Raw genomic sequence first — 288,358 nt, forward strand, 5'->3', positions numbered from 1 at the left:
ACCATTGCTATGAGCTTGGGCACCCAGGCAGGGCCAGCAGATACACAGGGCATCGGTTGGGAAGGGCCCTGCACTTGGTTTCATGTTCTTCTACGACTATCTTAAATTTCTTAATATAATTTTATTTGTGAAATATGTTTTGTGATGATGCTGATGGACCAATATAACTGACACATGGGTTAGTGGAAATATGCCAGGCAGTAGCTGGCACAAGGGTGGCTGTGGTCCAGTGGCAGCCACTGGCACATAGCAGTTGGCTCAGGTCTCACAATCATGACTTAGGGCAGTTCACAATTCCTGAGGGGATGGCCAGCAAAGAACCTAGGTCCAGGTGGTGGCAAATAACATTTTATAAATTTACATTTTAAGTTAATTTCGGACTTATATGAAACCCATTTGTACAGAGAGCTAAATCCTTTAGAAAGATTATTTTGTGACAATAATCAGTTTTAGATATAAAATTTACATTTTGATATAATTTATCAGAAATATATCCCAATATAATATCTCCTCAAAAATCCCAGTGATGTTGTCACAGTCTATAAAATACTCTTAATAGCTCCAGTAACAGTTGTACACAGAAAGATCTTTCTCAAAATTAAAAATTATCAATAATTATTTGTGATCTTGCACTTGCAAGAGTGACCAATATTGCTTTAAGTTATTAAAAATAAAAAGATGCTATAAGTACAGGTTTTAATGATTTAATAAATGTACAGATAAGTAAGCCAAATGAATCATATGATCAATCAAGATAGCACATTAATGAAGTATTATCATTTATTACATTATATAAAATTATGACACCAAAATATTATTTTGCAAATTTTTGTATTTTAGTATCTTTCTTAGCACTTTTTTCTGCCTTTTAAAAAAGGGGATTTCATTGTCAATTTGCACTGGGTCCTTCAAGAACCCCCAGCCCTGCTCCCAGAAGAGGGAAATAGAGAAGAAACCAAGAGGATAAGGTTCTGTACTGAGAGTCCAAGTTCCCTTTTTATCTGATAAAAAAATACACACCTGAAGCAGAGGAAATCACCAGCTCAGAGTGGAGGTTAGAGTGAGTCATGAGTGGGAGCGATCAGGGCTACCTTCAGGGGTCCGCAGAGGGCAAGCCTCTGTTTAGGAGCAGTCATGCTTCTCTTGGTAGCCAAAGCAGTCCATAAGGTCTTGGAAGATGTTAAAGATGAAGAGAAATCTAAGGAGAACAGATGTTCTTTCCCTTAGTCACCACTCTTGTAAAAAGTACTGTATGTTTTATGTCTATTTTTATTTTCATCTCCTAGTTATTTTCTCCAGAATTAAACCTGTTTTTTTAGAGAGAGGGAGATTGCAGAAGAGCCTGGTGTCTGCCAGGCTGGGCTGGAGATCTGCTTTGCTTTTTATTGCAATGAGACCTTTACAAACTACTCAAGTCTTTAATTCTTTATTTTCTTATATGCTGTGGTGAAGGATATAATGACAGCTGGATACATTTTGGTGACACTACTTTGATTTGTGCTAAGGAAATCGTAGTTATACCTACCATTGCTCTGTGTCATCAGAACATATGTCAACACAGTGAAAAAGGCAAATAACATGGTAGGATAATTATGAAAGTGTTTTGATCTTGCAGACCTTCTGAAAGAGTCTCGGGGACCTCCAGGGCTCTGCAGACCACACTTTGGGAAACATTGTTCCACGGCTTCTTTTGAAGAACTCCAACAGCCAGACCTCAACTCCAGTGTTCGGGGTGGGGGTAGGGGTTGGGGTGGGGGGGGTGGCAGGAGCCTGAGAGAGAGAGAAAAAAACCAGAACATATAGGACAGATTCTTAAAGGAAAGGATTAAAACTTGAATCGAAATATAGAAACATGTAAGAATAGTCAATTATTTTTAAAAGACTTTTGGCATGATTTTTGAACTAAAAATACCAGTCAATTAAATGAAGGAGCACAGTGGTCCCATTAAATAAAGGAGCAATTTGAGACTTACATTAGCAGCCTGGAAGTTCAACTGGAAGTAAATATCTTCAAACACAGAGCAAAAACACAAGGAGAAGGCAAACATGAGAGAGAGAGAAATATTTTTAAAGGAAATATCTGGAAGAACTAACGTGTGAATAAAAGACGACCCAGAGAGGAGAAAATGAACAGATGGAGAAGAGGCAACAATTAAATGAATAAAAGAAGAAAATGTCTCTGAGATGAAGGCAGACTCAAATGTGCAGATTGAAACTATTCACCAACTTCCAAGCAGAAGGGATAAGAAAAAAAGTCACTGGCATTAGTCTGGAAAAATTTTAAGCTCCAAGAATGAGGAGAAACTATGACAAGCTTCCAGACATAACTTTAAGGACCAGGCTGCCATTCAGCGTTCCATATGCAACACCCGAAGTAGGAGGCGGTGAGGTGGCAGCTGACTGCTGGGAGGAAAGACTGCTGCTCACGGTCCCCGGCCACTGCAGGTGTCATTCCCCTTTCAGAACCGAGGGAAGGGTGAAGGTGCTGTGACCAGAAAGTATATCAAACCTGCATCTGAGACACCGGAAGAAACTGCTACAGGGAGGGCCAGGTAAGGAGACCATGCACTGTAACAGACACGCCTCCACCCACCAGCAGCACATCGCCAACGAGAGGAGTCCCTGAGAGGGAAAGAGGCAACGGTCAGCAGTGCCAGTACAGTTAAATCCATACGGACAGTAGTAGGCCAGGGACGTAGGCTGGCTACCCCAAGTAACTGGTAAAATAGAGAGGAACTCTGTAAGGGCAATTATAATGAAAGTCTGGAATGAAGTGGACTGAACTCTCTCAGAGTGGCCTGGGCCTTGGAGGTGAAGGAGAAATGTTAAGGTGGCAACATGTCTCCGGGATTCTGCCTTGGTCTGGACAGGGGCAGAGAATTAAGAGGAATAGGAGTGAAAATATTCTAAAAGACTGACCTGATTAGTATAGACTATCTTGGTGAAAGAAATAAATTATATCTTTAAAAAAAGATTAATGAAATATGTGTATTGTTATGAGTCCCTAGAGAGGGAAGGCAAACATTTAAGGAGCAGAAAGTTATAGAGGAACAACAGTATTAACAAAAGGAAATTGATAATGAAAAGAAACTTAGGAAAACCAGCAAAAAAAAAAAAAAAAAAAAAAAGCAGAAAGAGAAGGAGGAGATACAAAGTAAACCAAAGTGAACTCAAAGTAAACATCAAATTAGGAAGAATAAAATAAAGTACAAAAATACAATGAGGTATGAAAAACAAGGAAAACCTGAGAAGCACTCACAGTCAAGAGAAGCCTAAGGGATGTGACAACTGGATGTCATGTGAGATCCTGGATTGGGTCCTAGAACAGCATCCTGCTGGTAGGTAAAAACTAAGGAAATCTGCTTTTGTTTTCAGCTTCAATAAAAAGTGGAATTATAAGGTTATACAGGTCTCACAAACCCCAAGAGTAGGATGCAATCAGGCCTCTGATTTAAACTTTAAACAGGAAAGTTTGTGAGCCAGGAAATTTTTTTTTCCTCCATCTCTCAACTCTGCTTTTTTCTTGTATGTCTTCTTCAGCATTCTTCATAGTGGCAGCCTGGGTTTCTAGCCACATGGTGGGAAACTGCCAGTGACAGTTGCTGAATTATATCTCCTCTGATTAACAGACCATTCATTCACTCATTCACCCATTCAAGAAATATTTATTGCATGCTTACTATATGCCAGACACTCTACCATGTTCAGCTCTGCTTTGATAAGATAAAGCAGACATTTCCCATCCTCATGGAGATTACTAGATAGTTGAAGAGAAAGACATTATACAAATGTTGTGAAACTGTTCTCCAACCTAGTCTAGAGTAACAGGGAGGACTTCTTGTGGGAAAATAACATAAAACTGGTACTTAAGTGTAAATAGGAGTTAGTAGTCACTGGGGATGGGTGTGGTGAAAACCTTTATAGAAAAAGTGGAGATGGAAAAAGGAAGAAAGGTGAAAAGTTGATCCATCTGTCTTAAACCTATGGGTAGTGCCTACTATAAATTTTTATTTGTCCTTTAATGTTCCTATAATATTTACATAAATAGTTGGTTATGTACTTGAAAATCTCAGTCTTAAAAAGGTGACTTGAAAATCTAGGAAACTGATTAGTTCTTAGGAAAATATAAATTATTAAAATTGAATCAAGAAGTAGCAAATGTGAATAGACCAAGCACCACAGAAGAGATTACAAAAGTGATTCAAAGTGCATTACTGGAAAAATTAAGGGGGTTTGAGAATTTTGTAGCTGAACACTATTTAACCTTGAAGGGCAAGCAATTCTGACGTAAGTTAAGCTATTTAAGACTAGAGAGACAAACTCTCATTGTACTGATTAAGCCAATCTTATTACTAAAACCTGATAAAGATACTGCAAAAAGATCAAGATGTAAAAATTTCTCAATGTAATATTAGTTACAACAATCCAATAATGTGTTAACAGATACTAAACTATGACAAGTAGAGTTTATTTCAAGAACTCGAGATTGCACAGGTAACAGGAAATGAAAGCAATATAATTAATTATAATATATTAAAGCAGAAAAATGAATAAACATATCAATAGCTGCTGAAAAGCCATTTTGATAAATATTCAGCAATTACTCTTAAAAACTTTAGGAAAATATGTACAGGAGACCTTTTAAAGTATGATAAAGACTACAAAACATTGGTAAACATTATTCTAAAGAAAAACATTAAAATTACTTTAATTATGATCAGGAACTAGGTAAGACTTCTTGCTCTTGTCATTATTCCTCAGCATTGTTTAAGAGGGTCTAGCAAATGCATTAAGAAAAGAGTAAAATAATTTGTATAAAAATTGAAAAGAAAAGGATAAAACTCTATTTTTTGTTGATATTATTACATTCCTGGAAATCCCAAAGACTTACAAAAAAAGTGCTTGAATTGATAAGATGGATATATATAAAAAGGCATACAATAACCAACAGCAAAAATAACTTAAATGGAAAAAAATTCAGTTGCAATAAAATGCAAAAGAATACTGTGTGAAGTAAACTATAAAGTCCTGAAAACAAAACTCAAACAAATGGAAAATTATAGTAAGTTCTTAGTGTATATTAAGTTCTTAGATGTATAGAGTTAAAATAATTAAAATGTTACATCTCCCCAAATTCACTATATATGTGTATACATAATATTTATATATAACATTAATTATGATATATAATGCAATTCTAATTAGAATTATAACATTTTAAAATAACATAAAATGACTTCAAAGCTGATTTGAAAAACAATCTAAGAATAAACTGTATAAAAAATGACTAGGGAGTGCAGCTATTAAAACATACTGAATTATAAAGCCACTGTATGCAAATAAATAAGGCATTGGTTTTTTTAATAATCATGGTAGAGGAATTGAAGAAAAAATCCAGATATAGATTCCCAAATGCACATTATTTTAAGCTATTATGAAGTTGATATTTCAATGCAGTTTGAGAAGGAAGGTGCTGACTCAATTTACTATCCATCTGGAAGAAAATAAATATGTACACTTCTCCCTCAAGATTTATATAAATAAATTAGAAATAACTGAAGACTTCAATATAAAGAATTAAATAAAAAAATAACTCAGATAAATAAGTGAATTGCTTAAATTTAAAAAGAAAATCTAGGAGCTTATCTGCACAATTTAGGATTTTTGGAGACTATTCTTAACCAAGACAAAAAAATAAACCCACAAAAGCTATGGAAGACTTAAACAAGATCAATAATAAATTATAGCCCTGGCTTGTTTTGCTCAGTTGTTAGAGCATTGGCCCTCGGACTGAATTCCAGACAAGGGCACATACCTTGGTTGCATGCTCAATCCCTGGCCCTGGTTGGTGCATGTTGGGTAGGCAGCCAATCGATTTGTCTCTCTCATACTAATGTTTCTCTCTCTCTCCCTTCCACTGTCTCTGAAAAATAATGGAAAAAACATCCTCGGGTGAGGATTTAAAAATACAATAATAATAATAAATTATAGAGTTAAAATATGTTTGCATCACAGATGATGGATAAAAAGTTAATATTTTTAAAATACCAAGAGTTCTTACCAATGGGCAACAAATAATAGAAAATAGATATGAATGGATAATTTACACAAAGCTGTGTAGAATGGCCATAAACATATGAATACTGAAAATTATCAGTAATCAAAGAAATGCAAACTAAAGTAACAATGCAATGTCCCTTTATAACAATGTAATTGACAGAAACACAGTAGAATAGCACTATCATTCTATTTAGAGGTAAGTATGCAGAGAGAAAGGTGTTATCATACTTTACCGATGAAAGTAAATTGTTACGACCACTTTTAAATTGCAGTATGGCAATATTTTCTAAAAATAAAAATTCACGTACACTTTGATCCATCAGTTTCATTCCTGGGAAGCTATCCCAAAGAGATAAAAATACATAATAATATAATTTCATAAGAATATGTATATGTACCATGATGTTTATTACAGCACTATTTATACAGTTAAAATTCTGAAACAAGTGAATCCCCATAAATAAAGGAACGATTGAAACAATATTTTTAAAAAATTTTAAAGTTTTTACAAAATATTATGTACCATTAAAAAGAATGAAAAATAGAAAAACCAGTTGACTTGGTTAGGATTTCTATGAAGTATTATCGAGTAAGAAAATTTAGCAGCAGAAAGGTATAACACTGCAAATAATTTGAATAAACAATGGCAAAAGTATGACATTTGTATATAGTATATGCTTGTGAATGTGTGTGCTTACAACACTTGCTAACACAGGATACTTAGTGTGGTTTAGGAAGAAGAGAAGGAAGGGAAGAAAGAAGGAAGGAAGGAGGGAGGGAGGGAAGGAGGGAGGAAGAGAGGGCTATGAAGTATTTAAAAAGCCAGCATGATACCCATTTATGTTCTCTTTGTGGAATAATAAAAAATAGAAGAATGCTGGTCTAGTAGGCAAACTTTCAGTCACTTTTTCATAAGACCTGACTTTTTTACCTATTGTTCCTGTAGCTACTATTCTGTCAGCAATTATGTTCCACTTGGTGAACAGGGGAGAGAGTTCTTTTTTTGTCTTTCCAGCGTATTAAATAAACACAGGCACTCCAAGCTCCTTTACCGCTCCACTTGTCGGGTCGTATTCATGCCACAGAGAAAGAGAGAACATTGCACAACCATTTTGCCATGCTTGAGAGTTTAATGTAGTTGCCAATTGTCATACCTGACCTATATTTTAAATATTTTAATCAAACATAGAAATCTATAGAAGGAAACTTCTGAATTGCTACATTTCTCTTAATTCCCAGAGTCACAGCACATTAAGAAGAGAAGCAGGAATCACCTATTTCTACAAAAGGCTTTGCATTATAACCCTTGACACAGGGAGTGACAATACAATCATAGGACCAAATCTCCAAGTTTGTCTTCTCACTTGGGAGATAAAAGAGTTGGGTGGGGGGAAGGGGGTGGGTGGTGCCCCCGACTTCCCCATCTGCTTCAAATGCAGTCCTGCAGAATAGTTACCTTTCCTTCCTCCGATTTTCTCCTTCCTGTTGGGTGATTACATCTTCTCTAGGGTCATCACCTGCCCGATTTCCTTGACTTTTGTCATATGATCTCTTTGAAGACTTACCATCTCTTCTCATTGATAGATCACATGGTCAGTTTAAATCCATTGTTAAATCCATTAATTAACCTTTTAAGCAAATATATCTTTCTATGATCCTTGATATAGAGTTCTGAATGGAAATTCAGAGCTCTCAAAGCTAAATGGATGGGGCAGATCCAGACTAAACTGACCTGGGGTTTACTCCTTTCACTTTGGAGGAAGTGCTGCATCTTTTTCTTCTGCCAGTCTTCTCATAGCAAACTCTTATCACACTCCCCCCTGTCCTGTCTGGTATAGTACTCTGGGTATCCTGAGTAAACTTTGTTTTTTTGTGTTAGAAACAGAAAAAATAATTCATTGAATTACTTTGGTACTCACGCCGATGTAGGTAGAGGTTTAAGATGGAATATTTGAGAGCACACCTTTCTAGCTTATCTTTCTAGCTTATCTTAAAACAAAACAACAAAACAAAAAACAGCCTTTTGGGAGTTTTAGGTTTCTCAGAAACTACTTGGCATGCTGTTAAGAACTGTGCTGTTCTTGTAGAGATGGACAATAGGAAAGAACTTTCTTGATGTGGGACAATGGCAGCATTAAGCAAAGACAAACAGCTTCCTGGTGAATTTTGCCACTTTGCATGACATCCTCCTTAATCTAAATTTCAGAGATGTTAAAATAGCAGTAAGAAGAGTGGCTACCACAATTTTAACTTGCGTAAAGATGCTCTGAGCATCAGTTCTTTGAAAGCAGCTGGATTATCCAGGCTGTGGCTATGAAGTTATTTGGTCCTTCATAACTCTGAGATGTCCACTCTTGAGGACTCTACCTTAACTTATGGGTTCTTGTTTTTGAGAGGGTCCAACATGGTTGGAAAGATTAATTCTTTAAAACGATTTGTGACCTGCAAAGGCATTTCCTGACTACTCACAGGGTATTTGCTCAGTTGGTCAGGGAGGCACAGAGTGAAGAGGAGTGGGGGTGGGATGATGCTCTGTAACCTAGAAGCCCCATCTGAAGCTTTTTTATTTCCCATCCTTCTGCCCAACCCCTACTTCCTCCATCTAGATCCGCTGCTCTGCTCTAAGGACCAAAACCAGATTTCAACCCTGCAGGCACATTATCTCCCTATGAGCCTTCCGGCGTGGTGGCAAAACCAGAAGGTTGCTCAGTGAGCACAAAATAAAATTAATCGAGGTAGAAGAATGGGATGCTGGTGGCCTCTGTCTCCTCAGAGAGAGGCCACTGACAGGAGAACAGGCTCCGGAAGCCCACTGCCCAGATTCTCTCTTTCCCAGGCAGGCCTTGGCTGAGCATTCCCAGTGTTCATCTTCCTCTGAGGCTTCCTTTCTTGTGGTTCCAAAACTGACAACTACACATCTGGGGAGAACATTCTTTCTGATTTTGTAGCATCAGCTTCCCATCACTTTGAACTGGGAGTGGTTTTGTTGTATTAAGGTAACTATCCTTTCTTGCTTGGCCCCTGGGTGTGCCTCTCAAAGGCTATCCCACTTGCATGCCTATGCCTGAGGCTTCCCCTGGGTAACCTCCCTCCACCCCTGGTGCTGGCCAGTATATCCAGTTGGAAAGCAATGCATTTGACTTTCTTCTTTCTTTTCTCTTGCTCTCCCAGGATTAGAAGACCCCATTGACATATTTGTTTAGTACATTCTCTTACTCACTCGCAGGGTGGGATCTGAAAAAGGAAGAGAGGGAACACAAGTATGCATAAGGCACAGCCCAAGGGGACTTCAGACAAGGGTCTAGGGAGCAAGCACAGAAACATGTTCTTCGCTCCTCCCTCCTGAAGAGCAAGAGCAAGAGCAAGCAAGAATTTGGCATTGTTCTGCCTTGTTTTTGGCACAATTCAGTTCCTGTTTACAGTCTCTGAGCTTGTTTAAAGAGTAGGTTTGAAATAATGACAGGAGAGTAAGCAAAGAGGAAAACTCGGAAGCTGAGTTAACTGAATTATATTATTTCATGAAATCCCTTGCAACTTCTATTTTTGCTTAAAGTTTAAAACATTAAAACTGTGATAACTTCACACTCACTAAGATGGCTTCAGTCCAACAGGTGGACAGTAACAGCGTTGACCAGAATGTGGAGAAACTAGGACCCTCATGCATTACTGCTGCGGGGATAAAATGGTGCAGCCACTTCGGAAATTAATTTGGCAGCTCCTTCAGAAGTTAGACAAAAACATGCCCTATGGTCTGGTCATTCCACTTCTACGTAGCATCCAAGAGAAATGAAAACCTACCCTTAGAATCACTCTGTTATTTCTACAACATTCTATTTGTAAGAAGCAAGTCACTGAGTGCAGCCCACATTCAGGGAGAGGAGAATTAAGTCCTATCTCCTGAGAGGAAGAGCATCAAATAATCTGTGGACGTAATTTAAAGCTACCCTCTAAACCAGATTTTGTTCTCCATTTCCAGGAGGGAGGTGTTTATGGTTGGAAAGATGAGGATGCTGTGAGGAAAAATCATTTTGCTTTTATCTTCTATTGACATTATATCATCCATGTCAAGCAGAGACCTATCACTGCCTTCTCCTATTTCTTGCACTAAATATGCCTTTTAAAAGTTTTTATTTTATTATTATTGGTTTTGCTGTCTTCTGTACTTTTAAAAATCTCAGTGCATTCTGGGTTTCAGACAACTCCTGCCCTGAGTCTTCTCACAGCCAGCATGGCTTCCTGACGTCCACGGTGGTCGTTGATTTCATCATCTTGACATAGAGGAACCTTCTTTCTCAGTAAGGGAAGCAGTAGAGCAAAGATCAGTTTGTCTGGATTGCAATCCTGGTTGGGTAATTTAACAAAAGTCACTTGCCCTTTCTCTAACTTCAATTTACTCTTAAAAAAGATAGAAACAATAGTATCTTTTTGTTGGGTTGCTATGAGGATCAATAGATAAAATATGTATCCACATAAAGGTACCTGCTAGAGGCTTTGAAAATTCTTGGGACATAAAACCTCAGTGCACGCAGCTGCTGCTCCCTTTTCACTTTTCCCTTAACAGGGAGTTTATTACACGTATGGTCGGCGATGATCTGAGGCAGGAAGGTAAACGGCACATGGCATACAGGACATCAGAAACTCCCCCTGGTGTTTATCCTTCTAGGCCTGAAGTTCTGATTCACCATGGTTCCTCCTCATGAGGCAACAAAATTCCACATGGAGAATGTTCTGGCAAATGGTTTTGCCTGCTTGCTCCTAAGTGCGACTTTCTTTTTGTCCAGTAGGGTTGAAGGACTCTTCAGCCCTGTCTCTCTTCTGATCTCAGTTCCCTTGCCACAGTTTAGTGGCTTTAGCCCTGTCCTGGGAATGAAATCCACTGAAAGATTCCCTTCCTGATTTGCATGGCTGACAATGTCACCATTAGCAATCTATTTCAAATCTCTCATCTTGACACTGGAATGTGAGAACATGAGGAGCTGTTCATTTGACGCTCCCAAATCCTTGGACAAAAATTACAAAGTGTTCTTCTGTCTTCTCTGAGAAAGACTGTCCCCCTCTCATTCAGTCCCATGAAGCGACATAAAACTGTTGTTGTGTGTACAATTGTTTAAAATTCTTTCATTTCCTAACAAGGATCCTATTTGAATGCCTGCTTTGCAATAAGAGCCCTGACCCGTAATCCAGTCATCAGGACTCCAGGGCAGTAGGGGTATGTTAAATATGAGTTCTGAGGCTCGTGGGGGAGGTTAGGACAGCTACCAACCTCTGAAAAGCAATCAGTGCAGACAAACAATTGTTGTATTTGTTTGAACTGCTGCGTCACTGGCTTCGTGTTTCCATTGAGCCAGCCAATTCCATGTTTTGTACATTTACCAATGCCTTTATATTGGAACTACTGCAAACTGATACAGTAGAAATTTGCTCTCCTTTGCCATTTGAAAGTTTTTTCTGAGTTGAACACTGTGTTTCATGCAGTTCCAGAAGACAAGCAGTTCTAGAGCATGTGATCCTTTTGCATGGGGTCCCAGAGGGCGATTTGCACAGATGCCAGTGACAGATGTTATAACCTCCCCACCTCCAAGCCTCTATGGATGCTTCTTAGAGAGCATATTTCATTTTAGATGACTAGGTAACTTTATCTCTCCAAAATAATTTGAACTGTCCATCTTCTTGGAAGAAGGTATACTTCATCTGTGGTTCAAATGGGATTTACAGCCATGCATGTTTTCTTTATATTTTTCCATGTAGGTGATGGAGCAACAGAGAAACTGAAGGACCATGAGGAAAACCAATAAATACCCTCAAATCCTATTTTTTCCCCAGCACTCCCCAGTTTGTCACCTCTTGATTTGATGTCTTCAACTCATGTCCACTTGGAGTACATAGGAATCCTGCCTCCTGTTGCCCCACCGACACCAGGAAAGGTAGGCTCCCTTTTCCTTTGGCTATCACTTTAGGATGGGGGTGTTCCCTTGAGTTTTCCTCAAGCAAAAGTTTCTGACAAAACTATTTTGGGAAGTTCTTCAGAAAATGCTTGATGGACTTGGAAACCAAATGCATTGGAGGTTATCTGAGAAGAAAATATTAGATTTAGATCACTTTGAAGTGATGGAAAGGAAGAAGGACAAGTTGACAAAAGGGTCAGGAGGGAGCAGGCTGCCAAGGAGAGCCCTTCTGAATTCAAGGCAAAGCTCCCATTCCCAGGACTGGCCAGGAAAGGTACTGTCCCGGGGAAGTAGGGACCACGAAGGGGAACAACCCTTCTGCCACCTCAGTCATTTTAGAATAAGATCAGGTCTACTTTCAGGTTTAGGCTTTACTATGTGGTAGTATAACTTCAGGCTCTTTCTTATTCCAAAAATAGCTCCCACCTACATGCTGAAGCATGAAATCCTGGTTACCTGAGACAAAGCCTCTGATTCCCAGTAAAGAGATAAAAGGCTCAATTATGCAAATCTGTAGTGGAGTAGCTCTGCCTACTCATTCATATTAAAATATAATCAATCAACTTTTCAGCTAGTGGGATAGCTGATCCCCATGGAGATGGGAAAGGCAATCTAAAGCAGGGTGGTACTATCTAGAGACCTACTCATCCTTGAGGCTAGGACAGTGCCATAGAAAAGTAGGGCGAGGAAGCTCCCTTACAGGACTGGCTGCCAGCTGCCTTTTCAGATATGTCCATGGGAAACACTGTGGAGGTGTTTCTTACAAGGTAAACCAAATTTAGGAAAAAAATCAATGCATGTCCATTGTGTGATTATCTCTGGGGTCATTGGGTCAAGCCACACCATCAGTGCTTAGATGAAGATGGATCTCCTGCTTAGATGAATTCCTCTCACCCATCAGAGCCAGTGTTCATTACATTATGAAGACTGAGGACCTGAACCTTGAAGTGAGATGGGCTTGGAGTTGACAGGCCCTTTCCTGCAGGTGATGATGTCCACTCACACCCTGAATGGAGGCTAATTCATGCAACAAGAGAAATATGTAAATAAATAGGTGGATTTAAGAGGGGTGGTCAGGAAAGTCCATAGAGGAAATAATACCCAAACAGAGTTATAAGAGGAATAAATAGGCTATCACATGACCAACAAGATGGAGAAATGGTCAATGCAAAGTCAGAGATGTGAAACATTGGTTTGGTATCACTGGATCGTTAAGTCAGAAGAGGTAATGACAACTGAAGTGAACTAATGCACATACTTCTAGCTTTGGGCATTGGTCACTCTTATGAGTTTCAGACTGCATGTCCAGCTGGCTGCTGGGCATCACCACCCAGATGATTCATAGTCATTGCAAGCACTACATCATCAGAACTCAAGTTGAAGCAGGATAGTAAGAAGCTAGGGAAATTCCTTGGCAAGTGGAATAAGAGAAACTGAGACAAAAATAATTAAGGCCAATTTGAGCAATTTACAGTCAGCTAATGAATCACAAGGTTTTATCTTCCAAGGACACTTAGGAGCAAATGATTAATACATTCCAGACCATCCCAGGACAGAATAGCTTTGGTTCCTGTCCTCTTCAATGACATTCTTATTTATTTATTTATTTATTTATTTATTTATTTATTTATTTATTTATTTATTTTAATGTTTTTATTGATTTCAGAGGGGAAGGGAGAGGGAGAGAGCGATAGAAACATCAATGATGAGAGAGAGTCATTGATGGTCTGCCTCCTGCACTCCCCTGCTGGAGATGGAGCCCCGCAGCCCAGGCACGTGCCCTGACTAGGAATTGAATTGAGATCTCCTGGTTCATAGTTCGATGTTCAACCACTGAGCCACGCAGACCAGGCTTCAGTGACATTCTTTAAAAGTGAAACTAACTGAAAATAAGCCCTGACCTCTCTATACACAGATTTTGATGAATCAACATATTGAAGGACACACCTGAAAAGCTAATGAATATTCTGTTGAGACTCTGCTCTGAGACCTCCCCTAAGATTCTGGCAGGCTAAATTGAGATAAAAGGTGTCAAGGCAAAGGAGTCATGGCGCTCTCTTGCTACAGCATACCCATGCCTTGTAGCTTTGCTGTTTTTCTCCTAAACTCTAAGGATCCCCATGAGACTTGCAATCAGGGGAGCAGTGGGCAGTGGCAGCTTGACCGGGGCTAACCCCCTGAACCTGTCTCCTAGGTCCTCTTTTCTATGCTTTTTCCTCTCCTGTTGCTTCTCCTAACTTAAGCCCTCCCTTTGTTTCGCTGTCCCCAGCTTTACTAAACATACTCTCAAAAGCCACCTGGACTCGTGGTGTGAAATCTCTCCTACGCAAGTCAAGAACACAAGAACCCACACACTACTGGAGGGCCCTAGGCAGACCCACCTGGGCCCAGACAAAGTGATCACCCTTTTCATCCTGGCTCCCTCCCTGCTGTCCATTTGAAACCTGCTTTCTCCTGCTTGCTTTCTGTTTGCTGCTCTTCCTCTTGTTCCTTGTATCAGTTAAAGGACTCACTACACACACATTTTTTTCAAGCTAGAAAACTCAGTGTTTCTAATTCTATTTCTCCACCCTTCCACAATCAGCTAACACACAAACTTTGATACTACTAGCTCAGAAACATCTTTCAAAACTTCTCCACTTCTTTCCTCACACATATTTTCCACCCGGACTGTTACAACAGCTTTCTCATTGGGTGGATCCTCCATTGTCACTCTGCCCTTCATTACAGCCAGCCACTGGTTCCCTGTCTTGGCCATGCCGACTCACTAGAGTTTATTTGTAACCTCAAATTCAACATTTTCCTGGTCATTCTTGCACATGTGCAGAGTAGCACAAAATTAGAGTCACTGATTTCATATACATTCCCAGCCATGATAAAACAAAATGGCTCTCTGCCTTCCTGTTTCAGCTCTCATAGTGTAAAGAAGTGTCCTTTTCACGGCCTATTTAGTACCATGTTTTTGCCATTTTTGTGCTCTTGATTGGTGATTTTACTGTTTAAAATGGCCCTCAGGTATAGTGCTGAAGTGCTGCCTAGGGTTCCTCAGTGCAAGAAGCCTGGGATGTGCCTTACAAAGAAAATGTGTGTGTCAGATAAGCTTTGTTCAGGCATGAGTTTTAGTGCTGTTGGCTGTGAGTTTAATGTTAATGAACTGACAGTAAGGTACATCCAGAAAAAGTGAGAGGAAATTCACGGATCTGAGAGCCTGTTCTGGAAAGTATTAAAGTAACATTGACAGTGAATGATGAAGCTATGGAAAAAATAGAAAGCAGCTAAATTTATGCATTCAGGAGATGACGAAGGATTTTAAAAAGTATAATAAAAAAATGTAGTGAAGCTTAACGCCAAAGAAATATAGTCACATTATCCAAGGTCAGGAAAATATTGAGCCTTTCTTGATTATTGTTTAATTATGAAGAAATACTGCAGATAATTATTTGTAAGAAATGTATGTTAAGTAAGGCATCTTCAAACAGAAATACACATAAAACAAGGTTACATATTGATTGGTTGACAAAAATGTTGTGACTAGCGGCTTACAGAAACCTCACCCTCTATTTCTGTTAGGAGCAGTGGTTTAGTATTTGCTAATTCAGTGTTCATGGTGACTTTATAGAACATGACTGCCATGAATAATGAGAATCTACTTACATTACTGTTTCTGCTCCAACTGTGTCTTTGTATCATCACTTCTTTTGGCCAAGTGAACATTGTTTGCAGGAAATCCGGGCATAGAGAAATAGAATTACTTGGGATACTGAGTCTCAGCTCTGCACATTGTAGACATGAGTAGGAGGCACCTAGGTGGCCTGTTGGGTGGGAATGTTAGAATGGAAGTAGACACTGTCTTAAAACAATGTGCAAAGGATACAGTCTGCCTAAGGCATGTCAAAAGTCACACAGTGTCAGTTGTTCAAACTTTATGGTTTGCAACATTAAAATACTATAACTCCTGGTATTTATTTCCTCACTCCTGTGGTTTTGCTTTTGTATCAGCATGTTGTACTCTTGTCTGTGGTCTAATTTATCCCTTTACATTATATCCCTGAGAAAAAGTCATGTATGATCAGTTTTTCTGTGGCCAAATATCAAAAGAAGTAGAACAGTTTCATACTAAGAATTTCATCAATTAGCTCATAATCAGGTTTGAATTCATACAAAGCAGGGCCCTAGGACAACATTTGTAGCCTGTTGCTACTAGAAAGAATACCATTTTCTCTTCTTTCACATAGAAGAGAAAACGTGGCAATTGAAGCCCTCTGCCTGTGAAAGCAAAACTTTCAAGTAATGGGAGAAGGTGTGGGGAAGGTGAGCAGAGAGCAGAGTTTGGATAAGTTTTGTGGGGGCAGATGATCTTTGTGCCTGATGTTCCTTTTGCAGCCTGTAGCTAAGATGCTTGAGCTCTTATTACTTAACTAGGGGCTACCTTTGTTATTTTTTAGAAGTGAGGCCTAGAACAAGTGCAAGGGAAGGAAAAAGACACAATTCAGAGTCCAATGTGGCTACTCTTCATGGTCTAGTGGTGCATCCATTAGTCACTTCATCAAGTCTCAATTTCTGGTCCACTCAATGAAAGTGAGAGGTAGTTAGAGTTCACTGACTCCTTCATAAAAATACTACATGTTTGTATAACTTCCAGATTTAAGGACATATTTAAGAATGCAAAACATATCCCTACCCATCACTTTAATGCCTTAGATACAGGTTAAGGCACTCAAACTATTAGTGAATGTCTAGTGCTAAAAACATCCTTACAGCTGGGAGAAATATCAAGACATCTATCTTAGAGAGAAATCTTCCTCATGAAGCAGGTTTTCTACTTACAGGATCAATATGAAAATCCAGGTGTATTTTACAGAAAATAGGGTATATTTAATGTATATAAATTTATTTGCTTTGGCAATTACTTATTTACAATTGACGATTGATACCAACAATTGAGGTAAAAATATACATGAGGTATAAATATATTTAAATGCAATGTTGTATTTTATTTCCATTGGCAAAATATCAATGAATAAAATACTGTGGTTTGAACAGCAAGCTTGATGCACCTTTCCCCTCCTTTTTCTTTTTCTTAGAAGCACTGTGTTGTTACGCAAAGTGGTGTAATTAGTATGTAAGTAAACATTTTCAAAAGCCAGAAAATCTGAAGAGAAGGGCAGCCAGAAATACAATCATATTTGTTTTTATTCTGTTTTAAGTATCTTCTAGGTCCTTGCTTCTCAGAGTGTGGTCTTTGGGCCAGCAGCCTGGGTATCGCCAAGGCCTATTAGAAATGCAGAATCTCAGGCCCACCCAGACTGCCTGGATCAGAGTCTGCATTTGAACAAGATCTCCAGGTGATCTGTGTGCATGCTAAGGTTGGTGACAGAATATCATTTATCCTTGTGTGCCTAGCAGTTTACAAACATGTAGGGTCCCACCTCTGGAGCAGGACCCATGTTAAGCTAGGTTGAACTTCACTAATGATCTTGTCTGTGCCCATTAAAGTCATCCAGCGTGTACGGTTAAATCTGAGATGTATGGCAGAAGTGAATTTATTTTGCTCACAGGGCATTGCCCAATGGAAAATTATGGCTTTGCTACCACCTTCTAGGTAGGCAAGGAAACAAAAAATTCCAAGGTCATAATTCAAAGAGTATGATTTTCCTTGCTCCACATGGAACTCATATATAGCATTTTTATTCCTCTTAATAAAATAATTGCACAATGCTGATAAAAATGCTTATGTAAAAGAAAACATCACATAAATGCATACAATACAAAGAAGGGAAAACATTTAAATTTTTCTTTTTTTCCTCCAATACCAGTTGCTAAATTATGATACCAATCTCTATTTAGAGAGATATCTCCCTGAAACCAAACACAATAAATTATCTTTCTCTCCACAGTTGTTGAATTACAATAAAAAACAATTTAAATCCATTAGCAATTGGTTAAGAAGAGTCAATTTTCTTAGTCTAATAATAATAAATAGGGCTGGGTCAAAGGCACAGGTACTGGCTAATGAAGAAACATGGCTTTAACAAACCTGTTTATATTTTCTAAAACTAATTGAAGAACACAGTTTTGGTCTTATGTTAGTTTAAAACCTTGTCTTTCAGATTGCAAAACTTAAATGAATTATGTCTTAGGAGCATCATACATAACAAAATAAGAATTCCCTGAAGCTATAATGGTCGATGACTACTTAGATGACCATCATCTCCTTTTGTCTAGTGTACAGAGTTAAATTCAGAGTAATTGGTAAGAAAATGCCAATTACCTGTGACCAAATAGGCCACTGGTCAAACAGAATGACATTTAAGAATATTATGAAATGTATCTATGAAAATTTGATAAAACATAGAATCTCCCTTTGGCTCTGTATATGCAAAGGCTGTTCTAGATAGTTCTAGTTAGCAGGGAAATAGGGGTTCTGTTTCAGTCTCTCTCGCTGACCCCAGGTGTTCGGGAGGTCTGATATTTCACTGAATCTGCACCTGGCAGGACCCAGGAGCAATTCAGAATCTAGCTTTAAATTTGGCAGCAACTTCTCACCCACTTCTTTGCTTTAAAAAGAAGTACATATTGTTTTCCTTGCTTTATCCACCACTTCACTCTCAGGTTTTAAATAACAAAAACAACCTGACAACACATAAGGACCTTTTAATGTTTTCCTTTGGTTAGATCATCTTTGGTTGAACATCGGGGCAGACTGACAAGCTACACATGTTCACACCTTCCTGTCAGCAGCAGCTCTGCTCAATTTACAGGGCAGTGTGGCCCAGACCAACTTGGAAAGAACCATGTAAGGAAGGGACTCACCGAGTCAGATGAGTTTCAAAATATGCAATTATATATAAAATTGATATTTTACATATATACAGTAAAGGGGGAGATATACACACATATGTACATACATATGATATACATACACTTATTTATAGTTAAGAATATGCTTCTTAGAAGCCTTTAAATAGTAAATTAGGCAACGCACAAGGAAAATCCATTTAATTTTAAGTAGCATAGATAAATGTTTTGATTTTTAAAAATATTATATTAGTAGGGATATAGCCATCTCCAGGAAGGCTAGGAAAGCTCTCAGAAATTCTTGCATCTTCAACTTGCATCTTCTGACTTCTTAGTGTTTCCATTTTAAGCATGAACCATGTCAATCAGTTGTTCTCGCTCTTGCTTTCTCACGAGCACACTCTCTCCCACAAGTGTTTCCTTTTGCTTCCTCTTCCCTGAGTTTAATGTCACACTGGGGAAAACTCAGATTTTAGTTTCTGGACCCTCAGCAATGAGGGGCTGAAAAGAGTTTCTAATCCTGGCAACTTCCGCTGCGCACAGATGTCCAAAGCCTTTATTGTACCATTCTGGGGAGTGACCTCTGTGGGGACAAAAATCAGAAAGGAATTGGGGAAATCTTTTTCCACATCACGGCAATTTGTCATGGTAGACAGGGCTGTCTTTGTGCCCTAATCATCAGTATGCTTGCATACAACCCAGGGCTGCCTCCTCGAGGGCCTGAGAACCCAGTGTTCAGACTACATTTTCAGTACTCACTGGGTGCTTTAAATGGTACCATCTCCTCTGAGAAGATTCAGACTGAGTTCTAGAATTGACTGAGAAAACTCAGTTTGTATCTACCCAGATTGAGAACTTGGTTCAGCATCATGAATGCCTTGAGGAGGTTGGATTTAAGTTAGTTTCTTCTGACTGGAGGGAAACTGGAGGGAGCAGCAGAAGGGGACAGGTGTAAAGGAAATGCCAGAGAGGAGACTCATGTTATGTGCTGAACTCCAGTGTTTGTGTCTGTTCTGTGTGAGAAGCATGGACACACAAGTGGGGACAGAAGTGAAAACAGAGAAAAGGGCTCCAGGAAAATATAGAATCTTAGAAAAGGTGGAGAAGAGGAAAAGAGAGCAGGAAGCATACATAATCATCTATAAAAGCATGTTAATGGCCGTGAGGAAAAAAAGTATAGTGAAATAAGAAATCAGGATGACAGACAGGGCCTTGGCAAATGTGCCACTTGAGCTGAGACTCTAACAGTGGCCTGCTCTCCGGGGGGGTTCACACTTACTTCAGGTCTATCCTGCAGATGTGGGTCAGTCTTGACTTGCCAGAGCCACATGGTTCTATTAAGTACTGAGAATCCATCACTATGGCTCGCACACCGCCCATGAGCTGAGCTTCCTCGTGCTCCACAGAGAGGGAGACCAAGGTACACATTCCTTTGGGCAAATCAGTCTTCCAGGTCCTGTAGTGAAACAACCCGCACATCAGAGTTATGGCTAAGAGAGAAAGACCTGAACACCGTGCTGAGGTTTACACATATATTCCTGCTCAAATTCTAATCCTAGCTACCTAGATTAAGCAAATGGTTACCATAAGTGTGGGTAAAGTTTATACAATGCAGTTCAAAGCATGGGTCTCAGCCCAAGAACCCAGAGGCCAGAAATGGTCTTGCAGAACCCAGATCTGCCTTTGGAACCAAACTGAGGCTGCAGAGTTCTTACAGATTTGGAATTAGGACTCTTTCATTCAACTCATTCAGTAAACATCTATTGAGCATAGAGATGTGCCAGGCTCTGAGAACCCACCAAGGGCACAAAGATACACAGTCCACAGTCCAGGAGGGGAAGCAGAAATACAAAGAGAACTCTAAAACACAGTGGTCAGTGCAGTGACATGGATATGCACAGAGTGTTCTGGGGTCGTGTGGAAGGGAAGGGGGAGGCATACAGAGAAGGCTTTCAGCAGGAGATCTGCTCAGTTCAAGTCTTAAAGGATAAATGAACTGGTGATGCTTAGCTTGAAGAAAACTAGACATATGTGGACTGCTGTCTTTAAATATGAGTGGCTCTTGAGTGGGAGAAAAAATAAATACAGTTGATTTGACTTTAGAGGAGAGCTGTCTCACAATGTGCACTTTCCAAAAATGGAATGGGTGGTATGAGGAGGTACTGAGTTCCCTATTGCTGGAGCTATTCAAGCATAGAGGGGACTACCATTTGGAGTAAGACTGTTGATGGAAGTCTGGAACCATGAGAGCATTTCTACAATTTATACCATAGTATATAGATTTTATTATCATCATCCCAGTTGTTTACATCATAAATCCAATTCCCTTACTTAGTCATCTCATCTATGACTTTGTCCTGTCTTACAACACCTCAAAGAAAAACTTATACAACCCCAACAAGAACTTGGGAGTAAGCAAGTCACACATAAGTGCTTAGCAACTTCTCCATGGGCATGACCATTCTCTTTTCACACATGATAATGTGATTAATAATAAAGACTGAAAGGTGTACACATTGTGTAAGTAAAATGGAAAAATCTACAGTATCTATCACCAGAAGCTCCTGAGGAACTAGAGAAGAAGACAATGTGAGAATTAATTCTGAAAGGAGACTGGCCACGTATGTGTGAGCCTAAATAGGGAGATGCTCTGAAGACAGGAAGTATTTCAGTATGTCCCTTCCTCACCATACTTGTCACTTTCTATCATCCTGTTGCAGGAACCACATCTGGCTCATCTATCTCCTGCGTTCGGAGTTCTCCCTCTGAGCCTTGTGGTCCACTCACCTTCTCCCTCAAGTCTTGGGTCAAGTATCAGTGCAGTGAGATTCTATATTTATTTTTTTATTTTTTTAAATATATCTTTATTGATTTCAGAGAGAGGAAGGGAGAGGGAGAGAGAGATAGAAGCATCAATGATGAGAGTCATTGATAAGAGCCCACAACCCGGGCATGTGCCCTGACCGGGAATCGAACCCCGGTCGCCTGAATCCTAGGTTGACACTCAACCGCTGAGCTATGCCCGGCCGGGCAGAGATTCTATACTTAAAATCCCATCCCTTACTCTCCTCTTCTCTTACTTACCCCCCTACTATAAGTAACCCTGTCCCCCTTACTTTTTATGTATTGACTCTCTCTGCCTAATAAAATAGAAATCCTGAGAGAGTAAGATTGTGGTCTGCAGTGTTCCCTGCAGTCTCCCCAAAGCCTCCAAGGGTGCCTGGCTCAGGTGGTAATGGAATGATAACACGAAGAAATAGCATTCTGGCGGATGTATGGAAAGAAGGAGGTTCCGTGCTTGACTGACCCTCAGCCTCCTCTGAGGGGAGGGAAGAGGCATGCTATGGCATGGCTCCGTCCCCGTGGCTGCCATCTGAGAATAATTGCTGAATGTGCCGTTTGCAAGAGTGAAGGTGTGAAGTTTAACTTTGACCAGATGAGTAATGTCCCAATGACTGTGGTAATGAGTCACCCATATAACTACCCACATTCTCCACCATGATCCCAAGGTTGCTAAGATAAACACATACATGTAGGGAAAAATGGCCCTTAAAATTCAAGGTCCCAGGGACCAACTCCAAAGTCATAAATATTCTGTGAAAAGTAACCTTTAGTTTGCCATGAAGACTAGTTTCATAAAGAAACTATTTTAAATATACATTTGGGAATATCACCAGTGATTCCTTTTATACCACTAATCCGAGAGAAGAGGCAGTGTTTCTCATCAGTTATCAATAAAAAAAGGATATATTGATTTAATTATATTTTATTTGTTTTTTTTTAGTACCCTGAATCCCTCTTCTTTGTGATTCAATACTGACTCACCAGGCCACATGCACAGCTCCACTGTGCAAACTTCCTGTCACTGGTTGAGCATCCCATTATGATCCCAGCCTATAAATCTCTCAGAAGCAATATTTTAACAGTAGACACAAGTCTTGCAAGCTTGGTCAAATCCTGGAACCTTACTGGACATCCAAGTAACTCGGCATAGTTGGACCTTCAGAGCTGTGTTGACGTTTCTGTGCATAGTAATGAGCTATGAACTGCTGAAGCTGTACAAATGAATTCTGAAGTTGCATATGCCAGTCTTGAGAGCCACACTAATGGAAGACTTGATTCCCCAGAGGGAGAAAGGCAAAAAGCAGGAGAAAAGTCAGACTCTATTTCCATGATTTGGCAGAAAGTACAACTGGACAAACAGCAGTTATTCTTGGGATTCTGTTCTGAGGAAATGAACAATATTTATGGTCTAATAAACTGTATGCTCCAAAATGAAAGGGGCCATCAGAGAGCCCGATAGAGCTGTAAATTGGGTGAAGAAGCAGGAAGTCGGGCATAAATAGAGCAAAGCCAGTTTCTGCTGAGGGATATGAGGATCAGCTTAGTACTCCCAGTGCAGGCTGAATTTAGGTGGTAGAACTCTGTGAAATGCTTAAATCTGCAGCTCTTAATCTGCTCTAAGAACAGAGTCAGGCTTACCTGAGAACCACAAAGTCTCTGGAAGGATGGGGGGCCATGCTGTTCAACACGTACTGATAGATTTCTGTTTGCTTGTCCAGAGTTTCCACAACCTTCCACTGCACAAAATCCTCATCCCACAGGTGGCGCTCTCTCAGCACACGATTCAAAACCACTGAAGGGGGTGCTTCCACCTCCACGGAAGCCTTCCAGAGCTTCAGCGGATTCCCGTCTCCCACCTTGGGAAAGATACCACCAAAGGCTAAAGAGTTGGTTCCAACAAAACCTACCACATTTCACTGGATGTTAAAAAAAAAAAATCACTGATTATGTACCTTGAAAGGGTGATTCTGCATTAGTCAGGTTTATCATTTTATAATGGTAATCCTAAAGATTAAAATAATAATAATAATGATCATAAAATAATAACCATCTACACACATCAACCGGTTTGCCAGGTGATGTTCTAACCCAGTTGATTTTTAAATAGCCCTCCTCTGGCAGTGGTATTATTATGACGTCCATTATGCAACTGAGAAAACTGAGGTGTAGAGAGGTGTGTGACTTGCCCAACATCACACAGCTAAGGGATGGAGACTGGATTGGGATCTAGCAGTCTGGCTTCACAGTCTGCACTCTGATTATGTGTAGCATGATTGCTTGGCAGTCTCTAGAAAGGGTCTTTGACCTGTTCATGTATGTGCCAAGCCCTGTGGACAGCGACCATTTTTAAAGCAAAACAAATTCCTGCTTATCAGAGGTGGTTCTTTTGGGGTAATTTTTTACAACTCCTGAGATTACCTTTTTGAAAGCAAGGTCTGTATTATCTGTGCTGGAACATGTAACCCATCCTTTAAATTTCTCCTTGGCTTCCTTCTGGAGGCCCTGGATGAGCTGGTCCAGGTAAGTGTGGAAAGTGGCCCCACTCTCCTCCAGCTGGGTCCCCAGGTCTTCCAGAGTTGGAGCATGGATCTCAGTCTCCACATATGAATTACGAAATTGGGCTACCATCTCATGCGGCACCTGAACCAATGTATGCATGAAAGAGCAACACACTGAGTTAAAGAAATGCTGAGACTAATAGAGGAAGCAAAGTCATTTAGTCAAAAGCCGTGTGTAACAGAATGAGCCAAGTGCTGCAAGGCAAAAGATGTTTTTCTAAGGTCAGTGGTAAGGCTGGTGGTGGGAGGTGAGGCTTCCTAAAGTCAGGAAACACAAATATGTTTCTGAGGCTATATTTATCACTTGAAACATTGCAATGACTTCCCATTTAATCTTTCCATTTTCCTTTAATTTCCCCTTTAATGTATTTTTATTCAGTTTGGCAAAATGTGGGCTCAGGAAACTTAAAGCACACAGACTTCAGGGAAACCAACTATGACTTATAGTTTTAATTTTTTAGCACACTTTTCTCACTTACCAATGCCATATTTACCACAAAAAAGCATGCCAAAAGTATGCTAGTTCATTTTCTTCTTTAATATATCATGGCTATATTCAAAAGCTATTTTTGATTCTTAATTAACAGGGAACTGGGCGATATCACCCCCCCCCCCCCAGAACAATACATGCAGATGTTGATCCTAATCAAATCCTGAAGTGAAATAAAAAAGAACAGCCTAGCTGGTGTGGCTCAGTGCTTGAGCACTGACCCATGCACCAAGAGGTTGCTGGTTCGAGTCTCAGTCAGGGCATGTGCCCTGGTTGCAGGCTTGACCCCCAGTAAGGGGCGTGTAGGAGGCAGCCAGTGGATGTTTCTCTCTCATAGATGTTTCTGTTTCTCCCTCTCTCTTGCTCCCTCTGAAATCAATAAAAGCATATTATAAAAAAAGAGAACATAATTGGCTGAGTTGACTTGCGCCTGGCAACTGACGGTGACTCAATTGTTCTCAAGAAAACCATCATCATGGTAATTCCAAGTGTCTTTAACTGCCAAGCCTCAATTACATAGATAACTCCTCACACTTCTTGGAGGCAAAGACCACAGCTATAGAGGGTACTATTGTCATTATAAACTCAGGAACAAACATAAGGCATGAATTTAGCAAGTATCTCATCTACTTCCAAGAGCTGTAAGGAAGGCTGTTCAAGCCTTTTGCTCACCTCAAAAAGTCTGTCACATTCCATGATCATGTGGGCAAGGCCTTGAGTGGCAGCCAGATTCTCATTGAGGTCTTTTTGATCTGGCTTCCCGGTGGCATATTTCTTCTGTATGACCCTGTAAATGAAGGAGACAGTCCTAAGCAGATCACAAAACAAAGAGCTTTTCACATTAAAAGCTTATCCCTTTTGTTTTTTGTTCCTTCCCAGGTACTCTCCTGATCCCATACGTCCTCATTTCCAAACAAAAGCAATGACCACCTATGTTAGATATTCTGAGTCAGGCTAAAACTCTGACAGTTCATAGTGAAAAACCTTGGAAAAATACAAGGACAAGAATAACTGTTGGGGGAGAAATTAATCTATTTTTCCCAAGTTTGAAACCAGTTCTCTGCAAGCTGCTGTGCCTGGGCCTTGAATCTAGCCCTTTTCTTTTCAATGTAAGACTGTAAACTACTACTTCATGTATTTCTTCCCTCCTCCCCACTCACACACACAGGCCTCTGAGTCACAACAGACATTCTTCAAGGCTACTTGGACAATTCAATGCATCTGAGCACATGAATTAGGTCACCTTAAAACATTTTCTGCTTATAAATTAAAAGCTGACAAATCCTCAAGGTGAAATCCAATGAGAGAAGTTCTTTGTTTTTTTAATGAAGTGTGGGCTATATCTGGTTTAAGATGACTGCTGTTGCTGAGGAAAACCCACCTGGGGGAGCTTTCTTTCTTCAATAAATTAAGATGAAAGAGAGAAGGGGCCAGACACACAGCCAGGTTCATGGACGTCATCTGATTCTCTTCCACCAAGTTGACCACATCCTTGAGGAAGCACAGAAGTGTCTGCAGGACTTCCCTGCTCTCGTCAGCCAGCAACAGGATGGCGGCCTGCACTGCCTGGAGCCACTGCTCTTTGGGGACATCTGTGGAAAAGTGGGTGCCAGCGCATCAGAGGAACAGCCACAGAAAGAGCCAGGGAAAAATGAGTAAGCTCCGTCTTCCCAATGTGAAGACACACTCGGAGACATCATCATAACGATGATGACAACTGCTAAGAAAGAAGTAATTGCTTTGGCCTCACAGTTGGTAAGAGGCAGAGCTGGGATTGGGACCCTAGCTGTCCAACTTCAGAACCCAGTCTTAATAAGGAAGGAGTCCTCGCTCTTCATACTCTCAGCAATACACCTGCCTATCATTTTTCAAGCCATTTTTCTGTTCTGGTTGAAACTGGCCATAAGCAGGAGCACTATCAGCGTGGCTTCCCTCTTGCCAGCCCCCTTCCCACCAGACAGCTTGTGAAGTACTGCTCCAGATGCTGAGGGCTCCACAGGGCATCGTTTGGAAACCACTGTGTTGGTGGATGGCCTCCTTGCCTTTCTCTGCCCCTAGTGGAGCAGCCAGGTGTGATGCCAACTTGGTGCAATTAACCATGAGTGGCGGGATTGCTTTGCCTGGCCCTCTGAACTAATGCCTAGAGGGTCAGCCTGTCACATTTACTTCTCTCCTAAAAGCCACCAGGGCGTAGTTCAGAGGAGGTGGGTGGCTTTTAAGTGGTGACTCAAGGGCATCTATTCCAGTCTTGAAGGTAATGGGAATTGGGTACTGTGCTTAGGGAAAAAGAACCAGGCTCACTAAAGCTATGGGGAATGGATGGTCTCTCTCAAGCCTATTCCCTTTTAGGGTGGTCATTGTGGTGGTGGTGGTGGTAATGCAGGCATTGGCCATGCAGGCTTAAAAGGAAATTGGCCCAACAATATGAACTGAACTAAAAGGAAAAGCAAGCAAATGGGTGCTAGGTGCTGCATTTTGCTGACCACTGGCTGTGTTATTTTAGGCCTGACTCATTGTCTTTATTCTCTCATTCTGAAATACACAGTTAAGAATTCACTTCAGTTCATATTATTGTCGTTCTTAAAATACCATGTTCTTGAACAGGTCTCTGCAGCAGGCTGTCTGTGCTTGAAGGGGTGGGGGGGGGAGATGTGCTTGTGAAAATCTGTGTGGTGTGGAAAAGCATTAGAATTTTCAGTGGTGTTTATGTTTTCTCTCATGCTTTAAAAATACTGATTGGATATGTTTTATAATGTGCACAGTATATCATAGCATATCATAATATAATTATATTATTAAAAATAAGTAAGTATACATGTTCAGGTATTTACTACTAGTAGGGATGCATGATAAAAAATAATCTGGAGTCTGCTGCTGTAGAGCGGTTGCAGTGTGACCTTGTGCCCAGGTCCTGGCCTCTCCATCATCTTACTTCCCAGGGATGGGCACACTCCTGGCTCCAGTCTGCCAGTAAATTCAAATTTCTGGAAAAGCCTGACCATGTATTCAGCATTCTGTAACCCATGCCCACCCTCACCACATCCACAGTGTACTGGAAGAAAGTAGACCTGGGTTTAGTAGAGAAGAGCCATTCTGTTCAAATGATAACAAAACCTTTTGCTTTTTTCTTGGTTGTGCTGAAGCAGAAGCAGATACTACTAATAACTTTAAGCATGTAATTGATGTGTTATAAATTCAGGGAAATAAATTTACAAAAATTCCTATGGGACCAAGATTAATGTTAGGAATTTCTGTAAATTTATTTCCCTGATAAAAAGAGACATACGCCCAAGGAGGAGCCCTCTGTCCTCTTCTTGCCTTTGAATGTGATTTTGGTAGGACATAATAATTCTAAGTTGTGGCAATCATACTGCAACCTTAAGGAGATCATCAAAAGAGGCTGACTTTTAGTCCTGGCATCATTTATCCTGGCATCATTTATCATGGAATTAACTGGCTATGGAATTATTTAATTCCAGATTTCTTGTTATGTGCATTATATGATGTCCTCATTGTTTTTTAAAAAAATATTTTTATTGAGATTTTAGAGAGGGAGGAAGAGAGCAGGAGAGAGAAACATGGATATGAGAGTGAAACATTGATCTGCCTCCTGCAAGCCCCCCACCAGAAATGAAGGTTGCAACCGGGGCATGTGCCATGATACAGAATCAAACTGGCAACCCTTTGGTGTATGGGATGACGCCCAACCAACTGAGTGACAACAGCCAGGGTGAATAATGTCCTTATTGTTTAAACAACTGTTGGAGTTTTGGTTCTGTCTTTACAACTGAGAGCCGCATATCAATGCTTAATGAATCAAGTATAAATTCCTTGCCCTAGTATTCAATGCCCATGGTCAGTATGTCTGCAGTTTAATTCTTCAGTGTAATTTGGTATGGCATTGTACATTTACCATTCATGTCAGCCAGACAAATACCCTGTCATCTCCAGCCACATGCTAATGTTATTTACATCACTCATCATGTGTTCCTCACATATCTCAACCTCCAGTTGTCAGCTCTCCACTAAGTCCTTATTACTCATCTCAACCTCCTTGGGTTTTCTTTGTAACCTTATTATAGAATTTCTCTAATCTTGCTGTATTGCCATTATTTATGTGTACGTCTCCTCCCCCTCTGTTGCAAGATCCTTAGGAGCTGAAAGTAAGTCTTCCTCAACTGTATGTTCTGCAGTGCTCAGCATGGTGCCCTGTATATAAGCAGCACTCAGTAAATGTTTTCTTAGTTAAAATAAACCCTGCTTTGATCTGGTTTCTTGCTGCTGAGTCTCAAAAAGGGCCAAAGGCATTGATCTTTTGGAAATAATCTGGTGTTAACCTTAGACTAGAGTCAACCTTAATCTGAAAACTGATTAAATGTAAAGATTCATGTGTGATATTTCCAAGCCATAAGGGAGGCTTAATTGAAAAATACAGCTCAACCTCTTAAGCCAACATCATGAATGCCCTATGCTTGGTTCTAGTGACATGTATCATTAATTTAACTTACTCACTTTGACAAAATAATATTTGTTTAGAGGATCACCACTTTATCCTGTTTTTACAAATGGTACTTATTATAATCCTTTTTGAATTTGCAATACTGTAGACTCCTTAAACACATTTAGTACTGATTTCTCTATAGCAGGGGTCATCTTCAAACTGGATCAATTCCATATTAAGGTCTACTTCAGGCATATTTTGCTGAAAACTCAAAGTCCCCGGGCCAAATAATTTTTTTCTAAGGAACTGAGACTGGACCATCAAAATAATTTATAACAATAACACCATATCTAGAAATAGTCCATGTTCATTACTAATATCCCCCTTTGCAATTACCTTTAGCAGGATATGCCTTTTTAATAAAAAATTGTTATTTTCATGATTATTTTATATTTATTTATTATTTATTTATTTATTTTTAAAGAAAAGTCAGTGACCATTTTATTAGCACTTTCATGGCACTTGGCAATGGTCTCACTGATTCCTCAGCAACCCTGGGAGATGGGTGTCCTCTCCAATGTAAGTATGAGGAAGCAAGGCCTCTATGCGACTGCACAAAGTCCCAGAGCCAGGAAATGGAGCAAGACTCAAACCCAGGTCCATCTACTTGGAGACTGCTCTCGAGTTTCCTTGGATTTTCCCCATTCTGGGGAACCTGCGCAAGCAGCCGGGCTGAGTGAAGGGTGGTTGCCTCTTCCTCTGCGCCAGCCCCTGCCGCCCAAACCCTTGCCCGGCCCCTGCCCTTCCATACAGCTTCAGAAAGTCAAACCAGCACTCCTCATGATTATTTTCGTTATAGAGGCTTGGCTGAGAATTATCAATTTAACATCACTTAAAAAATTCCCACTGAAGACATAAATTAGTTGAATTGAGCGTAAAGCTTGATTTTGTTTGCTTATTTTTCACCACTTAAAATACACTGTATTACAATACATTTGTCTTTTATTTCCAGTCATTTTAACACTTTTTATTTTGAATTTCATATATCCCAAGGAAATGCTTAACTTTTGAAAAGTAAATGGGTTTTAAAAAACATCTATATACAAAATAAATTCTATTGTGTCCTCTTTTCATTTTAAATTTATTAAAAGTACATTGAAAATTAATTTTAGATGTTAGGCCAAACCCTATTGAAAAGGGAAATTTTGATGTCAAAAATGTATTTTCAAATGCATAAAATATGGCGTGGAGATTTACATATCAAACTGTGAACAAAGTTGCTTCTGGAGTGGAGCACAGATACTTTATGAATTCATGTATTACTTGTGTAATTGAAACACAATCTATAGAATTTTTTTTTTCCAGTGGACAGGTGCACATGAGAACTCTAATCTACATTATTTCCACTTACACTGATAGATGTGGAGAAAGGTCTCACTGAGCTTGTTGGTAAAAAGAGGCTCAGGGAGGTCCCGAAAGAACTGTTTCACCATATCTGCCACGTCATAAGCGGACTGGTCCTCATAGCTGACGTTCTCAGGGAAGTTCTCATTCATTTGACGTAAGGCATGGATTCTAGATTTCACGCCTGATTTTCGAAAAAGGCCCACCTGAAACAAGTCACAGGGACATGTTAGTGAGGTCAACTTTGCCCCAGACATTCTCTTCCTAAGGCAATCACCTTGGCAGTGATGAGAAGGTGTGGGACCAGGCCTGGATAAGCAGCAATTGCATCCAAACAAGTAAACTGTAAATGACTAGTTTAGCTACTTTGGGTAGCAGCTGAATACTGATTCCTCTCTTATAAAATGAATATAAGAATAATAATACCCCACCTCACACGGCTACTGTGGAGACTAAATGAGAATATATATGTGACTGTGCTTTGTAACCTGCAAAGTCTTAGAACACAGTAGGTGTTATTATTTTATTCATTTATTCAACATATAGTGATTAAATATCCATTATATATCAAGCATACTTACAGTTCCTGGAGTCATTAGTGAGCAGACCAGATAAAATTCCCCACCCTCCAGCGCTGACACTTAAGTGGGGGTTTTGAGAAAGTTCAGTCAGTGGAAGGTTTGGTGGTTCCCAGATAAACAACCATATCCTGTGTCTCTTTTGGGGGCAAGGTTTATAGTAACTATAAGCAGGTATTTTGATTTAAGTCTTATTTGCTTTTCCTTTTTCTGAATTCTTGTAACACTATGTATGTTTCTCATACATAGCACTTACTGCTCTGCCTGGTTAGTTATTATGTGCATAGACTTTGGATCTAGTGAGAATCATTCCTGGGTGGCTTTTCTTTAGATTTCAAGAAATTGTCTTACTCAGCTTGACAAATAAATGCAGCAATAAAGCAGGAAAGAGATGATGGCCCTGATAGGGATGGGGAAGGTAGAGCAGAGTACTATGAGAAGGGGAGTTCCTGCAAGTTCCGCTCCAGGCCTGTAGACTCTTCACACTATGGACTGATCTCTGCTTCCAAAAGAATTGAGCTTCCCTGGGAACCCTGGTTTACAATGAATTCGTATGTTTTCCACTTATAAATGCCTGTAGGACATTGAGTTGCTCAAAACTCAGTCCTTCAACCTAAATCTTCACTTTTCTCACTCCCCATGGGCTTACAGGTTGGCCACTTTTGAAAGCAAAATGGAAGCATTCCTAAATGGTCAGATAGGTAAGCACTGGCCCCTCCTCTCTAGCCCCAGAGAAACATACCAGGTCATCTCACCACTGCTCTGCCTGCCAGGTAGGCCTCTACCCAAGTCTAGGTATCTGTGGAGAGCTCTCTTGGTTGCTGCTATAAACGGAGAGCAGCCCTAGTTCTTTTAAAATGTAGTCACAGCAAGGGAGCAATTCGAAGCAATTGGATAATACTAAGGTTTTTGTATATGTCAGCTAAACGGATTACAGGGGAAATTATACTTTGCTACTTTTTGTGGAAATAAAAACAGAATTTCTTAGTAATACGTCTTTGCATTCCCAGGCTTATCACCCTAATTCCACAGATCAGGCTATTCAGGCATGTCACTTAAAACATTAACTGCTTTCATTTTTATCCTTAAAGTTTGGCATGTCTAGAAAATACAACACTTGGCCATACTTAGGTGACTTTCCCAGAAGAATCTAAAGAACCCTCTGGCAACTACTCCAAATTTCATCAAAGTGCATGAGAAGGAAGCATGTACTGTCGAAAGAAAACTTCAAGATGTCAACTGAGTGCTCACTGAAGTGAGATCCAGCCTGAGTTTACACTCAACTCTTCTAATTCTGGAAGGAAGCCCAGGACTGTGCCACCAGGCTGTGTTGCACAAGAGTTCTTAAAATCTAAGTGCCCTGAAAGTGAATTCTTAAGTGTGAGTCACATTATTTTCATGCGAGTTGGTGTTAATTCAGTATGAGAATTCCTGTTTATTATTTTTAACAGCAGAGAAAATTTAATCATGATTTATAAAAAGAATAAAGCAGACAAGGGTTTGTGTGAAAATTGCTGAGCGCGGTTCCTCTTTTGTCCACTGTGTCTTCCTGGTGTGGTTTCTGGTATACACAGTGTGTGTGTATACACAGATCCCAGCGATGCTTTCTTTGTATTGTTCTGTTTCCAACTTTCTTTCCAGTGTCATAAAATATTGTTATTTTAATTATTTTAGACATGTCTGGAGCACTCCGGCTGTGGACTCAGAGCTGCTTGGTCTGACTTAGATCACACAGGATGTCCAGAGAGTTGTCAGATATTTATTTGTTCTTCCCCAAATTCTGAGAATAACCTTCCCGCCCCACCCTCAACTTCCAAGAATGTAGGAAGTATCTGGGGGTTCTGTAGGTTTTTGTTGGAAGCACATGAAATTTCTTTCCTAAACCTAATAAAGAAAAGGTGGTCTGAAATCAGACGAGATTCCAGATGTTGTAGCTGAGGATAGCAGAAGGGAAAGATGGAAAGAACCTCAATCTTCAAAAATGTCTTTGAGCTGATGGAAGATCTACCCCAAGAACCATCCCACTACTTATGTTAGCTCATGAATTTCCAACTGTTTCAGCCATTTGGGGATGGGGCTTCTGTTACTTTCAGTGGCAAACTCCCTGCACACAGTAAGTAGAAGTTTCTTTTAATGGTGGAGAGATCTTTAGTCCAGAGAGAAGAGCTTCTCCTGCCTGCCTTCATGGAACAACCCTGGGTGGTGGCATGAGTGAGTGCCAATAATCATTTCTTCTTCCAAAAGTTTTCAGAGCAGTGATAAAATTTGTCTTTTTGGCTAAATTTTCCCCTCCAAGTAATAAATGGAAAACTGAAGAAACAATTTTAAAATCTGCTGCCTCTAAGGGCACCCTGCCATCCTCACTGAAGGAGGCTGCCCTAGATCCCTCAGCTTCTTAAGAGGAAAACCCAAGGAGCACACAATGTCTTTTATTTGCTCCATGTCTGTCACTGGTAGACAGGCAACCAGGGCAGTACAATTGGTTTAATGCTCTGCTGTCACTGTTTTGAAATTCTTAATTTATAAACAAGAATTTCACATTGTCGTGTTCCCAACTACTTTTAAACCTCCCTAAAAAGGGAAGAATGGTGGTCAGCAATGCAAATGCATTTTGTAAGCATCTCGCTTGCACATGACCTTTCATTTTACAGGTAAAAGGATGAGTGAAGCTAGTGAAAACTAGCTTCTTTGGACTAGTTTTTTTATTCTTCTCTCTTTTGTCTTCCACTTAACAACTCAGTTATGAAAAATCAAGCACTCAAGGTACACTTGAAAAGGACAGGCCCCAGACCCTCACTCATCTCATCTGGGGTAGGCGACCGGGAGTGTGATGAACAGGCAGAGGGTACAGGAAACTTGTACTGAGTATGAAGTGTCTTCCTAACATAATTGGACTTTTAAAACTTACCACTCCATTAGGAGAGGTTGGGCATGAGCACTGCATTAGAATTCAAATTTCATCTAAATAATATTAGATCTCCTCCTTGGTATCCTGTTTGTGCTAATGATGTTTATCAAGACTTCCATTTCCTCTTCTTTAGAAATGTGCTCAGCTAATGAAGAAAAGCTGGTTTTATTCAGAAAGAAAAGGTCCTAAGGACAGCACTGAGGGTTTGATTTTGAGCACTGCAGGTTTAGCCTCTCCTGTAGTGACCTCATGTTTACCAAGAGCTGGGTAGAACCTATCCATCTGTGCACAGTTGATTTAGAGCAGAAACAAAAGCTCAGCAACAAAGCAAAGCTCCTCTCACACACTGCTGCGTCTGAATACTAATGGTTTATAATTGAAGGCTAAACTCCCTTATTTCATCTGCAGCCAGCTGCAAGGGCCAAAATGAATACACTGTGTTTGGTCATATATAAACTGTTCTGCATTTACGAGTGTAGGAGGTGAAATGTTGGCAATGTTTCGGGGCTCTGTCTTCCACTGTTTTTGATGAATGCTTGTGTTTGAGATGAATGCTTAGCATCAGGGGAAGGGGCCCAGCTCACGGCAGAAAGGTTCCCTCCCCGTGGTTAAGGGCAAAGCCTTGAGGAGTCCAGGCTGGTGGTGCGAGGGGACCATGTAAACGGAGGCAGCATGGTGGCCAGCCACTTGTGATTTAAGAGGAAGCATATTCTGAGATGCTCTGGTCTTCTATGACCCTGGGGCTGAGATCTCAAGTTCCTGAGCAGACCTGAATCTTCTCAGTTCAAAGGAGGTGCTGTTGGTGAAGAAAGAACATTTGTTTAGTGTTATGTCTGCTTCTTCCTTGTGACTCTTGCTCCCTTTTTCCTTACTGATTCATTTTCTTTTATTTGCTCTTGTTCCCTCTGTAATCTTCAGGACAGTCGTCCTCTCGATCATGGTTTCTTTGCTTCTTCATTATGTTTCTCTAGTTTTCCCTGGTTCCCATCATGTCATTATTCACAGGGACCAGAAGGGTGGGTGCTTTCCACACTGTGATGACAAAGGGGAGGCACATATGTGGCAGCGGTCCCTGCCAGTGCTGAGTGCCTCATCAGGTGTACCATGATGGCGAAAGTCCCTTTGACTTTTCACAGATTCTTACTTTTGACTGATACAAGAGAGGGTTGACTTACTCATTTTGGTTATATTCAGAATCAGTATTCATGTCCTTGAAATGAGTCTTTCTTACGAAAGTTTGCCAGCATTCTTCCAGATTTAAAAAGTAGTTATAGGCTTGATATGGAGACTGGGAATAGACAGTGAGTAGGGATTGAGGAGGTTTTGGTGTCTACTATCTTTCTCTCTATTCATATGTCTTATGCTGCAAACAGGAGACTGGACCAATAACAGTAGTGATACTAGTGCTGCATGTTATTCAGAATCTATAGGGGGCATAGCTGACTGGTTTCCAGTCTACATACACTAAAGACTATGCAGTGAGAAGAGCAGCAGTACTCCAATTCATTCATTTACACCTAACTTTGCTTAAGAAAGAATTAAAGGCTACTTATAATGATCTATAAAATACAATAAGATGCAATTAAGTTAAAGAAAGTAGATGAGAAATTTAGAGCAAAAGGAAAAGATAGAAAAGGGTAGCTGAAACTAGGGGTGCCCCCAAATCTCATAAATCTCCCAAAGGCAGAACACACACTGGACTCCAACATAGCAGATAACATAGAGAAGAAACATGCAGAGTTGAATAAGTTTGGTGTACTTAATGTAAAAAATAGTGCAGTTATCCAAAAACAGTATGATGCTTTCAGGTGCTGTGGCCACAGAAAAAATTATTTCACTCTCATACAGGATCACTATATGACATAATGATCAGTATCATCAACAAAACCTTGGCAGTGAAGTGCCCCTCAATGCTGGACATGGCATCACCCAAAAGTCCACTAGGAACAAGCAATTCCAATAGGTGGTAGTAGAGTGCAGTGGTTAAAAACTTAGACTCTGGAGTCAGGCATATTTTTAAGCAATCGTGGCTCCACCATTGCCACCTGAGAGATAACACCAGCCAGGGTGGACGTGGGGTTAAATGAGGCAATGAATACAAAACACTTAGTATGATCCCCAAAACATGCTAGGCACTCAAGAAGGTTATTATTATTGAACTAATGGCAGAGATGGCCTGAATTTCCTTTAGGCATTCCTGAACAAATACTGTTTTCTTTTAATAGAGCTTTTGCTGATAAGCATTAGCTGGCCATCCATTAGAATGTCTAGAACAAAATATGTTCTGTGCTTGGTAAAATGCAGAACCAAAGACTCAAAGAGAATCAGCCAAGAGGAAGGATGAGTCTTATATGTCCTTATAAAAATTAAGAAGATTGGAAAAACACATCTGAATAAAGGGCTACCTGCCACAAAACATAATCTTGGCTCTTTACTAACAAACGAACAAAAGTAAAATTGAGATCATAAAGTCCCCAGCCAAAGGGCAGGGATGCAATGCTTTTAGGGCTGTAAAAAGATTAGAGTGGGTATTTCCTAATATTCACCTGAGCGTACCTCTCCAAAAAGTTTCCTCAGTAACACACCCATAGATCATCTACCTTTGACTAATGTGTGCTTTTGGTAAAGGCTGTAAAATTAAAAATAAAAATAAAAAAATAGGGCAGCATTGGAGATAAAAAGTAAAACAAAAATTTAAAGCCATAGTAACCAGATTCATTGGTTTGCTCTGTTGGGATGTTCTTCACAAGTCCATATTGGGGCACTTGCCAAAGATGAGTACTGTAGCTTTAGACAAGTGGCCTGTTGCCCTTCTTTCTGAGAAACAACAGCCAAGCTATTAAGGCCACTTCTGAAAACAAAACAGCCCTCACAACAACAGCAAAAACAGCAATCACTCCCGCCTTCTATTATGCCATCTAAATATGGAAACGTGTGTATCTGTATATTCTCTATATTAGCAGTGGGAAGGGAAAAGGGGATCATGCATTTAGTTAATTCAAAGCTGGCATCAAATGAAGAAGTTACTCCTGTTTTGTTCCACTGAAAACTGGTATCTGATTCATCAAGAGACCATCCTGATTCTAAGTGTGATCTCAGTATTAGGGTTGATAGAAGCATCAGTAGCTAGAATCTCTAAGTTCTTATAGCTTAGCTCATTCCTGTCCACTGAGCCCAAGGCCAAGGGAAAATAAATAAAAATTGCAAATAATCTTAGGTTCTTCACATGGTGTTAAAGAATACAATGAACAAAAGCCCATACTGAATAGCTGCCTGAAAATACCCCCACTGCTCAAGGTTGTGGTTTATCAAGTGGCAACACAGCTTTTATTTTGGAAAGAATGTCTAAGAAACTAATGGGTGTTAATTTGGAGGAACAAAGGCTTGACCTAGAAATTTATAGGATGGGTAGCACTTTGGGCCCAGTCATAGTCCGCCATGTGGTGGTCCCCAAACAGTCTTGGAGACAGAAAATGATCTCCAAATATTTTGTTTAGCTTGAGCTTCATAATCAACTCTACAAGATGAGGCGATACTTGATTTAGCTGATATTGTTTTCATATTTTACTTGCATATTTTAAAAAGTTGTAAATAAATTTGTTTTTGCTTTAAGTTTTCCTGGTCATGGTGCTGCTTCAAAAATAAATTAATAAAAGAAAATATAAAAACCAATTCTTAGAAAAAAAATAGCAGAGTTAAAAGGAATGCTGTGAAATCAATGGTGGCATTGGGACAATAATTATAAAGAAAATGCAGTACACAGTTTCTAGAGAATGCAAATTAGACATCACAGCTGCAAACTATTAACATTAACTTTCTGCCATCACTTTAGGGAGTCATTCGAGGTGCCAATGAGGAAACATCCTCAAACAGCTTGACAAGGATATAGCCTGGTCAAGTCAAATACTGACCTATAAAGATGATAATGCCTTTTGTTTTTGAAGCATGTCCTGTCTGAAGGTGGACAGATCTGACTCTGTCTGGCATTTCACAAATCCAAGGCTGTGTTTGGGATTTCCAACCATACCTGATCGAGGCAGTTGCTGCGAAGATATCTGAGTGCTTGCTGAATACTCTGAGGCAGGGGCTGTCCCGTTCTCTGGACGTGAACTATAAGAGGAACGCCAAAAACAGCTTTGTCTTTGTAATCAGGAACTTTCATCCTCTTCATGAACTTTGGAACTGACCTAGAATTCACAGAAACCAGGTCATCAAGCCTCCTGGGGCCTACTTCTGGGAGAGGCTGTGAAAGCAAGCAAGAGGGGGAAGCCAAGCTTTTGTTGGAATATCCAACAGGCACGGTGGAATTCAACATTTCTCTCTTAATTAATTGCAGTACATGGAAGGACTACGCGTGTCCCTTGCCTAGGTTAGAACTCTAGCTATTACATAGCATGATTCATGTTAGCAGATGGATTTATGGCTCTGTTCTCAAGTCAAGTGTTCGACTTCCTAATTGCTTTGTGACTACATACCTCTCAAGTAATAAGCACTTAAAAGTCCCCAACAAGACACAATGAAGCACATTTAAAAACTACAACAAAAAGAATTAACTTGGTTGGGCTGGAGGAGAAACAAGGGGAGAGAAGATAAAAAGCATTTCTTGGCTATAATTTTCTAGAACCAATAGTACTTTTTAAAGGAAATTTTAATGCACAAGTACATATTAATTTGATCATGTAACTGATAACTTTCTAAATTATTTTTATAAAAGCTTGCCAATTCTTCTCTCTATATAATGTATACCATAGGACAATTAGTGATACGTTTTATAATTTTTCAAATCATCTGAAGTAAGTCCATATTTGAGTTCTAACACATGCTTTGTCAATTCCTTATTACAAAGGTTTTACTGAATATTCTTTTTTTTATTTGTCAATGAAATAAATGCAGACATGTACTTGAAGAATGAAATGCTTTTTGAATGAATCACCTTTTGAAAGAATCAATGCTCTAAGTGTTGAGCTCTGCATTGGCCTGCAGGTATAAATAACAGATGTTTCCCTGCAAACTGCCAGAATTACTTTACAATAAGTTTATTTTTAATTCCTCTGTTCACAATTAATCACCCTTTACTTGACTTTTGTCCTTCTTGGAGCTTGAGTGCCTTCCCTGGACACTGGCAGAGAGCTACAAATAAAGCCATGCTTCCTGCAGTCTACATCTCGTCTCTGCTGAGGCAGCCCAGAAGGCAGACAGTAAAGCAAAACTCCGGGCATTATTTTCAGGAGGTGAGCCAGTAAAAGCAATGACTGGGCTTTTCAGAAATCAGAAAGCAAATACTAAAGCTTTTGTAATCGCGTGCTTAGCTCTAGCACAAACGATGCCTTCCCGAGGGAAAGGGCTACGCACCATGTCCAGCCGTGCTTGTTGGACATGGAGTGCTTCTCCATGATGGCCGTGAGGCGGAGCAGCGAGAAGCGCTGGAGCAGGTTCAGCTGGCCGGCAGTCTGGTTGCTAATGTGGGGCGATGCTGTGGATGGCTGAGGCTGGTGCGAGAGCTGGAAGCTGTTCCATCGGAGTCGCCTTTACCAGAGAGACCGTCAGAGGAGCAGTCACAAAGTGGACTTGTTATCAGAAACACAGGATGTGACTAATTTTTAAGTAGCTAATCAAAATAGATTCTGCACCAAGAAAATCACCAAGCAAATGGAAACAGAAGACACAAATGTACAGAACAGACCAAAGAAACTGCTTTTTCCAAGTCTGATAAATCTGGAAAAAAGTCATTCTCTGTTTCATTAGGATGTTTAAATAAGTTATATAATAAATTTTATTTGTTCATTCCTAAATTTGTTCCCAAATGTTGAAAGCAGCTGATAGTGTGTGTGTGTGTGTGTGTGTCTGTGTGAGAGAGAGAGAGAGAAAAAGAGAAAGCTCAATGTTTGGGAGCCCTAGAATATTTTCATATTGCCATCCTGTCTCTGCACTCTAAGTCTCCTTTGGTATTGAGATGAAGCCTGAAAGTGTTAGGCACAAATGAGGCACTCCTGAAGTGATGACACATCAGTGAGTCCCAAGGGACACCACTGCATCCACTAGATGCACACACATTATTACTCTTTCTACCAGTTAGGCCCATCCAGGGCCATTTTTCTAGGGTACTTCTGAAATGGTGTTAGTATAACAGCTTTTATCCACTTTATAATTGGCATTTTAAAGCCAAAATAAACGTTTGAAGTACACACCTTAGATCTCAGAGTTTTCTCATACAGTTAAATTAAAAATAGTTTAACATCTGGAGTAGAGACATTTTAATCAATATTGTTGCAAGGTCATGGGAAGCACCTGTGTACAGGTACTGGGCCTCCGTTATTAGTGGTTATCTAGCATAGATATCTAGCATAGGTGCTTAGCACAGACCTTTGCACATAAGCTCAAATTTTTTTTAATTAGAGGGTACATTCAGAGAATTAGAGGGTACACTCAGAGAAATAAATGTGAGGAAACACAGATGCAATCACCATGTTAACTGTAGAGAAGACATACTTCTGTTCAAACGATTTCTAACCACATACATCACTTAGAACAGTGTCAGGCATTTAGTAAGTGCTCTATAAATGTTTGTTAAATAAACAAACAGATCATAATTATTAAGAAGTGGATTAAAAATCACTTCACAAAATCATGCCACCAACCTGTTTGGCCTGGTCAGAGAGGCCCCTACACCAGAATCCCTCCTTTCTCTGACCCCGGTGGCCTCCGACTCATTAAGTGATGGTCCATCTCTTTCCATATCACTGGGTGTTGTCTGACCTTCGGAGACAGAGTTGCCTTCAAAATCTAGGGTGATCTGATTAGGAGATGGAAAGGGGCATAAACCAGGTTTTCTAACCAAGGTGTCTTGTGCTTGCAGTTCAGGCAAGACGTGCTTTGACCAGTCATCCACTACCTCTTGGAGCCCACTGTCGTGGTGCAAAATGTCACCTGAATGAGGGAAGAGGTCTTTCTCCAAATCCAAAAGGTCTCCTGTGCTGGCATACAAATGGGAGCCCGGGACATTGTCATAGATACTGACTCGACTTGCTCTGTGGCAGGATGCCATGAGCCCGGGCTCCCTGGCACCAGGGCCCTGCTGTCTACTCAGGGAGATGTTACCAGACCTCCAGTTCACCCCACTGCTGTTGTCTGTCGGTGAGAGGCTTTCGATAGACAGTGCCTTCGGGAATGTTCCTGGTTTGTGATCCTTGGGAACATGCACTACCAAGTTCTCCTGGGAATGAAATTCATGTGTGTGGTTTTGGTCACCTGAATCCCGTGGTGCTGTCCCGGCCAGCACATCCAGGTCTTCTAAGTACATGCCCCCACGCTTGTGGGCCTCCTGGCACTTCCGTTCCTTCAGGCCAGGCGTGCTCAGGCCACTAATGCTGTTTTCCAATGAGCTACTTTCACTACTCCATTTGTTGGAGCATGGAAGCCCTTTACTGCAGGCAGTCCGGGGTGAGTTCTGGAGATCTCCATTTGGTATCTGGATGCACTGCATGGCCTTAAAGGACTCCGGCTCCTGCTGCAGCACAGGCCCACTGATCACCAAGCCACCTGTTCGCCCTGACCCCTTATGCCTTCCATGTGCTCCTTTTGCTCGGAGTGTTTCCACGCGTTTCAAAAATGATTTGGCTCTGGCCCTGCTGGGTTTCTCATTCTTTGGGTGGAAAGGGTAGTTGAAAACGTCTTTGGGGGACTGTGGGAGGCTGCTGCTGAATACCGTGGCATCCAGCATGACTGGGTTATCGGAGCAGTACTGGCCAGAGCAGTCGAACGCCTCCTGGCCAGCACCCTGGCTGCCTGGGTTGCTGCGTCCATCACTCCCACCACTGCTCTCACTGTGGATGGAGCAGACCTCAGGCTCACTCAGGTCTGTGAGGACACTCTCACTGCTGGTTGTGTTTCTCATTCTAATGTCTCCCGATGATCCAGTTCTGTCTCCTCCAGGAAACAGTGTGGGGAGGTTGTCCACGCGAGACCACCGCCGGCTGGTTCTTTGGAAAGTCCATTTGTTACTGATACAGAGATCTTCCTCATCCGAGTCATCACCCTGAAAAACATCAAGGACAGTACACATTGGCTGGTGGCTCAGATGAAATGGGACATCTAGGGGCCAGGGCAAGGTCCTCCCATCTCCTCTCTCTTCCCTCCATTTCATGCGTGTGCCCCTCTGGGTTTTGGGGGCACCTTCGAGTAAAGGTGCTTCCACCATCACACATTGTCCCGTATACCCTCTCCTCCTGGTCAGAGCACATGCCCAGGTTGTGGGCTTGATCAATGACTCGCTCATCATTGATGTTTCTATCTCTCCCTCCCTCTCCTTTCCTCTCTCTGAAATCAATAAGGATATATTTAATAATAATAATAATAATAATAATAATAACAATTTCCTTCCAAGATAAATCAAATCATCAGCTCCTTCCTCCTCCACCTCACCATGCATATTGCCAGGGCCCAACTCAGATGATTTTCAAATATATCCCTTGATTCCGTAGCTTTACTCCCCTTCCCTTTCTTTTCTTTTTCTTTTTTTAAATATATCTTCATTGATTTCAGAGAGAGGAAAGGAGAGGGAGAGAGAGAGCTGGAAACATCAATGATGAGAGAGTCATTGAACTGCTGCAGCCCGCAACCCGGGCATGTGCCCTGACAGGGAATCGAACCCTGATTGCCTGGATCCTAGGTCGATGCTCAACCGCTGAGCCACACCCCGCCGGGCTCCCCTTCCCTTTCTTTAGGCCCTTGGCACCTCTCTCTGGGTCCATTAGTCAAAACCTGGCTAGAATCCTTGACTTGTGTCTTCCCCATCTAAGCAGCTTTCTACAGTGTAATCCAAATATGATCACATAAGCTCCCATCTAAAAACCCTTCAGCTTCCCTTGGCCTTCCTAACAGTCTCAACGTGGAATTCAAATCCCTTTCACCCTGGCTGCCATGTACTTACTTCCCTTGCCTCATTTCAGTTGTTCCTCCCAATTTCCCTTCACTCTGCTCCCTAGCACACAACCATTCCCCAACACTCAGCTCTGTTACAGGATTAAGAACCTAAAAGGATATACATGGCCCACTGCTGAGAAAGTTCTTCCCTGGTTGGTCCCTGATGATTCTTGGGTACCCAGCTCACCTGTGAAGTCCTTCCCTTTGAAGCCTTTCCTGACTGCTCCAAAAAATGACCACTTTCTCCCCTGCAGTCCTGTAGCATTTGGATAAGACCTTTATTGTAGTATTTACTCCAATGATAACTTTAGCTCACGTCACACACCCCCATTCTCGATCATTATAGGTGAGCGCATCAAAAGCAGAGCCTGTGTTTCTGTTTTATTCATATTTATCCCTCCCAACGCCAAGCTCATAATAATTGCTCAATAGATTTTTGTTAATTGAATTACGTTTATTTTATTTTACTTTGACATCTGGTTCTAAGACCTAGGTACAAGAGCTAGTAGAAACAGAGCTTTTGTGACTGTATGTAAGTTGCTTACTCTCTCCAAAGTTTCTATCACTTATAAAATGGGACTAAAAATAGGGCCTGCCTCCAGGGTTCATTGAGGGGATTAAGTAATATAATGCACTTAGAAGTCCCTCATTGAGGAGTGCTTACTTGTTATTTTCTTATGTTTGTTCAACTGCTTATCTATTGCCTGTCATCTTTTTATATATCTAATATCTACCTTAACTCTCTTTAACTTTGACATTTACCCTATTTTCAAGGAAAAGTGAACAGATGCTCAGTCAATAAATGTTGAGACATCCCCATTCTTGTTTATTTCTTGAAAATCTAGATTCATTTTGGTTGGATTAAATGACAAATTTGAACATTCAAGTATAAGGTGGAAGAAAGTACAAAACCAAAGCATTAACAAAGAATTACATAGGTTTGGGGTCATAGTGGGAAATTAGCTTTTAGTTTTAAAAATAGTGCATAAAGGTTTGGCAAAAGAGTTTAAAAAGTTGTATAAGTGGAAAAAAGGCAAGACTCTGGGATGATGACTGAAAATTATACTTTCTTTGTAGCATTTTCTACTTCCTTTTCCCCTACAATTGATACAATAAAACCTGACATCTGAAGGCCATTATATATCATGTTCCGTGATAGGTTGAAGGTTGAGTTCTGGATTTTCATATCACATTTCAGGAAACTAGTGAGGGGAAATTGATATTAAGTAAGCATTCTGAAAAAGCCCTTTTAGCAAACAGTTTTTGAGAAGGCAAAAGAAGGATATGCTTTTAAAGAAATTATAGATATTTTAAAATAGAAACTATAATCTTTAGTGTTTGCTCCAATGAACTCTCTCAAACTAGCCCAAACTTGGTTACTGATGCTAGAAAACCACATGCTACTTGGATAAGGATTCCTTTATTTTGGTTAAGAAAAGACACCAAGCTGGGCACTGTAGACAGGGAGTGGAAAGCCTGCCCATGTCTGCTAGGCTGTAAGAGCTTATTATACTAGCTTTGCGTAAAGGGAAGGTATTTACAACCCAACGAAGGCATGCATGTGAAAAGTGGTGACCTGCTGGGGAAAAAAGGCAAACAGTTCAGGAAATTTTTTCACTATTTAAATTGAACCAAAGTAGAAAAACGAAAACCAAACCAATAATAAATAAAAACAAAACAAAGAAAAAACACTCATTGTCCTTCAGAGCCTTCTCCTTCACCATACTATGTCCCAAAGGATATTGACATGATTCTGTATCTTTGTTTTTCTCTAATGCAGGATCTTTTAAACCATTGATAGTGACATACAATAAGAAATACATTTTCTATTACAACTCAAGGCACACATAAATATTATACTAAATAAATAAATAAATCATACTATAGCTATCCTGTTTGTACTCTGATATAGTTTATTAAAGTATAGTTGACATACAATATTATATCAGTTTCAAGTGTACAACAGAGTGATGCAACATTTATACACACACTTTACAATCTGATCACCATGGTAAGTTTAGTAGCCATCTGTTACAGTACAAAGTTCTTATGATATTTATTATTGACTACTTTCCCTGTGCTATATATTACTTCCCCATGACCTATTTATTTTATAGCTGGAAGCTTGTATTTCTTATTCCCTATCACCTTTTTCATCCATCCCTTCGTCTCTCTCCCATCTGGCAACCATCAGTTTGTTCTCTGTACTTTTGAGCCTGTTTCTGTTGTGTTTGTTTTATTTTGTTTTTTAAATTCCACATATAAGTGAAATCATATGGTATTTGTCTGTCTTTGTCTGACTTATTTCATTCTGCTGTACTCTGATAGTTTATAATCTAATTTAGTCTGTTTTCTTTTTAAAAAAATGTTGTCTGTGCCCTGGTCGGTATGGCTTGGTGGTTAGAGTATTGGCCAACACACCGAAGGGTCGTGGGTTTGATTGCTTCCAGGTCCAGGGCACATACTTACGTTGCAGGTTTGATCCCCAGTCCCAGTCAAGCTCGTATGGGAGGCAACCAATCCATGTGTCTCTCACATTGATGTTTTTCTCTCTCCCCCTCTCTCTCTCCCCCTCCCTCCCTCTTTTCCACTCTCTCTAAAAATCAATGGAAAAAATATCCCCCGGTGAAGAATATTTCGAGTGAAGAAAAATAAATGTTTGTGACCCATCAGATTTATGTGACAATCCATTAATGAGCCATGATCAGCAGTATGAAAAACACACTGCACTAGAGTTTAACTTTTATACACTCAGGGCCCAACAGACTACCAGATATGTAGCAGACTCTCCAGTAATAGTTGTGGAAGTGTCCTTATTGGTTAAGAGGTGATCAGATTTCATCAGGTTAATAATTTTTTTCAGGCTAAAAACAAATAATTTGATCATTTAGAAATGCAAAGTGGAAATATCTAGGAGTCAGATGTATTTGTGAGAAAAAGAAACACCAAACTAGCTTTATTCTCCTATCTTAATGGTTTAGTACCATGAAAATACTATAGACATAGACTGTCTGGATTTTGGCAAGGGAGCTGGCAAAGGCTCTCCTAATATGGTTGTGCCAGAGATGGCTAATTGTGCTGGATGCTGAAGAGAGTTTTGTTAGTAACTGGTTGAGTACTCTACCACAGAGTGTGATCACAAGACTGAACACAACTAAGGAGAGATTAGTATTAAAACAACAACAAAAAAAACCCATTTTAGATATATATACCTTCCTGTGGGTAATGCTGTCAATCCAAAGTAAATTAGATAATAAACAAGAAACTCAATGTCATAAATACTCAGTCGCAGTGCTTAATCAAAGTCTGAGTATAGGCATTTAACATGGGAAAATGCTATCTCAAAGTAAACTTTTTGTTTAATTGCAACAGCTGAACAGCAAAAAAGTTGTAAGTGCAATTAGAATTCTTCATATTAATTGCCTATATGTACACTTTCAATAAAAATGTGAATTTTGTAATTCTTTTCTATTCCTCATTTTATTTGTTTTGATTGTATTTATCAAAATGCAATTTTGTGTTTATTAAGTCTAATAATAGGACATTTAAGCTTCTATTTTCCATATTCTTTTTTTTCATTTCATATTTCTAGTAATTTATTTGTATTGAATTTTACAAAAGTATCTTGGCCAGTAGCACGCTGGAAATTAAAAACAAAACAAAACAAAAATAGTCACTCACCACAGGCAGTTTGAGAAACTTTGTTCTAGACTGAGCATAGGTAAGAAAACTTTCTGTGAAGGGTCAGATAGTAAATATTATAGGTTTATGGGCCATGCAGTCTCTGTCACAACTACTCAGCTCTGCTGTTGTAGCCAAAAAAAAAAAAAGGGGGTATGACTTTGTTCTAGCACAACTGGTATCATTGTAATTAGCTAAATATTAATAATAAAAAAGGAGCAAAGGGGAAGCCAGACATTATAGGTATATCATTTGGGCAACTTCACCAGGAAGCTACAATTTCATACTCCCCAGGGAACCACTGGCCCATTCCCTGTGGGGAGGGCTCCAACAAAGGGGAAATAGATGCATGCTCAGTAAACTTGGGGTGACATAGGGAAGGTACTTGCCTGTCAGTCAAACCTGGGACACAGATTGTTGGCCAGAATGGGTGGGAAAAGTGCAAGACCTTGAAAATTGAAGAATACATAATCCCCTAGACAACGGAGCTTGCTTTCTCTTGTGGCTCTTGGCTCTCTTGCATTTTCCCATAGCCCATGGCCATGTGGATCCCACATGCAATGGACTAATGGACTACAGTGGGGAACACAAGCTAAGCTAGCCCGATGCTGTATTGAATTGCTCCAACATGGGAAGGAAACTCTGGACACTGCCTATAATTTTAGCCCTATTAAAGCCACAGTTACACTTCTTCTATGGCAAGGCAAGGGGAAATGGTACCTTGGAAACTCAGGGGTTTGATTCCACAGAAATAAAGCTTTCTACAATATTTCATCCTCATGTGTGAGTCTCAGAAATTTTTTTTTCTTGGGATATCACAAGAAATCTATTACTATGAGCAACAGGTGGGGACTAGGACTTCTCCCCAATGGTAACAACTTTCTTTAGAAAAACAGAAGAAGTATTTGGCTGACCCTAAGTCAAAAGGACAGAGCTAAAGGGTTGCTGTATGAAAGGGTAAATCTGTATTTTGTGCTTTTCCACAGAAAAGAGCTGGAACTAGATAGGCAAGTTTACACTGAATCAACTTTTAGCTTATTATATGGAAGACTTTTAGTAATTAGAAGCAAACAAATTGCCCTGCAGTGTATGAACTCATCATGTCTAGATGCTTACAAGCAAAGATTGAGAGACTTATGAGGAATGTTCTAAGAAGTAAATCCTGCAGTGAATGAGAGGTTGGAAAAGATGAAAGATCCTTTCCAACTCAAACAGCATATGGTTCTAGGACATTCACATGTAATTATCTTCATTTCAAGACAGTAATGCTCTGCAGCCACATGAATGCTGGAATGAAATGTAATCTTTCTCTCATTTGACTTTACTGTGGGGAGCCACCAGGAGGTGTCTTATTTGTTGGGAGATACAGGGGCATGAAATGCAGTGGGGCTGTAGACCAGGCCTCTTGACAAATGCAGCTGCTTGAAAACGCTGATGGCACTCAGGCTGGGAGATGCTGCTGCAAGGTGGCAATTAGTCATGGTTTCTGTATTGCTGCCCACCTTGGTCATGATGTCAGAGTGCTTTATGATAACTATAATTTTAATTAGAAACTTCTTTGAAAACCGCTCTTTCTCTCATGGGAAATCTTAGGAAAGAATCCTAAAAACACACAGTTTTTTGGAGTCTCCAGTGTGACTTTAGCTTTGAATATAAGTCATATCACATAAACACTAATCATAATTAGGGGATTTCAATGTTGGCATAAAGCAAGTGGAGATTTTGTGGGAAATACTGAAGAAAAAACACTTTTCTGAGAACAAACAGTGCTTTCATGTGCCTTGTTTTTCATTTAGATGAAGCTCTAATATTTACTTTTTTTACATAAAGAAGAAAACATTCTTAGCTGAAATTATATATTCCTCAGAGACAAATGTCAATCAGACACTGCAAAATGAAGGTGTTTTTTAAAGTGGAATTTGGCCATATCTTTACACTGGGAAGGAGCCCACATGAGTCCACAGCTGCATGAGGCAGCTAATCCATAGTTACACAGAAATTCAGAAGTTATATTCCATTAAAGTTAGCTGCAGCCCAGTGTGGCTGGGTCTGCCTGTTCCGAAGCAGGCATGTCCCACTATCGATGCAGCAAGGGGAGGAGCCTGAGGCCAGAGGCAGGGGGCGGGGTTGGCGTCCTTAGGCTCCAGAAATGCTTCTTGGTTGGGTTTTACGAGTCTTTGAGTAAGGTTTGTGGCCAAACTTGAGAACACACTTCTCCCCCTAACTCTTCCAGAGAAGGGAGGTAATCTTGAATCTTTAAAAGACCACTTTTCACTTCTGCAAGGAGAAAATCTTGTGCTATTTGTGGGAGGGCAGGTGTGATTTCATTTTCCCTCATGCTTTACAGATGGTATTTAATGTACAAGAAACGTGCACACCTAAGTCAGTATGAGTGAGGCTTTACCATCCTAACCTAGACTTTTTTTTTTTCTTCCTTGGATCAACTCACCACATTCTTCAAACAAAATCAAAGGAGAAGACAACGAAAAATAGAAGAGTAAGATTTATGACTCATTCACTGTGAGAGATCCAGAGATGTACATATGGCAAGAAACATCTCTCTTCTAAAAACAACAATAAAAATACATAACTGTGTGTTTTGCTGAGGAAACACTTCCAGGTCTCCGTCCAAGGGCCACTGACTCAGGCTCCAATATGTTTCTGAGTATCTGTGAAAGGCAAGGAGGGCTTCAACCCCCGACTCTGTTAATTGTGAGTGGCTTTGAGTGAGTTACTACCTTTAATTTCCATCTGTATCTGTGACATGGGGTTAATAATGAGGACAGTGCCTGGCACACAATAGGCCATTTGGGGATGACATTCTGCAAAATCACATGTCTGGGCCTCTGCAGATTAGAGATGAGGATTATATTTTTATTTTTTGGATTGCTTAAAATGGGTACGTTTTAACCAGGGGAAGTGCTGCTTAGTTTTCTTCCGAATAAAACTAATTCCAAAGTGGGTTGAAGCTTAAACATGGCATCTGGTTCTCAAGTTTCACTTTCTATTTTTTGGTCATTTGGACTATTCCTGGTCTGTATTTATTTTTGTTTTGTGTTGTTGATATTGTTGTGGTTTTTTGTTTTGTTTTATTTAGCAGTAAAAGGAAGGACTAGCCTATGATTTGTGTAAGGGGCAGATCATGGGAACATGTGTCTCCTGCACAGTTGCTGAGACCACAGCCCCAGATGTGGGTCATTTCTGACATTTACAAGTAGGTGAAGACCACAGGTTGAAATTATTTATTTGAAAATTCAGGCTATAACTGCCCATTTTACAATGTTCTATTCATGTGCATGAATTGGTGAAGCCAATAGCTAAGTAGGGGCTATAAGTGTGTGTGCCAGTTTATCCAACATAAGGAATAAATTACAAATGTCAGAATACTGAAGTGATCAGTTTACAGAGGAGCTTTTCTGAAGGTAACACATAAATAGTCTAACACATATCTCAAATATGGTTTTGGAAAGGCTGGTGATAGTATAAGAATATAATCACTCCACTTGGTTGAAAACAGATCATGTCATTAGTTTGGGACACTTTCCTTTGCAATACACTGCAGCTGAAGGTCTGCATAGGCATTGGCATAGGCCAGACACACTTTAGACACTCAGGCGTGGCTGTGTTCAGTTTAATAAGAACCATGTGTTACAATCAAAACAAGATCTGACCCTCATGCTTCAAATGGTATATATGCTTCTTAAGGGCTCCATTCAGCCAGACAGTTATTGGGATGTTGATTCCCACATTTTAAATTTGTCTTTGGTCTGGACAAATTGCTCGTTTTAATATTTCTCTGGATATTGTTTTTCACCATTTTATCACCTTAGCTTAAATCTTTGGTTTCTAGATCAAACCCCAAATTGATTTAAGGTGAGGTCAACCAAAATTCATTTGTTTTGTTTTTGTTTTGTTTTTTTTTGGTGCTATTTTAGAGCAGAACTTCAAGTTAAAGTTTTTGTGTTTTTTTTTAAAGAGTAAGTTACTCAGGAATAACTTAAAATCCTTTGGGTTTAATGATTTCTCTATGAATACCAGGATAAAGAACACTTTCTTATGACTCAAATATGCTGTCTCTGCTTCTTCAAAATACACTGAGCAATTTGTTACATGTTAGTGATGTGAAATGAAAAAAAGTAGTTAATGATCTGAACTCTGAATTTCCTAAAAGGATCAATTCAGTGAGAAAGAGAGGTCTTTCAGCACAGTGGTTAGGAGCCCCCATTTTGAGTTAAACATGCCTAAGGTTGAAATTCTGCTCTTGCCATTAGTTAAAAAAAGAATGTGGACAAATGACTTAACCTATTCAAGTTTTACTTTATCTAGGAAATAGAGAATCCCTACTGCAATGAATTAAATGAGATCACATATAGTGAACCTTCCTAAGAATGAATGCCTCTGGAAATGTACCTGAAATAAAATGCTGTGGGAAAGAATGAAGCAGAAGACATTTGGCATGGACCCACAGCCTCTTTTCTGCATTCTCTTCATCTACTAATATCTGTGGAGTATTTGACTCAAGTACAGAGTGGATTATTTGCACCTTGACACACTTCTGAAAGATTAGCATAAAGAATTAAGACGTTTTACTTCTTTATGCAAACCCACTGATAAAAACTAAAGCAAAATGAGATGGTGAAACAAACAGACCCTGGCCTGGGTTTATAATAGATTTATTTAACCTTTAATGGTTATGATAAGATGGAGTATTTGGAGAACAAATGTAGATGGTGAGGCCTTTCATAATTTTGCTTAGGTTCATATTGTTTTAAATATATGAATGCAAGCTTCTTCTGTTGGTATAGCCATGGTGTTAGTAAGGTGTAGACACCTACCTTTTTCCTTTGAAAGTTCACATCAAGTTTCATTGAGGCACACTTGTTCAACGTATTTAGTCGTCTAAAAAGAAAGAAAAATGTGATTGCTACCACTGATGAACTAAATTTTCTCTCCAGTTTGTTAATTCTCATTCATTGTCAGTGAAGCTGAAAGTGAAGAAACAATCAGTTATGTCCCAAGAAAGTAATGAACTTACAAAAATTTCCCTCTAGAGCAGTTCCCATTTGTCCTCCAGCCTCTAAACCTGAGAGGACTCTGCCATGAAGACTACCAATCTTTGCCCCTTCCCTAATCTAAACCTGGTCCTTTCCCTGCTTGTCTTTCCACTGTTCTTGGAACCCATACTCAATCATTCTAGCCATACTTTCACCAGCCCCTCAATTTGTTTGCCACCTTGATCTTCTCTCATGCTAGTTCCCAAATTTGGATCAACTCAACTGTTTGTCTTCTCTCTTGCTCTTGGGCTGTTGGGTATAAATTAAAAAAATAACTCACATTACAGTGAGTTATATTATACATGCTATGGATTGACTTGTGTCCCCCTCAAACTCGTATGTTGAAGCCCTAACCCCCAGTATGACTATTTGCAGTAAGGAGTAATTATGGTTAAGTGAGGTCACAGGATGGAACCTTGATCCAGTAAAACTGTTCTTATGAGAAGGGACACCAGAGAGTGCTCTCTCTCTCAGTCCACAGGATGAGGACACAATGAGAAGATGGCAGTCTACAAGTCAGGAGGAGAGTCTTCATCAGGAACCAACCCCTGCTGGCACCTCAGTCTTAGATTTTCCAGCTTCCAAATCTGTGAGAAGCTAAATGTCCACTGTTTAAGACACCCAGTCTGTGGTGTTTTGTGATGGTAGCCCATGCTGACTAATTGATTTCCATTCTCAGCTGGGTTCCCAAAATTGCTACCCAGCATTCCTTGTATTTTTTCCTCTGGTTGGCTCCCAATCTCAGATCATAAAAAAGATGCCAGTTTCTCAATAGATGACTTAGCCACCACCGCCAATGAGAAAATGCAGCTTAATATAAGCTATTTGACATACATTCTTCTAATAATCTTTTCCTTCATCATAAAAAATATGTTCTTATTTTTTTGTCGTTGTTGTTAATCCTCACCTGAGGATATTTTTTCCATTGATTCTTAGAGAGTGTGAAAAGGAGGGAGGGGAGAGAGAGAGAGAGAAACATTGATGTGTGGACACATCAATTGGTTGCCTCCCAACACTGGGGCCAAGGATCGAATCTGCAACCTGGGTACATGCTCTTGACTAGAAATCGAACCCAGGACCCTTAAGTGAAGGCTCTAACCACTGAGCAACACTAGCCAGAGCCCTATTCATTTTCAAAGCTAATCCTTTAACCTTGACTTTTACTTCAACATCCACCACTTCATTTGGGACTTTGAAACAGCACCTCATTTATTCCCTCTCACCTCAGCAAACTTCTCACTGCTTTTCTTCTCTTTAAGCTCATCCCCGTTTTGAGCAAACTGACTAATCAACTAGTTAGCTACCTAAGTAAACATCACCTCTCTTTCAGTCAAGCAGCTCTACTACCCTTCTTTATATACTCAGTTTGCTGAGAACAGTCTCAATTTTCATTCATTTCAACCCACTGCAATCTAATTTCATGAAATTCTTTTTCCAAATACCTTTATTATTTTGTTATATTTGGTTACTCTTTAAAAATCATAGTTACTGAATGCATATGTTTTAAAGAGTCAAACATTAACCTTCATGTCATTTTTCATGTACCACTCTTTAGGAGCAACTCTTTTAACTGTTTCTTTTGGTGTTTACCTCTAACAACATGCTTATACCGTTATTTCTTGACTTTTCAGTTTAAGTTATTATTTATTCATTTTGTGCTATGAAAGATGAGGATTTATTTTTTTACTACCTATTCCGCATTCACCTCCCCACACATTCACACCCTTTGCCTCTTATGACTATAGTTGTACTACAATTTCATAATTTTTTGCTAAATCAGTATTCAGTGTTTATTGGGGCCATGTTAAGTGCTTTTCACTCTCAACTTCTCATTATGCCAGGAGGTAGTAAACATTTGTTTACTTGTTTTCATAATTTTCTATGTACTTATTCCTAATTCAAACTAAAATTCCCCCCATTACCTAATCTTTAAGTGTGTTAAAACATATCAGGTAGTCTATTAATTTAATTTCCTTGGAGACATCTCTGTCAGAGCTTTCTGACCTGTTCGAGTCAGAATTTTCAGGGTTTTTTGTTTGTTTGTTAGTTTTCCATCCAATAATCTGGAGCTGAGTTACAAAGGAGCCATGGTAATTTCAATATTTAGAATGTAGATAGACTGTCACTTAAGCCCTTGTTTTTGAAAGAGTATCCCACCTTTAACTATGTCTGATGTCTCCTAGTATAGGGAAATCTGTTTTAGACTCTCCAGGGAATAAACATATAGCTTTGTGATGATGGTAGGGAAGTAGTCACCCAAATATAGATTGGGGAAATAAATCTACTTTAGATAAAATTTTAAACAAATCTCTTCTTTTAAGTCCACCTTCAACCTCATTTTCCATTTTTGAGCTTTTTAGGATTCTGTAGTACAGACTTCCTCCACTGACCATGTAGATTTTATTTCTTGAGGTTGCTAGTCCTCTATTTCGTATTTCTGTTTTTCTTCTTTGAAAATTTTATAGTTGTGATCTCTGTATGAACATTTGTTTTTGTGAAGGAATGTATCCTTAAGTTAGTGAGAATTTAAAAGCAAGCAAATTCAGATGTTCAATCTCCCGTCTTTGACAAATGACTTTTTTGTTATTCTGGGTATGCATAGATCTTAAGTTTTCAAGTCAGAAATTTTTGGCAGTTGTGACTACCCTCAAACAAGGTAAGAATATTTCTTCACTTAAGAAAATTCTCTTGTGCTCCTTTACTGTAAATTCTCCCCCGCTCCACCACAACCCCTTCCACCACCCCAGGGGCATCCTGTTTCTGATTTCTATCATCCATAGATGGGTTTTGCCAGTTCTTGGTCATCACATAAATGGAATTTCACAGTATGTTCTTTTTGTGTCTGGCTTTTATTTCTCAGCTTAATTTTTTTAGATTGATCCATATTGTTGAGTATAACAGTAATCATTCCTTTTAATTGCTGGGTAGTATTTCATGGTGTGAAGATATACAGTTGGTATACCTATTCTCTTGCTGATGGACATTTGGGCTGTTTCCAGTTCTGACCAATAATTTTTTAGTTACCAAGTCCCAAAGCTACTTTTTAGCAAAAACATATTTGTAGTAGTGGACACTAATTACTACTTGCTGTTCCTTGAAACTCTTCTCATCTTTGGCATTCAAGATGATAAAATCTCTCATCTCTCTAAACACCATCTTTCTCCTGTCACCGAGCAGTACTTGACACTTAATTTATATATTTTTAGAATTCATGGGTATGCTGAAATATCTTACCTCATCTTTAAATAAATTAGACTCTGATGATATCCAATTCTCTTTCTCTAACTCAGACACCTCAGGTGAGCCGCAGTTACATTTCTAGCTACTCACTAACCTCACCTATTTGGGGGGGTCTTGCTGGCCCTTTAAACTCAACTATCAAAACTGATCTCTAATTTCTTCAAAACCCATTTCTCCTATTTAATATCTTGTCTTGATTAAAAGTATAACCAAGTCATCTTAAGACTCTTGTTCTTTAAGATTTACATTTATTTCGATGACCAAGTCCTGTCAGTTATACTCCAGGATATTTTTGATATCTTGCTTCTTCTTTGGTCCTTCTTTAGTCCCTTATCTTTTACCTAGTGTCAGGCCTCTTAATTGGTTTCACCACCACTTCAAGTGCTTCATATTAAAACCTGTTTTTTTTTTCCTCAACTTTTTATCATGTCACTCATTTACTTAAAAATATTTGATGATTCCCTTCTTTTTCCACCTTCACTGTCAAATATAATAAGCAACTCTGAATTACAGCAGACCATTTAGCCTGGGGCTGTCTTCAGCACATTCTTGGCCTTTGCTCCTGTAACTGACAGTCTATTTTTGAGCCAGGTCCAGATGTGCTAACATCACTACTCAAGAGCCAAATGTGGTACGTGAAGTAAATTTTGTATATATTCTCATTAGGAAGCTCTGACACATAAGAGATTAAATAAGTCAATGTTGCTCATTTAGTAGCTCTGCAACAGGTTTGTTTAGGGAAGGAATGCCTATTATTTATAAAATTTACTTATCTAACAAACTTGTTCTTCCATTATGGTTTGGAAGCACAAACAAACCATTTTAGTCTGTGCAAAAGGTTTTGATCTACTACATATACAAAAGACATCAAAGAACTTATCTTGTATATAGCACAAGCTTGAATACACCGTGCTTTCTGACATACATAGGAGGTTTATTGTTTTTTAAAGCTAGAGACTAACTTGAGTTGGCTACCTAGATTTGGGTCCTTTTATCTCCCCTGAAGTCAGATATTTGCCTGCACCTTAAGAATTACTCCTCTACTTGGAGAAAATATTAGCAAACATATATTTTATAAAGAGCTTGTTTGCAGAATACATCAAAAACTCAAATCCACAATAAGTAAAACAACCTGATTTTTTAAATGGGCAAAATATTTTAATAGACAGTTCTGAAAGAAGATATAAAATGACAAGTAAAAAAATGATCAACATTATTAGTCATGGAAGAAATGCAAATTAAAGTAACAAGACACCACTATACATACTAGAGTTCCTAAATTAAAAACACCAACAATACTAAGTTTTAGCAAGGATGCAGAACACTGAAACTTCAAAAGGGTATGGTTTGGCAATTTCCTATAACATTAAACATATTCTTGGCATCTGACCAAGAAATTCAACTCTTAGTTATTTATCCAAGATAAAATAAATCACACAACCAAAGACCTGTACTTGAATTTTATAGCAGTGTTATTTATAAAATAGACAAAAGGGGAAATAACCTAAATGCCCATCAACTCACAAATGGATATAAAAACTGTGGTGTATCCATACAATGGAATACTTGATAATACAAAGGTGCTCTAACTACTGATACATGCAGCAACATGGATGAATCTCAAAGGCATTATGCAAAGTGAAAGAAGCCAGATACAAAGAGCATGCATATCTGCTATGATTGCACTTATACAAAATTTTAGAAAAGGTAGAATTAGAATGACAGAAAACAGTATAGTGGTTACTAAATTCCAGCAACGAAGATTTTTTTTAGGTAGTGGAAATGCTCTATATCATGATTGTGGTAATAGTTACAAACTGTACATCTGATAAAACTTTTCAAACTGTATACTCTAAATTGATGATTTTATTTGAATGTAAATTATACTTCAATAAAACTAAATAAATAACAATGCAAGTGGGTGACATCAGTGGGAATGATAAAGATCTCAAAAACTCTGCTCCTCTATAAAAACAGTAAGAATACTGTCAGAAACTGTCCAAATAAGCTTTAAAAAAACTTTACATTTTATTTTTCAATTACAGTTTGTATTCAATATTATTTTGTATTAGTTTCAGGTGAATAGTACAGTAGTTATACAATCATATATTTCACAAAGTGTTCCCCCTGATATTTCAAGTACTCACCTGGAACCATACATAGTCATCACAATATTATTGACTGTATTCCCTATGCTGTACTTTACATCCCCATGACTATTTAAAACTACTGATCTGTACTCTCAATCCCTTCACCTTTTTCATCCAGCCTCCCAAACCTCATTTCCTTCAGTAACCATCAGTCTACTCTCTATGTCTATGAGTCTTTTTCAATTTTTTTTTTGTTTCTTTATTTTGTTCTTTAGATTCCACACTGTTGGTGGGAATGCAGATTGGTGCAGCCACTATGGAAAAGAGTATGGAGGGTTTTCAAAAAATTAAAAATGGAACCCAGTGATTTACTGCTGGGTATATCCAAAGAAACCCAAACACCAATTCAAAAGAATATATACACCCATGCGTTTATTGCAGCATTATTTACAATAGCCAAGATATGCAAGAAATCCAAGTGCCCATCAATAGACAAGTGTATAAAATAATTGTGGTACATTTACACAATGGAATATTGCTTGGCCATAAAAATGAATGAAATCTTACCATTTGTGACAGCATGGATGGACCTAGAAGGTATTATGCTAAGTAAAATAAGTCAGTCAGAGAAAGATAAATACCAAAATAAGCTTTTTAAGAACTCTGGAAATTAATAAAGGCTTGCAACAATCTAAGTACTATTGGAAAATGGTGAGTATATGTAAGAATAGTGAGCTTTGTGGCATTTGAACTTGGCTTATTCCCATGTTCCTTTTTTTCAGATCTACGGGAGCTTTGAAAAACAACAGAGTCACAATCAGAGTAGCTGTGCAAACCTGCAGCTTAGCAGCCACTGGAGAGGGAAGAATGGGTTTGATCTCCCCAAAAGCTCTAGTACTAAAGGACTATCATTGTCTGAGCTGTCTGGCAACTCCCTGAATGCCCTTATTCACAGGGTTTGTCTTTATTTAACCTGATTCTGAGCTCATCACTGAGAACAGCTTATTTACAGGGGGTTTGTCAAAATCAATCCGTAGAAATCAGAAACATCACAGCTGCCTAAAATGATGATAACGGTCCAAACAAGATGTGAACTAAAAGAATAAATGAAAAAGCTCTGGAATGAGATGTCCATAGGGGACTTAAAAAAGTTCCAACACATTCTTAGGATTCTATAAAGCCAAGCCCATATGAAGAACTGTGTGCATCCCAGGAAGGACTTGAGAAGGCTCTAATTTATCACTTCTGTCTGACCTTGGTCATTTGCATAAGCAAGAAGTAAAGGCTAAGGCAGAGCTACCAAATTCTTGCTGAAGTGTTGAAACCATAGCCCAATATGCACAGAACCCCTTGGCAAAGGATGAGAGACATACTGCTTCAAGGCGTTTATGGAAATCTCTGTCCAGTCATTTACTGACCACTATGCTAACCAAGCAGAGACAACAAATAATTCAGACATTTGAGAATTAGTTGAGAAAAGTCAATAAACAGTAACAATAAGAAGTGTTGGGGAGGGGGGATCTGACTTGAGAGTTTCCACATAATGTTTAAAATGTCCAGTTTTAAAGAAAATATTACAAAACAACAAACTGATTCTAAAGTTTACATGGAGAGAAAAAGACCCAAGAGTTAACATAATATTGAAGCAGAAAAACAAAGTTGGAGGATTTACATTATCCAACATCAAGATTTACTATAAAGCTGCATAATCAAGACAGTGTAATATTGGCAAAAGAACAGACAAGTAGATCAATGGAACAAAATAACCCAGAAATAGACTCACATAAATACAGTCAACTGACCTGTGACAAAGAAACAAATATAATACAATGGAGAACAAACAGTCTTTCAACAAATGGTATCGAAACAACTAAAAATCTTCATGCCAACAAACCTCACAAAAATCCATCAAGACACACAGACCTTATACCCTTCCCAAAAATTAACTCACAATGGATCATAAACCTAATTGTAAACACAAAATAATGAAACTTGTAGATATAACATAGGAGAAAAATCTAGATAACCTTAGGTGGTGGTGACTTTTTAGATAGGACATCAAAGGCACACTCTAAAATAAAAAATTAATAAACTGGACTTTATTAAAACTAAATCGTCTGCTCTGTGAAAGACATTTCAAGTGTATGAAGAGACAGCCCACAGACTTGGAGAAAATATTTGCAAAAAATGTATTTGATAAAGAACTGTTATTTAAAATATACAAAAAATTCTTAAAACTCAACAATAATGAAACAACCCATTTTAAAAATAGGCAACAAATCTGTACAGACCCCCTCGCCAAAAAAGATACACAGATGGCAAATAAGCATATGAAAAGATGCTCAACATCATATGTCTTTAGAGAATTACAAATTAAAACAATGAGATATCAAGATTCACCTATTAGAATAACAAAATTCTAAAACACTGACACCACCAAATGCTGGCAAGGATGTGGAACAACCGGAACTCTCATTCATTGCTGGTGGAATGCAAAGTGGTACAGTCACTTCGAAAAACAGTTTGGCAGTTTCTTACCGCCAAACATACTCTTACCATAGGATTTAGCAATTGCACTCCTTGGTATTTACCCAAATGAGATGAAAACTTATGTCCACATAAAAACCTGCACAGAAATGTTAATAGCAGTTTTATTCATAATTGTGATAGCTTGGAAGTAACCAAGATGTTCTTCAGTAGGTGAATGAATAAACTGGTAGGTCCAGACAATGATATATTATTCAGCCCCGCAAAAAGTGAGCCATCAAACCATAAAAAGACATAGAGAAAACTTAAACGCACATTACTAAGTGGAAGAAGCCAATGTGAAAAGGCTACATACAGCATGATTCCAACTATATGACATTTTGGAAGAGCCAAAACAATCAAGACAATTAAAACAATTAGTGGTTTCCAGGGATTAGGAAGGAGGAGGGGTGAATTGTCAGAACAGAGGATTTTTAGGACAGTGAAAGTACTCTGTATGATACTATAATGATAGATTCATCTGTCAAAACCCATAGAATGTACAAGACAAGAGTGAACCCTAATGTAAACTATGGACTTTGGGTGATAATGATGTGTCCAATGTAGGTTCTTCAATTGATGGTGGGACATGTTGTGTATGTGTAGGTCCATTGGTACATAGGAACTCCCTGTATTTTGTGCTCAAATTTGCTGTGAACCTAAAATGGCTCTAAAAATAATTTTTTAAGATGTAGTCTTTGTTTTATTCATTCAAAAATTCTTTTGTTTCTTGGACTTTGATATTCTTGATGTAAAGTGATCTGCATTTCCTTCACTTTTAATCTACTTGCTCATTCATTCTCAATCTTATCTATAAAATTATCCCCATTGAAGACATCTTAGAAATCCTAGGTACAATTTTAAATATCATACACACAACCATTTAACTCTTCCTTTCACAATGTATACCTATATCAAATCATCATGTTGTACACTTTAAATATTTCAGTTTTATTTGTTAACAGTGACTCTAGAAAGTTAATATAAAATAGCTGATTTGTTAAGATGGAAAAAAAAAAGACAAATAGAGAAAACTTTCCTTATGGTGGTCTGAAACTAGGTAGACATTCCCAGTGTGGTGTAGCCTCAGACTGTGATTTATCATGCACAAGGTTATATAAACAATGGCTAGACTCTATAAGAATATGAATGGATGAAACACCTTTCCTGGAGAGATATAAATGTCTCTTTAAGGACCAGCTGCTCAGGTAAAGGAACATGTCACATAACACAAGTATTCAAAACATTTTATCAAAACTGCTATGAATGAAACCAATCTGCATTTAGGACAAATATTTAACATTGGTATTTGTTTACCTCCAACTTAATGATAAGTAATATAAAACCCTTGAGATAATGTGAGTTGGCCTAACACTAGTTGCCCAGAAAGTTATTCTTATACGAGTAACAATTTTGATTATAAAATTTATATTATTTGTTGCATGAACAGTATGCATTCCATTGTATTAGAGCTTCTTTTGAGGCAGAAACCATAATTTATTCTTTTAATCCACATAAAGCCCAGCAGGAAACTTTATACATGATAGTCTTAGTAAGTTCTTCTTTTTTAACCAAACATACTTTGTCTATATTTGTCTACATTTGTACAGTCAGTGGTTGACTTTAAGTAGTCACAGTAGAATTTATAGTCTCCCCGCTGAATATGACAGGCTGAGAGCTGCATCTAATTTGCATCCCTAATGCCCAGCATAGGCACTGGCTCAGCGAGAATCTATTCAGTCAATGTTTGCTAAGGAAACATTAGAGCTTGGTAGACTCCAGGGACCATTTGGTCTGATTATTTTATCTTTAGATGAGGAGAATAAGGTTCCTAGAGGAACACTTGCTCAAGGGAGCCACACATTAGTTAGACTTCTTCCTGAGTAATTTCTCTGTTTCCACATCCCCAAGAATTTTAGAGGGGCCTGGAAAATTAGAGCATATGTCATGGATCTCTCACAGGCTATTCAATAAGTGGTAGTTTCCTTCCCTTCTCCTTTTTTTCCATGGAAAGAGAAAATCCATGACACATGATAAAGACATACACTCTATGCTTTGAGCAAACTGGATTTATGTGTTAACATAAGCAAAGTAGTTTGATCCTTTCAGAAGAAATGTTCACAAAGATACTGCTACTAGAACCTGTTGATTTCCACTGTTATCTTCAGAATCCTTGAGAACGGCTAGTATATTAGTAAAGGGGAAATAGTCAGAAGTCTCACTTTAAGAGTGAAACTTGAACCTTAGCCAGTTTTGCTCAGCAGTTAGAGAACTGGTCCATGGACTGAAGAGTCTCAGGTTCAATTCTGGCCAAGGGCACGTACCTTTGTTGCAGGCTTGATCACCAGCCCAGGAGGGGCGTGTGCGGCAGGCAACCAATTGATGTGTCTCTCTCACATCAATGCTTCTCTCTCTCTTTCTCTCTCTCCCTTCCACAATCTCACAATCTCTGAAAAGCAATGGAAAAAATATCCTTGGGTGAGGATTTTAAAAAATAATAATTAAAAAGAGAGTGAAACTTGAAATGGGAAAGTCAAGAAGAAGAGAAGAAACAGATTTTTTCATCCAGCCTTGTGCTCTATATACCAGGAACAAAGTCAGGTGCTGGGGATGCAGACAAGAGCAAGATATGGCCCTGCCACTGAGGATCTCGCAGTCCTGTGTGCAATATAAGTATAATGAATAAGAGAAGTAACTCACTTTCTGAGTGCATAAAGACAAAACCTCCCACAGGGGGTAATATTTAAGCAAGCCTATGAAAGACTAAGAGAAATTTGCTGCATAGGCTAGAAAAGTTATAGGCAAAGCAAATAGGCATTAAATAGCATGCTATAACCTGGGAATTGCAAATATATGAGTGGGAATGTCTAAAGAGATAGACAGGGACAACCAAGATTGCTCTACCCAGCAAAGCTATCATTTAGAACTGAAGGTCAGATAAAGAGCTTCACAGATAAGAAAAAGCTAAAGGAGTTCATCACCAGCAGACCAGCACTACAGGAAATGTTGAAGGGTCTTCTTTAACAAGAAGCTAATGAACAAAACAATCTGAGGAACTAAATAGATCCAGAGACATTGATGCAGGCAACAGACGATCATATTTCAGAGGGAAGAGGGAAGGGGGGTGGAGGGTGGGAAGAGATTAACCAAAGAAGTTATATGCATATATGCATACCCATGGACACAGTCAATACGGGGTGAAGGCCTGGGGAGGGGGTGGGAGCGAGATGGAGGGAATCATTTGGGGGGGGAAATGGGACACCTGTAATACTTTCAACAATAAAGATAAATTTTAAAAAAAGAGATAGACAGGGGCTAGATCACGAAGGATGGAAATGAAGACATTTGGAGCAATCTGTGGGCAATGAGGAGCTATTGAAGGATATTAGACAGGAGGTGTAAGTGGTCAACAGAAACTGAAGGTGGTGTCCTAGAAGCCACAGAATGGGCATGACAAACAGGAGGGGGTAGTTGGTTAGCTGCATCAAATACTTAAGAGTAAATGATAGAAAACCTAAATTATGCCTTTTGATTTAGCCATTAGTGAGGGCAGTTTCACAGAAATCTGAGTGAAGAGGGCTGAGAAGCAAGTGGACTCTAAGAAAGTGAAAACACATTTGAGCACAGAGGATTCCTTTAAGAAGTTGAGCTAAGAAGGAGAGAGATTTAGAATATTTTCATGAGAAAATAAATAATTTACAATCACATAATATTCTCTAATATGCAAAAGCAATGAAATGATTTGTGAACTGACAGGTTATCTTGTTCCATGTTCCAGTTCAACTGAACAAACATTTATTGAATTCCTGCTTGTCACAAGCCATGAGACACACAGCACTCAGGATATACCATTGAATAAAATGTGGTCCCTACTACCTAATACTTAGAAACCGCTGGAAAGTCTTGGCATCCTCAGCTAACCATGCCCTGAGTGAGGTGGTGGTCCTGGAGCACACAGAGAGAGAACCCGGGGGGAGGACAGCCAGGAGGGCAGGACCCAGGGGCCCACAGGACAAGGAAAGGCCAGGTAGTCTGTGAGCTGGGAGGGCTGGGGATTTGTGAAGGCAGTGTGTGCCAGGAGTATGTCTAGATGAACTGGAGGGTAGCCTGGGCTCTGACTGAGAGAATTTTTCCATTTACCCTTTCACAGAGGCTGGGAGACACAGAAGGGCCCAGTCTGCAGATGTATAGGAAAGCAATGGAACCCTTCCTTTCCGCATAGTTTAGATTCACATTTCACTTTTAAAATGCCAGACATTAGATTGCTCATGAGGTCTCCTGTGCTGATTTAATAGCCAGTTTCCTGCGATATTTCTAATATTCCTGCCAAAGGCATGAGAGGAATAACAAGCAGAGGTACTGAGTTTATTTCTAACGTGTGATTCTGTTTAAAGCTGCAGGCTCCACTTCTCATCCCCCCTCAAGTGCCAAGGGCCCTGTCTGCTTAAGGGTGTTCCGAGTGTGACCCTAAAGAAGTTCAGAAGCAAAGTCACTAAAGACTGAAACCTGTTCCGGTTGTCAGGGGGCAGCAGCTCCTCCTCTTCGGGTGGAGCTCAGGGCCCGAGAAAGGTCTCCCCACTGCCCTGGAGTTTACAAAACAGATTTGCAGAGCCATGCCAATCAGACAAGTCTGGAATGTACTTAGAGAGGGTGGGGTTTTTAAAAAATCACGGGCCAGCCAACAGGAGAGCTTTATGGTATCTGCGGGGGAAAAAGAATGCAATCAGAAGTCCACAATTGGCTGTCACTGTGCTCACCTCTGCTCTGCTAAGCATTTCCCTCTGGTTGTTCTCCTACCAAGGGCTGCAGCAGAAATGCTGATCTCTCTTCCAGCCCATAAACCCACAAACGACTGTCCCTGGATATTAGTTGAAATGAGGGAGAAAAGAGATTAAGCATCGAAAGATCTAGCTATGCAAAGAAAATTAAGTATGCGTATGTTGTTGGCAGGGAAGAGGATGTATGTGCAGAACTGTGTGATTTGCATAAGAAAATAAAATTTTTAATTGAGATATAACTGATATCTAACATTGTATAAGTTTAATGATTTGATATATGCATATATTGCAAAATGATTACCACAATAAGTTTAGTAAATTTCCATTGCCATATAGTTACATTTTTTTCTTACAATGAGAATTTTTAGGACCTCTCTAAGCAGCTTTCAAATGTATAATACAGTACTGTTAACTACAGTCACCATGCTGTGAATATAATTTTAAATGTTATGTGCTCTAATGGTCAAGGTTTCAAGGAAGAGTGTAAGCTCCATTGGCAAATCAATAAAGTGATCCAAGAGTAAAAAATGTCCAGGTTGTCTTGAGCTCCTTTAGATTGTACAATTTCAGGCAAGTTTTCAATTCACATATGCCTGTATTGAAAAAGTCAGATGAGGTGTCCTTAGTTTTTTAACTCTATCCTCAGGATGTATAAATCAAATTTAGAAAATGATGAGGCAACATGGATATCTTGGAAGGATTATCTTCAAAGGAAGAAATGGAAAGCACTTTACATTGTATTTCACAACAAGACCTAAACTCTCTTTGAAAACTCCAGAGGCAACCTGGCTGGCTTTGAATCCTAGCACTGTTATTTATTTGCTATAAGTGGGTAAATTATTTTATACCTCCATGCTTCAGTTTCCTCATCTGTAAAATGGTAATGTTATAGCCTACTTTAAAGGATTGTTATAAAAATCAAATGAGTAAATACTTGTAAAACTCTTAGAGTAGTGCTTGATATATAATGAACACCTTATAAGTGTTTTAAAGAAATGAAACCACTGCTTGTTGGCATTTGTTTCTGTTTATAGACAGAATTTTTTAAAAAAATATGTATTGATTTCAGAGAGAGGAAGGGAGAGGGAGAGAGAGAAAGACATCAATGATGATGTCACTGAATGAGTCATTGATTGAGTCATTGATCGGCTGCTTCCTGATCGAGCCTACAACTGGGCATGTCCCCTGACAGGGAATTGAACCATGATTTCCTGAATCATAGGTCAATGCTCAACCGCTGAGCCACACCAGCCGGGCTACAGACAGAATTTTAAAGGTAGCAGTGACCATGATTATCGTGTTAGCCCATATGTCCTTCTCCTAGTGATTTGTCCAAGGCTTCAGTCTTGACATTGACATATATTACTATAAGACATAACACATTATATAATATTATACATTTTCTGTGATAAATATTCTAAAAGAGAAAATATTGAAAAGACATTATCAATATTCATAAAACTTAATATTATTTAATATATTCAAATCAAATATGTGCCTTTGCGTATAGAGGTAAATTATAAATATAATTTTTGTCAGCACTATCTCCTGTCTCTCTCCCCACCCCACATGAAAATCATTGTCATTAATCCTAATCAATCCCATATCTCCACAAAGCAGTACTGAACAAAGTGAATACTCTTATTTTATACATGCTATAATTAACTAGTGTTTATTTAAAAACATAAGTTATACAGATGCTTTACTAGCTAACACTAATTAGAAATTCAGAGTTTGTCTTGAACATCAGGCCCTATGTTAGCAACCTGAGTGAATACTGAAAGTCAAAGTGCTAATAGAATATGTTACTTCTCTTTTAAAATCTCATTCAGGACCTTTGATTTTCTGCAATTTGCCTTAAAAGTGACAAATTTTGCAAGCGATTTTGACACCTTGGTTATTCCTACATTCAGATATAATTATAGTTTCAATTAGCTTATCCAGGAACTTAGATTTGCAATTAGCTTTTTTATCCAGAGGGCAAAATATTTTTCAATTAAAAATTCAACCATAAAACATCAAAACAGAATTATAACTGCAGTTGTTAAAATAACAGAAACTGTACTATTTTGACTTGAAGTAACAAATATTTATAGAGCACTTACTATGTGCCAGTGCTGTCTGAGTTACTGGAACAATGGTGAACTGTGGTTGCTGTCCTAGAGGTTATCACCTTCAGCAAAAACAGCAAACCTGTCTAGTTTTCAATGTGAAAATGAGAGCTACACATCCAAATATTCCAGGTTAGGCATGGGTCCTCCTTGCCATCAACATTCTCAGTACAATATATTTCCAAGCTAATAAAAAAGTTAGCACTATTCAACAACTCTTCCAGTATAAATTGGGATCTAGGACATTATTTGCGTACACAGGTGAGTAACTCCAAAAACCAAAGGTGAGTAAAATTCTTGTGGGTAACATTTACCAGACACCTTCAGCTCTCCAAACCTTCATTTCTCTCATCTTCATTTGTCTACCTGGCAGAAGCCCCCGGCCCTCTATGGCTCCTTTTATGACTCTGCATTAGCTCAACATTTTTTTTTTTTTTTAATATATCTTTATTGATTTCAGAGAGAGGAAAGGAGAGGGAGAGACAGAGATAGAAACATCAATGATGAGAGAGTCATTGATCGAGCCCGCAACCCGGGCATGTGCCCTGACCAGGAATCGAACCCTGATCGCCTGGATCCTAGGTCGATGCTCAACCGCTGAGCCACGCCCGGCCGGGCTAGCTCAACATTTCAAATATGCATGAGAAACATATAGTCCACAAAGCTTTAAAAGTAAAACATGAGACCAGCTCTACAGCTGTGTCTACAGGGCATGAGGAAGAAAATGAATAAAATCACAACACCTTACTGCTCCAGGAGTCAACCATTACATATCACGAGAGTAGGTGAGTGTCTGATTAATTGCTCATCAATCTCAAAGTTTTAAAAGCACTGTTATTCCCCTCCTTCTGGAGGTCTTCCTTCTTCCTGCCTGCTTTCCACTTTTTGCAATGAGGGGAATCTGTGCCTTGGTAGAACTGATAAAGAAGGGAAAGAAACTCCACACAGGTTCCTTCTGGCTCAGCAGCCTCTACCTCTGTGTCTGTACTCTGCCCTTCCTTTGATCCATCCTGCTGTGACTACTCCTTTGGCTTCTGTTTTACCCATCGCTCCTATGTCCTGAGAGTCTCAGCTCGCACACCTCCAGCCAAATGTTTTCCTTCATAATAATTTTGGAGACATAGTTGTCATGAGAATTATTTCAATTATAACAACCTCCTGCCACTCGAACCATTTTTACACAAGCTGGGTCCTTATCAAGAGCACTGCAGTGCCTGGCATTGCTGCACTTCCATGTGTTTATGCAGTAATGCCTTTTGGAATGCGTTTGTAAGGATTCTGCAATGGGCTTACCACAGATGGGTCATAGGCTCTACAGGAGACGGCTTCCTAATTTATCCAGCTGACACTAGCATTATTAATCAGAACTTTATATCTCTTAATGACTTCACATTAATTGTACTGACTTTTCTCTATAACAAGTCTGAAAGGCATTTTTTTTTAAAGGGTAGACTTTGATGAAAAAGTCCCGAACCTAGTCACAGCACTTCAGATCACATGCAGCAGTGACTTGATAAGGATTTATCTATCAGTCACATATTTGAGATTCAAAAGTTGGCCCACTCAGCCACATACATCATCCTATGAATAGATCTACACAGTTAGAGACAGTCTGCCCTTGCAATCCTAATTTAAAAATTTGGAAGAGAATTTTTATTTTTTGTTTACAATGTAATCCTTCATTTACACTCTAGAAGTAAAATTTTCAAAATCTATGACTAAGTTACTTGAGTGAGTTTAGAAGGCCTGTAGGATAAAAGGACAATATTCTAATATATATATTAGTAATGAACTGGGAATTAAAATGATAAAAAGCAGCACTAATTAAAATACAAAACATAAAACTCTTAAGTATTTTCTAATTTAGTATCCATATGCTGAAAACTATAAAACAGGGTTAAAAAAATTAAAGGAAACCTAAATAAATAGATACCAATTCTCCCCAAACTGACTTATCTATTCAACACAATCCAAATCAATCTCCAGTAAGATTTATTCTGACAGCTGTTTATAAATTTTATATAGAAAGGCAGAGGAACTAGAATAGCTAAAACAATCCTGGCAAGAAAGAATAAAGTTGGAAAACTCACACTATTAGATTCTCAGACATACAAAAAGCTAAGCAATCAAATGTCATATTTATAAAATGATAGAACACAGATAAATGGAACAGAATAAGGAGTTTAGAAATAGACTTATAGATATATGGTCAATTGATTTATAATACAGGTGTAAAGGCAATTCAATAAAGAAAGTATAATCTTTTCAAAAAGGTGCTCAACCAATGGGATATTGATATGCAAAAAATGAATCTTGACCTATAATTTGTGCCTTATAAAAACAAACAAACATTGACTTAAATAAAATGGACCATTGACTTAAACATAAAACATAAAACTGAAATTTCTAGAAGAAAACAAAGGAGAAAATAATTGTGACCTTATGTTCGGCAAAGATTTCTTAGATATTACATTAAAAATATGAAAAAATAAATAAATTGGACTTGAGCAAAATTAAAAACTTCTGTTCTGTGAAAGACACTGTTAAAAGATTTAGCTATAGACTGGCAGAAAATACTTACAAAACACATATCTGACAAGTAATTTACATCTAGAACATATAAAGAAACTTCAAAACTCAATATAAGAAAACAAACAAACATCCAAATTTTATAGATGAGCAGAAGACTTGGACAGACACTTTACCAATGAAGATACATAAATGGCAAATAAGATCATCACTCATTAATGAAATTCAAATTAAAATCACAATGAAATAACCCCAGACACCAATTAGAATGGCAAAAACAAAACAAACAAACAAACAAACAAACAAAAAACCCTGACAGTACCAAGTGCCGACAAAGATGTGGAGCAACTGAAACTCTCATTTAGTGTTGGTGAAAATACAAAATGGTGTGGTCACTTTGGAAAAGTTTGTGATTTCTTATAAATTTAAAATACACTTATCATATGAACCCCCACAATTTCATTCCTAGAATTTTACCCCCAAGAACTTATGCTCACATAAAGATTTAAATATGTATGTTTATAGTGACTTTATTATCACTTAAACTGGCTACAACTCAATTGTCTTTCAATTGGTGAATGGATAGACAAACTGGAGTATATCCATATAATGGAATACTACTCAGCAATTGCACTGACTGATACACACAACAACATGGGTTAATATTAAGTACTCTATACAAAGTGAAAGAAGAAGCCAGGCTCAAAAGGCTTCATTTCATTTATATGGCATTCTGGAAAAGGCAAAAGTATAGGTGCAAAAACCAGATCAGTGGTTGGCAGGGGTTGGGAGCAGGTGTAGAGGTTGATGATAAAAGGGAACCAGGGAATTTTGAGGGTGATAGAGTTGTTCTATATCTAGGTTGTGGTGGTGATTAGATAACATCAGGCATTTGTCAAAGCTCAACAAACTGTACATTGAAAATAGTGAATTTTATTATATATATATGTGTGTATATATATATATCACCTTGATTTAAAGAAAACATAAATTTAAAAAATTCAATGGGAAAAATAACATAATAACGTTAAAATATAAAAACTATTTACTTAAAAAAAGTCAACTAGTTAAAATACACCTGATTAAAACTAAGAGGGAAAACTGAGGATGACGCACTGTTTATATAGTTCCGAGTTGATGAGTGCTTTTGAGGAGGGAGCTGCTCCTGCTTGGGGTGTGCCTCAGGCATCCTGAAGAGAAAACATGGCTTTTCCAATTCATTACCTTTAAACAATCACAACCAAACTATTTATTCTATTTTCATATAGGAATCATAGAGTGGCCAGCTTGTGAACACAAAATTATACATATCTGAAAATTCAGCAAGCCTAAGATTATTTATACATCATCCTAACATACATTTGTCTCCCTTATCTTCATAAAAGATTTGTTCACCATTGCTTTCCTATTAAACTACCTTTTTTTCTATGTCAAATGCAGAATGTACTAGAAAGAACATTGGATTGTAAGTAACAAGGACTACATATCAAGGTCCGTTCAGTCCATTACTAGCTGTGTGGCCTTGGAAAAGTGACTAGTCTCCTGTAACTAATATTTACCTCCAGCCCTGACTTCTCCAGGGATTTTGATAGGAAACTTCAAATTCCTACATACGCATACAACTTCTCATGCATTTAATTGTTCAGAGATATTGATTACATTGGCATCTTTTACTATTACCCAAATTATAATTGGTACTTACTTCTTCATGTAGTCATGCTTTATTTCTTCCACTAGATTTCTCCAAACAGATTATAAATTCTTTGAGGGGAAGGAATTATTTATGTATACATCTTGGTCTTACAGCAAAGACTTAAATATTCCAGTTTGCCAATATAATTACTTGAGCTTACATAAGCCGGTTTTCTGATATAATCACTTGACTTGCAAAAAATACAGGCAAATTTGACATACTCCTGAAGATTTTTAGGGCCTTCCTTGACCACACATGCTGCCTCCTCCCACTAACCCATCCATGGCCCCAATCACTGTCTCTAGACTCATCTTGTTTTTCTTTTTTCATAGCATTAAACACTCTGAGATAAACTCTCCTTCTTCCTCTCTTTTTCTCTCTCTCTTTCCTTTTCCAATCTATTTTCTGAAGCCTCTTACTAAGATTTAAGCTCCACGAAACCAGGCCTGATCATGCTCACTGTAGTAAATACTTAGAATATGGACCCATGCCTGGCACACAGTAGGCACTCAATGAATACTTACTGAACTATCGAACTCACCCCTCAATATAGTGATGCCTATTGGAGACAATGGAAAGAAACAAAAATACTTCACATGATTTACCTGTAAAGAGGTTCTACAAGGTCCTTTTCAAGAAAATCATGATCATTCTTAACAGCCAAAATGTCGATGGGAAATTGTGAATCTGAGAGAGATAAAGAGGGATACAAAGGGATTTATGTGCTTTGTTTTATTTGAATAGACACATCTTCAGGCCACCACATTTTTGTACACACAAATGATCTTAACAGCAGTTACTCCCCATTGATGGGGAGTGTGTTGGTACTTGTTTAAGATAGCAAGCAGTTTTACTATCATCACAATAAACGCTTTTAAGGGTACAAAAGAAGAATGAAATATGAGAATAACCAAATCCTTGACTTTGGATAGGATTGAATATAATAAATGCCTGCATTTTTATAGCTCATCAGTATCAAAATATTTGCCTATATGGAGAAGAGCTTTTATACTTTCTCCATTTGCCTAAGGCTTCTCACTTCTATCCTGACCAGTTCATGAATATTTAGTTTGGCAGATTGTTGTTGCTTTTTTCCCTTCAGAAAAGAAATTTCCAAAATTACCTGAAGCTCAATTGGCCTCAAGTTTTTCTTTGTAGCAAAATCTTGAATCACTTTAGAGTATAAGCAAAATACTCAAACAAGTGATTTTATCAAAAGAGAAAAAGAAATTCCACCATCATGACTTTTCTCTACAGTCTGTTTATGCCAATGTTGGAGGTCAATATTCCAGATAGTGTTTATTTTAGGTACTTCATTCAGAGGTAAAAATCTGGAGATCACTGTATTGGAGGCCATGGCCAAATCTCACAGACAATGTCAGTTCATTATCATTACCCTGCCATTCTTTCTCTTTCTCATTTTATATTTTGCACTGCTTCCATCTTGCCAATCATAATACACCCAAGGGTATATAAATCTTAATATGAGTTGAAAACAGAAACAATTCCTCTTCTGGTAAAAAAGGAATGTGAGTGAATTCTAGGTAGTGCCAGAATAAAGATGGTCTCATTCTTTGAGGGAGGGAGAGTGTGCAGTGTGTGCCCTGGCTTTCAGTCCTGGCTCTGCTACTCTCTAGCTATAGAACTGGGGTCAAGGCACTTAATCACTTCCGGGCCTGTTTCTTCATCTGTAAAATGTGGGTGAGGATAATTATAATACCCTACGGTGTTGTGAATATTAAATGAATAGTAATATAAAGTGCTTTGAACAGTACCTGGCACATTGTACATAGTATTTGCTATTATCCTTATTATATTCATTCACAGAATATGGCTTTAACACATTCTGACAGACACATTTTACTTATGAGATATCTTGTTAGCCATTTATGGACACTTCATATTTAAATTACATAGAATTTGAGTTTACAAAGAGAATGCATGTTATTGTAGAAAATAAAATTCATTAAAGCTCAAGAGAGTGTGATTTTAATTCTGACTCTTCCACCTTTTTGTTAGACAGACATGAGCAGAGGCCAGGTACAGAAAACTCAGGTACAGAGAATCACCAGGGCAGAAAGCCCCAGATGCCTAGCAAGGGTCAAAACTGGGAAAACAAGAACCTTGTGCCTAGGGTAACCTATCCTCCCCTAGCATATCGCTGGTCATGCAGTTTAGACCCCCTGAGCGGTTCCTCCCTAAAGATAACATCTAGGCCTCAGCTCCAGGCCCAGAAAAGCAACAAAACCATATAAGTGGTGACCTGGCTGCCTCAGGACCAGCTACATTAACTAATGACTCCCTGCCCTAGCACCGACCAATTGGAGATCATGACCCTGAAAGGGGACATCTGGAAAGCTGATGAATATTCTATTAAGACCTTCCCCTGAGACCTCCCCTAAGATTTCCACCTTCAAGAAAGAGATAAATACACTCAGGACAAAGGATCCAGTGCCCTCTCTCCAGTACCATCTCCATCCCCCTTCTTCCTTCTGAGGGGACCTCATGAGACTTGCAGCCAGGGGAGCAATAGGCAGCGGCAGCTCGCCCCAGGTTTACCCCCTCAACTTGTCTCCAAGACCCCCTTCTCTCTCTGACTTCCCAGTGAACCAAAGCAGCCCAGCCTGGGCTCTCCTGTTACTTCTATGCACCTTCCTTATCTCACCATCCCAAGTATATTTTTGCTGCCATCATGGACCCCATATCCCTTTGACTCAGTGCTGTGCAGCCCTTCCCTTTGGATATCTCCATCCCCCACCCCCTTTCCTTAAATAAATTCAGCTTTTCTTTATTCAACGTCTGAGATGGGTATTTTGTCTGCCTGCACACCGCTGACCTTAACCTTTCACTTTTAACCTTGGAAAAGTCACAACATTTTGGGGCCTCTCTTTCATAATCACTGAACTGGGAGTGATGGGTGGGAGTGAACATTGCTAAGACCCTTCCTTGCCTAAAAGGCTGTAATTCTATAAAAACTCTTACCAGAGGATCTAGACTTCAAAGCACATTCAGAGATATGCTCTCCTTTAGCCTCACAGAATTTAAGCAAGGGATGTAGAATAACTGGTTCTTGTTTTGTTTTGTTCTTTTAAACTATAAAACAGAGCTTCTGGGTGAATGAATGAAATTCACTGTGAGTACAGGTAAATTTTGTTTATTCTTTCTATCCTACATAATTTTTAAAATGTGATCTTTCTGTTGAAAGGACTACAGATGTCCTTTTTTTCCCCCCATTGACCCCCTCACCCTGCAAACCACACAGCCTCCCCCCCCCCCCCCCCCCCCGCCCCTGGCCTTCAAAGTTCTATTGTTTGTATCCTTCAGCTTTACATAAATGCACATAAATTCTTTGATTAATCTCTTCCCACCCCACCCCCCCTTTCCTCTGAGATTTCTCAGTTTGTTTGACATAAATTTTATGTCATCAGGAAGAGAAGTTGATATTGTTTCCTACAGCTTGCTATGGACGGTTGCAAGGAATACTTTTAGAAATAAACTCTCCTCAGGTTATCCTGAGTGTGCCATCTGCTTACTGTTGGGGTCCTGACTAAGGACTACACAAGAAGTAATTAGAAGCCTTGGTTATAATTAAGGAATAAGTAAGATATAGGTGAATAAGTTTATTAACTTTCAATTAAAACATCAATGAAAGGAAGTATTATACTAGCAATAAAAGCACTTTACTTAAAGCCCCCCAAAATCACATCTGACCAAAATTATAACTTAAAAATGTTTATATAAAGTAAGCAGAACTAAAGATAAGCCTCAAGACAGTTTTGTTATTCCTTGGAAATTTATCAACAACTAATTTATTGTATTTTCAAGAAAAATAAGTGTTGAAGGAAAAAAAAGAAAAACAACAAAAAAGGAAGTGCAGAAGAGCTGCTGCTGGAGGAAAAGATAGAGCCGGGATTGGTGATAAAGAGATGAGAAGCAGAAAGGGCAGAGCAGGAAAAGAAGTAGGCCTGGGAAGCAAATATTTATTTCCAAATTGGTATCAGTATAAACTCTGGTCATTGCAAAGCCCAGGGAAAGAGACAGAAAAAAAAGTTAAGAAAAAACTTATTAGTCAAAACATAGCACAGCATAAATGCAGTTTATTTTAAATTTATTCTCTTTCTAAAGAGTGAAGAGAAGGCCAACATACCCTCATATAACTGAGCGTATTGCGGGAACCCAGCAGCTCGGAGCCAGTCACATGCTTCCTTTGCCTCAATTTCTGAAAAATACAAGAAGGGGAAAGAGTGAGTCCAAAATCTACACACTAGCACTCTACTTTCTTAATCAAGGAGAAACTGGCGAGCACTGTGTGCAAGGTATTACAAAGCAGAATTGTTCTCAGGTGTGTTGAAGCGGGCCTTCCCTGAAATGGGTGTAAAATGAGCAGGTATCACCAAGGCACTTATGTGCTTATTAAGATTATCTTCAATGTCGATTTGTAAGTATTTGGGTAATAAAAAAAATATTTTGTAAAAAAGATTATGGAACACAAAGGCTGAGTTTCAGGCAAGGAAAACATCTTTATTTATACACCAGGAAGCCAGGGGAGTAGGGAGGAGGAAATAGTTTTTATGATACTTTTTTAAAAATATTTTTTTTAACTTTCAAAGATAAGACTAAGAATATTATGAACATTCCTTTATTCTTTTACACTTGGGATAATGAAAGAGAGAATACAACTGCGTAATCCAAGAAAGTGTATTTTCTCATGAAAAAAAGTATGACAAGTGTCCAGTGTATTATTATTTTTTAAATATTTTAATGGCTTTAATTCCCAGTGCCTTATAACACAATGTCCATTCACCAAGCACATTAGAATGATTTTAGGCTGCAGAGTGCTGCTTATCTGGAAATGAGACTTGAATTTGAAGGGGCTGCTTAGAACCTCTGAGGGCCAAACTCAAGAGGTTGATGTGTCCTCTGGGTGACCATTTTCGGTGTGGACGTACCAACAGCGCACAGGACCAACCTGCCTAGAGAAGCTGTGGAGGGAGATGAGAGGAGTCTATAGTATGTGACCCAGGTGACTATTTGACCTTATGAATCCTGTATCATTTCCCAAAGACAACTCTGTTACAGAAATATTAATGCAAGGGAAAGTGGTTCATCTGTCAAAAGTCCAGTTTCTCCAAACGAAATTAAACAGCCTATTATAACAGGCCCCTTCCTCTGCTGTTGGGAAGGAGCCTGATCAGGCCCTGCATTTGCATTTACTCTGCTGTTCATTTTTCCCTCACAGTGAAAGCCACAGTGTACAGGGAGTTTGGGGGACCACAGCACAAAAATAATCTATACTAACATCAGCTGTGGATCTGAGCTGGTATAACTATGCTGAAAGTTCAGTGTCTGTGGCACATAATGTCTAATGTGACAGAGCTACCTGATATGTATTAGGAAAATAAACCAACAGCCAGATCTTGTACAGGCCCCAAAGGGAAGAGCAAAATCCTATAATCCTGTCCCATTGATCTGGTTGAACATGGACTGAGATTTGTCGTTAAATTCAGGGAAACAGAACTTGTTGGTGACTTCTGTCCCAGAGTGCCTGCGTCTTTGGCATCCCCTAATCCATTGTTATTCCAGTGATGGACAATTTCTAAATCTAGAGTGTTTTCCCTGACATAATTGCTACTAGCACAGACCTAATATATACTTGTTCCTGCCATGTCCACATCCTTCAGAAATGCCCAGGACATCAAGCTGAAAATAAAAGTTTTGGGAAACATCTCTATCAGGAAGGGTGTCTCTGAGATCCACAAATACAGTTTAAGGCCTTCAGCTGAACTGTCCTGAATTGGCTAAATTAGGGTTTCCCTTCGGAAGACACAAAAGGCAGTTACTGTGTGGCTCAAAAATTCTATGTAGTACTCATTTGAGAATACTTCTGTAAAGGCTTTCACTTGGAAAATCACAGTATTTCAGGGGTAGTAGGAAATGTATGTTCTGACTGTAATATGTAGAAAAGGAGGTGAATTACCACTGAAATTTTTGCCTTCAAAATTTTCAAGCTTCAAATTTGCTTTTTAGTTCAATATAATATAGTACAGTGGTTAGTAATAAAGAAATATCTAATTTCTAGATATATTCCACTTAACTATGAGGCAGCAGGTCTTAGAAGAGCATAGAATTCTCTATTTTCTATTTGAACTCCATAAATAGTATGCCTTTTTCTATTTCATTATTACTTTTATTACTATGAAAACTCAGTGTTAAGTAGGAGAGTCCCAGAGAGACAAACCATGAAGACTATATGGAGGAGACCTGAGAGAAAGGGGCTCTATAACTTAGAAAGTTCAAAGGAGAGGGCGAAGTAAACTTATAAAAAAGTGTAGACTTCACCAGTCTAGAAAAGGGGTTAGGTGTGGCTCAGATACTGGAGGAGGAAAGACATTGAACTGGGGGAGTGGTAGGAACAGGGGTCTATAGAAAAACTTCTGAAACTGAAGACTTGGGTTGGGTAGTAGCATAGGGCTCAGGCTTCTCTGGGAGATTTCTTTTAAAGATCCTCTAAATCACTTTATTATTAATTTTTTTAAATGAGGGGAAAATAGATAATAAACTGAAATCTTACCCACACATAAAGATAAATAATCAAATCTCAACCAGAACCCAACTAAATCAAATCCTCAAATACGCTGATATTTTTAAATGGGTAGGCATTTTGCTTTTCAATCTCAGAGTCAGATGACAACAAAAACTGTAATTAGAAAATGATAAATGAAAAGAAGACACACCCCAGCCATGGTTTTGGCTCCTCACCATCATCCCCCACACCCAACTCACTATTCTATTTCTGAAGTGTCTCTCAAAAACCCCCCACCCCTTCCCCACTCTAGCTGCAGGCCAATCACTTTGATCTCTCAATTTAAGGGCAAAATGAACTCTTGTTTACTACCTAGTAACAAAGCAAACAAACAAAATAACCTTGCATAATTAACCACTGCCAAATTTGACCTTGCCTATCAAATTGAGGTGAAGAAAAAAAAAGAGCCTTCCAAGTTTATTGATTTTGCAGCACAGGCCCTACTAAAACCTATCAGCCAAATGCTAATCTTTTCCCCAGGGCATATTACCCTTGCAGTGGCCAAAATGACTGGAGAATAAGAAAGAAATCATCATTATAGCCCTGGCCAGTGTAGCTCAGTGATTAGAGTATTGGCCCATGCTTCGAAGGGTCTTGGGTTGGATTCTTGTCCAAGGGCACATACCTGGGTTGTGGGTTCACTCCCTGACCCCCTGGTCGAGGCGTGTGTGGGAGGCAACTGTATCTTTCTCACATAGATGTTTTCCTCTCTCTCTCCCTTCCCTTCCACTCTCTTTGAAAAGCAATGGAAAAAATATACTCTAGTGAGGATTAACAACAACAACAAAAAGAAATTATTATTGCCAGTGTCATCATTTCATAAATATCTACCTAATAAGAGTTAAATGACATTTGAGGAGTGTATGAAAATCTCTTTTTTACTGCGCTCCTGCTAGCAGTATAATTTTATGTGGCTTAATAGCTTTAAGGGTCATTGCAATCACATTTTCAGAGTTTTATTTGTTCTGCGTTTTCTACCCATACCTTCCCCTGTAGCTCCAGGGCTATAAGGAAAAGCATCAACCTTCTGCAAGTTCTCCATGGAAACCTAAGTATGGGGTAGAATCACAGGAAAAAAAGAGGTATGTCCTAGGACAGACCTCTGTGGGGGTTATTGCAGTATATTACTAGAGAAAATTCAATCTACTTGGCTTAGTATTATGATCAAATTTCAATAAAATTTTTGTAATTATTATATATAAAAATCATTTCTGTTTTACTCAAGCAAGTATCTATTTTTGCTTGCCCAATATCCTTCCCCACTTTTTCAGAAAATAGAGCTTTTTAAGTTAAGAAACTCTTCTATATAGTTTAAGTGGGATTGGCACCCCTCTTTGTCCCAACCATATTCCTTGGCCATCACCACTATCTACACAGGGGTGATGTGCTCCTTAAGAGCACCCCACTCCCCTCAGACTAAGAGAACCAAAGAACTTTGGTATCTTAAGTCAACAGATGTTTGGGGGCTGAAATCAACTGGTAGAAAAGGTGGATATCAAGTTTTGTCAATTAGTTGACTGATCTGTAAAAAACCTTAAAAACCTCTTCACTCAATAAATCCAGAAGATGGTTTGGTGCTAGGCATATTCTTCTACCTCATATCTGTGATTCTATTTGAGGGAAAGTTCTGCCTCAGTTGTACATGCTTAGAACATGATGTGACCTCTGTCCAGACACGGGGGGGGGGGGGGGGGGCGGGCTGTCTCACTGGCTGCCCAACGAAGTGCACATCAATGGGCATGAGAATAAAGTCACTGTGGAGATTAACCACAGCCTGCAACACTGGTATTAAAAAGTATTATCATGTTTCTTAATTATACATGCTCAGCGGTGAAAACACAAAAAATACAGAAAGGCACAATGAAAGATAAAAGTCAACTCTTGTCCCATTACTAACACACAATTCAATCTGCTATTTGTCGAAATGGTAATATGGTAACATCTTTGATCTACTATTTTTTCACATAGTAATACATTGGTGTTTATTTTTTTAAATATTTCATTTTTTAATATGGCCAATTGTACTTCACTGCTGGGAGGTTCTACCATCAAAGCAAGACAAAACAGTTCAGTAGGTCTGCACCAATGAAGACTGACTGTGGAGAAGGCTGGAAGTCAATGTGACCTAAAAGAGATTTACACGCTGTTTCTTTAAAGAAATATCATGTAGTAATGTTTGGATACTGTCAGGTGGACAAGGCTTCAGAGGGCCTCAGTCAAGTAAAGAGTTATACTGAGCAAATTTGCTGCCCAGGGTTACAGGCCTCCTCTCATGTTACAGTCTCATTTAATTTTTTTAAAATATGTTTTTATTGATTTTTTAGAGAGAGGAAGGGAGAGAGAGAGAGCTAGAAACATCGACACCAACATCAATTAGCTGCTTTCTGCATTCCCCTTGCTGGGTATCAAGCCTTCAACCCTGGCTTGTGCCCTGACCAGGAATTGAACTGGGACCTCCTTCCTGGTGCATAGGTCAATGCTCAACTGCTGAGCCACACTGGCCAGGCTGAATTTTTAAAATGGTGTTTTTAGAGTGCTCAGGAACAATGTGTTCTCCTAGGTAAGCATTTTAAGTACATTTTGGTTTACATTAATCTTGGGACAGCGAATACTCTTTCCATTGATAACCCAAAGGAATACTATTCTTTCTAAATGACGAAAAATTTAAATTCAGGCCACATTAAATTTTATTATCATCAGAAAACTAGCTGTCCAGAAAGAACCTGGTCTACTGCAGATAGTTTATATAATTATTACATAGGGGAATATATATTTATGTTGTTCTTACAAATCTCCTGCATTTCAATGGACAACCTGGCTCCAATATAAATAGGTCTTCTTTCTTAAATGCTCATTAAAAGTATTCAAGAATAAACTTAACCAAGGAGGTAAAAGACATGTACTCGGAAAACTACAGAACGTTTGAAAAAGAGATAGAGGAAGATATAAACAACTTGAAGAATATACTGTGTTCATGGATTAGAAGAATTAACATCATTAAAATGTCCATACTACCCAACGCAATCTATAAATTCAGTGCAATCCCTATTAAAATATTTCACAGATCTAGAACAAACACTTCAAAAACTTATATGGAACCAAAAAAGACCCCAAATAGCCATGGTAATCTTGAGAAAGAAGAACAAAGTTGGAGGGATCACAATACCAGATATCCAGTTATACTACAAAGCCACTGTAATCAAAACAGCCTGGTACTGGCACAAGAACAGGCATATAGATTAATGGAACAGAACAGAGAACACAGAAATCTACCCAAACCCTTACGCTTCATTAATATTTGACAAAGGAGGCAAGAGAATACAATGGAGTAAAGACAGTTTCTTCAATAAATAGTGTTGGGAAAATTGGGCAGGTACATGCAAAAAACTGAAAGTAGACCACCAACTTACACCATACACAAGAATAAACTCAAAATGGATAAAAGACTTAAATGTCAGTCATGAAACCATAAAAATTCTCGAAGAAAACAGGCAGCAACATCTCAGACATCTCTCGTAGCAATATGTTTGCCAATAGATCTCCTAGGGCAAGGGAAACAAAGGAGAAAATAAGCAAATGGGACTGCATCAAAATATAAAGCTTCTGCACAGCTTCAACAAAACGAAAAGTGAGCCCACTGTATGGGAGAACATATTCGCCAATGAAACATCTCATAAGGGGTAAATTTAAAAAATATAAAAGGAATTCATACAACTTAATAAAAAGAAGACAAGCAACCCAGTTAAAAATTAGCAAAGGACCTAAATAGACACTCCTCCAAAGTGGACATACTGGTGGCTAAGAGACATGAAAAAATGCTCAAAGTCACTAATCATCAGAGAGGTGCAAACAATGAGATATCACCTCACACCTGCCAGAATGGCTACCATCAACAAAGCATCAAATGAAAAGTGCTGGCAAGGATGTGGAGAAAAGGGAACCCTAGTACACTGTTGGTGGGAATGCAGACTATTGCAGCCACTATGGAAAACAGTATGGAGGTTCCTCGAAAAATTAAAAATTGAACTGCCATTTGACCCAGTGATCCCACTTCTAGGAATATATTCTAAGAAACCTGAAATATCAATCAGAAAGAATTTATGCACCACTATGTTCATAGCAGCGCAATTTACAATAACTAAGATCTGGAAACAGCTCAAGTGCACATCAGTAGATGAGTGCACAAAAAAGCTGTGGTACATTTACACCATGGAATACTATGCAGCTGTAAGAAAGAAGGATCTCTTACCTGTTGAGACAGCATAGAGAGACTTGGAGAGTATTATGCTAAGTGAAATAGCCAGGCAGAGAAAGACAAGTATCACATGATCTCACTCATATGTGGAAACTAATGAACAAAATAAACTGATGAACAAAATAGATCCAGAAACACAGAAGCATGGAACAGACTAAGGAATCTCAGCGGGAAGGTGGGGGTGGAGGAGTAGGGAGGGGGAGAGACTATTCAAAGGACTTATATGCACAAATGCATAACCCATGGGCACAGGCAATAGTGTCTAATAGGAGAAGGTCGAGGTTGGGGCAGGGATAGACACCAGGTGGAGGGGATCAATGGGAGAAAAAAGGGGATATATGTAATACTTTCAACAATAAATATGTTAAAAAAAAATCCTCAAAGTGGGGAAGAAAAGACATCATGATCCCCATGTGACTTAGAAAAGCAGGCTTGAGAACAGTGTTTTGTTTTTTCATTTAAACTGGAAAGACAAGTACCACATGATCTCACGCATATGTGGAATATAATAAAATAAACTGATAACAAAATAGATTCAGAGACACAGAAGCATGGAACAGCCTGAGGAAGGCAGTGTGGGGGTCGGGGTGGGGAGAGATTAATCAAAGAACTTATATGCTTATATGCACATCCCATGGACACAGACATTGGTATGGGGAAGGCTGGGGGTGGGGTGGATACAGGGTGGAGGGGATCAATGGGAGAAAAAGAGGACATCTGTAATATTTTCAACAATAAAGATAAATTAAAAAAACTAAACAAACTGGATAACATAGTGGGGACCCTGTTTCTGAAAGATTATGGGTGACTCAACCACCACAACTTGTCTGCAGTGGATGCAATTATCACTATTAAAGTATATCACAAGTATTCATGTTTCAACAGGCTCACAGCAGTTGGCTTAGGATGATTTCTATGGCTGAGTTAACTTCATTATTAAAGTACTACTTAAGACAATTGGCTCTTTTGTCAAGTGACAAAATTTCTCAAGTGAAGCCCCTATATATTGAAGGTGTATTTACTTGGCTATATACAGGCCAGTTTTGTTACAGTCAATGCCAGAGTATCCATCCTGTCTACATGTGGCTATGAATGACAAATATTATACAGACTCACATACCACTACAATCTTTCTCCCTGGAGGGCTTTATAACCTTAATCACAGGTGCATGATGGAACATCAAGTTTTGTAGTAGTAACAGACTTTGATTTAGGTCCCATGTCGTGGCATCAGGCTATATCTTTTTGTACCCTTTGAATTACATAATAGGTTTACTGCAATGTAAAAAGGTCTGAATAATTCTTAAATGTATACCAAATATATATTTTTTCTAATGTGCATAACATTTTCCTTCCATGACATTATAAGTTACTAATAGGAGTCAAATACCAGTTATTTAGAATAAATTTAAGACTATTAATCACTGAATATTCAGTGGAAAACTAATGAACACCCATTTCAGCTCCCCATAACTTAAGGTAACTTTTTCCTTGTTCTGTAGCAAAGTATCTGCTGTCAGCTGATATATAACTATAGAAGAAAAAAATCTGGGAGATGTAGATATCCCTGTGACATTTAATTGTACTCAGTTTACACAGAGATTCATGGCTGTGTTTATGTGTATTTCTTTTTGGAAAACATGAATCACAGACATGATGAGACATACTATTCCATCACCAATTCTTAACACTAGTCTTGTTTCCCAGGACTTGTAATATCTTCTGCAATTTGGATTCATAGCAAATCCAATCACTTAAAAATAATTTCTATTATCATAAAAGAGGATCGAGCAAATTATTTTAAATCACTATTTTTCAGTGTGGTTTGGAAAATCTTACATAAGTATGATAAAGAGTGTTTAATATATTAAAAAAGTGATTTTCCCAACCACACTAAAAAAGTGATTTTATATATAGTAAAATTTTATACATAGTAAAAAGTGTTTTGTATATGTTATAATACATAACACATATAAAACATATACCTTTAATTTATTATTATTTATTAAATTTATAATAAAAACATATATACACACAAACACATTTTATTCCTTATATGTTCCCAATGATTCCCTGCTCTTTCCAGTTGCTATGTAATTTGCAGTTTTCCTCCAATTGCAAAGCATATACTTCCCATCCCAGTGATGTTCTGGTTGGCCAGATATCCCACTTTGGCCAATGAAATGTGAGTTTCAAGCAAAACTCTACAGGAGCTATCACCTCATTCTGACAGCTCTCCTGCCATTTTTGCTTTACCACAAGGCTAGCATGTTTCATATAGAGGCTATTCCTTCAGCCTGGGTCCCAGAATGACAGCACAGGCAAAAAACTCACAGCAGTCCAGCTGCTGACAAGTGATGTGAGCAAGAAATAAACTTTTGTTGCTTTATGCCACTACAGCTTGGAGGACAATTTGTGACAGTGGCATAATTTGGCATAAGCTAATTTAACACAGCTTCCAGCCATTCATTCTGTAGATGAAGCGCATGGAAGGGACTATGGACCTTGATTTCAACTTGAAACTGTTGCTGAATACCCATTAATATGTCATAGCAATGAACACAATCATCCCCAGGAATCATTTCCTCCTGGAATTCTGTTTTCCTGACGATAGTGCATGGCCTATATGATTTTGAAAAAGGTAAACAACCTTTCACATTCATCTCTCATATGCATCCACATGTGTGAGTGTGTTTGCACACATTCAGAAACACACACTTTCTCTCACACACCACAGAAAGTCAAATGTTCAGTTGCAATTGAACAAGAACACTCTTCAGTAATATATATACTATCCTTTATGCCCATAATCCTAAAAATATTTTTAAAAAATTAAAAAGCACACCCTCAATCAATCTCAAAGAAAAAGCAGAAACTATATGCTCTACCAGCCAAATAGTTTCTGACCAGACTGTTTTGACTCAAGTAGTACATGAGGCAAAGTAGCTCTATTCTCCTCTTTCATTTGGTACAGATTGTTTTCACTAGGCATTTGTGGTATTTCTCAGGGAAGCTGCATGGATACACAAGCACACGAACAGTCCGTTTTTGAAGTTGTGGAGCCACTGCTGACCACTAAATCCCAAGAGATCCTCTGGGTGGAGCCAGTTAAGCAACTAAAATGTATGGTAGGGGAACAGAGAGTTGATTCAGAAATTAGAAAGAGGGTCATAATTTGCAGGCATTGACAAAAGTGCCACCTTGTTGACCCACCAAGACAATGAAGTCTTGAATAACCTTTCTTGGGATAAGAATATGAGGTTCTGGAAATGGTCTCTCTCTAACTCAGCCTTCTGGTTCTCTTGGAAAGGTGGAAAATAAGACTTCATGATAGCTGTCTTGAAGTTGCCTTCTCAGCAGAAGCTATAACTCTGCAGGTCAGCCCAACTGCCAGTATCAGAAGGGCCCTTGCTTACTCTGTTAGGCCAGCGACTTCTTTCCCATGGAAGAACAACTACTGTAAACAAGTTCCACCACCATTAGAAAGTCAGCTTTCTTGGCTTCGGACGGTGCTCTTCTATCTTATATTGCTTTAAGATTTTAGTGTTTAAATGTTAAAATTACGCATGTCTTTAAAGAATCAAACCTTTTCTATATATACGTCTAGCCATATCTGAATTAGTCCCTCTTTTATAGCTCGGGGTACTCGAATTACACTAGAAGCTTTCATGATTACTGGGGGGAAATGTACCATGCAGGCATCAAAAGGAGCACAGAATCTGTCAGTGTAAAATAACTCTGAGGATCCTCTTCCAGTCTCTCACTCCTTGTAAGACTGACACGGCAAGATATACATCACCAAAACTTCCATTCCCCAGCTCAAGGCTTTGTGAATTTGACTTCTCAGCAATTGTAATTCCTGGATCAGTCAGGACTAGTGTTTGCCTAAATCAATCCCAAGAAAAGATGAACACAACTCAAGTATAATTTTATTAACTGACTGTATATAAAAACTTGATAGTGTGTGTTATGTGTGTGTGTGCTTTCTTTTAAAATATTTACTGGGAGCAAATACCAGGAATTTTTAAATGTGTCTTTGCCAGTTTTTTGGGTGTTTTCTACTTGTCTGCAATGGCACTGCTTCTGTGAATGATTTTCTAAATATACATCAGTCATTCCAGAAAATAAGAACCAGATCCAAGAAACTTAATTTTTTTATTAGGTTTTCAGCAATTGTTTCATTTTTCTCCATGCTCTTTAAGGTCAAAGACTGATGAGTTTAGAGGTTAACTTTCTAAATACTGAGATTTTTATTTTGCAATCCATTACTAGACAGTGACATTATATATCCCTTTTAAAAAACAACTTAAACTGAGTTCAGGTAGTTGAAATAGCTTTATATGATTTGGGGTGGAAAGAGATTAAGCTCCCAACTGAAGAGGTGAGGAACTTACCTGGCATATTGGCACCCCCTTTTTCATCAGACACAATGATACATTAGTGATTTACATCATGCTATGATCTAACCACATGGCACACTGATATTAAAGTCAATTGAAGCTTCCCATAAATGCATCCCAAATGCAATCAAATAGATTTAAAATGTTATATAAACTATAAAAAACATTTAAAAAATTTAAAGCAAAAAAGTTTTAAAATCTCTGACTAGTTCAATTTATATAGTGGTAATTTATAATTTTAAAGAATTATTTATACCATAATAATTATTGTCAAAAAATCTTAGCTTGACCTCTTTAAGTGTTAAGTGTGAGAGTATAGTAGGAACTGGCAGGAGTGTGTGCCGTGGAAACACACGGCCGCTTCTAAATGGAGGTTCAAGTCACTTCACCTTATACAATGTGAATATAGTTACCTAACCAGCTTTGGGATATACCAATTTTTATTTATATAGTGACTATGAAAGTCTTGACTGATATGCTTGTCCAAATTCTCACTGAATTCAAGTGTAAAAAATTGTTTCCCCTAAGAACAGAGATAAAAGTGATAAAATTTCCTCTTAAATGAAATCTAAACCTAAGATTTGAAACACCCACACATATGCACACAAACCAAGGCTAAAGTATACTATTAAAAGGAAAGAAAACAAACTAACAGCAAATTTAAAAGTTTTACCAAGGATCCTTTGATTACTAAAGCACCAGCAAACTGGCACCATGGACAGTTTTTGGTGATATTATTGTCCGATAACTTCAACCTCTTTGCACCACTCAGGTTGGCACATCATAAGAAGCAACTCCAGGGCAGACTAAGCACGGAAAGTATTGGGCTTTAGCTGCATTCAAGGAAGGTGGCTGAAGAGATGAGAAGACTCAAGTGAAGATACTACACTCATTTATTTTTTTAAAAATCAAATAAGGTTAATTTCAATTTTCTGATACTATATAAAAAGAGGGGGGGAGAAGAAAGGAAGAAAGGAAAGAGAAAGAAAAAAAGAGAAAAATTTGCTATAATTCTGCCACCTAGCAATTAATGTTTTCTTGGCATACAGTTTCTAATTCTGTTTTTATGAAGGTGTGTATGTGTATCTAGGCTAAGTATACTATTTTACATAATCTTTAAATGAAATTGTAATCTGCTTTTTCACTTGACAGTGCATTTTGAACCTCTTTCCATGCTATTAGATGCTTTTCTCAAACATTCTAGATGGCTGAATAACATCCCTATTGCCATTGCTTTAAAAAGCATCCTCTTTTATCAATTCAATCTTCCATAATCATAGGCTAAAAATAATAAATCTAGTTCTCTGGAGGCTTTCATTCTAAATAATTTCTCTAGAACGTGCATCCTGTTGAATGTATTTCAGGGACTATTTCTGGGTAGACATTTCTCATGTTATTTTACATTCTGGATTAAGACACATATGGTTTTAATTTCTATTCTCAGCAGACTTCAAAAAGGAAATTCCAAGTGGAAGTTTATTCATACACCAGAACTATGTTTAAATGATGCTACAGGGATATCTTAAACTAATACAGATCAGGAAGTTCAAAGTTAAGGTTAGATTCTGGACCATGTTCCCACTTCTTCCTCCTTGGTATTTGGAAAGTGGAGATTTTATGTAGCAGCTGTTCTACTTGTCTTTCACCTCCTGTACAAGCATTCAGATAATTTCAAACATGCATTTCAAAACTTTATGTAATAAACTGGTATTTTCTAAAGGGTGTTGCTCAAGTTTCAAGGTTACTCCTAAAAAACAAAAAAGAACCAATAAACTAGACCAAATAAAGAAAAACTTCCCATCTTGTTTTAATGACTAGATGAATATTTGGAGTCAATGTCACTCCTCAAATCCTTTAAATAATAAATGTAAATTGTTACCCAAATTTCTAAAACTAGCAAATTCACCAAGAATGTATCTCTTTAGAACAAAACAGTTTTATTTTTGTGCAGGGTTAATGTTATTGCTTTAAGGGAAGTTTAAAATAAAGATACATTCTAATTTAATTTGGTCTTAACTAATTACATACCTATTACTTAAATAAAACTCAAGTTTCTTCTCTTATTAAACATTGATATTTAGGTTTTTCTAATTTATTTTTTTTTTAATCCTTATTCGAAGATAAGTTTTTTATTGATTTTAGAGAAAGAGGAAGGGAGAGAGAGAAAAAACATCGATGTGAGAATGAAATATCAATCAGTTGCCTCCTGTATGCACCCCAACTGGGGATTAGACCTGTAACCTACGTATGTGCCCTGACTGGGAATGGAACCAGCAACCTTTTGGTTCATGGGACAATGCTCCAACCAACTGAGCATTCCCAGCCAGGGGCAACTTAAACACTTTTAAAGAATGATCACGTGCTCTATAATTTATTAAACTATGGGCTTGATAGTTAGTTTTATAAATTAACTTTTTACAAAGAGTCAATTTGTTTGGGAGATGTTCCTTCACTTGAGGGTATAAGCAGGCTAACTGGACAAGATAGGTAACACTGCATAAAGCTGATAGAAGCAAGGACTGAGTGCCAATCCTGGCTTCACCTGTCATCACCTCATAAGTCAGATAAGTTAATTTCAGCATGTCTTACTTTCCTTATCTAGAAAATGGGAATAAGCAACAGCGTCTATCTCAGAGCGTTGTTGTAAGGCTGAGATGAGTTATTGACTGTAAAGTGATTAGATAAGTACCTGAGGCTTGGTGTTTGTTACTGTGACTATAGAGGGGCTTATTGTTACTTCCCATAATAGAAAGTAGTGGTTCTGATGGTCTCCAATTTTCTCCACTCACCTTTCCTTCATTTGACCTCCAGAAGTAGAAGGCATTTGTCTTACTGATTTATTCAACAGACATCTGTTGAGTGCCCACAATGTGAAAAGCCTGGAGAGAGTAACCAAAGGATTTATATGCATATATGCACAACCCAAGGACACGGACAATGGTAGGGAAAGTGACTGGGGAGGGGGAAGGAACGGGGGGGGGGAAAGGGTCACTGGGGAGAAAAAGGGACATCTGTGATACTTTAAACAAAAATAAAAATTATAAAAAAAAAACAACACAAAAAAAACACACATCGTGGGAGGATGCACGGTTGTGGGTAACTGGGTCCTGCCCTGAAGGTCTCTAAGTCAACCAGGGAAGACAAAGACACATCCAGGCATCACTATAATCCAAGAATGCAAAAGCCTTCTGTAGCAGGATCAAATCTGCAGATATCAGAGCAAGAGGGGTCATTTGGGAACAAGCTTAGAAAGTGAGATGAGATTTAAGCCAGAAGATGGTTAGCTAACTGGTTCTTTCTGTAGCAATGCCTCTTCTGCTCACCCACTGATTCTGAGGCTAGCATTCTTGAGCACTTAGTTCCTTCCTAAAGTGAATGCTTATACTCCTGCAGGAGCACCTTGGAGCCAAATGCCACCCTCCCTTTTACCCAGATTCTTCTTATGAGATAAATCTCACAGGCTATTCATTTTTTTGCATTCTAGAAGATTTCATTATACTCTTTCTGTTAAATAATGTTGTATCATAGGAAGTCATGGTTCACACAATGCAATGTTATTTAACAAGATATAATGAAGGTAAAAAATAAAATGTGCCACTGCAGAAAATGGCAATAGGGCTGCCACAGGCTGTTACTTTTAGGATATGAACACCAGGTTGGCTTGCGATGATAGTTTACAATATGCTGCCAGTTAATAAGTGAACTATTAGCAATCATGTGCATGATAAGTGGAGATCTCAAGGGCAAATGTGTTTAAATATAACCGAACACATTAGAATCCTGGGAAAGAAATCTGTATTGGACATGAAGGCTGCATTAAGGGAACTGCCTTTAGAAGATTATTTTTCCATGTTATGAGAAAAAAAACTGAACAAATAAATTGTGAGCAAGGAATGTGGGCTTCCTGTGTAGTAATGACTGGAAGAAGTTGGGGATTAATGTAGAGCCCAAGTTCATTGACCTCAAGGGGTCATGAGTCTCCCAGATAGACTTCCTGTCAGGTCATTCCCACTATCAAAAACATCCTAGGTGTGTATTCAGGGATCTGCTTTGAGAAGAGGCAACTGGGAAAGTAATTCAAATACTTCGAACCATTTACATTTAAAAGCAAATAAGTATTTTGCTTTCAGGCTTAAAATTATTTTAATTAATAGTTTACAACTGCTCAAATTATACCTAATGGTGAACAGCAAATTTAGAAAGCAGTCCTCAATGAATCTTTTCCCCTCAAAAGAAGGAACAACAAGTACATATTAACTAACACGCATTACTTATTTGTTAAAAATTGAGATGAAGTTTGTCTTTCTTAGGCTAAGGCATGAACTAGCAGTTCTTAACCTGTTGATTTTAGATAGAACTCAGAAGCCTGGAAACTCTTTGTATTCAAATATTGTTATGTAGGCACTTTATTTTCTGAGACTACATAGCTTTCATCAAATTCTCTGATTCACTTATTCTTCCTGTAAGGTACTCACATTTAGCCCAAGAAGGAGAAAGCTTTACACACCTTGTTGGCTTCAGAGGACCAGCTTTTCCCTGCTCTGTTCCCTGTGAGCTATCAATTTTTGATTTTGGAACTTGGAGAGATAAATGATTTCTTTCTCTGTCTCTGTCTCTCCCTCACATACACAAAAATGTATACAGGTGAACATATATTCTGTAAACATATCACACACAAAAATGCAAGCATCCTTAAATAAATACATGGGGTTTTGTATTCTCTTAAATTATGACTTTGCGGGTATTCACAACCATACTAGAAAATAGATTGTATCTTTCCATGTCCAGTTTTTAGCCCGGAGCAAATGAATGTTGACTGAAAGAGTGAACGACTATATTAAAAGGAAAATATTTATAGTTTTAAATATTTATAGGCCAATAAACATCTAAACCATTATTCAGATATTCAGGTCCCTCCAAATTCCCAGGGCTGTTCTAAATACAGGAACATATTATTGTGAAAGTAAACTGTAAAGTCCTGTATGGAAATAAAGTAACATTATTCTTCCAGCTGTGACTCCCTCTGTGAGAGACATGTCCCCAGATACCCTGGGCAGCAGTGTCTTTGTGTTTTCTGAAGGGGAGGACATTTGATGCTGTCCTAGCCCTGACTGGGAGAGCCATTGCAGCTGGCTCCGATCCCTTTTTCATTCCTGTGCATGGAATCCATGGGAATTCCAAGGGCAAAGATCACCATAAAATTTAGTTTTGAAAGATTAATAGTGAGAAAAGATTTTCCTGTTTCTTACAAAGGAATCACTTTCCCTGGTTGGGAAATATTCATCATTGAGAATAATCAGACACAACCATAGAAAAGAATACCATAGGACTTCAAATGTTTGGACTGAAGTTTTAAGTAAAAAATATGCTTCATATAGTTGTGAACAAGCACACACCTGATGTGCTCACACACACAAACTGAAACAAAGTTTCACAAAACAGTAATTATACTTTTTATATATGCAATGCCACCTAACATTTCCTGTTCTCTTCTCTTTTATTAAAAATTGCTGGGTACACCCACTGATTTCATGATCTCACTTTCAAAAACACTGTCTTAGATGACACTCTGTTATATGAGAAGCCTCTGATTAAATAAATAAATTTATCACAGTTCTAAGAATCTAAGAGCTGAGGGTCTTCCTAGACTCCTCTCCTCTCCTCTCCGCCATTCCCCATAATTTCATAACATAAGCCTAAAACCTGCTAAATTTCTCTCCTAAATGTATTTCTCAAACTCTTCTTTTCCCCTCCTCAGTCCCCTCTGCCTTGGTTTAGAGCCTCATCATGTCCCCAGGATTCTTGCAACAGACTCCTAACAGGTTTCCTGCTTTAAATTTTTGCCTTCCTTACCTTTCTAAGATGCAAGTATGATGATTCTCCTTAAGACTCCTTCATGCCTCCCTGTCACCTGCAAAATAAAGTCCCTTATCATGCAGTGCCCTCCCTCAGCTAGCCTCTGTCTGCTCCTGGGGCTCATGGCTCACTTTGGGTCCAGTGTGTGAACTGCCTGGAGTTCCCCAGTCCCATAGGGCTGTTTCACAGCTCACACTTGTGTCTAAGCTGTTTCCTCTTCTTTGTTGTCTATCACATTCCTCCTACTACTTTTTCTCCTGACCTACACTCATTCATCATCTATCAAGATTAAACTAAGACATCAGCTCCTGAATCCCAGGTTGCCTGCTCCTCTCTGGACTTCCTTACATCTCCTATAGTCCTTATGAGATTAGACTAAAGTGTTCTGGTGACATGTCTGTTTCCCCACTTAGACCATCAATGCATCAAGGACAGAGGCTGCCTGGTTTGCATGCCAAATTGTGGAGGAGCTGGGAAGTTCTGCTTCTATTCCTGGTGTCTCCTAGGTACCTTTCCTTCACTGACATTGCTCTGAGTTAATCCCAACCAGAATGGACTGCTGCTCCTTAGAGTTATTTCCAGCAAAGGACCTCCAGCTTGCTGCTGGTCAAAGGTCTTTGGTGAAAGTACCTCTGCCCCTGAAAACTCTCCTGCTTTTTCTCCTTTCCTGGTTTGACTAAAGGAGGCTGAGGGGCACACACTGAGTTTACATAGCTTTCGGTTCCATTTGGTAAGTCTGCCACTACTGTTGCTGGGGCTGAGGTTGGGCTGAGTGCCAGCCCCAGTCTTAATCAATAACAAATCAATGGCATGGAATCTCATGCAGCTTAGAGGCCTTCCAGTTGTGGATTTGGAATAGTTCAGGGAAGTTAGATTTGATCCAGAATTATTTCCAATCCGTGGAAGGAGGGTACTTCTGGTGGTGAGTAAAAAGGGTTAGGTCCCTCATGAGCAGGTATGAGGCCTAGTTCAGTCTACATCAGCCAAAAAATCCCTGGATATGCTCCAGAGAAAATGCAGCTCCCTGAGGCTGCCCCATTCATACCTCCATGAAAATCATCCAGCCAGTCCATGATGGCACTCCTGGGGAAGTGAATATGCTTTTAATTAGAGCAGAGTAATGCCTCTCTTGAAATGTAACCACACTAGAGTAAAGTAATTCCTCTTATAATGTAACCGCACTCGGCTATGACTATTTTGGTTCTTAGAAGCAGAGGGGAAATGTGTAATGTACTGTGGTGAACTGTTTTTAGGTACTGGATTTAGTTGGGTCTGCCTAAAAGACCCTCCCCTTTCTCCTTCAAGGAGCCTTCCCTGAACCCTTCTAACACTTATGGTCTGAACTGCTCCATGATCTCTGACAATCTTGAATTGTTATTTGGCTATTATATGTAACCATGACTTCCATCTCTATAGATTTAAAGTCTAATCACAGAACATTTGTAAACAGTAGAGGCTCCATACAAGTTTATAATGGTTGAAGCTATTATGGGTACTGTTAATAACTAACATAAAAACAAGCTTGTATATGGGCATAGCTGATGATAATTGATGATGATGGGGATTGATGGTCCTTGATCATTTCTAGAGATAAGAAAGTAGATAGACCTGTGGGGGAAGAACTGAATATCCTTAATAAAGTAAATGCAAGTACAGATAAGGCAAAGGAGACAGAAAGTTCAGATCTAAAACTTTCAGAGAAGGAATGTGGTGGTAGAGAGCAGCATAGAGTATGGCCTTACCACAGGGCTCCCTAAGCAAACTTCCTTACATCATAAAGTCTCAGTTTTCTCATCTGCAAAATGTGCATAACGTTGCCTATATTCTGCAGAGCAGTTGTGAGGATGTGAGAGAAACTTAGTTTACCACTGCAATCCTGGTCCTGGCATAGGGCTTTGTGCCTTTATGTGTTGAACAGAACTAATTATGTTAAGTTGAAAAAAATGCAGGCACTTAAAAAATGTGAGCCATTATTATTAACTGAAATGAGTACTTGTCACATTTTTCCTGACGTATTCAGATGGCAGTAGAAAATAGAAGATGCCCTTAATGATTTTATTTGACATTGTCATCTATATAGAGGAAGAATATAACATGCCCACATTTATTTTAATACAAAAAGCTTTCCCTCAAATTTTAAGAATATTGCAGCTCCGAGAAGATGCAGTCCTGCAGCTTCTTATACTCCTGGTTGTTCTGCCAGGCTGAAGAGGCTCAGAAGGTAAATTTATAAGAGAAATTTCACATTTAGAGAGATGATATATTATAGTTATTAAATAACAGCCTCCTTGCATACCAGGAAATGTGGGGTTCAGACAAATTCCAACTCCATTCAAGCCACAATTACTTTATATTGGACCTAGAGGTCTAATTTGAACGAACTGAGAGACATACAATTGACAGTTGGCTCCACTTAAGATAATGGGTCAGAGCAGAATCCCTGCTGAGCAACATCAAGTGCTGGCTTGAAAACAAAGACCTTCCCAAATATATTTCCACAAAACAGCAGGAAATCTTATGTTCTGAAGGCAATTTGAGCATTTTATGTAGTAATGCAACCAACATCCTGCAAAGATAATTTCAGAGAGAGAATCCCAATTTGATCACTCACTCTCCTGCTTAAAATCCTTCCTGGCTGTCAAATGCCTCCAAAGTAAAATCTTAACTTCTGAGGGCAGTTTACAATTCTTGAGCTCACCTGGGTCCCTAGCATGTCCTTCTGCATCTCAACTGCCCATGTGCCCTGGACGTCAGTGGTATCAAGTAACTCACAGTTCCCTAAGCTGGCCACCACCCCCTCCATCCCATCCTCTGTTCCCTGCAGGCACTTTTCCTATGTCCAGAATGACTTTCTCCCTCTTCATCTGACTAGCCAATTCTTCTTTTCTCCTTTAGCGCTTTAATTCTCAGCTCTAGCTCTACCTTCTCTGTGAAGGCCTTTCTGACCAACCCACTCTTGCTACAGAGGGAAGTAAGGTTCGCCCGTCTCTCTTTTGCACCCTCTGTGTACCTCCTGCTCTGCACTTACCCTGGCACTGGAGTTTTCGGTTACTCTGCTTTTCTGGTTCTTTCCACGGGCATTGGCTTTGCATATCTGGAACCAGCACGGTCTGCCGCACCCTGAAGGGGCTTGGTTAACATTTGTGTGGCAAACTGAGTAAGCTTCCAGCACAAAGGCTCAAAAAAATTTAGAGTAAAGAGTCCTCTCTGGCGTTTCCGGCCACTAACAGTGGAGAAGAACCTCAGTGCTCCCCAGTGACCCATGAGGCATCAGCTAAGATTCCAAGCCTCCACACTTCCTCTGCTCATTGTTTTCTTTCACATTAAAAAGGATTTGCACCACAGTCTCAAAATAAGTCACAGGGATAAAGGATTCCTTTGGAAACAGAGAGAACCACACACTTTCTAATGAATTAAACCCCTAAATACAACTAAAATGTAAGGTGGAGTATGTTCTCTTCACATAACCCACAGGGACTCTTAGTAGTGAACAGAATCCTCTATTCATAACAGAAATAGCTCGAGTTCTTTATAATTCCAATGCTAAATCTTTTATTTGAAATTTCCGAATCTTTTCTTGTATGCCCTTTAATTCATAAATATAGATTTAAAAGATTTCATACTTGACTACAAGTAGCAAAGTGATGTTTCTAAACGACTTCATTTTTTGTACAAAAAGTACCCTCATAGAATCATGCAGGTACTAATGAAGCCATGTTCATATCTCTTTTAAAATGTATGCCTCTCTTCTATGTCAAATGTGGTTTCTCATTACAGTCTAAAGAGTATATTATTAATTATATATCCTACAACCTCACTTATTTTATAACACAATAATGATATCAGCAAATTTAGAGTGTTTGAAGTTAATAATCCCAAAAGAGTAATAACAATGAAAATTTCATACATCTTTGGTTTACCAAATTCTAGGTTTTAAAATTGTCTTTGGCATAATGGTATCTATTAGGAAAACCCAGGGAGCACTAAACTACCAATACATTTTTCCAGAAACCTCCTATGAAACTGCTTCAAGGATTTACAACCATTCCCTTTTGGCTTCCTATTGATAACTCCTTGTCTCTAATCAGTCTGTGAAAATCGATGGGAAATAATTCATGGCAGGGCTTTGAGATGTTTATCTGGGACAGTGGTGAATTATCACACTAATGCTGATGTCACTATCATTTCAGAAATTCCAGCCCTGATCATGTCTCTTCTGGGCCCAGTTTTCCTCACTACCCACTCACCTGACCCCTGGAGGAACTATGAGTCACTTCTTGTCCATTAAACTTGTGGGTAAACTTCCCTTCTGTAAGAGCCTTAAACTAAGGGGTGTGATGAGAAAGACTGGGTATAAAGGTGTTGCCTGGAAGGCAAGCAGAAGGGAGAGAAGGGTCCCACTCCATCTGCATTGGAGAGTGAGGTTCTGAACACTGCCAACTCTTGATTCTGTGGGAGATAATTATTTCCATCACAGTAATGATCTGAATTGTGCATTATTTAATACTTGATTTAGCTCCAGGATCCTAATTCTACTCTTCACCTTTCCACTGCTTATTTGTAACTTTAAAGAATGAAGAGTAAAATAAATAAAAAGTAAATTCTTCAATCTTATATTTATGAAAAGTCTGGGCAAATCTGAGACCTAATTAAAAATAGTGGTTGGATGGGTTTCTATTTCATTGAGATTTGCATTCTTTTTTGTCCTAATATTAATAAATTGGATGTAGTACACTAGTCTTAGCTTTCCAGGTCAATTTTTAATAAAGTGCTTTTATTTTTTATAATGGAAAATTTTTTAAATTAAGAATTTTAAAATAATATTGTCACGGAGACGAGCTTAGTATTTTACAAACATGTAGGTGGACTATGATTCTCAGCCCTCCTGTAGAGAGGCTATGTGAAGGAGTTCTATGTAAAGGCACATGGGTGATCTGCCATGTGATCTACCAGTCCCCTCTCTTATATCCACCAGAGGGTGTCCCAGTGCCCAGGTGACCTCAGAAGCTGAAGATCGAGGCAGAGACATTTTAGTCAGCCTGGATCTGGAGAGAGTCTTGTCCCCATGTGAGTGCAAAACAAACTTTTAGTTTGTTGAAATTATAACATTTAGGGGACAGGGACCTCTGCCTTATTTGATGTTGAATCCCCAGTGGCCACCTATGCCTGGAAAAGAATAGGTATATGGCCAATGTTTATGGAATAATGAATGTTTAATGAGTCACACAGTATGCACATGAAAAATTAAAATGCACACAGAGAATAAATGCTGAGAAAAACTTCTGGGGATGCTCACACACACAAACACACTCAACTTCCCTCTAAATATTATTCAAAAACTCTTGACTTTTATGTCCATTATTGTTTTCATGGAAAGAGTCCAACTTTTAATATGCACCACACTAAGATAGATTGTGAAACCATTTTTTTTTTTTTAAGTATTCAATTCCTCTCCACCACCCTACCCTGAAAATAAACCTGATCTCAGTTAACTGAAAAGTTTATTTTACTGCTCATCAGTTTCAGAGACTCAAATGCATTTAAAAAACAGTTTGGAGTTATCCAGACTTTAATGGCAGATCTGTCAGGAGATATTGGGGGGGGGGGGGTAGGTATGGCTGCTCCATGCTCTCTTCATAAATAAACTTCTTGTCCCTATCAGACTAGTCTGCAGGTCCTTGAACATGAAAAATGGTAATATGCTTTGCCTTAACAACAAAACCCACAAATCTTTTTTACATTTATTTCAGGCTAAACTTGATTTCTAGGCTTAAAACTATGACGTGACATTTGGAAGTTCCTTTTTATACTGTGTGACTAGATATTGGGACAGATGTTCTGTATCTGTCAGGGATAAATCAGTGATTCCATACCTTATATTTATGCTTCTCTTTTGTCATTTAAAAATGTTTCTTTCTTGTCTTTATATTATTTAAAAAGTAGCATCATGAATAGCTTGATGCCTCATAAAATCATAAGGAAGAGTTAGAGGTCGAGATTTTTATAAATTCCTTTAGTATATTTGCAAAAGGTGATAGCAGGCACATTTATAATTTGGTTGTAATCTCCAAAGTGGCTGTATGTTTTAATACAAGTATTTAATGACTAGATATAACCAATTCTTTAGGATAAGAAAGAAGCAAGGGAAGCAGTCAGAAGGGAAAGAAGGTAGGAAAGAAGAAGAAAGGGAGGGACGGAGGGAAGGAGAAATGAAGGATGGGAAGGAGGGAGGGAAGGAAGAAAGAAGGGATTCCAACAATATGTCATCCTTTCAAATTACTTAAACAAGTACAGGCCTCTAGCTGGCCCCCTGAACAGTTAGTCTAGTGCTAACACTGCAGGACACTTCAATTTGATTATCTGGCTGATATATATGAAACTCCATCTAACAAAGGGAAAAAACTGTTGTTTGTCTTTCCTGCTCTATATTGCAGCCTCTATTATGGACAGATCAGAACTTTAGCACCTTCTTAAAGTTCATCTTTCTAAGTACAATTTTTGTCCTGGCTCAGTTACTCTCCATCTACAGAATGATTCTCCGCACCTTTCCTCTCCTTGTCCTGTCCCAGATACTCTGCATTTCTAGCAGGAGTTTAACAGAAGTCAGTGACTGAACTGTACCACCTTAAGGCTCACCTTACTTTCTACTTCAACCCATTCTAAACCACTTTAAGTACTATTGCAAAAATGATGATCCTAAACCTAACTTTAGATTTATGTTATTTTAAAATTTAGCTTCTCAACCCTTTCTGGAATAAAACGTTCTCACTCTACTAGGTACCTTGTGATTACCAACTAAGTTCACATTAACCTATGAATAAATATTTGACTAAAGTTCATTGTGGCCAATAAAGGCCTAGTTGAGCTTTATTTTGCCCTGAACCTGGTTTATTTCTAAAATATTTTAAGGATTTACTGAGATAGGCATGAAAGTAAAACTCCACAAGTTTTTAAGCATGTGGCTCTTAGCACCACCACCGCCACCACCACCACAATAGACACAAAATAAAGGGGATACTGTTGGAACATTACACAAACTTCTCAATGTTCCCAATATAAATTACATACTCTTAAAACAACCCAAGGTTTCAAAACAAACAAACCAGAAACCAGTGTTACTGCAATTCATTATTATATTCAAGTCTCCAAAAAGACTTTGGACTTTGGTAAGAATTTACAAGGTTTATTTATTTATTTATTTATTTATTTATTTATTTATTTATTTATTTATCCTTACCCAAGGACATGCTTAGAGAGAGGAAGGGGGGAGAGACGGGGGGGACACATTGATGTGAGAAACATTGATTGGTTGTCTTCCACATGCTCCCTGACTGGGGATCAAATGCAGTTATATAACCTGACTGGGAACTGAACCAGCAACCTTTTGGTGCATGGGACAGTGCTCAACTAACTGAGCCATTGTTTGGGAAGCTTTGATGACTGGTCCACTGTGAATCATTAGATGGTAAGTAAGTAAATTCTGAAAACTTTTAAGTGAATTTTACAAAACCATCTGCTTGGTCATTGTCCATCTATTGTTGTTGCCAAGAGTTTTATAAAAATTTTTTAAAAATTTAAAAATAAAATGTGTATATATATATATATATTTATATATATGAAATTAGAGCCCGGCTGGGTGTGGCTCAGGGGTTGAGCGTCGACCTAGGATCTAGGCGATTGGGGTTCGATTCCCGGTCAGGGCACATGCCCAGGTTGTGGGCTTGATCAATGACTCTCTCATCATTGGTGTTTCTATCCCTCTCTCTCCCTCTTCTTTCCTCTCTCTAAAATCAATAAAGATATATTTAAAAAAAAAAATTAGAAAAAACAAGAACCTATAGAAGGCAAAGACTTTTACAGAACAAATTGCTGCTTCAAAGGAGAGCCAAGGGATGCCAAATGAGACAATAAGACAAAGTGACTAGCTAGCTGTGTGACCTTGGGCACAACACTTGAAACTCTCCAGTCTCAGTCTTCTCACCAATAAAATGAGCTGTCTCCAAAATTCTATGATTTGTAAGATGAAGTGTTATTCTGACAATATCTGAAGTCACTGAGGCCAATGCCACTTTAGAACAGTCACAGGACTCCAGAAGATAAACCATACCTCTGTTCAGGCTACTAAAGTCTAGACAATAGCCACACCCATACTCACTGAATCCAAGAAAACTCATATAAGTGTTGTAGGAAAATTCAGGTCTATCCAGCACTTTCTTGCTAGGACAGCATTGTTAACAAGCTCTAATCCAAAAGCTTTATCTGATTTTATATTGTGGTATCTGACACAGCGAGTGAAACACACTGAGAAACCACAGCCTTAGCCACTGTGTCTGTCCAGGACATAACCCAAACTAGTTCCTTTTTTCCATTTTATTCTTAAATGTAACATTTCTGATCTCTCTCTGTTTTGTAATCCAATTTTGATAAAGATAAGAAAACAAACAGGATTTGGACTGTTGGGAAATGAATAAAGTGCATTTTTTAGGCAGTCAATTATTATAAGGCAGTTATTAAAATGTCTGGGTAAATGACCTCACACTGCTCTCAGCCTGCAAACCAGTCAGGCAGTCTGGCTCTTGGTGCACATGGCCTTGGACTGCTTTCTCTGAAATCGAGTTCCAGGAATCTGTGAACTGGAGGCTCTCTGTTTTGCAGCAGTTCCCACAGCACCTGATACTGTGTCAGGCACATGGTGGCATGGTGAAATGTGTTGACAATAACTAAATCGTTATTATTGAAAAGGCAAAACAAAAATTCTAGAGCATGTGAAGGCTTTAGGCATCTTGCAGTTTGACTGGAGATAAACATTTGCTGTAATTGGATTATTTACTAAAAGGGGAATGAGTTATGTAGAGGCTAAAACAGCATATTGGTAACTTTGCTTCTATTATTCCTTAATTTGTTAATCATAGCATGCACACTTGTTAGTGGAATTTGTTTCCTTTGAAATAAATATTATCACTAGAATACCGTGTTTTTTAAAATGCATATTCATGGATGTCCTCTCCCTGATATAAATTGCATGAGGAGGGTTTATAAAGCTCACAAAGCACATTCAATTCTTGCTTTAATTCTCTTTTATGCCATTCAAATATTCTGCTAGAAGGTATCTGCATTGTAATGGGTGATATCATGTGCCATCCATGATGCTAAATGCCTTATACTTTTCTGTACAATGGCTCATTTAATCCTCACAACAACCTCTAAGAAGGTATTATTGTCCCCACCTTATGCAGGAAGAAAGTAAGACTCAGAGAGGCTAAGTAAAATGCCAAGGTCAAACAATGGGGATGCTCTCAGTAAAACCACGGGTTTCAGCTCCAATTATAGTTCACATTCATCTAAATGTAAAAACAGCCAAGCTCTTCCAAATCCTTTTGAAAGAAGGTAGGGTATGACAGAAACAAAACTCTGAGATGTCCTAAATTAAATTACAGTGAGAGGGAGAATTAGAGAGCAGAGCAGTCAGCCTATTAATAGTTGGGGGCTGGCTGACAAAAGAGTACGCATGCTCCTGAATGTATCTTGGAGCTTTGAGTCAACTTCCAGGCATCTACTGCCCTGACCCCTAGATGGTCTGTGGCATCCTGCATATGCATGAACTTTTAGGACTGCTGCCTGTAACCAGTCAGAAGTAGTAAATATTTCTTCCTTACAGGCACTGCACCTATCATAGAACTGGCCCAGCTTCACCTTCAGCTGCGCTCCTTTTCTGTGGCCAATGTAAATCCTTTCAAAACAACTTATATCTTTCTTCCACCCTACGTGATGCATAAAAAAGGCCCATCAACTGTAGGATGGCAGACGTACTACCTTCTCTGCTGGTCCTTTTTGGCCTAATAAACCTTTCTTTTATAAAAAGACTTTCAGCCATGGAAGTTAAACTCTTTGTTTAACAGGTATAAATTATAAATAAAAAAGCAACCAAGGAAAGAAAAAAATTTACTCACATAATTTTTCCATTTATCTATTCACACCTTAATCAGTCATTAAATATATATGTCAGTATGCATCAGATAATGTGAAGAGTAGAAACAGAGGTCACCTAAGTGGCAGTGCTTAAATCGATGAAAATGAGGGTTGGTAGTGATAGGAAGGAGAAAAAGCTGAATCATCAAGCAACATTTTTCCAAAGGTCTTGACCCCCTGTAGATGTTTCCAGGCAGAAGCACCAGGGTTTGGGTCAGAGTGAAGGCTCTAGGAGCTCTGGCAGAGTGGCAAAGCAGTAACTGGAAGGGCAGCATAATAAAAGGGCGGTGACAGGACACACTCCCAGAGAAGCATGCACCAGAGCCTTTCCGGTGTGATCTCACGTGCTCCCGTGTGCACACAACTAGTGAAAGTATCAGGATTCAAACCCAGATCCTCTGAGCCCAAAGCCTTCCACTTTCTAGGACAGCCGGCTGCTGCAGTGTTCTGCTTGTGCTGCACAGAGCTTGCAGCCAGAAAACTGAAAAAAGGACCCTACTATGGGGGGCAGCAGAAAAAAGCACAGTGATCAGTAAAATAAATGAGGAGGTTTATCCAGCTATCTGCACTATTAATTAAATTTAGCTGTCTACCAGCTAAGGACACTGTGGCTCCATGGTGATTATCAAGCCAGTCAGAATTTCAAATGGCGCAGATAACGAAGTGGAATAGGATTATGTTTTTTCTTCTCAGAGCTAAAGCAACTAAGTGCCTTTAAACCAAGGTTTTCATGTTGCTTTTTTCTATTAGTAAGTAGTCCAGAATTATCCCAAAGACCTCAAGGATTGTTACAGCATATTTTCACTTATACAAGGAAAAAGAAAGAAAGAATTCTTCCGAGGTAGGAGCAAAAGCACAGAAACACACTCTTCCTGGCCCTTCTTGCCTCAACACAGACTCAGCAAAAAAGCCACAGGAATGGGGCATTGAATACAGCCCATGCCTAATAACTGAGTAAATAAATAAACAAAAGTTTCATGACTTTTAAACCATAAATATACTTCACTTTTAAAAACAGGTATTACCTTAAAATTGTGTGTTAAATGAAGTTTTGTAAGTAAATATTAATTTATATATGGAGAGCAGTTAATATTTCATTTTGGAAATATTATGCTATGAAATCCAGTTTACTAAAGAGACTAACTTTTTCACTTTAAAAACATGTTTTGACTGGCCCTGCCGGCATGGCTGAGTTGACTGAGGTTCATACCATGCACCAGGAGGAAGCCGATCAATGTTTCTCTCTCATCACTGATCTTTCTCTCTCTCTCTCTTTCCCTTCCTCTCTCTGAAACTGATAAAAACATATTTTTAAAAAATGTTTTGATTGAATCTTAAAACAAACAAACAAACAAAAAGATCCTGATTTACATATTTTATAAATGTAGATTATTTTATGGTAAAAAGTACATTAAATAGGTTAACCAGCATTTGTTTTAGGTTTAAAAGTACATTTATATTTAGATATTGCATTTTAAAGTATTTAGCACAGAATGAAACTGCTGTAATATACACCTGATATAATATGTATGTTTGTTAATAGAAAACTTTTTAAGTCTATAATGCTTTGTTAGTTTGGGGCAGAATATCAGACGAATTCAAACAGTGAAGAATTAAGATGGAAAGAAAGATGATTCTCAACTTCCAGATATGAGTTTCTTTGGAGAAAGTGAAAACAGATTTTTCAAAAATAAGGAATGGCTGAGCAGGTGTGGCTCAGTGGTTGAGTTGACCTATGAACCAGGAGGTTATGGTTCAGTTTCTGGTCAGGGTACATGCCCAGGTTGTGGGCTCGATCCCCAGCGGGGGGCGTGTAAGAGGCAGACGATCAATGACTCTCTCATTATTGATGTTTCTATCTCTCTCTCCCTCTCCTTTCCCTCTCTCTGAAATCAATAAAAAAATTTTAAAAATATTAAAAAAAGATAAAAAAATGAGGCATGATAAGCTGTTTTTTAAAAAGGAAATTACATATGCTGTTAGTTATTTTAAAAAATGACCATTGATACCATAGAAACTTTGATACATTTTTCTAGTGATGCAGCCCCCTCTTGTATAAACAGACACACATACCAATAAATTATGTGAACTGCAAAGTACCAGTAACTTCAAGGAAAAACATATTTTCATAAAAGAACTCATATGTTCCCATGTTTCTTCACTTTTTTTGGTAAGAATTCTTATGATATTCTAATAAACTGTGTTCTTGAAAACCTTCCACCTGGAAGAGTAGATTATCTGGATATAATCATGTTCAAGAAGAATCAGTTCTGACTAAGGAGATGATTTAAACCACTGACCAACAATTAAAAAGCCTAATCCTGCTTCCACTTTTGATACAGCAACTTCATTTTACCAGATCAACACATTCATTTATTCTAATGCAATATGCTCCCCATAGGAAAGAATGTTATTTCAGTAGCCTCTTATTTCATCTTTGCAGATGGAACCACTCCCTTTGTAACCCAGCTGACTAAAGTGGAAGTTTTGCAGCAGTAGAAATACAATGTGCCAATCCTTGGCCTAATTCATGAAGTCCCTGTAGACTACGTTCTCACAGCATAACACCCAATAACTTGCTAAAGCATTGCTCATATTCACTGAACTACCAGTAAGCCTGTTCTTGTGTTCTAGCCACCTGGAGCTGAAATTTCCCTACCTCTAGTACTAGCACTGTAACAGTGACATCTACAAGGTAAGAACAATGGAAATATATTTTGACCAGACAAGAAGTCAATTGGAATAACTTTCAAGGGTCTGGAAGATTATTTGAAATAGGGATTTGATGAACTTTGGCTTTTATGACTTGGGATAATGATAGTAGAACATGTGTGTAACATAAAATACAGGTAGATATATTGGAAGTACTGCTCAAAAAAAAAAAAAAGTGTGTGGCTGCTGTCCTAGGGTGCATGAGTATAGAGTAGGCATATTGTAGGACTGTCTCCTGTAACATCCTTCCTTCCCCACCTTTTTCACAACATGGCCCACGCTGCATTTGTACTACACACTGGGAAACACTGCCAGGCCACTGGAAGCCCAAGGTTATCAGACGGGGCCTTTGGCAGCCACAGCTCCTGCTCAGCCCAAGAGTTGAGGGGATTAGGATCTTCAGCAGACCTATAGATCATTCCGAGCACACCCATGTCCCATGTGAGGCACCTCAAAGCATATTGGTTGAAAACTCAATCCTAAAGGCAGGGCTAATTATTAAAGAATACAGCTATTTGGTTCTAATCGAGTTATCTCTATAGAAAAGGGGAGAGAAAGATTTTCTAAGAAATGGACCTCTTAAAAATAAGTCCAATAAAGTTTGTTTGTATCTCAATCAGGTTTGTGGTGAGAAGTCAAATATTTATACTATCTCATTCTTCTCCAATTTGATAAAAGAACACATTTAATATATTTACAAATACTCTCTTTCCTCTGTCAGTGAGGAAATAGAGTATTCCACCTCTGCATGGTCAGTATTTAGCACAGTACTACTCACACAGTAAGTACTAATATATTTTGTCCAGCAGATAAACAAGCCACAGTTAAGCTAAAAACACCATTCATAAATCCTTATGTTCACAACAGTTAAGGTCCTTTTCCTATGTCTCCCAGCAGCTAGTCTAAAACTTTCCCACTGATTTCCAATTTCCAGCCCTAAGCCCATGCTCCTTCCTTACTCTTAGCTGACTTCATGTCTTCCTTTGATGAGATCATCAAGACCATCCTACCTAAACTGTCTCAACACCAAATATATCGATCTAAGTCATTCAGTGTAAAACCCCCCAGGTTGTCTTTGACTTAATCAGTCTTAACCAAACCCATCAGTCATTGAGGGGCCTTTTCATTGAAATAGCTTCTCTCTCCTTCCCCTCCTTCTGCCCAACCCGGCCTCAACTAACCAGTCAACTATTGAGCCCCAGGCTCACCCTGTGCCAGAGACGCTTCCTTTTGTTTCCTCTGACATGCTCTTGCTTCAAACATCTACAATGCCCTCTTTCACACCCCTGCCTTCAAGTCTTCATTCAAACAACTTCTTCAAGAGGCCTTCCCTGGCCACCTTTTCACAAAATTCAACCTCTCTCACTCACATTTACACCACCTTTCCCTGTGTGATTTATTCTGTTTATCAGTTATCACTACAATAAACATCATTTATTTTTTTATGTTGCTCATTGTCTGTCTTTCCCACTAGATATAAGTTCCATGAAGGTAGAAAACTTTATCTTTTTGTTTTGCATACTGATGTATTTATACCTATATATCTATTGATCTAAGCCTGAAATTGGGCCAGGTACATAGTAGGTACCCAATTAATATTTGAGGAATGAAAGGAGGGAATATGTGGATGGATGGATTATTGCGATATAAGTGGTATCATTGCTTCCTCTTCAACCCACCCTTCTACCAAAACATTTACCCTAAATTATGAGTTAAAAAAATCACTACTCTCCTCATATAAATTGTCAATAGCTATATATAATTTAGGAAATAACATTTATTATTTTTATTTTCATTTGTTTATTTTCATTTTTTAAAATTTATCTTTATCATTGAAAGTATTACAGATGTACCTCTTCCTCCCCCCATTGCACCCATCCCCCAAGCCTTCACTGCATTATTAGCTATGTCCATGGGTTATGCATATATGTATATAACATTTAAAAGCTTTCAGAGGTCTGACCCAAACTCCCTTTCGAGCCCCATTTCCCAATGCAGCTATCTCTCCATACATCCTAAGGTCTGCTGACACTGAAGGACCATGTATTTATTTGAACACATTCAACACTGTAAAGTCTTTGTGTTTTCTGACATATCTCCTTTTGCATATCTTTTCACTACTTTCCCCTCTACTGAAATCTATTGATGTTTCCAGGCCATGCTGAAATGTCATACCACCCATGAAGCTTTCCCATTCTTCCAGTTTAAACATGTGCTCCATAGTGCACTGCCTTCTGCCTCTAATTAAGATAAAAGTCATTCTCCCTTGAATTATGTTCATTATAATTCTGTATCCTTTTCAGAGTTCCTTGTACATAGTAGATGATCAATAAATATCTATTGAAATGAAAAGTACAATGTGACCAGCTGTGCATTTTGATACAATAGGATTGTAGTAAGATATGCATTTAGATCCCTTGTAGAAATACGACATAAGTGAATGCCAATGAGATTGAAAATAAAAATAAAATTGTAGTATAAACAATATGAAGAGTCTTTCAAAATAAACTAAAGATATGGATATCTTATTTCTCTGCTGGAATGTCTGGCACAGAGAGGTCAGTAGATTTGAAGTTTGACCCTCAGCTAAAAATAAACTGCTTTTAATTAAACTGAGGCTCACTGCTGTTCTTTAACCATTTTGTGGTTTTATTCAAGTCTTGCAAGGCTGAACGAACACCAGTCAGGATATGTCTGTGTTACATAACTGTTCTTTTCATGGAGTAATTTATGGTTAATTCAATAAATTGTATCTTATCTGTTTGCTGGTTTCTCCTCCCTAGGCCTGTTCCCATAACGTACAGAGCTAGCTATTAGCCAGGCCTAATACAAATGGTTCAGTGTGCAGGATAATAAGCACATGGGGAAAGAACAGTCACTCTCAAGGGATTGTTCTAAATCATTGTTTTCTTGTGGGCAACAGAGAACCCATAATTCCAACAAGTTTTTATGGCATAATCTTCCCTGAAGCTATAGTATAGTGAGTTTAAATTCTAGATCTGTGAGCAACAAATTCACATGAGGTCCTCTTGCCCTTTGCAGACTGCAGAATAAACAGGTATCCCACAAGGCCCCTCTGCAGAGGTCAAAGGGTAACGACACCCCTGCCCTTGGACTGCTTCCCCTCTAGCTTGCTGACATTACTCATGTCTTTCCTTGGTATCCTGCCAGGGCTACCTGAGCTGGAGAGGGTTTTGAGCCCTCCTTCAGCTGACAGCTTGCTCTCTCATTCCCTTATGGCTCAGATAACCAACTTGGCTCAACTCAAGCTACAAAACTGACAAACTTCTCCCTTGTGCTGTCCATTTCTGTTTGTGGAAGCCACTGTCAAGGAGCAAACTATTATGCAGCTTGTGAAGGTGCTTCCTTAGGCTTTCTCTGTGTCACTAACAACAAAGCTACTTCAAGGGGCTTTCCTGAGTATGAAGACAGGTTTCTGTAGCATAAACTCCTCAGGACTCCACTTTCCCTGGCTCCCTCCACCCCAACCTGACATATTCACATCGCATGTTGGCTGGGGTGCAGCCCATTTGGGGATTTATTTGTCTATTTATTACTGGGTTTGTGTTATTTTTTGAAGTTGATATTCCTTCTCCATATAAACACTGAACTCTTTGAAGCAGGGGCGTTATCATCACTCATTCTGCAACATGAAGAAAAGGACCGTTTAGAAACATCTTTAAAGGAAACACATGCCTTTCTGTCGTTAGGACAGGTGGATGGGTCTGCTGAGGAGATGTCCCTGCCCCAGCAGTCCTGTGCCCTGGCCTCTGTACTCAGGGCTTCAGGGATTGACACTATTAGTGGGGATGCATTTCAAGTATTTTTCCAAGAATTGATAAAGGATAACTTCCCCTCTTGAACAAAGAGGTAGGTGATGGGTAGTATATCTCCACTGGTGAGACCCTGCCCCATTTATCAGTGAGGTGGTAAAAAAGTGAAGCTTCTAACTCAGCTCAGTGTTCAAGTGACTACACAACCTTGATTTGATAAATTATTTCCAGTATTCCTGTAGTTTATCCTGGTAAAACTTGTAGAAACTATTATGATAAAATGGCTTTACCTTTGCCAGTTATTCCATGTTAAAGGAGATTAAATAAGGAATTACAAAAAGCCTTCACAATTTACATAGTTTTCTTCATAGTCATTTAACGAGTAGACTCAAGTTTTCCCTTAACTGTTTTCAACCTCAGTTCAAGAAAAAGGTTAAATCAGTTAGATTTCCATCTCTCAGTGACAGTCTATTTGTTAATGAAAATGGGTTACATGGGCCATTTAGGCTCCTCCTAATGCTAAGATTGTTGCTCCTTTAAAGAGCTTTCAAATTTTGGCTCCAAAGTTCTTATTTTCAACATTTTCTAAATTTAAAAAGGAATAGTAGTAAGTTAGAAACCCAGTAATAAGTTGTTAAACTTGATTTCTCTAGGTATATCCCTGGTTCTACATGAAGTATCTAAAAAAAGCAAAACAAACAAAAAAGGCAGCCCTCCGATCAATATGATTAGTATATAATTGATCATGCAACCTTTAGATTATTAAGAACTTTATTCTGATTATTAAAATAATGCTGGTCATTTAACTTATTTGTCATTTTTCATACTATTTATGACTATATCTGTTAAATATCTTTGTTCAGAAAGATCTGTCTACATATTTTTTAACTACTTCCTTAAGATAATTTTCTAGAAGGGGAATTACTAGGCCAGTAGATCCTGATAAATACCATCTTCAAAAAGATGGTTAGATTTTCTTTTTAAAACATATCTAGCCACAGACATATCAAGACTATCTCCAAATAGAGACAGTTGATTGATAGTTCTAATTTCTAGTTAGCTAAGTGTAATTAGTAGGACTCTGATAAGACTAGTAGGTTAACTGTTTATCTACTTGTGATTACATATAGGGTTTTCCCAGCCAGAAATGGTCTATATGTTATTACTTGATAATGGTCAAGTTATTCCAGACATAGAAATAGGTACCCAGATTCTACCCCTAAAAGTGTGTGATCATAGTACATCACAAACAAGATAAAATTTTCAGAAAGGTATAGAAAGGTTTACTTGTCCATCCATTCAACAAACATTACTTGAACACCAGCCAGTTATGAGAAACTATGGTAGGCACTCTGGAATCAAAGAAACATGGCACCTTTTCTGTCTTTCTGGAGCCTATGAAGGGAGAAAGATTTGTAAGTAAAGAAGTAGAACAAGATAAAAACTTCATTAGAAGTTTACATGAGGGAACCATGAAGGAAGAAGCTACTGACTCTATGGGAGAAGAGTGTGGGGAAGGCTTCAAAGACTAGTGATGTTTAAGGTAGGTTTGGAGGCTAAACAGTAGTAAAGAGAGTAGTTAGTAGAACCTAGGAAATGAGAGGAGCAGAGCACGAAGATGTGAAAACACATGAGGGTTAGGGTCAAATTGGTGGAGGGGGGAGGAGCATGACTGGCAAACTGGTTAGTTCTTTCCATGAAAGGCTCTAGGGGTTCAAAAGAAGGAGAAAACATAGCTTTTAGATTATCAGAAAAGGGATAAGAGAAACCTTTGAATGATGGGCAGGATTTGTTAAAAGAAAGGGAAGAGCCCCATCCGGTGAAGCTCAGTTGGTTGGAGCATCATCTTGTATATCGGAAAGTCGCAGGTTCAATTCCTGGTCAGGGCACATACCTAGGTTGTGGGTTCGATCCCCAGCCCAGGCATGTATAGAAGGCAATCAATCAATGTTCTCTCTCACATCAATGTCTTTTTTTTTTCTCTTTCTCCTTTCCCCTCTCTCTCCAATCAAGAAGCATGCCCTTGAGTGAGGATTAAAAAAAAAAAAAAAGGGAAAAAAAATATTCTAGGAATCAATTCGTGACTTTAAAGTTTTCAAAGCATTTTAACATATACTATGCCATTTGAGCTCCACAATGACCTCACATGGTAAGGTCTACATTCTTATTCTCATGTTGCAGCAGAGGAACTACAAGTCAGTGGGGGTAAGTGACTTGCCCAGGGTGACACAGTTGAGTGAGGTGGCTCCCAGGGATGCCATGCTTCACAATTCAGTGAACGGTGCTCACGGGGACGGTTTTGTTTGGCGCATGGTGGTACTGGCAGCTGAGATTGGCATGTGTGACTTCTGACTTCTGATGTCCTTTGCACTATACTTAAAATGAAAATGATTTAAAATGAAAACACACTAACAGTCCTATCTTTTACTTTTAATATTTTATATACTGTTGCTGTTATTAAACTATTTTGTAAAGATATTGTGAATAAAGCTTATATGAAGATAAGCACATATTTATTTAAATATGATATATGTATATATATAAAATGTAAAAAATTAGGTACGCTAATATGCACTATCATCCATTTTCCTTATATTAGAAATGTCTAGAGTTAAATATATTTAACCATACTAAATCAAGATAGTATTGTACCAATTTTAACTCAACTTCTAAAATTTCAACCTGTTTGAGGAAATGCTGAGAACTGTGATGAGGAAAATCAGAGAATAATTTCACACAGAGGAAAACCATTGGTGCAGGTACCTTCAAGAGTGGGCTACTGCCAACAAAAGTACCATGATATAAGACTGTAGGATTTGTTTTTAGTGACCTAGAGTTTTTTGGCTTCTTCAGTGTAGTACAGTTCTGTCCAAGGAAATGGGAGCAACTTCATAAATAACATATATACTAAAAGCTAACAGCACAAGACTTCTTATAAATATCTTACTGATATTTGAAATGTCCCTCGGAAACAGATGGCTAGAATTATTCACTGTATTTTTAAGCAGTGGAACAGATTTATTAAAAGGTTAGTTATCTCCCTCAGGGTCATCAAGTTAGGCAGCATGAGAGTAGTGGCTGAAATCCAAGGCTTCTGTTATCTCGGTCTTTACAATAAATTCAAAATGTCTTCATGAGGTCTGATGTGGGTACCCTCAGAAATTGGCAAATATTCTTTCACACATTAGAAAAACCGGTCTGGAGGCTACCCTGTCCCGTGTCAGCACATGTCAATATGTGTGAGTTTAGCTCACACAGAATTCACTGGCTGGCATATCTGCTACCCTCACATACAGACACGAGTCTATACATCAAGAAGAGTGTGCTCCAGAATTTCACAAAGAATATCCCACGCACATCCCTAAGTGACTGCGTAAGTTGCACAAAGCTCACGAAGCACACTGTCTGCTATTGTCTCCTTCTCCTTCAGATCTAGACTATAGAAAACGGGGCAAGCTTCTGAGAAGACAGTAAGACAAAACGTACAACTTTCAGTTTCTGATTCCCTAGTAGAAAATACAAATGTGGCATTCATTATGAAACATGTGGAAAGGGCCTTGCAACTACCTACCATATGGTTGTCAGTAACAGCACAACCTTATTCAAAGGTGCCAAGAACAGTAATGAGAACAGAATGTCAGGAAAAGCAGAAATCGATCACTACTTCTCCCCCACTTGCAGTTGTCCCCACCATCAGTCACTGTGCTCGCTCTATGTAAATGAAATCAATCAGCACGGATTTTTGTAAAATGCATGAAACAGTTGTCTTCCAGACTCTAACGGAAGATAAATGATTCCAGACCTTGGATCATGGCCATTTTCCCACACATGCTACAAATTCCTGACATCCAGATTGGGCCACAACACTGAGAGCTTTCTGCTTTGGGGAATTTACAGCCATTGCTTCCTCTTCTGGTTTGGATAGACAGTCTGCTATGCCAGTGCAAAATAAGTCCCCCTCTGCCTGTGTAAACTGTAAAAGCATTGCCTTTTTCTAATAAAGGGGCTCCTTGCTTTTGTTCATATAAGCTTAGCTACCCAAATCACTGCTTTAGATCTCCGTGGAATCAGGCAAGTCCCAGACTAATAAACATACTATATATGACATCAAATGCGAACCACTTAGATGTAACATACAACAAACAGCACAAGTCCAACTGTGTTTTAAAACCAATATGCTTGAAAATGTATTAAACATAAATAGTAGGATCATTTTACATGGTAGCTGATGTTCTGATGTTTTGAGAAAGATAAACTGAAAAAAGTTCCAGAAGCAGCTTTCTTTAAAAACTATGTCAACAGAACAATGTTATTTGGAGGCATGTAAAAGTCTAGGTCATAGTCATAGCTATGTACCTAAACGATCCCATGGAATAAATATCCAGTAGATAGCATTTATTGCCAGTCTCAAATCTGAGAGATGGGCACTTTCTATTACATTGTCTTTGAAGAAAGATATAAATAATTTTGCCCATTGTTCAAAAAAAAGAAAAAAAGAAAGTCCTATCCCAATATCTATAGTCTAACTGAGATGAAAAACAATTCTAAAGTTAAATAAAAGTAAAATAAATCTTACTGTATTTGTCAAATGTTTTTGAAATGAATAATCAAAATGAGAGTCACTGCTTTAAATTTTGAATCCAGTTCTTGTTAAAAGAATGTGCTTGTAAATATCAAATATATCACAAAGAAACTTTACATATCAATAAAGAAAGTCATACTGCAAATAGAAAGTAACTGTTGCCTTACCCACCACCAGGATCCCCTTTTCTATGGAATACAACTTACTTTGTTTAAAAAATGTCCTTAGGCTGTGCTGTACCTTTCAAACAAAACTATCCTCTTCTTCATTTCATTTCCTGCTTTCTTCAAAATTGCTCCTCCGAAACTGACAGATGGTGCATCTGTCACTGAGTGCTTCCTCTTCGTTATCTTTGCCAGCTAATATTTCCTCTGTGCTTAGCTGTTGTCTGTGGGACTGTTCCACTCATTCTAGCCTGATCATAGATGTGCCTGTTTTGAGGTTGGTTTTGGCCCCACCCCCAGCTCTAAGGGAGAAAATGAAAACTCACAGCTGACTTTGCTATAAATCCTCTATTTTAAATCTGGCTCTGCAGTTATGGCACATACTAGAGTCAAAAGCTGCCAGTCTGTTACTAACCAGGAGGGGCCATCTTTTCCTAGGCCCCCCACACCAGTGCCACTCATATAAGTTAACACCAAATCCAATTTTAAGTTAGTCTGAAACTTCGTAGGATGGGAGGAAGGATTTGAAACCAGGCTAGAGTTCTTCTGTGCCTAACATGACTCAAAAGATGTCCATCACACACACACACACACACACACACACACATGACTGAGTGGTCTTTAACATGTTAAAATTGTGAAAACTGATTTCAAGGAGAAAGTGGAAAGGAGTAAATGCTAAAATAGCACATTACAAAATGAGGTATGCTAGTAATTTTCTATCCTGATACACATATTCAGAAGACATTGCACCTCCTAAACAAGAGGATTTGCTGGTAAATTGAGAGAAAGCACAGACGCCTTTCAGGTTGTAAGAGAAGCTTGCTCCACCATGCAGAGTCAAACTGGTGAACCTGTGGGACCAGTCTACTCTGTACATCAGTGGGGCAGAGGATGTATTTTTAAACTTCCATATTCTGTACAGTCAATGGTAATAAAAACTTATCAGGTAGAAGGACTGCACATTTCGAGCAAACAGCAGATGTGTTATTAAATTAGGGCAAAAGACTTAAAGACTGTGCTAGGATCCAGAGCCAGAAGATCTACCTTCAAGTTTTGTTTCTTAGTGTACTTGAACCCGAAGGGCACAGAATAAGCTCTGGAGACCTCGCAGGTGACTGACTGCAAGATTAGATTAAGATGATAAAGTACTATGTTGTTGTTAGTCAACGTTTGTCTTGTTCTTTTCAACGAGAGAGAGAATATTAAATAAATATAAATATTTAATCTGGCAAAGGATGGCACCAAACTAAATACCACAGGCTGTGATAAGGAGAGTTAAAGATGAAAGGATTCTGAGAATCATGTGCAGGGTGTAAAGTGTGTGCTGAGGATAACAGTAACTCAGATCTTGAGTCTGTGAACTTTCAGTGACAGAATATGCAGTAAGCACAGGTCAGAGTGGCAGGGAGAAGTAAAAGTCTGAAACTTTAGTTCTCTTTCCACATTCCCAAGATAGGATACTGGAACTGTCATTTGCCATTCGAGTGTGAGCCCAGTAAGGGCACTGACAGACACAGTTGGCATTTGTTGAGTAAGTGAATGAATGAGACTTTGAACTAGATGAGAGCTGCTCACTTAAAGGAAAGAGTATAGATTATTGGGAGAATCTGGAGTTTCACATTGGAAAATCAGATACTTCAAGGTGGAGACTGCCTGTGTGTCCTCCCTGTGTCCTCAAATGTGTGTTTGGGATTTGCAGGGAAAGAGGTTTCTTAGTCACTGAAAAAAGAAGAGATTTTGTTCAGGAACCCTGATCTGATCCAACCTCTACACACATCCAGCTGCTCCCTTCCCCACTTCCTCCCGTGAGAATGTCATCCTGCTGCCAATGAGTGTGAGTCAAGACACAGGATGTTTGTAAACACCCTTTAATGAAAGAAAGTGCATGGATTGTTAGAGTAGATTCTTCCTAATGGGGATGCAAGTCCTTGCTTGCTGTGGTGGCAAGAAGTAAGTTTTCCAGGGGGACCCTACACCATGTATGTTGTGTCAAGGGCAACTGTGGGCCCGGGCTTCCTGCTCCCACCCTGCATGCCACCCCATGGCCAGTATACTCCTGTGTTCTTGACTAAATGCACTGGAAAGTTACCTGTTTTCATAATGGCTTCAGGTGTATGATCTCTTACCCTCAACGTGAAGTAGTATACCAATTTGGGGTGAGAGAATTTAGCTAATGTGAAGATCTAACCTAAGAAATATGTTCTACCCCTACTATGTTCAAGGCATTCTACTAAACACCTCAGAGGCTGCATGCTTTCAGCTCTCCAGCAGCCAGTTTTCAGTGGCACAATGAGTACAATCTAAAACACAAGATGTGACTAGCAGGGGATAGGAGAGTGCAGCGGGGGGTCAGAAGAAAAGATCACATCTAGTTTGGGGAGTGGGAGTGGACAATCAAGAAAACATGACTAGCTCTGGCTGGTTTGGCTCAGTGGTTAGAGAGTCAGATCTTGGACTGAAGGGTCCCAGGTTTGATTCCGGCCAAGGGCACATACCTCGGTTGCGGGCTTACCCTGGCCCGTTTGGGGTGTGTGCAGGAGGCAACCAATCAGTGTGTTTCTCTCACAGCAATGCTTTTTCTCTCTCAAACAAAAAAAGAAAAGAAAGAAAGAAGATTAAGGAGTAGTATTAAAGTTTGGGGAGGATTTGCATAGGCAGGACAAGGGGGAGACATCAAAAAAGGACATTCCTAGAGTGAAGAATGAGTTCTGCCCTGGCCGGTATGGCTCAGTGGTTAGAACATAGAGCCCTGCACTGAAGAGTTGAGGGTTCCATTCCCAGGGTTTCAGGTCCAATCCCCACCCCTGGTTGGGACGCATGTGGGAGGCAACCAATCAATGTGTCTCTCTCACATTGATGTTTCTCTCTCTCTCTCCCTCTCTCTCTCTTTCTCTCTCTTTTCCCCTCCTTCCCTCCCTCCCTTTCACTCTGTCTAAAAATCAATGGAAAGCCCAGACGGGTGTGGCTAAGCTGTTGAGCATCAACCTACCATCCAGGAGATGGAAGTTCAATTCCCTGTCAGGGAACATGCCTGAGTTGCGGGCTCAAACCCCAGTAGGGGGCGTGCTGGAGGCAGACCATCAATGACTCTCTCTCATCATTGATGTTTCTATCTCTCTCTCCCTCTCCCTTCCTCTTTCTGAAATCAATACAGATATATATTTTTTAAAATAATAAATAAATAAATAAATAAATAAATAAATAAATAAATAAATAAATATCAATGGAAAAAATGTCCTCAGGTGAGGATTAACAAACAAACAAACAAAATATAATGACCTCTAAGACACAGAGAGAGGAGCAAGGCAGGCTTGGGAAACAGTAAACCATTTGGTTCTGCTGAAGCAGAGGGAACATGTGGGGACCACAGGGGATGAGACTCCAAAGACAGGGGTGGGGGAACCATGTTCTGTTATGGCCTCGATGCTCGGAGGGGTGGGGAGTTAACAGTAGGTTCAGCCAGCACTCACAAACCATTGCAGCATTGTGAGCACAGGTGTAACATAACCTGAGCAGTGAGATCTAGAAACCACGTTTAAGATTAATTATAAAGGAGGTAGTAGGCAGGCTGAACCACTTAGGAGGCTACAGCAATAATTTAGGCAAGAAGTTATGAAGGCTCAAACTTGGAGGAAGATAATTGAAAAAGGAAGAGTGCTAGAGGAAACTGCACAGATAAGAGAATCAAGGGAGATGAGCCAAAGAAAATCCTACCTTGTGGAATTTTCCTGGAGATATTTGCTGACAGATGTATAAACATATAGAAGTTTTTATTACAGTATTATTTGTAATAGCAAAATATTGCAAACTACATAAATGCTATCAATAGAAAACTTATAAATAAATTATGGTACAGTCAAACAATGAAATACTAGGCAGCCATTTCCAATATATATCCAGCTACAAGAAAGCTGTTGTATAATATTGGTGACAGGGAACAGATTGCCAGGAGTTAAGGACTATGTAGAGAAGACAAGTTGTAGGCAGGGAGTATATTTATGGCAAAGAAAGGAAAATACTGAGGAGTGGAAGGAGAAGTTGGCAGGGACCTTGGGGTTTGGATTTGACTCCAGATTGGTACCTGCCTTCTCTAGAACCAGGACACCCTACAGTTGTTCAATGTACAACCCACCCAAATGTAGGGGGCAGATTTGCCCACAATCACCGACTTGAAGGTGCCAGAAACCTGCCTAACTCAACCTGCACATTTTCATGGTCAAAAGCTCAATACCCATCAGAAAGGAACACCATCCATGTTTGGGACAAAAATGCTTTTAAGGACTACACCAGATGGCAAAGCAAATGGCTTGGCATCTGAAGCTTCCCATTTTTATCAAACTCTGGACATTAGAAGTCAGTTAAGCATTGCAAACAATATCCATGCTCAGGTACAAGTGCAGTGCAAGTTCATAAACCAAGAGCAGCAGTGATAATTAGGACTAATCTGCTGGTCCTCAGTCTTACATTCCTTGAGCATCCAACTGATATTTCAATCATCAGTCATTTTCTTTTCTTTTTTTAAATATATTTTATTGATTATAGAGAAGGAAGGAGAGGGAGAGATAGAAACATCAATGATGGGAGAGAGTCATTGATTGGCTGCATTCTGCACGTCCCCAACTGAGGATGGAGTCCACAATCCAGGCATGTGCCCTGACCGGGAATCGAACCACAATCTCCTGGATCATAGATTGATGCTCAACAGCTGAGCAATGCCGGCCGGGAAGTCCCTTTCTTTTTAATTAAAGAACATCTCTCTGATGACCACATACAAGAAGTACAGTTCAGCCTCATAGACTGGGTGCAAAACTTCAACAGTAAACCCTACCCTGGGAGTCTGCAATAGCCATGTGTCCTTTGAAAAGGCACCATAGGAAGGATCCTAGAGGCAATGAATATTGCTCCTTGGTGATTTTGTTTTATTGTTTGCAGAGAGCAAGGCTTGCCTATTAATTGTTTCTCATCAGCTCTGTAGAGGAAACACATCGAGGAAACACGGATTCACAGAGGAACACTGCACATTAAGGGAAGAGCTGTTCAGAGAACAACATGCAGACTATTCGCCTTGTGCACAGAATCTGTTCAAGAGCAAGTTAAGAGCAGTACTACATAGCTGGTGAGGGTAATATGGTTTCACGGATAAGAGTGTGTTCTCTCTTTAATGCAGTGAAAAAATTGTACTTCGCATCCCAAATGCCTGGATTCTAATCTTGACTCTGGACCATACAAGCTTCATGAGCTTGGACAAGTTATTTGAAATCCCTCATTGGTAAATGGATAATAACAGTATCCCTCTTGGGGTTTTTGTGAAAATTAAGTGGGTTAATATATGTAAAATTCTGGGAACATTTAATACATGTTACTTATGGTTCCATAGTTAGAATTTTAAAATATTGGTGATTAAGGCTGCACTTAAAAGACTGATCTGATTAATCATAATTCATTGAACAATTATCTACATGAATACCTAATTAAAATACTCATTTGTAATTTACTTTAAAACACTTGAACATATGTTGCCAGGCTGGGCGTGGCTCAGCGGTTGAGTGTTGACCTAGGATCCAGGTGATCGGGGTTCGATTCCCAGTCAGGGCACATGCCTGGGTTGTGGGCTCGATCAATGACTCTCTCATCATTGATGTTTCTACCTTTCTATCCCTTTCCTTTCCTCTCTGAAATAAAGATATATGTAAAAATAAATAAATAATAAATAAATAAATAAATAATAAAATAAAACACTTGAACGTATGTGATACAATGTTATGTGTATATGGTACTTAGGTTAAGCTATAACCCAAGTGCTGCTAGCATCCAATCAAGCATTCACATCTGAGACAGTCTAGCTGGAATTCTAAAGAAGCTGAAAGATCTGTGCCTCCAGTAGTTTTCTATCCTGGGCAGTATAGTAGAATAGATGGATAAGTGACTATACAAACTCACAAATGAAAAAATTAATTGGATAGAATTTAATTCATTTACTTGCTGCAGGTGACAGGCTGTCACTTTAGCATGCACACAGGTATTTGGAGTATGCCTGTTTTGGGTTTTTTTTTTTTACCCCATTTTAAGCTGAAAACAAATACTACCTTCTACTGTTGAGTTACTCTTACTTACAGCAATGAAAATGTTGCACTTTCAGATTTGGGTATTGAATTGCTTGGGTGCACATGCATCCAGAGCATAATCAAGCGGAGACAGGTACTAATCTGCAGGTGTCCTGCAGACAGGTACAGGCAGGGGCAGAACGCACAATGAGAGCTTTGTGACTTCCTAGTCTTCAGTGTCACAGAACCATTTTCAAGTTGCAACTTGTGGTTTTCAGGTTCTCAGGATACTATGTATGCCTCCAACACAATTTCAACAGCGAACATTCCAGGTAATGTGGAAAACCAAACAAACCCATGTTCTCATTGTGCTCTAAAAACAAACTCTCCACAAATTCCTTTTCTAGTATTTAACATTCCTAAAGAGGTATAACAATCTTTCATATAATTTCTACTATATTTAGTACCCTTTCTTTTGCTGGGGGAAAAAAATGTTACCTTTCATTATAAAATTATAAATTTTCACTTTGCTTTAGTAAGTTACCTTTCATTATAAAATTATAAATTTTCACTTTGCTTTAGTAAGTGTTTTTAAATTGAAAAATTTGTGAAGGCACTGTGTTTTTAGATTGAGGCAACCCACCCCTCATCTCTGATATATTCATATTATGAAGCAAATCAAGATAATTGCCTTGGTTACTTGGATTATTATTTTTAAATATGTCTTTATTGATTTCAGAGAGAGGAAGGGAGAGGGAGAGAAACATCAATGATGAGGGAGTCGTTGATCAGCTGCCTCCTGAACACCCCCTACTGAGGATCGAGCCCAAAACCCGGGCCTGTGCCCTGACTGGGAATCGAACTTCGATCTTTTGGATCATAGGTCAATGCTCACCCACTGAGCCATGCCACCCAGGTGCTACTTGGATTATTGACCCTGATGTTTTTTAACTTCCTCTAAAAGATTACAGAAGAAAAGTCTGATGCACATCTGCAGCAGGAGGGCTCTGAAAATGAACCAGAAGATTAAAGATAGCTCTACATGGAATTCATATGATAAGTGCTTAATTCCTCATCAGGTGTAGTTTGAAAATATCAGCAAGGCCTTATCTATATGGATGTTCCTCTGTACATATAGGATTTCTATTTCAATATTTGTAAAATTCCAAAATTTAAAAACTTCTGGATTACATTACCTTAAAAAAGAGAGAGAGAAATGGGGGGGATAAAAATCTTGCCAGCAAGTCAACTGTGTATTGGGAAGTCATATTGAAAAACGGAGAAAACAAAATCATGTGGTACAAAATAACTGTGTTTACAACCTCTTTCCTACAAATATGATGCTTTGGGGAGCTGGCTTGTGGTTTCTGTTGCCAAGGAATGGAACCTACTTTGGCTTTCTCAGTAGAGAAGGTATGTGAAGTCTGGCATTCAGCAGCTACAGACCAGAAAAAGTCAACAATGAGGCATAAAGTATAAACTACATGCTGAGGTGATGCCAATTTCATACACTCTGCTTACGACCACTCTACAAGAGTAGATTTGCTTCTTGGAAATTGACCTGACTATTCTTCAGGATTGTCTATCCTAATTCTATGCTTGCATTTTCCGTTTGCCCCTACTATCTACTAACCATTGATTTGTAAATATCAAATCTACACTGGTTTAAATTTTCAATGGTGTCACCTTTATTTTTGGGCTGAAAAGTGCTGCTTTAATTATGATGCTAGTGTCTTCAACAATGAAGCTGCAGTTTGGAAGAAAGCCTCCATCACAAGGCAGGCCAGGGTGATCCCTTTCTAAACTGGATTTCTTCCACTGTTTTGAAGATCATGCCACCTGTCATTGCCTAATCCAATTTGTATGTAGCCTAGAGTTTTGCCTTTTATTCAGGGTTACCATCAAAAATTGAATTATGTAATAAAATTTCTTTTAAAAAAATCTAGCATCTCCTTTAAAGTTCATTTTAAAATTTCAGAGCAAAACAGACCTACAATAGATTTTGAAACTACAATGAAACCATCTACTTACAACCTTGCAAACCAAAAGCACGTTGTTCCTCATGACTGTTCGTATCTGACTGTTTCCAACAAGAGCTCTGCATGACTTGAAGGAAATCAACTTTAAAACCAAACTTAGAGGCAGACTTACCTAAAACATTCAGGAACCCTAGGCTCCTGAACTTGCTTCTCATTTTGCTGTGAAACATGGGTGGCCATGAGCTTTCCTGGCACTATAAGGTATTTGCTAATGTATTTGACTTTTAAAATTGTTAATCACAGTTATTAACACAGGCAAGTGGCACCGGCCACAAAAGATTATAGCTACTCTACTAGAATGCTCCCAGAAATCCAAACACAGGAACATCAACACAGAGTGATAACTGCTTAGCCTTCAGTGACTTCAGAAAGTATTAAAAATCTTAGCTTTTAGTAAGTTCCAAATTTTCTTTTCTATTACTTTACACACACACACATACACTCACTCACTCACACATCTTTCTTTTCCTGTATATGTTTTTTAAACAACTAGGATAAGCCTTAAATAACCACACATATTTTGAGTTTCAAGGGGGCCTTTACTGTCAACAGGTTCAGGTGGTACTGATCTCATACAAAAAATGTGTACAACAATTAGAAAAGACACTAGTTTCTGGGGAAACTAAACCTTGTTTAAATCCTTTGGAAGCATTAGATTCTAACTGTAGTTTTTCCCCAAGACACACAAACCACTGCTCCCTGGAAAGAACATATTTAGAGAAGAAAATGCTTCACCAGCTCAGAATTGAGTGCATCAGAAAATTCAGGAATAGAACTAGTATTTCTGAAAAAGGGGGAGGAGGGCACCTAAAGCTGAGCCTGCTAGTCTCTGATTAGTGGAATCTTGCTTTCACTTAAAGGACTCTTCCTTAAAAAGACCAAGTTCTTCCTCAGCATACATATTTCTGCTTTTTTGGAGTCATGCTTCATTCTTGAAGCATGGCCTTCATTCTTCCTAGCCCACCTTAGTCCCACAAAGTTAATATTAGTCTTACTTCTACAAAACCAAATAAAACCAATAAAGGTTCATCTTCTACTTTAGCCCTCAGCCAACTCTCCACAGTATCCTCTAGGTAACCTCTAAGCATTCACTTTGTAAAATACCATGATTCTTCTTTATACCAAACCTGATGACAGTCTGTTCTGTTGACCATGGCATAGTCAAGAGTTTGGAACCATGACGATAGGAAATAACGCTCATCAGATTTGAGGTCAGTTTCATAGCTTAGAGATGTGGCTGCTTCATGGGTTAGATATGATTAAAGAGCTATGGGAATGGAAGACTACAACAAATAGAGAAATTTCACTTTCTAGGTACCTTCAAAGGAAGACAGAGTATTATTTCCCTAGAGGATTTGAATGTAAGCTATCCAAAAATCACAGATAGACAAGATAGCTTCTTGAGATGAAGAATATGATTAGTAATATTTGACCACATGCCATCCATCACAGCCCACAGAACATGAAATTGAAAAGACACCTCCCATCTCCCTAGCTCATTGTTTTAGTGACATACACAAATTGAGTTGTACTGACATACCACTTGGGGAAGGGAGGGCAAACTGGAGACATCTCCACCCTCATCACTTCTGAGCCTCCTACCTCCTACCTCCATTGCTTGGCCTCTTTAAAACTTTTCAGCTTGTTCCTATCAAATATGCCACTTGTCAGACTGAGCAATGGGGAAAGCAAGCACCATTAATTTTCTGGACAAGAATCCAGTATGACTACTGAGAGGGCACAATGACATTTGTGAGGGGTAGTAGGCCACAAAATCATCCACGTCCAGTAGAAACCTGTCCCTTGGGGTTTCTCCACTCATCGCTGTGCTGGGTAACTGGCTATTATTGATGGAAGATTAAGGGGAAACCTCCTGGAGAGCAAGAGAGGGGGGTATCGCCACTGTGCTGGGAAGAAGCCACAGAGACAAAAATAAGAAACACTGTCCATAAAAATATTTCAAAATCAAGCTGGACATTGATTTTTTTTTAATGTAGCTTTCCTGGAAAATTACCAGCCCAGAAAATATGCCAGGGCCAACAACAAATAAGACATGACTCGTTCCATCAGGAAGTTCTCAGCCTTGTGAGGCAGGTAAATCAGGGAAGTGATTCTTTCCAAAGAGAGAGACAAAAGGTACAAACAGTTACTGAACAGACTATACCACACACACACACACACAAAACCTCATTTTATCCCCATTTTAATGATGAGGAAAGTGAAGCTCATATTTAAATGGCTTTGAAGGCTATACAGAAGTTGCCAGGTTTGTATGCAAATCTACCTCTCACTCCAACACCTCTAATTCCCAAGCCTATGCCAGTTCCTACGCCATGATATCTGTTTCCCATCACTTGTCTGACTCATGGCAACCTGTTTAACACTTTCTGCTAAGTAAAATATTATAAGAAATTCTGCAAATACCTTAATGTAGCCGGGGTACTATATAAATTCAAGATGGCATTATTACAACATATCTCATTTTTTTATTTAGTTGTCTGTGAGGAGCACACAGCAAGTTCTATATGCTTAAAAGTTGGCTTCGAGACTTTGATATTAAAAAGACAGAGGACATTATATGATAAATACTGATGAGGTCACATCAGTCTATGCTTGGTTTTGCTGAACAATACAGCACTGAAAAAGCTCAGAATACCTGTAAGATGATTCCTTTAAAATGAAAACCTAAAGGTAAACCTGGAACTTGGGTGACTCTAATAATAAGAGCATTGGAAAAATACAGTGTATTCCTTCTCTAATTTTTTAAATATAACAGGTATTTTTACCATGCCTATTGTATACAGACTACTATGTAGATGCTAGTGTCTGAATATGAAAATAGCTAAAAGAAACCTCAAAATCCCTTTCCATGGATGGAAGATGATCACCATGAGATACATCACAGTTCCAGGCTGACTGAAGTGTAGTCACAGCAAGGGAAAAGTCGAGCGTGAAAATAGACAGCTGCAAGGTTCCAGATTGAAACACGGATGAGCAGGCAGATCATTTTTAAATCATATCCCTATAGAACCTTATCAAAAAGTTATCATCAGACCTCTATCCCTGCTTTAATTTTTCCTCCACAGTGAGTTTTACCTTCTGAGCAAAAGTTTCACAGTTTGCTCATTTATTTGATTTAACGTCCATCTGTCCTCTGAATAAAAGCTCCATGAGGCAGAGGTCTTTTTTTCTGTTTTGTATACTGATTTATTTTCAGTGGCTAGAACTGTGCCTAGTACATAAAATACACTAAAATGTAAAGCAAATACATGTTCAACATGTAACTGATGAACACACATGAAAACTACAATGATGGAACACACTTAATGGCTAGCAAACTTTTAAAAATAAAAAAGGAATGAGTTTTTTTAGGGTCATGAAATATACCCATCTGAAATTCAGGGATAAAATCTGTAATTATTATTTTAGGCTTTAGACCATAAGTGCTAGTTGGTTCTAGATAACCAGTATTAGCTAATTGTAGACCATGAGCATTGGCTACAAGGGATAAGACTCCTTACACAAATTAATGGATTTAATATAAATATCTTTCAAAAACAGATGACCATCCAGGTTCTGGTTCCAATAGACTACACTGCCATTAATCTTTTCTATTATTAACAACACAGGTAAAATAATAGCATTTTTATATTAACAAAAAATGTTTGCCATCAATAATGTGAACACAAGATAATCCTTACAGAGACTGCAAGAACAGACAAAAATTTCCCATGAATATTGATGGAGTTAGATGAATTCACAAGTCTTCACATCCACTAAAGTAGTTAATTTCCCCCACCCCATCCATTTAGGCTCTAAAAGAGTATTTATAACACATAAACTATTGAAATAAAAGTACTCATCATCAACCTTTAAAAAATTTATGGTAAAATGTACAAAACATAAAATTTATAATATTAACCCTTTTAAGTGTACAATTCGGTGGCATTCAGTATATTCACAATGTTGTGCAACTACCACCATCATCCATCTGCAGAACTTTTTCACCCTACCAAACTGGCTCTGTCCCCATTAAACACTCTCCATTTACCCCTCACCCCTGGCACTGACAACCACCATTCTTTCTTCTCTATGAGTTTCATTACCCTAGGCACTTCATACAAGAGGAATCAAACAATATTTGTCCTTCTGTGACTGACTTATTTCACTTAGCATATTGTTTCCAAAGTTCATCCAATGAAGGCTGAATAATATCATTATCAACTTTTGTGATTAATTAGTATTGGAAACTGATCTTGGAGCAAAGATTTATCAATTTGTCTTTGGTGTGTGTCCTCACTGTCCTTCAGCACACCAACTCCCTAGCACTCTTGATCAAGTCCATGTTGGTCTCTCTAAATTGAGCCCTTGTCTTGCTCCTCTGCTTGGCGAATCCAACTCCTCCTTGGAGTTCCAGCTCACTTTCATCCAGTTAGTCTCCCCACACTCAGAGGACTGGCTACATAAATTGTAATTCCAGGGTAAAATGAAAACTCAAACCCCCTGCTTAAATATTACTAATAATTTCAGTCTCAAAGAGATTCATAGCAGCATTGTTCACAGTAGCCAAAAGGTGGAAGCAACCCAAGTGCCCACTGATGGCTGAATGGATAAATTCAATGTGCTCTATGTATACATACATATATTCAGCTTTCAAAAGGAAAGAAATTCTGACACATGCTACAATATATGTTTGAAGACCTTGTGCTAAATGAAATAAGCCAGTGGCAGAAAGGACAAATACTGTGTGATTCAACTCATACAAGGTACTAGAGTAGTCAAATTCATAGAGTCAGAATGGTGATTGCCAGGCACTCAAGGGAAGGAAGGAAGAGGGGTTATTTAATGTATACAGAGTTTCAGTTTTCAAGGAGAAAGGAGTTCTGGAGATGGATGATGGTAATGGTTGAACAACAAAGTGAATGTACTTGGCATTAATGAACTGTACACTTAAAAGTAGTTTTAAGATGGCAAATGTTATGTGTATTTGACCACAATATAAATATTATTAACAATTTTAAGACAGAAAAAGCACAACATTAAACCAAGCACCAGGCCCTTCTAAGCTTGAGGCACTGTCACAAAACTGCAGAGCTGGCCCTGCCTCTATGTCCTCATGTACTTTATTTCATCACACTTCTAGAGTTCTCAACACTATTTACTTCCATGTGGGGCTTTCCTCCCGCTAACTTGTGAACTCCTGGAGTGCAAAGTTTTATTCATTTTTTTCTTGCATCATCTCACATGTATTTGATGCTAAACAGTATTTGATGTGTTCTTTTTATTTAATTTCTGCTATAAATTAAATTAATGACAAATTATGTTTGATTTTTTTACCCTCAAGGGAGGGTATGTTTATTGATTTTTAGAGAGAGGAAGGGAGGGGGGAGGGAGGGAGTTAGGGAGGGGGAAGAGAGACAGAGAGAGAGAGAGAGAGAAACATCAGTCGGCTGCCTCCCATATGCACCCTGACTGGGACTGAACCTGCAACCTAGGTTATGTGCCCTGACCTGGAATCCAATCTTTTGATGTATGGGATGATGCTCCAATCAACTCAGCCACCTGGTCAGGAAAATTATGTTTGATTTTTTAAACGTACATGCATTTATAAATTACAGAACACTTCCAGAAATACCTCCTGCTGCCTTTCCCCAAGTCCATTTCTGTTGGGTTTATATTTTATTTTTGCCTTCACAGTTCTCTATGTTAAGAATAAAGAAGGAAGAAGCTACCTATATGTGCTATCCATATAACATATAAATGACAAAGCCCTAAAAATTCTCAGCCATTTGAAATTTTTAGCAACCAGCAAAATGTTCAAAATTCCTCTTAGGTAATGAATAATGCCACAGAGTGAATGCATTGGTAATATGAAGAAGCACTGCCTGAATCTAACTGGTATAATTCTTATTTGTTCACAGGTTGACTTTTCCCAAGACTGAATTAATTTTGTGTTGATCACTGGTCTGTGAAGGACTGATAAATTAAATGATTGGTAAATACAATGACTTTCAAAGGGAAAAAGAGGTTAGGAATCTAGTTTCTACTTTGGGATTACTACAGAATTTCATTTCTGAAAATAGACCACAGATTAATTTAATTAAATCTGATAGTCAACTAAAAAAACTTTGACAGAAGTTATCCAGCTTGTCCTAAATTGCCCAGCATTTATTGGCAATTCTGAGAATCTGGAGAAAGATGTTAAAAGAGTTATGTGAGGATAACAGTTCAGACAATACACTGTGAGGTTAACACATAGCTTTAATCTTGGTTCTTCAAGGATAGTGATTTTACATTGCTGTCATAAAACAAGACTGAAAACAACCTGGATACATTTTAAAAGCTCATAGGTCATACATTTCTGTCTGTACAGGACAAATATTCTTGAAACAAAATTAATGCTCCATGCAACAGTTAAAATTGTGGGTTCTGTAGTCACATGTCTATATTTATATCCCACCTCTACCACTCCTGGCAGTGTGCCCTAAGCAAGCTACTTAGCATCTCTGTGACTCAGTTTACACATATGTAAAATGAAGATGATAATATTACTTATATCATATGACTATTGTAGGAGTGAGTTCACACATGCAAGCACTTAGAATAGGGCCTAGGACATATATAAAATGGTCACTAAAATTAACCATTACTTTTTCTAGGTTTAGGAATTTCCTAAAATTTGCAAACCAGAGGCTTGCTAAGTGAGAGTCACAGCTGACTCCAGAGGTCATAACATAGGCTTAATTGCATCAAACATATTCCTAACCTGGGGAAACTAAACTGGGTGACCCAAATCACAGTTTGAGTCCATGGTAGAGATAAAAGGTAACAGTTATATTTGATAGTATGTTGGAAGAGGAAGCCAAAATAGTTGTTTGACTAGTTGACTGAAAGTAACACACAACTTATGGAGAAAATCAAAGATAGAAAACACAGCATGCAGCCATGGCATGGAGATAACAGCTATGATCTTTCTAGGTCTTCATTTTAGTTCCCATGAACCCTGGCTCTATCTTATTTCCTGACCTTAGAATTGGGGAATAGCTCTGTATCTTTACAAGCAATTCTGTATTAGTTAGGCTAGGCTAAGTCATGCTTCAGTAACAAATAGCTCCCAAATCTCAGCAGCTTGACACTACAAAAGAGTACCTCTCACTCCACCCCGTGTGCATTAAGTGTTGGCAGTAGGGTTTGGGTAATCTTAGACCTTAGGGACACAGGCTATTGGAGGCTTTATCTCAACAATCACCACAGAAGCAGAAAGGGAACATGAAATTCACACACTGGCTCTAAAGTTCTACCTGGAAGTGAACCTGTCACTTCTATTCACATGTCACCTGCCAAAGACAGTAGTGTGGCCATGCCTAACCTCAAAGAGGGAATACAACTCCACAGCATGCCAAGAAGGAAGGTTGCATTAGAATATTTTTAAATAGACTGCATCCTCCCTTCTCTTGTTGGGACAGTTTATGTGAGTCTCTGCTTCTTCAGAAAACAACAACAACAACAACATATTGATAGGGATATATAATACACATATGTAAAGCATCACTGTTCCTCATGACTCTCAAAACTGTGGTTTTCTGTGAATAAGTAGATCTCCTCTTCCACTCTATATCAATATGCTGTTTATCTAGACTTTGATTCCCCACCTAGAAAGTGAGTTAAATCACCCCACTCTTTTCAAGAACAAATGAGAGTAAAAGCTGAAAACTTCAGAAATGAGGTATTTCAGTATAACTGAGATCTCATGTGTGTACCTAAGGATTTAACAGTAGAGATTCTGAACTTTAGAAAAAAATAACTTTTTCTGGGATGTCAGTATGTTTAAAGTGATTATATGTTTTTCTTTCTTTTTAAACAAAATATGTATATATACATAATTTAATATTTTCTTAATTGTGGAAGATCAACACTATAAATATTAGATATAATATTGTGATATCCTTGGTATCAAATACAACATTAATTCATTTAATGAATATTTATATTAAACAAATATATATGAACTGCTATATATAAGCATATATTAAATATATATGTCAGATGCTGGCAACACAGGAGTGGTAAGGATAGCCCTTACCTCAGAGCACTATGCAGAGTCTTTGAGCCAGACTGGCTTTTTATAATGATTTTTCTCATCTCCATTGCTATCAACAAGTCAGCCATCACTCCTGTCTGCTGTCTGTATATCGGTAGTACCTCTCTTCCTTCTAATTTCTAGCTTTTAATCATCTTTATAAAGGACTGGAAACTAAAGTCATCAGACTTATTTGTAAGGTGAGAGTAAATAAGCCAAGATGGAAGGACCTCAGGTGCTGTTCTATCAAGCAAACCCAAAGGCTTTGGTGCATAACCATTACACTGCTTTACTTACGGGCATTTTCCCTACAGCTGACATTGCCATGTATTTGAAATTTGGATAAATGAGGTATCATTCTTTCAACCCAGCTAATCACTCCAATTCCTCCATTTTTGTCCATAAAATTACAGCAAGTCACCCTGGCCGGTGTGGCTCAGTTGGTTGAGCATTGTCCTGTGCACTGAAAGGTCACCAGTTCAATTCTCAGTCAGGACACATGCCCAGGTTGTAGGCTCAATCCCCAGTCAGGATGAGTGCAGGAGGCAGTTGATTGATGTTTCTCTCTCACATCAATATTTCTGTCTCTCCCTCTCCCTCTCCTTTCCCCTCTCTCTAAAAATCAATTTTAAAAAAGTACAGAAAGTCTAGTATAAGGCTACTTACTGCCAGGCTATTGCCAAAAATGTTAGGATATTTGGGCAGCAGTTTTCAAATTTAACTCTATTATTCAGTTAAGAAAAGTCAGTAAAATAACAATTGAGCAATATGTGTAAATGTAATATTCAGCCTACTCCAGGCAATGTTTAGAAAAAAGTCTATTAATCTGACCTATACTATAAAACATACTTCAACCATCTCTTACAATAGTAATTCTTAACCTTTTTTAGGTTTTTTAAGAATCTTACTAAAGCTTTCCCCATTAATCACATGGCATATGTGTACATACTTTTCCTTATAACTTCTGAAGCTTTAAAGAGACAAGAGGTCACCAGATTAATAACCCTGGCCCCAAAGAAAATTAAACAAAAACAAACTAAACAGGCTCAGCAAAGCAAACTTCATTCCACTTTAATAGTCTTAAAGGGCCACTACACAATGGCTCGGCAATGAGGTGCTCTTATCACTCTCATTCACAACCTGAAAGCTTGGCTCAACCCTCTGATTTATTTTTTATTTTTCTTAAATATATCTTTATTGATTTCATAGAGAGAGGAAAAGAGAGGGAGAGAGAGAGATAGAAACATCAATGATGAGTCATTGATCAAGCCCGAAACCTGGGCATGTGCCCTGACCAGGAGTCAAACCCCTATTGCCTGGATCCTAGGTCGACGCTCAACCGCTGAGCCACACCTGGCCGGGCTCAACCCTCTGATTTAAAGTCTCAAGGTGTTGGACAGCAAATAGCTATTCATAAAGTCATCCTCTCTATTTAAAAAAAAAAAATTTCTTAATATATCTTTATTGATTCCAGAGAGAGGAAGGGAGAGGGAGAGAGAGAGAGAAACATCAATGGTGACAGTCATCATTGATCGGCTGCCTCCTGCACGCACCCGACTGGGGATCGAGCCCACGACCCGGGCATATGCCCTGACAGGGAATCGAACCCCAATCACCTGGATCCTAGGTCAATGCTCAACAGCTGCGCCATGCCCGGCCAGGCAAGTCGTCTTCTTTAAAGTTTCATCCCCAGTCCTTTCTCTCTTAGTTGAAGGTCCATCTTGTAGTGATGGACTCATAGTAATCTCACTGTCTTCCTGTACAGCTCAAAATATGATCCCAGGTGGTTCAGCTCCATACAGCTTTAAATATGGGGCCAATTTGTTCCAGAACTACTTTCCATGTCAAAACCTTGAAAATACTTTGCAAGTTTAATCCACAAGGCACTATGTGAAAGAGTGAAGCTAGTCTAATTCTTAGGGAGAAATGATAGACATTACTATGTATTTAGAGACATTTCCACCCACAAACAACTCTCACCAGTGTAGTTGCTTGATATTTGTGTTCTTATTTAATACCAGAGCAAAGTGTTTCACTTCAAATTCAAGGTAAGGTTTTTCATTTCAAATACCCTTAAAAAGGTAATTCAGAGCCTTAAAATTACTTTAAGTTGAAAATGACCATGAAGAGGGATAAAGAAGGTAGGATGCTCGATGCAGATGGAGATAATAAGGAGCAAATGTGGCATTCTTCCCAAACTCCCAGTTTTACCCATGACAAGCAATCTTTTCTAAGGGCCAGGTGCTGTGTTAGGGACTGCAGATGACAGAGTGATGATGGGAATATCACGAACACATCCAAGAGGAACTCAAGCCTCAGCCCCAGAAACAGACAGATCCTTTACAAAGTAACCTATAATGACAACTGAACATGCAATTGAATGTGTGATAGATAATAAAGCTGAACAATGTAGAGGAGTTCCTAACTCTGGTAGGTGGGGTGAGGAGGGGAATTATAAATGAAAAATATAATTTGAATTGGGTTTGTAAGGATATGAAGAATTTCACCAGGTGGGAAGGTGGTAGAAGGATGAGTCATTTCAGGTGAAGGGAACATAAAAGCAGGGCACCAGGGCATGAAGAGTACATGAGTACTCATGGAAAATCACAGAAGGCTGTAGAGATCCCTGGTTGGTTTGGTCTTTGGAGAATGCTGGGGCTGCTTCTGGGCATCACTTCCCACACATTTCTTTATAGAAACACATTATTTCCAACTCTTTTGAGATAAACCGTTTAAATTATATATTAGAAATTTCAAATTAGTGATAAAAATTATTGGTAAAAAATAAAGTACGGTTGACTTAAAGTTATTATTTGAAGTTAAAATTCAGCTGCTATTATAATATAGGGACTAAATGGACAAAATATTTCAGTTTAGTTGACAATAAGCAACAACTTGATAATACTCTGTGGTTAAAGTCATTCTAGAATTTGACTTCACATGGTTCTTAATGGCTTCAAACATACTATTATACTAAAAATCTAATGAAAAACTTATTTTTGAGATTGCCTAATTCCTATGGTTCACACCACAGTTTTATACATTTGAATACAAGATTTCTGCAGTTCCAGTACATGTCCACTAGAGGCCTGTGAAGAGCTCCCCTCTCCCCCTCACATAGCCTCTCATAACCAAAAAGGCTGGAATTAACACAAATATTAATCAAATATCAGTAAGGCAAATATTGAATTAATAAATTACCTCACAATAAACACCATAACTGTGGATAAAAATAAACAAAATATAATACTCTTTCTAAACTCTAGGATATTGAACTGTGAAACTTACAAAACTACTAATAAGTAACTGAAAAAACAAGGTTAAAAGAGGCAGAGTTTTGAAGGCTTCAGCAACAATTCCAAAAGGCCACAGGGCTCTGGCAGGCTTTGTCTAGGTGGAAGCAGGTACCACGTGGTGAATCAGCCATTAATACAATTTGCCAGCAACTTGTAGGGACTTCTGAGGCGAGGGGGCTTTCATGTAAGTGCACACTCACTAAACACAGAAGGCTTGCAACCAACAGACGGAAGGTTCCTGGGTAGGAAAGTAAACAAAGTAGTAATTTAAGACAGATGGGCCGAGAAGGGACTTCCTAAATAGCGACTCCCTAAATAGGAAGAAAACAGGAAAGACAGATGACAGGACACAGACTGAAACAGATCCTAAGGTGAGTATTGAAATAACTCTCAGCTTCAGGGGAGAGAGGGTGACTTAAGGCAAAATATGAAACATACCCAGTATGTGAAACAGCTGCAAGACTGTGTGCACACAGAAAAAATTACTAGGATAGATGAGACACCTTGCTGTAGCTCCCTTACCATCTTGTCAAACTGAAAACAGGGCATCATGCCACTGCCTCCACACAAAAACCATACACACAAAAACATTAGAATGCACATCAACCACACGGCACTTGAGCGCGCGCGCGCGTGCGCGCGCGCGCGCGCGCGCGCACACACACACACACACACACACACACACACACACACAAAAACTTCTATTTACAGAAATGCCCTGTTTTTCTCTAGGCTTCGTTAATTAGCAATTAGAAAAGAGTTGTATGGGGTTTGAAGAAAGGACTCTTTGTTTGGAAAACCTGTGAAAACATTCCCTCAGCAGCTTGTAACTTTCCCTACAGATCACCCTGGCCCTGAGGACAAGCCCAGGTGCCAGAGGCCTCTATGATCCCACACAGAGCTCGCATTCAAAGACAGTTCTCTTTGTTGTCCCCTAGGAGTTAAGCCTTAATGGGTTTACAATTTGCAGGCCTTTTTGGAGAGAGGGTGGGCAGTTGTTGCCTGCTGCCAGAAATGGAGCTGAGACAAGGCCTGGTGAATCCTGCAGCTGTTGTGGCTGCTCTGGCTGCTGCGGAGATGGGAGCAGTTGCCTGAGGCATTCCAAAGATGAGCAAGAACTTAGGGAAGCTTTATGAATCCTGTAAGTGCATTTGCAGTTATTGGGAGCAGGTGGTCCTTCCGTGGCAAATGGTAATTCACTGAGTCTTAGTGTCCCCAAATAAATCCTTCTCAGGGAAAGGATTCAACAATATGTAGTATCATTTGCTGCTATTGATCTTACTGTCACACTCCGACTTCTAAACCTCAACAGTCACAATTGGGACAGGAATAAGCCAGTACCTGCACATATTACGCTGGTTAAAAATAGTAGTTGTGACACCTCTGAGGAAAATATAGAAAATACTCATCTTGGCCCACTGGGTATCATGGAGATACCTGTCTGAACACTGCCTCCAACATTATTTTGTCCAGCCCTTATGTCAGGAAATCTTCATCTTAAACTGAGATACATGGATGGTGGGACAATGGTGAAGATTTTGATAGTGGAGATTTCACAATCTCCTTTTGCAAGCTATACCCACTCCCATCCCTCACCCCCATTCTTCTAATCAAAGACTGCTTTTTGATACATGGAATTCTCTTTTACTGCAATCTCAGCCTATATCCTGTTATCCTCATGTTGATTCATCCAAGAATCACATGTTCTCTTCTAAAACACGGTTTATTTAGTCCATTATGATGTCCAGCATCAGCTGTTACTGATTTTGCATCTGAATCATTAACTTCATCAATTCAAGCAAGGTTACATAAGTACCCCTGATGTATAAAGCCCAGCCAGGCACTGGAGGATTCAAAGACCACAACTATAAGAGGTTCAGAAATCTGGTGAGGGAAACAGAAATACCTGGAAAGAATTCTACCACCTGAGGAGAGCTAAAATAGAGGTGTAACCCGAGTGCTCTGGCATATAAGAAAAAAAAAAAATTCTTAATTCCTAATAGAGAGATTGAAACATTAGTTTTAAAGGAGATAAAATTGAAGTTGGCCCTGCACAGGGTGACTTATTATTTCAGTTTTAACAATGGAAGTCTTGGGCCCCAGGAAACCCTTCCACCCGAACTAGAACTATACAGAACAATTTATCTCAAAGGTGAGACTCGAGGAGAGACCATTCAAACAGCAGTGGGTTGGGAACGCTAATGAGTGGGTGGGCCAGGCTCTGGAGTTGTAACTTGTGCATAAGGCATTGGGGAAGGGGGTGAATCTCTTTTGTGCCCAGCACTTTGTGCAAAACACCACAGACACACAGAGACGAGGCTCAGGACCCTGCACACAGGTGGTGGCAGAGTGGCTCTCTTTAGACTGTGGCCTAAAGAGAATGTAGCCTATAGCTCTGCAGCCTGAGGACTCCCTCAATGCACACATGCCCACTTAGTCAGGCCCTGTAGGCATATGTGTTTGAGAGCCGAGCATCATGATTAAGGAACTGGAGGAGGAGCAGGTTCACGGAATTAAATTGTATTTTGGACCCTGAGCATCATCTGGAGTAGAAGGGAGCATATTAAAAAACTTACAGCATGCACTCACATATTACCACTTTTGAGTTATATGCAGACTAATTAGGTAGGAAGCTGGAAGTTTAAAGAATGGCCTTTGTCACAGGGCCAGAAATAGCAAAGTTGGATTTCAAATTGCAGACCACTCGGTCTGATTCCAGAACCAGCAGCATTTCTCTAACTTTTTGATGTGCCTGAGCTTTAACAACCTAATAGTTCAGTGTCATCTTAGTATACTCTGTTCAATCATCTACATCACTGATTAGTATATTAACTTTCAGATTCCAGGACAGATATAAAAAGCAATCACTCAATTTATAAACCACTTGTCTCCTCTCTTTTCCTCCAGAAACCTGCAATTATACTCCAGAAACCTCAGCAATATATATTAAGCACTTGCTAAATGCACAGGGCAATGTTTGAGGCATTATGGATACACCAAAGATATGTAGGTCTATTTATTTATACGTGTGACTTAAAATTAAACATCTACATTGAAAAATCTGTTTCACTGTTTGTACCTAAATAGACTCTTTTTAACATTTTGGTTATGGGCTGCCACTGAAACAGAGGCTCCTCAACTTAAAATGGGGTTATGTCCCTATAAACCCACTGTAGGTTAAAAAATATCAAGTGAAAATGCATTTAATATACCTAACCTACAGAACATCACTGTTTAGCCTAGCCTACCTTAAATGTGCTCAGAACATTTATATTAGCCTACAGTTTGTCAAAATCACCCCACTGTTGCTGCCCACAGCATGAGATAGTATAATACCACATAGCGATAGCCTAATAAAAGATATTCAAAATTCAAAGTACTGAATGTGTATCGTTTTCAAACCACTGTAAAGCTGGAAAATCGTAAGTGGGCCAGCATAAGTTGAGGAGCAACTGTAGTGATTTCATCAACCAGAAGCTCAATGTCTATCTCTCAAAAAAGGAGTACTATTGACTTGCATGCTTTTCTTTTCTTTCTAAAAATTTTTTTGCTTGTTTTTTATTGATTTCAGAGAGAGGAAGGGGGGGAGAGAGAGAGAGAGGGAGAGAGAGAGAGAGAAAAACATAAATGATTAAAGTCATTGATGAGCTGCCTCCTGCACGCCCCCTTCTGGGGATCCAGCCCGCAACCTGGACATGTGCCCTGATCTGGAATCAAACCGTGATCTCCTGGATTCTAGGTTGATGTTCAACCTCTGAGCCACGCCCAGCTGGGCTGATTTTTGTATTTTTGAGGAAATCGTGGGAGGATACAGGTACGGAGCCCTAGTTATTCCCAAAGGTAACCACCAGGTTTCCTCTTTCTATAGCTCAGTTTCTTCACTCATACTGTCTACAGTCTTTCATTCACGGGCTCTCTCAAATGCTTTAGTGACTCATCTCCCTGGCACACTTTCACAACTGCTGTGGATTTCCTGTTAGTCAAATGGAACTACTTGCCATTCCCCCACCTTACAAGACTTTTGTGAAAATTAACTATGAAGCTTGAGGGAATTCTGAAGGGAAATGATAGGCCAGTTTCTGATAACCTGCGTTTAGCCCTCTACCTCCAACAAATCCAAGCTCTCTTCAGCCTAAGACAAGTCACCTAAACTGATATATCAGTTCTTTTGTGTAAAGTGAGAACAATAATCATTTCTCAGCCCACTGGGATTGCCAGGTTTGATTAGTTATGACTGAAAAATAGCATGAAAGAAAAAATTGCTTTCTAAGTGCTGCACAACAACATCGGCACACAGTAGTTAGTGCTTCTAACTTCGAACCTTATAGATAGTTCTTTTGTGGTATCTTTATTCACTCTGATTCCTTCCCTACCCAGCTCTTCTGTTACAGAAATAAAAAATCATTGATGATGAATTTGTATATATTTTTCTGCATTTCTGCCTTTCCAACATCTTAAAGGTATTAAGTATTGTCAAAGAAAAATGAGAAGAAGCTCAGAAACACGTGCCTTGTGAACTCTTTGAGACATTAGTACAGTGGTTCTCAGAGTGGAGTTTTTAAACCAGCAGCATCAGTAACATTTGAGACCCAGCTCCCAAAATGTGCCTGAGTTGCGCCCAGGTGCCTTACAGCAAACTCACGGGTACCACAGAGTACTTACAATTTCAACAGGCTCATTATGACACTGGACATCTGTCAGACATGAAGCAAACCACTGGTTCAAGGTAGCTGACAGTTTCAACATGAGCTCTTCTCAACAATATTCCTTTCCCTGATGCCTTATCTTTGTGAACTTGGATCGACAGTCACTGTGATAAAAAGCAAGTGCTGTGTTGAAAATCAATGTGAGACAGAAAGTGAGGGGGTGGTGACATCCAGATTTCAAGGTTTGAGAAGTTGTGCAGTGTTGGTTATTAAGATACTGGTTACTAATAAGGAAATAAAAATATTTTTCAATTTAGGGGTATTTTTTTTTAATATCCACTTTTTTAGGACATAAGTACTTTTTAAGTTGTTTGGATCTAGTTACTTAATAAACAGAACTGTTAGGTACTGCTTTTGAGATAGGAATAGGGTTGCCAGGTAAGTCTGGCAGTCTTGCAAGGTCACAGTGAGAAGTTACTGAGACATTGAGAGTACCATGAACCAACAAGGTTTGGGAACCTCTGACATGAGAACTTGCTATAAATGCAAATTCCTAGGCCCCCACCCAGAATTACTGATTCAGAAACTCTGTGGGTGGGGCATAATGATCTGTGTTTTAACCAGGCCTCCAGGTGATTCTAATTGCACCACATAAAGCCCTAGGAAGTCAACAGTAAACACAACAGACACTATCCCAGCTCCCTTGGAAGTCTTTGTTAATTCAACTCCCTGGCTAAGTTTCAGAGGGAAGCAAAGCCAGATGATAAGACTAAAGATTTAGTTAGCTAAAGGCTAAAGATAAGATTCATTTGCTGCAGTAGGCTTCCCAAGAGATGAGTGTAGATATGGGGCCATATGAGGGGAAAGATCTGGGAGAAAGGAATGTACTACCTCCAAGGCATAAAGTGAGTGATAAAAAGTTTTACATTGGAAGAATAGCACATCCTTAAAATTTGATTATTTTTTAAATTTTTATTGTTTTACTGTTTAGTAAGGAACAGATAAGCATTTTGGAAATTTTGTTTAAGGAACTAAAGACCAAAATTTTTGCAGTTAAGGGGGAAAGTTTCAGTTTTAGGAAGTAAATAATAGTAGAAGGTCCATGAGACCTAAGATAAGAAAAACTGAAGGTCCAGCTCTGCTGTTCAGCAGTTGTGAGACCTAGAGAAAGTCCCTTACCATCCTTAGGCTCAAGCTGATTAATCAGTGGCAACAACAGTAGCTAACATACAAGTGCATATTACAAGCCAAGTGCTGTTCTAAGTGCTTTACCTACATGTCCCTTTAATTCTGCAATATCCCCATGAAGTAGAATGATTTTTTTATTGTAATAAATAAATATATACCACAAAATTTACCATCTTAACTATTTTTAAGTGTACTGTACATTATTGTTACCACTATGAAAATTATTGCACAATAGCTCTCTAGAACTTTTTCATCTTGCAAAACTGAAACTCTTTACTTATTAAACAACTCCCCATTTCCCTTTACATCCCCAGACCCTAAAAATCACCATTCTACTCTGTTTCTATGACTTTGACTACTCTAAGTACCTCATAATAATGGAATCATGCAGTGTTTGTCTTTTGTGATTCACTTATTTCACTTAGCATAATGTCCTCGAGGTTCACCCATATTGTAGCATATCACAGAACTTCCTTTTTTGAAAGCCAACTAGTATTTCATTATATTTATATACCATATTTTCTTTATCTTTTAATCTGTTGATGGACATTTAGGTTGCTTCCATCTCTTGGCTATCGTGAATAATGATGCAATGAACACAGGTGTGCAAGCACCTCTTCAAGATCCTATTTTCAATTCTTTTAGAGATATACCAAGAAGTGAGATTGCCAATCATATGGCAATTTTATTTTTAATTTTATGAGGAGTCTACATACTGTCTTCCATAGCAGCTCCACTATTTTGAATTCATACCAATAGTGTGCAAGGATTCCAATTTCTCTACATTCTCACCAAAACTTGTTATTTCCCGTATGAATGGCCATCCTAATGAATGTGAATAAACTCACTGTGGCTTTGATTTGCATTTCCCTAATAATTAGTGATGTTGAGCATCTTTTCATATGCTTGTTGGCCATTTGTATATCTTCTTTGAACAAATGTCTATTCAAGTCCTTTGCTACTTTAAAAAGTTGGGTGGGTTATTTGTTCTTTTGTTGAGTTGTAGAAGTTCTTTATATATTTTGGATATTAAACCCTTATCAGATATTTTTGTAAATATTTTCTCCCATTCCAGAGGTTGTCTTTTCACTCTACTAATTGTTTCTTTTGCTGTGCAGAAGTTTTAAAGTTTAATGTAGTCTCATTTATTTTTGCTTTTGCTGCCTGCACTTTTGATGTAATATTCAAGAAATCATTGCCAAATCGAATGTCAGGAAGCATTTCCCTTACATTTTCTTCTAGGTGTTTTACAGTTTCAGGTTTTACATTTAGGTCTTGAATTCATTTTGAATTAATTTTCATATATATTGTAAGTTAAGGGTCCAACTTCACTCTTTTGCATATGGATATCCAGTTTTCTCAACACCATTTGTAGAAGACATTATCCTTTACTTGTTGTATAGTCTTGGCACCCTCGTTAAAGATAATTTGGCCATTATACATGAAAGTTTTTTCTTGGCTCTCTATTACATTCCCTTGGTATATGTCTGTCTTTATGCCAGTACCATACTGTTTTAATTACAGTAACGTATTGTTTTAAAATCACAAGTGTGAGGCCTCTAGCTTTGTTCTTCTTTCTCAATATTGTTTTGGCTATTCACAGTGCTTTGAATTCTATATGAATTTTAGGATGGTTTTGCTCTATTTCTGAAAAAAAAAAAATGCCATTCAAATTTTGTAAAGGATTGCACTGAATCTTTAGGTTGCTTTGGGTAGTATAAACATTTCAACAATTACAAGACATAATCCATGAACATGGGATGTCTTTCCATTTGTTTTTATCTTCCTTAATTTTGTTCAGCAATGTTTTGTACTTTTCAGCATACAAGTCTTTCGCCTAAGTATTTAATTCTTTCTTATACTATTGCAAATGGGATTGTTCCTTAATTTCCCATTTGGCTTGTTCATTGTTAGTGTATAGAAACACAACTGATTTTTGTGTATTGACTTTGTATCCTGTTACTTTGATGAATTCATTTATTAATTATACAGTTTGTTGTTTTTTGTATGGGGTCTTTAGGGTGTTCTACATATAAGATCATGTCATCTGTGAACAAAGATAATTTTACTTCTTCCTTTCCAACTTGGATGCCTTGGTATGGTGCTATTAACAACATCATATTCAATGATGAATTTGTGTTCTGTCATTTTTATGAACACAGTTGTGAGGACTCCATGAGCATGAGGTGTGAAATTGTTTTATAAGCTATTTTAGGAACATGGAATTCTACAATGAATTAAAAGTCAAAACAGACTTCCATTCATGATAGGCTAAGTTATTTCTTAGCACTTATAGGGGCTTATAAAGACAAAAATGAGAGGATGAGTAAAAGCAACCTACTGAGTGTTTAAAATCTAGCTAAGAAATAACAGACCTTCAGAGTTATGATAGAGTAATGGAATAAAGCTACAGACTAAACTTTATTAATATCAAACTAAAACAAAAACTTTGGCTTATGATAGAACAGTTTAGTTCTGTCTCAGATATATTTTCTTGGTGATTTTAGTCTGAATATATTTAAAAATGGAAAAAATAAAATTAAATAGTATGGATTTAATAATAGTTTTATAGCTAAACCTATTTTAAAAACAACTTTTCCTTATTATATATTAGGTCTGATATACTCAGAGATTTAGCTGGTGTGTCCTCCTGTTTCCATGTTCTTGCAAGACCTATTAATCCCTCTAAGTTAGAAGCTATATTTCACTGCTCACTGAAGAACAAAAAAAACACCAGTCTCTTCCAAACCACTGGTTTCCAGAAGCAAAGGTTCAGCCTCACAAAACACCTCTCCATTGCAACTCTCCCTTCTGACTGACCTTGTTCTGGAATTCCTGTTTCGTCTCTAGTGCTATTTAGCCAACAGAGACAAGGTGGCGTGATGCCCCCTATCATCCCATCCCTAGCTCCACCCCTCCAGGGCCAAGTGCTTCCTCTCCTTCTTCAGGGTAGTCTTCAGTGGACACTCAACTTACTCAGCTATCCCTCACTTGAATCACACCACCTCCTACCTCTGACCATCCTCACAAGTATTCATTCAACAAACATTTATTGAGCACTTATGTTCTAAAGTTCTGAAGTACAAAACCTACTAGAAACTTTGTGTGTATTGTTGGGGGAGAGAGAGGTATCTAAGAGATGCAGTTCAGAGTAAAGGCTTACTCTGAAGTGAAGTCACAGATTTATGTAAGAGTATAAGCTATTCAAAGAGCAATGAGAAATGTAGCTTGTAAGGGTGAGGGTCGCTGGCGGCAGGGGTGGGGGTGAGGGGAGTGCCTAGATTCAAACTAATAGTGAAGAGCTTTTTATGCCACTTTGAGGAGTTTGGATATTAATTCTGTGGGCCATAGAGATTTTGAAGCAGGAATTAAAGATGAATTTTTCCCCCAAAAAAGTTATCTCTAGCAACAGTGCAAAGGATGAACCATAAAGGGGAAAGAACCCTTGTTGCTGGGTCAGTGGTGGCTAGGCCAGGAACAGTGGCAGTCCAGACTCAACAACAACAACAAAAAAGGGCAAAATGTGGTTCCCCAATGTTCTTCCTTTTTCTTAAAACATCTTGTTTCTTGGAGATTTTCGTATTATCAATTAAATTGGATTACAAGTTCCTTGGCAGGAAACACATTGGCCTCATTTACCTGATAATCCTAAACCTAGAATGAAGGCTGGTACATCTCAGGTGTCTGCTAGGCATCTGTTTAAGGAAGGAAGGCAGGAGCAAACAGGTAGATGCTGGGGTGACAGAAATGGGAGTACTTAGCCCCTAACTAGGCAATTATTTGGATGGTACTACCTTTATCTGGGAAAAGGGATACAATGAGAGATGCAAAAGGGGACGGAGAAAATGAGGGAGGAGAGTTAGTGAGTTCTCTGTGAATGAGCTCACTTTGAGATGCCTGAGGAGCATTTGGGTAGAAACGGATAAAGTCCATGCCTTTTTGCTAGCCTCTGTGAGGTGATCCAGGGAAGCAGGAAATGCTAATATAATCACTTACTGACACTTACTATGTAACTGGCACTTTGCTAGGTGGGTTTATAAGCATTAACTCTAATTCTCACAAAAATTGTGATAGGCAGGCATTATTCTCAAGAGATGAGGAAACTTAAGCTTGAATAGGTTATAATTTCTCCAAGATCACATTGCTAGGGAGCAGTAAAGTGGAATTTGAGTCAAGGTCCTCTGAACTTCACCATCTCACCCTCTTTCACCACTCATCTTCTCACCACTCCATTCCAACACACTTAGACGCTTTACAAAGATGGCTGTAATAATTCCTCCCATCTCAGTATGCCCCTTTGCAATCCGACCTTGCTGCTCCTCTCATCAAGAACCCCTAAATCTGGGCTTGACTATGTGAATTACTTTGACCAACACACAAAGCAGAAGTGATGTGCAACTTTTGAGCCTGGGGCTAAAGAGGTCTTTCAGCTTCCACGCTTACCCTCTTGGAACTCTGAGACAAAAAGCCCAGGTTAGCTTCCTTGAGGATGAGAGACCACATGGAAAAAGGTATCTAGCTGACAACCAAAACTAACCACCAGGCATGTGAGAGAGGCAATATTGGTCACCAGACTCCACCAACTCTCAGATAGCTTCTGACACATAGCTGAACCTAGGAGTGACCAGCAGAAACACCTACCAGTGGAGCCTTGCCCAAATTGCCAACATACAAAATTGTGAACCAATAAATGATTGTTGTTTTCAGTCATTAAGTTTGGAGTGGTTTGTTACACAGCAATAGATAACTGATATATCCCTACACTCAAACACACTACAGCAAACTGTCTCTGATGAGAGGAAAAAGAATCTCCTATCACTAGCACTGAGGAGGAAATTGCCACATGTGAGATACAGCTCCAGACATTTAAAGTTATTTGAAACATCAGCTCCTTTTCCCAAGAAATGATAGGGGACTATTAATACTGTATAGTTGAGTTTCACTGCGAGCTAAATAGGTTATTGTGGCTTAGCAGGAATCTCAGCCTCATTTACTATTGATTCTATACGGAAATGTTCCTCATTTAAATAAATTCATTTATAAACTCACTTGGTAAACTGAAGATGATTTATCCTAGACCTGACACTTTGCTTTATAAAAGAAGATCAGAAAGAGAGAACAGTGAGAAACTGAACAGAATTAATCTTCATCTGCACATACATCCTTGCAGGGGTGTTTATGAAAGAAAAAAATTTCCTGCGAACGCAAAAGAATGCAGATGTGCTTCCAGAGTCTTGTGTTCCTGGAAGAGAATGACTTTCAGGCATAATTGAATCATTTGGGGCAACAGTCTGAGGGCACCCAAAGGTGATTATGTTTAGAATGGAGGCTTTCAGAATGTCATTTAGCAAAGGAAAACATGGCTGGATACCAGTAATAAACTAATGTCCCTGAGCTCTTCATTTTTTATTGCAACGTAATTGAAACATACAAATTGTATAATGCTCCCTGCCTGGGAGAGGGGGCAGGACTAAAATTCAGATGATTGATTCTGAAATTTAGCCACTTAGATAAGGCTTTTTCTTCAACAGAAAATGTCACTGATCTAATTTCTGAGTAGTCAAGATAAGTGGAACTGTCACTCTGTCCTGCTAGAAAGAGTCTTTGTCCATATGAAAAGAAAGCTGCATGGATACATTTTTGTTTCTAACGTAGATTTTGTTTCTTATATGCATTCTTTTTAAAGGCAAAGAATTGATTAAATTAACTGATAAACTTAAGAGGCCAGTTTCTACCTTTTTAAAAATATTTCCATATGAATTTTATTTTTAATTTATCTTTATTGAAAATATTACAGATGTCCTCTTTTTTTCCCCATTGACTCTTTTTACCCTGCACTCCCCACCCCCCTGGTCTATGTCCATGGGTTATGCACATATGCATATAAGTTCTTTGGTTCATCTCTCCCCACCCACTCCTCCACCCCGCCTTCCCTCTGAGAACCATTAGTCTGTTCCATGCTTCTATGTCTCTGGATCTATTTTGTTCATCAGTTTATTTTGCTCATTAGATTCCACATATAAGTGAGATCATGTGATACTTGTTTTTCTCTGACTGGCTTATTTCGCTTAGTGTAATAGTCTCCAGGTCTCTCCATGCTGTCTCAAAGGATAAGAGAACCTTATTTTTTATAGCTGCATAGTATCCCATTGTGTAAATGTACACTCATGGCTCTTGTATGCAGCAGAAGACAGAGAGATGGCTTATGGACAACAATTAAATTTTACTCCCTGCACAAGTGGGGATATTTGAAAGGTGCTGTTGTCCAGAGGAACATCAAAAAGAATAAGCTCAAGCTTGGCAATTTCATAAAAATTACAATTCCTTTTGTGTGAGGGGGGGTAGGGGCAACTGTATTGTATTTATAGCCATAAGTGCTTTGTCTCTCTTCTGAAATAAAAGACAATAAATCCCAGAGTTACAATTTAAGACACAAGTGTCAAAGTGAACCAAGGGGAGGTGACTTAAGACGAATAAGTAACATCTTGTTTCACAAGAGAGATGCAGGGCAGTCATTCAGTTAGGGCTGGAAAAAATGATGCACTCAGAGACATGCATACGAATTCCTCCTCAACGCTGGTTGGAAGGTGTCAGAGATGAGGAGCTTCTCATCTGTGTCTTTGTCTAAGTCTGCATGTCAAGGAGCAGAAAAGTATTTCTTAAACTGTCAATTTATTTTAGCAAACACACCTGTCCAAATTTTAGTTTCATATCTCAATCAGTTTTATACCTAAATCAACACCTTTATTTTATTAATTTCTATTGAATAAATACTTGTTACCCACTTTCTGTGCAAAATAACAGTCTAAGTAGACACAATAGAACACCCGAAGAAATATGATATTCTTGATCTTCACTCAGCTTATTAGACAAATCAGATAAAAATATTTATGACCATAAAACAAACACAGATAAGGAGAGAGAAAGAGGGAAGGAGGGAGAGAGGGAGGGAGGGACAGAGGGAGAGAGAGAAAAAGAGAGAGGGAACAAACAACATACACTGGAATTTCAAAGACAATACTTAAAATTGCTTCATGGAAGAAGGGACTCAACGGATAGTTTCAACAGACAATAATGGAATGATGGGGTGTGGTTAAGGAGATTATAGATTGATCTAATCTAAAGTAATGACTGGAAAAAGGTCCAAAAGAGAAAAGTGCGTTGTGGCTGAGTTTGGCTATAGCCAGGGTACCAGACGGCAGAGAATTACATGGAGGGAAGCCCCACATGAGGAGTCAGTGCTTAAGTTAGTAGGCAATGGGTGCCATTATGAGCACTGGGCTTAGGCGGTAGATAAGCAGGGACAAATTCAACATAAAGTCTCTCCAACACTGTTTCCATAACTGTTGTGCCACATGAACAGTGCCTTCTCATTTTTGGAGCTAGTTTTTTTATTACATTTTTCAAGAAACCCAAAGGTCTTACTACATATATGCAAGTTGCAAAACCATATAATCCTAGATGTGTGTGTGTGGTATGTGTGTGTATCCCCTTTAACTAGTTAGTGCTAGAGGCATGATTCACACACTCTGTTGCCGTCTCCTCAAAGGAATGATCCTCAACACTGGCAGCATATCACATCACCCCAGGTGCTTGTAATGAGAGGCAACTCCACCTTAAACCAGCTCATTCCGGGCCCAGACACTCTAGGTTTTAATAGCTCCCCAGGTGATTCTCATGTGCCGACAGGGATGGGGACCACTGATGCAAAAAACTCCACATTCGGGCAATTTACATTATATTCGGAGGGGTCCTTATATTACTGCACTTCAAGATCCAACTAGGCAAAAAAAATTATTTTGAATAAATAGACATATCACATTTTAAACTTAGATTTCTACTGTAACCTTGAGTTTTGAATGAGTAAGGAAGAAGATAAAAAAGGGAGACGGGAATGTAACAACAGATTCTTAATGACAAAGAAAGTTTTAAGTGATACTTAAAACCGGACACCTATGACAATTCTGGGCATGTGAGAATATGTTAGGGATTTGTGCACTTCACACACAAAGCCCCTGATAATGGTCTTTAGATCTAGAGTTACCTCCTGTTAGGATCAAGACTTGAATGGGGGAGGGCAGAAGAGGGCCTATGGCAGGGAGTAGAGTTACACCTACTCCACCCATTTCTCTATTCCTTTTCCCTATTTTTCTGTCTCTTTTGTTTCTTGTTCCTCCCCTTGCCCCCTCCTACTACTTCCTCCTCTTCCTTGCCCCACACTTTGTTCTTTCTTCTTCATCCATCTCTCCAATCATTTCATTTCTTTTTCACCAATACCCTCTCCCTTATGAGCCCCCAAACACCTGAATTACACAGCATGTTAAATTATTAGTTGTATTTATTGAATGAGCTTGATGCTCTTTAGTCTAAGGCTTTAGGGTGGCAAGCTGAACATGTAATCTAGTTCTCTTTAAAATAAAAAATCTAAATAAGCTTCTCTTCACTAATAAATAGGGCGGTAGTTTCTGATAAAGAACAGAACGCAAAACAAAACTCCTTGCTCCCTTCTACATATTGCTGATAAAAAAGAAGAAATGAGCACTACATTTTGTAGGAGGCTATCACTAGGAAATGCGCTTCATGCAAATTCTCATGAAAACTATCTGACATTCTATGTGGCATGAAAATGCCTGCCTGTTTTATAAATTAAATGATTAAAACGAGTTGATAACAATATAACATCATTCCCCAAATGTTGGGAGGGTTTAGGAGCAGGAAAATCAACACACACCCAGAGATTACTACTGGTCACATACATCTGTAAGTGAATTTCAATCTTAACAAAAGTCACTATCAACTGACAGCACACTTGACTAAAGAGATCTATACAAATTTCTGATCTTATATTTATTTTGTCTTTTTTTTTCCTGCCTATAATGGGTTTCTTAAAACTAAGTCAATCAATGCCCACAGTTTCCTGAGGATAAAACTAAAAAAGCATTTCTTCCAAGAATCCTTCCTTGATTTCCCTCTATTTTCTTTCAATGATTTATTTTCCCAGGGTTTCCCTAGCTAACTACAATGTGCCAGGCACTTTGTTAGGACATTTACCAACATTATTTCTAATTTTTGTGACAATCTTGCAAAGCAGATATTTGTAGCACCAATCTACAAATGAGGAAATTAAGGCTCAAAGGTGTTAAGAAAACTGTTTATATCACATTTAACATAAGCAGAGCTGGTACTCACATCCAGATATTTAATTCCAATGTCATACTGTCTCTTCTGTTTCTTCCCAATGCCATAATAAACTAATTCCCTGTAATTTTGTTATTATTTTATAGTAACTTTGCACATGCCCATTTGTCTCCTCAATCAGACTGAAATAGTGGGGGAAAAAATTCTGCTAAATTGTATCCTAAACATCCTGGGCAGTAGACATGTTTAGGTACTGAAGGAAAATCTGCTACTTTGGGATACCAGTTATCCCACACTAGTTCAAGCTGTAAGCACCCTATGAGCTACATAGTAATCAGTACCACCCTTAAAACAGAAAAGCCCCATAAAGAGTTAAAAATGTGACATGGAATTACCAGCACTTTCTTTTGGAATCTATGGTGGTTCAGACAGAGCCTAAGACTGCATCCTTTCTAAACCATTTCTTCATATTGCTGAGGTTTCAAACATCACCCGACACCCTATGAAGTCATATCTTTCTGATTCTGTGTTTACATAATGAGAAATCTAACTGAAAGGTTTTACGGTATTCCTGCTTAATTTCAACCGATGATTCTGGTCTATTATTCCATCCTGCTGAAATCTGCAATTCTTAGTCTGCCAACTAATACACTAGTTATCCTCTCCAGGAAGCAAGTACCCCTTCTCTATGTGCTATGCCATTGCTTCCTGCCCACCAAATGCCTTTTAATCTCTATTTGAAGACACTTCTCTTATTTGCTAGACTATCAGCTACATGAGAACAGGGTCCTTGTCTTGCTCACTGCCAAATCTTGGAATCTAGCACAGGGTCTGGCATGGTGTAGAAGCTCAATATTTTTTGAATAAATGAATAAAATGATGAGGAAAATAAGGACAGGCCTGGGAAAGAAAGGGAAGGGCAAGGAAGGGAAGGAAGACATCATAGATAGAGGAAGGAGAAAGACTAGGATAAGTTCAGGAAACAGCAGGATGCAGAGTTTGGAATTTAAAATGCTTAAGTTACAAGTGATTTAATGCCTTTGAGCCTCGTGTTTTTATTTGTAAAATATCATCATATTGACCTTATGGGATGGACTTGAGAATTAAAGATGACGTATGGGCAAATATCTAGTGTTCAGGAGGTGGGGCCCCTGCAGTTGACAGGCTGACGGGGTTTCTTTGGCTTCACTACCAGTGTGATCAAAAAACAGGATTATGTGGCCCCGAGCTTCCTCAGACCCTGAAGTATCTGGGCTTTGTCTTTATTGCACAGCCTCGCCCCCAATGAATCACATCATTAAAATGGAAGCTCTACTGAATCAGTGCATTGGGTTAGGGTGATTCATCCATCCCAGCTGCGGTCGTCATGAGAATACCCTGTGCATTCAGTACAGTTATAAAGCCTGAAAAACCACTAATTTGCAAAGGTTTTGGTCTCTGTGTCATTTATTTTTGTATTTTCCAAGAGGGACTGCAGAAGGCATCATTATGTCAGCAACATATAATAGGCTGGCAGACTCTTAGTAAGTGGAAACATGTTCATACTTCCAAAAGTTTCTTTTTTTTTTTTATCACAGGGTGTAATTGGCTATTTGTAGAAAGTGTAGGCATACCTATACATTAGGTTATTTCTTCCCTTGATGGTAAGCTATAATGAAATACATTGTTAATGTTAGATGGGAATTTTGAAAGCCTATTTTCTGCAAGCCTCAGATTTGGCACCCTATTTAGGTTGTCAAGGAATACTACTGCTTAAATTAAACAAGTAACATCTCACCCTAAACACAATTTCAAAAGTAAATTCCCTTCATTTTCAAAATAGACAAACTACCAAAACTCTACCTCTGCAGATTTCTGATAAAGCCTAAAAGGAAGAACAATGAATTTCATTCATTTGGAAAGTCCACAGATATAAAAAGAATCCCCTATTCAATAGTTATTCATATTATTCCTATATTTAATATTTCCCATGTCATAGATGGCCCTCTAGTAGTGAGAAAAGGAAACATCATCATCTTCTAACTCAATTTATTCTGGTTCAATATATTATTTATCCAAGATTTTGAGTAGCTTTTATGTTTCAGAAGCTTCCCTTTATTTAGAATCCCCACCTTTAATCTCTTCTCCATTGCCACATCCCCACGCACTGCCTATTTTTGACAAGGGGGAGATGAGAACATGGGTGAGGCTGGCTGGGATGGCCTGAGGGCCTTAAGAGGCTGCCTGTGAAGCAACAATAACTGAGTGCTAGACATTCCATTTAGAATGCTGAAACAGATGCACAACAGTTCTCTGTCATTTGTTTTTAACCACACTGAGTGACTAAGAAATTTTTCACCCTACGGGCTGTATCATCTCCCTTTTGCTCAGTTTAAAATGTACTAAACAGACAGTTTCAGCTTTGTTTATAGTTCTCACTTTATAAATCCCAATGTTCAAGATCTATACACACAGGGTTTCTAACAACATTGAGGCTGCCAGAGAAAAACCAATTCTGTCACTAAAGATATTGACCCAGCGGGTGTGTATGTGTCTCACTTGAATTATAGGTGTGTTGTTTGAAATCAAACAATTGATGATCTCATCTAGAAGAACATCTTTTTAGACAATTTTATAACATTTCCCACATCAAATAATTTAGCAAGATTTTCATGGAAAGTACTTTTCCAATTAAATTGGATTCCCTGCAAATCACAGAAGTCCTGCCCATATGTGGTATGCATAGGGCTGTACAGGAGAGCACTATGTGTTTCCTTTGCATGAGAACATCAGAGAGCTGTCCAGTTAGAGAAGAATGTCAGTGCCCCACTCCACTTGCGACAGATGATCTGGCTCATCCCTTTCACATTTTTAGATCACTTTAGGGACACATTAAGAGGTCACTAGCAAGCAATTTTTCGTGATACCTAGACGACAATGTCATATGCTATGTCCAAAAACAAAACAAAAATTCCTGCATTTATACCTCCAGGCACTGCACTTGTTCATGTCATTACAGTCTTGCAGAAAGGATGGCTTTTGTGGTCTTAAGGAAATGACTATGTACAACCTGGACTTCCTAAAAGACTTCTGAGACCCTGGTAGAAATATCGGTGCTATATTCTGCTATCAATCATGGTTTTATGGTTTTGTACTCACTATTCTTACCCTACTCTTCAACTTTCTGCAGTTAAGAATAATCTTAACACAAAAACCATTTAAAAAAATATTTTAAGCCATGGCTGATCACTTTCCAACTGTATTAGCTATCTAGGCCTAAATGTTTCATCCAGGAAAAGCAGAATTATTCCAATGAACATACAGGACACAGACTGAGCGCTGAATGAATGCTACACCCACAACATGGGCCAGAACTTATTGGTGACCTTGCACATGATATCTGGATATAACTGCGGTGCTGGTGGGTAAGGGAAATGCCATGCAGTCACGGTGGCCTTCTCAGCCAGTTCTGCTGACATTCAGCCTGTGCTTCCTGTGGCCCCAGCTATGATCTCACCCAACAGAGGAGGTAAATTATACTGATTTATGTCAAGTCTAACTCTGACTTGTAAGCAAAACCTGGAATTAGTCTTTCAAAAAGTAACAATCTAAAGATGATGTTTGGATTTCAACTAGACTAAAAGAGATAACAACAAAGGCCTCCCCCTAATAGGAATAAGTTCACTGAACAATGAATAAAACATAAAGGGTAATTTTTCAACAGGTCTGCCACAGTACTTGAGGGAACTACATACCCTCTCCAGGTGAGCTGTCAATCAGTGATCAATTTGTAAAATGTATTAGTGCTATAACTGAATATATGTACTAGTGAGATGATGAATATTGCACGTAGGATGACTGACTTGCCTGGTTTGCCTGGACTGTCCCAGTTTTCGCACTGAAAGTCCAATGTCCCAGGAAACCCCTGGGTTCCAGGCAAAGCGGCTTGTTGGTCTCTGGCAGGTGGAGCACTAGGATGAGAAGGTAGCAGGCCACAAAGCAGACTGAGGCCAGAGGCACAGCACAAAATCAAGCCAGGTGCAAAGAGGATAACTGTAGACTTGATATGCGAGACACATGAGTGGATTGTAGGTGGCCTCAGGACAGTGGGTTTGGACAGTGTTGAAAAGAGAAGTGGATGTGACATTGTGGGTCCCTTCATAGGTACTGTAAGACATCACTATGCTGTACTGTCATTATGGCTTATTTGTTTAGAGTCATCTTAGGCCTTTCAATCCCTTCTTTGGTGTCACCTACATTCAAGTGTTTGAAACTGTTCGGTGAGCACAGTGAACTTAAAAACTACACAGAGATCTATAAACTGATGTGTGTATGATTCATATCCAGAAAGATCCAAGTATTGTAACTCTGTTCTTGGCTTATGATGAGGGACAGATAAGTACTCATGTTTAGGATAGTGATCCCTATTTTCACATTATTATCCAAGCTAAGAATTAAGATTTATCAAGTGTCCCAATCTCTAGAGAGAATCACTCACAGCTGGGGCAAAATTCCTTCCTCCTAGGCTTGCAGGCCCTTCAGCCATCAACTACACCTTTTGCCCAACTTCCTCAAGTCTATGTCAGAAGGTGAATGGGAGAAAAGGTTTTTATGGGTATAGTGAGTCCTGCTGAAAACTTATTTCACTAAGACAAAGCCTTTCATCTTATCTGAGGTCACTGGAGACAAAGCAAACAACAAACAAAAATTAAACTAAGCCAGAATGAGCCCAAGGGTGCCTCTTCATTACCAATGAAGAGAGCGTTATATACAAAAAGACCTCCCATCATCATCCTCTGCCACACTTCTTCCAGGGGAGGGAGGGACTGGTACATGGTGTATAAAGGAAAGATCACTTGGAACTACAGAAAGAAGAGACCAGGTTCTTGGTTCTACCCATCCTGAGTTGCAGAGAAAGCACTAATTAGTGGCCCTTCTGCTATGCTGTACCAAATTGACATTCATAATAATGATCTACAGTTAATATAAGCCCCTTCATAATCACCAAAGAATAGAGTACATGAATTTCCGGTCAATTTTTATATAAGTAAAATAGAAATATAGACATACAATTTTCATTATCTCCATCTGATCACTTTCAGATTGCGTTGGTCACTGAAATACTAAAGGAGCTGAGCATACTCTCAACAATAAAAATAGGATTTTCAAAAAATTTTTTAAACTTGGTTTCACGGAGTGCCAAGTTCTGAGTGCACCTTGGGCTGTTGCCAGCACTGAGCTGAAGAGAAACGGGGCCTAAGAAACCATCTGGGTGGATGATGTGCATTTCATCAACTGCGCCTCTGCTTGCTCAACCTCCTTGGGAAAGCTCCTGCTGGCCCGAGGGCTCAGAGGCTGCTCCTCCAGCCTCACGTTCAACAGGGTTTTCACTTTGTCAACTTACACATAATCGCCAGTCACATGGGCTCTGCACTCTTCACCTCTTATGTGGTTTGCTCACATTCTTTCCAAACCCATTAGGACTTAAACAGTTTAAAAACTATCAAACTATCCATTCCAAATCCATATGCAACACATTTCCTCCCATTTCAGTTTTTAAAAACTTTTTTGTTTCCATAGAAATCATAGGTCTTTTCTTACTAGAACCTTGAACTGCTTTTGAACTTTGAACTGTTACTACTTTTGCATTTATCAGGCTAGAATCAGTTCAAAATGATTGCAAAAACCTTTCCCAATCAAGCTTAAATGTGACAAGTACATTAACAAATGTGATGGCAGAAACAAAAATGATGACACATTGCTAACTAACCCCATCTATCTGTGGTGAGCAGACCATTGAGGATTTCATAAAGTATAATTTGTTTATATACTAAAATTTTTAATTTGAAAACATAGAGTGGTTTCTGTATTTGAATATTTGCAATGTTTGCAGTGAAAATAAAAAATAATTCAATCACTATGCAATCCTAAAGATGTTTTGAAGAAAAAAAAATGATAATGCTGAGAGACTGATTATAGGGCTGAAGGTTAGAGAAATTTTAAAAATGACTAAGTTTCTTATGAAAAAGATGGGAAGAATAGATGAAGCTCTAACCAAAATACAAAAAGGTTCCAGACAGAAAATTAATATATCCAGTTATTAAACTTGTTGATTAGCGGTGATAATGATTATACAATTACAGGTGTTCATTAAGGCTCTCTGAAATACGGAGCTGGAAGACAGGTGTAAGGTCTGACCTGCAGATGTAGAATTGGGAAACATCCCTTTGAAATTGATAATAAAAGTCATGAATGGAAACTAAACCTTGGGGAACACAGAGCTGGAGGTGGGAGGAAGAATAAGAGTTGCTAGCAGAGGCATCAGTAAAACCAGTCCAGAGAAGCAGGGAAATAAGGTGCCATTAAAGTCAGGACCAGAAGAATTTCAATAAGTAGGCAGAGATCAGTAAATCATTTAGTCTACCGTGGACTGAATGCCAGGTGCAATGCTAAATAAGCACTGAGGCTAGAGAGTGAATGCGACTGAGACCATAGCAGCCACTCAGAGCTTTGGAGCTCAAAGTACTTTGGAGATGGACAAACCTAATGAGAGGAGAAGAGGACAGGCTGATTTGAAAAAACTGTAAATTGCCACTAAAAATGATTTGTAGGCAACTTATAGAAATATAATCCATGAGCTTTAGAAATAATTTTACCCTTATCTTTTATGGATTGAGATCATTATACACATAATGAAAGTCATCAATTATTAACAAGAAGGAGGTTGGTAATTACCAGATTTTGCCAGCCTTTTCAGTTCCACACAAGAGGGCAACAGAAACAAAGCAGTGAGGCCAAATTTCAGTTTGAACATCTCTGGGAATTTGCATTTAACAAGAAAGGTCATCACTTTAAATATATTTTCCAATTTGTAACAGCTGAGACTCATAAATGGAGATTGTATGGCATATAACAGCTGACAGATGATCAGCATGTGTTGGCAAGAACCCTTTGGCTATTAAAAGATAATTAAAACTTTCTATAATCTTCCAGCTGCTTCATTTAGTAATTTTGTTTCATATGCATATGATAAGGCTCTGATTCATTTAAATGGACAGCTCCCCTTTATCAGCTTCTTGGGTTAAGCTGTTGAGTGATAGTCCCTCATCTGCAAAACTACTTCCAGCTGCAAAATTTACTCAAAGCTTCTTCCTCTGGCTCTAGCATCAATGGTTCCAGTTGCCAGGGAGAACTGGGTTCATCCTTTATCTAGTATAATTAAAGCAAGCAACTGCCCCCCCCAACCCCCACCATTATGTTACTGAAGTAAATGCTTTCATAGCCATCTTCCTAAAATATAAAATATAAAAACTATTGTTCTGCGTGTTCATTTGAGGAAACACCAAAGAGAGCAAGTTTCAATTGGATTTGAATTAACTTAGAAATAGTCTAATGACTGTGAAGATCAATAGTGAAGAAACACATTATCACAACAGACCATGCAATCTTCCACTCTAGAGACTAGGAAGGGGACAGGCAAAAAAGAGCATGGGGGGAGGTAGTAAAGGATAGTCTTCTTAGTATGCATTGTTTAGACTCTCTAGCCGCAAGGCATAGGAATGGATTATAAAACATTTCAGGTAGTTTCTAAATGCAAAGTACAGAATATTTCTGAGAATCACACTTGCAGTTTTCAAATAAAGATTTTCAATTCAAGTTTATGTGTAGGTTTTCTGCACAAGAACCAAACAGAAACACACTTTTACAGTCAGACTAATTCTGAGAAGGGCTCCAGTAATTGGGAATTATATGTGCATGGCTATTATGAACTAACCTGGATAGTTAGTGTACTGTGTTGTTAGAAACAAGTTTCTCCTTAATGTGTTGTTCCAAGAACAGATTAGGTTTTCACACACTGCTAGGCTGCAGCATATAAGATATTTCTCCTACAAACATCCTTCTTTTCTATCTTTGCTTGTGTGTTTCCTTCAGAAGTTAGCTGAAACATCCCTTATCTTGGAAGCCTTCCCTAAGCATTTAGTATGGACTCTGTGGCATCCATTGCATCCTGCTCTTATACTCACCACTGTGCTTTTGCCCTGTTCTGTAATTACCTCTATACGCCCCTCCCTCTCCACCTCCCTCTCCACCGCAACTACAGTGGAACCTCCTGGAGGGCAGTGCCCTTGTCTTGTCTTGCCCTGCTTATAAGAGATGGGTGCTTAATGGATGTTGAATGAAAAAAAAAGAGGAATGGATAAGAAAACTTAGCTTCTGAGGAACAAATTAGGTAAAATTTATATTGTCCTCATTTTCATAGGAACTGACAATATCCTCTTTCTGAGATTTTGGTAGAAATTAAAAATTAATAGAGAAACATATTGATAAGTAGTATATTCAGGCAAGAATATTCACAAAAAAGGAAAGGGCCTCTTCAAAATAAGTCTCTCATCAATATCTTCACTTTTATTTTTTTTTATTTTTATTTTTTTTTAAATGTATCTTTATTGATTTCAGAGAGAGGAAAGGAGAAGGAGAGAGAGAGACAGAAACATCAATAATGAGTCATTGATCGAGCCCGCAACCCGGGCATGTGCCCTGACAGGGAATCAAACCCTGATCACCTGGATCCCAGGTCGACGACGCTCAACCACTGAGCCACGCCTGGCCGGGCAATATCTTCACTTTTAAATGTCACACTTGCTTTGGTGTCAGTCCTCATGGTCTAATGTCATCTCGACCTTTGTCCTTGTAGTACTATCCTTGATCACATCTATATAGTTGCCAGCCAAATAGAGCACTAAAAGTGGTCTTGACATACTTTTTATTAAGTCTCAGGAGTCAAGGGCACAGGCCTCCTTGTTTATGGTTGGGTCAGGCACAAGAAATCACCAGAAGGTGACACCACTTTTGTTTGAGTTTAAAACCATGACTGATATTCTAACAGAAAGTGAACTTATAGGATTGATTATCTCTACTTGTTCAGGCCTTTCCTGAGCTATGATGGCCTTCCTGATCTCCCCTTCTCTAATCAGCATCAGTCGTCAATCGAGGATAAATGCCACCCACTTCATTAAGACTGGCTTTACTCTGCTGAAGAACCTTCAACGGCTCCTTAGCATTAGAAGCAAAATCAACTATTTTTGATTTTTGGTTTTAAATAACACAGCTGCTCTGAAGACCTATAATAGTTTCCTGGTTTTGTTCCTATCTTTAAAATAACAGTTTTCAACCATAAGGTCATAGGTATACCAATGTGAGAGGTTGGCAAGTAATGTTACTAACAATACTGCCTCCACTCCATTTGCCAAAGCACTTACATGAGGCAATTTTTGAACATCTATAATTCTTATAGCAATCTTTTGAGGTAGAGGTCATTATCCCAACTTCTATAAAGATAACTTTTGTCCAAGATCAAACAACTAGTCTTGGTGGAGCCTGAATTTTATTCCAACTCTTTCTAACTCCCCAGCCAGTGTTCTTAATGATTAAATCACACCGCTCCCCACATAGTTAAAACATACATCTAATTTTAAATATAAATTTGTATACATTTGAAACTATCCCTTATAATAGCAGATTTTACACTAGTTTACAATGAAAAAGGGAAGGGGTGTGGGGTGGGTGGGAAGAGATTAACCGAAGAATTTATATGCATAGACCTTGGACGCAGACAATAGTGAGGCCTGGGGTGGGGTGGGAGCTGGGTGGGGGGACTGGGCAAAGCTGGGGAAGTTGGAGTGCTAGGCACTGTGCTCTTCATGCAACTCCCTGTGGGCAACCATTGCTAGCATTGGCTGCTTCAACAATTGGGGCACCTTAATTCCAGTTTCACTGTTCTGTCCTCCACATTTTATTGGAAGATTACCAAATCTCAGGCCCAGAGCAGTGTAAACATCGACTTTTGTCTATTACAACTGAAAAAGTTTGAAAACTTTCTTCAAAGCATGACAGACACCTTCCTGAGACCAAGCGTGGACACTCAGCCCTACACTGCAGGTGCCCTGCTGAACATTCAGATGCTCTCATACATACATTCTGGTCATGAGTTGATGTCTTGGTACCAGGACATTTTTCTACCTACATTTGATAATCTAAATTTATTTGATCAATACATTTATAAAAGAATTCACAGGTTTAGTTTTGAGATACTCTATAGTATCTTGGTAAACAACATTTTCTCCCCAGAAATTATAGGTACTTCCTAATAAACAGAGAATCAAGGAATTCCAAGAGTTCTGATCATCTGAAGCAGAGTTAAGACTTCCTTTTCTGACCTCCCAAGCTGAATCCTTCATATTCTGATTAGAGTACATACCTAATGTAATTATTTAAGTTCAGTCTATCCAACGAGTTCCGTAGGGCAGTAACTATGATCTCTTTATCTCTCCACTTACAGTCTCCAAAGAAGATTCTGGCACACAGTAGGCACTCAAGAGATATTTGTAAAAGGAACAACAACAAAAAAGGAATGAATTCATTTGCATCTAAGTATTCTTTCATCTAGATCAGTGGTTCTTAACCAAAAGTGAGTTTGCTCCCCCACGAACATTTGGCAATGTGTGAAGACACTTTTGGTTATTAACTTGGGGGAGGGCATTTCTGGTGTCTAGAGAGTAGAAACCACAGATGCTACTTAACATCTTACAATGCACAGGATAAACCCCACAAAAAAGAATTATCTGGCCCCAAAATGTCAATAGAGCTGAGGTTGAGAAACACTGATTTAGATACAGAGTATGTACAAAAATTCCATTAGTAGACAAGAGATCTCAGAAATAAGCCAGATCTCATATTTAGAAAAATGCTATGGCACAGTCATATCACTGAAAGAAAATATTTCACAGAAACATAAACCAAATTTGAGATCACAGGTGGTCATTGTCATCTCATAGCTCATTTTTGTTTTCCCGGCATGAGCTTCAACTAGGTAATGTCTTTGGACTTTCAAAAATCAGATTTGTATGCTGACCCATAGCCCAGAATAACCCAAAGAACGAGACTGTCATTCAATAACAGAGACATGGTTTTTTATTGTGGGTCATGGCTCATAATATGCAATTCAACTAAAAGGGAGAGATAAAAAACATTCAAGATGACTGGCAGGAGAAAACTCTAAAAACACTCCAGCACAAAAGGGGATTAAAATGTCACAGGAAATTTTTTTCTTGAAAAATGGAATTACTTATGAATGCTTCATTCTTTCCAGAACAGTTAAAACACTGTATGTGTGGGCTGCCTGAGTTTGGAAGGCAGGGCAGGCCTTTTCTTTCTTCTGCTGCTCGCCCCTAGAAAGATTTCCCTGGTGAACTTGGGCCCACAGCAGTGAGAAGATAGGAGCAGAAGACCCTTCATCTAAGTGAATAATCTAGAGTGTATTTATCCCATTTGGAAATGAAGAGAGACTGCCTTAAGCTGGGAAGCAAAAGAGACTGAGCGGAGATGGCCAAGTATTTCACGGGGGGATAACATTTGCCTGACATTTTAACTATCATCTATTACCTGAAGACTCATTTGTCCAAAGCAGAATGAAGCCAGCTCTTGCACTGACATGCAACGCAAAGTGATGAATGGCCCGTCAGAAAGGACGACTCAAAGTTAGACATCCTGCATTGGGTGGTATTAATCAGGTGTCGATAGGGAGCAGGGCCCCATCTGCCCAGGGCCCGCCTTTGCCAGACACTCCACTCTGTTTTCTCCCCAGTTACCGGTGAGCACAGGCCCAGAATGATGGGAACACCTAACCGCAGCTGCACTTTTCAGCTTGCCTGTTGGATGTGATGGGGGCTCTAAGGGGCTAGTGAGTGTTTCTTTCTTGACAATTTGCAGACAATCCAAACTTTCTGGGGTTTAGATTAATTTTCTGTTCAGCATGTCTGCCAGATGAGAAAACAATTATCTCCAAAATTACAAGCAATTAGCTGTTTGCTTGTCATTGTAAGATAAGATCTTAATGCCCTCCTACAGCATACCAGCACACACACACACACACACACACACACACACACACACACACACACCCCTCTGCTCCAGTTTTTCAGGTATTTATAAGTCTCAATATGGGAGGTTAGAGCCCAATTCCTACCCCCACCCAACCCATAATCTTAACTATGCTGGTGTGAGCACTGCACCTGTCTCCTGAAGGGTAAAGAAAATGTGCAAGCATCGTGTCCAACACAGTGACTCACGTTAGTTACGATAGGTGTGGTACAATTCACGCTGCCTAGGACAGGAGAAAAATGACAAAACTGCACTTTTCACCAAGTCCTTTCTCTCTGGGCAGGTGGCAGGGCTGGCTGAAGACCCAAAAGGAAATAAGAACATGAGAGTCAGGATCTCAAGATGGGTGTCTAGATTCTGGCTTCATCACTTATTAGTTGTGAAATCCTGAGCAAGTTGATTTGCTCCTTTAAACCCCAGTTTCCTCATATATATGTGTGTGTGTGTGTGTGTATTTAATTTTAATCCTCACCTGAGGATACGATTATTGATTTTAGAGAGGGAGGAAGGAGAGGGGGGAGAGAAACATAGATTGGTTGCTTCCTGAATGCATTCAGACTGGGGATTGAACCTGCAACCTAGGTATGTACCCTGAACGGAATAAAATCTACAACCTTTTTGGTGTATGGGATGATGCTCCAACCAGGTGGAGCCCTGTCAGGCCCTAGTTTCCTCATTTTTATAAGTGAGATTATAAAAACTTGTACAGTATTGTTTCCAACAGTGGCAATATGGACATTTTGGGCCAGGAAATTATTTGGGGGATGGTAGGCTATCCTGTGCATTATAGAATGTTTAAGAGCATCCCTGACCTCTGTCTACTGGAAGCTGGTAGCACACACCCTCAGTCGTGATAATAAAAAATATATCTAGATATTGCCAATTGTCCCCTGAAAGGTAACACTGCCACTGCTTGAGAACCACTGCTCTAAAGGAACCCCAACTTCTTTCATTTCTTAATAAAACAGCACCTGGAAACTTTAATTCTACCCCTAAGGTTTCAGGGTAACAGTAAAAAAAATAGCTGTTAGTAAAATAAGAGACCTCAGAGTTCTCATTTCTGGAGAACAGGGTTTGGGGTAAAATTGAGAGCCATTTGGCCTCACTTGGAGATTCTTTTCCAGCCCTAAATCTTGGACATGTTTGATTTTGTTTTAAATTTGGACAGGGGATTTTGTTCTAATCTTGGGAAAGCAGTAGTGGCAGAGCACAGGCTCCTTGGAACAGGGTTCGGGGACTTAAACAAGGTAATGTATGTACAGAACAATGCCTATTATTGTTGATATAATCACAACTGAAGAGTTAGTGCAATGCAGTGTACCTCAGAATGTCACCAAGGCACTCTCTTCACACCTGGGGGCAAAACCACACTGTGTGGTTTTGCTGTAACTGATTCAGTCAAATTAATCAGTCAACAGTCAGCCACATGCCAGCAAAAATGGCAGAAACCCAGAATTATCAAATGTGTCAAAGATATCTTGGTGCTATTATGAAATATATCTGTGAAGTCTTTGAACCTCTTCCCATCAAGTGGTAGGTCAATGTGCCTTTCCCTTGAGCCTGGACAGACTTTATGACTATGTTAACAAATAGAATAAAGAAAAAGGACTCTATGCAACTTTAAGGCTAGTCATAAAAAGGCATGTACTTGTTCCTTGTTCACTCTTAGAAGGCAGTCTCCATGATGTGAGGAAGCCTAAGCAGCCACATGGAGAGGACATGTAGAAGTTACCAATGACAGCCTCTGCTGATGTTCTCCCATCAGGAAACATCAACTGTCAGTCCTGGGAGTAAATGAGGCGTTGAATGACTCCAAGGCTCAGTCACTGAGTCATCCCCAGCCTTCAAGTTTTTCCAGCTAGAGTTACAGTCACCATGGAGCAGAGATACACCATCTCCAGTGTGTCTTTTCCAACTTCCTGAGCCACAAGACCCAGGAGCATAATAATGGTTGTTTAACGCCACTAAGTTTGGGGTGGTTTGTTACACAGAAACAGTAAACAAATGCACCTCCATGAAATTTAACTGTTTCTACTCAAAGAATGTGTTCACTTGGAACTTGAGTCTTGCAGGCTTAGCTAAGTTGAAGGTTATAACACAAACAGGGAACCAGTCTGAAATTGGGCATGGTGAGGAGCTTAAGGTCCCACATTTCACCAGTGCTATCTAAAAGTCTTTGTTGATATGTAGAAAATGCAAAGGTGATTTCTCTCAGGCCACCCATGTACAGAGTAGCCTAATTAGGAGGAAAGGGAAAGTTGCATTTCTATATAAATATCAGACAAGAACATTAAATGTGAGCCTTGAGAAAACGCTCCCTTGGTGAGCCATGAACCTTTAGGAGCCGGTTATTAGGTCAAGAGCAGCCTGTCTTAGAGAATAACCTGGCATTGACCCAGAGGTTGGATGGTGACCTCTAGTTTTTGCTTGTTGGGAGAGGTAACAAGAAAAAGTGTAACCATGCCAAGAAAAGAGACTTTGACTCATCATGACCATTTGCCCATCTTGATCTGCAGAGATAACCATCTTGATGAAGAAAGATAGAAGTGGACTGGATTTGAGGGAAATGGTGAAAAGTAACTTTCTAAACAGGAGTCAAGAAACAAGATTGTATTGAGAAAATAGAAGAATGTGTGCAAGGGTGCTAAAGAGCACAGTGGATAATTCACTACATATGCACATTATCTGAGCAAGTCGATTCTCCAATACGGCTTCCTCCCCCTGGAAACACACAAACCCAATCCCCTGGAGACTCTTCAGTCATCTCATTTAATTGGGATTTAACCTGTGGTTAGATTCAGAGTATGAATTACAATTCAAGCAGAGAAGTAAAACTTTATATTAATAGCTCTTATATGAATATTATTTATTCAATACCAGTGGGACGGACACCTGTCTGAGGAAAATATGTGCAATTTCACACTTCATAAAATATTTAAACATCTTTAAATTACTTATGGATGAATTCACATTTGAAATCCTTTTTCCTAATAAAATAATGACTGATTAAGAATATGTAATAAACAAAAAGCACAGGTATCCTACAGGGACATTTATTTATTGGGTTTCTCTACAGACTAATATTGTGGTTTCAAACTATTGCAGACAATTGGCCCAGTTTAACTAGTGTTCTGGTTTATTCACATTTCTAAAATCAGGTACTAAATTATATCTGTATTTGGGCATATTATACTCTTAGAAAAGTCTTTTTTAAAAACATGAAATCATTCTAGCTAACTGGTAATGTCTCATGCTTTAAACTCATTTAATATTAGTATTTTATTTTATTTATTTATTACCAATAAATTTTTAAGGGATCATATATAAAGCAGAAGGCAAATGTGTATAGTTACATCGAGTAATTTAATTACAATCCAGTGAAACTTCTGTTGTAAGGTGACCCAGACTTTACTGAGTAAGAATTACTGATAACACAAGTCACTGAATAGGCGTTTCTGAGTGGAATAAATATCTGTAGTAGAGGGTACAGTAATATATTCAAATTAATGAATTCTTATCATAGTGAGTGGGGGAAAAGCAAAAACAAATAAATTAGTAATTGAAAACATTAAAATTTTATAAAGCATATAAGAATTTTAAAAAGTTTCGGAGTTAAATCCTATATTTACCATTTCTTTATTGCCATAGTTAAAATCCTTACCCCTCATGATATTTATTTTGGGTAGCACTCTAACAACTGTAACAGCTACTACAAGGGAAGGCCTTGAGCTGTGGAAGAACATAAGAGTCAGATAGCCCTGGGTTCAATTCTTGACTCTACTAGTTATTTGGATTTAACTTGAACAAGTTACTTTAACCTCTCTAGACCTCAATTTCTTAACCTTTAAAATGGGAACATCAATGGCACCATCTATTGTGAGGGTTAAATGTGATAATTATTTATCATGTTCAGATAGGGCCTAGACAAAGTATATACTCTATGACTATTTCTCTCTATATTCGATCTGATCACTTCAATCCCATGTTCATTTATTCATCTTTCTAAAGTATTGTTTTCATCCTATTACTTTTCTTCTCACAAAGACTCTCAGTAGCTCCCCATTACTTATCAAATAAATTTCAAATCACGGCAGTCTGGCCTCAACTCCCCTTTCAACCTTATCATCTACACTTCCTACAACACCCGAATTTCACCAGATTGGAACTACATTCTTAATTATTCGAATCATACTTTTCAACTCATTCTGTTGCTGTGCTTAAAATAGCTCCCTCTGATTTTTGCACAGTGAAAATACAGCCACTTTTCATAGCTCAGGCCCAGTGATCTTTTTCTCTGAACTTACTGTCCTACTGACAATTCACTCTTCTTCTGATTGCCTATATTTTGATAGCCTGTTAGTCAGCAAACCATATATTTCCTTGAATGGCTGATATTAATGACAGTTTACACATCTTTTCTCACTTGATTTTAATCTCTTTGAGGTCAGTGATCATATTTTTTACATTTTGTATCATACACAATACCAGCAAAGATATGGCACACAATCAATTTTGAACAAATATTTGTTGAGATATTGACTTGGTTACATTCTCCACTGATATAACTGATGCAGAAAAAATGACATTCACTTCTAAAATGTAGCCTCTCTTAAATTCCTCACCATCTTAATCCTTCAGGGAATCCCAATGCTAGTGCAGCAGTGTTAGCACAGAGGGCAGCTCTCCATAGGCTACAGGCCCTGACTTTACTCTGACAGAGGAGAGCAGCAACATACTTTTCACTAGATGGAGAAGGTTTCCATGTTCTTGGACAACTGGAGCCTAGTTATTCAGATTCTGAGGAAGACACACGGCAACCTGATGAGGCAAAAAGCTGATACTTTCAACATAAAGATAAATTTAAAAAAATTAAAAAGTCTTAACTTCAGGATTCCCCAGACAGCTAGTAAGAATCCCAGCCAGTAAAGGCAGGCATGGATGCTTTCTGCTGAAGGGATGGAAGCTGAAGCAATAGAACACCAGAACAACAACAACAACAAACCAACAGCTAAAACTACAACTAGACTGCATTCTCTTTGGATGATGCCCATCCCAGCACCTATAACACTCCATGGCACCTGTTCTAAGTCCACCCCGCTAAACTGTGGCGTGGATTGTGCTGTAATGCATTGTTATTTCCCAAGGACCTAACAGCCCCCAGCACAGAGTAGGTTCTAACTAGCAGTAATTTTGTGAATGAATTACTATGCTCCTCCATGCAAAACAGAAAGTGTTGACTGCACTTTAATCCACAGCTGAGTGGATTAAAACAAAGTTGAGATTCTATGGTCTGATTTTAGCAAAACTTAGTAAAAACAGAAGTCAAGGGGATTGAATATATCTTGTCTGGCTACTTGTGCTGTCTCTTTTGATGCAGAGCAGGCTGCAAACTTGAGGGCTGGGTGAAGGTGAGGTACTAGGATTCCTCTGTGCTTATATTACCACATCTTATGACAGTAGTTAATAGAATGTATTATTAGTTCCCAACCGACTGCCCTGCTGAGGCAAATGTTTTAATGATGCTTCATTTGAGGAAGTTAGACTTGAAAGATTAGGAGTTAGATACGTTCCCATCAAATTCACTCCAGAGTTGAAGTTCATACTCCGGACGTATGGGGGATGGTCTCATTAATTTAAGAACTAAAAATATTTCCTATTACACCAAGAGTGTGACAGCTGTCTGCTTTCAGAGGTAAATTCCATTTGATTAGGAAAATCCTTGTTTAAAATTGCATAGTTCCTAAGCAGCCCTTGTCATATTTTCCTCCTCTGAGGCAGATATTCTCATTTGACATGCACTGTGACTGTGGCTCTTCCTTTGCTTCTGCCTTATGTAATTACCTGAACATGGGTAATTTTTATCTTTCCCATTAGTACTTAATCCACAGTGTAATGGGCCATGTTGCTGATCTTCAGTGTCCTTTCTTTTAGGTTATGTACATTGAGCCCTTAGTAAGAGCTTGGTTCTGTGCTAAGTGTTTTGCATGTGTGACAACACTTCATTCCACAACATTATTATTTTTATTCCTACTTTAGATGAAACAACAAGTTTAAGAGGTCATAGAACTTGCTAAGTTAACACAGTCAGTCAGTGCTGGAGCTAAGATTTGAACCCATATCCAGATAACACCAAAGCCTATGCTTTTAAGCAATGCACGCTGCATCTATAAGCTGTAAGTTTCAGAAAATGCACAGCCTCCAGAGCCAAAGGAAAAATGTCTGAAAGATTCTTTCTCTGATAAATCAAGGATCTGAAATGAAGGCTTCATAACTCCCATGTCAAATTATTACCATCAATCACAAAACATGGTAATTTAATTAAATGGCTGATCACTGAGAAGAGCCAGCTATAAACAAGAAGTGTATTCTGCTAAGCCAAAGGTTGCAGAGAAACTCAATATCATGTGTCTTTGTAGGAGCAGAGAGAAGTTCTTCTCACCCTCATGTGCAAGAAAGAAGTCAATAAAGTCTTAAGGTCCCATTTTTGTTGGAGTCAAAGGTTTCTGCAAGCCATTCCATGTGCTCGAATAGTGCTCCATTAAACAAGCTACTTTCCTCTTCACTCACATTTCCGTCTCAAGTGCCACTTTATTCAAGATTCCCAGGCTTTCCAAATAATAACTAAACATATAGAGTGCTTAACAGTGTTCAAAGATTTTCCACAAGTCTCAGCTTACTAACTGTCCCTTCTCCTGGAATCCATCACCATTGGCACACTCAAACATTTAAAACAAAAAATAAAACTGACATCAAAACTATTAAACAAAATTCAGACATTTTAAAGGGATATGTTTATAAAGTTTGTGTTCCTTTCACTACTTTCCTAAGACTTTCCAGACCAGACTGTGACGGACAAGGAATCAGGAAAGCACTGGGCACTTCTTTCCTGCATCAGATAACCTGGGCAATGTGACATCAGGTTCCTTCAGTCCCCTCCTACCCAGACAATCCCCGTGACCACAGTAAGTTCTTGTAAGCCTCCAGCTAAACAGACACACCAAGCTATCCTGCCTGCAGGAGTAGCTACCCACACTCCCTGTTGGCCTTAGGCAGGAAGCCCAATTTATAATGGAAATTCATAACTCTGAAAGCTGTGACCTATGACACTCTGACTTGTCAAAGTCCTTGAGTCTATAGCACAGTATCTTTCACTTTATTTATTCATTTTAAATATGTTTTTATTGATTTCAGAGAGAGGAAGGGAGTGGGAGAGAGAGATAGAAACATCAATGATGAGAGTCATTGATCAGCTGCCTCCTGCACACCCCCTACTGGGGATCAAGCCCTCAACCCAGGCATGTGCCCTGGCCAGGAATTGAACCTTGACCTCCCGGTTCATAAGTCGAAGCTCAACCACTGAGCCACGTTGGCCGAGCAGTATCTTTCACTTTAAAAGGTTTAATTACAGATCTTGTAACGTAGAAACCCACATCTGAAACTTAGATATTCATATTAACCATTGTCGCCCCAATACATTTAATAATAAAAAAAGGTTTAATTCTGCTCATCGTTATGGGAAATTATTCATTAAGTGTGAAACAATACTTACTGAGTGAAAATACAATGTAAAATTCTTGACACTTCAGAATAAAAGAAAAATAAAAGGGGAAAATAAGAGTTTGAAATGACCCTAATTAAATATAGAGATTCACTCATAGCTCATCAAATATATAAAAAGAAAATATAAAATAAAGCTAAAAATTAGTAGGCTTTGTCTATTTGTAAACCAACTAAAAACAAGAGTGGTACATTATTACCATATCCTTGAGGAGTGATAGAAACTGTTATTCAAGGAAGACAAAGCAAATGTGGTGATGTTTTGTGTCCAACTGAGGGCTGAAGTGCTGGGTATTCCTTTTTAAGGCTATTTGTTTGGGCCAGCCCAGGGATCCCTCACATGTACACTAGCATTGCTTAGCCATGCCAGAATTGTGCACCATGCTTTCTATTTTAGCTGATTTCACGTCAATTTGTTATTTACTTTATAATGTCACTGAAAAGCAAAAGCTGATATTACTCCCATTTGATAGAAAAAAGTAACCTAGACTCCAGGCCTCCTACCTTCTAGTTCCTTGAGCTTGCAGTACTGGCCAGGTTTCTCTTTCTACCAGAGACATCACTAATCTACTTAAGACTCACATTGTTTCTTTCTTTCCAAGATTCATTTTCCCTGCAGAAGTTTTACAGTTGCACATAATTTATGTGCCAGGTATTTTATCCACGGTTTAGGCCACTTGTATTGGAGAAGCAGCACTATCTATGCCATGGATTGTCTCTTTGAAAACCCAATAATTTCTGAAAAACTTCAAATCACAGGCAACCAAGCACCAAAATATTAACCTTTTCCCCTTAAAAAGCACTCACACAAGCACAGTCAGTTCATCAATCTCTTTTTGTAAATAGCAGTCATGCAGCAAGGGAGGAGGTCTGTTTATTATTTTTTATCCTGTTTTGCTTCTGGCAAAATTTCACAAACTTCAGAAGTTGGCAGAACATCGATATTTTCTTCTGACTGGCTACTGTTCTCTAGCTACAAGTGCAAAGTACAACTGGGACTAATTTGGTCTGTAAGCCTCAACTGTGGCTGAGGTGAAAATTGCAAAATCTGGAGAGGAACAATCTCCATCCAGGGCTTCTCTCTGGAAATGGAAACGCTGGTTTAACATATGCTGAAGAACAGATGAGCTTGAGATCCAGAGTCTAGAGAACAACATAGGTGTGACCTAATTTCCACCTCACTTCTTGTCCCCCTTTTGTCTGCAAGATCCACTCTGAAGGGCCAGTGGGCCCTAACAGACCTGGGAAAATTTGGCAGAGGACGAGCATCCACCCCTGGGAAGAAGAGCAGCATGAGAAGCAGAGAAAAGAGGTTGGGGTGAGGAACCCAACTTTTCCCTCTGTTATGCCTGTTCTGCTAGATTCTACGCCAAAGGCCACAATGCCGCTGCCTTGATGTTGACTTTGGACAGAGTCTTTGATAAAGAGAGCAGTGGGAGGGTCCTTCATATATAAGATGGTTGGTTGGAGTTGCTCCTGGTTTTAGAGACACAGTGAAGTCTTCCAACAACCTAACTTGAGGGGCTGGTTGGGGACGAGAGAAGGAATGAGGTTTAAAATGACGAAACAAAACAGCTTGCCTTGGTTTCAGGTAGGCATGTCTACCTATACTCATCATGGTGATGGAATTGCACAGTGGTGAAAAATGTGGGCTCCAGAATCACACAGCCTTGATTTAAAAAACCAGTCCTGCCTCCTACTTGCTGTGAGACTTTGAGAAAGTTATTAAACTGAAGTCTTTGATTACTCATCTGCAAAATGGACATCATTGGTGTCAGGCCTTCCTATGTTTATTTTCCAGATGAGTACACTTAACTCTCAGGACTCTGTGAAAGTTAAATAAAATAATAATATATATAGCTCTGAAAATAGTTCCTGATACACAATAGAAAGCCTTCAATAAATATAGCAGTAAGTATACTGTTACTATTTTTAAATTTTTTTAATGTTTCAAAACCTAAAATTTGTGGCACAAGTATTTTATCTAAATGCATATAAATGTTAATAAACTATGTTGACAACCTGCCTCTCCATGACAAATTCCAACTTTCACTTTTGTTTTCACTTGGGTGACCCAGTGGAAATGTTCTCCGAGCCCAGCAGGCATGCCTCACCTACACACAAACCTCTGGGCACAGCTGCACACTCAAGCAGCCAGAAGAAAGCATGACTGATGGTTAATGAGCTGAAGAACTTGTCTCAACTCCACATCATTCCTGCATTATGGAACAAAACAATAAACTTCATAGAATAGAATCTGTAGTGTCCAGGGCCAGTCCTGCTAGAGTAACCAAAGATGGGAGGAGACAAAAGTGACAGGAGAAACCTCAGGTGAAACAAAGAGAAATATAATGGTTTTGTCAGAACTCATGTTGGAAAACAAAGCAAGGAATTTTACTCTAAATGGAGAGGAGAAAGGAAAAAACTGGACTCTGAAACCATCTCTATTCTACTGATTAGTTAATGTTTTACAACTGCGTTGCTCACTGCTAAATTTCCTTATTCTATCAGGTGAGTCTCTACTTATCTACAGATCCCACTCAGGTAAGTGTACCTTTCCATATAACAAAACCAAGTGAAATTGTTTACAAAGGAATGACTCTAGAAAATGAGATAAGAAACATTTCACAGTAGGAAAATGTGCATATACATTTGTCAGGTCTCAGAAAGACAGATTTCAGGAGACAAAGCTTCCTAAGGTGGTGGTGACCTTACACATATATTCAAGACAGTACATGTGGAATTGCTCCACAAATTGTCATGCACTACTATACCAGTGGAGGAATTACTACTAAAATAGCTTTTCAGGGTCTCCAGGATGCCATATGCAGACATCAAATATTTCATCCTATAAAACAAGCCTTTTACAAAGTTCAAGATTCATATTTAAATTGATGTGTAAGGACTGTACTAACTGATGTTTCTATTCCTTGGGGGGGACATCCTAAATGAAGAGGGACCCAAGATTATGTATATTCCACAAATAACAAAGCAAAACAATCCATGTTTACTTAATCCATTCAAATCTAAGAACAAATTTCAATAAATGCTAATGATCATATTCATATGTATTCTTTCTTAGCTGAGGAACTTAATGATTTTAAATAATATTTCTCAATTAAAAGGAATAAAATCTTTAAAGGAAATAATTAGTTTGTGAAACAGAGTGCTTAGTTTTAAATTGCCAACTGAGCATTACAAAGTTTACATTTTATAGAATTTCTTTTGTATTACCTCCTCTACACAAAGACTACTATAATACTGGAAAGTTTCTACAAAATTAACACACACAAATTCCTCCCTGGCCTTTCACTGGGCCTAATGAGAGCACAGCTCCCTTTCCTCCAGCACTAGTGCCTTCCTTCAGCCTTAAAGTTCACCACTAAGTGATTCCAAGAGCTAGGGACACTTCCTGCCTCTTTTATTGCTGCAGGGTGGGGATCAACAGGCTTTCTGTTTATCTATGTGAGTTAAAACCTGGCCTAAACCCACCATTTCAGGTCAGTTTAGGGATGCTGAAAAGAGTAACAGCTGTACATAGAAAAATCACAATTGGGAACAACAATGGTTTTTATTACAGTTTAAGATTTAAAAAACAAACAAAAGAAAACAAAAAAGATAACCTCTTGCTTCAAATTTTATTTACTTTTTGAGGACCCCCTCAAAATGTGCCAGCATGTGTGCTGGTCTCAATAAACTTTGTATAGAGTACATAATTTATTCTTCATCTGATGATACAGTACAGTGGTCCCCCCTTGTATGTGGAGGATACCTTCCAAGACACCCAGTGAATTTCTGAAACTTGGTATAGTACCGAACCCTATGTGTACAATTGTCCCTTGGTATCTTCGGGGGATTGGTTCCAGGACACCAAGCAGGTACCAAAATCTGTGGATGCTCAAGTCCCTATATAAAATGGCGCAATATTTGCATATAACCAATACACATCCTTCAGTAAACTTTAAATCATCTCTAAATTACTTGTAATACCTAAAACAATACAATTGTTATGTAAATAGTTGTTATACTGTATTGTTTAGGGAATAATGACAAGAAAAAGGTGTGGCCTAACTACATAGTACATGTCAGCAACAAAGTAACGTTTTTTTTCTGAATATTTTTTATTTCATTTGGTTGAATCCATGGATATAGAACCTTCAGAGAGGGCCAACATTACTGTTTTTTCCTCTACATGCATACCTATGATAAAGTTTAATTTATAAATCAGGAACAGTAAGATGTTAACAATAACTAATAATAAAAATAGAACAATTATAATAATACACTGTAATAAAGTAATATGAATGTGGTCTTTATTTTTCAAAATATCTTATTGTGCTATACTTGCCTTTTCACTTAAATGAAGCACTTTGGCATATCCAAATTGTCAGCATCACTACTCTTAGACTTTGAGGCTATTATTAAGTAAAGTAAAGGTTACCTGAACACAAGCACTGTGATAATGTGACAGCAGATTCAATAACCTAGAAGGCTACTATCAGGCAGGGAGCATATAGCGTGGAAGTGTTGGATGATGGTAGGATTCACGTTCCTAGAGGGACTGAGTAGAATCGGGCAAGATTTCATCATTCTACTCAGAACAGCACGCAATTTAAAACTTATAATTTGTTTATTTCTGGAATTTTCCAGTTAATAACTTCAGACCATGGTTGATCGCAGTTAACTGAAACTACAGAAAGTAAAACCATGTATAAGGGGGACTACTGTACCTTGAAGGGCCATGTGTACATGGATGCTTGTTTAATATATATATATTTTTTTCTTATACTAAGCATATAGTATATGCAATGCACTGTGCTCTGTGTTTAATTATATTTTCTCATTTAGCCCTCTGCAATAACTTTGAGATAGTGGCTCCAATTTGCCTATGGGGGAACTGAAGCTAGGAAGTGTTAAGTAACTTGACCAAGGTCTCTCTTCTAGGAAGCTGTAGGGCTAGAGTTCAAATTCAAGCTGTTGGCTCCAAAGGCTTCCAATTTTCCAAATTGTAGGTGGAGAAAGTTTAGAGTTCGGGTTGAATGGACAGTGTTTCTGGGGCATTTTTGATCCCATGAGGCTATTTGTAAAAAAAGTATTTCTTGGAATTCAATCAACATGTTTTAGTTATCTACCCCTAAGAACATGGGTTTCAGCATCCTTTCAACAGAATAACTCTTGGAAGAATGTCATAGGAGGCAAGAAACAAATTCTCACTTATTTAGGCCTTTGCTACCATTTCATGAGCTGTTCCAAGCAATCTCAAAGGATTGGCCACCCTGGCCACTGATAACACATGAAAGTTCAAACATGGATTACATCACACTAGTGTTGGGACCAACAACAGATGATGAACTCAGCCACTGAAATTCTTTTAGTCTTCTTCAAGATATCCTGCAAGACTGATTTCCTTCTTTCTTGCCAAGTATTTCCTTCTCCTTCTTCTAGGAAGCCAGCAATAAAAACATCTAAACAGTTTTATCTGCCTTAGACCTTCCTCTTAAAAGAATAGCAAGTCACAGAATACCAGTGGTGAGGATGAAAATGCTCAGGTAAGGAGTGTTAGATGACCCCTCTATCCAAAGAGATCAATATAGAAGTGAAGGTGCTTTGATTACTAAAAACCTGTTATACATAACACATAGTTTTACATAGGTCCAAACTGTAAGAGCTTAAAGATGCATTTCATTCTCTATTCTGAGAAATGCATCTAGTGAGAAATGTCTTGTGTCCTTCAAAGCATCTGGAGAGATTTAAATGTCTTTATTAAGAACACTAGTCTTATTGGGGATGGGGGTAAGGGGGGATGGTTGGAATACCAGTATCATTGGAATTGTGAATCTTTCTTGTTTCTTATAGTAATTTTAAATATTGTAAATAATTTTGGGTTAGAAAACATTCAGAGGAAAATATGATTTTATGACTATCATACTCTTTTCCTACATGTCATTCAGTGACTATAAATGTATGTTCTTGTCATCCATATGTATCATTTTCAAAATCAACCAGGAAAAGGAGAGCTGAAATGCAGAGAGAGAATGCCTTCTTCAGCTCAAAATGCAAACAGGTAAATTACTTTGTGAATGCTGAGTTCCTTTACAATCACCACTCTCCTCTACACCATCTCACCCTTGTGTTTTAATGCAAATCATTGGTATTTTAGTCCAGTCGGCCTCTGTCATACCTTTCAAACTGTCAAGACTCATATGCCTTGTGAGAGAAATCATTTGACAGTCTAGCCAGACATTTTGGACTTATTTCTATCGATTTCCTTTTCCTAACAGCATTAATATGTTCTGTAATTTTAAGGTATTTTCTAACCACTCCATTTAAATTCCTTTAGATCCCAAGTTTCTTAAAAAAAAAAGAGAAGTCATGTCTTTTCAAACAATATAGTGTATAAATTTCCATGGTAATCTGTGTTCTGTCCTGCTCTGGACTGTACCATTCTATAGTGACTGCTAAGTCCTTTGTGACTTTACAACACGAGCATTTGTACTAGAAAGTGTGGCCAATTCTTCATGCATTCTATTACAGCTTTTTGATATTTTGTAGATTTCTCTCAGAAAGCAGCATCATAATCTAAATGTTAATGCATTCTCTTTGCCAGAAGGAGGGAAAATACCTTAACATTGTATTTGCAGTCTTCCTGGAAAACTGGATAAGTTGCTTATACGACTAAACAAAACAACAGATTTTACTAATTAAAATGACCATTATCTATCAGTTCACTTTAATCTGTCATACTGAGAGAAATTTTATGTACCAAGGATATGTTTGAACCATGAAGTCAGAAATTCACTCTGAGCCACCTATAGATGCCTGAGCTTCAGGGAGTACATATTCCACATCAACTAGAGCCAGTAGAAATTTGAGACACCTGAAGACTTTCTTGTTTCTTTCCTGTGGGGCAGTCACTCCACTTACTAGCAGTGCTGGACTATCCTGAATTAGCTGCTGTAATGTCAGACCCCTTCAGAACTCACCTAAGACTTCATAGGTTATACAGATCCAGAGCTAAAAAGCAATAATTTATTTCTTTTGGCCAGCAGTGCCTTGCTTGTAGAGTTATCTGAAGATGGGTTGTAGTCTTGTCATAATTATTAACTATGTCCATACACCTAATCCTTCAGTTTCTCTGCCTCAGCCACATAGTCAGGCTAGAATCTTACTTTGGTTGTTAATTTGCATAAAAAGGTGTCCATCCTGCCTTTACCAGTTGATTTTTAAAGTAAATGGTCCTGAAACCATAGAATAATTGCAATGTTACTCTCCAAAATACCTCAAACTACTTACTACCCAGTCCATGTGAGGAATACATGCAGAGTACCAGAATGATCCACAGGCTCTGCACTTTCTTAAATCAGCCTTTTCAAAATGTGTTCCTCAGGGAACACTGGTTTTATAAGATGTCATTTCTGCTATTCAGTGAAAAACGATTTCAAGGTGAAATATATTAGCTGAAACAAAGTTAAAATACTTTCTGCAGTGTTCCTCTGAGCCTTTCACTAGTGTGAGTTTCCAAGAAGCAGAAGAGGGTGCAGCATTTCCCAAAATTTCTTAACTGCAGAAATATTTTCCTCCTGGGTATCTAACAGGACTCATGTTCTGTGAAGGAAACCTAGGAAAATTGTCTCTAGATAGTCTCCATGGCTATTTCTTGATTCAGCCAGAGAAGGAGTGAATTGTATACTAAACCTTTTTGTGTTGATCCATCCACCCCTTCCCCAAATATTTTTACTGAGTTATAATCTGTTATTCTGCCTCCCCTTCGCTGCAGGATACTATAAAAGACTTGCTGTTGAATTCACCATAGGAATGTTTAAGAGCGCCATCCACTATGGGTAGTCCCTTTACAAGATTAACATTAGAAATTGTTCTCCTAGATCATGTTTTTGGGAGAAAATTTCCCAATTATCAAATCCCAGGAAAGGCTGTGTTGGTTATGTTTTGATCTTACGGCATGGCAACTCTTCCTCCGATCATGCTTTCCTCTTTGCTTAGGTTAGGGAAGCTCAAGCTAAATTTGCAACCCACTTTTATTAATTATTCAGGGCCTTGTTTTATATATTTACATCTCTTCCTAGTTTTATCTTATTAATTAACCTACATTTTTCTTTTCATCAGATTTACCTTTTTAACTGAATTGTATATATATTCTTCTATTAACTACCTAAAATCCTTTAGGTAATGAGGTAGAATGTAAATTAATATATGTCTTTACTCACAACAAAATCATATTCAGTTGCCCCTAAGGAGACAGAAAATGATTTTTTACATGATCTTTATTTCATTCAAGTATCTGGTATGCAATTCATGTTATGTTTTCCTATCTTCTTCTTGTACCTTCATCCCTAATCTTACACCGTGTTCTCATAGCTAATAAAATGTCGAGACAGGGAGCATCCCTATTAATGACCTATCTCTATTAAATCCCAACTATGTATTTCCTTTTATATAAGAGGTTTACCAAACCCCACTGTCATTTTCTCTCTTTCTAAATTTGTTTGGTTCATCAATTTTTATTGTTCAGACCACTTGTGATTTTTTTTTTTTTTTTTTACTAACTTGTGCTTTTAAATCTGCGCATAATTAAGTTGCTAAGGAAATGAGGAAACTTTCTTTATGAGAGCTTATCAGTGTTCACAATTTACTAAGGATTAAAGTTCTGACTATAAGGGGGAAAATAAGGTATGAGAAAAAAAATAAATCTCTATTCACTTAAACCAATGTTCCAAAATCCAAATCTGGCAACTGCCTGCATCTGGGATGTGTGTTTATAAAATCAGCTAATAAAAGCAGTGACATGCAGCTATGGAAGTCATAATTTGGTTAAAGTAAAACTCTCAAGTTTGTATGGGCATATTGTTTTTTGCTAATTCCTTTTTAGTACTTATTTCTTGACTCCTCACACTTTTACCATATGATAATTTTTTTTTTAAAAAAAAACCTTTATCCAAAGCTTTTAAACTTAGTTCACTTAATAGATTTTCCTGTAACTTTGGTTAAACAGTATCATTTATATACAGAACCTTCAGTTACCAGCTCTGAACAGAAAGAGGCTCTGATTCATGAAATGTGAATTTCTCACAGTTGCTGCTGCTTTTTCAAAAGAACTTGAGCAATACATGACAAATGCTTTCTCACCCTGTTTTCTGTGTTCCATCTGCCTTTCTGCCAGCATATTCACCCTCCATTTCTGAAAGTAGTGGGGTAAGAAAGTACTAAAGATAAAGATCAATTCCAAAAGAACAAATGATTGTTTAATTCAGCTGACACTACCCAGTTGGTGGCGATCTCATCCACCTGGGGTGAGCAATGCCACCACTTAGGTCGGGCAAATTCCCAAGATGCCATTTGACTTGATGGAGTAATGAAAGAGGGTGCATCACCAATACCCAGTTCCATTCCCTGGGAACATAAAAATTGCAGTTTATTCTACTCTAGTTAAATTCAACTCAGGGACTATCTCTAAAAATAGTCTCAGATAAAAAGTCCATGAAAATGCAAGTATAACTTTCACTAATTCTTTTAGTAGTGAAATTTTCTACATTCTGCATTTATATCAAGAAAAGAGGTCTTTTTGTGAGAATGAGGGTAAATATACATGGACATTCTCTGATTCCCAAAGTCCTCATGATAGGCCAGGCATCACAATAACTCCATTCTAGAGTCCTGGACTCCTGAGAAGCAAAGGTTTCTACAAGTTTCTTTATAATTATAGGATATACCAACGTTTAAGTAATCCACAAGACTGGACATCCTAACGTTCCTATTAAGTAGATAATGCGAGCATTAAACAGGTATCCAAGAATGTCCAGGTAGATGTTAAATGACATAATAAACAAAACATAGATAAGAATTATCTTTCTTTTAAAGTAATACCTGAATTTTAGGTATTAAAATTAGGTATTAGTGCACAGCTCTGTGAATATAGTAAAGACCACTGACATGGGTTAATTTTGTAGAATGTAAATTATATCTCATTTAAGTTATTTAAAACAAAAAAAAATTAGATATTAGGTATGACAGAATCCTAGAATTTTAGAGATGACTTCACACTTACTTAATCCAAACTTTCTATTTTATGGAAGAAGGAAAGAATGTCTAGAGAAGTTGTGACCTGCCCCAAATCACATAATTAATTAGCGGCACGGATGGAACTAAAATTTGATTTCTACTTTACTATTTCCTTGACAGGTTAGAAAAACTATAAACCGAAGATTTATCCCACATTAGAAAGCTGCTCTTATTTCCTTTATTACTTTAGGTTGAAGTTTCCCTGCTCTACGCACACTTGTCCAACTACAGTGGACTTGAGAAACAAAATAAACCTGAATAATCATAATCCAACCATTTCATATTCTTATCAAGAAACAAAGGCCCAGTGAAGTTCTGAAACTGGCCACAGTAAAAGAATGAGGGAGTGTCTAAATAGAGTCTGCATCCCTATCTCCTTTCTTTCTGCTTCAGTAGTGGACTTGACTGCAATATGGTCCATATCAGGCAGTTTTATGCATTTAAATTATCTCAAAAGTTTAATAGCATGATGAATTCTTTCACAAAGCAAATAATCATATTTAAAGATCTGATTATATCTAGATTTATCAAATAGCATGTGGATGTCTCTAGCCAATAAATCATAACCATCAATGACATAGATCCCTATTCTCCCTTCCTATGGCTTAACATGCTCACCCTCCACCTCCTTAGTGTCTTTCCTCTAGTTCATTCCCAAGTGCCCGCCAGTGAGGGAAATAAGAACCATTATTATTTCCATTTTCTCTTCCTACAACAATTTCCCCATTGATTCAACAAGATTGTGGGGTAGGGATAACTGGCAGTATGACTTATGATAAACTTTTACTCTGCAAACAACACTCTATTTTAAACATCTCTACTTTTAACTGGGGGTAAAACTCCAGAACTAAAAAGAAGGCTAGAGAAATGGTGCCTGTAGATTTTGGAGCATGCCCTAAAGTGAGCAAGTTTAGATTCATCCTGGGTTTAGGCAATGAATTCTGATCCTATGCATCATCAAAGATTCCTTTATTTCTCTTCCTTGTTTTTCCTTCCTATGAGTGTATCTGTTGTTGAATCATGTCCATGCCATTCAATGATTATCTCACTGTAATGAGGTCAGTGGGGAGCAATTTACTCGTTTGCATTGTTCCCAACAGCCATGAAAGATTATAAGTAACAATGCCCCAAATTATATTAATATAATGCTAAATCTTCCTTGAAAGATCTATAACAGAGTAAAGCAAACAATTTTACTGATGTGGCTGTCATTTCAAGATAACAATATGTGAAATACACCAAAAAAACAACAACCAACACACAATGTTATTAATTTAACATGCACTCAATAAGTTTTAATTTGATGATTATAAGTCATTAGTAAAATAACTTGACATCATGCCCTACTGGGTACTAACAGTTCAAGGAAGGTCAAACACTAGAGAAATGAAACCTGAATGGAAATTTCACAGTGAGTGACCAATTCTGATTCTGTAATATAGCTCATTGCTGTATCTTGAGTACAAAAAATTGAAAAGTCTTTGGGATATTATATAATCCAAAAAAACCAACCATAAGTTCAATAATTTAACACTCATCATAAAAGCTAACAAACAGTATAGTGTATTATAGAGCATAGGCTCTAGAGGTATAGTCAAATACCAGCTCTTACTATGTAAACTCAAAATAATTACTTGAATTCTACATGCCTGTTTTCTCATCTTTAAAATGGGAATAATAATAGTACCTACCTACAAGGATTTTTTGAGGATAAAATAAATTGAAATATATGTAAAGCTTCCAGAGCAGTGCTCGATATATTATAAATAATCAACATTCTCTATTATTACAGTAAACCAGTCTACAAATGCAACAAACCCAGTAAAATTGTTTTGCGTCTGCTTTCTCAATGTCTTACTATACAACTGTAAGATATTAACAAATAATCAGATCCCAGTCATTGCACTATTAGAATTCTTTCATGTTTTCCTATGAACTCAGTTCTCATTTTGAATTTTTAGGCATTCATTGGCTTCAAACATTCCATTGTCCAATGTAAATAGGAGAGAAAGCTCACGTTTCTAATTTGGAAAAAAGGAAACATAGACTCAGAGTACACTTTCAGTAATCATGTATATGTTAATAACTTTAAGCCCTCAATGAAAAAATAACCTTTATTCCAAAAAGAACATAAATAATTGTTAGTGAAATTAATTATTGTAAATACATTTAAAGAGATTTGCAAGGCACTTTGTTATATATATGCTGAGAAATATTTACAAAACATAGATTATAAATCATTATCAAACATTTATCAAGCCCCTATGTCAGTAATCATGATGGCATCTGGTAAAACACCATTGTCAGAAATCTCGAAAACAAAAATGGGGCTGGTTTTTATTCTGAGTCTAATGTATTTTTAAATCAAGCCACAGGGAAATAATTACTTTTGTTTCTATTCAATCAAGACCTGCACACAGAGTTTATGGAATGACATAATATCCTTCCTGAAATCAGACCGGTATGTAAGACCAGTATCCTTCACACATAACCAGTTCCTGAGCCTTTACAAACAAATCCTAATTTCCAAGGAAACAATCTCATCAAATGCTGCTCACTATAATTCATATTGTTCTTTTTGGAAACATTACAATAAGATTTTCACGATTACAAACCCCAACTTCCCCTTTAAAACTTAATATACTCTTAAACTCATTTATTTAAATGGAATTTGTTTGTATAATGACTCTAGAAATAACTTTTTTCTTTCTTTTATTTTAGGCTGGAGTGGGGTGGACATAAACTTCACAAACTTACTGGGTACATGGGCACCAGTTAGGACTTCCTAGGAATGTTCATCTGTCTTGTTTCTACAGACCTAGCCTAAGATTAGGAGAATGTTTTAAACTATTTTGGGAGAATGTAATATCCAGGCTGTTGATTTTTTTCCCCCTGAAAAGAAAAGGAACATCCAGCAGCTTGTAATCAATATCTTTCCCACAGGAAGCTGGTGCGTCTGTGCACAGGTCACAAGACCTGTTTTGAAGTTAGAGGACACATTTATCCTTTACCAGCAAAAAAACAGTATCAACAAATCAGTGGCAACTACTGACACAAACATACAAAGGAGCAGAGAGTGTGAACCTGGTTGTCAGTTTCATGCCCTTAAGGCTGGAATTCCAACTTTCGCTGTCACTAAGAGTGTTCTTAAGAACCTGTGCAGGGTGGAAATGAGTTTCCCCCTCCCCTACTGATTAAATAAACAAGTATCCGAGTTTCAAATGTGAGAGTGTGAGGAATCTGCAGAAAAGCTCCTAAAATACACACTGAGTAAGCTTGTCTCATTTATTCTGTAGACACACGTAAGTTTTGGAAATTTATGATTCCTACGATGAAGTTTTTTGTGCACCTATGTTAGGTGGCAGCTAAGTGCTGTCACTGTTTGCTTAAAACTGCAGCCTAAAGTTATCTATAAAAGTTCCGTGCAACGTGGCATAGAAATCCACATATTGTAAAGTGAAAACAATAATTTACAAAACTGGGTTAGCATGAAATAGAGCCAACAGAAATCAGAATTAGCAACAGACTTCCACTACCGGCAACTCACCTTGTTGAATTTTAGTCACTAGCTGCTGGCGCGCTAGAATCCGGCTCATCCTGTAAGGAGAGCGTCTCGTAGTCTGATCAAATCGCAAGTACACCTCCTGGCCCTCAGGTGTCAAGGGATTTACACAGTAGCAGCTTGAAGCTGGGGTCCTGGGTCCCTGACCGAACATCTCGGCAGATTTTCTTTTACCACCTCAGTCTACCTTGTGGCTGTATCCGTCTGTGTCCAGTCTCAGTCAAAGAGCAGGCACCAAGCCCAGCAGAGCGCCACAGACCAAGCGATATTTAGAAAGAAAAAGGAGTGCCAGGAGCCACAACTCAGGATTCCACCCCTGGCCCTCACGTGACCGCGGGGAGCCAATCAGAGGAAGCAAGGAGAAGGGGACCTTCCAGTCCGCCCCTAGCCGGAGGAGAGCCCGCGCCCGCAGCTTCTATCCCGCCCCTCGCCCCCCCGCAGGCTGAAAGCAACTGCAAGTATTTGCCATGCCTCAGAGCTGACGAAGCACCGAGAAGCTGCACTCGCTAAAAGGGTTAAAAGAGAAAGAGAAACGGCAGCGAAATGGCGGTAGGAGAAAAAGTAATCCCTAGGCATAGGAAATCTTTTAGGCTGTTCAAGTTCGAGAAAGCACATTCTTTTCTCCCAGGCAGCTGCAGCTAGGTAAAGACGGATGTAATGAACGTCCGAAGTGAAAAACTACTTCAAATAAGCATAAGCTGTTGAGTATAAATTACCACCGTTGAAGCAAATAAAGCTTTTCCAGTGAAATTAAACTTCAAATGCTTGAACACCCGAGTAAATACACCATAGACTTCTGACCCCCTGCAATGGGAAGCTGAGAGCTCTTACAGATAAGACTGGGATAGGCAGAGGGCACAAGCCTATCTGTTAAATATCTATTCTTTAATTTTTCTACTTCCCTAATTTCTAACCACCAAAAAGAAAAATTCTTATGAAGTACTTATTACATTTAGGACACTGCCAAGAATCATTGTAAAGATGCAGATTCGTGCAAAGGTGCTGTCTGTGGCCAAGCTGCTCAGGTACAATAGAAAAGTTATGCAAAAGTTTACAACATAAACTTTATGTGAAAGGATGCTTCGAAAAAGACACAAAGGCAGTGTCAGGGGAGCAATATTATTTTTGACTAGGGTGATGATAGCAGACCACACAGAGGAGGAGACATTTGGGTGGGCTTTAAAAAATGGTGGGATTCTGACAGGCAGAGGCTGGGGACGGCTTTGCAGGAGGGTCTATGCCCACTTGTGGGAGATCAGGAATCAGAGTTTGTGTTTAAGGAATGTGCAAGCCATTTAATTTGCCCATAAGTGAGAATATATATGGGAGTAGTTAGAATCCTCCTCCCCCCCCAATTTTTCCTCTTTAATATTGCTTCATATGAAGAGAAAAAAGTTCATAGAAAACATGTTATCGAACTCTGAGCCTGAGGCTGAATGAATAAAGTTCTTTGAAAAAGACGCATATGGCCAAGTTGTTCTTATATTTGACTGACTCAAACTGAAACATAACCTGGCCTGGGATTTATAGTCCTAATAATGAAAAACTCTCAATAAACAGTTTAACACGATTTAAATTAGGACCTCAATTCTTATTACTATGGTTTTGTTAAGATTGTCGGCCCTGACACCTTTCCCTGACGGAATTTTTGCTGGCCTGATTCTGGGAAGCAGTTTGTCTCTGGTAATTGTCCCATTAGGTAAATGGACAGATTAACAAAGGTCTCTAAGGCCTACAGTAGAACATACTCTCTCTTACGGCAATTGTGAGCCTCTTTCAGTAACTATGCAAGAGTAGGCAAGTTTAGGTCTTCGAGTTAGCATCATTGTAGAAAAAGAAAACATCTCACAGGATCCTGTTGTTCCTTTTCCATTCTTATTTAGGATTTGATCAGAATTTTTCTGTTCCAGGACATCCTCTATGGAAGCTGAAAGGGACCTAAGATCTAGCCACTCTGGTATGCCAGAAATATGGCATTAATGGTAGACAGGTTTAGCACTACACTGGAATATTACAGATGCCTGTAAGTCCATTTGTCAAGCTCAGATGCAACACTGCTTGCCATCTGATAGAGATGCTGTCAGCCACTTTGTGTACATGCTTTTGGTTTGATAGCCCGACAGTGCCATAAACCATGTGTTCAAGCCAGACACCTGGCAGTAATTATGTTCTCATTCTGAGACAATAGAAGAAAAGTGGAGAAAGAAAGAAAAGCAGAGCGTGGAACTTGGGAACTTTGGCTATGTTCTGAGAGTGACATGTAGTTGTTTCATAGCTGTGAATTACACAAAGAAAAACTGGCTATTCCCAATGCTACCCTTGTAGTTCATTATTGACTTGGTTGCATTTTAAAAATACATGAAATTGCCCTAGCCAGTTTTGCTCAGTGGTTAGAGCATCAGCCCACCAACCAAAAGGTCTCAGGTTTGATTCTGGCCAAGGACACGTACCTTGGTTGCAGGCTCGGCCCTGGTCGGGATGCGAGAGGGAGGCAACCGTTCAATGTGTCTCTCTCACATTGATGCTTCTCTCTCTCCCTTCTACTCTCTCTGAAAAGGCAATGGAAAAAATGTCCTTGGGTGAGGATTAAAAAAATAATAATAAATAAATAAAAATACATGAAATTGCCCACCCAGCATGGCTCAGTGGTTGAGCATTGACCTATGATTCAGGAGATCATGGTTGGGTTCCTGTCAGGGCACACGCCCGGGTTTCGGGCTCAATCCGCAGTAGGGGGGGTGCAGGAGGTAGCCAATCAATGATTCTCTCTCATCATAAATCTTTCTATCTCTCTCTCCCTCTCCCTTCCTCTCTCTGAAATCAATAAAAACATATTTTTTAAAAAAATACATGAAATTATTCTTCCTAAGGAGCACTGCAGTGCACAATAAAAATAAAAATCCCAATGGTTAATTTTTGCATAATAATGAATAAAGGAACACAATCAAAGTCCCGAGGTGTTTTTGTTCTGAAAAACTTAAAGATCATAAATGTGTATTTTTCAATATATGTAAACACATGTAACAATATGAAACATAGTACTTCCTAGACTGGCAATGAAGAATGAACATTGAACATAAATTTTTAAAAAGGAATTTTACTCACTGATTAAAAGACAACTTAGAATAAAGTCTAGTTTTCCTAAAAGTCTCGGTTTAAACAGGAGGATCCATGCAGGATTATGTATCAACATCTCTGTCTTCCCTATAACATATACAATTTTAGTTTTATGGTTCAAGTAGTATCTATAAATCTATGCAACTGCTCACCATGCTTTTGTCATTTTACATGACCAAAATACCATATTTAAAGCAGATGAATAACATTATTTTCTTATTAGCATTACATTTTTATGGAACCTGAACCCTCTTAATGACTTTTTTTTTTCATTATTTGGTCCCAGTAATAGAATTACCACTGGATAGACAGTTCTGTTCTGTTTGCTATAAATGTAAACAAACTGCTGATAAGCTACCCTGGGCTGATAATGTCCTCCATGCATCTCATTGAGAGAACTCTTCCTCTTCCCTGGTGAGGGAGTGAGGTCTAGAGAAATTAGAGAGAGGGAGAGAATGCTGAAGTCCCAAGTGTACCTTCCAAGACTGAAGCTGGAGTTCTTCCTTTACAGTTCCTTCAAACAAAAGGAACATGGATGGCACTAGTGGTTAGTTTTCACCTACTTTTACTTTTTCCTAATTTTTTCAAGGGCAAACTTCACTAGGACAATTTCAGGGAGGGGATGAACAAATGAATACTGGGAACCAAAAACAGCAATAAAGAACAGAAAGAGAAGGGAGGAGGCTAACAATGTATATACCTACTATGTGCAAGGCCTTATGCTATTTATATTTCATGTATTTAATTTAATTAATGTCCACAGCCACCTTCTGTAGTGTCCTATTTTATGGAAAAGGAAACTAAGTCTCCCAGAGGTGACCCAGTGCTCTGGTGAAGACACTGTTTACCTCCAAGCCGATGACATGTTAACTTTCCACTACCACACTTGAGGGACAGGAAAGAGAAAACTGTGGCACAGAAAGGGTGCTGGGGAAATTGGGAGAAAACTGTAAGAATGTACTGAAAATCATTTTAATTTTATCTAATTGTATGTGCTACTGGAATGTCTAAATAGAAATATAGGTATGAGACAGCTAAAATCCTGTGGTGGTTGAGACCTGGGTGTCTATACAGCAAGAGACAAAAAGCCAAGAGCCTTTAATTAACCAGGGAGAACCACGGGCATCCTTAGGAATAAGTTATGGCTGAGTACTGAAGACCACCCACCCTCACCCCCAATCCTACAGTGAGGAAGCAGCTTGACTGCCTCTTAATTTAATGACTTCTCTTTTGCAGGGTAGGCTGTGTGTCTTCTGCTTTCTGCTCATCCTCAAGGCTAACTCTGCATATTGTCTGGCCTTTTCCATGGCATTTCTTCTCCATGCAAACACTCCAAATACAGTAAAAACTCTGAAATTTGACCTCTAAGCAAATCTTTTGGTATTTAAAATTTTCAAATCTTTTGATAGATGATCCCAGATTAGTACTCAATGGAATTTTGTGTACACATGGCAGAGTGCTTAGGAGCGCTTTTACAGAAGCCAGGAATGGCTCACTGTGCATTCATCTGTTGGCTTCTCCTTCTACTCCTTCACACACATTCCAGCCTCCTCACCAGCTTGTTCAAAGGGAGCCAAGGTAGCTCTGCCAACTAGGAAAATGTTTGAGATACAAGTGGTAAGCAGAACAAGGCAGAAATGATCCGGAGGGCTGCTTTTGAAATTACTTGAATGCAAAGGTTGTGGGCTAATATCATAACCTTCCTGTGAGCTCTGAAGCTCATTCTGAGCATTTCCACCAATTGATTTGTGATGTATGTGCCCACCTCTGTGCCAATAAGCTTTTCCAATATGCCTGTACCACGTGCCCAATGACGAATACAGGCAAGTCAGTGATACTAACATTGTAGCCATGACCAAGATCCTATGTGAAAGGTTTCAGACTGGATTCTCTTCTGATTTAGCTTCCCCAGCCATAGACCATGTCTCCTGTTTGGAGTCCAGTCCTGCTGCAAAGACTTCTGAATGGTAATATGTTTTCTTTATTTTGTCTTTCAGTCCTCACTACTGTCTTTGGTTAATTTCACCTTTATAGGCCACAAGAGCGCGGCAGTGCCATCCCCTGTGGACCCAATCATCGGTTCCAGTTCTCATGGTGAGCAATCTGGTCTGACTTGTCCTGGGGTCATTGCTTATACACACTCATTCCAGTCAACCAAAGTTCTTTCACTTTTCTAAGTTGTTTCAAAGATCTAGAACTGTATGATTTCCTAATCTTCCACCCTGTCAAAACCTATTGCCTTCAGAAATATGTTAATGACTAATGCAAAAGCCTTTAGTATTAATAGTCATATCAATACCTGTAAATAGTCATTATATGGCAAACTCATCAGATTAGTTTGTTACACGCTAATATGGAATCCATTGTTTTTTGCAACTATAATGGGCACAAAGTTTTTACATCTTGGATTTGGAAAAGACATTGAACATCATCTAATCCAGATATCATCTAATATACAAGTTGCTGTCAGATCAGTTAATTAATGCTCTACCCACATATGTGAAGTGTATTATTTTCCTGAACACCAAAAGTAGTGTAAGAAAGTTTTTCCTTATAATTTCCATTCACTGGCTCTAATTCTGCCAGCTGAAGTTAGGACAAATCTATTTCTTCTTCCATATTCTTGTCCTTCAGATGTTTGTAGAAACCCAACATGTCCCTTATGAGAATTTTTGTAGGCTAAACATTCCTTTTCATCAAACCATACAACTAACTATTCAGCAAGCTAGCTGCTCTCTCTTGGATATGCTCCAATGTGTCAGTATCTCTTTCAAATATGGTTCCTACCCTAAATTTAGAGCTATAGATGTGGCCAAGCACATTAGTGTATGGTACAATGTGTGCATACCGCCTGCATCCAGGGCACTGCACTTTTGTTGATCCAGTTTGAAATTATGAGATGTTTCATTTTTAAATCTATATTTACTCAATCATTAATTCAACATTGACTGAATGCCTACACAGGATTGCAGTAAGTATGAAAGATACAAAGGAGCTGATGTGCCTACCCTCAAGGGCAAGGAAGAGAGAAAAGGAACTCACCATTACACCAATGTTAAGTGTTATGAGGGAGGCTATCTCTACTGTCTCATACTGTTTTATAATCAATGCAGAGCTTAAGCCATGTGGTGGTTATGTATCTTCATATAGTCTACTGTTAAATGACTGTTCTCCATCCTGTACTTAACAAATGACCTTACAAACTTAAAAACAGGTCTTTCAACTTATTGGAATTATTGATATTTTAAATTCCTGATTTTCTCCTCCAACTATTTAATTCTGCTTTGATCTATGATGTAGCTGACAAAAATAACTATATTATAAGTGTATAAAACAAATATTTAAGTGAGTTTGGAAGAAGGTAAAGTAGGGTAGGAAAATAATACCCCTCTGAAATCAGTTCACATAAATACAAGCCACACAAACAACCCTCTACACCTGTGGGAGGTGGCTTAAAATGTGGCTTCAGATTCCTATGTGACAAAGCAAAAGGGAAATAAGATCAGTCACACAATTCAACATCTCCGTAAGATAAAAACAAAATGGTGATTCAAGATAAACACAGGTATTGAGTGAGATGCCCAGGGAAAATTTTCCTGGATCCTTACAAAGAATCAGCATCCTCAGTGATATTGGATATGGTAACAAACCTTAGTTAATGTTTTTTTAACTGTACCCTTCAATGACAATAATAGTATGATAATAAAACACTGTCTAGGAAAAGTAATTTCTGTGAGGGCCCCCAAAACACATGGTAGAGTATGCTATTCCTAGTGATCCTTTATGTATTGAACCATATCACTTCCCTGCTTAAGATATTTCAAAAGTTTTCTATGGCACCTAGAACAAAATCCAAACTCCTTACTTGGCGCATGAGGCCCTGCATGATCTATTCCTGCTTATTATTCCTATGTCATCAGCCTCGTCCACTTGGCTACATCAGATCTTCTTTCTACACATGCTGCTCTTTAGCCTGGATGCTCTCTGTGGAGTTCTTCCCATCACAGGCTCCTTCTCAGCTTTCTACTGTCAGCTAGACTAATACATCCTGAAGCAGGCCATCCCTGACCACTTTACTTAAATGAAGAAGCACCCCATTTGTTGTCTCTAGAACACCTTTCTAAATGTGTAATTACGCATGTATTTTCTCATTGATCTATGTGTTGCCTTTTCCCTCCAGTAGACTGTCATGTTGAGACCATGTCTATTTCATTCTCATTCTATAATCAGTGTCTACCGCAAACCTAGCACACAGTATAAATTCAATAGTGATTGGCCAAATAAATGAGTGAGCAAATAATTGAATAAATGATGATTTAAATTTTTCCAAGGATAAAATTGAGAATGTCTAGTGGAATGAATGCACACTTTTTAGGCAATCATCATAAATATTGTTGTTGCCAATACAACTTGGATTGAATATGGTTTAGACAGCAGACAAATAAAGGATATTTTTCTCCAGAAAGAGCCTTAAATGCGCACATTTCACTTTGTTGTTTAATGGCAATAGTATATTCTTTGACCATTAAACAGAGGCAGTTTAAGGTCCCTTGTGAAATTAAGGAGTCTGAAGGGATAAGCAACACTTCCTCCACAGAAAGAGGCTGAAAGGCTTAAAAAAAAAAAAAAAAAAAAAAAAAGCTAGTTATCTTCCTTAGCTTTGATTCAGCCTCAAATTTTATAAACATGTTTGCTGTACCTTCAATAAAAAAATTATTCTTTGTGGGTCATTTGCTATTCATGGACCCATGCTGCATTTGGGTTATTAACCACTTCTGTTTCTTCATGTTCATAATTTCCCTTCCTTCCTTCCTTCCTTCCTTCCTTCCTTCCTTCCTTCCTTCCTTCCTTCCTTCCTTCCTTCCTTCCTTCCTTCCTTCCTTCCTTCCTTCCCTCTTTCTTCTTTCTTTCTTTCAAGAGAGAGAGGAAGGGAGAGGGAAAGAGAGATAGAAACATCAATATCGATATGAGAGCGAAACATAGATAGGCTGCCTCCTGCAGGCCCCCTACCGGGGATCAAGCCTGCAACCTAAGCATCTGCCCTGACCAGGAATGGAACCAGCTTCCTTTTGGTGCACGGGACAATGTCCAACCAACTGAGCCACACTGGCCAGGACTCATAAATATTTTTAGTAATTCTTTTAATAATTTGTAGAAAATTTTCATTAATTTACTCTCTGGTATTTTCTAGAACCTATATATCTCTGCCTTAATTGAAAATAAAGGCAATTGCTCATTTTGGGTGTTTCTTTCTTTGTTTTCTTAAAGGATTGCTTAGATTACTAGCAGAGATCTTTCAGTCACAAGTGTAATTTGTCTGCACTTAGAGATGTATCCTCACTTACAACAGGTTAGAATTATAACCTTCTTCCCCACCTTGAACAAGAGTGAATACATTCTTTTAATACTGACTCAAATTATAACATGAATATAAAGGGAAAGCTTGCTCATTAAAGAAATCCTATGATGAATCCTTTGGAAAGTCCCTTATTGATTCTCCACATTATCTGTTGTGTACATGTTTGAGATTGCCCAACGAAAGGCACACCATTATTAAGAGTGTAAGCCCTGGATCCAGTCTCTTTTTATATACAATTGCTTCCCATCTGGTATTATGCAGCAGTTGGGCATTGAGTAAAGATTAGAAATAACCATGGCCCACAAAATGTGGAGGAATAAGGGTGTGGAGTTAATGCAATTGCATTTCTTTCTTTTTTTAAAAAAAAAAAAATATGTCTTTATTGATTTCAGAGAGAGGAAAGGAGAGGGAGAGAGAAAGACAGAAACATCAATGATGAGAGAGTCATTGATTGGCTGCCTCCTGCACCCCCCCCCCCCAACTGAGAATAGAGCCTGCAACCCAGGCATGTGCCTTGACTGGGAATAGAACTGCGATCTCCTGGATCATAGGCTGATGCTCAACAGCTGAGCCACGTAGGCCGGGCCAATTGCATTTCTTATGATATTAAAATCACATACACCTTCTTAGATAAATTCAACACAATGTCCTAAAAATATGATAGAATGTTTTCACTCCTTATTCCTACCGTAAGACCATCAATCTATACTTTAAAGAATGGGAAGTGGTGCAAGGAGGAGCAATGGCATTAGTACACATCCCATACAGAGAAAAGAACTTGAAAAGAATTTGAGAAAGTAGCAGAATAGCTCTCTAGTCCCTAGATATTAGTATCAATAGAACTTTGAGGTGACTGGGAAGACAAATTTCAGGGCTTCTGGCTAGGCATCAAGGAGAGGTTGCTCTTTTGGCCTGGAGGAAATGATTTAACCAAAGGATTCTGGTGTAATGAAAATATGATCTTTGCTGACATCTTGTTTGTCATAAATAGAGACAAAGCAACTACCTAACTCATGTTACAGTTTATTTCTTTCACCCTTTCATAGTCAAATATTTCTAGTATATACTACTTCATGCCAGGCACATGTCAGACATAGGCATGGTACACAGATGTCCCTCTTCTTCCCTCTTCTTAGCAGTATGATTTATAATGAGAAAAGTTGAAAACAGTTATAATCAAAGGACTGCATTTCAGGTACTTTGACAGGTGTACACAGGGTGCCTGTAAGAGAGCAGAACAAGAGCAGACTCATTCTGCATAGCAGAAAACTAGTGCTGAACCTGGAGGGATGCATACCTGATGAGAAGGAGGAGAAGACAATAAATCCGTGAAGAAGAAAAATACACAAACACTTTCCTGTGCTATACCCCCTTCTGTAACTAATACGAGAGCTTCATATTTCAAATAACCACATTGTAGAGACCTCTCTACAATGGATTGTAAGACTCAACTTAAAAGGATATCCTTCCCCCAATGCTCCTCTTGTGTCATTCTCTCTTTCCTCCACCAAAGCTCTAATTTGGGGTGATATCTCTCAGCTACTGCTATTTCCTGAAGGTAATCCTTTAGAAGAAGAGCTATGCTGGGTAATGGTGAAGAACTAAGAGGGAAAACTGAATTCAGGAGTTATAGGCTTCCGTGGAAGAAGGGAGAGTCTGCCAGGCAGGGATCACAGCAACAGTGTATGTACAAAGTTCTCATTCCACTCGTCAAATGGTGCTCTGGCTTTGGGAAACAAACCACCCTTTGTCCAATCACCTTTTCAAAATTGGTACAATTCTACTTTTAAAGACAAAGCAGGTTTCCAAACCTATACCCATATTAGCTTTCCTTGAAGGTCCCTTATCCTGGTACTCCTTTGAATTAAAGAAAGAAAAGGGTATTGTTGGGCTGTTAGACCCATTTTGTACAGCCTTTCTGGGGATGTTCTTTTCTGTTAGAGAATATATGTGTGTATATACATATATAGAGACTGTTCTGAGATTTATCATGTTATTATTTCTTCAGAGCTTGATTTTTATCAAAGTACGTAGTGGCCTCTGGCCAATCTCCAAGAGCACCATCATAATCACACTGTGTCTTATGACACAGACCTGTTTCAACAGACCAAGTACAACATAGATAGCTGGGCGTGGTTCCCTTCTTCTTCTGTTGCCCCACCAAGATGACTCAATACTAATCAATCACAAGAAAATACTTACTAAGCACCAAAAATGTGTTTGCTACACAGGGGAATAGAACATACCAAAAACTGCTCTCAGTCTTCCGTGAACTTAAAATACCCTCTTTCATTCCCTGACTCTGGGGTCCTTGAGTGCTGTCCTTAGCTTTGGGTTATTGCTCAGTATGGATTACTTTAGAATCTAGTCCCATGACATTTTATTAATCAATGTATTGTTGCAAATGAAAAATGTCCGGCTCAAAATGGTATGTGCTATGTGCTAAGATTATGATTTTATAAAAATTAAAGAAAAAAAATAGTAAAAAAAGATTACAAGAAAACATACCCCAAAGATAAAGCATTTTTAGGCTGGTAGAATTATGAGTGATGTCTTTTAAATTTCCATTTTGCAAATATTCTGTCATATGACTATATTGCTTAAATAATGAGGGGATTAAGCTTAGCCAATGGTTCATGTCAGAAGGTATGAAGAAGGAGCTTGAGCTTATTTCTAACTACTTCTATGTCTCACAGATGGAAAACAGAGAGAGAGAAATCTGCACAAAAATGATAGACTCTGTCCAATATGGCTTCAACTTCCTTAGTGCCTAACACAGAATTAGGCAAAACCTCAGTGTTCAAAATAAGAGAGAGAAAACCAAAGAAGATTATTAATTCCTTTCTCAAAATGCCTCTCACATCCATTCCTCCTTGCATTAATGCCTCCACCACATAGGGACCAGCCCTCTGCTAGACGTTTTTGACAGCCCAGCTTGTACCTTTGTGTCCACTCTTGTCTTACACATCTATCCCAGACACCACAGAACGTTTATCTTCTCAGGATACCACTTCCATCATATTATCCTCCTGCTGTAAAACACCAAATAACACCCCAACTCTACCATATACTGTTTAAATTATTTAGTTTATTAAAGACTCCCTTTGCTTATCTACATAGTATATATATGATTATATATATATACACACAGACCAAATATATGTGATTATCAGACCAAATATATGTGATTAACAGTGGACTATTTGTGTCAAGTGGATCAGAATCTAAACTAGAAAAAAAAAAAAAAAAGGCTAGTTGAAAAGGATTTCATATCACTTCTTGAATGTTGCCTTTTGGGGAAAGATACAATGAAAATACTATGAGCTGTAAACTGCAGAGATCCAATCCCAATCTCTAATTTAGAAAACTAACTTTTCAGCTATTCCTGGGGTTAAAACCTAGGATAGATAAGATATCCTTACAACCATTTTTTAAGAACTGATATTTACTTTAGTTTTAGAAATACACATAAGCATATTAAAGTGCTAGCTTCCCAACAACGAGCAAAATCCATTTAAATAATACAGCAATGACACCAAGTATGTGGACAAAGTGGTCCATCTACTTTTTATCCAAATACTTCCTGAAAACTTACTCAGAAGTTCTATTTTCACTAGTGTGCTTCAAATTCTAATTTAAAAAGAAACTATTAAAGACCTAATGCTTTTCTGAAAGTGGGTGAAGAAAAAGTGACATTAAAGTTATAAAGCAAAATAAAACCAATAGCCCATCATTTCTCAAATCCGGACTTATGAGGTCCCTTAAGAGGTCTTTGGGTTCCCTGTGGTCAGAGTTGGGAAGTCATTCTATGGTTCTCTTGAATTTTGCACAGAGGCAACCCCTCCATACCATACTTTTATCATCCTGTTCTAGGTAATTAAGTGAATGGGCCCAGCTGTTTGGAATCACATTTATTCAATGGCTACATTTTTTAAACTCTTATTCAATGCCAGGCAATGTTCTTAGTGCTGGGAAGGTATCAATGAATAAAGCAGACACTGATCTGTCCTAATGAAGTTTATGAATACAAGTTGATTTGACTTGTGAACACAATAGCATGGGTGAATTAACTTGTTATCTGTCAGCCACCAAAACTCTGGAACTGTTTGTAAAATTTGGTGCATATTTTCACTTTTCTGGAGCATAGTTTTTTAGATTTCATCAGATTTTTAAAAGATACTGTGATTATAAAAATAGTTTTAAATGTCTTTAAAGTACAGTTCTACAACACCCGTGGGTTGGGAGTCAAATCAACTTGTATTCAAAGTCAAGTCCTGCTATGTATTAACTATGTAAGCTTGGACAAAAATTAGCTCATTTTCTGCACCTCAGTTTTGTCATCTATAAAACTAGGTTAGGCCTCATGAAGCTCTTCTGACTGTTAAATCAGATTATGGATACAAAGCACCTGGAACACTGTAAGATTAGGACCTCTGTCCCCCATCTTCACTTTACAGATTCTGACCCAAAATGTGAGAGGTTTGAAGCAAGTTCAAAGTACAAATATAGAACAGCTTGGCTTCAACAGCTAGGAGGTCCTTGCACCTAGAAGCTTTCAATTTTAGTGTGGTCAACCATATCAGATATGTCATAGAAAGTTAATGAGGAAGGTCCTCTCCAAACTAGTGTTTGTGACTCTATGAAATCACCAGCATCATATATACCAAAGAGGTGGGTGCCTAGACTTTTCTTTGGAGAGTGTTTTATGACCCAGTGTACAGCCAAACTTTGTTCTTTGATTCCTTGAGTAGAATAAATGCTTATTTTAAGCTATATGTTATTTGGTACATTTCTCTTAGTACAATTAAAAAAGACAACACTCATGATGATAATAAAATTGTCTTCCATTTGTTGAACATTCTATAATTTTTAAAGATAAACAACTCTTCAAAACAATCCTTTAAAAGGGCCCACAAGACCCTGTTTGGTTTTGCCTCAACTTCCTCTAGCACCCTCAATAATCACATCCTCCTTCTTGATCTCTGTGTTCCAGATACATTCGCCTTTTTTTCTGAGGCTTTTGAACATGCAGTTATCTCTTCCTGGGCTACACCACCAACTATCCACAGAGTGGTATAATCAACAACTGTTCAACACTCATTCTCTCAAGGACACCTTCCCTGTCTCCCCCTAGCTCCCTGTAGCACCATGTGCATTTTCCTTGTAGTCTGTGATACCTGAATTACAATATTTGGGGGGATGGATATTTGATTAATATCTGTCTATTCCCCTGGTTTGTACACTCTATGAAGGCAAAGACCATATGTATTTCTGTTCACTGTTGTATGGCACTTAGCCCAGTGCCTGGCAATGGGAGTGGATGATAAATTTGCGTAGGATGGGATATTGGATGAAAGGTAGGTAAGATGAATGGTATTTTCACTCTGCATGTGAGAAAACAAAGTGAATTGCATAAGGGCATCTGACTACTCAATGAAGATGAACCGTGTGAACCTAATGCTCTTACTGTAACTTTGTACCTGCTCTCCCACAATACATCTTCTCTCCTCTCTCTCTTCTGGACTGGACTCTGTTCTAATTAAAGCTGTGTAATATGCCTTTTACTTTAGTATGGTAAATCTCTGTTTATAGAGCAGAACTAACCTATGAAAATTCAAAGCTGCTAATACATATGAAATGTCACTCCTAGTCAAGTTCTTCTGCAGGGGCTTTCTACCTAAAGCCTTTTTTTCTTAGAAAACCTGGACTCGTGCATTTATTTTTAAATTGTTTTCAGAATTATAACACTTTTTTCATATTCATACCTACAAGCAGAAAGCATACTCAGGAAGACTTCTCACATAATAACTAGGGTAGAATTGGAGGAGGAAAATTGATATAAGCAACAAAGTAACAATAAGCCAAGGAAAGTCATTGTGCTGCCCTGATGACAGTTAAGGTTAGAGAAAAGATGACACAAATGCACACCTACCTGGAGGAAAAGTGGAAGAGGAAAATAATGACACCAGCAACACTACTTAACAGTAAGAACCTCTCATATACCTGACACTGTATTAAGAGGCTCTGTAAGTGATGAACTGACTTTAGTACTTGCTAAGTGGAACTCAATGCAGGATATGGCCTCATTCACATTCACACCCAGAGCATTGAAGTAATGATAGCTCACATTTAACACTATGTGTCAGGCATCATTCTAAGTGCTTTACATACATATCTTATCTAATTCTCAAAACAACCCTGTGAGGTAGTTACTTTTTTCTTCATTTTTACAGATGAGGACACTAGCTTCCTATATTCCTGTCTCCTGACTCTTCAGCTCGTTCTTCACATATCTAGTTGCCAGAGTAACCTTCTAAATTATAGTTCTGTAAACACTGAGAGGTCCCCCACTGATAAAAGGGTGAAGCCCAAATTCTTCAGTCATGGTTGACTCCCTTCTTGTTGCCAGAAAAATGTTCATCTTTGGAAGGAAAGAGATTTCACCCCTGTCCCCACTGCTGAAGAATCTCTCTTCTCTACTTCAATTTCTACTCATTATTCAAGGCCTGACTCAGTGGTCCCCTTCTCTCAGAAGCCTTCCCATGCCTTCTTGCATACATGCTTCTGCCCTTCTCCATTCCTAGGAGACCTATATCTGGATTAGTCATTGGGCACTTCATTTTGGGCTGCTTTGTGCCATTTCTTACTGCTCTTATTAAAAACTTCTTTATAATAGCCATGTACATCTTTGAACCTTCCTCTTCATCCCATCTTAAGCCTCCCTCAGAGAAGCAGAGTAGGGTAGAAGAAAGAGCAAAGCTTGGGAGCTAGCAAGGCTTAGGTCCAAATCTTGACTTCTCTTGCTGGTGGACCTAGAGTTCACTCTTAGCCTCAATGTCCTCATCTGCAAAACATAGGATAATGATATATACCTTGCATTAGAAACTCTCTGGCATATAACAGGTCTCAATAAATTATTAGAATTTTTGATTGACAGATAATACAATAACAGCTGGCCAAATTCCTCAAAGAGCATAAATTTTAACAAGGCACATTACGTTATACTGATATTTAACTATCACTATGTTCTGACACTTGTTAGAGGTAAATTAAAGGCAAATAGTATACTGTATGCCACAGAAATCCAGGGAAAATTATTTCTTTAAGTCAACGTGATGAAGTAATGATTAGCACTGTGCACATTCAATGACAAGGACTTACAGAAGCTTTTTATACTTAAACCATCATTCCAGGTTATACCTGATAAAGTTTTCATGCTAGAGACCTGGAAATCTAGCCTAGGATCCTGGGGCAGCAGGAAACCTCAAAAGGTTTCTAATCTTTGTTATTCAAAGAGAGATCAGCAACCAGTGGCATGGACATAGCCTGGAAGCTTGCTGGAAATGTAGTCTCAGGCCTACTCAATCAGAATTTACATCTTAACAAGATTTGCAGGTGATTTAGTGTTTATTAAAGTTTTGAAAGGTGCTGTTTTAATATAACACCCTCTTTCCATCAACAAGAAAGATGAGTTTGTGGACTTCCCAGGTTGTAAAATCTGCTACCTGCAGACACAGCACAGGCTGAGGGCCTTTAATATTGAGGTTTTTGATTTTGCTACTGAGTCACAGATGTCTTACATGATTAGGTGAATGTTTTAGGCACTGCTTTGATTATTTCTGTCTTACTTACATTATATTTAAATATGATTTATCACTAAAAGTAAAATTATTTTTCTTAAACATCTTATTGATTTAGATGGCCTTTAGTTCTAAAAAACAGCTAAAGGCTATTACTGGTACCAAAATATTTAAATGTGTTTTAGTGCTTAACATTAATTTTATATAATGAAATTCTGAAACCCCTCCCTTTTATGTCTTAAAAATATTTTATCAACATTTCATGTTATTAAAAATATTCAGCTTAAAGATATTTAATTTCCCTTGCAGATATAAAGATAATTATTTATAATTTTTAAACTCCACATCTCTAAATCAAGGATTCTGTAACTTTGAAGAATGAGGTTTTTTTACTTTTAGCATCTCCTCTAAAAGACTTATTTACTTTTAGCATCTCCTCTAAAAGACTAAAATTGAAACATTAAAAACCTCATTTATTCAGCAGCTATTTACTGATCATCTACATGCGTCTGAGACAGAATATAATGGTGAACAAGATCAACATAGTTAGTACTTGCCTTCTAGGATCTTATACTGCAGTTAGATATTAAGAATTATGACCATGATTGGTTGAGAAAAACAGCTCATGAAAGCTTTAAACGATTTCACTGATGCACTGATAGCTATTAACCCCAAGCTTTTGCTATTAGATTGACAAGTATCATGTAAGTTCATTTATCTATTCCTTCACCAGACATTTAATGAATACCTACTGTATGCCAGCCACTAAGCCCTCAAAGAATTGACAGATAATCACTTGGAGTTAAAGAGAAGTGTTCTGCATAGGCCTGGGTATATAACTAGAGTTAGGTGGAGTCTTACCTCTGTGTGCTCCACAATTTCTCAATCAAGAACTTGAAATTCACGTTAGAGAGTGGATAGCAAATCAGCAGTAAATGTCCCATTATAGCCATATTGATTATAAACATTTTACCAATAAAGATACTCACTAATTCAACCAGTACTTATTATTAGCAAGTACCTACTATGTGCCATAAACTATAAGTACTAGGCATAAATAAATGACAGATGTAGACCCTCCCCACATGGGGGGAGACAAACAAGTAACAATAACAATTATAATACTCTCTAGTAAGTTTTATAAAATACTAAAGCACAGATTTCTATGAAAATAGGCAGGTCTTGTCACCCATGTGGGGAATGAGCAATATGGAGAGAGCTGCTGATCCAGTTTAAAGATTGGTATATATTCTCTCCATTTGAGCCTTAGAGATAGACCCTGTATCTACTAATGCCTGGGATGTGCATTAGGGATTCAGATTTTATGTTAAACTTTCTGTCCTTGGAGGGGGTACATAAAAATGTGAATGTTCTTGCTTACAAACTGCCACATATTTTTCATTTACAATAAAATATTTTAAACAATTACTAGTAAAAGAGCCACTGTGATGCTTCTTTATTAGTCATTTTACAAAAGAGATCATTCTTTACAAGTTTCTGGGCAGACTTCCAACATTTCATTCCATCATTGGATTTCTTGGTCCTCAACACAGAGAGACTATATTTGAAGGGACAATAGTCCTACACCAGATGGAGTTTCATAGTAGCATTTGCTTTCGGAGACCTGGCAAAACTTGCCCTATTTATAATCTTCAGAGGAAGAACAATAAAGTCATGGCTATGTCCTCCTACAATGATCGCACCTATGGCTCTAGAATGAATCCATTTCCCATTTAGCTGTTGTTTATTTTTTCCTTTGATTTTTCTAACTAAAATCTTCCTGAATATATAAGCGATACACAGTGCATGGAGAAAATAGAGGAGACTATATCAATGCCAGGAATAGACTCAAGAATAGAGTTATTTTTTAAATGTTGATAAAAGTATCTGTCAACATGCATATCTGCATTTCTTGAAGGAGTTCAACTTGGACCCTATTGATGATACTTCTAGTTATTTATTTTCTAATTCTCAATCAAATGTCTTGCCAAAACATGATTTGTCTCATAGGATTACGCATTTCCTTCCATATGGTGCCTGATGGTGGCCCATGCTAAGTGTGCTTCGAGCCTCTCCTGGGATTTGGGGTGTGCAAGACCACCAAGGATCTGATGACGGTCACTTTGCCTCTTATCAGGGTCTTTCACCAAGTACTTAACTTTTTGATTCTCCAAGAAGTACAGCTTTCTGCAGACTTAATACTGACCTTAGACAAGAAAATTTAGTGGGAACCACTGGATGTGTATTAGGCATAGTGTTGAATTCCAAAAATTTAATGTTTTCTTAATATAAAAGTTCTCTCTGGGCAGTTTTGATATAGGAGAGTTTAATAATACAGTGAGTTCAAGCTCTACCTCTCCATGACACCTTCTGGGATGATACTCATATTTTCCTTTTCTGAACTCTTAATGAGTTTGATATATTAGAGGGTTGTGAGTTCAGGTAATGGATCAGGAGCCTAGAGGAAACTTCTTGGCTGGAGGAAGGAAAGTTAGAGAATTTACAACAGAGGCGATAGTGAGAATGAGAGTTGTGGGTCAGCTATACAATGAGACACTTGACCAAATATAAGAAGGCAGCGAGAGAAGCTGATGCAATGCCAACATTTACAAAGCGCAGGCTGAGCCAGTGAGGCAAACAGCAGGTCAAGGGGAGAGGAGATCAGGAGAGAATAGTTATGTCCAACCTTCCTTTCTTTCCAATAAACTGAACAACAATTCTAAAAAACACTGACAGGTAGCTTATGATCACCTGAAACCATTGTCCTGTGTTTAGGATTTCCTATTCTTACTCAGGATATTTATCACAGTTTCTTTAAATCTTGCAGTTTTTTCAGAGTATGCACATAATAGCAGAAAAGAAAGCCATAAGGATATACTAATATTCTAAACTGAGAATGGATGGGACAGGAAGAGGTTCTTTTGAGTAAAGGATTTCCTTCCAAAAGGGGGATCAGGATGGCAACAAAACATTCTCTTAAGCTCTGACCAGCCTAGTCCTAATTTTAGTGTTTTTCCTCCATACAGCATCACATTTCTAGTAAATGACAAGTATTATAAATAACCTACCTTGGGTTTCTTTTTAGTACCTTTACGTAGTGTCCACTGACATTATGCTCCCCAGGGAAAGGAAGAGAACATATATAGAGAAATAATATAGCTTAGTAAAAGCCTTTCACTTCCTAGTCTGTGGACAGTTAGGAATACAGGAGCACAGTGAGACCTGCCATCTCTGCTCGTTTCAATTGCAAGTCTAGGTGGCAGCAGGCAGCTGTCGCTCAATTAGTTCTTGGGAGAGCATGTTGCTGACACCCTCCGGGATGCTGTTGGTTCTTGCAGGTATAAATTAGTTAATTCGTACATGAAAGGAAATCACTATGCAATTGCAAAAAGAAAAAATATTTTTAAGGATGATTTCTTAGGATTACAACAGAATGTTTTGCACCCTCCAGCTTTCTTCTCTATAAAGGAAAGTTACGCATCTCCAGGCTGTAATTCAGTACATCTGCAAGGACTAAGAAATAGCAGTCATTACATCATTTCAGGCAACCTACCTGGGCAGGTTAATAAAGTACTGCCAAGTCTCTTGTGATATTAAACTTGCATTGCTGGTTCTTCTTCTTTTGTATTTGTAAAGAATAATAAACCAAATGAATGTGAACATTCATAAAATGATATTAATATTCCGAAACTTTCAAAAGCACAATGTTTTCTTATTTCACCTTGAATAAAATTTAATTTACTAGATATAATCTCTTCAGCTTCTACTTATTGTGTATAAAACTTCTGGAGGCAGCAGGATGTAGTAGAAAGCATATGAAACTTAAGAATGATCTGGGTTCAAATATCAACCAAGTGACTTTATTAGCTCTACTCTTAGGGGGGCTACTTTACCTGTCTGAGCTTCTGTTTCCTTATCTGTAAAATAAAGGCAGGTGATATCTATGTCATACCATCATTTTGAGTATTAAATCATATAATGAAAGTTGTTTCAAACTGCACATTTTAATTGTAATATTATTTATATGTTTCATCACTTCTAGCCTGACATTATTCATTTCTTTCTTTATTTAGTTATATATATGGCTCCTTTTAGACTGTGGAATACAAAATTAAATTATAAAAGGTCAGAGATTCAAGACAATGTGGCAGGCTCAGAGAGAATAGGCAGCCATAATTGGGAAATGAGGCCAAAGGTGGCGCTAAGCCCTGGTCTCAACATAGGCAGAAAATAACTTAATAGGTAAGATATTATTTATACTATGCTTTCCCTGCATGTCGATAACCTTGTAAAGTTCTAACCTTATAAAGGAAAAAAAAAATGGTATGATTCTTTCAATCTCTGAAAAACACTATGCCATTGTTATGAAGAAAAAAAAAAAATTACAGCATTTATCCACTATTGAATATATAGTTTCTATCAGGACAAATAGTTCTTCTTCTTCTTTAGAAAGTTGTGCTTGACATATTGCATGACTTGCCCATGTTTTGCTTTACAAAATATACATAAAAGCTACAATAACATCTAATCAAGCAAACATTTTTATGGTTTATCTTCTGGTTTCCCTTACTTTGGACTATAAAATCTGAAGTTCCATATTTAAGTCTATGCATTTATTAAAGAGGAACAATATATTTGTCCTAAAAAGAAATTCCTATGTTCCTTTTTGTTTGTTTGTTTTTCCTTTTCTCCAAATGGCAATCATAGGTTCTAGATGCCACCTAGCTGGGGAAGATAGTCTGTCAAGTTGGGATTCCCTTGTCAGGAGAATTTCCCCCACTAAATTCCTGTCCAGAGAAACTACACCATGCCTTAACTGTTCCTCCCCTCTTTTTCAGCCCTATCCCCCACCCCTCCCATCCTCTCATTTCCCAAGACTCTATACTTCAGCATTTGTGCTTGACTCAGGGTGCAGGTAAAGGTCAAGAGATGGCATCATTAAAAGAAGAATATGAGAAATCTGTCAGTTTCAATGCTTTTAACTTGCATACTTTCTGATATATGTTATACTTCTGTTATGTGGACTTGTTCCTTCCAAATGAGTCAGTTTAGATGGCTACGCTAATTTATTTGAGTAGGCATGTGGCAACATAGCTTTCCTCTGCAAATCAGAACAAACAAAAGCTCTGCTGGGTATGTGAATACCTGTTATTGGAGTCAGAGGCTAAATTTATTGTGGAACATCTCATTCAGATCAAAGTAACAACAGAATTTGTAATAATTAAAAATTCCATGAGAAATGATCCATTTATTCAGCCAGATTTAGTAGAATTCTAAGGGAGGCTTTTTGTTATGTAATAACATTTCTTAGTTTTCTCCTAGCCAGTTGTAGTGAGTTCCCAAATGTGTAGATCCTAGTTAGCAGAATTGAAATTGTGAGCCTAAACACATAATTCCCTTTTAATCTAGTAAAATGGCCAACTTTGCTGTTGGATATCTTCAAAATACTGTAGATTATTAGAGAACATGAATAAGTAAAAATTGTACAAGTATCCAGTAAAAATAAGTATAATATAAAATGCTGCCCTGGACCATGTGGCTCAGTTAGTTGGGCATCATCCCATGCACCAAAAGGTTGCTGATTCAATTCCAGGTCAGGGCACATGACCCGATTGTGGGCACGATACCTGGTAGGGGACATGCAGGAGGCAGCCAATTGATGTTCTCACGTCAACATTTCTTTTTCTCTCTCCCTCTCCCATCCTCTCTAAAAATCAATAAGGATATAAAAAATAAAATGTTACTGCTGGGAAGACTTTTTAAAAGGATTACAAGTTCATTGCCCTGGATATCTGTTTCTTGTGGGGGTTTTTTGTGTGTGTGTGTGTGTTTTAGGAAAGCAGCGCATTTAAAATGAAGAATTTGCTACCCCAGTAGCAAAAATTTCATTATGATGTAATATCAATGAATGCTTACTTTATTAAAAATTCACATGAACACAATAAATGGATGCCACCAGCTGCATGGAATAGCTCCATTTTCTGTCCTTTAGGCATCCTGATTTGAGGTCAGTAATCTGAGGCCCTTTGCTTACATCTGCTATGGCTTCATGTTAAATTTCTTTGCATATGCTGCTGCTGATCCTTGCCAGAGCATCCTTCCCTCCTCCCCATCCTTTGGTGAGCTTCTACTTATTCTTAAAAATTCATCTTGAGAGTCATCTATTCTGAGAGCATTCCACAGCCTACTTTTCAAACTCCCACCTTCATCTAATTTGTTGCCTTTCCATGATACTCCACAGAACACCAAGCAAATTTTCAGCTATCAGATAGCTGAATTCTAACCAAGGACACCTGAAGTGGTGTCCTTCCCTAATACAAGCTTGCATTGTTACTTTATACCTAGTAATCAAGTTTTTGAGAGCAGCAGTTGTGTCTTTTATAATCATAGTACCTGGTAGTATATACTCTGTGTAGAAGTCACACAACTGGGAGATGTTTACTGCAAAGAACCAGGGTTCTCCTACTTTCTGGACCTAACCATGAGCATCAGTGCACATTATTTCACTCTCTCTCTCCAGCCAAGCCACATTCATCTCTTCTCAGAGGCCTTATACAAGTGATCCTTGCTGATAGGAATTTGTTTCTTTCACTATTCTTTCAGTATTTATAAACTCAGTTTGTAGAGCATTAATTTGTAATTTGTTACAAATTTGGTAAATTTTGTTATTTTTTAAAGTGTCATCAAAGCTATGAATTTTATGCATCAGGTTAATTATAAAAAAGAGACTCCCTTCTCTTTATTTTTAATTTGCTAAGACCTATGAGCAAAAGAAAGTTCAAAATAAAGTAGGTGTTTGGCAGATGCTATCAATTCACCACTCATTAATCACAGTGTTTAGATGAGCATGTGTGCAACTGCCTAACAAATAATATATCTCATTTTGAAATCAACTTTATTTATTAATTTTATATTACTACTCACCACTGTATCTAATATCTTCACTTACATAACTTTTTAAGTCTGATAATGACACACAACAGGAGTGGCTTATATTTCTTCATAATGTACAAATAAACAGCCTAAAGTCTTTGTAACATGAATCTTCAAAACAGTGCAACTGGTAAAATAGTGTCTTAGAGGTCAAAGGAGCCTAACCTCTGTTGTTTATGCTGTTGTTCACAGAATTTGACTGAGAAGTTAAACCACTAGAAGTACATTAGAAAATGTGTCTCATATTTTCATTACCTAACAAATGAAACAGAAATTATAGTTTGTATCTTGGAAAGGCATGTTTTCTTCAAATAAAACTTGAAAATTTATATCTACTCATGAAAATTTTAAACATCTTAAAATATAAACAAATGCTAGAGTTTAAGAATGATCTAACAGCTGTTGCTCATGCAGATGTGACATAAAAGCTACAGAAACATTACTCAGCTATTCAGAAATAAGACCTGAAAAGCCTGCTATTTTGCTACACAAGAATTGATTTATTTCCCTGTTTCTAAACCAGGCCTTCCAGAAGCTAAAAAAGATGAGACAGCCATATTTATAACCTAAGCCAATATGTGCAATGATAATGTAATATACTTCACATTTCTGCTAATTTGAACTATATTCCAGTTTCTGAAAGATATACAAGGCCATTTAGATATTAAAGTAGTTAAAATTGCCATGCCATTATGAACAAGCGATAGTGTAATTTTCTTATGAGATACAAAAAAACAAACACATTTTTAAAAAAACAAAACAGAACAGAAGATCAAAACCCAGGGGAGAACTGTAAGAGACTAAATTTGAAGTCCTAATATTTTTTCTTTCAGCTAAAAGATGAGTAGTACCAACCAGAGCCACCTTGGTGCACATACCACAGAAAATGTAGTACAGTGTGAGGAGTGTCCCCCAGGATGTGCAGTGCTGTGTGAGTGATGCCCACCAGCTTTGTCCTCTGCTCATACTCTGGTCCAACCACATCCGTTGCTTTCCAATCTCTGTTCTGACTCAAGTGCTTTCCTAATTCTGAGCTTTGCACATGCTGCTCCCACTGCCTTAAATGCTTTTTCTAACATTTTCTTCTAAGGAATTTCTACTACACTCTAGAACTTAATTCAAATACTATTCCTCAAGGAAGAATTCTCCAGCTTTCCAGATGCTGCCAGTCCCCTTGCTACATTTCTATTGCACCCTTTCTTCACCTACATAGCACTTTCCATGACTGTAATTAAATAATTAAATGTGTGATGTGTTCTATAAAGTCAATCCACACCCTAGACTGCAAGTTTTATGAGCACTTTTGGTTTTTTTGGCAACACTCACAACACCTAACAAACTGCCTTGCCGAAAAGAGCATTCAGTATATTAATACATATATTTAACTTCAAAGCACTATCTCCTATGTCCTGCTTTCCCACTTTTCTATACTGTAAACTTGATTCTCTGGCCTTCAATTAAATTAATGCCAGGGAAGAATGGGGTTTGGCAAAAAGTTTGGCGAGATGTACCTCACACTCATGAAGAGACCACTGGACTTCACAAAATGGCTCCCATAAGAAATGCCCCCTTGGGTCAGTCTGATTTCTACTCAAATGTTATTCCCTTTGATCTGGTTTCACCATCTCCACTGAGAAAAAAATAACAGGACCTTCTTGCATTCCTTTTGGGAATTTCATAAGTCTATTTCCACAGCTGACAATCACTCTGACTATTTGGAGTGAGTAATATTTTTTTAAAAAGTGCAGTATTTTACAACAGCTGAAATAATTTTCTGCCAAAGTCTATTTTAAATTCAAAGTGTGTTTTCTCTGTATGTACAAGGCAGCTAAAGGTCTATAGATATAACGTGTAAATCTAGGCACTCTAATATGCATAAACAGAACATATATTTTTACATACTGTTAGTGATAATAATTACTATTGACTCTAAAGTAAGCAAATCCATATTTGTTTTCAAGTTAAGTGTGTTACTTGAGAATATTTGAAAACATTTGCTAAAGGGGTGTGAACAGTGCAGACTCGCATCAAAATCCATCTGTCTGACTCTATTAACTGGCTTTTCCTCAGCCAGGAATTCCTCAGGTCCTCCATAACAAAAGCTCCTTATGCCAAGGGTGAGGGCTGATACCCAACTTAGAAACTGGGTTAATTTTATTCAGTATTAAAAGTTCTAAATAGACTTTGTAAATGTGTATCTTTATGACCCAGCTATGTCAAACACATAAACAGAAGCTGATATTGAATAGAGAATTAGAGTTTCAGCTTCAAAATCAAGGTCCTCATCAAGGCTGTTTTCCGTTTAAAAAAAAAAAAAAATCCTCCACAACTTGTTCACAAAAACATCTTGAAAATACTCATGTAGATTACTCAAAGAAAAGGGCATTTAGTATTTTATCGCCTTCCTGCCCCCCATCGACCTTATTTCTTTCTATTTTTTAGTCACTGTTAATGAATAAATATTATATGTGATTTTTGTATGTTTTCAAGGGTTAAGATATTTGGATTACTGAAATTAAAATAAACACACCCCTCTACTTTCATCTTTTAGAAAGGTTCGATGTGTCTTTTAAGAACACTGAATGTAGTAATAAATACTTGCAGACTAATCGCCATATATTGATCTTCTATATAGATGTCATTTATTCCTAAAACCTTCCCTTCTGAAAGTGGATGCCACTACTCCAGTCTATGCAATAAATGCCATTCCTACCGACCATGGGTCTGTTTTGCTGCCACTAATTTTTTTCTTCCTTGAATATCAAAAGCATATAGGGTATATAATGTATATATATATTTTTTCTTTTCTCTTTTTTAAAGAAGTAAACTGAAAGGATTCTGAACCTAGACATCAAAAACATTTGTCCTTAGTATCATAGGACAGTTGTCGTTCTGAGAGTATCATGGGCACAACTGCTTTTAGCTCAACCTACACTACTTGCTTCCCACTGATGCTGAACAGTGAAGATGCCACTGAACTCTTATCTCGGCCTTCACCCAACCCTCAAAAGGCTTATCCATCAGGCCTTAGTTGCTCCAAAAGAAAGTAGGATGAGGGCCTTTCCCAGACACTCTGCTTACTGCTTTCCACCAACAGTTCTGTCCACAGATACCTGATTATTCTTTACATAGAGAGGAAAGAAAATGAACAAAGGTGATGAATATAAAATCTTGGTAAAACCTAGGATATTGAATCCCTTTCTTCACAAAACCTTTTGATGTGAAGTACTTTTAAAAATTTAATTTTAATCCCCTTCTCTTGCCTATCCATTACAGGTTGGATTAAACTTTCCAAATGTTACAGGAAGAGAAGGGGAAAAAAGAGTCCGTCCCCCCCCCGCCAAAAAAAATGCATACACGCCACCTGAATGGTCTGACACATAACATAAACCTCAGATATGCATCATCAGTCCTATGAAGTGTAACAGTGTCTCATTAATTAACAGGGGGAAAAAATGAAGCTGGAAGAGTATAATTCATTAACTTGGGGCAAACCCAAAGGAGATTCATCCTCTTACCTTCCCCTCCTCCAAAATCACAAGCGCTACATTTCAATGAGGTTAAATATAAAAGCTTCCTTTCAGAACGACTGTGAAAATCACAGTATGTATAAAATCATCTAAAATAGGTAAAATGAATACATAGGAAATCCACCTGGTATTACTTTAGCTGCTCCTTATACTGGAAGAGGCCTGAGAGCTTTATCAAATCAGAGCTTCTGTGAAAACTTTTTTCACCCTCTCAAACACCACTTTTGTACACTAAAGTTTTACAAAGAGGTCATCAGGGTAAGAGGCTCAACTTGAAAAGAAATTTTATTTTGGTGTATTTCAATAAAATAATGTAAACCAGGCACAATACCCTAACTATTGTCTTTGGTTTTCTTCCAAAGACATTTGGGTAAAGGAAAAGAAATCATATTTAGAACATCTGCTGTGATAAAATGGGGTTTTCAAAGTTGATCCCACAGATCAATAGCCTCACAGTTCTCTGGAGAGCACCTTAAAAATGCAAGTTCCTGGCCAACCTTTCTAACCAGTAGGTTCTTGATTATGTATGTTGAAAAAGCACCGAGGTGATTCTTTTGTACTGAAAGTTGAGGATTAATTACATGACTTTGTCTAAATGCTTTCACATAGGTTATCTTATTTAATAGTCCATTAACACTCAAGTGGTGATGTGTATAATTTAATTCATATTTTCATTCTCTATCTAAGTAGAAATAGCTGTGCTTCTCTCCCATCAAGGATGCTTAATGGTTGAGCACATGAGCCTTAAGGGAAGACAGCCCTGAACATGAAACTTTGCTTAATTCCTAAGGTTCTATAACCTTTAGTTGTAACACATGAAAAATGAATATAATACTGTGCTTCCTAGGCCTGTTTTAAGTATTAAAGACAAAACTTGTGTGCCTGGTACATGGTTAGCACTCAAAATGTCACGAGCTATTATAATTTTCCTTGAAAAAAAAAGATCCATCTATAAGCCAAATAGTGCTTCAATCCCAGAATGCTGCATTAGATATGTGATTATAAAGCAATGTTACCATTTAAAAATACTTATAATAACCATATATCTGCTGTCTCCATTTAAAAAAATTCTCTTGGAAGACCACATTTAGTTTTAAAAATACTGTCTTACCTGATTTAAATATTTTCAAAATGCTCTTTTGATTACACTTTAAAAGTACATAGTGATTATCTTTGGGTGCTTTTAATAATCAACATGTTAGTTTTATAATTATAAGTAAATTAAAAAAAAATAGAGAAAACTGTCCTTTCAAGTACATATCAGTGGTGCCATTTTTTTTGCACTTTGAGAATGGATTTGCTCTTTAAAACAGTTAAGTGTTTCATGGTTAAATCTGATGAAAAAAAGGTTGTTTTCCTTTGGGGATCCACAATTGATATCCAACCAAAAATGAGTGAGACTCATTTTCTTGTATGATTCATAAGCTGTCAATTCCCAAGAAGAGAGTCAAGCATTGTTTGGGTAAGGGGGTGGGCCACTAATGGCAATATCATTTAAATGTATTTCAATACATTTTTCAAAATCTGTCTTATTTTCATTTAATCATGCATAAAACATTACATGTTGTTTATTTTCCATATACAGTCTCTCCACAAGCTTTCTTGAACTAGTATACTTAATTTAGTCAGTAGGAATTTTTTTCCTACCATAAAGATATCTATGACTTCTAGATTAAGCAGTAGCCAGGTAGAATGATGATAGAGAATGTGATGTGACATACAGTTCCTTCTATACCAATATATATATAGAGGGAGAGGTTTGAGGGCTCCTGAGACCTGATTCTAATCTTTGTTTCAGAATACTCCCTAGCTTTTTGAACACATGCCAAAAATCATACATTTTAGAATCTAAATGTCTTCATTATAAAATAAGGATGTTTACAAGTCATTAGGATGAAATAAAATAATGTATGTAAAGTGCTTAGCACAGTCTCTGGCACACGGTAAGGACTCAGTCAATGTAGCTGTTATCAGTTTTGCTGGGATCTCCATGCTGGGGAGCAACAGTTTCAACCTGAGTAGGAAATTGCTTAATCTTTTTGAAAGGTTGAACAAGAAAGGGTAAGAAAAACAGGGTTAAGGGATGGATGGGAGTTTTTCTCTAACCATCTCAACAGTCTCCCTAATTTAGCTCTCAATTCCCTTGAGGTAAGAAGTACAGTATTAATATTTCCCACATTCCACATAGGGGATTTGGATCATAGCAAGATTTCTAAAAGTGCCAGTCAGTTATCAGTGGAGGTAGGAATCAAATTCAGCATTGTTTTCGGTTGAGTTCTGCAACAGTTCACTGCCTTTCATATGTAGATGATTTGTTATGCAATAATTTAATTCAATGCTTTTCATACAGAATGGCACAGAGGGGCTGCTTCATGTGTGTTACTTTGTTGTTGCCCTGGTGACATTTGAAGAGCCCTCCCTCAGGCGATCATAGATATCTGAGGATTCCAAAGAGCAACTCCATGTGAACAAAAGGGTAAGTGTTACAATGCAGCTGTTCAGTGGAGATTCTCAAGTTGTACACCATGAATTAGTACTTTTCTTCTGACTTTTTCTCCCTTGCTTCTAGTCAGTATGTTAGATAAATAAATCCAGCTTTTCATGAGAGTCTGAGCTTATACATAATCAAAAAACTCAACTCTTTTAAATGAAAATTTGTAAAACCTTTTTAATCATTGACCTAAAACCATTCTGTATACTAAAGTCAGAGAATTATAACATTTATCAGAATTATAAGAAGTCATCAATACTTGTAACTTGCTTGAAAGAAAGGATTTTATCATATTTATTTTTGTGTCCCCAGTACCTGATAGGTAATTTTGCCCAAAAGCCCTCTGAAAAATTGATCAAGAAGTCATATTAGTTTTACTGTGGAAATTATAGACTTCCAAGTCTCTGTAATATACTACATATACATCCGACACACACTTTAAATTTGTAAATTCAAGCAACTGCACCAGTACTTGGAGTGAAGAATCCCCATGAAGCAAGGCTGGAAACTGGGAATTCACAGGATCTTCTGTAGGTTCAGCTAATTTAACAAAAGTCATCTTTAAAAGGCAGAGAAGACCTCAGTGTTTTTGTGGGGTTTTTTGCAACACCAGTGAAGGAAAAAAGGCTCTACTTGTTATTCTTTAACTTTTTGTAGAAATACACGAATATAAAAATAAACAGGGGCTTGTGATGTTTATTCCAAACTAATTAATGGAGAATGGAAAGTGGATTCACTTAATCATAAAGTCCTAGAGCTAGAAAAGCATTTGCAGACTGAGATAGCACTGGAAGTCATGGATGAGGTCCATAAGTTCATAATCTGGTCTCTGCTCACCTTGCCAGCCTTTCTTCACCTGCTCTCCTTCTTGACCCAAGGTTCCAGCAATATCAAATAATAATCCATGCTGCTTCATGCTTCCCTGTTTTGTTTTGTTTTTTACATGTGCTTGCTCCTCCTTCTCTGTAGAGTGTAATTTCTCTCCTTTAAGGTCCAACTCAGTGCTATCTCTTCTGTGAAGTTAGGCCAACTTCATCACTCCATCCTCTGATCTACTTCCTCTACATCTTGTATATTCTTCCTCTACTGCACTTTCCATAAGTCCTTGAGGGTAAGACTTGTGGTCTTTTCCATCTTTTTATTCTCAGTGCATAGCATAGCACAGTATCTGAAATATGATTAAATAAATGTTTTGAATGGATGAATGAATCTAGCTAATTCCTCCCACTTGGGTAAAAAAGCTACTGCCAGAGGTTATTTTCTCTCTCCTTTTAATTAAGCAATGGACCCTTATGTGACTAGCAACTAAGTGTTTCTTTTTATAACTGAGACATGAACTAAATTTGGTACTTTAGGAAAGCCTCTATAATGCCTTTCTGCTTCCACACTTGGCCTCTATTGTCTTTTCTTTCCAACATTTCCATCATACACCAGATAACTGTTCATAGCAAATCATAGCCATGAATATATTGGAGCTCCTTCCCAGGCCATAAGGCCACAGAGGACCTGACTATCTGTCAACCCCTTCTCTTACCACTCTTCCGCTCAGTCACTGTACTCCAAGCACCACCAGCATTCTTGACTTCTCTCAAACACACCCATGTGCAGCTGCTTCAGGACTCATCCACACCCTATTCCTTCCCCTCTTTACCCCAGATCTCTGAAGATCTCTGCTCCAATGTCACCTCCTCAGAGAGACCTTTTCTGACCATTGGATCCAAAATAGCACTCTTTCATTCTCTAGTTTCTTCTCACTATTTGTTCTTCTTCATAATGTGTTATTTATAACACATATTATGTATTTGTTTACTATTATCTGTCTCCCCACTCAAATGGAAACCCAATGAGGGCATTGGTTTTGTTTGTTTTGTATACCACTGAATCCCCAGTAGCTGGGGCAGTATATGGCATAGTAGGTACTGAATATTTGTCAATGAGAATTTGAAGTACCTAAGAAAAAAAGTAATATAGCTTGCAAATTTCTGGTAAAAGGCATTTTTTCTCTAGCTCTGTAATTTAAAAATGGTCAGAAGAAAACATTTTCATCTTAAATAGATAAAAAATTAATATTTAAATTACAACTATGCTTGCTCCATTTTCTCCACCCTAATCTGTGATAACAGCAGCAGTGTTAGTTTCCTTTCGCTATAAAATTGCACCTTGGAAGGAAGCAGGAGGACAGAAAAAGTTTATCTAGCTCAAATCCAAAAAGCTGAGGTGTGCCAAACACCTGAGGGTGGGATTATAGTAGGGCAGGCAGGGTTTGGGGCCACCAGAGGTGAACTTAACACTTAGGAGGGAGCGACTAAATTCTTTTAATGTCCTGAGACAGTGATTCAGGCTGTCAACAACGCTTATAAACATACCTCACAGGAAAGGCTTTGCTCTTGAAGGTAAGGTACCACTTTTCCCTCAAGAAGTTAGTACCCTAGACTAATTTCAGATATGGACATTTTACTAATGATTGGGTGGCCAAGAATGAATTAACCTGTAATCCCAAGTCACTTAGTGTGATGTGGAATTGGACTCTAATCTCCAATTTATCACTAAGGAGATATGTGATCTCGAATAGGTTAATTGAATCTCTCTGACATTCAATCAGCTCTTGTAAAATAAATGGCTTGAACAAGATAATGTACAAAGCTTCCATGTACTTTAACATTTTATGGTTGATTTGTTTATTTTTAGTTAAAAGAAAGAAGAGGATAGAATGTTTGCTGGAATTTCCTCATAATAAAGAACTTGAATAAATAAATATATCTCCATCAATGTTCACCTTTTTGAAGTTTTCTAGGAAATGATTCGCAAAGGAAGAAAAGCCATTAATTTTTCTTATTTCTTCAAAAACTAGTTTATTTTGAAGATGGGGAGGGGTAGGTAAATGCAGTATTTGCCTCCTCCCATAACCACATCTAAATTACAACTAAACTACAGAACAGCCATCATTCGGAACCATATAAAATCTGGCTGAACGGAAGTCCTACAACTAGAAAATTAAAAAAGAAGCCACATTGAGACTGGTAGAAGAGGAGGAGATGCAGAATGAGCTAGTCCTACACCCATGTGTGGCAGATATAAATTGGGAGGGATATCTTGGCTATGGAGGTCCCCCATGAGGAGCAAGGGGTTCCAACCTCACACCAAGTACCCCATCGTAGAGTTCCAGTGCCAGGAAGAGAAATCCCCATAATTTCTGTCTTGAAAACCAGAGGGAATTAAGGCTGAGGGAGATGGAAGGCTGCTGGAGCACCAAGCAGTTCCGCTTAAAGGGCATGGACTTGGACTCATTCCCTCTGAGCTCCAGCACTGGAACAGTAACTTAAAAGGAACAAGAGACATACAAGGAGGAACTGAATTGTCCAGCATTAAGGTGAGAGCTGTGGGGTCAGCTTTTTTCCAAAAGAAGTGCTGGCAAAGGCCATTGTTCCTTTGATGAGCCTTCCCCCCACACAGCTGGCATGACAGAGCCATATCTGAGTCCCCATCAACCTTACTCACACAGTTCACCCCACTCTGGTGATTTCTTGAGGCCTCACTCACCCAACTTTCAGGTCCACCCAAGCTATTTCCACTGGCTTTTCTATACAAATGTCCTGTCTTGGCTCATGCTTCATATTTTCCTAAAATCTCTCAAACAAGCAGCATCTGGCCTCAGTATGCCCCATACCTCTCACTAAGTTGCTCCAGCCCTGGCATAAGCAGCAGCCAGACTTGGTTGACAGCTTCACCTCTTCTTGGCACCTCCAAACCTAGCACAAGTAGCAGCTATCTGAAGATCACTCTGTAGCAAGCACATGCTGGGTGGCAGTGGCCCCAGGAAAAACATGAGCAGTGACTAACCTTGGCCTGCACCTCCCAGGAGGCCTCAGAACCAGCACATCTGGTGGACAGCTTCAGACCATGTTGAAGCCTCACCCAACCACTTCCATAAGCAACATACTCAAGTGGCAGACTCAGCAGGCACCAGAGCTCCACTGAAATAAGTGCTGCTCTGTAGGATGGGCCCCCGCACAGCTGATCCCCCATAATAGTTGAAGGTCAGTGGTCAGTGGTTGCAGCCAGTCCTTACAGCTGATCAACTTGGGGGTAAACCCTTCCAATTGATGTACCAACAGCAATCAAGGCTCAACTACAAGTGGAAAATGTACAGAACCCACACAGGGATCACACATCAAGTGCCCAGTTTGGGTGATCAGGGAGGCTGTGCCACTGGACCCTCAAGACACCTACTACATTAGGCCACTTAACAAACCTGGGGCATGTAGCAACTCTACCTAATACCTAGAACAAATCAGGGAGGATGCCAAAATGAGGAGATGTGGAAACATGTCCCAAATGAAAGAACAGAACAAAACTCAAAAAAAGAACTACAAAAAATGGAGACAAGCAATCTACTAGATGCAGAATTCAAAACATTGATTAAAAGGATGCTCAATGAACTTAGTGAGAATCTCAACAACATAAAAAAGGACCAGTCAGAAATGAAGGATACACTAACTAAAATGAAGAATAATTTACAGGGAATCAATAGTAGAGAATCAAATTCACAATTTGGAATATAAGGAAGCAAATAAATTCCCAATCAGAACAGCAAAAAGAAAAAAATCCAAAAGAAATGAGGATAGTGTAAGGAACCTTTGGGACTTCAAACTTACCAACATTTACATCATGGGAATGCTGGAAGGAGAAGAGAGGGAGCAATGAATTGAAAACTTATTTGAAAAAATAATGACAGAAAACTTCCCTAACTTTGTAAAGGAAACAGACACACAAGTCTAGGAAATGCAGAGAGTCCCAAACAAGACAAACCCAAAGAGGCCCACACCAAGACATGTCATAATTAAAATGCAAAAGGTTAAAGACTAAGAAAAAATCTTAAAGCAGCAAGAAAAAAGCAATTAGTTAACTACATGGCAACTCCCATAAGATTGTCAGCTGATTTCGCAACAGAAACTTCGCAGGCCAGAAACAAGTGGCAAGAAATATTCAAAGTGATACACAGCAAAACTATCATTTAGAATTCAAGGATAGATAAAGAGCTTCCCAGGCAAGAAAAAGCTAAAGGAGTTCATCACCACTGAACCAGTATTTTATGAAATGTTAAAAAGTCTTCTTTAAGAAGAAGAAGAAGAAGAAAATCAAAATATGAACAATAAAATGGCAACAAATACAAATCTATCAACAATTGAATCTAAAAATCAAAATAAACAAACAAGCAGAATAGAAACAGACTCATAGATACAGAAAACATTTTGATGGTTGCCAGATGGGAGTGGAGAATGGGTGAAAAAGGTGAAGGAATTAAGTACAAATTGGTAGTTACAAGAGTAGTCATGGGAATATAAAGTACAGCATAGGGAATATGGTAAATAATAAATAGTATTCTAATAACTATGTATGATGTCAGATGGGTGCGAGATTTATTGGGATAATCATTTAGTAAGTTTTATAATGTCTAATCACTGGGGTGAACACCTGAAACTAATATAATGTATGTCAATTGTAATTGAAAAATAAAATATGATTTAAAAAAATAAAAATTAAAAAGTTAATCAATGAAAAATCTAGTTTATCATGTGGATTATACAGTAGGAGGTAAAATGATTTTTTTATAATCATAGGCCCATTTATTTATTTTTATTTTTATTTATTATTATTATTTTTTTAATTGATTGATTTGAGAGAGAGAGATATATCAATTTGTTGTTCCACTTATTGATGCATTCATTGGTTGACTCTTCTACATGCCCTGACTGCGGTCCAACCCACAATTTTGACATACAGGGAAGATGCTCTAATCAAGTGAGCTACCTGGTCAGGACGGATTTTTTTTTAATGTAAAACAAAATTTCTCTATTATAGTACAAAAAGAATCTTGCTGGTGAGACAAGAACCAGACTGAAACATGAAACACTCAGCAGAATGAATGGAAAGGTGGGAACTTGAAGCCAGATGAGATTATACACTTTACTAGCTGTCCTAGTCTTTCCAAGTTTCTTTACTTACTCAATTTTTAAAATTGGGATGGTAATCATGACGTCTGTGTCTTGCCGTGATGGTTCACAGCATGACATGTGGAAAAGTACTGATTCAGGGGCCTGATACACAACAGGCCCTCAAAATCCTCCCTCCCCACGCCTCAAGGGACACTCACATATGGAAGAGGGAGATCCTCTCAAAGGGGGAATGATTATCATGAAGGATTTGAACCAGTAGGATCTAGGTAGGAAGTGGGAAATAAAAGTATTAGCACTAGATGACATTGTATGGCACAAGGCATGAGCCTGAAATCACCATGAGACTTTAGAGCCATTTCCAGTCACTGGTGAGAGAACACTGCCAGACAGGCTATAAACAAACAACAAAAGTCACTTGGGATGCTTGTTAAAAATGCATACCACAGACCTTCCACTGCCCCCCACACACAGACACATTCATGTACACTGGCTCCTAGGGATGATTTTAACTCAACGAACCTGGTGAGGAGTCTAGGAGTCTCTATTTTTAAAAGCTTTTCTGGTTGTTCTGATGATCACTCAGGTTTGAGAGCCATGGGTTTAGTTAACTGCAAATGACTGATCTTCCAAAACAGAGTTCACACTGGGCAGCAGGAAAGTGACCAGATGAGTGAGCACTAGAATAGGAGCCTGGATTCAGATCCATCTCAGTCCTCACTGGCCTTGGGACCTTGGGCAGTCACATCATTTTCCTTATCCTCTTTTGTCTCATCAATGTAGTAGAGGTCATAGCACCTTCTCTGCTTACCTCAAAGGACTTTTGTGAGAACCTATTGATTTTAAGCCAATGTTATATTACCTTAATGGAAAAACCCTTAACTGTAAAGTGTTACACAGATATTCAAGATCATCATTAAGCAACATCATTATTATCATGGGGACCCTGGAATGCCTGAATGCTGGTCAACTTCCAGCTATTATACCCTGCAGTAACCTTGAGGCAGCACCAAACCAGGGATCTGAAAATGGTTCCACTTGTCACTATCATACCATGAACAGTTACCCCTTTTAAAGTGCTGGACTGGGATTATGGTGTGGATCCTGGAGTCATCAGGATATCACAGATCTTACAAGTCATGCGAATTCTGCCACTCTCACAAATTTACACAGCTACAAGTAGTAGTTATGTGCCTCAAACAAGTTACTTAACCTGTCTAAACCTTGGCTTAAATGGGGATGGTATTAGTACCCAGAATCACCATGTACAATTATGTAGGCTGTGCCCAGTACAGCAAACAGCCAAGGGGAGCCATATAGGCTGAAATTCAGCCCAGGGTTCACTCACCTAACCACATGCCCATGGGGCTGCATTTTCTTAGGAGGAAGAACCACTTTCTAATTGTTTTCAAAGTTCATGAGCCTAGAGAGAAAGTCTTTTTCTAAATCAAAGCAAGCTTCTGTGTGTGATAACAGTGACCCTGGTAGTGCTTGCCCTGAAGCTTGTCTATCAACTGAGAAAAGGGGTTAAGTCCTTAGTACAATGTTTAGCATACAATAGGAACCGATGCAGGGTAGCCAGTAATATTATAATTATTATTAATTAATTCACTCAACAAGCATTCATTGTGCACCTTCTGTATTTCAACTTCTATGCTAGGGCAACTGGGCTGTCCACAGTGAATAAGATATTATCCTTTCCCTGCAGGAGATTATGACCTAAGCACAAATACAGACACATGAGGAAATCAATATATTTGATTACTGATACAGGAGACCATGTCCAGAGTGATACTTAGAATTTGAATTTCTGAATTCTGATGATTATGCCATTAAAGTTTAATTTACTCCTAAAGATTTCCTATCTAGAAAGCAAAACTTGATAGGGCTCTTTGATTAAAACTGTTTACATATCTCATACTTCTTGTGTGTTCAGAGATAAACACACAGAATGGGCTTACCAAGCCACTGTCACTTGCTTCTTTTTGTGGGCCACCATCAGTGCCCACCTGGGTGCCAAGGCATTGCTGTCAGGCAGGTCTACTTTTTTACAACATGGCCTAGAATTGGCTGATAAGGGATAGAATCTGCGTACTTACTTGTGTTACTATTCAGAACTATGCAAATAAATTCTTGTTTGAAGTAGCTTAAAATCAAATAAAAATTCATGTGCTCTTTTTATTTAATTACCCAGAAATATTTTGCATTAAATAATGAACTTAACTTTTGAACAAAGGAAAATGTCTTTTTTCACATTATTAAATGGGGATATCTATGTATAACTTCCATTACCAAAGGGGGGATTTAACCTATGTAATTTCTGAGACTAGACCCTGGTCAGCTTTAGTGTTCTTCACCGAGACAGATGGATATAATGACAAAATAAAATGTTGGCAGATATGTGCTGAAAATCCCTGGTGATAAATAATAGGTTTTATTACTTCTCCTAATTTCCTTTTCTGAGTAAGTACCCCTAGGTGAAACCTACACAGGAAATAGCCTTAATGATTTTAATAGCAGTGGTTTAATAAATCAAACTATTATGACTATTGCAAATAAATTTTTAATTAAGAAACAGCTTAATTAAGTTCTCAAAACAAGCTTTGGATCTGAAATCTAGCCTACCAACAGTTGTAATTTGTCCTGATCTCCTATTATATGTAAGCACTGCAATGCTTTAAAAAAAAAAAAAAAAAAAAAAACCACAATAAAATATTTGCTTCAATGTATGTAATAACAAAAACATAATCATTATAACTCTGTAAACATCAGGGGTAGTGTTATTGACTTATTTCATAAAGATGCCGCCGTCAGAATCAATAAACAATAGAACAAAACAAACACAATTTCTCTCTTAGGAGATCACCTTCCCCAAGAGTAAGGGGCACAGAGCAAGTGAATTGTAGATTGTAGATGTTCAGGGGAAAGCTTCAAGGTCCCTTCCAGATCTAATATCCTGTGACTTACACATAACTTTTATCTTACTTAATTAACACCAAACCACCAATGAAGGTGAAGTTACAAATCAAGGCATGATTCTATAAGAGATTGGATGCAAGACCAGCTACATTATTTTCCAGGCACAGTACAAAATAAAAATGTGAGCCCTCCATTCAATAATTATTAATAATATTAAGATGGTAACAACTGAGCATTAAACCAAGTGTGGGACCCTTCTGAGCCCTCCCTGAATGTGGTACAGGCCAGGGACTGTTGAGATACTATAGGTGTTTGCAGGTCCTGGACTCCTAGCATGTCCCCTTCTTTCTTTCTTCTCCAACTCTGCAGATGTAGTTCCAAATAACAGAAAATAACAGTTATGAGCTGCTGCTGTTGATGGAAGCTAGGTAACCAAAGCTGCATGGACAGGTATCCTGGGGTATACCTCTAGGGTTCTGCCCTCTCTCTATCAGCATATCCTATAAAATACACACAGAAAGGATACTAAAAGACTTAGGGCATTTAGTTTCCTTTGGATGCATGGTCTGGTTTATAGACTCATTGATCTTTCAGCTAAATGGGACCTAGAAATTAATCCGAATTCTCTCATTTTAATAAGGTCTCCATCAAATCCCATTTAGGCCAAGGACATGGTAATACATTTTTGTTTTCATAGCCCTAAAGATGATGGTGATTTTAATGAACAGACCATAATGGATGATCTTTCAGAAAGACAAAATGTTAGTATAATGAATGAGTCATGCTACAACACTAATGGATTTACATAAGATGCTGTCAACCATGCTGGCAACTTATGTAGTATTTGATTTTTTTTATCCTAGAGCAAAGGGAATGAGGTTACTGTCTTAGCACTAAGAAATCCCTGAACATAGGCTCTAAAATGGGTTCATGAGATATGGGAACAAGGCATATGAATCCAGGTTTGAAGGAGGTAGGTGATTTAAGGCTCATTGCCAGGAAATATGTCTTTCCTGCTTTATTCTCCACTGTTTTTTTTTAAATAAACTCTTATCCAGTGTTTATTAGGGGCCAGACACAATGCCAAATGCTTTAAAAATATTAACTCATTTAATCCTCATAACAACCCTGTAAGTTAAGTACTATGATTATCCTCCTTTTTAAAGGTGAGGAAACAGAAACATTAAGATTAAGTATGTTGCTCAAGGACCCACTGCTTAAGTGGTGGCGGCAAGATTCAAACCCATGTAGTGTTGGCTCCAGTAGCTGCTCTTGACCACTAGATCATGATACCATGCCTGTAATCTTCCATCATGCCCAAACACCACTAACCCCACCCTCCTCTACATAGTTGTATGAACTAAAGGTAAGGCAACATTGCATTTCTTATACAGGGCGATCTATGGTCCTAACAGTGTATTCATAGCTGTGGCAAATATTTATCAACATGATGACTGAATTGATGCTAATTTCACAGATGTTAATCACCATTACACAGTTGTAATTGTATACATATGATGCTGTCTCAAATAACTTCAATCCCTTTTCCACCATTATAGTGCTACTCGAAAGAATTAAGTTCATTTTTTTTCTTTTGTCATTATTGCTTTGATTGAGATTTAAGAGCTAGAAATCAAACACTTAGCAAAAAATTTCTCTTCTTTCTCTGTGGAAAGAAAAAATAAGACAATGGTTGAAATATGTAAAAGCTTTTTTCTTTTCTTTTTTTTTGGCTTATTTTCACTCTAACAATTGCTCCTTTTTTATATCTATGGCTTATGAGGTCTTAGGGGGAACTAAAATAAATATTTAATTTATTTACAAGACTGTAGTGGTAATTCCTGGCTAGGAAAGTGCAATCCATCACTGGCTTTGGAGAATTCTGTGATAAATACAACTCAATGTTGGGCAAGAGAAGGAAGCATTACCCTGCCATCTCTGTGACATCACTGTGACAACCTTTGCATTTCTGTGCAGTATTAGTATAACTTACACTGTTGCACTTCCCAGATATTCAGTCAAATATTTGCATTTTCAGGACATCATTTTAATGATAAACTTTAAATTTCATTAGAAAGCACTTGCAATGATTCTTCAAGTAACCTGGGAATGTTTCCACTTTATCCAGTTGGAGAGAGGATAAGTGGCATATGATAAAACATTCAAATTTAATGTCATTGCTAGTGAATATATTTTCAGGTTACAGAATCATTATCTCTATTGTTCTTTTAATTTCCTATATAGGAAGGAGAAAGAATTATTCAACAAACATTATACCATGATGGCATATGGATGAAATATTCTCTATTACACCAAATAACAGAACCGCAGGATTCTGAAATTTTTATTTGAGATAAAAATGTTACTAAGGAAATATTCTGAGAATGTAAGATGGCTTGACACAGCACATTTACAAATACAATATTATGCAGTCATAGCACATTCTATAGTGTCCTTTTGCAATTTTTGGAAGCTTGCTCTATTTCTAGTTACATAGACGAGTTAATTGATTTCAGCAGCATAATAAAATTTGTGTGCTTTGCCAGGATAAAACCAGAGGACTGAATCAATATCCTGCACTATAGTCCTAACATGCGTTGACAAGGATGCTATTTCATGGCTTAATAAATACTTATTGACTAACTACAAACATGACAAAAATGTTTGTCATTTGACTGTTTGAGAACTAAACATTCAAAGATCTGGAAAAAAAGCTCAAGAATGGTGTAACACTTTCAAAACACTTTTGTTTTCATTTTGCAATATCATTAAACTTGCAAAAGGACAGAACAGAAATACACTGTTAGATGGACCCCCAGAAAACTACAAGGTCTCTAAGCAAATTTTTCTCTATAAGTTGTTTTGTTCAATATAATACATAAAAAACACAAAGGAGGAGTACACATTAATTTCACAGACATGGACTCTATGTCTAAATGATAAAGATTGTGACTGGCAAAAACTGTATCAAATGGTCTTCTCAAGGAATTCTAGCTAACTAATGGGGCTTGTGTTTCTTATTCAGAGTAACCAACTACCAGCAATCAATGAACATGGTCCTTTCTTTACTCCAGTTCCAGGAGGAGATTGTGTTACTTCCATGGGTTAGCCAGCATATTGCAGAGAGCTTAGGCAAAGTTTAAGTTATGCTCCTTACAAACACAATTAAAAAAAAAAAAAATTATTCATTTTAGAGAGAGGAAGGAAGAGGGAGAGAGAGAGAGAAACATCAATGATGAGAGAGAGTCATTGATCAGCTGCCTCCTGCATGCCCCCTGCTGGGGATCCAGTCAGAAACCTGGGCATGTGCCCTGACCAGGAATCAAACCTTGATCTCCTGGATTATAGGTCTATGCTCAATGCTGAGCCAGGCCGGCCAGGCACAAACACAAAAAATTAAGATGTTATCTATTTTTCACTGAGAAATTTCCCTTCAATCAACTTAGTTATGGATAAACCATAACTGATAAATATATGCAATACTGGAAAATTCAGTATAAAGAACCTTTCTTACGAGCTAAGCTTTGTTTGACTAGACTATTCTCAGATATCATGACACTGGAGAAGTCACCTTTCCAATATAAAACTCTTACCCCATTATATGTGAGGCCAACAAGTTGTAGTAACCATAGAAGTATTCATGCTAAGGCCTTTTTTTTTTTTTTTTTTTTTTTTAATTATTGATCTTAGAAAGTGGAAGAGAGACAGAAAGAGAGAGAGAAACATTGATTTGTTGCCTCCCTGTTGGTGTAGGGGACAACATTCCAACCAACTGAGTCACACAGTCCAGGACAAGACCATTTTTATTTAATTAACTATATTTTAATTTTTTATATGTATGGGGGTAGGGCACCCTTGAGAAGTCTTTCCTTCAAATGCTATTTAAAAATTTTTATGTTTACTTTGTAACATCATTTCTAAATTAAAATATTTTATTAGTGAGACTTTTTATAATTATTTTTTATTCATCAACAGTTCTAGGACCAAATAAATAATAAATCTGTCACAAAGGATTGTATTTGATAGAGCATTACTATTATTTTGTCATAATAATTCTGAATTTAGGAACAGTGTTGGTATTTTTCTAATTCTCCAGAAATTTACCATGTGTATAGTAGTATATATAATTTACACCCAACTATTGTGCTGTAAATAAAAAATGCCCTAGAACTTGGTCCTTGGGGTGCTCCTTTTATTTATAGTCTCTTCCTAAGTAACTTCATCAAGTCCGATAACCCCCAGATTTATATCTCTGGTTTTAACTTTTCTCCTAAACCTACACTTGGAAATACAACTCTTTGACTTTTATTCTTGGATGTCCAATAGGCATCTGTGCCCCAATTTGGCCAAAGGAAAATGTCTCACTCCAAAAAAAGTTCTGTTTGCAATTACAACATGCAAATCTGCCAGTTGTCCCCATCTCAGCCCATGACACTACAAACCTAGGATTCCTTGATCTCTCATTCTCCCCTCCAGCAACCACTCTGTCAGCATGATTTTCTCCACTTCCAAGACATATTCCAAATCTGTCCCATTCTCTTCATTTCCATCACTGTCACCCTAGTCCATGCCACTGTTTCTATCTCACCTGGACCACTACAGTGGTAATTTATTCAGGTATTGTCACTCCTCTGCTTGAAGTTCTTTGCTTCTTATCACAGGTAGACCCACATCCAAACTTTTTGCTTTGGCAACAAGGCCCTATCTGATTTTATAATCTGACCCTGCCCATACTTGTGACACTTCCTATCACAGACTCATACCACCTTTTTTCATTATTCTCTAGATACACTGGCCTTTTTTTTTTCTTTTTTTCTTCTGTCCCTCTAAAACAACAAGCTCATTCCAACCTACCTGAAGCAAAACTTTTTGTAAGGGTTTAGAATATGACCTTGTACTAGATACACACTTCTGTGAGTTATGATATTGTCGTTACGTAAATCATTGGTTCTCAACCTGGACTTCCCACTGAAACATCTCCAGAACTTTAAAACATGCTGATCCTCAGGCCCCATCCGAACTGGATCAAAATCTCTGAGAAATAGCCAGGGCATTCATATTTCTAAAAGGCTTCAGATGATTCTACGTGCAGCTAAGGTTGAGAACCCTAATATAAGTGATGTCCTCCCTTTCTCTGATTTTAACTATAATTTACTTGAGTTGAATTTTTTGTTATTGTTAATATAGATCACATCTAAATTTATTCCCATTTCAAGAAATGTTAGAAAACAAAAAACAAAAAAAAACCCAAAATCCTGGCGGAGTAGGATGGCCTGTTCTTTATAGTAAAGTGATAATAAAAAGGAAGGATGCTGTTATAAAATACATGAAAAGGATCGGCTAGTATAATCCTTTACTTTTTGATATCACTGAACACAACTAGAGTTTAATAAGGAGATGTTTATGGCCCATCTTCTATTCTTGACCCCACTCTGCATTAAAGTCACAATCTCATATTTACATCACATCACAGGATGCTACTGTTGAGACTGAATGAACCTGCTTTAACTCGACAAGAACTCACTGAAAGTTGGTGGAATTAGCATTTCTAACGAAACTCAAACTTTTCAGTGTTTTAAGTTAGTTCAGAGATTTTCAACCCGTGTGCCTCAAGAATTTTTAAAACACGCAATACCTGACTCTTCATTCAGGTAGATTGCCAAATGAAAAAACAAGAACAGCCAACGCTATACTAGCCATCTGGTGTGAATGAATCAAAGTTATACCTATTTTTTGTCAGATCAACAAAAACTATAATATATTTTTTATAATATATATTTTGGTGTGCCTCGGAATTTTAGTGATTGCCTATGTGGGCCATGAGATGAAAAGGATGAACAGCTCTGAGTTAGTTCATTCTTGGCAGCACTATAGCTCCTGTGTCTGAGAAAATGAGACTATAAAAAAGATAAAAAGACTTGGATGTCCATTAATTCATAAGTTACCTAAATACTGTTATACAGGTATAAAAGCATCAAACATTTGGATTACATTTCCATTATAATACAGTAGGGTTTTAAAATAAAGGAGCAGAAAGCTTTAAAAAATTCATGTTGATTTTCTCAGACCATAACATTTGAAAAATAGTTCAGACTTCTTACAAACACCAAAAGCTAAAGGGTATGCTTATGCCTAGAGAATTTAATGATGCTATAAAAGCTAAGAATTGTCACCAGCGGTGGCTGATTAGGGACCTAGAGGAGCCAAAATAATCTGTCACTCACCCGCCTTGAAGAAACCTGCATCTGGGCTTTATGACAGCCTCTCATTCTTGCAACCCCAGGCTTGTTATATCAATGACAGTGGGCCGGGCATACCACACAGGCACCCTGACAAACTAGACGTATGTTTGTTCCAAATCTCTATAAGTTCATACACTGCCCAGACCAACAGGGTGACGAGGGAACATGTTCTTTTAGGTGTCAGGGTTTACTCTGTCACTCACTCCAGGAGTAAAGAAAGAGCAGTTAACTCAGTTAACTTTGTTCTTCATTTTTAATCTGACTGCAGATGACAGAGAACTTTAGAGAAAGGATTTGAGGTCCATGTGTCCCCCATAAGGCCTATGGAAGAGGCAGTGTGTGTAACAGAAAATGAGTATACATGGCCCTGGACTCTGACAACTTAAATTAGAATCTTGAGCTGGACACTAACTAACTTTGTCATCTAAGGAATAAACAACAATAACCACCATTATTGCAATAAATATTAAGATGACAGGTGAGAAAAACTTACTGACCCTTATGAGGATTAGAGTAGAGAAATTAAGAAGAGTGCATTGGCAAAAATGCCACAATCTGATGAAAATTTGGCAGCTACTACAGAATTGGAAAGCCCAGGAGCTCCCAGGATTAGTTCTTTGTTAAACAATAACTCTCTTTTAAACTTTTGTAATGAAATGAACAAATTCGAGAGTCATTCAAGTCTTACCCTTCCATTGGTTTCATTATTTGTGTCATTGTGGCATATGTTAAGAAATGCTTTTTGCAATTATGTATAATCCCCTCCCTTCCTACCTATGGCCGCTGTGGATTGAAATCCACAGGCTACAATATGTTTGAACACTTCTTGTCCTTCTGTTTCTTTGACAAGATAGCCTTCGTGAAGAGAAGTAAGAGTGAATTAGAGTAAGGATTTCCTTCCTTGGGATGTAAAAAAGCAAAAGGGAGAATCAAATAACCTTCAGAACTCTCTAGACAACAAACACAAGTTTGTTATAAAGCACTTTCAACACGGTTCTGTTGACTAAAGATAATAAGAAGACAATTTTAGGGAAATTAAAAAGTCCCAGCACAAAACTTTTATCTGATAGAAAAAGATTTTTTTAAAAAGTCAATAGCCTCATATCATCTCTTAGCGGGACAGAGCTCTCAGTGTGTGTGTGTGGGAGGGTGCCTTCGTATAGTTGGTTATTCTGATATTGTGAACTGAGCCATATAAAGAACACTTTTACAAATGAAGAATACTTACACCTAGAATTGATGCCAACATTAATAACTTAAGTATTTCAATGTCTCGTGGCCAAAGTTCCATATTTTAGCTACCTTAGCAAGAAAACCCAAGAAAATCAATTTGCATCTAAAAGCTCCTTCATGGAGTTGGCTTGGTTTTGTGGCAAGCATCCCAGCTGGCTTAGAGAAGCAGAAGAGAAGCCTGCTTCACAGAGGATTATTTGGTCCCAGTTGAATAACCTGCTGGCATCTCCTGTTAGCAGAGTGGTAGGCAGATTATGGGTAAGCAGATATTAATATTCTGATCAAACATTTTAAAACCTCATACCGCTATTTAAAAAAATTGCTGCACTACTCTGGGAGAACACTTATATTTATCATTCTGAAGCTACTTTTAGCTTAAATTTCTACATATTCATGATCTTAAAATCTCTCCCTATAGTTTATTTCCCAGAATCAAAACTTTTTCTCTTCACTGCCTTAACTAAACTATGTCTGAAATTCATGTGAATAAATGGTTTTCCTGGATAACCTTATTGGTTTTAAGACGTTACATTACAGTCTCTTCCTTCCCAGATCTCCTTTTGAAAACGACAGAGCTGCAGTCATCTTTGACCTCGGCTATAAAAACTAAGCATAGCCTTGGCAGCTGTCCTGGAAAGGCTTCTTGTTTCCTGAAGATCCATTGATTTAACAAACTTAGCAAACCTAAATAACAGAAGCTATGAAAGAGACATTTGCAGTAAGCACTCTGAAGTTATGAAGCAGCAAAAGTTCATTAGATCACAAAAATTTCTCTAACACCATCTATCATGTAGAGTATACAATTTAGCACAATAACATGGACAATTAGTAATTGTCATTAATTGAGGTCTGCAATGCACATACAGGTCTTTAAAAATCAACAGTCAAAACTACCGGGTTAGTACAGCTTATTTCTGGGTCCAGACCAAAAATCTGTTTATTTCTTGGGTGCTTACTAAATGAGGCCACTGTGTTGGAGAGAAAATATGGAATGAACATCTTACACTGACTACACTGAGTGTTGGAATCTTGTGTAATCACTACTTCTAATTTGACCAGTTAGATTGAAATGGACCTAATGCTGAAGGAGATAAAGACTCTAGGCATCAACTGCCAGATGCTGGCATGCTGGTGGGAAGACGTGGCTGCATGGGCGTAAGGTCAGAACACCTAGCAAACCAATTCTACAGTTCTACAACGAGGGAGAAGGGGAGGAGCCCAGAGAAGGTAATGTCTCCCTTTTCACCCCTGGCATCTCTTCCCTCTGTCCGTGGTTCATACCTTCCTTTTCTCTAGCATTCTTTTCTACCCCTGTGGTCACCAGCCAGCTCAGGAGATACTGTTGGAGAGATGAGAGGCAAAAAGGTCCAGAGACTCCACTCTTGGTCACCTCAGGGGCCCTTCCAACCACATTCACCCCAATTCCTGAAACATCTTCCAGCAGCTAGCACTTGGGGAAAGTGGTCCTAAATCCCATCCACAATGCCTAGTAACTCTTTTGTGGAGTAGGCCCACTTTCCCTTATTGCCGCAGGTATGATGTGACTAACCAGCTTGAAAGCTCCCAGCTAGGGCTCTGAGAAGACTCAGACCATTCACTACATCTGCGGCACTCTAAGAAGATGGTTCCATGAAGCATGAACAGAAGTAAGGTCACAATGTGCAGGCCAGGAGAGGCGGCCAGGAGGGGGCTGGCGTTCTGACTTAAGGATTTTTAAGGATCTCTTGGCTCCCAACAGTCACCTCTTCTCTTCTTCTGATTCATGGGCAATGGATTTCAAAAGGAAGGCCCTCTTTCATAACCTCAAAGTGAGCAGAGCCTGATCCACAGCAGGACAGGAGTTAGAGGCAGCTATGTACTCCAACAAGGGTCCACCTGCCTTTCCCCAAATCCTACCCATAAATGTGTGGCCTCCCAGAGTTTGGGATATGCTCCCTAGCCTTCTTTGGATTCTCCCTCCCTCACATGCAGCCTACGTGTTCCTCATGGAAAAGGCAAAGTTGGAAGAGGGGCAGCCCTGTGGAGCGCCACTTGGGCTGCATATTCAATCAATCAATGGGTTGGGGTGGATGGAAGCCGTGCAGGGGCCAGCCCAAACGAAGCGGCCCCCTTCAGCAGGACTCGCCTGGGCACCTCTGCCCCTGCTCCCAGCCGCGCGCCCAGCGCCCAGCGCCCAGCGCCCAGCGCCCAGCGCCCAGCGCCCAGCGCCCAGCGCCCAGCGCCCAGACGGGCTATCCGTGCAAGCTCCGGGCTGGGCTGGGGAGACTGTGTGCAGCCTGCCGGACCCAAACCCTGGCTCTGAACCCTGTGCCGGGCCAGAAGCGGAGGAGGGGCGGTGGGCTGGGGCGGGCGACCGGTCCGCGCCTCCTCCCACCCCTGAGGGCTGCTGATTCTCGGGCACCGACCTGCCAGCTGTCTCTCCCGGACGTTTTTCCACAGTAGATCCCAGGTTCTGGCCGTGGAGTCCCGCAACTGCTCACTGATGGACCGCCTGAGCTGCCTTTGGAAAGGTTTCCGTTTGCTGGTCATTTTAGATCTGTCTTCATAACTACCCGCGGGCTCGCCACCGCCACTCCTCGTGGCCCGCAGCGCGGACTCCCGGCGACTCCAGACGCCGGACGCAGGACTCGGACTGGGGTCTCCGCGGCCCGCGGCCCGGGCGCCGTGCCCCCCCGGCCCTGCGGTCACCCCCAGCGCCCTGTCAACTCCTCCGCCCGCGTCCCTTTCCCGCTCGCTCGCGGCGTGCTCGCCGCCCCCCTTCCTTTCCCTCCCCCTCCGAGCGCCGGGCGCCCCGCTCCTCCCCGGCGAGCTCCGTGTCCCGCCCCCCGGCCGCCTCGCCTAAGCCTGGCAGCCTGGTCCTGATGACCCCACTTCAGGAGTTTCCACCCCCTTTTCAACTTCATTCGGAGGTCAGGGCTGTACCGTGTTTCTGTCTTTCAGTCTTAGAAACTTCCACCATCACAACCATATAAGAAAATTAAACCATGCCATAGCTGGTGCTATAATAACTCATTATAATTTTTCTGAAATCAGCCACTCAGTTTGGAGGATTTCATTGGAGTTTAGTATTGGTGCTCTTGTTTTACATATTAATTTTTCCTGGTTTCATCAATTAAATAATAATCTGGAAGCAATCTACAATCAAATTTCGATGGCTTAGAGCGTCAAAACACCACCATTGCAGAGTCATTCTGTGGAGGAGAATAACAAGGAGACGTTAAGATCCAACCATGGGGAGTCCACAGAAAGTAATTTTATACTCTGGTAAAGCATTACAATCTGTATGCAGTTTGAAAGTAGATATTATGAAAAAGTTATATCTGGAAAAAAAAAGAATTTTAACCTTAAAATTCTTAGCCAATTTTAGCCAATAACAGAAAGTGGGATTATCATTAGAAATTAACTTATTCCTGCAGGGAAGAGGGAGAAAATGTGTTGGCCCTTGGGGTGGGGTGGGAGATGGGTGGAGGGAGCTAAGGGGGGAAATGAGGGACATCTGCAATTCTCTCAAAGGAAAGGAAAGGAAAAAGAAAAGAAAAGAGAGAGAAGAGGGGAGAGAGAAGAGGGGAGAGAGAAGAGGGGAGAGGGGAGAGGGGAGAGGGGAGAGGAGCAAAAGAAAAGAAGAAAAGAGAAGAAGAGAGGAGAAGAGAAGAGAAAGGAGGGGAGGGGAGGGGAGGGGAGGGGAGGGGAGGGGAGGGGAGGGGAGGGGAGGGGAGGGGAGGGGAGGGGAGGGGAGGGGAGGGGAGGGGAGGGGAGGGGAGGGGAGGGGAGGGGAGGGGAGGGGAGGGGAGAAAAGAAGAGAAGAAATCACTGAGGAGCTGGCTTGCCAGTTATTTTCCTGGGCTCCAAAGCCTCACTCTATGTGAAGTCAGTACTAGCTCAGACTCCAGGGTGCCCTGCTGTTCTCAAGGTTTTACTTCTAACGTGCTTGAAGAACCTTAGAGAAAGTAATTACACATTTGATGTATCTCAACAATGTGATTAATTTACATCTTAAGTTTGGTAAGAGGAGCTGAAATATTTCAAGAGAATTTCTGAATTATTTAAAACAGTAAAATTGCTTAAATCTCATTTCTTTTTAAATGTCTTTGTACCAGACCGCCAAGTAAGAACCAAAGTTTATTTAACTGTTTTGTCATTTTTGTATGTTGTTGTTTGTTGGCTTTTTAAATTTCAGGTGCTCCATGTAAAGTTTGAATATTAAAGGAAATTATCCAATTCTCCCTCTGTTATATAAATTATTACTGACTTAAGGAGTTAAAACAGCTAGCTACCTGAAGTATTCCTTCTAGTTATATTTTTTATTATTTATTTTATTTTTATTTTGTTACTTTAAATATTCAAAAATGTTCACTAGTGAAATATTTCAGAATGAGCTAGAAAGTAATAATTGAGCTTTTATGTGCCACCCTGGTAAACCGTTGAAATTGTCAGTTATGAAGCAATAAGTCATAGATCAGAAATGGACTTGAAACTATGGCAGCCAATTACAGACCAATCCAGATTGCTTCCTGGACTCATGCCAAGTACCCTTTTGATTATATCCTCTGTTCTATATGCATGTCCGTGTTAACAAACCACTTTGCAAGGAGCAAGATTTGTGTTATCTTGAAGTGACTGCTGTGCAGCCTAACAACAAAATATTTCACAATTGCATTCTTATGGAAGTTGTGTATTTAACTTTTAAAAAAGTCTCTAATTCTATCAAACTGAGGCAATAGTTGTAACACTATATACACAGGACTGATTGGTGAATTCTAAAGATCCTGGATCCCTATTATTTTCTACTTCAATACATATTTTATATTCAGGTGTCACAGATTAGGGGATTTCCTTGAAGGACTAATTTGAAGAAAAATTCTAGCATTGCAAGTTGGTTTAGTTCTACTGTGGGAGGGTCTAGAAATTCAGGACTGTTTGAGAGAAGCCAGATGAAAGACTGAAATGATCTGCTTAGAACAGGTGCTGCCTGAGCAGCTTGTGCCATGATCTCGTTGCTGGTCCTGCAGGAAAAAAATCTCACAGCTGTGCAGAGGGAGCCGCCACAGATGCAAGGCTTTCAAACTCAGTGGAAACCTGGGGGCCACTTGGAGTCTTTTTACAGGTCTTTAGACAGCATCCCTCCCATTTTCCACAAGCCCTGTTTCAAAGCCAAAGCTTAGGTAGGACCCCAGGAGTCTTCACCTTGAGCCGATGACAATACTGCTGACTTAGGAGGAAAGAAACCAGGCAACTCCTGACTCCTGCTACCTTCTTACCTTCCCTCCCATTCCAGTGGAAGAGGCGTCTCTCTTCTTACCCAAGATCCAGTCCTTAACCAGTGAGTGCTCTGCTTACTGTTCATTTTCATCTCTATAAGGACTTTGCTACATCAATTGTTTCCTTTCTCTCCCACAGGCTTAACCCCTCTCTCTCATAGGCTCAACCCTCAAGTCTCACCTTCTTTAAACCGAACCAAAACCAAAACAAACGCAACCATAACAAAGCATGTTGCCTCTACCCAGTATCCCTTGGGAAAGAAGTCTTCCACTATCAACACTGCAATCTGTTCTCCTTCACTGCATCACAGGAACGCATCTTGCCAAGATCACCAATAATTGTCCGATTGCTAAATCTGATGGACGTTCCAGCTGTTTTCCTTTCTGGAGCTTGTGGATGATGGGACCCTGCTGATCATTCCCTTCCTCCCAACACTGCCTGGTCTCCTTTCGGCTTACACTCTCCCCTGGGTCTTCTCCTGAGCATACCATGTTCCATATGGCCTCAATGTCTGTCTTCACAGCTCTTCTTCTAATCCCTGAAATGATGTCATTCCCTGAGCTTCATTTCTCAGCCTCCTGCCCAATCTTCCACTTTTTCCTCATGCTTCAGCAGCTCTGGGTGACTATATTAATTCCCATGGGTTTAACTCTCACCTCTCAAGGCCCAATTTTGTCCAGACAGAAACACTTGTGCTCTTTAAGAGTGTCGCTGGAGGCAGAGTTGAGTTTGGCCATATTTCTGCCTCTCAACGCTACCTACTTATAGTGTTGTATTGTGGATTAAACGAAACAGTTCACTTGGCATAAAGAATGATTCAATCAATGCTACCATCAATAATACATTATTATCACATCACCATCCTACCTAAATCTTCCCCGAGTCCCTACAAGGGGCCTTTCCTGACTCCCAATCTATTCCATTACTCCCCCCATAGAATCCAGTTTAATTTTCTTTTTTCTTTTTTAAATATACCTTTATTGATTTCAGAGAGAGGAAGAGAACGGGAGAGAGAGAGTTGAAACATCGATGAGAGAGAGTCATTCATTGGCTGCCTCCTGCATGTCCTGGACTGGGGATGGAGCCGGCAACCCGGGCATGTGCCCTGACCGGGAATCCAACCACAATCTCTGGATCCTAGGTCGATGCTCAACCACTGAGTCACGCCCAGCCAGGCCAGTTTAATTTTCTTTATAGAACGTATCACTTCTCCACATTTTCTTTGATTGTTTGTTTATTTGTTTGTGATATGCCTCCCAGGCCAGGCCAACCTTGAGCATTGTGAGAGCAGGGACCTTCTCTGTCTGATTCAGCAGTATGTTCTCTGGGCCTACAACAGACCCGTACAGTCTTGCTCAATAAAAACTTCTAGAACAAATGAATGAGCTCCATGCCATATCTTGTTTACTTTACTAATGGATATTTCTAAAATGCTCCATCGAAATCTGCTCTTCCTTTTCTATTCACTTTAGCCAAATAATGCTGCCATCCATCTAGTGTGCAAGAGAGAAATCTAGAAGGCACTCTAAACTCAAATATTCTTTACATTGCTTCCATCTTTCTCTGTTTCTTCATCCTCACAGAAACTGGTTTAGTTCAGGTTTTCTACTTTCCTCTCTTGATTTCAGCATAATGAAATTTACATAAAAACTCTTGTCTCACTGAACTCTGTGTCCATATTCATTCGCTCTAATTGAACATCTGATTTTTTTCTTCACTCGACCTTTAAGATTCAAATCAGATGTCACCTCCTCCTGAAAGCCTTCCACAAATCCTAGTGGCTGGATTGTTCCTCTTCTCCTGTGTTCCTGAGCACGTTGGGCCTGCCTCCGGAGGAGCACTTATCACAGAGCACCTTGGGTATTTGTCTGTTTTCCTTTCAGCCTCCCCTAGAGTCCTGAGTTTCTACAGCTTGGGCTAGTACTTTTATTTCTGAATCCTTGGTAGCTTTTTCATTGAACAGAGCATAAGGATCATTTACTGACTAAATGAATATTCCACTACAGTTTGGATAGCTGGTTATTACTAGACTATGCTCCTTAGTGTGAATATAAACTTAAATTATGCTTTTGGTATCATTAATTATCATTCTCTCTTGTTATTTAAGGTTTAAGTAAATATAGAAGTAATACATATTTATGATTATAGTTTTTAAACATATAAAGTTATAAATAAAACATTAAAATCACCTATAATATTACCAGGAAGGAGCTGATAACATTTGAAAACTTTCTTTTTCATTCTTTATCTTTGCATATTTAAAAAAGAATTGGAATAAATTTTATACCAAATTTTGAAATTGGTTTTCACTTAGCATTAGATTTTGAGTATTTCCCCAATTTGTTAATTTATCTTTTAAAATATAATTTTAATAAATATATACACTTCTGTTGGATAGACATACTATAACTTATTTTGAAACTCATAATTTTGGACATTTCATTCCAAATTTCTGAAATTATAAATAATACTGTGATAAACCTTTGGCAAGTAGAAAACATATATATTTTTTTCTTTCTCCTTCTCTTACTGCTGTATAATTAAGGCCTATCACCACTGCATCCGCAGCAACCACAATCAATGAGCAAGACTTACCACTCACCCACCTACACATGTGAACTCTAGTGACTTTGCAATTCTATTAACTTTTTTTGTCTTCTTTTGACCATCCTGTGTTCAACACCAAGGATGGAGAAGAAGCCTTTGCTTAAGAAAATAATCCAGTTTCTAACTGTATCAAGCCAGCAACCCTTTGCCAGGATTATGTGTCATTATTTCATGTTGCTTTTCAGCTTTACTGTAGGAAACTGCCTTCCTTGTGACATTCCCTTTTATTGCGCGATGGAAGAGTAAAGAGCTCACTGGCATGTTCCCTCCCCAAGACAGATGTGACATACCTATTCCTTCAGTGCTCCCTCAGGCTACATTTCATGTTCTTGTTGTTGGAGATTCTGAAATAAAATCTCATATTATTTATTTATTCATAAAAAATGTTGGTGAAAGTCCTGGAGAATTTAGCTTGTCCTGCTGAGTCCTTAGGTCACAGCACCAATCTGTACCTGTCATATCAGGTATGTCTTAGTGCCCCATTTAGCTTTGCTCTGAATTTGCCAATCTTCTATTGCTAACAGGTTGAATTGTTTTTTGGGTTTTGCTCTGTTAATTATAATAGCTCCATGCTTTTTTGACTATGATAAGTATTTTCCTTACATAGACTGGTAAATGCCTGGAAACTTCAGGCTTTGTGTCATATAATATCTCACTGACTTTACAAATACTGTATGCTTTTGTGTGTATTTCTCGTATATGCTTTTGGGACCATTATTACCACATAGGAGACCCTGGGTCAGTGTGTCACACTCACAGGCTGCTGGACTGAAGAATTTTCTAGTGACTGGAATCATCTTTACATCCGCTGTGGATACCCTGTGGCATCCCTCAGCCTGTCTGTACCATAAAGGCTGAGTAAATTCAATTTACCATAAAACCTTGCTTTATATTGCATGATTATAGGCAGATTGACCAGTTAAGATTCACCTATTTTGCTATGGCTGCCTATATACTTAGCATAGTTTAAGACCTCATTACATTTCCGAGGCATTCAAACCTATACTGTGAAGCATTCTTCTGGTGCAGTTATTGAATTCATTAAAGTCAATGACCACATCATCTGAAGAACAATAAAAGGAAACTCCTGGCTCCCTGAGACAGTAGAGTGAAATGGTGAAGCAGGTGAAGGAGGAAGACAACTTTAGTTTAACTTTGATCAGGGTAACAAATGTTCTTTTCTGCATTTGATAAAGAAACCAATGTTTAGGGAAATTAAGTAGCTTCTACCCATCCTACTGTTTATGATTCCTAGAGCTGAGACCTGACTTCTATTCTCATTCCTACCAAATTCATTGCTATTTCTACCAGTATTTAGTGTCTTCTTGCAAACCTCAGGATGTTTGTCCTCAACAGAAACAATTCAAAAGCAGTTGTTTTTATCAAAATTTTAAGTTTTTTCCTGTTTGTGCTTTAGGATAACACAAATGGGGTTATTATGTTTAAGAGTTTCTGGGGCAATGGAAATTACTTTTATCTTTCTCTATGTATTTTTCTTCTGTGCCCCATTGACCATTCATTAATAATAATATACTTTTGGTATAATTTCCTTTTTAATAAAATATTTTACAGGTATCACTTAAAATAAAAACTCTTGATATTAATTAAAAAAATTACAAATCCAAATCTCTCTTTTGAGTCCTGGAAGTTCATTTTGGATTTAACTAATTTTATTGATATCTCTATTTTAGTTGTGTGACCGAGGCCTGGCTTTTATCTATCTTTACATTCCTTGTGTCCAGAATTATGTTTGGCACATTGTCATCATTAAAAAAAATTGTTAAATTTGATTTTCTTAACTTTTAGGTCTCAGCCTAACTACCACCACTTATGAGGTCTTTCCTGTCCACCTATGCAAGCCTGCCTCTTTTCCTTTCTATCTCATCATCAAGCCCCGCTAACTTGGACCAGAACACACACTCACATGCTATTTTGTGTTTGTTTATTTATATTTATTGCCCCATTGGCCCTTCACTAGATTGTAAATTCCAGGAGAACAGGGAAGGGTCTTTTGTTCCAGACCAATTCTTAGGAGCCACAGCAGGGTCTGGTACAAAGTAAGTACTCAAAGAATGTATATGATGAATGAGAAATAATATATCACTTGGCAAGGAAGTCCATGCCATCACATCCATGCTACATGATGTTAGCCTGTATCTGGAGAGCCTAGTTCTTTCAACTCACAACTGCAAGGATATTTAGCTCCAATTCCACTTCACTTACTCACTCCCATGGACATACTCTGGGCTAAGTCACCACCCACACAGCTGTGCTTCCAAAATCTTCATCAAATCACCTATAACAATCTTGTATCCTTCCAAAATTCCTCATCTTGTCTTACGATTTTTGCTTTTGCTTATCGTTTACTTACTCTCTTTGGCCTCATGTCCTCAAGCCTTGGGTTAAGCCAGCCCCTAACCACATTCTCATTATACACACACAGCTATTTTAGCTCCTAGTTATTCCTTGCTTGTCTTGCAAAACCCCTATATACACTTTTAGTTCCAGGAACCACAGACTGTCAGTGAAATCCCAGAACTTCATGGATTGGTGACACGATGCTGATGGGATGAGAGTTGCCAGCAAAATCTTCACCGTGTCTATAGCTGGTCTGGTTCCTGTTCCCCACAGTGGCTATCTCCAAACTTCACCACTCTTCTCAAGGCCGACTCACTCAAAAAAATTTTTTGTGTGGTAAAATATAATATTTATCATTTAAACTATTTGTAAGTACACAATTCATTAGCATTAAATATATTCACAATGTTGTATAAACATCAGGACTATATCTAATACATTTTCTTCATCCCTAACAAAAACACTGTAGCCACAAACAATAACTTCCCCTTCCCTCCTGCTCCTGGTTCCTGGTAACCTCTATTCTACTTTCTGTCCCCCTGAATTTGCTTATTCTAGGCACCTCACAGAAACCATGCATACTTCTGCTCTCATCCTCACACAAATACTTGCTTGATGCTTCACAGGGAAAATAGAGTAACTGGCAGCTCCTTGAATGTTCTGCACTCTCCTTTGACTCAGTGCTTTCCTTGTTCCTCCTGCCTGGGACACATAGCTCTTCCTCTATAGAGAGTGTAGTAGTTTCATACTCTCATTGGATGGTGATCCCCATGAAGGTAGGAAGTGAGTTTTTAACTTCTGTATCCCGTGTGGAACACAGTTCCCAGTACATGGTGAGAGCTCAATATATATTTACTGAAAGAATAAGAGTTGAAAATTGGGCTATAAACTGGGCTAGAGAAACCCATATGTTATCACTCAAATATTGAAATAGCATTAATCCCTTAAAGAGATGAAAATTGGTAAATAAGAACACAACACATAGATACTAAGTCACAACTGATAAAATAACAAAGAATGACAGAAAATTTAATAATAATAAAAAATTATAGGTGAATGTTTTTAACTGTTTTAGAATATTTAATCAAATATATTAAATATTTGATTAACATAACATTTCTTAGGTTTTTTCCCCCTCCAAAATCTGCATTTTACATTTGAGGAAATTAAACTTGCCATAAATTAACTGCATTTCTCCACCCAAACCGGGGCTGGAATCTAAAGTTTTCTCTGTTAAAATATAAAAGTGAAGTCATTAGTATCTTAAATATACAATAAAAATGAATTAGGTAATCTTTAGTATGTGAGAGTGTTCTGTGAATTTAGCATGCAAGCTAAACACATGACTCTCTGAATTGAAATACAATATTGTAAAACAAAAATTAACAATGTCCCAACTTGGGGAAAATACAACTTTCTTATGTGAAAAATGTGTATGGTTTTAAAGGAGAATAGAATGATGGTTAAGAAAAAGAAAGAGGATAGGGGATGTCAAGATGGTGGCAGATTAAGTGGAAGCTACACGGACTTTCTCCCAAGACCAAACTGGAATTACAACTAAAATATAGAAAAACCATCCTGCATAACCAACTGAAGACAGCTGGAGAGAACTCTTATAACCAAGACACAAAAAGGAGTCCACATCGAGACTGGTAGTGTGGTAGGCAGTTAGACAGACATGAATACAGCAAGGACATTTGTAGGAAGGTACAGAAGGTCACCAGGGTGGAAAGTCCTGGGTGCCTAGCAAAAGACAATTATAGGGTAAGACCTCACCCCCAGGATGACCTTTCCTCCCCAACATATTGCTGGTCATGCAGTTTGGACCCCCTGACCTTTCCTCCCTAGAGATAAAATCTAGGCCTCAGTTGTAGTTCAGCTCTAGGCCCAGAAGAGCAAAAAAATAGCCACAGCTGATCTCAGGACCAGCATCTTCAAATAATGACCCTAGCCCTGGCACCAAACAAACTATCAGTGGAAACCACAACCCTGAAAGGACACACCTGGAAAACTGTTAAATATTCTATTGAGTTCTTCCCCTGGGACCTCCCCTAAAATCTCCACCCTTAAAACCATTAGGGCAGAGGACCCAGTGCACTTTCCTTCCCAGGAGCACAATCATGCTTTTTCCTCCCTCTCTCCTTTTCCCCAGGTGTATTACCATTACATTCCTCACTCCTAAGCTCCTAGGGCCCTTCCTTTGCCTTTATAACTTGTTTCCTTAGCATTTTTTTCCCCCTACAAATTATTTATTCTACCTCTGTGATTTTCCAAATAAACATTCTCTTACAGTTTGAGTCTTGGCTCTGAATATTTTCCCAGCCAGAACTCAAGTACCGAAGTTGCTAGACCCAAGTTTGGTGACCCCACAGGTCAAACACCTGGTGCCGTTCCTGCCACCTACAATACTAAGAAGTGTGGAGCCACTAGAGGGCTGGCTGGGCCCCCACAGGCAGCAGCTGAAATTCTGAAAGGATATCTCAGCTGTGTGGCGTTCCCCCTGAGAAGTCTGGGGTCTAACCCCTAGCTGGGCTGCCCATCCCAGAGTAACAGAACCACATAATAACTGGCTCTGAAAAGCATCAGAGGTTCTGTACAGAAGGGAGAGACTTCTAGAAACACAGGCACACTCTTAAAAGACCAACACACTAAATTTCATTTGCAACCACTCACCTTGGGCTCCAGCAGTGGGAGAGAAGAGAGGACTAGAGCTGTGTGAAAAGAGCCTGGAGTTGGTGGCTCTGGTGAGAGAGCTGAGAAGACACTCACCAGGATACCTGTGCTGGGTCATTCCCCCATGCTGCAGAAACTATCTTTCTCAAGCAGAGCTTTACTATCAATTCAGCTTTAGTCTATGGGGGGGAGGGGGGAAGGGGGAAGCAATAGCTCTACCCATTGGAAACCCTGTGGAGTTTATGCCCTGCTGAAGACTACAGCCTGACAGGTTCTTTAGGTGACTGAGATAAACTATCAGCCTGCAGGAAGAGGTGGATCTCTGGGTGCTTCGAGTCTTTGCCTGACCTACACCTGGACCCAGGGCTGGTAAAAGCAGACCTTGGTGCACAGCTTGAACCTTTGCTCATGGATTCAGCCCTAGCAGAGAGAGCCACAAGTGGTGGATCATTGATAGCTCCATACCAGGTACTCAGGACCAATCAAAAACAGTTTCTGACATTAGCTTGAACCAGAGACCCTCAAGAGGCCCATAACCAATAAATCCAGTGGCTAGCTTCAGACAACAACAAAGCAAGATCCAGCAGGCTTCAAAAACAGTATATCCACAGGGGGACATTGGAAGGCTCCAAGTTTTGCTGAGGAAAATTCTGCTTCATGTGATAAGCACCTGCACAGCAGACTGTACACTGTGTTGGGGGTTGAGCCTCACTGTAAGCCAGCCTGAGGATAAAGCCCATGAACAAAAAGGCTAATAGAAATAAAAACTCCATTACAAAAGGAGGGCCCACACATACACACAAGGGACATTATTAGAGCACCCAGGTCTGGTGATCAGTGATACTGCGCCACTTGGTCACACATGTCACCTACTACGTAAGGCCACCCTATCAAGAAAGGGAGTTTGTTTCTAATACATAGAAACAAACCCAAGCAGGCAGCCAAAACGGGGAGACAAAGAAACAAGACCTAAATGAAAGAACAAGGGAATTCTCCAGAAGAAGAGCTAAATGAAATGGAGATAAGCAATTTATCAAATACAGAGTTAAACAGTATGAACAAGATATATATAAACTTTGAAAAACAATCAGTTGGGAATGAAGACATTCATTTTTTCAACAGCATGAAAAAAGATGAGGAAACTATGAAGGATGACATAACAGAAATAATGAATACACTGGAAGGAATAAACAGCAGATTGGAGGAAGTGGAGGATCAGATTAGTGAATTAGAAAACTAGGTAGAAAAAAACTGTCAATCAAAGAACCAAACAGAAAAAAGTAATTAAAAAACAGGAGGACAGTTTAAGAGAACTGTGGGACAACATGTAATGTAACATTGCCTACATCATAGGAGTACCAGAAAGAAAAGAGAGTGAACAAGGGATAGAGAACCTGTTTAAAGAAATAATGACAGAAAACTTCCCTTCCCTTTTTCAAGGAAAAAGCCACCCATGTTCAGTAGGCACAGAGAGTACTAAGAAAGAAAAACCCTAAGAGGCCCACATCCAGACACATCATAATTAAAATTCCACAAATTAAGGACAAAGAATCCTAAGAGCAGCAAGAGAAAAGCAATCTATTACCTACAAAGGAGCTCCCATAAAGCTGTCAGTGATTTCTCATCAGAAACTCTACAGGCCAGAAAGGAATGGTATGAAATATTCAAGGTAATGGAAAGCAAGAATCTGAAACCAAGATTACTCTATCCAGCAAGACTATCATTCAAAATAGATGGTGAAATAAAGAGCTTCCCAGAAAAAAATGGCTATAGGAGTTTATCACCATGAAACCAGCACTGCAAAAAATGTTAAAGGGACAGCTGTAATAAGAAATAGAAATATATATATAGAGAGAAATACTGGTATAAAGAATTAAACTGGCAATAAATAAGTACATAATAACCTTTAATGTAAATGGATTAAATGTTCCAATCAAAAGACATAGGGTAGCTGAATGGATAAGAAATCATGACCCATATTTTTGCTGTCTACAAGAGACTCACCTCAGAACAAAAGACTCACATAGGATGAAAGTGAAGGAATGGAAAATAATGTTTCATGCAAATGAAAACCGAAAAAAAAAAGCAGGGGTAGCAATACTTATATCTCACAAAATAGACTTCAAAGTAAAAGCCATAACAGGTGACAAAGAAGGTAACTAAGTAATAATAAGGCACTGATCCAACAAGAAGATATAACCCTGGTAAACTTATAAGTACCCAATATAGGAGCATCTAAATATATATAAAAAAACTCTTGAAGGAATTTAAGGAGAAATAGAGAACAATACTCTCATAGTAGGGGACTTTAACATCCCAATGACTTCACTGGATAGATCTTTGAGACAAAAAAATCAACAAAGAAAGCGTAACCCTAAATAACACACTAGATCAGACGAATTTAATGAACACTTACAGAACATTTCACCCCAAAGATGCAGAATATACATTCTTCTCAATTGCACATGGGACATTCTCAAAGACAGACCACATATTAGGGCACAAACTAAGTCTCTACATATCAAGCATCTTGTGGGATCACAATGGCATGAAAATAGAAATCAACTACAATAAAAACACTCAAAAACATTCAAACACATAAATCCTAAATAGCATGTTGTTAAGCAGTGAATGGGCTACCAAGGAGAACAAGGGATAAATAAAAATCTTCCTGGAAACAAATGAAAATGAACACATAACAACCCCAATCTACTGGAGACAGAAAAAGCAGTACTAAGAGAGAAACTCATAGCATTACAGGCCTAAGTCAAGAAACAAGAAAAATCTCTAATAAACTATCTAACCTTAAAACTAAACGAACTAGGAAGAGAACAACAAGAAAAGCCCAGAGTAAGTAGAAGGAAGAAAATAATAAAGATCAGAGCAGAAATAAATGACAGAGAGACTACAAAAAAAAAAAAAAAAAAAAATCAATGAAACCAATAGCTGGTTCTTTGAAAAGATAAATAAGATTGATGAACTTTTAGCCAGACTCATCAAGAAACAAAGAGAGAGTACCCAAATAAACAGGAATGAAATAGATGAAATAACAACTGACATCACAGAAATATGAAGGATTGTAAGAAAATATTACAAACAACTATATGCCAACAATGGGACAACTTGAGTGAAATGGACAAATTCCTAGAAACACACAATCTTTAAAAACTGAATGAGGAAGAATGAAAAAACCTGAATAGCCCAATAACAACTAATGAAATTGAAGCAGTAATAAAAAAAAAAAAACTCTCAGCAAGCAAAAGTCTTGGACTGGACAGCTTCACAGGAGAGTTTTAGCAAATATTCAAAAAAGAACTAATACCTATGCTACTCAAAATATTTCAAAAAAAATCAAAGAGGAAGGAACACTTCCAAGCTCTTTAAGGAGGCCAGCATTATCCTCATTCCAAAACCAGATAAAGACACTACAAAGAAAGAGAATTACAGGCCAATATCTCTGATGAACGTAGATGCTAAAATCGTCACTAAAATACCAGCAAACGGCATCCAGCAATACATTAAAAAGATCATACACCACAACCAAGTGGGATTTATCCCAGGGATGCTAGGTGGGCATAATACTCAAAAATCAATAAGGGTGATACATCACATAAACAAAATGAAAGATGAAAATCATATAATCATATTAATAGATGTTGAAAAAGCATTTGACAAAATCCAGTACTCATTTTTTTGGTTTTGTTTAAAATATTACAGATGCCCCTTTTTCTCCCCAATGACCAGTTCCACCTCATCCCATACCCCAGTTTCTCTCTCCACCATTGCCCATGTCCTTGGGTTGTGCATATATGCATGTAAATTTTTTAGTTAATCTCTCCCCTTCCACCCACCTGCCGTCCTCCAACCCTCTGACAGTCAGTCTGATCTATGCTTCCATGTAATTAAATCTTTTCTGTTCATCAGTTTATTAACTTCTTTAGATTCCACATATAAGCAAGATCATGTGATGTTTGTCTTTCTCTGCCTGGCTTACTTCACTTAGCATAATATCCTCCAGGTCCATCCAAACTGTCCAAAATGGTACGAGACCCTTCCTCTTTACAGGTGCGTAGTATTCCATGGTATATATGCCACAACTTTTTTATCCACTCACCTACTGATGGGCACTTGGGCTGTTTCCAGATCTTAGCTATTGTAAATTGCACTGCTATGAATATAGGGGAGCATAAGTTCTTTCTAATTAATGTTTCCAGATTCTTAAGATATATTCCTAGAAGAGGGATCATTGGGTCAAAAGGCAGCTCCATTTTTAATTTTTTGAGGAACCTCCATACTGTTTTCCATAGTGGCTGCACCAATCTGCATTCTCACCAGCAGTGCACTAGTGTCCCCCTTTCTCCACATCCTCACCAGCACATGTCATTTGTTGATTTGTTGATGGCAGCCATTCTGGCAGGTGTGAAGTGATACCTCATTGTGGTTTTAATTTGCATCTCTGATGATTAGACATTGAGCATTTTCTCATGTGTCTCTTGGCCATCTGTGTGTCCTCTTTGGAGAAGTGTCTATTCAGGTCCTTTGCCCATTTATTAACTGGGTTGTTTGTCTTCCTCTTGCTGAGTACTATGAGTTCTTTGTACACTTTGGAAATTAGCCCCTTATCAGATACATCCTTGGAAAATATGTTTCCCCAGACCTTTGTATTTTGTTCCTTTGTATTTTGAGGCTGTTTTCTTTTGCTGTGCAGAAGCTTTTTAGTTTGATGTAGTCCCATATGTTTATTTTTTCTTTTGTTTCTCTTGCCCTAGGAGATGTATCAGTGAAAAGTCCACTACATGGGATGTCTGTTACTTTACTGCCCATGTTTTCTTCCAGGATTTTTATGGTTTTGTGACTTACATTTAAGTCTTTTATCCATTTTGAATTTATTTTTGTGTATGGTGAAAGTTGGTGGCCTAGTTTCATTTTTTTGCATGTATCTGTCCAATTTTCCCAGCACCACTTATTAAAGAGACTGTCTTTACTCTCCGTTGGATGCTCTTGCTTCCTTTGTCAAATATTAACTGGCCATAATGGTGTGGGTCTATTTCTGGGGTCTCTGTTCTGTTCTATTGATCTATATGTCTGTTATTGTACCAATACCAGACCATTTTGATTACAATGACTTTGTAGTACACTTTGATGTCCAGTAATGTGATCCCTCCCACTCTGATCTTTTATCTCAAGATGGCTGCAGCTATTCAGGCTCCTTTTTGGTCCATGTAAATTTTCAAAATGTTTGCTCTAGATCTGTGAAATATGCTGTTGGTATTTTAATAAGAATTGAATTGAATTTATAAATTGTTTTGGGTAGTATGGAACTTTTAATGATATTAATTCTTCCAATCCATAAGCATGGTATATTCTTCCACTTGCTTATTTCTTCCTCTATTTCTTTTTTCAGTGTCCCATAGTTTTCCATATACAGGTCTTTTATATCCTTGATTAAGTTTATTACTATGTATCTTATTTTTTAGTTGCAATGGTAAATGGTATTGGTTTTTTAGTTTCTCTCTCTGACAGTTTATTGTTTGTGTATAAGAATGCCCTTGATTTCTGGATGTTGGTTTTGTATCCAGCTACCTTGCCAAATTCTTTATCAAATTAGTAGTACTTTAATGGAGTCTTTAGGGTTTTCTATGTACAATATCATGTCATCTGCAAATAATGACAGTTTTACTTCCTACTTTCCAATTTGGACACCTTTTATGTTTTCTTCCTGTCTGATGGCTATGACAAGGGCTTCCAGTACTATGTTGAATAAGAGTGGTGAAAGTGGACATCCCTGTTTTTGAAGAGGAATGGTTTTAGTTTTTGCCCATTGAGTATGATGTTGGCTGTAGATTTGTCACATATGGCCTTTATTATGTTGAGGTATGATTCCTCTATTCCCACTTTGCTGAGATTTTTTTATCAGAAGTGGGTGCTGGATTTTTTCAAGTGCTTTTTATACATCTATTGATATGATTATATGATTTTTGTCCTTCATTTTGTTTATGTGATGTATCACATTTATTGATTTGTGGATGTTATACCAGCTTTGTATCCCGAATAAATCCCACTTGGTCGAGGTATATGATCTTTTTAATGTATTGCTGGATCCGGTTTGCTAGTATTTTAGTGAGGATTTTAGCATCTATGTTCATCAGGGATATTGGACTGTAATTTTCTTTCTTTGTAGTGTCTTTATCTGGTTTTGGGATTAAGATGATGCTGGCCTCTTAAAAAGAGTTTGGGAGTTTTCCCTCCTCTTGAATTTTCTGGAATAATTTGAATAGAATAGGGGTTAATTCTTCTTTGAATTTTTGGTAAAACTTGCCTATAAATTCATCTGCTCCAGGACTTTTGTTTGCTGGGAATTTTTTGATTACTGCTTCCATTTCATTAGTTGTTATTGGCCTATTCAGATTTTCTGCCTCTTCTTGATTCAGCTTTGGAAGGTTGTATGCTTCTAGGAATTTGTCCATTTCCCCCATGTTGTCCAGTTTGTTGGCATATAGTTGCTCATAGTATTTTCTTACAATACTTTGTATTTCTATTGAGTTGGTTGTTATATCACCTCTTTCATTTCTGATTTTATTTATCTATGTCCTCTCTCTTTGTTACTTAGTGAGTCTGGCTAAAGGGGCATCAATATTTTTTATCTTTTCAAAGAACCAACTCTTGGTTTCAATGATTTTTTTGTATTTTTTTTTAGTCTCTATGTCATTAATTTCTGCTCTGATCTTTATTATTTCCTTCTTTCTACTTCTTCGGGACTTTTCTTGTTGTTCTTGTTCTAATTCTTTTAGTTGTTGTGTTAGATGGTTCATTAGATCTTTTTCTTGTTTCTTGAGATAGGTTGTAATGCTATAAATTTTCCTCTCAGGATTGCTTTCGCTGTGTCCCAGAGATTTGGGATTGTCTGTTCATTGTTTTTTTTCCTTGAAGTGTTTGAATTCTTCCTTGATGTCATTGGTAAACCATTCATTGTTTAATAGCATGCTACTTAGCCTTCATATATCTGAATTTTTGTGAGTTTTTTTTATAGTGGTTGATTTCTAGTTTCATGGCATTGTGCTCCAAGAAGATGCTTGATATGATTTTTATCTTCTTGTATTTGTAGAGACTTGCTTTGTGCCCTAACATGTGGTCTATTTTTGAGAATGTTCCATAAGCACTTGAGGACTATGTGTATTCTGCTGCTTTGGGATGAAATATTTTGTAAATGGCAATTAAACCCATTAGGTGTAGTGAGTCATTTCAGGTCTGTGTTTCCCTGTTGATTTTTTGTCTTGATGATCTGTTAGTGATGACAGTGGGTGTTAAAGTCCCTCACTATGATAGTGTTGCTGTCAATCTCTCCCTTAAAGTCCAACAAGAATTTTTTTACATATTTAGGTGCTCCTATATTGGGTGCATAAATGTTTTTAGCATTATTTCCTCCTGTTGGATTGATCACTTTAGTATTATTTAGTGACTATCTTTGTCTATTGTTATGGTCTTTATTTTGAAGTCTATTTTGCCAGAAATAAGTGTTGCTACTCCAGCTTTCTTTTCTTTTCCATTTGCAAGGGATATTTTATTTCATCCCTCCACTTTCGGCCTGTGTGAATCTTTTGCTCTCAGGTGGGTCTCTTGTAGACAGCTTATATTTGGGTCCTGTTTTCTTACCCAGTCAGCTACTGTGTCTCTTGATTGGACCTTTTATTCTACTTACATTTAAGGTTACTATTGATATAAACTTATTTAATACCATTTCCCCCCTTTATGCTGATGTACCTTTTTCTCACTATTTCTTTTTTTTTCTTAGAGCAGTCCTTTTAGCATTTCTTGCAATACTGGTTTGGTGGTACCGAACTCCTTTAGCTTTTTTTGTCTGAGAAGCTCTTTATTTCACCTTCTATTTTAAATGATAGCCTTGCTGGATAAAGCAATCTTGATTGCATGTTCTTGCTTTTCATTACTTTGAGAACTCCATGCCACTCTCTTCTGGCCTGAAGAGTTTCTGTTGTGAAATCAGCTATCAGCCTTATGGGGATTCCCTTATAGGTCACTGCTTGTGTCTCTTTTGCAGCCCTTAATATTTTCTTTGTCCTTAACATTTGCCATTTTAATTATGATGTGTCTTGGAGTGGGCCTCTTTGGGTCTCTCTTGTTTGGAACCCTCTGTGCTTCCTGAACTTTTGTGGCTTTCTCCCTCTCCAGCATAGGGAAGTTTTTTGTCATTATTTAATCCACCAAGTTCTCTATCCCTTCCTCTCTTTCCTCCCCTCTGGCACTCCTATAATGCGAATGTTGTTTCCCTTCATGTTGTCCCAAAGCTCCCTTAGATGGTCCGCATGCTTTTTTAAGTATTTTTTCTTTTTGCTGCTCTGATTGAGTCATTTTTTCTATCTTGTCTTCTAAGTCACTTACTCTATCCTCAGCTTCATTGAGCCTGCTTTTAATTTATTCCAGTGTATTCTTGATATCATATACAGCATTTTTTATTTCTGCCTGATTTTTGTTTATGTTATATATCTCTTTTTTCATGTTTTCACTAAAGTCCTCAATCTTTCCTCTAGTGCCTTATTTTTTCATTAAGTTCCTTGAACATCTTCATAATCAATACTCTGAACTGTGTTTCTGATAGCTTGCTTAACTCCATCTCATCAAAGTCTTTTCTTTAATTTGGGGTTTGTTTCTTTTTCTCTCCATTTTGGTAGGTCTTAGTGTTTGTATCTATATATTAGATATATTTGCTATCTCCCAGTCTTATAATGTTGGATTTTGTGTTGTGAGACCAGTGGAGCCCAGAGGTGTGTTTTCTTTATACTTATGAACTCTTTGCTCTAAGCATGTCCCTTCTGTGTGTCTGTTTTGTGGGTTCTTTGGATTCTCCTATTGTGGTTAGGTCTAGATTTTTATTGACCAGTTTTTGGGAGGACTTTCCTCTCAGGTTGGCTAACTGTGTGTCTCAGCCTCAACCTCATCATGTAAGCTATGACTCCATTATTTCTTCAGTTCTCCCTACTTGCAATATGTCTACTCAGGTATGTTTCTCTGGGTTTCCAAGCTGGTTACATAGTATTTTAGGCATAAATTGAGTCTGGCTGGGAGTGGGGGTGCTTTGCTGCTTCTCACAGTGCCGCCATCTTCCTTTCCTATTTTTAAGTATTTTATGTCTTTGATGCTGTTACAAAAGTTTTTTCAAATTTTTCTGCTATGCCTGGTTGGCATGACTCAGAGATTGAGTATCAACCCAAGAGATTGTGGTTCCATTCTTGGTGAGGGAACATGCCCAGATTGAGGGCCAGGTTCTCAATAGGGGTCGTGCAGGAGGTAGCTGATTGATGACTCTCTCATCATTTATGTTTTTATCTCTCTCTCTCCCTCCCTCTCCTTCCTTCTCTTGGTTTCAGCATTTTCCTTTTCTTTGTCACTTTTTAAAAAAAATTCTTCACTTTTATAAATCCTTCCCAAAGGTGAGCAATCCTCCCACCCGGAACATGGCTGGGCACTGAATGGTGGGGCAGCTGTCAGCTGTGGCAGGGAGGGAGAGGTGGTGGTAGGAGAGCTGGGCCACCAGAGAGGAGCAGTGGTGCCACCATCGCAGACATCTCCGTAATATGCCACCCAGTGACTCTTGCGGGGGAAAGCAAGCACTCATTTTTGGTTAAAATTCTCAGCAAAGTGGAGTGGAGGGATCATACCTTAACATCAAAGTGGCCATATATGACAAATCTACAGCCAACATCATACTCAATGGGTAAAAGCTAAAAGTGCTTCAATTAAGAACAGGAACAAGACTGGCATGTCCACTTTCACCACTCTTATTTAACTTAACACTGGGAATCTTAGCCACAGCAATCAGACAAGAAGAAAAAATAAAATGCATCCAAATTGGAAAGGGGGAGGTGAAACTGTTTATTCACAAGTGACATGATATTGTACATAGAAAACTGTAAAACTCCACCAAAAAACTACAAGATTTACTAAATGAATTCAGCAAAGAAGCAGTATACAATATTAACATCCAGAAAATAATGGCATTTTTATACACTGATAATGAATTGTCAAAAAGAGAAACTAAAAAAAAAAAATCCCATTTACCACTGCAAGAAAAAATTTAAGACACTTAGAGATAAACTTAACCAAGGAGTTAAGAGACCTCTACTCAGGAAACTACAGAACAGTGAAAAAAAGAATAGAGGAAGTTATAAACAAGTAGAAGCATACACCGTGTTCACGGATTGGAAAAATTAACATCATTAAAATGTCCATACTACCCAAAGCAATCTATAAATTCAATACAATCCCTATTAAAATCCCAAAGACATATTTCACAGATCTAGAAGAAATACTCCAAAAATTTATATGGAACCAAAATAGACCTCAAATAGCCACAGTGATCTTGAGAAAGAACAACAAAGTAGGAGGGATCCCAATACTGGATATCAAATTATACTGCACAGACATTGTAATCAAAACAGCCTGGTACTGGCACAAGAACAGGCATGTAGATCAATGGAACAGCACAGAGAACCCAGAAATCAACCCAAAGCATTATGCTCAATTAATATTTGAAAAGGAGGCAAAAGCATACAATGGAATAGAGGCAGTCTTCAATAAATGGTTTTTGGAAAATTGAACATGTACATACAAAAAATGAAACTAGACCACCCACTTCTACCATACACAAGAGTAAACTCAAAATGGGATAAAAGACTTATATATAAGTTGTGAAACCATAAAAATTCTAGAAGAAAACTTAGGCAGCACACTCTCAGATATCTCCTATGGCAGAATTTTCGCCAATACGTCTCCTAAGGCAAGGGAAACAAAGGAAAAAAATAAGCAAATAAAATAAAAACAACTAAAATAAAATGAAATAAAATAAAAATATCAAAATAAAAACTTCTGTACAGCAAAAGAAACCATTAACAAAATGAAAATGGTTCCCATTGTATGGGAGAACATATTTGCCAATGATACATCTGGTAAGGGGTTAATTTCTAAAATATATAAAGAACTCATACAACTCAACAAAAGCAAGACAATCCAATCAAAAAAATGGGCAAACAACCTAAATAGACACTTCTCCAAAGGGGACATACAGATGGCCAAGAGACATATGAAAAAATGTTAAAAGTTACTAATCATCAAAGAGATGCAAATTAAAATGACCATGAGCTATTACCTCATACCTACCAGAATGGCTACCATCAAGAAATCAATGAACAGCAAGTGCTGGCAAGGAACCCTAGTATACTACTGGTGGGAATGCAGACTGGTGCAGTCACTATGGAAAACAGTATGGAGTTTCCTCAAAATATTTAAAATGGAACTGCATTTACCCAGCGGTCTCGCTTCTAGGAATATATCCTAAGAAATCAAAACACTAATCAAAAAGAATATATGCGTCCCTATGTTCATAGCAGTGCTATTTTCAATAGCTAAGATCTGGAAATAACCCAAGTGCCCATCAGTAGATGAGTAGATAAAAAAATCTGTGGTACATTTATACCACGGAATATTATGCAGTTGTTTAAAAGAAGGATCTCTTACCCTTTGAGTCAGCAGTGAGGGACCTGTAGAGTATTATGCTAAGTGAAAGAAGCCAGTCAGAGAAGGACAAGGATCACATGATCTCACTCACATGTGGAATCTAATAGAAAAAGTAAATTGATGACCAAAATAGATCCAGAGGCATAGAAACATGGAACAGATTGTTGAATCTCAGGGAAGCGGGGAGAGGGAAGTGCACCAGGCAAGAAGGTGCACATCAACAATATATAGCAAGTGTCCCCAAATTTCATTTCTCTGCTACAAGTTTAAACCGTGGATTAGAATGGCCCTGTATGCTGGATGATAGCAGTCAGAGCTGGAGGTGGGATCCCTTCCATGGGAGTCAGTCAGGGTGGCAAGGCTTGAGGCTCCTCCCAACTTGACCATAGGTGGTGGCAACCAGGGGTAAACCACAGATTTTCTAGGAAGTGAAATGTCATGTATTATATCAAAGGAGTTTTGTAAATGAATCATGGGAGAATGAAAGTCAAAATGCAATCCCTAGGCCTTCAATACTTTAATCAGTAAGTCATGCTCTCTGTACCCCTCATAAATGAACCATAAATTCACTGCAGGTCAGGTTTTTGATCAGGGAAACATTTTGCTCTGGTTATCTTCTCTCTACTCACTATACTTTTCTTGGTATAATTATAAAACATAGTAATTTTCACTTCAGACATTAATTGCCCTTGCTCACAAATCCTTTCTGTTATATTTCTAATTTCTCTTTAATATTTTTACTTTATTTTATTATTTTATTTTATTTTAATCTCCACCTTCATGTTTTTAAATAACATCTTCTTTAAGATATTATTAGAATATAATAAAATTCACCTAATTGTTTCATTTTAAGCAAGTCTTTTCTTAATACTATTAGTTGGAAACCTCTGTCATAGGGCTATATGGCTTCTCCCCACCCTCCAAGTACAGTATTATAGACAAGAATAGCTTAAATTTATTTTGTAACCAAATGTACATATAATTTATATGTATATATCACTTGGCTACAATTGTTAAAAATGTTTGCAAGTAATATTCCTAAAATTATATTATAGTTAGCCTAGGAAAGACAGGATAGAGGATTGGACTCTGCCACAGACACTGGAGGTATTAAATAAATATTTCTGAGGCTGACAACAAGTATGTTTCTCTTAGATATATGGAATTTCCCTATAATTAATCTGGGCACAATGAATTTCCTTAGAACAGATTATCTCCAAAACCTGTGTAGTATTTCATTCTTCCAAAACAAGATATCTTAGAAATAACTATTTTCATGTTTGTGCCCCTAACTTTAGCTTTCTTATTATTTCTAGAAAGGTCATAAAAACCTAACCAGGCACCAGCTTTTGATTTTAGATTTATATTTTCTAGTTTAAATTTCCTGAGCACCTGCCTAACTAACTAACCAAGCTTTGCTTCCTTCACCATCATTCATTCCTGCCACCTGATGCTGAGTTTTTTCTCAGTTAACCTAGCTTTTAATCACTTGCAATTCAATAACAAGGATAATATTATCTGGCTATTTTACTTAGCAATGAGTTGATTTACCTGTCAAGATAAACTTTACATATATTGGTCTCTGGATTAATGCCATATAAAACAGCACAGTTGCACAGTTCTATGCCTTTCAATAAGGATTAATCATTGATTTCATTTGATAGGTCAGGTAGTATATCAATATTTAGTGAACGGAGCTCATTGCTGCAGGTTCAAAGATAAAGTATTATGAAAGCTAACCTTTTGTATTCAAGCGAAAAGTTTATTTTCTATGAAGGATTTTTAGAGATTATGACAGTAGTTACCCATGTCCTGTAAAAGAATACTGTGTAAGTATCTAGTAGTCCAAGTTTGCTTTAAAAATACATTAAAATGACAATATAGCTAGATGATTAATGATAGCATTAACAGCATGAATACTCATCACCCTTCTCTCACTATGTAGATAATATATCAAGGGAAAGGGAAATACAAAGTTTTCATCAGGTTGGAGATACACTATACCATAGTCCAAATGACTTAATTTTTTGCCATTTTTCTTTTCTAAAATGTATGTTGGACATAAAAAAGAATATTTCCAGCTGTTTCTGGATCTTCTTTTAATTTATTTCTAATAAAACATATATATGGGTAACAACTTCAAGCTGTATTTTAAAACCTGAAGACAATTCTCTGCCTTACCCAGTTAATCAATGCCATACACAAGCTGGCTTCAGTTAAATTCAGTCTGAGATAACTGCTCTGGTCACTGCAATAGAGGGAAACATTACAACTATCACTTCCCAAAGGTGAGTAGCTCTTGTAAGAAAAGGACCAAAAAAAAATTTAAACAATAAAATCAACAATAAAACTTGCTTTCAATATTCAAAAGCATTCTATATGCAATTTTGCTTAAATTTGAGTAATATTGTTAAATTTACTTTAACCTGTTCTATTTCTGCTTTCTTCTTGGTGAGAAAGTGTCCCAAGATAAAAAGGCAGCTAACCACATTTATAATATGCCTTTACCTTCTTGCATAATGGAAAACAATAGAGACGATTTGGGGGAAATCTCAGTAGTAAAGTAACTCACAGTATTTTTAATCCAGCCTATATCAAATATTTTATTAGAAAATGATAAATATTTCAAATTGAACTACATTTAAGAAAATTTGTTTGTGATTGAAGGATTTAGTTCTCTCTCACACTGTGGGTAGTCCCTAACTAATGCATATCAATTTAAATCTGTCACTTTCAGATATATGACTATTTGGAAAAAAATGCCCAAAGTGCCCAGTAGCTATAAGAACTCTCCTCCCCTTTCTGATAACAGGGTTTGAAGTTTCCTTCCCTTCCTCCTTCTTTCCCTGCTATTTGGTACTGCTTATGTCCCCAGTCTCTCCCCCTCTTCAAACACTGTTATCATAAGGAGTAAACCCTATGAGTAATCCCTGTCCCCACTTCCTCAAGGCACCTCTCCAACAACTCCTCTCCTCAATATGTTCCCAGCTGAGGAACTTCTAACCACACTCCTCCCCCACCCTGGCACAGGTCTTATAATATAGGAAAGCTCTTTCAATAAAATCGTATTTCTACAAAAATGTAGATAAATATTATGCCTGCCTTTTTTGTACTCAAATATCATAATTGGCATTCCTTCACTTACTTAACAAATATTTGCTGAGTACATCCTATGTACCACACACCATACTGGGCACATGGTATAATAGCATTGTGTGTAACTCTGTCTTTACCTGTGGCCTTTTGAAAATAGAGAAATAATGAATATTTGGAAAGAACAATTTTAATCATTTTCTCATTATTATTAGCAGGAAAATAACAACAACAAAACCTTTGAAAACCTCAAGTTTAGTAAACATTGATTTAGCCTTTACTATGTCCTGGGCTCTGTGCTTGGTGCTTGAGAGAGTAAAATAAGTACAAAAGTCCTTGTGCCTTGAAGAATCTTAAATAGGATTGTGGACTAGGAAATCTTTAAGAATGAGAATGAACTCATATCGTGGACAGAAATAAGGTGGTGGCTGTGAACATGAAAGCAGCCAGCCAACCTCAGCACCCAAAGAGGTGTTATGAGGAGCCAGACAAATATATGCTATGTCTTCCAGGGCTCATAGGCAGGACTTCCCAGCACCCAACTAGAGGTTTTTCGGGGAGGCCCTCCCAACATTCCCTGTAAGAGATCCCATCACAATTTGTCCCTTCCCATCACCACACATATTCCGTCCTGGAATCTCTGCCCAAGATCATGGGAACCGCCAGGTGCTGGGAGACTGGTGCCCTCCAGACTTGGGAAGTAAATAAGGCTTCCAGATTCAGCAATAAAAGTGCAGGATACCCCATTTAATTTGAATTTTGGACAAACAACAAGTAAAATTTTATTAGAAGTATTTTATCTAGCAAGCCTAGAAGTGGGATCATGCCTTTTAGCCTCCAAGATACCAACTTAAATACACTTTCCCCCACTTAAGATTCTCAGCCTCTCAAGCACTGAGACATACATACAGCAGGTGCTTCTGTTGTTTTATTTTTGTGCTGGCACAGATGAAACCTTACCTACTTCTTAATCTTCAAAACCAAATTAAATTTGATTTTTTTTTGCAGGGAAAATACATATTTCTTTTATTGAGATCTTCTCCCTTCAAATGACTTTAAAAGTCACCATCTTTATTCCATTTCAGTGCACTTAATGTTACCAAAAAATATATATATGTAATGCCCACTCCAAAAAGCCTTGCATGAAATCAAGAAACTTTTCTAATGCATGCTTATCTGTCCTGAGCAAAGTTAAGGGTCTAGAAACAAGCAAATAAATCAACTTAAGATCATCTTTACTGGGAACATATTTTTCATCTAATCAATTGCCACTTCTTTTAGGCTTGTAAACAAGGAAGTATCTGAAAGCTCACTTTCTCTTTACTTAAAGAATGTGGGTCTATGTCCATACACATTATATATTAAACTTTATTTTGAAGGCAGTGAAAGAATAATCTCCCTTGTTCTGGGTGCTGTTTATCATTAATGGAATTAAGGATCCTGGGGCTTGGCACATGGCACAGTCTTCCCTCAGTAAATATTTGTTAAGTAATTTAAGAGATATTGATAGATTCATAATCTTTTAATTTCTCCAGAGACTTCTGATTTTATACTCAAAAGATAAATTATCATGATAATTCACATTTCTAGAAATGCATATAAGCTGCAGGTTAAAGTGCATAAGCATAATGTTCATGGTCTTTATCCAAGATCATGACCTCTATCTTTTCCAGTCTAGCTCTGCCACTTGATAGAACAAGTTATAGGTTCTCTGTGTCTCGGCTTCTTTATCTGTAAAATGAGGATAATAATGTTCTCTACCTCAAAAGACTGTTATGAAGATTTAACAAGGTCAAACTTACTATAAAGTATTTAGAACAAGGCCTGGCACACATAAATGTCAATCACTATAAGCTCTATTATATTAATTGATTATATATAACTATCTTTACCCTCCTAGAAAAAGAAATATATTTTAGTAGTTATGAGCCCCTTTTGCTGAATTTCCATCTCATTTTTAGCTGGGTTTGGGAAACAGGTAACAGTGGATTACATAGCACTATTAGTTTCAGGGGGACAGCAAGAAACTATTCAGCCAAAATCTGTTAATATTACTTCAGCTGAATTTCAATTTCATCTCATCTTTCTGATTCTTAGTTGGATTTGGATAGTAAGAAGCAATGTGTTCACACTACAATTAGTTTGCGAAGGGCAAAAACAAATTAATATACAGCAAAAATCTGCTAGTAGCATTTTTATCATGTCCCAGGATTTATTTCAGTGTTTAGCTGTAATTTTAAAAATTTCCTGGGTTTTTTTTTGTGTGTGTGGCATTCATATACAGACAAAATTATTCTTTCTGAATGTTGCTCTGCTTTAATTTGGTATATTTTCTTCAACTGTAATGATGGAGGAGACAATGATGGGAGAGTTTTCAGTACATGTTTTACAGAAGCTTCTTTTATATGCCATAATAGAGCTCAAGCTCAAAATGTTCACAATTGGAAGTTCCTCAATCTCATTGGATTTTTCCCAAATAATTTTAAAGCAAGTTAATTTACATCTAGTTTTTTTTTTTTTTTATCATAAATTCAAACACAGTGATAAATCATTAATTAAGCATCACTTAAGAATTCAATTAAATTATTTGGTGGGGACTGGGAGTGGGGGTTGATCAGTAAGTTGCTATATGGTAGTCTGCATATGAGAAAGAGTATTAAGACTAGTAAGGAGGCCAAGTTATTCTTAGATGATAATTTTCTGTCATAATTTATATATTTGTAATGGCCATTTTTATTATTTAATAAAAATAATCTTTTTCTAGTTTTTTGTTCCTGAAGGTTTGGAACAAAATAAAGCAAAAGTTCTAGCATCTCATAATTTTTCTCAAAAGATTACTCTGAAAATGGGTTAAAATGGCACTTATGTGCTTTAAAAATATAAAGTAGCAAAGAATCCAGCATTACCCTGATTCCAAAAGCAGACAAAGACACTACAAAAAAGAATATTATAGGCCAATATCCCTGATGAACGTGAATGCAAAAATCCTCAACAAAATACTAGGAAACTGAATTCAGCAATACATAAAAAGATCTAATACCATGAGAAGAAATGTTAAGAGGGATTTATTCCTTGGATGCAAGGTTGGTTCAGTTTTGAAAATCAATTAACATGAGACACCACATAAAATGAAGGATGAAAATCATATGATCATATCAATAGATACAAAAAAAGGTACACTTGATAAAATCCAGCATCCATTCATGATAACAATTCTCAGCAAAGTAGGAATAAAGGGAACATACCTCAACATAATAAAGGCCATATATGACAAACTTACAGCCAACATCATACCCAACAAAGGGGAAAAGCTAAAAGCATTTTCTTTAAGATTAAGAACAAGGCAAGGATGTCTACTTTCACCACTTTTATTCAACATGGTATTGGAAGTCTTAGCCACGGCAATTAGACAATAAAAATAAATAAAAGACATCCAAATTGGAAAGAAAAACTGTCATTATTTGCAGATGACATGATACTATATAGAGAGAACCCTATGGATACCACCAAACACACACACACACACACACACACACACACACACACACCCCAAGCTACTAGAACTGATAAACGAATTTAGTGAAGTAGCAGGATACAAAATGAATATCCAGAAATCAGTTGCATTTTTATACACCAATAATGAACTATCAGAAAGGGAAACTAAGAAAACAAACATATTTACAATTGCATCAAAAGAAATAAAATACCTAGGAATAAATTTAACCAAGGAGGTAAAAGACCTGTACTCAGAAAGTTATAAAACACTGAAGAAAGAAATCAAAAAAGATACAAATAAATGGAAGCATATACTGTGCTCATGGATAAGAAGAATTAATATCACTAAAATATCCATACTACCCAAAGCAATGCAGTGCAATCCCTGTCCAAATAAAAATGGGCTTTTCCACAGAACTAGAATAAATAATTCTAAAATTTATATGGAATTTGACCCTAAATAGTCAAAACAATAATGAAAAGGAAAAACAGAGTTGTAGGTATAATGCTACCTGATATCAAACTATACTATAAGGCTATAGTAATCAAAGCAGCATGGTACTGGCATAAAAACAAACACATGGATCAATGGAAGAGAACAGAGAGCCCAGAAATAAACCCACACCTATATGGTCAGTTAATATACAACAAAGGAGGCAAGAATACACAATGGTTAAAAACAGTATGGCGTTTTCTCAAAAAATTAAAAATAAAACTCAGCAATCCCACTTCTGGATATTTTATTTCTTCAAGAAGATACACAGGTCTCTATGTTTCCTGAAGCATTATTTACAATAGCCAAGATATTGAAGTAACCTAAGTGTACATCAATAGATGATTGGACAAAGAAGAGATGGTATATAGATACAATGGAATATTACTTGGACATAAAATGAATGATTCTTACCATTTGCAACAACATGGGTATTATGCTAAGTGAAATAAGTTAGACAGAGAAACACAAATAACATGATTTCACTTATATATGGAATCTAAAAAATAAAACAAAATAAAGAATAAAAACAAAACAAAAACTCATACATACAGATAATAAGCTGATGGCTGCCAAATGGAAGGAGTGTTGTGGGGCTGGGTGAAAAAGTGAGGTAATTAAGAAGTACAAATTAGCAGTTACAAAATAGTCACAGGGATGTAAAGTACAGCTTAGGGAATATAGTTAATAATATTTCAATAACTATGAATGGTGCCAGGTGGGCACTCAACTTATCAGGGAGGATCACTTCATAAGTTATGTTTAACCACTGTGCCATACACCTAAAACTGATATATTATTGAATGTTAACTATAATTGAAATAAACTTTTTTAAAGAATTGCAAGGAGACTAAAATTGTAAAAAGTTCATTAAAATCTGCAATGGAGATAGTAAAATCAATCTTGTCAGCATAGAAAATTGAGTCAGTAATGTAGAGGACATGCTTGGGAATGCTCTCTGAGGATACAGAAGAAAAATATGAAAAGATGAAAGGATGAATAAGAATGTGCTGTACAGGGAGAAGAAAGAAATTACAGAGATACCTGAGAAATATAGGAATACTCAAGCAGCAAGCTAGAACAATTGGAGCATTGGACTAAGAAATAATTGAGAGTAAATAAAAATTTTTCTAGATGACAGAAGAAAGATAAGCATAATAGAATAATAGGTAATAGTAATAATAGAGACTTACTGAGTAAAAAAAAAAAAAAATTAAGTAGCAAACAAGAACCATGTTCTAGTAAAAACATTTAATTTTACTTTATGTCCTTTTCTGATATGAGGAGACATTTGGGAAGAAAGATTGAAATAAGAAATATATGTGTGAAGTTAAGGATACTGAGTAAAAAATACTGAACTTTCTCTGAAAGGTAAAAATTAATTTATCTATCTAGAATCATAAGTACTAAAACTGTTATTATGCCAATTAATTCCAGTAGTTCTGCATGACGATAGAAGAATGTTTTCTCAGCCTCATAGAACTAAGTGAAATCATTTATCTTTTTTTAAACATCCTCACAGGAGGATATGTTTTTATTGATTTCAGAGAGAGGAAGGGAGAGAGAGAGAGAGACCTATGTGAGAGAGAAACATCAATTGCTTGCCTCCTGTATGAGCTCCAACCAGGGATCAAACCCACAGTCTAGGTATGTGACCTCACTGGAAATAAAACCCTCAACATTTATTTATTTATTTTTTTGGTGTACAAGATGACACTCCAACCAACTGATCTACCTGGCCAGGGCAAGACTAAGTGAAATCTTAACAGAGCATTTAAATCACTCCCACCTCAACTTCATGTGCAGCACTTCTCTTCCCTGCACACACACATACACACACACTCACACACTCACACATGCATACGCATGCACATATGTGGCCACAAACACACCACTTGCAGACAGTGAGAATGTGTCCTATTTGTAATACTTTTAGGGAAGATCAAACAATATCCCTGGATAAGCCCTATCAGAATTGAATATCCTACACTTAGAGCAGGAAGGTATGTAATTACCTGCTGTGATTATGATGTAGTTTTTTGTTTATTTGTTTTTGCTTTTTCCCGTGTCCTGAACATAGGGGGTAGGTCTGTGAGAAGTTTTTGTTCATGCAGCAAAGGAATATATAAACTAGTTCAATGGGTAAGTCAGTAATAACATATCTAAAAGCCAAATGAAGAAAGTCCTGTTATGAAAGCCATTCACAATAGCCAATAGAATTCTGGTAGGAATGTTTGGTGACATTTTAGGCACTGAATGACTACTTTTAAACCTCTGGAACAGAACTGCTATCTGTTATTGCTTGTCCATTGAAGCACTTGAGCAAAGCTTTATTTTATTGGAGGGAAGATAGTGTCTGGCTGTAGGTCTCTGAAGTTCTCTAGACTTCCCTTGTCTATTGAACTTGGAATACATGGAATGTGTTAGCCAGCGTTGTCCAAAGGGAAGCAGATATTAGACTTAAAATTGGGGAAGCAGGCATGCATGGGTTAGCATGGCACTCCAACCCCTCTACACTCTAGCTCAGACTATCAGGCTTAGCCCCAGGACAAGCTTGAACCTCCACTGAAGCCACATGGTGAGCTCCTGACCCTAATGCATTTCACACCTTTGCTATTCTTCAGGCTCTTTCCCCTTCTTGTCATTTGCCTATTTCTTGCCTTCCAAGACCCACCTGAAGCTCCACCTCCTCTATTATACCTTTATCCCCCATTGGGGTTCTCAGGAATAATTCTATTCTCTGAAAACTCATGTGTATTATTAGAAATATGCATTTGACAGGGTATGCTATGTCAATCATCATTTATTTGCATCATCACCCAACTATAAAACTAGATATGTTTTTTTACAGAGTTCCTATGAGAATCAAATAAGATGACACATACTTTTTAAAAAAATTTATCTTCATTTTTCAAAGTATTACAGATGTCTCATTTTTCCCCCCGATTGACCCCCTCCACCTCACTCCCACCCCCTCCCCAGGCCTTCACCCCATTATTGACTGTGTCCATGGGTTATGCATATATGCATATAACTTCTTTGGTTATTGTCTTCCCACCCTCCAGCCCCCTTCTCTCTTTCCTCTGAAATGTGATTATCTGTTGCATGCATCAATGTCTCTGGATCTATTTAGTTCATCAGGTTCTTTTGTTCATTAGCTTCTTCTTAAAGAAGATCCTTCAACATTTCCTGTAGTGGTGGTCTGGTGGTGATGAACTCCTTTAGCTTTTTCTTATCTGTGAGGCTCATTATCTGACCTTCATTTCTAAATGATAGCTTTGCTGGGTAGAGCAGTCTTGGTTGTAGTTTCATGTTTTTCATTACTTTGAACGTTTCTTGCCACTCCCTTCTGGCCTACAAAGTTTCTGTTGAGAAATCAGCTGATAGTAGTATGGGTGCCCCCGTGTAGGTAACTAACTGCTTCCCTCTTGCTGCTTTTAAGATTCTCTCTTCGTCTCTAACCTTTGGCATTTTCATTATGATGTGTCTTGGTGTGGGCCTCTTTGGGTTCCTCTTGTTTGGGACCCTCTGTGCTTCCTGGACTTGTAAGTCTATTTCTTTCCCCAGGTAGGGGAAGTTTTCTGCAATTATTTTTAAAGTAGGTTTCCAATTTCTCGCTCTCTTTCTTCTCCTTCTGTACTCCAGTAATACGAATGTTGGGCCACTTGAAGTTGTCCCAGAGACCACTTATACTATCTTCATATTTCTGGATTCTTTTTTCTTTTTGCTCTTCTGGTTGGGTGTCTTTTGTTTCTTCATGTTCCAAATTGATGATTTGATTCTCAGTGTCCTCTACTCTACTGTTGATTCCCTGTAAATAATTCAGTTCATGTGGCCTTCATTTCAAATTGGTATTTTATTATGTCATCGATTTTTTTCATTCATTTTTGTAATACTCTTACTAATATGAGCATCCTTATAAAGAAAATTCTAAACTCTGTATCTGTTAGCTTGCTTGGATCTATTTCATTTAGTTCCTTTTCTAGAGATTTCTTCTGTTCTTTCCTTTGTGACATGCATCTTTGCCTCCACATTTTGGCTGCTTCCAGGTGTTTGTTTCTATGCATTAGGTAGAGATGCTATGTCTCTTGGAATTTGTAGAGTGGCTTTGTGTAGTAGGTGTCATGTAGGGTCCAGTGGCTCAGACTCCCCAGTCACCTAAGTTGGGCTTCTAGGTGCTCCTCTGTGTGGTCTATGTGCACTGTCCTGTTGTAGTTGAGCCTTGGTTGCTGTTGGCATCACTGGGAGGAATTGATCCCCATGCCAATTGGCTGTGAGGACCAGCTGTAGCTACAGCCAAACAGTTGCTGTGCTGGAGACATCCCTAAGGAGCAGGATTAACTTCAGTGGAACTTTGGTGTTCACCAAGTGTGCCCCTTGAGCGTGTCACTGGTGCACGTGGTAGGGCTGTAATCCAGCGTGGCTGAGTCTGACCATCAGATGCACTGTCTCTGGGGACTCCCAGGAGGTGCAAAGTCAGCCTCTGCCAGTTCCTTGCCCAGGGCCACCCAGCATGAGCTGCACAGAAAACCGTAGATGGCTGCTACTTGTGCTGGGCTTGGCATTGTCCAGGAAAAGCTAAGCTATGAGCCAATGTAAGCTGCCACTACTGCCAGGCCTGGGGCCACTTATCAGGGGCCACTTATGAGGCACACTGCTGCTTGTTTGGGAGATTTTAGGAAAGTCCTAAGCATAAGGCTTGAGAGGCCACTTACATAGAAAAGCTACCGGAAATGGCCTGAATGAGCTTGCAGGTAGGGAATGGCGGGGCCTCTGGGAATCACCGGGGCAGGTTCTGGGTATTAAAACATGGTGCCTGCCTGCTGGCTGTGTGCAGGGAGGGCTTGCCAAAGGATCAATGGCCTCTGCCAGCTCTTCTGCCTGGGAGAAAGCTGCCACTCCAGCTCTCACCCAAATTTCAGGCAGGTTAGATCCTCCCCAAGTGTCCCAGGTCTTTTCAAGCTGCTGCCGGGTGCTGGGCTCAGAGGAAGCACATCTGAGTGAGTCCGTGCACGAGCCCTTTAAGAGGAGCTGCTTGGGGCTCCTGCAGCCTCTGCGTTCCTCAGGGACAGTCCCCGCTGGTTTTCACAGCCCAAAGTTGTGGGGACTTCTCTTCCCAGCCCTGGATCCCTGGGCTGGGGGCTGGATGTGGGCTGGGACCCCTCACTCCTCCGGGAAACCTCCACCGCCAAGATTCCCTCCCGGGTTTAACCCACGGCACCCAGTGTGGGCCCGCAGCCATGTCTCTGCAATTTAGCCCCAATCTGCCCGCATCTCTGTCCCTCCTACTGGTCTTGGTGCTTTCTCAGTTCCCTGGTTGTAGGGCTTCTGTTCAGCCAGATTTCAGGAGGCTCTGAGTGATGGTGGTTCTGTATTTTAGTTATAATTTTGATGTGTTTGCAGGAGGCAGTAGGTGCAGCTGTTACCTACGCCACCATCTTGTTTCCTCCGGACTAAATTTTGATTCATCAACTACTTTTAACTTCCTTCCCCTCTTCATTTATTGTAGATTTTGTCCAAACTCTAAGTTTATCTTAATTGTTGAAAATATTACAGGTGTCCCATTTTCCTGCCCATTGACCCCCTCCACCTCACTCCCACCCCCTCCCCAGGTCTTCACCCCATTATTAACTGTGTCCATGGGTTATGCATATATGCCTATAACTTCTTTGGTTATTGTCTTCCCACCCTCCAGCCCATTTCCCTCTTTCCTCTGAAATATGATCATCTGTTACATGCATCAATGTCTCTGGATCTATTTTGTTCATCAGATTCTTTTGTTCATTAGCTTCTTCTTAAGTAAGACCCTTCAACATTTCCTGTAGTGCTGGTCTGGTGGTGATGAACTCCTTTAGCTTTTTCTTGTCTGTGAAGCTCTTTATCTGACACCTTCATTTCTAAATGATAGCTTTGCTGGGTAGAGCAATCTTAGTTGTAGTTCCATGTTTTTCATCACTTCGAATATTTCTTGCCACTCCCTCTAGCCTGCAAAGTTTCTCCTGAGAAATCAGCTGACAGTTGTATGGGTGCTCCCTTGTAGATAACTAACTGCTTTTCTCTTGCTGCTTTTAATATTCTCTCTTTGGCCCCACTGGGCATGGCTCAGCGGTTGAACGTTGACCTAGGATCCAGGTGTTTCAGGTTTTGATTTCTGATCAGGGCACTTGGCTGGGTTGCAGGCTCAATCCCCAGTCACAGGCGTGCAGGAAGCAGCCAGTCAATGACTCTTTCATCATTGATGTTTCTATCTCTCTCTCTCCCTCTCCTTCCTCTCTCTGAAATCAATAAAGAAATATATATATATATTTTTAAAATTCTCTCTTTGTCTTTAGCTTGTGACATTTTAATTATGATGTGTCTTGCTGTGAGCCCATTTGGGTTCCTCTTGTTTGGGATCCTCTGTGCTTCCTGGACTTGTAAGTCTATTTCTTTCCCCAGGTAGGGTAAGTATTCTGTAATTATTTTTTCAAATAGGTTTTCAATTTCTTGCACTCTTTATTCTCCTTCTGGCAACCCAATAATACAAATGTTGTGCCTCTTGAAGTTGTCACAGTGGCTCTTTATACTGTCTTCATATTTCTGGATTCTTTTTTCTTTTTGCTCTTCTGGTTGGGTGTCTTTTGTTTCCTCATGTTCCAAATTGTTGATTTGATTCTCAGGGTCTTCTACTCTACTGTTGATTCCCTGTAAATTATTCTTCATTTCAGTTCATGTAGCCTTCATTTCTGATAGGTACTTTATTATGTCATCCATTTTTTCCGTTGTTTTCATAATACTCTTACTAATATGGTTGAGCATCCTTATAAACAAAATTCTGAACTCTGTATCTGTTAGCTTGCTTGGATCTATTTCATTTAGTTCCTTTTCTAGAGATTTCTTCTGTTCTTTCCTTTGTGACATTTTTTTTTGTCTCCACATTTTAGTTTCTTCCAGGTGTTTGTTTCTATGTATTCAGTAGAGCTGCCATGTCTCCTTGAATTGATAGAGTTTTGTGTAGTTGGTGTCCTGTAGGGTCCAGTGGCTCAGCCTCCCTAGTCACCTGTGCTCCCCTGTGTGGACTGTGTGCATTTTCTTGGTGTAGTCAAAGCTTGGTTGCTCTTGGGAGGGATTGACCCTCAGGCCAATCAGCTGTGAGTACCAGCTGAAACTATAGCCAAAGAGCTTCTGTGCTGGAGACACCTCTATGAAGCAGGATTTACTTCAGTGGAGCTTTGGTGTTCACCAAGTGCGCCCCTTGAGTGTGTCACTCGTGGATGTGGTAGGGTTTTAATCCAGTGTGATTGAGTCTGACCACCAAGTGCATTGTCTCTGGGGCCTCCCAGGAAGTGCATAGTCAGCTTCTGCCAGTGCCTTGCCCAGGGCCACCCAGCATGAGCTGCACAGCAAACCATAGTTGACTGCTGCTTGTCCTGGGCTTGGTGGTGTCCAGGAGAGGTCAAGCTGTGAACCAATGCAGGTTGTCACTTGTGCCAGGCGTGGGGCCACTTATCAAGACCTATGAGGCACACTGCTGATTGTTTGAGATATTTTAGGAAAATCCTAAGCATAAGGTTCAAGAGGCCAGTTGCATAGAAAAGCTACTGGAAATGGCTTGGATGAGCTTGCAGGTAGGGAGGGGCAGGGCCCCTGGGAATCACCAGGGCGAGGCCATCGGTGTCAGTCAGGTGATGGAGATTCAAATATGGTGCCTGCTTGCTGGCTCTGTGGAGGAGGGCTCACCAAAGGAGCAATGGCCTCTGCCAGCTCTTCTGCCTGGGAGAAAGCTGCCCCTCCACCTCTTGCCCCACTTTTAGGCAGGTTATTTCCTCCCCAGGTGTCCCAGGTTCCTTTCAAGCTGCTGCCCAGCATGAGCTCAGAGGGAGTGCATCTGAGTGAGTCCATGCACGAGCCTTTTAAGAGGAGCTGCCTGGGGCTCCCACAGCCTCCAAGTTCCTCAGGGACAGTCCCCGCTATTTTTCCCAGCCCGGAGTTGTGGGGACATCTCTTTCTGGCCCTGGAGCCCTAGGAGTGGGGCTTGATGTGGGGCTAGGACCTCTAACTCCTCTGGGAAACCTCCACTGCAGAGATGTCCCTTCTGGGTTTAAACCGCAGCACAGGGTGTGAGCCTGTGGCCATGTTTCCATGTCTCTGCCCCTCCTACCAGTCATGATGCTTTTTCAGTTCCCTGGTTGTAGGGCTTCTGTTCAGCTAGATTTCAGGAGGTCCTGAGTAATAGTGGTTCTGTATTTTAGTTGTAATTTTGATGTGGTTGCTGCAGGCGGCTGGTACAGCTGTTACCTATGCCACCATCTTGTTTCCAAGGTGACATATACTTTAAACCACCTTGTAAAGTAGTCAAAATTAAAAATGTGCTGTCAAATTTTTTTCCTGACATTTGCAGCTTTTTTCATAAAACCTGTATAACAATGTTTAAAAAGTGGGAAATCAGATCAATTTACAATCAAGTTGTGACTGAACAGATCAAAATCATTAAAGAATGCAAATTACACTTTCATATTTGCTTAGGTAACTCATTAACATGACCCTCACCTCTGATTTCAGATTTAATGGAATTTAGGTTATTAGTGTTCTATTTGTATATTACAACAATTGATTACCTGATCTCTCACTAGAAAGGCATGAGAAAGACTCTTAGAAATAGATATAAATATAGATTAAGATTTAACAACAGCTCTAGAGAGTGGACAACATCAGCATCTTGTTTTTATAGATGACACAGTGAAGGGCAAAATGGTTCAGTAACTTTCCCAAGATCACATAGCTGTTGAAGAAAAGCTAGCATTGAAACCAGGCATTTTGATCCCAGAGTTCACACATTTTGTCACTTTGCTGTGACAATCTTTATATCAGCAGGAGTAGTAGCAAGGAGTTGAGCAAGATTCAATTCCATTTAACTTAAGCACCATTTATTGGCTTTTACTAAGTTCCAGGATCTATGCTAAGTGCTATGAATGAAAAAGAATATAAAAAGCCTCTGGAGTGCTCAAGGACAATGTTGTCATTGACTCATGGAAACACATAACTTTAACACTTTATGAGAGTGCAATAATAAATATATGCAAAACAGACAAGTTGTTCTCATCAACAGATAGATGTTTTATAGTTTGACTTATTTGTTTTACTTACAATGTGGAGAATACCCTTATCACACATACACTCAAATTCAAATTCATCCAAGTCAGCATAGACATTTCCTTTGTGTGCTAAATGTTTGCTTAGGAAGACTATACAAATCTGAGCACTGCTCTCTACCTCAAAACAAACAATTCAGCCAGGGGGAGGCAGGAGGCAGGAAAGGGTCAGATAAATGGATAAATAAGAATATAATGATATAAGCGCTATAATAGAAGAAAGAGCAAAGTTCCAGAGAAAAACTTTGAACTAGATCATGAAGAATGAACAGGCCCTTGACAAGCAAAAGTGGAGCCTGGGACAGAAGGAGGTGGAGAGTGGGGGCCAAGAGCTTTCCAGAAAGAGTGGAACATATAAGGTTCAGGATGGCTGGGGAAAGGGAGGCATGTTCAGGGTAAGGGAGAAGTTCAGTGTGGCCAGAGTGTAAAGTACACAGACAAGGGTGCAAAAGATGAAAGGAAGAATTTGACTGGGTCCATATAGTGAATGCTTTTATAGGCTCAGCTCAGACCTGTAGACATAGTTACAAAGGCAATGAAGTTGCAACAAACTCTAGAACCAAAAATAGTAATGGCTTTTTTCTCATTTAAAAAAATTATGTACTCACTTATGTAAGTATATAACAATATTAGGTTTTGAGGACTGTGTATTACAAGGGGAAAAAAGTGTCCTCTGATAAAATGTTTGGGAGAGGCCAAATACTATTATTACAAGAGTCTTACAATTTGCATTAATATATAAATATTAAACACTTTCACCAGTCAGGCAGTAAGGAAGCCTATTTAACTTTGTTCAACTCCAGCTCTTTTAAACTTAATCTTGAACTTTAAAAAATTTTCCCTCATGTATAATGCCTATTAAATACCTCACAGTTGACTGATGTTAGTACTCAAGGGTGTCACCCAAGAGTGGTTGTATAAGTATGGTTTATACATTATTTCTTCAAAAAACATTCATGAGAACACTTATAGAATTTTAGAAATTATAATTCCTCAATTACATGACATTAAGGGTCTCTTAAATTTCAAATATTGTCTGTATTATTTTGTGGAATATAAAATATTTATTTCTCAAAATGGTTTTACATAATGATGCCTCAAAGTCAAAATACCATTCAATAGTTTCCCCAGCTATCCCCCTCTAGGGCTTATCCTTCCAGTTTCCTATAGAGAGAACTGACATGTTTATGGCCACAGAGGGCTGCACTCCTCCATAAGCATATAGTTCTTCCCAGTCCCAGTGCAAATGCACAGGCCAGAGACCAGGCTGTATGGCAGAAACATAAATGTGGCATGCTATACTTTATGGGCACTAAGTCAGGCAGAGTAGAATGCTCTTAGTATAATAATCTGAACTACTGGGTTCCCTTGGGTAATTACAAGGTCATTTACCCTGCATTTTATTTTCTTTTATTATTTTATTATTTTAATCTTAAATATTTTTAAATTTTTCTTTATTTTTAATTTACATTTATTGTTGAAAGTATTACAGATATCCCCTTTTTTCCCCCCATTGATCCCTCCACCCCACATCTGCTCCCCTCCAGGCCTTCACCAGACTATTGTCTGTGTCCATGGGTTATGTGTATATGCATGTAAGTTCTTTGATTAATCTCTCCTCACCCACTCCCCCAACCTCAGCTTCCCATGGAGATCATCAGTCTATTCCATGCTTTTATGTCTCTGGATCTATTTTGTTCCTCAGTCTATTTTGTTTATTAGATTCTACATATGAGTGAGATTATGTAAAACTGAATCAGGAAGAATCAGAAAACCTGAATAGGCTAATAACAATGGATGAAAATCAAAGCAGTAAAAAACAAACAAACAAACAAACAAAACAACTCCCAGCAAATAAAAGCCCTGGTCTGGACAGCTTCACAGAGGAGCTTTCTAATTTTGTGAGCTGTAGGGTTACATAGTTAACTAAAAATTTGTCTTGCTTTTTGAGGTTGGCCTATAGTGCTATGAACTTCCCTCTTAGGACTGTTTTTGCTGTGTCCCATAGATTTGGGGTTGTTGTGTGTTCATTTTCATTTGTTTCCAGGAAGTTTTTGACTTCCTTCTTGACCTTATTGGTAACCTATTCATTGTTTAATAACATGCTATTTAGCCTCCATGTGTTTGAATGTTTCTGAGTGTTTTTACCCTAGTTGATTTCTGATTTCATGCCCTTGTGACCTGAGATGTTTGGTATGATTTCAATCTTCTTGAACTTGTAGAGACTGGTTTTGAGTCCTAACATGTGGTCTGTCTTTGAGAATGACCCATGTGCACTTAAGAGGAATGTATATTCTGCAGCTTTGGAGTGAAATGTTCTGTAAATATCAATTGAATCCATCTGATCTAGTGTGCCATTTAGTCACTGTTTCTGTGTTGACTTTTTATCAGGAAGATCTATGCAGTGAAGTCAGTGGGGTGTTAAAGTCAACAACTATGACTGTATTGCTGTTGATCTCAACCTTAAAGTCCTTAAGGTTATTATTGATAGGTCCTTATTTATTGCCATTTCAATTCTTTGCATCTATGTTTCTCTATTTCTTCTTATTATTACAGCAGTCCCTTTAACATTTCCTGCAATGCTAGTTTGGTGGTGATAAACTCCTTTAGCCTTTTTTTTTGTCTAGGAAGTTCTTCATTTCAATCCATTTTGAATGATAGCCTTGCTAAATAGAGTAGTCCTGGTTTCAGATCCTTGTTTTGCATTACCTTGAATATTTCATGCCATTCCCTTCCGGCCTGTAGAGTTTCTGGCTAGAAGTCAGCTGACAACCTTATAGGAGTTTCTTTGTAGGTAGCAGATTGCTTTCTCTTGCTGCCTTTAATATTCTCTTTGTCTTAAATTTTTGACATTTTATTTGTGATGTGTCTGGGCATGGATTTCTTTGGATTTTTCTTGCTTGGAACTCTCTGTGCCTCCTGAACTTGTGTGACTTTTTCCTTGAGCAGATTAGGGAAGCTTTCTGCCATTACTTCTTCAAACAGGTTCTCTAACCCTTGCTTACTTTCAACCTCTGGTACTCTTATAATGAGAATATTGTTACATTTCATGTTGTCACACAGCTCCCTTAGACTGTCCTGTTTTTTAAATTTTTTTTCTTTTTGGATCTGTGATTGATTTTTTTTTATCCTGTCTTCTAATCACTGATCTGATCCTCAACTTGCTCTAATCTGTTGTTTATTCCTTCCAATGTATTCTTTATTCCTGCTATGTCTTTTTTTTTTTCTTTCTGGTTCCTGTTTAGACTTTAACCAAAACTTTAGAGTAAACAAACTTAGACACCCCAAAGGAACTTAGGGAAGCACCATTCTGTGCCTTGTTCAGATGCAAATCACTGGCCTCGGAAACCTGCTCTGGGGAGGTCCTGCTCTGACCTCAGAGCGCTAACCTTTTGCAGGAATGGGAGGGGGCGTGGGGGCGGAGTCTAAGGAAAGAGCCAGAGAGAGCAAAAGGCAGCTAGTTAAGGTTTTCTGGTAATTGTTTCCTGCTCCCTGAGGGAAAGCCAGGTAGGGCAGAGTATTGAACTTGAAGCCTGGGTCTCGGCCACCACCTGGCAGTGAACAAGTCATTTAATCTTTTAAATCTCTCTGCGCTGAGTCCCCACTTGTCCAATAAGGAGGTTGTGGGCTCCACGCTTCAGTATTTAGGGTGGACTAAGTGTGAGGTGAGGCTTTTCCCACCTTCTCCTTTAATCCTCACAAGCCCCGAGGTAGATTTTACTAACCCCATTTTACTCAAGACACTCAGTTCAGAGCGTTTAAGTAACTTGTCCAAGGTCACACAGCACTAGTGGGAAGGTCACACTGCAACTGAGGTTGACTGTCACAGTCCCAGCTGGATGCGGGTTAACCTCCCCTGACCTGGGGCCCTGGGCTCCCACCTCTCAACTACCCGCCCCCCTCCTCCCTAAGCTACGGGGTAACGCACTGCTCTCATGCATGCTCAGCGTGCTCAGCGGCCCTGCTATGTCTTTCTTAATTCCCTTCATAGTTTCCGTATCTTTTTCATGCTGTTCAGTATTCTGAACTCTATATCTGATAGATTGCTTATCTCCTTTTCATTTAGCTCTTTTTCTGGAAATTTCTCTTGTTTGTTCCTTTGGGGCTTTTTTGTCTCCCCAATTTGGCTGCCTGTTTGGGTTTGTTTCTATGTATTAGGTAGTTCTACTAGGACTCTCAGTTTTTTTTGGAGGGTCTGTGGTGCAAACCAAAGTCAGATGCAGTTTGTAACTAACCTTGAGTACCCTGTTTGGAGCTATCAGCAACCCTTGGCTTGAGGTCTCCTCTGCTGAGGCTGGGTTCGGTTGGACAGGACCAAGATGCACAGCAAAGTCTGCTTTTCCAAGGCCCAGGTCCCAAAGCAGATCAGGCAAAGACTCAAAGCACTCTGAGGTCTGCCTCTGGCTGCAGGCTGATTAATGTGATTCTCTTAATGAGCCTCAGGTTGTAGAAACTCCACAGTGTTGGGCAGCTGGTTGTTTTCAGTCTCTTAAGGAGCCTCTGGCTGTAGAAACTCCTCTGAGCAGATGTAGAGGTTTTCCATCAGGGCGGGGAAATTGCTTCCCCCTTACACAAAGGCTGTTTGGAAGGTGAATATCTGCCTCCATAGTATTGGGGAATGACTTAGCACAGGAATCCAGAGGGGTGCCCTCTGAGCTATATCTCCAGAGCCTACACAATCCTAGATTCTCCTCACACAGCTCCAGTCCACTCTGCTCTCCCTTTGCTGGAGCCCAAGGTGAGTGGCTACACACAAAACTTTGTTCTGTGGCTCTTTAAAAGGGTGCCTGCATTTCCAGCCATCTCTCCCTAGCAGACAGAAACCCAGCCGCATTTCACAGCCAGATGTTATGTGGGCACCTTACTCAGTTCTGGTGCTCTTCACTGGGAAGTCCAGCCTGAGATTTAAGCCCCAGAGTCCTCAGTGGAAACCCCCCATAGCTGAGATATCCCACCAGACCTTCAATTGATGCATGTGGGAGCCCAGCCAGCCCTCTTGCACCTCTGCACTTCCTACCAGTCTCTATGCAGTCTCCACTTTTCCTCCTTGGTTATGAGGCTTCTCTCCAGCTCATCTTCAGTTGCAGTAGATTATTCAGGATTTTTTTTCTATATTTTAGCTGTAATTCCAGTTTGGTCCTGGGAGAGCGTCAGTGTAGCTTCCACTCAGTCTGCCACCATCTTTAATCTCCTACCCTGCATTTTAGTTTTTTAGTTTTTTCTGAACAAATTATATCTGAAGTTAAACTAATATAGTTATATAAATTGTGTCCATGCTCCTTGGTATCTCAGGGTTTTCACAGAGCCATCTCCTGCCCCCTCACAACAGCCTCTCTCTTCACCCCACAGGTAACTTCTACTTAGGGTGAATGTCACTTCTGCCACCATACCCTGACTGGGCAGGTCACCACTGTCAATTCTTGGAATACTATTTATCTTTTCATATTTAGTATTGATTCCAGCTCTAATTTAAAGTTAATCTATGTGGTTATCTGTTTACTGTTGGTCCTTTCAGTAGACCATGAGCTCCATGATAATTGGGGTTCTGTTTCTGTTTGGTGTTGATTACAGTACATAGTGCAATGATGTTAAATCAACATGGATTAAAGAACACTAAAAATTCAGAATTTAAGAAAGCAAAAACAGTGAGAGTTTCATAAGTTGGCCACATCATAGACTTCATTTCTAGAATTTAGGCCATTTTATATTTGAAATTAGAGAAAAATGTTATTCCATTGATAGTTTATCGATACTTTATTTTTCCTATTATAAACAAACATTAGCTATTAGTATTAGTATTACTATTAGAATTGGTGAACAACTTAAAGTTACCTACCTTTAATATTACTCCATGATGTCTAGCTTCTAGGTAGTACTTCTCTGTATGTAATATCATCCTTCACATTGGTATTTATGCACTTCAAATAATTTTAGGGCAATTTCTTCTATTTGCTATCATTTAACCACACTACACATGATTTGTTTCTTTAATCTGCTCCATAAATCACTCTCCCCAATTCCTTTTATTATTCCTGTGGATTGCTCCAAAGACCTTCCAATTTATCTGTCTCTTTGTGACAGTAGGGCATCAGACCAAAGAGGGTGCTTTGCGTGTTTAGAACCCATGGGTCTGGGCTGGGCTGGTGGGTGACATCTAGTTGAATATTGCATTATAAGAATGAAAAAAAAAAATCAGAGAATCAAGCATTCAAACTACATTTAGATTCCTTCACAAGACACTTAATATTTCTCCCATATTTCCTTTTGGTTGTCCCACAGTAATGCCACATGGGTAGCAAATGTATTCTTTGAGACTGAGCTCCAGTGATGTACCATACACAGAGAGGAATACAGCATTGGCCAGTGGGAATGGCACACAGTTAGTGTTTCCTTCATAAAACAGAACTGCACAGCCTCTTTCTAATCAACCCCTGACCCACCTTTGCCTTTTGTGAGTTTTTTTCCTACCAGATATCTTCCAGTGGAAGGGGGGTATAGTTTGAACAGCTAAATGTATACAGCAGGCAACATATTCAAGGGTGCACGATTAAATGATTAATTTGACCTGATGGATCAAGACAACACAGAGGCTGGAATATAAACTTTACTGTGGTTTTATTTCATGTGTCACCCGCAAGACAGATTAGCCCTGGGAGGGCATCCTGGCTAACTAGTCCAACTCCAAAGCAAAGATGATGAAGGCCTTAAGTACAGTGTTCTGCGTGATGTGCTCCAATCACAGACCATCTTCAGATGAAAGGAAGAGTGAGATTACCTTCACGTAGAAATACATCAAATCTGACAACTAGTAATTACAACTAGATGGCCCTTACTCCAGCTTTAATCCTTGTTGTTTGCTACTTAGTGATGATTGAAAGGATATACTTCTCTTTAGTTTTCTAAACCAATGGTTAAAGCATTGTAGTATTGTCAGCCAAAGCACGAATCAGAGAGGCATACTGTTAAATCAAATCGCATAAAATCACTCAGCATGGCTTGTTAAACAATGACCAATCAATACATCAATGCTTCTTAAGTATGCTGAGACAGCAAGTACTTTTGAATCAAATAATTTAATATTAATAAGCTGCAAAGAACTTTAAAAATCTACCAGTAAATAGCACAAGAGTAAATAAACCCGTAGGTATAATAGTACAACAGTGATTTAGTACAAAAATAGATATTAGAATATCCTAATCTGAGTTGTAGAATAAGAACTCGAAGTGCAAAGTATTGAACCTATCTAGATGGTTAGTTAATGATACTGTCTACTGACATGTGGTCCTCAAATTCTTTAATCCTTTTGTCCCCTGTGGCACTCATATCCTACCTTATTCTTAATCCTTACTGCAGCTACCTCTACCCTCAGTCTGTTGTGTGGAAGAAAGGGAAGTTAGTTAAATGTGCCTGTGGCTCCATGGCAAGACTGAAAAGACCAAAGATGGTGAACTATAGCAGAGGACAGGTGTAACCAAAATGATAGCACAGAAAAAAGGCTCACACACACACACACACATGTGTGTGTGTGTGTGTGTGTATATATATATATATATATATATATATATATAGAGAGAGAGAGAGAGAGAGAGAGAGAGAGAGAGAGAAAGATAGATAGATAGATAGAGAGAGAGAGAGAGAGAGAGAGAGAGAGAGAGAGAGAGAGAGAGAGAGATTCCTCTTTCCAAATCATATGTGGTTTGATAATAGTTCTAGTTTCTCTAGGGTCCAAGTGTTTAATATGCCTGAAAATCCTGGAGTTTTACTTTGGAAAAACAGAATATGAAAAGCAGGAAAATAATACAAGTCTCAGATACATCCATAGAGTAGCAGATTATGAAAGTTTTGGAGAAGGAAAAAAAGGCAAAGTCCTTATTTGGTACACTTGCCCTAAGCTGTAAGCTCAAAAATAAAATTGTTCAGAAAATTAGGAGAGCAGGAACTGGCAACTATGAGGAAAAGAGGATTCACCTAGAATGTTCAAAAATGGTGAGGAGTTTGACCTGGTGAAGAGCAGAGATAAGGGTAAACTAGAATGGAGCACTGGAGATAATTTTAAAAGCCTAATTTATGGTAAATGTGTTTTGAGTAAAGTTGAGTAAGAAGAATTTGCAATTATTTCCTGGCTTGCATTTATTCATTCACTGGTCAATTCATTATGTATCCAAGTATTATATTTATATCAGCTGAATTCGACTGTGTGCAAGCAGAAAACAGCTTTCCTTTATTTTCAACACTTGGCCTTCAAGTCCTCTCTGTCAACCATTTCTCCCTCATTCTTTGGATGAAATCTGAAATGCCATGGTTCATTAGATCACAGAGTTGATTAAAAGTAGTCTGGCCATCTTTTGTCATAAGAAAAATTTCATTTTAGTAATTGAAAAATCCAGTCCACTATAATTATAAAAAGCTTTAAATGTTATTTATGATGAAGGCTTTTCTGTTTTCCAGCCTTGCTCTTCAGCCTTCCCTTTGCCCTCTTGATCTAGGTCTCATTAGATCACCCTGGTTTCCAAGGTGGGGAAGGGGCCTGAGGTCAGAAGAAGAAAAGGTCTTAGGCACAGAACTAGCTGGTCAGATGAGATCTATTTTGGTGCCCTTTGGAACTGGTGGATTCCCACTGCCGATTCTTTTCCTATGATGTTACATTGCTGGATTTCTTTCCAGCCCTGGACATCTATTGCAATTAATTGCCATATCGGCAGTTATCATGGTGGCTTCCTTTGTAAAGTCCACCTATGTGCCCAGTCCCATCAGTGGGAGAGGAATTCCCTCCCATGTCTCCTTCTTCTTGTTCTGCCAATGTGGCAGGCAGCCTTTTGCCTTTTGTTTCCACAGAAGGGATTAGGCATGAATTGTGCCCTCAAAAGTCAAAAGAATATAGGTCAAATTCTCTAGTCCCCTCATAGACTGGGGTCCTGGGGTTCCCCTATTTGAGTGAAATGAGAGGTATGCACAGTATATTGACCATCTGCCAATCACAAAGCTGCCTTCCTTACTCTTCAATTTCAACCCTTTGTAAATTTGGGGGTGGGTGATAAGCTGAGAACAGGAAGGGATTTTTCCTACCCTCTTTGCCAACTCTGCATAGGCCCTCTAGTATATTGGTTTGGAAATAGAGCAAGAAGTGAAGGCACTTAACCACAAATGTTTTTATCTCAACAGTAGAGAATCTCAGCTGAAATGGACTAAAATGGTCTGTTAATCATGGGGAAACATCTAGTTTTGTGCTGGGCTGTGTTCCAAGTGCTGGCGATACAGATGAAAAGGCATGGTCACTGGTCTTGAAGAGCTCTCAGTGGGAACACTGACCTCTCCTCACACTCTGTATTCAAGTAGTCTTTGCTTTCTAAGCACATGAGTGGGCCATGAGCTATCAGGCTGGGAATGGGGAGACCACAAATATGAAAAGTCTGAGGGGTTTAGAGTTTAAATGGTGCATTTATGTAAGTCTGGGACTGTGACATAGAGTTTCTCATCTCCAATTAAAAAGATGCCAAAATCAGGACGTGAGCAGAGCCAACAGAGATTGGAAGCTGGGGTCCTAGAAGGCTCAAAGGAAATCTACTGGGTTGCAGAACAGTAGAAACTAAAAACAAATATCTAAGAACTAAAGGAAAATTGAGCAAAAATACCTGGGTTTAAAGTAAATGTGTAGAAATCAAGAGCAACTGGCTAAGAGGCAATTGCCTGTGGCTTGCCCTAACTTGCCAGCAGAGGTATAATACCAGCAGAGGGTTGGCAGAGCTTCAGGTCAGGTAAATCCACATGGCTGAGTCTTATAGGAAGAACAATGTATAGGTTGAGAAGAGCTCTTCAGCACCTGTGGTTAACGCATGTAGCCTGTAGAGACAGCGCACAGGCTAAGCACCCCCAATGGGGGAACTGCATAAGAAGGTGCAGAGGCTCCAATTCTACTGGTGAGATTCCTGCTTCCCCCCCTGGGTTAGTTTATTTACATTCCACCCTATCTTCCAAGCTCAGATAAATCAGATTTTCCTAGAATCTCATTGTGATATTTTCTCTAAACTCTCATAGGAGTTTAGAAATTAGTAACTGCCCTGCCTTGTCAATTCACCTCTGTAGACACAGCCTTTGGCTTGCTGAAGCATAAGGACCTAAATAATCCACTTGGTTCTCTGCCCTGCAGCCTGGCAGCTGTGCCAATGTTACTTATGCTGGCAGGCTGAGATCTGCCACAGCCTTTGAGATCAATTTTCAGATCGATCGATAGCCTTATGGAAGACATTTAACACTGTATCAGTCTTGCTGCTGGTGACTTTGGTGTCCTTAGCTTCCAGTACCTTGCTGACTCTTCACATTTTTGCCTCACATAAGTCCTTCAGAGGGGAGAGACTCTAAGGTAATATGTGCTATATAAGGTACGTATAACTGGTATATACATAAAAATATCCCCACTGGTGAAAAAGGGTCCTTTTTTCCCTCTCCTGAGAGGGCGACAGTAAAAGAACTTATGTGGGGGAAGGCTGAAGGGCTTGCTGGTGAAAGAAGCAGGAAGGAGGCTGAGCCAGGACAGGCATGGTTTGCTTCTCTCCATCACCTACCATCTGTAGCTCTTTATTTTCTTGTATTTTAATAAAATGGGTTTGCAAATATTTTACCCATTGTAAAATATAGGACAATAAAAAACAAACACTCCATTTACTTGAGAAATTAATCATCCTCTGACATTTAAATCAAATGTTCCAATTTACTTACATAAAAATAAAAATTTTATTTTCATTAAATTTATATTATTGTCTAATAATCATACCAACTGCAATTAAAATCAATTTCCTATATTAATTGTATTTTACTTATCTTCATCTATATTGTTCAAGTGTAAAATAATCTGGAATTAATGCTTAGGAAGTGTTAACTTGGATTTTAATAGCTTCACAGGTCTGGAAATAATACAAAAGAATTAAGTTACATTATTAAAGATCTAACATATTTTCTTGTTTTATTTTAAAACGACATGTGCTGGTGAGGATGTGGAGAAAGGGGAACCCTAGTACACTGCTGGTGGGAACGCAGACTGGTACAACCACTATGGAAAACAGTATGGAGTTCCCTCAAAAAATTAAAAATGGAGCTGCCTTTTGACCCAGTGATTCCACTCCTAGGAATGTATCCTAAGAATCCTGAAACATTAATCATAAAGAATATATATACTCCGATGTTCATAGCAGCACAGTTTACAATAGCTAAGATCTGGAAACAGCCCAAGTGCCCATCAGTAGATGAGTGTATAAAAAAGCTGTGGGACATATACACCATGGAATACTATGCAGCTGGAAAGAAGAAGAATCTCGTACCCTTTGGGACAGTATGGATGGACCTGGACAATATTATGCTAAGAGAAATAAGCCAGGCAGAGAAAGACAAACATCACATGATCTTGCTTATATGTGGAATCTAAAGAATTAATAAACTGATGAACAGAATAGATTCAATGACATGGAAGCATAGATCAGAGGGATGGAGGAGGGCGGGTGGGTGGAGGGGGAGAGAGTAACCAAAGAATTTATATACATATATGCACAACCCAAGGACAGGGACAATGGTGGGGAGAGGAACTGGGGAGGGGGTTGGGACGGGGTGGAACAGATCATTGGGGAGAAAAAGGAACAGCTGTAATATTGTAAACAAAAATAAAATTTAAAAATAAAAATAAAATAAAATAAAAGCTCTATTGAAGAAAGAGAAATAAGAGTTATCTACCCTATCCTTTGTACAAGGATAAAATAAAGGTATGGAGGTTACTTTCAGCAGCAGATATTTCATACCATGAATGGAGCCTATGAAATCTAGAATAGAAGGAAAGATGTTGGGGGATAAAAAAGGAAAACACTCAGAAAAATCAATAAAAATATGCCTTAAGTGTTTACTTTATGGAAATGTTACAAATTCTTATTAACAAATACAAAAGTAAAAGAAGACACAATCCCCATATTTGATAATTTTATTAAAAAACTAGAATTGCTGAGCTTAAATTCATCTTCAAAATCAAAACCAAAGAGCATCCCAGCATTTCCACCAGAACGACCTACAGTGATCAGGTACTGCAGAATTCTAGATACCTCACCGAAAAGCTGTGTCCCTTTTCTACCTCTAGATGTGTATACATAGAGTATTTTCAAGTGGGGTTTCATAGACTAGTCGACTTCTATATTCCTTTTCCAGGTCACATTGATCTTTGTCAAGAGGCACTTGAATTCTCTTAATCACTCAGCAGGTCTCTCTTTTTTAAAAAAATTAATTTAATCTTATTTATTTATTTTTGCATCCCCTCCATTTTATTGAACTTATTGAGGTGACAATGGGTGGACATGAACAACAGTGTGGTGATTGCTGGGGGAAAGGGGGAGGGAGGTAGAGGAGGCTATGAGGGGCTTAATGATGATGGAGGAAGACTTGACTTGGGGTGGTGAACACACAATAGGGTGTACAAATGATGTGTTATGAGATTGTGCACCCGAAACCTGTGTAATTTTGTTTAGCAGGTCTCTCTAATATATTTTTATATTTTTACTTTTTTACAATATTTCAAATCTTTAAAAATTTATCTTTATTGTTGAAAGTTTTACAGATGTCCCCCATTTTCCTCCCCATTGAACTCCCCCACCTTACTCCCACCCCCTCCTCAGGCTTTATGAAAAAATACTCAACATCAATAATCATCAGAGAGATGCTAATTAAAATAACAATGATGTACTACCTTACACCTGTCAGAATGGCTGCCATTAATAAATCAACAAACAATAAGTGATGGCAAGGATATGGAGAAAAGGGAACCCTAGTACACTGCTGGTAGGAATGCAGACTGGTGCAGCCGCTATGGAAAACAGTGTAAAGTTACCTCAAAAAATTAAAAATGGAACTGCCTTTTGACCCAATGATCCCACTTCTAGTTACACATTGTATGCGGGAAACGTATTTATACGTTTTACGTTGACTGGTAGTAGAGCGCGCGATAAAAACTACCCACAAACAATGTGGTAATATATCCTAAGAATCCTCAAACACCAATCAGAAAGAATATATGCACCCCTATGTTCATAGTAGCACAATTTACAATAGCTAAGATCTGGAAACAGCCCAAGTGTCCATCAGTAGATGACTGGATAAAAAAAGCTGTGGTACATTTACACCATGGAATACTACACAGCTGTAAAAAAGGTATCTTACCCTTTGAGACAGCATGGAGGGATCTGGAGAATATGATGCTAAGTGAAATAAGCCAGGCAGAGAAAGACAAATATCTCATGATCTCCCCTTTATGTGGAATCTGATGAACAAAATAAACTAACACAATAGACCCAGAGACACTTAAGCATGGAACAGACTGATGTATAGCAGAGGAAAAGGGAGGAGACGGAAGAGATTAACCAAAGAACTTATATGTATATATACATAACCCATAGACACAGACAATAGTGTAGTAAGCAGGTCTCTTTTATTTACATTTTTTATTTATTTATGTATTGATTTGAGAGAGAGAGGAAAGAAGATCAATTTGTTGTTCCACTTATTTATGCATTCATTCATTGATTCTTATATGTGCCCTTGCCAGGGACCAAACCGGCAATCTTGGAGTATCGGGGCAATGCTCTAACTAACTGACCTAACCCACCAGGGCAAAGCAGGTTACTTTTTAAGTTTGTGTGCAGCCCCACAGGGTAGCTCAGTTGGTTAGAGCATCTTCCCTATATGCCAACATTGCTGGTTCAGTCTTTGGTCAGGGCACATATAAGAATCATCTAATGAATGCATAAAGAAGTGGAACAACAAATTGATGTTTCTCTCTCTCTCTCCTTTCCTCCCTTCCTCTCCCTTAAAAAAAAAGTTTGTGTGTATTTGTATATGTGTCAAAAATAGAAATTTACCTTTCTCAGTGACTAGAAAACATCAGAATCTGGGTTACAGTAAAAATATAACAAGAAAACTTCGTTAATTATTGTTAAGAAAATTCACAAAGAATGCACTACTTTTCATTTTAAAACAAATAACTATATTTTAAGAAATGGAAAACAACTTAGATAAATTTCAACATTGCTATTGCTTGCTCTAAGTAGGGAAAATCAGAGCATATAACATTCATAATTGACAGAACAAAACCACAACTATAAATTCTTCAAAATAAGCAGGTCAGGTGTCACCAGTTTTGGCTTTCAACATTTACTGCACTTGCACTTGATTAAAATGTGTGTGATTTATTACTGAATCAGATTAAGGTTCTGTTTTGTTTTGCAAGCTGGACTATAACTGTAAATCAATGTTACAAGAGCTGTGTCCCTTTAGTAAGATAAATGTGCAGGGTACATATAGGATTGATGTACAGGCCAAGCATACCCTACATTACTTTAACGCAAAATTTAGAAATATTTCTTTAAAATCTCGGTGTGTCTAGGAAGCTTATTATGGATGTGACAGAATCAGTTATAAATGACACTTAGCTGGACTTTACAAATGATGAAGAAGGGAATGTTTTGAGAAAGATGCTCAGGACAGCTCAGTAGATCAGCAGGTAGCAGAGATCATATGTTGTCAATTTTGGATCAGTATTTGGATCATCAATATTTCTATTCTGAATGAGGCTGTAAGTTGTAGGAACCCCTCAGTGGGACTGCCAGTGGCCTTTCAAAGCACCATCTACCCACGATGTGGGTGAGAACTCTAGGCAGGATACTAAGGAAAAATCTTCAATACTCATAAGATATTCTGGAAAGAACACAGCCAACTGTACAGTGACTATCTTCTGAAAAAATCTTCATTGTATAATATCCTAGAATATTATTGCTTTATGGGGCCTTAGCTTTATTGTTCCACTAGACAGTTTTTCAGGGTGGGCCAGCTCTGGCATAAAGTCCACAAGCACAGTATGAACTTGGTACTGCTGTGGGAATTCTTTCCTAAACTTCTTTGTTTTTCAGGTAGAGAAAAAGACAGAAAAGTAGAGTTGCTCATGCTTATATAGATATCCCTATAGATCACTAGTTAAATTCACATGTATTAATCAGAAGATTAAAATACACAGAAGGCTCCCAAGCACCCTGTGATATGCTTTGCATTCCCACCCTGTTTCCTTCCTGTAATCCAGTTGTGTTTGACTACGTGCATTCTTTGTTCAGTGTTCATGCCAAGCAGGCTAGAAGTGAGGTCAGGAAGTCATTATATAGTGAAGAAACTCAGACTGCCTTTGAATATGAAGGGTGCTATGCTCATTTTGCTACATCATCACATTTGGTCTGATGTGTTGGAATGAATGCAGTCTTTGAGTATTGCTTTTATTTAGCCACATCATTGTATTCTGCCTAATTAACAAGATAAATCAAGTCTTAATATCACCTAATCTGCACTAGCAGGAACAGTTTTATGAGTATGGATTGGGAGTCCAACCCTATAAGTCTCATGTGTGCCACCTTTCAACTCACTTCCATTTAAATTTTGCTGGCATAAAAAATACAAGGTAGAGTCCTGAGTAAACAAAATGTAGAAATCATGCTTTGTTTAATTATTTCAAAGCCCTTTGTCTTTGACTTGTAAGTACAATATGGCAAAGGCTCTTGGCAGATGCCTAAGAGCTTTTACAACTGATGTTGAGATCAGTCAGGACAAAGGCCCATTTGTTGAACTCCAGCTTTAGATGCTGGCCTGGCTTTTCAGAGGTAAACCATAAGTGTTTGCTCTTGAATATGGTTAAGAGGTTTTTAAAAAATTGATTTGTCAATGCTTACACAAGATACTACTTCATATTATGAAACATTTGCTTACCAAAAACATAAGAAACAAATTTAAAACACAATAGCAGTATGTGGCTGAAAAGAGAGGCAACCCCAAGGAGAGGGTATTCCTGGGAAGCAGGAATATTTGCTAAAACTCAGGCTTGATGAAGCATTTGGAGATGAATAAATTAATTAATTAACATTTCTAAAAAGGCAGCCAGGTGTCTACCAATAGCAAAGGCAGCATGGTGGAGCGGGCTGTCTGTGGGCTTTGGGGTGAAGACAACTCTGCTTTTTGGTGCTTGGGTAAGTTGCTTACAGTCTCTAAAACCTCAGTTTTCTTTTATCAAGTGGGACTATATACCTGCCTTGAATATCTGCCTACCTCTTGTTTAGGCCAAATGACTTTATGTTCTGAAAGTGCTTTGTCAATTTTGAAGTTCTACACAAATGAGATTACTAATAAAATAATAATATATGGAATATAGTTATAATAATATATTGTAATCAGAGTAACAATATCAACTAATATTTAATGCTTCCTCTGTGCCAGCAATTAAGTTAAGGGCTTTACATGAATTATTTCATTGGGTTGCATGTAATTGTTAACCTCATCATTTTATGGAATAGGAAACTGAAAGTGCAGACAGGTTGAATAACTTGACTGTCTGACACATTTGTGCTTTAACTTCCACTCTGAATTGCTTTCCTTATTGTAACCATTGTGGATGTTAACTGAATTCATTTAGGGATGATTTCTATGTTTTCACATCTTACATTGAAGTGATATTTCTTGTCCAGTATTTTATTGACTAGGTCTACCACTGGCTGAAAACCATTTCATACATGTTTTCTGTATGCATCACAGTCATAAAGGTATAAGGAAATAATTAACAAAATATAAAATCATGATTATTATTCCAGAATGACAGAATTTTCATACAGAGGGAAGGCTATAGAACATTTTTGAAAGAAATGTGAAAGCCAATGCAAAATTATAGAGGCTAAATTGTATATAATTGAATCCTGGAGAATGAAGAAAGAAAATAATTCTTACAACCATACGACCTTAGTAATGCCTTAATTTTTATGACCAGTTATTCATTTTCTAAAATTTGTTTATTTTACTATGAAAAACCTAATCCCTGGAATAATAGTCTTATGAGTTGCTATCCAGCCCTATGAGGATTCTAAAATTGCACTGTATAATACAGTAGGCACTAACTACATGCAGCTATTTACATTATATTTAATTTAATTTAAATACAATTTTAAAAACTCAGTTCCTCCATCACACTACCCACATGTCAAACAATTGCTATGTGTGGCTAGCGGTTATCATATTAGACAATGCAAATAAGTTTCCATCATTGCATAAAGTTTTATTGGGCACCACTGCTCAAGAACATAAAATCAGTTAAGTATCCTCTCTCTCTGCCTTGGTCTAGTGGGGTTTAGGGTCCGTTCAAGTTATATATGCAATCATATTAGGGGAATTTTAGGGATAGTTAGGGTGGAAACTCTTGAAAGAGGTGAGGCTAGTTGTTGATTAATAGGATAGAAGATTGAGGCATCAAAGTTGGAGAGTTTTCTTAACTCTTTCATGCTCTCTGGTGGGTCAAACACAGGACTTGGTATGACATGTTCACTGGTGCATTTCGCTTGCACAGAGGTGAGAATAGAGGGCTAACAACTCTGGCCAGAGGGGTCCTTTGTTTAGAGAAGTCTTCTGAGATAGATGAAATGGTCCAAGCAAAGGCATAGAATCTTGAAAGGCCTTCTGACTTTGCTATGGCATAAAGTGATTTTGGAGTGGTAAAGTCCCAAGTTGTGACAATAGCAGAAAATGGGGTTGAAGGTTAAAACTAGGCTCAGATTGTAATGGGCCTTATATTCCCTAAAATGTTTTGATATTATCTGGTAGGCAGTAGGGAGCCTTCAGAAGTATTCAAGCTGTGCAGTGATATTATTGTCATAGCTTCATTTTTCAAAAAAGTAATTATTGCAGAGGTGAGGAGGGTATATTAGGTTACAGACTAGGAACAACTCCTGAATTTTTCCTTGGTAGTGTTATTGTGCCCTAATTATCAATCATAATACTTCATAATTCAAAATGACGATAATTTTAAAGATATTTACTAACTTCTTGACATTAAACAATCATGATACTAAAAGGACAACTTAGTGTTCTGTTAAATATGTACTGGTATAATGGATTATTAGCATAACCTGAAATATTCAGTCATCCACTAAATAAATGAAAATGATTTGAAAAGCACCTTAAATCTATTCTTGGTCAAAATATTTATAATATGTATAATGCTATTGACTGGTTTTATAAAATTATAAAATAAAAGAATTGAAGTAATGGGCAATTATCAGGCTAGAAATAAAATGGGAAGGTGGATGAAATATGAAAGATGAGAAAAGCTTAGAAATAAACTAGGGTACTCTCATTGTGCTGGCGTTAGGTTCATTTTGGAAAAAGATATGGTAAAATGAGTGACAGACTCACTCTTCACCTTTTCCCATTCTGCTACATCAGTTCTGAGGTCATTGTGCTGGAAACACTTCTCCCAGATCAAATCTCAGCCTGCACCTGTGCTTTATGGGTTGTGAACCATACTGTCCAGCCTCGGATGTGTTCCAGTCCCATAACTGGAAAGAGTAAGCCGAGACTTTTTATAATCAATAACATATTGGAGGTCCTGGCTTAATAAGGAAGAAAGAGATACTTATATTCAGTCCTAAAACATTGACTATGAAGTACATAAGTGCATCAAAGATGTCAGTCTGATATTTTCCCAAAGGTGTGGATGAATTGCCTTTTCAGAGACAGAAGAGGGAGTAGCCTCTAGGGCACCTCTAATGCTTCCGTTCCTGACTCTGCATTCACCTGATTGGCCTCAGTGAGGCCAATCCTGTTAGCTGATCCTGTTAGCTTCCCTGAAAGATACCCTCAGACTGCATCTCTGCTTCAGGAAAGTGAACATATTATGCTTCAGTACATGTTCTGTTATTCTGTCTCAGTTTAGGTATGCGCTTAATTTTAGTTTTATCTATATGCAACTTAAAGCTTAATTATTCTTTTTAAAAAATGTTTTTATTGACTTCAGAGAGAGGAAGGGAGAGGGAGGGAGAGAGAGAGAGAGAGAGAAACATCAATGATGAGTCATTGATCGGCTGCCTCCTGCATGTCCCCTAGTGGGAGCCTGAGACCTGGGCTTGTGCCTTGACCAGAAATCGAACCATGATCTCCTGGATCATAGGTCGATGCTCAACCACTGAACCATGCCAGCGGGGCAAAGCCTAATTATTCTTAATGAATTCTCCAACACTGTTGAAAAATAAACAACAAAAAAAAGAAGACATCTGCTCCTTCCAAGCAGAGTTAATTGGAATTGGATTTGTAACCCCACTGTAAACAATAAAAAACTGGACAAAAATTTTAGTATAGGCCTATGATTCCTGAAGGAAGAGAAATAGATAAGGTGAGCCCTACAATCGCCCAGCTTTCTGTCTGGAAGCACTTTCTGAATTGAAATGCAGGTAGGAGGATTCCAGCAAAATACAACAGTAGTATTCAATCAAGAAGACAGGGAAGCTGAAATGAGCAGGATTTACAGAACAAAGAGTTAGAGAGATAGGAGTTATGCAGACAAAAAGCTACAGAAATCTGCACAGGGTCTTTTTGAGTCCAAAGCTAAATACTAACTAAGAAGAAACCTCGTGGGACCAGGAAAAACTGCCAGGATGCTATAAACACTGAGTGACAATTTTCCATTGCTCTCTCACATTCCTAAATACCTTGCAACCAAAGGCACTGACTACATTTACTCTGGACTTTTTTATTTCATCTGTATATTCTATTGTGTTCACCCCCCAAAGTCAAGCCTCCTTCTGTCACCATTCATTCCCCTTTCCCCTCCTCTACTTCCCCATGACGCCCCTTCCCTCTGGTAGTCACCATCCCGTCTATGCCTATGAGATTTTTTTGTTTTTGCTTTTGCTTAACCTATTCACCTTTTTCACTCTGTCTCCAAACCCCCTCCCCTCTGACAGCTGTCAGTCTGTCCTCCGTATCTATGAGTCTGGTTTTTTGTTTGTTTGTTAGTTTATTTTGTTCATTAGATTCCACATACAAGTGAAATTACATGGTACTTGTCTTTCTCTGGCTGGCTTATTTCACTTAGCATAATGCTCTCCAGGTTCATCCATGCTGTCGAGAAAGGTACGATTTCCTTTTTTATGGCCAAGTAGTATTCCATTGTGTAAATATACCATAGCTGTTTTATCCACTGTTCTACTGATGGGCTCTTGGACTGTCTCCAAATCTTGGTAATTGTAAGTAACACTGCAATGAACATAGGGTGCATATATTCTTTTGAATTAGTGTTTTGGTTTTCTTCGATTATATTCCCAGAAGTGGAATTGCTGGGTCATAAGGAAGCTCCATTTTTAATTTATTTAAAATTTATCTTTATTGTTGAAAGTATTACATATGTCCCCATTTCCCCCCATTGACTCTTTCTACTCCGCACCCACTCCCCCCACCCAGGCCTTCACCACACTATTGTCTGTGTCCATGGGTTATACATATATGCATATAAATTCTTTGGTTAATCTCTCCCCTCCCACCCACCCACCCTTGCCTTCCCTCTGAGATTCATCCATCTGTTCTGTGCTTCTATGTCACTGAATCTATTTGTTCATCAGTTTATTATGTTCTTTAGATTCCACATATAAGTGAGATCATGTGATACTTGTCTTTCTCTGACTGGCTTATTTCACTTAGCATAATATTCTCCACATCCATCCATACTGTCCCAAAGGGTATGAGATCCTTCTTCTTTACAGATGCATAGTACTCCATGTTGTAAAGATACCATAGCTTTTTTATCCACTCATCTACGGACGGGCACTTGGGCTGCTTAGCTATTGAAAATTGTGCTGCTATGAACATAGGGGTGCATATATTCTTTCTGATTAGTGTTTCAGGATTTTTAAGACATATTCCTAGAAGTGAGATCACTGGATCAAAAGGCAGTTCCATTTTTAATTTTTTGAGGTAACTCCATACTGATTTCCATGGTGGCTACCAATCTACATTCCCACCAACAGTACATGAGGGTTTCCTTTTCTCCACATCCTTGCCAACACTTTTTGTTTGTTGATGGTAGACATTCTGACAGGTATGAGGTGATATCTTCTTGTGGTTTTAGTTTGCATTTCTTTGATGATTAGTGACATTGAGCATCTTTTCATATGTATGTTGGCCATCTGTATGTCCTCTTTGCAGAAGTGTCTATTCAGGTCCTTTGCCCATTTTTTAATTGGGTTGCTTGTTTGTTTTTTGGTGTTGAGTTGTGTAAGTTGTTCAATGCTGCAGCTACCTTGGGATCCCAGAGCTGCAGCTTCCTTGGCCTTGAACTCATTCTCCCTTCTCAGGTGGTACTGTTCAATTTCAGCCTGAGTCTCTTTGGCCTGCTGTAGTCTCTGTTCTTTCTTTTGCAGGCCTCAGACATCTCAGTGGCCTGTTTCCTGGCTTCTGGATGCCCTGCACTGACTGACCATGTCAGCAGTCGATTCACAAACATATTGATGATGAAGTAACTCGCTTTAAACCAACAAGATGAAATTTAATAGGGATAATATAAGAGCATAAGAGCCATCAGTGGCTTTGATTGCTATTAAAGATAATTAAATAAATCCTAAAGATTCCACCAAAAAACTACTAGATCTGATAAATAAATTCAGTAAAGTAGCAGGACACAAAATAAATACCCAGAAATCAGTTGCAATTTTATACACTTATAATGAACTATCAGAATGGGAAACTAAGAAAATATTCCCATTTACAATTCCATTAAAAAAACACAACAACCTAGGGATAAATTTATCCAAGGATGTAAAAGACCTGTACTCAGAAAATTCTAAGACACTGAAGAAAGAAATGGAAGAAGATACAAATAAGTGGAAGCATACACTGTGTTCATGGGTAAGAAGAGTAAACATCAAAATGTCCATACTACTCAAAGAAATCTGTAGATTCAACGCAATTCCTATTAAGACACCAATGATGTATTTCACAGAATTAGAACAAATATTCCAAAAATTTATATGGAACCACAAAAGACCCCAAAT

The 288,358-nt window shown here is 38.4% G+C and overlaps 1 protein-coding gene across 3 annotated transcripts; it reads right to left on the reverse strand.

The window, feature by feature from the left end:
- Window positions 1-18,827: 18,827 nt before the first annotated feature.
- On the reverse strand, window positions 18,828-228,449 carry STARD13 (StAR related lipid transfer domain containing 13). 3 transcript variants are annotated; one of them, XM_016199524.2, is made up of 14 exons: window positions 228,257-228,449; window positions 74,798-74,869; window positions 71,256-71,337; window positions 51,465-51,528; window positions 40,665-42,061; window positions 39,379-39,552; window positions 38,054-38,213; window positions 30,548-30,746; window positions 26,077-26,287; window positions 25,368-25,482; window positions 24,066-24,287; window positions 23,286-23,503; window positions 20,083-20,259; window positions 18,828-19,386 (listed from the first exon to the last, which is right to left on the reverse strand). In XM_016199524.2, exons 1-14 carry the CDS (start codon window positions 228,378-228,380, stop codon window positions 19,269-19,271), a joined length of 3,333 nt encoding a protein of 1,110 aa, XP_016055010.2. In that variant the 5' UTR covers window positions 228,381-228,449; the 3' UTR covers window positions 18,828-19,268. The 3 variants fall into 3 exon arrangements, with proteins under 3 accessions (XP_016055010.2, XP_016055008.2, XP_016055011.2); XM_016199522.2 differs by lacking the exon at window positions 228,257-228,449 and adding an exon at window positions 180,479-180,775; XM_016199525.2 differs by lacking the exons at window positions 18,828-19,386; window positions 23,286-23,503; window positions 228,257-228,449 and adding an exon at window positions 180,479-180,775 and having other exon boundaries at window positions 20,156-20,259.
- Window positions 228,450-288,358: the final 59,909 nt, after the last annotated feature.

Source organism: Miniopterus natalensis, chromosome 2 (genome assembly GCF_054644295.1).
Source record: "Miniopterus natalensis isolate mMinNat1 chromosome 2, mMinNat1.hap1, whole genome shotgun sequence".
In the NCBI taxonomy this organism is placed as follows: domain Eukaryota; kingdom Metazoa; phylum Chordata; class Mammalia; order Chiroptera; family Miniopteridae; genus Miniopterus; species Miniopterus natalensis.

Bases quoted from the DNA above. Each gene is read 5' to 3' on its own strand.
- STARD13 (XM_016199522.2), bottom strand. From the start codon at position 180,647: ATGTTCGGTCAGGGACCCAGGACCCCAGCTTCAAGCTGCTACTGTGTA. The intron at 71,338-74,797 runs GTATGTTGGCCT...TATCTCTCTCAG, and splicing joins ATACGCTCAGTTATATGAGG to ATTCACAATTTCCCATCGAC. The intron at 39,553-40,664 runs GTTGGTGGCATG...TCTCTGGTAAAG, and splicing joins TCTCTGACCAGGCCAAACAG to GCGACTCCGATGGAACAGCT.